The 241,747-nt window shown below is 42.2% G+C and overlaps 43 protein-coding genes across 84 annotated transcripts; 23 read left to right on the top strand and 20 right to left on the bottom strand.

The window, feature by feature from the left end:
* Positions 1-3,485: 3,485 nt before the first annotated feature.
* On the bottom strand, positions 3,486-21,910 carry LOC108141356 (dystroglycan). 6 transcript variants are annotated; one of them, XM_017264674.2, is made up of 15 exons: positions 21,527-21,910; positions 11,916-12,274; positions 11,321-11,515; positions 11,131-11,262; positions 10,930-11,072; positions 10,719-10,802; positions 10,599-10,659; positions 9,216-9,980; positions 8,404-8,607; positions 7,899-7,958; positions 7,498-7,826; positions 5,696-6,846; positions 5,436-5,636; positions 5,197-5,358; positions 3,486-5,137 (listed from the first exon to the last, which is right to left on the bottom strand). In XM_017264674.2, the coding sequence occupies exons 2-15, from the start codon at positions 12,018-12,020 to the stop codon at positions 5,016-5,018; spliced, it is 3,714 nt and encodes a 1,237-aa protein (XP_017120163.1). In that variant the 5' UTR covers positions 12,021-12,274; positions 21,527-21,910; the 3' UTR covers positions 3,486-5,015. The 6 variants fall into 6 exon arrangements, with proteins under 6 accessions (XP_017120163.1, XP_041563324.1, XP_041563325.1 ...); XM_041707390.1 differs by having other exon boundaries at positions 7,498-7,823; XM_041707391.1 differs by lacking the exon at positions 8,404-8,607 and having other exon boundaries at positions 7,498-7,823.
* Positions 21,911-22,274: 364 nt separating this feature from the next.
* On the top strand, positions 22,275-22,711 carry LOC108141360 (39S ribosomal protein L34, mitochondrial). Its single transcript, XM_017264681.2, has 2 exons — positions 22,275-22,396; positions 22,456-22,711. Exons 1-2 carry the CDS (start codon positions 22,374-22,376, stop codon positions 22,676-22,678), a joined length of 246 nt encoding a protein of 81 aa, XP_017120170.1. The 5' UTR covers positions 22,275-22,373; the 3' UTR covers positions 22,679-22,711.
* On the bottom strand, positions 22,681-26,317 carry LOC108141357 (polynucleotide 5'-hydroxyl-kinase NOL9). Of its 3 annotated transcripts, none has more exons than XM_017264677.2 (5): positions 25,736-26,317; positions 25,490-25,675; positions 25,311-25,436; positions 23,071-25,254; positions 22,681-23,013 (listed from the first exon to the last, which is right to left on the bottom strand). In XM_017264677.2, exons 1-5 carry the CDS (start codon positions 26,211-26,213, stop codon positions 22,748-22,750), a joined length of 3,240 nt encoding a protein of 1,079 aa, XP_017120166.1. In that variant the 5' UTR covers positions 26,214-26,317; the 3' UTR covers positions 22,681-22,747. The 3 variants fall into 3 exon arrangements, with proteins under 3 accessions (XP_017120166.1, XP_017120168.1, XP_017120167.1); XM_017264679.2 differs by having other exon boundaries at positions 25,332-25,436; XM_017264678.2 differs by having other exon boundaries at positions 25,311-25,433.
* Positions 26,318-26,433: 116 nt separating this feature from the next.
* LOC108141359 (ras-like GTP-binding protein Rho1) lies at positions 26,434-30,693 on the top strand. Of its 2 annotated transcripts, XM_017264680.2 has the most exons (5): positions 26,434-26,614; positions 27,188-27,351; positions 28,407-28,556; positions 29,167-29,247; positions 29,309-30,693. In XM_017264680.2, the coding sequence occupies exons 2-5, from the start codon at positions 27,196-27,198 to the stop codon at positions 29,498-29,500; spliced, it is 579 nt and encodes a 192-aa protein (XP_017120169.1). In that variant the 5' UTR covers positions 26,434-26,614; positions 27,188-27,195; the 3' UTR covers positions 29,501-30,693. The 2 variants fall into 2 exon arrangements, with proteins under 2 accessions (XP_017120169.1, XP_041563327.1); XM_041707393.1 differs by lacking the exon at positions 26,434-26,614 and having other exon boundaries at positions 27,108-27,351.
* A 1,041-nt stretch (positions 30,694-31,734) lies between these two features.
* On the bottom strand, positions 31,735-33,539 carry LOC108141530 (GTP-binding protein Rit2). The gene is made up of 3 exons (XM_017264964.2): positions 33,183-33,539; positions 32,939-32,995; positions 31,735-32,865 (listed from the first exon to the last, which is right to left on the bottom strand). The coding sequence occupies exons 1-3, from the start codon at positions 33,409-33,411 to the stop codon at positions 32,348-32,350; spliced, it is 804 nt and encodes a 267-aa protein (XP_017120453.1). The 5' UTR covers positions 33,412-33,539; the 3' UTR covers positions 31,735-32,347.
* Positions 33,540-34,377: 838 nt separating this feature from the next.
* On the top strand, positions 34,378-41,194 carry LOC108141407 (aspartyl/asparaginyl beta-hydroxylase). Of its 6 annotated transcripts, XM_017264771.2 has the most exons (14): positions 34,378-34,556; positions 35,608-35,793; positions 35,857-36,024; positions 36,079-36,413; positions 36,474-36,608; positions 36,665-36,839; positions 37,055-37,132; positions 37,600-37,707; positions 37,862-38,347; positions 38,632-38,726; positions 39,189-39,429; positions 39,565-39,670; positions 39,723-40,448; positions 40,776-41,194. In XM_017264771.2, the coding sequence occupies exons 1-14, from the start codon at positions 34,505-34,507 to the stop codon at positions 40,924-40,926; spliced, it is 3,042 nt and encodes a 1,013-aa protein (XP_017120260.1). In that variant the 5' UTR covers positions 34,378-34,504; the 3' UTR covers positions 40,927-41,194. The 6 variants fall into 6 exon arrangements, with proteins under 6 accessions (XP_017120260.1, XP_041563191.1, XP_017120256.1 ...); XM_017264767.2 differs by lacking the exons at positions 37,055-37,132; positions 37,600-37,707; positions 37,862-38,347 and having other exon boundaries at positions 34,379-34,556; XM_017264768.2 differs by lacking the exons at positions 37,055-37,132; positions 37,600-37,707; positions 37,862-38,347; positions 40,776-41,194 and having other exon boundaries at positions 34,379-34,556; positions 39,565-39,674; positions 39,723-39,828.
* A 94-nt stretch (positions 41,195-41,288) lies between these two features.
* Positions 41,289-48,385, top strand: LOC108141260. The gene is made up of 13 exons (XM_041707377.1): positions 41,289-41,489; positions 41,548-41,691; positions 42,415-42,568; positions 42,624-42,809; positions 42,866-43,721; positions 43,777-43,924; positions 44,717-44,785; positions 45,316-45,600; positions 45,667-45,810; positions 46,264-46,414; positions 46,468-47,210; positions 47,730-48,019; positions 48,088-48,385. Exons 1-13 carry the CDS (start codon positions 41,304-41,306, stop codon positions 48,287-48,289), a joined length of 3,558 nt encoding a protein of 1,185 aa, XP_041563311.1. The 5' UTR covers positions 41,289-41,303; the 3' UTR covers positions 48,290-48,385.
* Positions 48,386-48,916: 531 nt separating this feature from the next.
* On the top strand, positions 48,917-50,117 carry LOC108141261. The gene is made up of 3 exons (XM_017264513.1): positions 48,917-49,285; positions 49,616-49,783; positions 49,840-50,117. The coding sequence occupies exons 1-3, from the start codon at positions 49,069-49,071 to the stop codon at positions 50,115-50,117; spliced, it is 663 nt and encodes a 220-aa protein (XP_017120002.1). The 5' UTR covers positions 48,917-49,068.
* A 232-nt stretch (positions 50,118-50,349) lies between these two features.
* On the top strand, positions 50,350-64,402 carry LOC108141451 (protein spinster). 4 transcript variants are annotated; one of them, XR_005977006.1, is made up of 9 exons: positions 50,350-51,105; positions 57,577-57,934; positions 58,329-58,655; positions 59,474-59,735; positions 62,163-62,261; positions 62,323-62,502; positions 62,566-62,707; positions 63,220-63,411; positions 63,584-64,402. XR_005977006.1 is itself a non-coding variant. In XM_041707335.1 (8 exons), exons 1-8 carry the CDS (start codon positions 50,718-50,720, stop codon positions 63,634-63,636), a joined length of 1,809 nt encoding a protein of 602 aa, XP_041563269.1. In that variant the 5' UTR covers positions 50,350-50,717; the 3' UTR covers positions 63,637-64,402. The 4 variants fall into 4 exon arrangements, 2 of the variants coding, with proteins under 2 accessions (XP_041563269.1, XP_017120343.1); XR_005977007.1 differs by lacking the exon at positions 59,474-59,735 and adding an exon at positions 58,920-59,181; XM_041707335.1 differs by lacking the exon at positions 63,220-63,411.
* A 554-nt stretch (positions 64,403-64,956) lies between these two features.
* Positions 64,957-68,621, top strand: LOC108141512 (aspartate aminotransferase, cytoplasmic). Its single transcript, XM_017264941.2, has 4 exons — positions 64,957-65,158; positions 66,832-66,939; positions 67,225-67,298; positions 67,358-68,621. The coding sequence occupies exons 1-4, from the start codon at positions 65,050-65,052 to the stop codon at positions 68,315-68,317; spliced, it is 1,251 nt and encodes a 416-aa protein (XP_017120430.1). The 5' UTR covers positions 64,957-65,049; the 3' UTR covers positions 68,318-68,621.
* Positions 68,622-68,947: 326 nt separating this feature from the next.
* Positions 68,948-69,792, top strand: LOC108141412 (DNA-binding protein SMUBP-2). Its single transcript, XM_017264775.2, has 3 exons — positions 68,948-69,060; positions 69,120-69,401; positions 69,461-69,792. The coding sequence occupies exons 1-3, from the start codon at positions 69,054-69,056 to the stop codon at positions 69,655-69,657; spliced, it is 486 nt and encodes a 161-aa protein (XP_017120264.1). The 5' UTR covers positions 68,948-69,053; the 3' UTR covers positions 69,658-69,792.
* Positions 69,793-70,228: 436 nt separating this feature from the next.
* LOC108141408 (cysteine--tRNA ligase, cytoplasmic) lies at positions 70,229-73,011 on the top strand. The gene is made up of 6 exons (XM_017264772.2): positions 70,229-70,514; positions 70,574-71,063; positions 71,133-71,819; positions 71,878-72,022; positions 72,085-72,683; positions 72,746-73,011. The coding sequence occupies exons 1-6, from the start codon at positions 70,336-70,338 to the stop codon at positions 72,869-72,871; spliced, it is 2,226 nt and encodes a 741-aa protein (XP_017120261.1). The 5' UTR covers positions 70,229-70,335; the 3' UTR covers positions 72,872-73,011.
* LOC108141410 (exostosin-2) lies at positions 73,004-75,799 on the bottom strand. Its single transcript, XM_017264773.2, has 3 exons — positions 74,231-75,799; positions 74,012-74,171; positions 73,004-73,955 (listed from the first exon to the last, which is right to left on the bottom strand). The coding sequence occupies exons 1-3, from the start codon at positions 75,720-75,722 to the stop codon at positions 73,454-73,456; spliced, it is 2,154 nt and encodes a 717-aa protein (XP_017120262.1). The 5' UTR covers positions 75,723-75,799; the 3' UTR covers positions 73,004-73,453.
* Positions 75,800-76,069: 270 nt separating this feature from the next.
* On the bottom strand, positions 76,070-76,927 carry LOC108141411 (ATP synthase subunit s, mitochondrial). Its single transcript, XM_017264774.2, has one exon. It carries the CDS (start codon positions 76,827-76,829, stop codon positions 76,218-76,220), a length of 612 nt encoding a protein of 203 aa, XP_017120263.1. The 5' UTR covers positions 76,830-76,927; the 3' UTR covers positions 76,070-76,217.
* A 253-nt stretch (positions 76,928-77,180) lies between these two features.
* LOC108141329 (leucine-rich repeats and immunoglobulin-like domains protein 3) lies at positions 77,181-98,394 on the top strand. Its single transcript, XM_017264610.2, has 9 exons — positions 77,181-78,092; positions 91,850-92,908; positions 93,839-93,910; positions 93,975-94,184; positions 94,247-94,390; positions 94,454-95,277; positions 95,747-96,106; positions 96,167-96,448; positions 96,508-98,394. Exons 2-9 carry the CDS (start codon positions 91,992-91,994, stop codon positions 97,668-97,670), a joined length of 3,972 nt encoding a protein of 1,323 aa, XP_017120099.1. The 5' UTR covers positions 77,181-78,092; positions 91,850-91,991; the 3' UTR covers positions 97,671-98,394.
* Positions 83,144-86,395, bottom strand: LOC108141332 (neurofilament heavy polypeptide). Its single transcript, XM_017264614.2, has one exon. It carries the CDS (start codon positions 86,045-86,047, stop codon positions 85,136-85,138), a length of 912 nt encoding a protein of 303 aa, XP_017120103.1. The 5' UTR covers positions 86,048-86,395; the 3' UTR covers positions 83,144-85,135.
* LOC108141331 (splicing factor YJU2) lies at positions 98,381-99,966 on the bottom strand. 2 transcript variants are annotated; one of them, XM_017264612.2, is made up of 4 exons: positions 99,857-99,966; positions 99,676-99,707; positions 99,046-99,614; positions 98,381-98,990 (listed from the first exon to the last, which is right to left on the bottom strand). In XM_017264612.2, exons 1-4 carry the CDS (start codon positions 99,930-99,932, stop codon positions 98,606-98,608), a joined length of 1,062 nt encoding a protein of 353 aa, XP_017120101.1. In that variant the 5' UTR covers positions 99,933-99,966; the 3' UTR covers positions 98,381-98,605. The 2 variants fall into 2 exon arrangements, with proteins under 2 accessions (XP_017120101.1, XP_017120102.1); XM_017264613.2 differs by lacking the exon at positions 99,857-99,966 and having other exon boundaries at positions 99,676-99,766.
* Positions 99,937-109,558, bottom strand: LOC108141328 (phosphatidylinositol phosphatase PTPRQ). Its single transcript, XM_017264609.2, has 18 exons — positions 109,421-109,558; positions 107,858-108,011; positions 107,264-107,399; positions 107,089-107,198; positions 106,007-106,528; positions 105,289-105,441; positions 104,939-105,226; positions 104,574-104,884; positions 103,862-104,030; positions 103,685-103,807; positions 103,304-103,621; positions 102,679-103,020; positions 102,009-102,618; positions 101,755-101,954; positions 101,625-101,695; positions 101,240-101,374; positions 100,809-101,183; positions 99,937-100,426 (listed from the first exon to the last, which is right to left on the bottom strand). The coding sequence occupies exons 2-18, from the start codon at positions 107,985-107,987 to the stop codon at positions 100,097-100,099; spliced, it is 4,323 nt and encodes a 1,440-aa protein (XP_017120098.1). The 5' UTR covers positions 107,988-108,011; positions 109,421-109,558; the 3' UTR covers positions 99,937-100,096.
* Positions 109,559-110,421: 863 nt separating this feature from the next.
* LOC108141330 (lissencephaly-1 homolog) lies at positions 110,422-116,511 on the top strand. Its single transcript, XM_017264611.2, has 8 exons — positions 110,422-110,552; positions 113,692-113,799; positions 113,865-114,165; positions 114,229-114,385; positions 114,451-114,628; positions 114,698-114,833; positions 114,901-115,252; positions 115,320-116,511. Exons 2-8 carry the CDS (start codon positions 113,762-113,764, stop codon positions 115,391-115,393), a joined length of 1,236 nt encoding a protein of 411 aa, XP_017120100.1. The 5' UTR covers positions 110,422-110,552; positions 113,692-113,761; the 3' UTR covers positions 115,394-116,511.
* A 307-nt stretch (positions 116,512-116,818) lies between these two features.
* On the bottom strand, positions 116,819-117,757 carry LOC108141333 (PRKR-interacting protein 1 homolog). The gene is made up of 2 exons (XM_017264616.2): positions 117,570-117,757; positions 116,819-117,511 (listed from the first exon to the last, which is right to left on the bottom strand). Exons 1-2 carry the CDS (start codon positions 117,741-117,743, stop codon positions 116,879-116,881), a joined length of 807 nt encoding a protein of 268 aa, XP_017120105.2. The 5' UTR covers positions 117,744-117,757; the 3' UTR covers positions 116,819-116,878.
* Positions 117,758-119,002: 1,245 nt separating this feature from the next.
* On the top strand, positions 119,003-126,649 carry LOC108141397 (protein clueless). Its single transcript, XM_041707254.1, has 8 exons — positions 119,003-119,239; positions 119,308-119,559; positions 121,076-122,162; positions 122,506-124,786; positions 124,847-124,972; positions 125,043-125,258; positions 125,320-125,531; positions 125,597-126,649. The coding sequence occupies exons 2-8, from the start codon at positions 119,343-119,345 to the stop codon at positions 125,826-125,828; spliced, it is 4,371 nt and encodes a 1,456-aa protein (XP_041563188.1). The 5' UTR covers positions 119,003-119,239; positions 119,308-119,342; the 3' UTR covers positions 125,829-126,649.
* LOC108141398 (ubiquitin carboxyl-terminal hydrolase calypso) lies at positions 126,521-128,420 on the bottom strand. The gene is made up of 2 exons (XM_017264753.2): positions 128,120-128,420; positions 126,521-128,059 (listed from the first exon to the last, which is right to left on the bottom strand). The coding sequence occupies exons 1-2, from the start codon at positions 128,286-128,288 to the stop codon at positions 126,837-126,839; spliced, it is 1,392 nt and encodes a 463-aa protein (XP_017120242.1). The 5' UTR covers positions 128,289-128,420; the 3' UTR covers positions 126,521-126,836.
* A 785-nt stretch (positions 128,421-129,205) lies between these two features.
* On the bottom strand, positions 129,206-139,037 carry LOC108141449 (uncharacterized protein DDB_G0286299). 3 transcript variants are annotated; one of them, XM_017264848.1, is made up of 7 exons: positions 138,851-139,037; positions 135,712-135,979; positions 134,457-134,702; positions 131,871-132,882; positions 131,197-131,625; positions 130,848-131,130; positions 129,206-130,535 (listed from the first exon to the last, which is right to left on the bottom strand). In XM_017264848.1, the coding sequence occupies exons 2-7, from the start codon at positions 135,929-135,931 to the stop codon at positions 130,341-130,343; spliced, it is 2,385 nt and encodes a 794-aa protein (XP_017120337.1). In that variant the 5' UTR covers positions 135,932-135,979; positions 138,851-139,037; the 3' UTR covers positions 129,206-130,340. The 3 variants fall into 3 exon arrangements, with proteins under 3 accessions (XP_017120337.1, XP_017120338.1, XP_017120341.1); XM_017264849.2 differs by lacking the exon at positions 138,851-139,037 and adding an exon at positions 136,305-136,325; XM_017264852.1 differs by lacking the exon at positions 134,457-134,702.
* A 507-nt stretch (positions 139,038-139,544) lies between these two features.
* Positions 139,545-141,150, top strand: LOC108141450 (facilitated trehalose transporter Tret1-2 homolog). Its single transcript, XM_017264853.2, has one exon. It carries the CDS (start codon positions 139,672-139,674, stop codon positions 141,004-141,006), a length of 1,335 nt encoding a protein of 444 aa, XP_017120342.1. The 5' UTR covers positions 139,545-139,671; the 3' UTR covers positions 141,007-141,150.
* A 1,811-nt stretch (positions 141,151-142,961) lies between these two features.
* Positions 142,962-148,908, bottom strand: LOC108141536 (protein eiger). 2 transcript variants are annotated; one of them, XM_017264974.2, is made up of 7 exons: positions 148,099-148,908; positions 145,568-145,693; positions 144,209-144,543; positions 144,034-144,138; positions 143,800-143,861; positions 143,633-143,722; positions 142,962-143,567 (listed from the first exon to the last, which is right to left on the bottom strand). In XM_017264974.2, the coding sequence occupies exons 1-7, from the start codon at positions 148,264-148,266 to the stop codon at positions 143,203-143,205; spliced, it is 1,251 nt and encodes a 416-aa protein (XP_017120463.1). In that variant the 5' UTR covers positions 148,267-148,908; the 3' UTR covers positions 142,962-143,202. The 2 variants fall into 2 exon arrangements, with proteins under 2 accessions (XP_017120463.1, XP_017120464.1); XM_017264975.2 differs by having other exon boundaries at positions 143,633-143,704.
* Positions 148,909-151,703: 2,795 nt separating this feature from the next.
* Positions 151,704-156,544, top strand: LOC108141467 (nodal modulator 3). Its single transcript, XM_017264873.2, has 6 exons — positions 151,704-151,902; positions 152,032-152,578; positions 152,776-153,661; positions 154,148-154,326; positions 154,386-155,350; positions 155,414-156,544. The coding sequence occupies exons 1-6, from the start codon at positions 151,760-151,762 to the stop codon at positions 156,291-156,293; spliced, it is 3,600 nt and encodes a 1,199-aa protein (XP_017120362.1). The 5' UTR covers positions 151,704-151,759; the 3' UTR covers positions 156,294-156,544.
* LOC108141468 lies at positions 156,467-158,570 on the bottom strand. Its single transcript, XM_017264874.2, has 4 exons — positions 158,268-158,570; positions 157,463-157,610; positions 157,038-157,400; positions 156,467-156,972 (listed from the first exon to the last, which is right to left on the bottom strand). The coding sequence occupies exons 1-4, from the start codon at positions 158,461-158,463 to the stop codon at positions 156,561-156,563; spliced, it is 1,119 nt and encodes a 372-aa protein (XP_017120363.1). The 5' UTR covers positions 158,464-158,570; the 3' UTR covers positions 156,467-156,560.
* A 399-nt stretch (positions 158,571-158,969) lies between these two features.
* On the top strand, positions 158,970-160,442 carry LOC108141541 (cyclin-dependent kinase 10). Its single transcript, XM_017264981.1, has 5 exons — positions 158,970-159,154; positions 159,215-159,287; positions 159,344-159,721; positions 159,779-160,225; positions 160,291-160,442. The coding sequence occupies exons 1-5, from the start codon at positions 159,026-159,028 to the stop codon at positions 160,425-160,427; spliced, it is 1,164 nt and encodes a 387-aa protein (XP_017120470.1). The 5' UTR covers positions 158,970-159,025; the 3' UTR covers positions 160,428-160,442.
* Positions 160,424-160,886, bottom strand: LOC108141542 (39S ribosomal protein L42, mitochondrial). Its single transcript, XM_017264982.2, has one exon. It carries the CDS (start codon positions 160,847-160,849, stop codon positions 160,475-160,477), a length of 375 nt encoding a protein of 124 aa, XP_017120471.1. The 5' UTR covers positions 160,850-160,886; the 3' UTR covers positions 160,424-160,474.
* Positions 160,887-161,407: 521 nt separating this feature from the next.
* Positions 161,408-164,584, top strand: LOC108141417 (GPI ethanolamine phosphate transferase 1). The gene is made up of 2 exons (XM_017264789.2): positions 161,408-162,247; positions 162,306-164,584. The coding sequence occupies exons 1-2, from the start codon at positions 161,470-161,472 to the stop codon at positions 164,204-164,206; spliced, it is 2,679 nt and encodes an 892-aa protein (XP_017120278.1). The 5' UTR covers positions 161,408-161,469; the 3' UTR covers positions 164,207-164,584.
* An 8-nt stretch (positions 164,585-164,592) lies between these two features.
* On the bottom strand, positions 164,593-176,417 carry LOC108141418 (SPARC-related modular calcium-binding protein 2). 2 transcript variants are annotated; one of them, XM_017264792.2, is made up of 11 exons: positions 176,368-176,417; positions 170,812-171,097; positions 167,715-167,874; positions 167,011-167,513; positions 166,841-166,955; positions 166,219-166,491; positions 165,831-165,961; positions 165,483-165,763; positions 165,153-165,287; positions 164,953-165,092; positions 164,593-164,894 (listed from the first exon to the last, which is right to left on the bottom strand). In XM_017264792.2, the coding sequence occupies exons 2-11, from the start codon at positions 170,884-170,886 to the stop codon at positions 164,833-164,835; spliced, it is 1,875 nt and encodes a 624-aa protein (XP_017120281.1). In that variant the 5' UTR covers positions 170,887-171,097; positions 176,368-176,417; the 3' UTR covers positions 164,593-164,832. The 2 variants fall into 2 exon arrangements, with proteins under 2 accessions (XP_017120281.1, XP_017120283.1); XM_017264794.2 differs by lacking the exon at positions 176,368-176,417 and having other exon boundaries at positions 164,594-164,894; positions 165,831-165,922; positions 170,812-171,335.
* Positions 174,692-175,156, top strand: LOC108141419 (defensin). Its single transcript, XM_017264795.2, has one exon. It carries the CDS (start codon positions 174,726-174,728, stop codon positions 175,005-175,007), a length of 282 nt encoding a protein of 93 aa, XP_017120284.1. The 5' UTR covers positions 174,692-174,725; the 3' UTR covers positions 175,008-175,156.
* A 551-nt stretch (positions 176,418-176,968) lies between the features above and the next one.
* Positions 176,969-178,400, top strand: LOC108141531 (protein seele). Its single transcript, XM_017264965.2, has 3 exons — positions 176,969-177,313; positions 177,420-177,587; positions 177,905-178,400. The coding sequence occupies exons 1-3, from the start codon at positions 177,229-177,231 to the stop codon at positions 178,219-178,221; spliced, it is 570 nt and encodes a 189-aa protein (XP_017120454.1). The 5' UTR covers positions 176,969-177,228; the 3' UTR covers positions 178,222-178,400.
* LOC108141532 (cytochrome c oxidase subunit 7C, mitochondrial) lies at positions 178,372-179,022 on the bottom strand. 5 transcript variants are annotated; one of them, XM_017264968.2, is made up of 4 exons: positions 178,926-179,022; positions 178,690-178,833; positions 178,501-178,628; positions 178,372-178,444 (listed from the first exon to the last, which is right to left on the bottom strand). In XM_017264968.2, exons 2-4 carry the CDS (start codon positions 178,777-178,779, stop codon positions 178,429-178,431), a joined length of 234 nt encoding a protein of 77 aa, XP_017120457.1. In that variant the 5' UTR covers positions 178,780-178,833; positions 178,926-179,022; the 3' UTR covers positions 178,372-178,428. The 5 variants fall into 5 exon arrangements, with proteins under 5 accessions (XP_017120457.1, XP_017120455.1, XP_017120456.1 ...); XM_017264966.2 differs by having other exon boundaries at positions 178,690-178,880; positions 178,926-178,983; XM_017264967.2 differs by having other exon boundaries at positions 178,690-178,853; positions 178,926-178,980.
* A 381-nt stretch (positions 179,023-179,403) lies between these two features.
* On the bottom strand, positions 179,404-179,987 carry LOC108141533 (cytochrome c oxidase subunit 7C, mitochondrial). 2 transcript variants are annotated; one of them, XM_017264971.2, is made up of 3 exons: positions 179,809-179,987; positions 179,567-179,713; positions 179,404-179,504 (listed from the first exon to the last, which is right to left on the bottom strand). In XM_017264971.2, exons 1-2 carry the CDS (start codon positions 179,890-179,892, stop codon positions 179,597-179,599), a joined length of 201 nt encoding a protein of 66 aa, XP_017120460.1. In that variant the 5' UTR covers positions 179,893-179,987; the 3' UTR covers positions 179,404-179,504; positions 179,567-179,596. The 2 variants fall into 2 exon arrangements, with proteins under 2 accessions (XP_017120460.1, XP_017120459.1); XM_017264970.1 differs by having other exon boundaries at positions 179,562-179,713; positions 179,809-179,986.
* A 403-nt stretch (positions 179,988-180,390) lies between these two features.
* Positions 180,391-193,556, top strand: LOC108141386 (lysophospholipid acyltransferase 1). Its single transcript, XM_017264734.2, has 7 exons — positions 180,391-180,742; positions 189,468-189,691; positions 189,745-189,913; positions 189,976-190,146; positions 190,393-190,740; positions 190,805-191,137; positions 191,575-193,556. Exons 1-7 carry the CDS (start codon positions 180,647-180,649, stop codon positions 192,403-192,405), a joined length of 2,172 nt encoding a protein of 723 aa, XP_017120223.1. The 5' UTR covers positions 180,391-180,646; the 3' UTR covers positions 192,406-193,556.
* LOC108141387 (proteoglycan 4) lies at positions 181,169-188,146 on the top strand. 5 transcript variants are annotated; one of them, XM_041707205.1, is made up of 4 exons: positions 181,169-186,000; positions 186,057-186,280; positions 186,341-186,388; positions 186,521-188,146. In XM_041707205.1, the coding sequence occupies exons 1-4, from the start codon at positions 185,991-185,993 to the stop codon at positions 188,036-188,038; spliced, it is 1,800 nt and encodes a 599-aa protein (XP_041563139.1). In that variant the 5' UTR covers positions 181,169-185,990; the 3' UTR covers positions 188,039-188,146. The 5 variants fall into 5 exon arrangements, with proteins under 5 accessions (XP_041563139.1, XP_017120225.2, XP_041563138.1 ...); XM_017264736.2 differs by having other exon boundaries at positions 186,341-188,146; XM_041707204.1 differs by having other exon boundaries at positions 186,057-186,388; positions 186,569-188,146.
* Positions 193,557-193,784: 228 nt separating the features above from the next.
* LOC108141388 (activating signal cointegrator 1 complex subunit 1) lies at positions 193,785-195,552 on the bottom strand. The gene is made up of 4 exons (XM_017264737.2): positions 195,295-195,552; positions 195,132-195,228; positions 194,807-195,071; positions 193,785-194,746 (listed from the first exon to the last, which is right to left on the bottom strand). Exons 1-4 carry the CDS (start codon positions 195,443-195,445, stop codon positions 194,204-194,206), a joined length of 1,056 nt encoding a protein of 351 aa, XP_017120226.1. The 5' UTR covers positions 195,446-195,552; the 3' UTR covers positions 193,785-194,203.
* A 496-nt stretch (positions 195,553-196,048) lies between these two features.
* Positions 196,049-197,195, top strand: LOC108141298 (venom serine protease 34-like). The gene is made up of 3 exons (XM_041707419.1): positions 196,049-196,177; positions 196,554-196,715; positions 196,781-197,195. The coding sequence occupies exons 1-3, from the start codon at positions 196,106-196,108 to the stop codon at positions 197,084-197,086; spliced, it is 540 nt and encodes a 179-aa protein (XP_041563353.1). The 5' UTR covers positions 196,049-196,105; the 3' UTR covers positions 197,087-197,195.
* Positions 197,196-197,519: 324 nt separating this feature from the next.
* LOC108141439 (putative methyltransferase C9orf114) lies at positions 197,520-199,175 on the top strand. The gene is made up of 2 exons (XM_017264831.2): positions 197,520-198,312; positions 198,375-199,175. The coding sequence occupies exons 1-2, from the start codon at positions 197,595-197,597 to the stop codon at positions 199,115-199,117; spliced, it is 1,461 nt and encodes a 486-aa protein (XP_017120320.1). The 5' UTR covers positions 197,520-197,594; the 3' UTR covers positions 199,118-199,175.
* LOC108141440 (palmitoyltransferase ZDHHC20-B) lies at positions 199,109-203,945 on the bottom strand. Of its 7 annotated transcripts, none has more exons than XM_017264836.2 (7): positions 203,421-203,945; positions 203,240-203,361; positions 203,048-203,154; positions 202,472-202,718; positions 202,178-202,340; positions 201,979-202,108; positions 199,109-199,752 (listed from the first exon to the last, which is right to left on the bottom strand). In XM_017264836.2, exons 1-7 carry the CDS (start codon positions 203,554-203,556, stop codon positions 199,614-199,616), a joined length of 1,044 nt encoding a protein of 347 aa, XP_017120325.1. In that variant the 5' UTR covers positions 203,557-203,945; the 3' UTR covers positions 199,109-199,613. The 7 variants fall into 7 exon arrangements, with proteins under 7 accessions (XP_017120325.1, XP_017120326.1, XP_017120328.1 ...); XM_017264837.2 differs by having other exon boundaries at positions 202,178-202,313; XM_017264839.2 differs by having other exon boundaries at positions 202,178-202,313; positions 202,481-202,718.
* Positions 203,946-205,891: 1,946 nt separating this feature from the next.
* Positions 205,892-235,726, top strand: LOC108141346 (cAMP-dependent protein kinase type II regulatory subunit). 4 transcript variants are annotated; one of them, XM_017264660.2, is made up of 9 exons: positions 205,892-206,504; positions 224,240-224,460; positions 230,174-230,355; positions 230,589-230,689; positions 231,472-231,567; positions 231,698-231,845; positions 231,939-232,014; positions 232,528-232,713; positions 232,924-233,330. In XM_017264660.2, exons 2-9 carry the CDS (start codon positions 224,247-224,249, stop codon positions 233,049-233,051), a joined length of 1,131 nt encoding a protein of 376 aa, XP_017120149.1. In that variant the 5' UTR covers positions 205,892-206,504; positions 224,240-224,246; the 3' UTR covers positions 233,052-233,330. The 4 variants fall into 4 exon arrangements, with proteins under 4 accessions (XP_017120149.1, XP_017120150.1, XP_017120148.1 ...); XM_017264661.2 differs by lacking the exon at positions 232,924-233,330 and adding an exon at positions 233,363-233,638 and having other exon boundaries at positions 205,893-206,504; XM_017264659.2 differs by lacking the exon at positions 232,924-233,330 and adding an exon at positions 233,984-235,726 and having other exon boundaries at positions 205,901-206,504.
* A 1,190-nt stretch (positions 235,727-236,916) lies between these two features.
* On the bottom strand, positions 236,917-241,482 carry LOC108141345 (transitional endoplasmic reticulum ATPase TER94). 3 transcript variants are annotated; one of them, XM_017264657.2, is made up of 5 exons: positions 241,349-241,482; positions 239,941-240,043; positions 237,809-239,845; positions 237,592-237,746; positions 236,917-237,526 (listed from the first exon to the last, which is right to left on the bottom strand). In XM_017264657.2, the coding sequence occupies exons 1-5, from the start codon at positions 241,363-241,365 to the stop codon at positions 237,433-237,435; spliced, it is 2,406 nt and encodes an 801-aa protein (XP_017120146.1). In that variant the 5' UTR covers positions 241,366-241,482; the 3' UTR covers positions 236,917-237,432. The 3 variants fall into 3 exon arrangements, with proteins under 3 accessions (XP_017120146.1, XP_017120145.1, XP_017120144.1); XM_017264656.2 differs by lacking the exon at positions 241,349-241,482 and adding an exon at positions 240,117-240,275 and having other exon boundaries at positions 237,592-237,743; XM_017264655.2 differs by lacking the exon at positions 241,349-241,482 and adding an exon at positions 240,117-240,270.
* Positions 241,483-241,747: the final 265 nt, after the last annotated feature.

Here is a 241,747-nt window from a genome sequence, read left to right as displayed (position 1 = left end):
TCAAACGATTTCAACAGTGTCCCCTGTTGCTCAAATGCAGGAAACTTAAATGTGTCCTTTTGCAGCATATGTATGGGTACAGCGACACATACAAATCATGGGGTTTGCTCAGGCATTACAAACATTTTACTTCGATTTGTAACCTTCTCGGCATTTGCTGTGTGTTCCGGTATTTGTCACCTTTTGAGCTTTTGGCCCGGGTTTGTTTTGTGATTAATCTCAATTTGCCGATGCCACATCTTCACTCCCGGCTCCCGGATTGCTGGATGTTTACATTGACTGGGTGACAGGTCCATCCTTCGGTGGGTAGAATGAGGTCTGCATTTCACTTCCAAGAAGCAGAAACATTTGATGTAATTTAAACTTGACAAACACCGAGAAGGGGATAGCAGGGATAGCAGGGATAGCAGGGTGGGCTGAAACATTCAGAGATCTAAGGGAAAATATTCATCTCTTTTTGCTGGCATACAATCAATCCTTTTATGGAAAACAAAAGAGCAAATCTATTGTGTTGACTATGTCTGCATAGAGAGACAAAAGCCAACTTAAATTGCACGTTCCACTGGACTGGGATTCCCCCCGAAAACTATAAAGACACCATGCACGTGTGAGATACTCTCAATACGGATTTCATCCTATATTAAAGCAAATGCGGTTACATGTAAGATTATAAGTTAATTATACGCTTTGTTGTTTGTGCGGTAACTTAAAACGCAAAAAGGCCAAATGATGATTATGGACATAGCCAGTTTCGCAAGTCGCAAGTCGCAAATCCATGGCCAAAAGGCTGTCAGCGATGAGAAGAGAAAGTTGGCCGACAGTTGGGGGCAAATCGAGGTGGCGATAATGAGCGTTATGGCAACCGAAAAGGAAAAGGACCGCAGTGTCAGCAGCTGTTTGGCCAGTGATAAAGCAACCCGAACCCCTCGCCACTTTCAGCAGATTCCAGCAAATGAAACCGAATCTAGTTATGCAATCAAATTGTATAATTACAGGCATACAGGCGCAGTAATAAGTACATGTTTGGCATCGCAGCTTTAATGAATTGAGAGTTAAACACGTGAAAGACAATTCTTCTTTCAGTAAATAAAATTATTTTAATTCAATATGAGCTATATAAACGAAAAATGTAACCTCTAATTGGGCAAATTTAGATTTAATTAATCAATGTAAGCCGTGAAATAGATATTGCATTCATTCTCAGTCATTTTCTACTGAAGTGCAATTAAAGCTTACCTGTACTCCAAAATCTAAACAAAAGAATCTACCAAAACCATAAAATTTAGGGCACACAAAGCATAACAATGCTGTTTTGCAAATGTAACTAATATGAATTTGAATTTTAAGTTACAGTTATTTAATTTTTTTTGCGGTTCCAAGATCAGAGCTGTATTAATCATACGACCGGGGTCCCAGGTCAAGTTATGTTCAATTAAATCTTTGTTAATGTAAAAAATACCTAATGACAGCCTCAACAATAGAACCGAAAAAATTGCAGTGCAGACAAAGCATAACATTTGTGTTTTGCAAATGTAACTAATATAGTTTTGCAGCTCACATTATTTTAAGCATTACAGTTGTTGTTTCGGTGGTTTGACTTTTTAATTACAGGTCATACGAGCGTATTATTTTTTGCGTCGAAGCCAATGCCAAAGGCAAAAAGCAAAGCCCCGGACACAAATGTTTTTAGCAGGCAAAGTTTAAAAACCAAACCAAACATTCGCCATATAATAAAAGTTTTTTGTTTTCCCACTGCTGGGGAAAACAGGTGTGAGAAGTTTTCCCAAGGGGAGGGAAAGGGGAAAGTGGTGTGTTCGTGTGCTGGGGGTGGCATTAAAGCTATTCGAACATCCTGCGAGGACGAGGATGAGGATGAGGACACACACGTGGGGAGATGTTGCTGCTATTTACGTTTCCTAGGAAAGTCGTAAACGCGCACAAACGAAACAAGCAAGAAATGTCGTTTCGCTCGCAGCCAGGCCAAGCCAAACAATACAATTTGTTACCAATTAAATGACTGCATTACATAATAATAACAATAACCGTAACAGCAACAACAATGCCAGCCACCTCCGCAATATGTCCTTACAGGAAGAGAAAAACATTCAAGGACTTAGTTGGAAAGATGATTCATTCCTAGAAAGTACTCTACATATGGTATTATTTGATACCAGAGAAGAGTTCATTTCAGAATTTACAGCCGATAAAAAAAGAAAAACTTCTGAAAAAAAATATCTTATCTTATCTTACTTAGTAAATGGATACAACAAATGACTTGAGTAAAAACATACAGTTCATCTAACTTAAGAGATTTTAATTCAAGCTACAGCCAAAAAGCTTAGATTTTTCGTTACTTGGTATTCAGTATACTGTTGAATTGAATGTGCACTCCTTTTTTTTGTTTAAACCGATTTATTCAGCTTAAGTTGCTGCTACATTTATGTCTTTTAGAAATTATAAAACTTAATAAATATTATTGGTAGATTTAAAAATATTTTGTTTTTGTTTAGGAACTTAAAGTCAAGGATATCTTTTATATTTACTTGGTTTAAGATCAGAATTTTCTTCCGGTGCACCCGCACAAACACACACATGATAGACAATATTCCGCTGGCGTCAACGAAGCCAAGCAAATATGTCCATTCGGATGTGTGTGTGTGTGTGTGCGAGTGTGTGTGCCAGCATCCGGCGTGTATTGGTTGTCAAAGTAACGGGAATCAATAGCTTGCGACTGGAGTGGGCGGAAAAGGGGGTTGGGGGTGGAAGGATGTCTTTATTAGGCGGCAAGAGCAACAAGAAAAACAAATTTGTATTACTTCATTATGGCAATGCTTTTGATTCGACTTTTTTCCCCATGCACAACAACAACAATAAAAACCCCACCTCACCCCACCCACTTGCCACCCCATTCCGAATTTCCTGCTCGCTTTGATTCCATAATTTGTTAAGGAATTTCCATAAATTGAATTTTTTGCCAAATTATACCCCTAATGGAAGGTGGAAGTTGAGATGGAGCAATTAAAAATAAAACTCGACTGCTTTTTTGTATCAAAATATATAAATGTTTATTAGAATCCGTAGATGCATACACATAGTATATCCTATACAGATATACCTATATTCACGTTTAGTTATTCTCAATAATTATTATAATTATTGTATGTGTTGTGTGTTTTTGTTTTGTTTTTGTTTTGCCATTTGTGGAGGGTAGCAACTCGCTCAATTTAAGCCAATCAAATGACAAACAGATTGCATTAGTACATGTTTGCATTTAAATATACAGTAGTTTCCCTTATTTTTGAATACATTAATTAAATGGGCAATTAAATTTTGGAATTGGCCTGTTCTTTTTTTCACAAATATGCACAATTATTTTATTTGATTTAGAGAAATTCCAATTTGTCAGCACTTTATTACTTACTCTTGTGTGGCTGTGTGTCTAAAAATAAATTCGCAAATAATGGTAAATAATGAAACTAAAATCGTATCTTTGGCATTTTTTTATTCAAAATAAATGTATACCGTTGTTATTGCTGTTGCCTTTGCGGTCGCTGTTTGCGCTATTACAAATTACAAAAATGTAAATAATTCAGCGGTTGAGCTTATGCAAATACACAAATCAGTTAATTATACTTAGTTTAATAGGCAATTACGTAGCACTTGCGTGAACGTTTTTACACGTCAAAATCAGCGTCCTCGTAAAGTAATTCAATTCAATTCAATTTCCCCTCATGCAATTATGGCTCTAACTTAGGGCCTGTTTTCGTATAAAATCAATGTCTACTCACTTCGTATTAGTTACGGATAGTTTTTAGGGGATGGGACGGGTTGTAGTGTAGTAAGTACTGCCCAACTAGCAGAGCTATAAACTAATGTAAGGATTTCACATAGAATAATCCAAAGGGGAGCGCGTGTAAAAATCATTTAAAACTAAGTTCTACTTTAAGTAATCCATTTTCGTATAAATAGTTGTGTGTGGGTGTGTTGTGTTGTGTTGTGTTATGTTGTGTCTGCTGGATATGTTCTGTTGGTTTGGTTCGTCTGTTATGTGGGAAGCACTTGTGGGCAATTAGGAATTGATTGGTATTCAAACGGCTAATACCTGGATTATTGGCAGCACTATTGTGGGTTTGATTGCTTTTTATGTAAGTTAACGTAATCAAAGCTCCTGACATGTCCTTCATCCGGCTCTTCATGCAAATTAGTCCAATCGAAAATAACTAAAATACTAAAATTCATGAGGAATCCATCCAGCTGCAAGTGCATAGCCTGCCTCGGTGGTTCCCCTTCTGTTCTTTGATCGACATTTCCTTAAATATGCAGCAATCCAATGCCAAATTAAAATAAGCATGCAAACAATTCAGCTTAAGCAAATCAAGCTGAAAGTCCTGTAGCTGCCCACAAACCGGGTGAAAGGACATGCTTTCTTACTTGCAACTTAATTAGTACAAAGAGTTTTAAATGCTATGCCTAAATGGGCTCGTGTGTTTGTGTTTTTCAAGCTCTAATGCTTGCCTACTATAAACTTCTTGTGGATGTGTTTTTGTGTTCGCGTGTGGTACACATATAAATTAGAGTACATACTAAATAAATAATATGCAGCATAGTTCATCGTTTTGTGTTAGTGATTCTCGATAAGCTTAAAGTGTGTGTATGTTTTTCCAGTTGCACTGAGCACTGAAATCCATCATTGATTGTTTCTCCTTTTCCTTCTCCGTTCTCGGCTAATACAAAACGTTATCCAAAAAACTCCATCGACTTGGCGAATACTTCACGGTCGGGATCTCGATTTCCCCTCAATTCGAATACAATGTCCAAAGTAACCAATTTGCACTTGGATATATACAAAAGAGTTTGCTTAGTTGCATATAACTTGTGCCAAATCGGTATATATATATGTATATATCTATATAGATTGTGTGGTTAATACGATGCGATTGTTATTATTGTTGCTGGTTGCTTTCTTTGCTGCTGCTGCTGCTGCTGCGCTTCCTTTCTTGACACTGAATTATGATTTATGGCGACACATATGGCGGAGGTTTGCGGTAGGAGGGCGTGGCTGGCGACTTTCCGCGCACCTCCCGGCCGCCCACAACCACCGACGGCGGTGGCACATAGTCATCCATTTCGTTGTCGCCTGAAAGGTGTACAAGATTAGCTTTTCCCGATATAAAGAGTTGACTGCATTCATCGTACCATTCATATTTGAGGTATTATAGGACGGTGGCAGCAGCGGCGGCTTCTCGTCTTTGAGGATCACGGGACTCTTGTTGCCGATCTCCGGCTTCTCCTCGTACTCGTCCTGGAAGATGACGGGAATGCCCTTGGCACGGAAGGATTTGCGCTCCTCTTCGTCGCCTAGAAAGCAAATCGAGAGATCCATTGTGTTTGAGAATATGGTAATACGCTGAATTGAGTAAGATTAGTTAGCCTACCTAGCTCCATTTTGCCGCTTCTGTGGCGACACCAGTGCAGGCAGCAGGCAATGATCGAGGCCACCACAACCATCACGATAATGATCACAATGGGCAGCACAAAGGTGATCATGTAGTCCTCGCCGAAGGAGGACTTGTGGGTGGGCTCCTCGGGACGACTGGGTATGTAATCCAGCTGATTGGTGTCTATGTTCTCGGTATCTAAAATGCCGGGATCTGTATAACAAATTTGTAAAGGGTATTCCATAAGCTTTACTCACGATGACAACTGCTGAAGGGCACCACCGACACGTTGGTCAGATTCAGCTCGGGACCCAAAGCCCGTTTGGCGGCCTCCCTCAAACTATTGTCACTGTTCAGGTAGACACTCCTGGTGGCGGCCACCTCCTTCTCCCTGCAGCTGTTGTGCTTCTTGTACAGCGTGGTGTTGTAAAAGTTCACAATGGTGCCATCGGAGTCGTGGTGCGTGGTTATCGAGCGGATCTGGATTTGGCCAGTGGTGGCATCGCCATTCAACTTGGCCACACGCTCCACAAACTTGCGCTGCAGCTCGGCATTGAACTTGTCGTGCCGGATGTCCAAGTAGGCCTTGAAGAAGAAGCCAAAGTCACGCTTGGGCGCCGCACTGACCATCACGACCAGGGCATCATGGGCACTCAGGCCACCGCTGTCCTCCGCCACCAGCAGATACTCCTCGGAGCCGATGTCGCCGCTCTTGGGAATCCCAAAGAACTCTTCGTTCTTGGAGTCGAACTGCAGCCAGTGGCGGGGATTCAGCTCTTGGTGATCTCTGGTCTTCAGTGTGAGGGTCAGCTGATTATCGTTGGCATCGTAGAACGTGTCGGCCGGCACTTTGTACACCAGCAGCTGGCCCAAGCTGGCGTTCACACGGTCCACCTGATTGCGCGGCATGGGCGGCACATTCTTGGTCATGTGCTGCGTGGGCTTCACCTGGGTGAGATCCTTCTGGCAGGAGCCGATCAGCTGGCCGGTTATGGATTTGATTGACATCAGCGGGTACACCAAATCACCAAGTCTCTCGAAGTCAAGTCGCGCAACAATATCCTGCAGTTCCTTTTCCGGACACTCGCTGGTGGGCAGGGTCTCGTTGAAGTACACAAAGGTGGCACTGTGCGGATCGTGTGGCGTCAGGCGAATCTCGCGCACCACCACTGCCGAGTTGCTTGAGTCCTCCAGCGTCCTGGCCACCTCGTTGATCAGCTGCAACTGCCAGTCGATGTTGTGGCCCAGCTTCTTGTTGAATCGCACCCCAATAACAATCTCGTGGTTGATGGTCCGCACTGCCCGATGCTGCTGCACACTGATCTCTACCGTTTCCGTAACACTGGCGTTGCCCGAATCCGTGGCTGAGAGGCGATACTGCCAGCGGGACACCGCATCGTCCAGAGGTCTGCAAGGATATTTGTATTTAGTGGTGTTCTAGGTTGGGGGGTTCCGCCGCCATAGTAACTTTTACAAACTTTGTAAGTCTAACTATCAAATACGACGTCCTTAAAAATAAAGAATAAGCTTTGATAGAAACTAATCAGTTGCATAAATTACTGCCAACTTTGAGCTTTAAACGATTTTTTCTCGAAATAAGTTGAAAGCTATTCAACCGATCTTTCTGAACTTTTGGCAGGTCTATTTGCGTAAGTGCTCAATTTTGGTTTAACAAAAGTTACAAGTACTAAAAAGTCGAAATAAAAATTGATATTTTTAACTATCCCTTGAATAAAGCCTGGTTTAAAGTGTTATTTAACCTAATCTATTAACTTGTAAGATTTGCCCACCGCATATCCATTTAATAGAAGAAGCACTTACTTATCAGAGCTTTTTTCACAAATTAATTCTACGTTTTGTAATAAAAAATGTACTTCTCACTGCGAAGAGGAGGGCATTTACCTATCAGATTTTTATTAATATAATTATTTCCCAATAATATATTGGTCGTACAAAGCAGTTTACTAGTTTTCCTAGAAAAAAGTCCCGAAATTAGCTAATTTTTTGCGCTCAGATTGGGTGTAACACCTTTTAGACCACCAACTTTTGATCTACTCACAGGCCATAGAGCTCCCGCTTGTCCGCGTTGAACTGCAGCCAGGAGTTGGCCTTCAGCTCGTGGCCATCCTTGTCGGTGAGGGCCAGCCGCAGATTGCCCTGGTCCTCGGCATCGAAGAAGGTGTCCGGCAGGACGTGGAAGCTGAAAGCCTTGCCCGAGGTGACCGCCAGCTTCTGCAGACGCGTCTTGATGATGGGCGGACTGTTCTCCTCCGGCTGCGGCTCCACGTAGTCGGTGGAGACGAAGACGCCGCCGCTGCTGCTCGACTCCGGAGTGGACGCCGTCGTGGTAGTGGCCAGCGACGATGTGGGCGTGGCAGGCGTCGACTGCTGGTAGGGTAGGAAAAAAAAAAGAGAATATAATACTTTTGCGTTACCAGGGTAACGTATTCCTCAAGTTACCTCATTATTGGCCAGGCTGTTGTTGCTGCTGCTGCTGCTGATGGCATCGGGTTCTCCTTCCTGGGGATTACAGGGAAATCATTAACAGTGAGATGGCTAATTGGCGACAGATGGCTGGCTAAGTGTCATGCTGCAAAGTCAAAGACGGCTAAGGAGGCAGGCAGAGTGAGTGAGTGAGTTCGTTAGGTGTTAGTTGTTAGGTGTTAGGTGTTAGTACAACCAATACGGATACGATTGTGGGCATGCAATTACCAAAAGGACCTCATGCAGGAGCTCTGGTTTTGGTTCGCTAATTGCCTGCCCTTACATGCTAAGTGCATTTGGCTGGAAGCAATTTCCCCTAATTGGATTCGGGATAAACGGTGAGACAATTGGGGTTGCAGAGAGGGTAGAGATCCGGGTGGAGGTGGACGGTTGTGGTGGAGGTGGTGCAAATCTATGGCTTAACATCTAAATTGCGATTGCTATTGCTTATGCGATTGCTTATGCGATTGCGAGATTTCACCTTAGAGCTAATCGTGCTGTGCGTTGTGGACTCTACGTGAAATTCGCTTTCGCCTGCTGATGTTGCAGTTGCAGTTGCTGCTGATGCGGTTGCTGCTGTTGCTGCTGCTGTGCTTGCAACATCAGTTGCACTTGCAGATGCGCCCTCCACATCGCCGAAGGGCAGCAGGGTGGTCAGCTCGAACTCATTAAGCACAGTGATTGGCTGCATTCGGTGTTTAATTGGTAACAAAAATGAGTAGGGTTTCTCGAAGGAGGGAAAATGGGGTTGGGTTTTGAGCATCTCCCTAGTCCCTGATCAACTTTAGCCCTCAATTAGGTATATAATTTATATACAACTATGCAATAAGGATTTATACAATGTTAGAATATATTCTTTATCAACAAAAAACAACCTGCAACTATACAAAAAGTATGTACACACTTATCTTTATAACTATTTGCTATCTAGTCAGCTAACATTTATGTTTCCTTGTACCACAGCCAACTCCACTAAAATCTTTTACGGCAGCTACATAAATGTCCGTTTATTTTGTGGAGTTTGCCTATTTTTTTATGAGATGCTACATTTACACAGGACACAGAGGCAATAAAACACAATATCAATATATGTATAGAGAGCGGTACTTTATGTAAGCTAAACTAACTCCTGACATTAAGCGCCAAATGGAGGATGGAAGAGAACGTTTTACATGTGACAATGGGGGATATGAGGACATGATACACACACATAAAGGCAAAAGGACACTCGTTCATATACACACACGCACGCACACGCACACACACACAGACAGAGAGAAGCGACATCATTACCTTTGGCGATTCAGACAGTGTGGTTGTTCTTGTTGTTGTAGTTGTTGTTGCTGTTGATGTTGCTGTTGTTGTTGAGATTGTTGCTGTTGTGCTTGTTGATGATGATGATGATGATGATGATGGTGATGATGATGTGGTTGTTGTTCTTGTTGGCTGAGTGGCTTGTGATGGAGATGATGGAGATGAGGATGATGAAGCAGAAGTGTCTAGCTCTGTGGGCATGGCGGTGGGCGTGGCAGAGACGAAGGAGGGCGGATGAGGGGACGGCATTGAAGACGAATCTTCACCAGCTGCAATGGATGGAACGGACGAAGACGAAGACGACGACGACGATGACGATGACGACACCGAGGAGGTGGCATCATAGGGTGAGAATGGCTTCTGTGTTTCGGGGGCGGACACCGAGGGCGTGGGCGTGGCCGAGGCCTCCACATCGATGACAGCTGAGTCCACCTGATTTCCATTCTCCTCCAAATAACCGGCGGGCTTTACCATTTCCGTGGCTCTGGTAGCTGATGTCGTACTGCTGGTGGTTTCCTCCGGAACACTCTCCACTGCCAAAGGAACGCCCAACTGCTGCAGTTCGACCTCCTCCTCATCATCGTCCGCTTCGCCCAGAACCGGCAACTCCTTGATGTTCTTGGTGTTCTCAATTGTCTTGCTGATCACGGACTCCAGTTTGGACACACTCTCCTCGATCTCCTCCTCCACGTTGGGCACCAAGGGAACAGCCGACGAGGACGCGGTTTCAGACGACACATCCGACTTTTTTGTGGGTTAGTCAGTCACAGCGAATGATTCGAGGTTGAGTTCGATTTGGTTAGTTGTTTAGTTTTCGTGGCGATTTCGTTTGGGTTAACATATTTTACAATATAGTAGTTGTTTGGTTGTTTGGTTCGAATAACATTAACACAATGAGATCGATATACACAGACAGAGAGTGAGAGAACGAGAACGAGAACGAGAGGAAGATAGCAAAAAGAGAAGAAAAAACGTAAACACCGTATGATGAATTGTAGTTATTTTCAGTGTACATATGTGGGTGTCTTTTGTGTGTGTGTTCCATTTAGATAGATGCATATGCATGTGTTGTTGTGTGGCTTGGATGTCAATCCAAATTTGCGGTTATTAACAAAGTGCAGTAAAAACAAACAGAACCAAAGGTTTCCGGAAATCAAAACGAATCTAGACAGTGAGTAGTCCAACACGATCCATACAGATCCATACACGTAATACATACACATATGTCAGCATGTGTGGTTAACCAACAAGTATGAACCGCAGGTATTCTCATTTAAACGTATGTATATCAGATAAAGAAAAACACCCAGAGAAACCGAAACAAATCTGGTGAAATGGCTCCAACTGAGCCCCAACACTCACCGCTCCGTGATGATGTCGATGTGCATGCGTGGTCACCGGCGGCACTTCCGTACTGGGCTCACTGCAAAAGAGTTGCGGAATTACTAATGTGTCTCTTTCAGGTGAGTGTTGGATACTTACGCAGCTTCCTCTTCGTCATCTCCATAGTCGTAGTCATCGTCACCAGCTCCGGAACCTTCGGACTGACGTCGTTTGCGGTTCGATCTGTGGGTTAAGGAACGATTGCTTATCAGGGTTACGAACTTGCTCTATTATCGTATTCATTTGCCATTGCTTGACAAACACTGAATATGGTTTCCTCACTAATTATGCTTATTTTTCAAGTACCCACCTTGACTTCAATTCCTTTCGCCAAATGAACCACAGGCCAAAGTTCTCCTCTGTCAAGGCGCCAATGGTGCCGTCCTTCATCTGGTGGGCAATCTGCTTGGCTATGGGCTCACCCATCACAAAGTAGCTTGGACCACAGCCGATCTGATGAATAAAATAATGCTAAATTATTACGAAAATTAAATTACTTTCGACTACGAACCATGAAACTGGCGCGTCCCAAGCGGCGATTGAGGGTCTCGATGTTCTTGTTGCCCTTGCCTCCTTTTCGCATGGCCAACTTGTGCATGGATTTAAGCTCACGCTTTGATACCGAATCCAGGGAAATAAATTCCTGTGAAGAGTAAATGTTTAGCATTTCCTTAACGGAGCCACTTTAATTGCCAACTCACCTTCGGGATGGCAAAGAACTTGCCCAATTTGGCCTGGACATGGACTCGTTTGCTGACCGTCAGCTCACTCCAGTCGTGCTTTTTCAGTAGAAGCGATAGCACAATCTCGCTTTGAGTATTTTGGCAGCTCATCAACTCCGAAATGTACGGATCCTGCTTGTAGGCGGGAACATCTTTTGGCTCAATAACAGGGACCTAAACAATAACAAGATATGGATTAATAAAATATGACTTCCTTTTTGGGTTTTGTACTGTGCCGTATAAACAAAAATGATAAGCGTGTTTAAAATTGTTTTTAAAGTTTCATTTCATTTCGCTGTTTTAATTTAAAAAAAAAAAATTTTAAGCTAGTTTAAACATATTTTGGATATTTTCTTTTGGTCTATACGAAATCTCAAAAGTACAAATATAATATTTTGAGTAGACGTTAACTATTTATGTTACTTATCGCGACGGCAATCTAATCGCCTGAATGGCGACTGTATAATTCAAATGAAAAAGCCATACATCATCAATGAAAGCAATCAAATAGGCTGTGGCGAGGTACAGTATTTCAACATTTTAACTGATCCCATCTAACCCAACAATTACTCACCTGGGAGTCGTTGACATTGAAGTCCCGCTCGGCGATGACCAGGGCGACGATTGCCAGGAGGAGGAGCAGGTTCCCACTGGCCGATAAGCACCGCGGCAATCTCATGTTCGATTCCGTCCGCGATATGTGTCGTTTAGGTATAAAAATATGAGTCCAAAGAATGCAGTTTCGTTTTCAGTCGAAACGAAACACAAAGCGGCAGTCGTGGGCTTTGGTTTCTGGTTCGTTTTTAGTTAGAGTTTCCCAGCAGCTGGGATTTCGCTTTCGTTTGGAGAGAAGAGAAAGGGGATATGGCGATATGGCTTTTACATCATCATATGGTTCGTTAGCGGCGCCTTCTTCGTCATCGCCTTCACCATCTGCAAGTGGAATTTATGGGAAATTATTAGACATATTTTATGGCGCAAGGTCTTTGGTATCTGATCTCTGAGAGGGGGTGCCATATATGCTAATTAATTGTCGGTTAGGTTCGGCGACCCAAACCGAATTTGAACTGCGAGCTTCGAGCATTTGTGTTTATTTGGCTGCAACTTTTCCCCGCGTTGAGTAATTAACATAAACAACTGTTAAAGCGTTGTGGTTGTTTTTCCTGTATTGGAGGGGAAAATTAACGCTTGATTAACGTGATGCACATGATCTTTTTGGTAATTGGAGAGACACCAACGAGAAACGAATGAAAATGGAAAGTTCGCCTCGAAAGGGGCACTTAATTAATGCTGCATTTGTGCGACTGATAAGTGAAAGAGAAAACTCTGGGTGTACAATTGCTATTTGATTATGAACTATTTACCCTAATTTTGAATTATTAATAGAATAATTATAGTTGTTTCCCATTCAATTAATCGCCGTAGAACAATGGCACTCTGTGAACAGAAGTGAACATCAAATTTGAATCAGTATTCCCCTTTCATGTCGGTCCACTTCATGGAGTACTTCCCATAAATTTGTTAATCCCTCATTGAGCATGCATCCCCATTTACGATTTTCATTTTCCCAAAGCTTGTCGGCTTATCATCGGCTTCTATTTATAGCCCCTCCAGCGACCACTCCCCAAATAGCTCTTCGATAATCATTCAACGCAGGCATTATCGCGGTACAACCCCCCACCATTTGCCCATTTGCCCATTTTACACATTTTGCCCGGGTTAAATGAGGCGACCATGTGTTTGGGGGGACAGAAATTGGAGCAGCATTGCACAATTTGCAGCATTCCGGCCGAATGGGGTTAACGTTTGTGACTTGCAATAAAAATGCAGCGGGAAATGGAGTGCATGGGAATGCCTTAATTGAGGCATTAAATGTGTGATGATGCGACACCAACAGGGTTCGGCACTTCGAAAACCCAAAACCATATCAAAAGAAATTCCTCCTTCTTCTCGTCGCTCAGACGAGAGTTATTGAATGCCATAAATAATGGAAAATATAATTGCTTATGCATGCGCAACTAAAATATCATTTGTTTTTCCATCGACTTGTATTTGTGTGTTGCCTGCTTTCTAGTTAAATTTAATTGAAGACCTCCGTCCGTGGAGACCCAGCTGGAATAGCAAATGAGAAATGAGAAGTGAGAAGTGGGAAAAGGAGGAGCTGCAGAGCTGGCGGCCCAAGTGTCAAGCGGCAATATGCCACCGATACAGAACCATACCGCCAGTATCTCCCCATGTACGAGTATGTGCCACCAGCCAGCCAGTCAGCCAGCCAGTCAGCCAGCCAGCGTATATGAACTTAAAATGCAGCCAAGCATGCCGGGGCCATCAGTCGTTCGTTGTACCCACACCCAACACCCCACCCCACCGCCCCTTCCTCTTTCCTTGCTCTTTGGCATGAATGAGAATGAGGCTTCGGACCGAGTGTATTGGAGTGCTGGGTATGCAAATGAATTAGCATTGCGCCAAATGCAAAAACCGAAGAAGAGTGCAGTGGGTGCCGTAGAAATGAGAGAACATAACTTAGCACAGGGCCGGCACAAAAAACAAAACAAGTTTTTCTGTTGTTTTACTAGAGGTTTACTGAATGCATCGGCTCAGATAAGAACTGGAGTTGGGATCCACAGAAATAGCCATCCATGGTGGTTCTATGCGTTCTGTGTGTTCTGTGGGGTTGAGGGTCAGCACATAAATTGAGCCGACACAAAGGCAGACTAATAAAGGTACCAGAACAATATAGAAAATAGCCATAATGATGACGAGCATGGAGATGTGGTCGATGATACTGCACTGAGGGAAAAACAGTGCCAGTTGCAACATCCGGTTCAAAGTTTTAAACATACCAAACCTTATCAATGCTCAGTCCTTAATTAAGACATAAATAAGTCAACCTTCAAATGTCATTGAATAGAATTTGAATGGTTTTTTAAGAATGCTTTCAGTAATCAATTAAAACATTTATTTATTAAACTTTTCAGTTTTATTTGGGACTGTGTGATATGTAATTAAGAAGGTTTATTGTCATTATTTATAAAAAACATTCTCAGATTAAAATATTTTGTTATAAAACTAAATACGTTTTTTTGATTAACCATTAATCTCTACAAAATATAAAGATTTGATTTTGGTTTCCTATCTCAATTTTAATTTTTTTTTTAATGTTTTTTTAAAATTCTTTCAGTAATCAAACATTCATTTATTAAACTTTTCAGTTTTATTTGGACTGTGTGCTATGTAATAAAGAAGGTTTATTTTAATTATTTATAAATAACATTCTCAGATTAAAATATTTTGTTATTAAACTAAATAGGTTTTTCTAATTAACCATTAATCTCTACAAAATATAAAGATTTGATTTTGGTTTGTCATTTCAATTTTAATGAACTTATTAAAGTTGTAGTTCCTTAATAGCAATTTTCCGCCTCTAGAACCCTTTCTCCCAGTGTGAAGCCACCGCCCACGCATCGCAGGCTTTTCAAGTGGGCCGACTTTTATATATCGCCGGCGGTCCCAGTCGCCGTCATTGTTGTGGCATTAATGTGATTAGAGAAGAGGCCTACATTTAGAGAGCCCAGCACTTTGCTATGCTCTCTCCTATCGCCGCCACTCGTTTCAGCTCTTCCCGCGGGCAATTAATTATCCCAGAGGTTGCCCCCAGTTCGGTTCAGTTCAATTAGCCTTGGTTAACACACACACGCTCTGGTATTTACACACAGAGAAGGTGGCTTCTTTAACTGCAACTGCAACTGCAAGTGCTGCATCATCGTCTTCCAACTACGTGACACAAAAGATGTTGATTCTGCAGCGGCGGCAAGTGCAACAAAGAAATTCTTTCTTCACAGAATGCAGCGACCGCATAAACAAATTTATTTTCATTTCCCCGGCACCCAGACGCATTACTCACTGAAGCCCCTACTCTTTTGTGCATTTGTTTGGTGGTCCAAACGCTTGATTGTATTATTTGGCACTAGGCATATATTATATTTTGGTATATCTAAACTGGTCAGTTTTGCTCACAATCCGAGACCTAGGGCAATGTTTTTTATGATGATAAGATAACGAACAGTACTCGAATAAAAAACTAGGTTAAGAGTAGCCATAATAAACGTTATTTATCATACATATAAGGATTTTACAACAACTATGTAAGCTAAAAAGCTGTAAACCACTTCAATTAATTCCAACGCGTTCTTCGTATTCATCTATGAAATTGACCTTTGCTGACTCATAATATAAGCCGGTTTTCTTAGAACTTACAATCTACAGATTTTATGTACGTTTTTGGAACAATAAGAGTATTTCATCTTCAATTAGCTTTCAATGCTGTCTTCTGTGTGCTCTCTTCTTTCACTGTTTAATTCTGTTGGATTTCTTGTGAAATAATAAACCACAATTGTTCCATCTCTGTCGCTTTCCTTGCTTTCTTTCGCCAGCATTTCAGTTCAGGAACCCCTTGTTTCCACCCAACAGGGAACCCCCTTTCGGGTGGCTTTAATTAATTTGATTCGCCGCACTGGGCGCACAATTCCGACGATGAAATCGATGAAACGATGATGAAGTCTTGGAGGATGGGGTGCCATGGAGATGGAGATGGCTACCATTGGACTAATGGATTGTTTGCCGCTTGTATTTTGTTTACGATGCTGCCCGATTGAAAAATTGTTATACACACACGAGAGTACGAATTTTATGTACATATGTTCCGGCGTTTGACCCACAATCTTGTCGTTGGAAATAGTCTTATTGAAATATGTTTTGTTGCACGCATCGTTAGTGAACTGGAACGGAAAATTCGGGTTTGTGTTGGGAATGGACAAGGGGCAAGGGGCAAGGGGGTGGGTGATGTCGGAGCACAAAAAACCAAACTCTATACAGTGGAAAGCAGGCCATGCAATTACCAAAAATAGCCCAAAGTCTCTCGACTCTCCTCAATCATCGCCACACATTGGCTCTGAGTTTTTGGGTCCGGCCCAATGGATTCCATTGCAATGGGATATCTGGGCTGGTCACGAAAGGCGTGTCGCATTCTGGCTTTCAAAAACAAAATTAAACACTCAAAACGAACAACAAGAAAAGCACATTTTATAATGACTTCAGCAAAAAAAAGTGGTAACCGAAAATGGGGGGAAACCGAATAAAAAGCAAAACGATCTATCATAAAAACTTTTCCATGCTCCTTTATGGTTTTCTTGAATTTAATGATACACAAAACATTTGAGAACTAAGAAAAAATTAGGTAGAAATATCAATTTTGTATTACTTTGTGTTTTTCCAAATATTTTTTGTCTTATGACTCATGCTACCCAAGTTTCCAGACTTTTGTTTTCGTCTTCTTTATAAGCTTTATTATCATTAAGATCCATGAGGCTCCCGATTTCTAAAAATTATCCTTAATGGGGGAAGTCAAATAAATAGCAAAGCGATCTATTTGAAAAACAGTTTTGAAAAAGCTTGCTTGTTTTTTTTCTTTGACTAAAACTATAAACAAATCCATTTGAATCTTAAGGAAAGACTTTAAGAAATTAAGATGTTATGGTACTTTAAACTTAACGATTAATCGCTAAAGTGTATCTCTTAGATCTTATAGCGTTTATCTGCAGCTATTGTTTACCTTTATTTATGACTCAATTTGTTTAAGTTCAAGAACCTTTATAAGGGCTTGCCCAATAGATTTTTAATCACATATATCTTTATCTTAAGACTTATATACGCAACCAACAAAGTATCTATAATTCAGAGAAATTATCTAAGAGATTTTCTATCCAAAGGCTTCAGAACGCCCTATGATGTCATGTGTAGATCTTATGACTTTATTCTCCCGTCTTTTTTACGCGTTTCTTGTGTGTACATAATAACACAGTGAGGAATGAGCTGGAAAGTGCGACACATGGTGAGCATTAGCATGGCTTTCACAGATAGTGCTTCTGTCCACGAACCACAAGATATGATAAGACTCTTACGGTTAGTCGGCTGATATGCATATCCGATAAGTAAGCTGGAAAACGAGAAAATCATTAAGGTGCCCGAGGCACTGAGGTGTAACCCAATTTCCGGCGCATTGCCCAAGAGCCCAATGATCCGTGGAAAGTGGGCCCAAAAAAGGTGTTAAGCCGATTCGAAATCCCAGCTACGTGAGTGGAGCCAAAACGATGCACTGGGGGGCAGTAAAAGGAGGTTGCCATGGCAGTTGCAGCCGGTGACACAGATGCGCCCATATGTATATATATATATATGTATTTATCGGTAATTCATAGAGTTTAATTGGGTGTAATTAGGGTATGACGATGATGAAGACCAATTTGGTGATATGCATAATTGAAGTGGGTTCGTTTTGTAGGCTGCAAGCGATGGTATGAGCGATTGCAATCCGATTTCCAATTAAGACAAACAATCCATGACAAAACGCCGGCTAAATTGGACAACAACTAGATGCGAACAAAGTCGCAGTAATTGTAGTCAAATGTAATTTGATTAGAAATCACGCGGCAATTATCGCTTGGGCGAAACTGGAGAAGTTCCCAGAAGTCAAAGTATGAAGAATGGAGGTGGAGGTGGAGGAGTACCAAGGGAGCAGCCAGAGGTACGGGGCAATGCTCCACTCCCCAGTACACTGCACCACACTGAGGAAAAACTTCGATTTTTAAGGGTGTTGAAACCTTTGGTTTTTTTTTTGTAAAGACATACAATTAACATTTCCGGGTTTCAGCCGTTTTAAAACTTTTTTTTTCCTGTTTTTAACTTTTACTAAAACCTTGATTTAATTTAGGTTTTCCTATTGCTATATCTTAATAAATACATTTTTCAATACTTCGAGTCATTGCTTAAACTAGGAAATGATTTCAATTTGAAATTTGAGGGTATTTTGTCAGCTTTCTGTAAATTTATAGCGGCCAAAGCTTTCAGGAAATGAAACAGATGCCTTACGCACCGTTAAAAATACAACCAAAATTCCGTTTAATATCTGTTCTTTTTTAACTTCGTTTTTTATTCAATATTCGAATATTTTTGATTCCGTTTGTTTAAGAATTTATTCCAATTAATTTAATTTGTAAAAGCATGACAAATAAAAACATTTAAATTCATTTACAATTTTGGTAAGATTTTATTTGCAGTGCAGAGAGTTGCGGAGTCACAGCAAAAATATTTTTGCGTGGGGCCAATGTCTGGTACTAATACTTGATGCTTGGGGACTTGAGGTCTTGGGCAGGGCCGAAAAGGGGGCAGGTGGGGGGCGGGGCAGGAAGGCAAGGCATCCGCCATTTTGGCCAAATGGCGGCGGCGGCGGCGTTGGAGTTGCAGCAACATTTGTTGTTGCTGTTGTTGTTGTTGTTTCTCTTGAGAGTCATGTGCGGAGTTGGCGATCAAATGCGCTCGAAGATCTCTTGCATGCATAATGATGCCGTCTGTTGTATTTCTGCCTGCTGTCGCCGATGTTTCGTTAAATTGTGTCTGCTTACAGTATAAGAGCAACAACAACAAAAATAATAAAAAAACAACAACATAAGCAAATGCTAAAAACAAACACAAAACAACGCAGTGCCGTAAAGTTCAAACCAGCAACACACGCACAAACGTTGTGGAACTTACTCACTCTCACATACAAAAAAGGCGTTGATGAAGACGACAACAGATACAACCAAACAACGAAAACAACAACAACCACAGCGATCCAGTGCCGGCTGGTTGGAGAATTGGACAGCTGCCGCCATGATAGATACGATACTCATACTTGTATTCCCGCTGGCCTGGCCCAAGCGTATTTTTGTACTTTAACGGGCCACGGAGAAGCGCAGAGCAAAAAGAAGAGCCACCAAAATAGAGAGACAAGCAACAAAGTTTTAATACCCTACTTTACAGAATTCAAAATTTCGGTATGCAAGTAATGTAAAATCGAGGTGACATGAAAATTAAATTTTAAAACGTCAAGAATCTACCCTTGCTAGCAAAGCAAATTTTCAGTTTAATAAATAATCATAACATTTACAATATTTCTTGCCTTTTTGTTATCTTGTTAATCTTAACTAGAGTATTTATCTTGTTCACATTGGATAGCATGACAGGTAAGAGCGCAGTGCATCTGACTCATCAAATTTTCTTTTTAATTTGATAAATATGATTTTTAAATCTACATATATATTATAGAACGAATTTAATAAACTAATAATTTTGGATGTATCATATAAGGTTTTTTTCTGTGCAAATGCTATCGCCTAAAGGCATTGATCATGGCATGTTGCGTGTGGGTGCGACAAAGAAAGCCATTTGAAAAATTTAAGCTTCACTTTGTAGTGAGTGAGAGGACGCAGACTACTGGACTGGAAGACTGACGACTTCCAGATGCGAGGCAGAAACAGACATTCTTATAATTAGTGGAAACAGCGGGCGAAAAAGGGTCTGCACTTGACACGCAACCCGGAAAAACATATACTCACTCCCAAATAACGGACCTTAATACCACTCCACCCACTACCTCCCCCTTAAACGACCGCCCTCATCGTTATTCCAGCAACAAATTGACGCAATCTGATTAAAAACGCATCAAAATAAAACTAACTGGTGGAGAGAAGGGAAAAGAGGAATGGGGACAACCTATGCTAAGCGCTCATAAAAGTAATTTTGTTGGCCCACACACACACACATGCGAACTGACTAAGCAAACACAGACACAGGGTCACTAAATTTAGGGGTGCAGGCGGAAGCGAAAAGGAAACATCTAGTGCTCTTAGAACAGCCGTCGTCCCCTTTTTGCGTACGCAGCATCCGCAAAAGAGTGCCAAAAACTGAGTGGTAATGCCGGGGATTTTCTACAGTGAGTCCTGGCTAGGGAAAACATCAATAGTAGGAAAAGCAGTGGCTCAATAGGAATTTTGTTAAGGCATTTGGAAAACATTCTTGAGTTAGGAACGTTAAAATATACTTAATTTTAACTTTTACGGAATATATTAAAGCGAATGGTTTTGCAAGTAATCTATTTTACGTGATGATGAAAAATTAGTTATTTACTTAAACCAATATGTGCAAACAAAGCACATTTGTTTTGGTAGCAAAATTTGACTTTTTAAAGCACATAATCTTATCTTAAACTGTTGATCTAATTATTTAAGTAGGCGAAGCAATGTTTCCATTTTTTCCATTCATGGAAAAGTGCGCAGTCAAGCTGGCACTCTTGATCTAAAAAGTAATGGCAATTTTGTGCCCTTAACATTTTGTAAGAAGTTTGTGTTCTTTGCTAATAAAAACCCTTTAACCCTTTGTAACTGAACTTCGTCTTTATTTGGTCCTTTCGGACCAGGTTCTACTGTCCTGGAATATTGGTGCCGTGTATGACCGAAAATCACAGTGCGGGCGGAAACTGAGTGCCGTCATCAAAACACGCACACATAAAAGAACACGGGGAGAGTGAAAGATAGAAAGGGGCAGACAGATGAAGTCAGAAAACAGGAGGAGGAGAAAGGGTAGGGAGAAGAAGTGGAGAGTGACAGCTGCTCCATTCGCATCCTGAAAAAGTGGCCGCTAAAATCATTTGTTAAATGCGGTGGCCATGACAACTGGCCCAAAAGTCGGGGGTCCCTGGTCAGAATTTTCAATTTTTTGATATCCCTCTCTGGAAAACAGACACATACAAAGGCATGTATTTCCATCATCAACACCAGCAAACAAAACAAGAACAACAACCGTGTGCAGCCTCCCATTTTGTGGACCCCTCTCCCTTTTCCACACACAGAACAAAAATTCAGCTCGAAATTTAAATGAAATGCGCAGGTCAAATGTTATATATTATAATAAAAATCTTTTTAATCAGAGTTCAGTTGTTAAAACAAGTTTAATATGGTAGATGGTATATGGTAGCAAGGCATTTTCCTATGGTAACCAAAAGATCAGAAGATTTAACAGAACTACATCATACGAATTGAAATAAGTTTTTCTCTCAGTGCAGCCATTTCGCTTCCGTGTTTCGAAATTCAATTTATGTATACTTTATGGTGCCGCAGCCGGCTCCCCAAGCTCCATTTCGCCCCCCGATTTTTACCCAGTGAGGCGAAGAAAATTGTAAGTTCAGGAAAATCGATTTTCTTGTTGTATTTTTTGCCGTTTTTTTCGGCTAGCTGCAGACAGGGCTAATTGGTGCTGTTTTATTTTCTGCTCTAAATTGCATGCTGCATTTGCAGTTGCAGTTGCACTCACCTCGCTGCGCTATTTCTGATGCTCCTGATTCGGATTCGGGAGTCGGGATTCTCTTGCCCCACTTCCCTTCCTTTTGGCCAAAATAGGAATTGCGTCCAGAGAGCGACACTCGCACGCACACACTCACACACACACACAACTGCAGCAATGTTTCTCTTCGCTTGCAGCGCTTTTTTATTTTATCTTTTTTCGATTCACTCGCGATTTTCACGCACTTATTTTGGCTTTTCTTTCGAGATTTAGATGCGTGAAGCAAGTGCGTTTCACATGCTGCTTGTTTTCCGAACGCTTTTCACTTTTTTGCAGCTGAATGGGAGCAGAAACAAACGCAGCCGTACGGCACGGAGTTGTTGTTGGCTAAGTAGTGTGACCACGATTGAGGTAAGGAAATAATCCGCAGCGAAAAATATATCTGTCACGAGCATCAGCTGCGCTGCAACAACCTAGCGGATACCTAGCGATGGTATAAAATCAATTCGATAGTTTTTAGATATTGGAATTTGAATTAGGAAATATATTATGTATATAGCTTAATTCGCCATGTTTCATAAGCTTGAAAAATAAACTGAACTTGAAAAATAATTCCTTCTGTGATCTATATATTAATATTAAAAATATATTTCTCAATTAAGCTATACTAATCTTATTTAAAAATAAAAAACAGATTATTCTAGTTTCTCCAGCTTTTTATTTATTATTACTTTTAGATTTTATCACTCGTTTAAATTTCTTTATAGAGAGTGGAGTCTTAAAACTCTTTGGTCTGGCAACGCCAAATTTCTTGAGCGGCTGTTCAACTGGTATTTTCTGTTCGAGGGGCGGTCACACTGGCTAGAAATTACTTAACATGCTGCAATCAATGATCCAGAGGTAAATTACACATAAACAATATATTTTGAATAAAACAATGACCATTTATGCTTCCACAGGACCTGCCTGGCAGTTGTCAACACCGCGCAATCTATCATCGTACGGGAAAAGCATGCTTTTAATCGGGCAGTGCTGAAACCAAAAGTTCGCTGCCATTTCCCGAAACCCATGGAGGTGAAGAGAATCAATGTCCACGGCTGGGACAAGAGAATGTCCACGCCCGAAGGACGACGCGTGCTGATGGCCAGGATACTCAAGGGCCGCCATAATCTATCCCACTAGCCTTTCGTTAATAAACCTCACTTTATTTACAAATGCTTCTTATATACACAATTGGTCCGGTGTTTAGTTTCAGTTCCTTTGATTGACTGGCACGCCCAGAAAGGCTGGCGTTCGATGGTAGATCTGCTGAATGCTCTTCGAGGATTTCGAGTCGTCGAGGATGAACACGAAGGGCACACTGCTGGCCACCCCCTGGCCCTGATCCTTGAAGTAGCCCTGCGGAAGGGTTAGTTCTCCGCCCAGGATGAGGCAATTCACCAGGGACATCCTTTGCAAAGGCATTGCCGGCACCAGGAACAACTGCTTCCGTTCATAGTCGATTGCACGAACCACTCCTAAAGATTGAAATCATTTATCAGTTGTTCCAGAAAACACCCTTGATATATACGAACCTATTCCCAAACACTGAGGCAGACCTGCTCCCTGATGACACAGATAGACCACATTGCCCTCCATGCCATGGATTAGTTCCTCACTTGAGTAATCCTCGCTGGTGGAATGGAGGATCTTCAGGGATTCCAGGGACACTCCAAGTGGCTGGCAGTCTGTGAGAGATTTCGCATTTCCCGTGAGGCACGAACTGAGGCGGGTCAAAAGGTTGGAGTAGCGCATATCCTTGGCACTCAGGCTCCAAGTTCCTCGTTCTTTTGGAGGCACCGCACTGAGCAACTTGTGGAGCGTGTACTTGGCAATATCCTTCACTCTAAACTCATCCGACGTGTAGATAATGGGTTTCAACTGCGACAGACTGCTCCACTCGAGTGGAGAATCGAAGTTATTAATCGGAACTGGACTGGCAATCTGCACGAGGTCCGTGGGACGAATGCGATCCACCAGCAGGGCCATCAGTTCTGTGCCAAATCCTTTATTATAACCCATGGTGTTGATCAGCCAGGGAATGTTCGCATATTTGGCATCCTTCTGGACGTTCTGAATCAGCTGAATGACAGCTCGCGCATACTGCTCTGCGCACAAGACTATGTTGGTGTGACCCACGACATAAGCATGATCTGGTTGCTTGTTAAACAGGAATCCTGGCCCTAAAAGAGGCTCATCAATAAGGGTGCACGAAACCGTCTGGGGCACAAAGATTTCCGGCTGGCCAATGTCCAAATCGATGAGCAGGAGAGATGGAAACTGGCCCAGATTTCGGTTGATGAGGTAGCGCAGCAAACTGGACTTTCCAACGCCCTTACCACCTGCTATCAATATTCGACTAGTGGCCTGCAGTTTCAGCTTATTCCACACCTGCGGCACCTGCAGAGTGCGACTCAGGTCGGAGGATTGAATAAGGCAGTGCAGCAAGGACTCACTTTGGTGGAACGGACGATTGGAGGAGTTTATTAGTGGGAACAAGTTCTGCGCCATGTGCTTGCCAAAGTTCTCGACGAGTCGCTGGGCTCCAGTGTTTTGCTGCAACAGCACTATTGCATTTGTCTGTTTCTGAAAGCTGCCCTGAATCCTGTCCAGCTGGGCGCGGCTAAAATTCTTGTTCAGTTCCTCCCAATTCACTTCATCTTTGGCTGGTTTTTTGGTCTTACTGGGTGAGATGGCAACCCAGTTGAGGCCTTTCGGAGAGTAAATGGTGAGTGGCTCCTGCTTGCGAGCTTTGTAGCCATTCACTGATAACTGGCCACTTAGCAGGGTGAGCACCAGTGTGCCATACAGCTCGAGGTCTTCTTTAATCACGGCCAGCACATGGTTGCTCTTCAGACTGTTCTCGAAGACGCTGTGCTCAGTGGGATTAGTTTGAGGATTCCTATAGAATGGTGTCTCACTAGGTTGGGAAACTGGCTCCTTGTCGGGTGTTACATTGTCAGCATTATCTTCGATTTCCATAGGTACTTCAGGCTCTTCTATTGTATTACAAGACACCTCATTAATAGATTCTTCTACGATCTCATCCCCTACGGTTGATTCTTCTACAATCTCCTCTACTACTGTGGAATCTTCTACAATCTGATTCACTATGGTTGAATCTTTTACAATCTCCTCCACTACTGGTGACTCTTTAACCATCTCTTTTGCCTTAGATTGGTACCTAACCAGCTCTTGTTGGTTTTCATCAACAGATGGATCATCAAAGATTTCTTCTATAATCAGCGGCTCTTTTTGTAATCCCAAAGGTTGATCATCAAAGAATCCATCGATATCAGGTGGTTCATAGGTGGAATCAAGGTCGTCGCTGTCGAAAATATCGCTGCCGAAATCATCACTGTCGAAATCTTCATCGCTGTCAAAATCTTCATCACTGTCAAAGTCGTCGCAGTCTTCGCTGTCCAAATCATCATCAGAAGAATCTGAATCTTCGCTGTCGAATTCTTCAGACACAAAATCGTCGCTTTCTTGTGGTTCGTAGTCTTCATCGTCGCTGTCAAATTCAGCCAGTGCATTCTCAAAGACCTCAATCTTTCGCACTACCCCCTTGTCATCACCTTGCAATAAGTGGGTTCTAATGGTGGGTTCTAATGGTTCCTCAAATGGAGCAGGTAAGTCAAGAATATTGCCCTGATCGCCTTTGGAATTGACTTTGAAAATCTTTGGCTTTTTGAAAAAATGCTCGTCCACTTCCGAATCTGTTGAATAAAGGTTTAGTTTTAAGGACATTGGATCGGTATAAAATGTATATTACCAATATCAATGCAATCATCACCTTCTTCAGCCCAATCGTCCTCTGAATTCATCGAATCCATATCATAATTCTCTATGTCAAATGCGTCCAAACCATTAACATCGTCTAAGGATTCTTCAAAGCCTGCTTTTAAAGTAAATGGTTTAATTAAATCTTAACACTAACTTAATATACAATACCATTTGTTTTAGGGATTTCTAAGACCCACGCCTTTGATTTTTGACCTTTTTGACTGTTTTTTGGGAACTTTATTCTGCTTTCACCTCCTTTTCGAGGAGTTTTGGATTTGTCAGATATAACTTGCACATTGGTGGCTTTAAAACCTTTTGTTTTGGTTGTGGAGTTTACTTTCGCAGGATTTGTATCTAATTGAAAAAAATATTTATAATTATTTAAGTTTTATATACACGTTTGATATGCCTTACCACTTTTCTTAGGAACCTTTATAGCCTGTTGCTTGGAGCCTTTTTTGTGATTTTTAAGCCCGGAATCGATTTGTTTTTCTGTAGTAAGAGGAGGGGCCTTGGCAACTTTGTCCTTTTGAGCAGCAATTGATTTGGATTTAACTATGGAGTTCTTTGCAGGAGAAGTATCATCCTTTTTAGGCTTTTTTATGGTCGGTGAACTCTGAAGTTTTGATTCCTCAGGGGCAACAGGTCGTTTTTGGGCGGCCTTTCCTTTGGATTTTGGTGTCGTCTCCATCTCAACGTTTGGTTTCTTGGGTGCCGAAATCTCTGCGGGAGAACTGAAAGTCTTTGGAATCGCCTTTGGCTTGGATGCCACAGGTGTGTGCACTGGTTTTCCAGGCTTGCGGCGACCGGAGGCCAGTTCTCGCTCCTCGGTGAGCTGGAAACTAAGCTGCATTTCTTTCAGCATCTGCGAGTTTAGCTTGCCAATTATCATTTTCCGCAGAATAGCCAAGAATTAAAGTAACAATTCCCGGGCCATGCGACCGCAGGTGGAAGAAGAAGCAGATCTGTGGTGTGACCAATTGCAGAGTTGCCACTGCAGAGATGCCACCGATGAACGCAGCCGATAACCGCTATAACAGCCCTGCGCTTGAAGGCGTTGGTTGGTCATCGAACGTTCATCGCGCTACCGAGAAATGAAACGGATGAACATTGTTCATCGTCATTTTGCATGGGAAAAAATCGTCGAGTTCAATTCGAATTTTTGTAATTGCATTAACTTTTATACGATATAGCTAAACGGTAGACGCATAAGAATCAACAAATTTGTGCCATTTTGTAAGCAAATTAAGTGTCGAATTCGTGCTGAGTGTTGTGAAATCACCAATATAAATTGTAAGTGGAAGAGCAGTGAAAAAATTCCACACAGCACGCACACCGATGCACGCACGCCCAGCCAGACACACACACATATGTATGTAGCGCGAGTGGATGATGAGATGTTTTTGGAATAAAGCGAGAGCGGGACGGGGCGAGGAGTTTCCTGGAGCGGAGTGTGAGAGCCAGAGAGAGAGAGGGGTGGAGAAGCGGGCGGCCCTATGACGCGACCAAAAGAAAATGCGAATGCGAAAAACGAGAAAGCGAGGAAAACGGGAAAACTCGGCCAACGGACAATGGACAATGGCCAGAAAGAAAGAACCCCACACTTTTGACTATTAGATCGTCCAGTCGCGAGTATGACTAAGTGTGTGCGCGAGCGGGAGAGGGCTACAAAAGAGAGCGAGCGTGCGTGTGTGTGTGTGTGTGTGTGAGTGCCGTGCCTGTGTGTGGCTTTTTCATTTTGATAATTTTTGAACAGTTTGCTCAGTTTTCGCGAACAAATTAAACAGAACTGAACGGCGAACGGGAATTCGGATTCGGCCCTACTGCACAATTGCATCTTCTACAATTTGATTTTGCTTTTTGCAGAACTTCCAATGACGACGATTCGCAAGAAATTGGTAATTGTCGGCGATGGTGCCTGCGGTAAAACTTGCCTTCTGATTGTCTTCAGCAAAGATCAGTTCCCCGAGGTCTATGTGCCCACCGTGTTCGAGAACTATGTGGCCGACATCGAGGTGGATGGCAAACAGGTAAGCTTTTCCAACCCCCAAAGACCACCCCTTCCCCCGAAAACCCCACCCTGAAGAACCCTGAAGTGATAATCATCTGATCTCGTTTTATAATTTGTGTGTGCATTCAATTCATTCGGGTTTCAAGTGCGCGTATCCTCTTTACACTTTCTGTCTGCGATTGTATTCGTGTTCCAATGGGTGTGTGTTTATTGTTCTCTTGTTTGTGCCACCCACAACTTCACCCACACCTACAATCTTTCCTTTTTTATTCCATTCTCATTCCCTTGTAAAAATATGAGTCAATATCGCCTGATTCCCACATACGCAAACAAAAGAAAGGTGTCTGGAAAAACTAGATCTTTTGGTTGGTGCAAATTTGGATTATTCGGCAGAAGAATCCCCACTTTTGATAGCAGTGATTAAGTCACACTTGGCCACATTTCCCCACACTCACTCACACATACACCTAAACAGAGAGTTGGCCACACTTATACCAGTAGAACTGCTCCCTTCCTTCCGCTCGTTTTCTTTTCTTTTTATTTTGTATTTGTCTTATACAAGTCCGTTGCGCACATACAGTTTCACGCGTTGCGCCGCCCCCCGCTCTCTCACTCATTTTTTTTACTCTCTCCCTGCCTACCTGTACTCTCTCCGTCTCCCACTCTCCCGAATGTAATGTGCGATTTCCAAGGGGCATTAAGTCATGATTTGACTATAGCTATATATTCCATTCGGATCCCCAATATTTTCTGGCGCTTTTTGAAATAAACACTGTTTGCCTTTTGCTGCGCAATACGATGGCGGGTTTTCAGTTTTTGTTTGTATTTCTGTTTGGATAGCGTTTACATACACACGTTCACGTCATTCTACTTCGCCTCGCTTCGATGTGATTAATTCGTTTGGTATTTCCGCCAAGTTCCTTGCTCATAACCAAGTTCGTACTCTCGCTATCTTCAGTTTGAAGTTGTCTTACCCCGTACTCCCCATCCCTCAAAGCCCCAAAATCCTATGATGACACAACTGCAATTGCAATCCCCATTCATAATAATACTCCTCCAATCTCCATTCTTCAGGTGGAGCTGGCCCTGTGGGATACGGCCGGGCAGGAGGACTACGACAGACTACGACCGCTGAGTTATCCCGACACTGACGTCATACTGATGTGTTTCTCAGTGGATTCACCCGATTCGCTAGAAAATATTCCTGAAAAATGGACCCCAGAGGTGAGTACTTCTGTCAAATACAGATAACTTGGGGAGCTTCTGTAACTCAAAGAAAACTTTTATTCATTTGTGGTTTTTGCAAATTAACGTCATTATAAAAACTGTAAGCAAGTCAAAATTGATAAGATATGTACGTAATTGTTGGAACATAACATTTGAAGTAAATCTTGTTTAAATTATTTGAAATAATAATAGGTCGTTTGGAAATTTGAAATATGCATCTTACTGTACATGATTGGTATTTATTAACTAAAACGTGATTTCTCCTGGTTACTATGTATGCTCAGAAATTATTTTACACAAAAAAGAAACAAAAACATGTTATTAAAATGTTGTTCATGGCACTTATTTCTAATCTACAATTTTGTTTGTGGTTTCTAGCCACTAATAATGTTCTATACATGACTTAAGTTTTTGAATTAGTAACTACACTTAGTAGTCTTAGAAGTACACAATCTTAAAAACGCTCCTATTTATATCTGAGTTGTTCCAGTATAGATGTATGGTTTTTGCAACTCAATTTTGTATCTGAAGGATTAAATTTCAGGCTACAGAATTATTACATTATCTATAATAAAACTTTATCTAATATCATTATTGTTCGTTGCAGGTCAAACACTTTTGTCCAAATGTTCCAATCATTTTGGTAGGCAATAAGAAAGATTTGCGAAATGATCCCAACACAATTCGGGTAAGTATTCGCACCGTTGACCCCCATTGAAATTGGAGTGTTAATAGAATCGTTTTCACAGGATCTAGCAAAAATGAAGCAGGAGCCGGTGAAGCCGCAGGAGGGTCGCGCCATGGCCGAGAAGATTAATGCCTTTGCCTATTTGGAGTGCTCGGCCAAGTCCAAGGAGGGTGTGCGGGAGGTTTTCGAGACGGCAACTAGGGCCGCGTTGCAAGTCAAAAAGAGGAAGAAGACCAGATGCCTTTTGCTCTAAAAGAGCAAATCAACAACATGAAAATCTTTACCACACACATACACAGCAACAACAACAGCATACACACAACACACACACGAACACATACAACACACCTTTTACAACAATAACGAGCTGAAAAACCACTCAAAAACAACAAGAACCACAACATCGGATACACGAAGCTGCACCACCCAACACCCAACACCTAACAGCAACAACATGAGCAGAAACAACACCAGAATCAGAGCATGAGCCACAAGATCGGCGGAGGAGGGAGCAGCGAAAGATGAAGGGAAGGCAGCATCAAGTAAAATGTCAAATGCGGATTTGATTTTATATACAGTCTAGTGTAGTTATAAACCGAAGTAAACACAGTAATAACTATGGCATTATTATTTGTAACCCTAGGGCAGAGCAGATCGATCAGTCAGCCACTGCAAGCAAAAATATATCGATATATGTAAACATATTCAAAAGTTGTGTCCGTTTCTGTCCACCCCTCCTTGATGTAAGACGTTCTTTTTTTTCGATTTGTGATCAGTGTTGATGAGTGTAGCCGGCTTTGGATAAGATGAGATGAGATTGTGTGTCGCATGTGAGGATGAGTGAGGCAGGTGAATAATCAGTGGAATCAATCGGAATTAAAAGTTGGACCCCGGGGTCCAAGGCAAGCGTAGGCGATGTGAAGAAGATGAGAGTTATGTTCCCTTTAAATCTATCAGATACTGAGAGACCAGACAGACCGCCAATAGATGAAGATGCAAGTGAAACTACATTACAAGAACCGAACTAAACACAAAACAAAAACGATAAATGTTTATTTAACTAAACGTAAGCCACAAATGAGATGCATTCAGTTTTCGCGTGGGAGAAGCTAGAAGGGAGAAATTTTTGATGAAGTGAAACAACTATTTCGAGCGCATTAAGCGAGTTTTTAATATTTGTACTTTGCATTAAAACGAGTGGAAAACATAAAAAAAAGATACTACAAAACAACCAAACTATATGAAGAGTATTTTATGATTTTATAAAATACGAATATACATATAATTATACTATACAGTACATATGTGTATGTCTCTTTTTTGTATTTTGTACCGTCAATCGTGTAATTCTCACACAGAAGTTGAAAAACTCGAAGATGCATCAGATACAACCAAACTATATTATACTTATGAATAAACAGTACATTTGATCTACTCTTGGTTTAACTCACTGTTTTATTTGGCTGGGGAGCAAACGTAAATGCCTTCTGAAATAATAATCCGAGGTCAGCTAGTCAGATATCTGACCTCGGCCTATTGGGAACTTACATCAAAATAGTGAAGGGCACATGGAAAAGCGGAACCATTTTTCCCTGAAAGATCTCAGATAATTGCGCAAGGAAAAGGTATAATACTGGATCCGAAGAGCTATGATGTTTAATACAAAATATTCAGATGACCCCCCTGAAATAAAAACTAACACCATTAACGGGGGTTCCAAAAAAATCTTTATTGAGGGGATTGTTTTTGTTTATTTTGTGCTTTTGTTTTTTTTTTACATTTAAAATGTACATAACATAATGAATCAAAATGTTTTGGTTTTCTTTCGATTAGGTATTACAATCCGCTATTATTGGCTTTGCTTCCCGAACAGGTATGCCGTTTTCGAAACGACATGGACATGGCAAAGTGCAATGAACATATAGTTCCCAATACTTTTCTTAAAACGTATCTTTTAATCGCTTGACTTTCCGCGAAAGCTTTCCTCCTTTTATATGTCTACACGCATTTGATTACTCTTTTTTGCTGTTAAGCTGTTGTTTTCGTTAGTCGATGTGTTGGCTCGAACGGTTACTTGAAAGGATTTGTAATAACAATTAATTATAGGTAACTATGGTAGTCCGACCAACTGTTTGGGGTTCATGTAACAAACAGAGTAATTAAAGCCGTGCCAGTATTTCGTTTCTGGTGATGCAGTTAACATTGATGAGAGGAACTCATGGTGAATGCTTAGAGAACGTGATGTGAGGCTGCTTGTGTAAAAAGTAATCAACAGATTTTGGTTAAACTAATAATAAATAAACTTAGGTGTAAACACGTGTCCTTAACAATATAAACAATAAACATTTCTCAAACTTAAACAACAAATGCATCGGCTGTCGGGCTTAAATTATAAATTTTGGGTTTGGATCTCATTCAACTTTCGTTATTTGCAATGTTCCCGCGTTTTACATACTTAGGTCGATTGATCGATTTATAATATTAGTATACATTAAATTCAACATTTATTCGATTAGTTAAATGTGTTGCTTGTGTCGTCATGTCATGTGCGTGTCTTCTGGGTAAATACGTACATACATAAGTTTAAAAATCTTCTCCTAATCCGCTTAGCTCTGCTCTGCTCACTTGGCAACTGGCTTTTGGGTTAATCTCCTGGCTAGGATTCAGAGTTATCAGATAGTAGTTCACTCGATCTTGCTGAATTTAAATGCTTTTGAGCTTTGGCCAATTGCCACACTTCCTTAATCGCTCTCGTCTAGGAATCAACGTTAGTAATATTTACTACATAAACATATGTACGTGCATTGTTAATATGTATCTTTTGGATCGGTGCTTAAACGTATTGATATACTCTATCGCCTCGCTATCCTCTCTGGCCAACAACAAGTACTTTAGATAGTTTTGTAACAAATAATAAATAAACGCACTGTGGCCGTAACAATTAGTTTTCCTCCTCGATCGGTGTAAATTCTTGTAGGTTGTATCTTGATGGGCGTTGTGCTATATACAACACGGCTTGTATATAGCGAACAAAAGTTACTCGTATCTTGTGTGGTTAATAATATTGCACTCGTTCAAAGAAATCCTGGCCATCCTGGGCCTAGTTGAGGTTTCGCCTGCGCCGAAACACCAAAGCGAAGATGGATCGGATGCGCCACCAGCGGCTCCTTCGACCCGTATGGATCTTCTCCGAGTTGGAGTCCGTGCCCAGGGCCTTCTGCATCTCCTTGCGTCGGATTTCGCGGACCAGCGTGTAGAACGCCTCGTCGATGTAGTGACGCAGTGCGGCCGAGGTCTCAAAGAAGGGGCATCCAAACTGGTTGGCCAAATTCTTGCCCTCCTCGGTGGTGACGCGGCGCTGCGATTCCAGGTCCACCTTGTTGGCGATCAGAACCAGCGGAATGTCCTCGGACAGGCGCACTCGGGTGATCAGTTTCCGGTACTCGGAGGCCTCCTGGAAGCTGTGGCGGTCGGTGACCGAGTAACAGATGATGAAACCTTCGCCGCAACGCATGTATTGGTCCCGCATGGCCGTGAACTCCACCTGGCCGGCGGTGTCAAGGATGTCGAGCAGGGCGGCCTCATTGTCGATGACCGCCTGTTGCTGGTAGGAGTCCTCTGGGGGGCGGAATAAAAAACCGGTACACATTTAGGGAGGGAGGTCCTCAATCGCCCCACGCGCCTTACTCACCAATTGTGGGGTCGTGGTAGTCCAGGAAACTGTGGCTCACGAACTGAAGGGTGACAGCTGTTCGGGTTTCATCGTCGTCGTCGTTTTCAGGGGGCGGTGAATGGTGGGTGGTGGGTTGTGGGTGGTTATCGTCGGGGGGGTGGCCAAAACAAAGCGTAAAAGAAATTGAGATAATTTATTGATTTTTCGCAGGCACAATCAAAAGTGCGCAGTGATAACTGGGCAGTTTCTTCGGGTAGCTCACCTGACTTTCCCACGCCTCCGTCGCCGAGGATGACAATCTTGTAGACCCGCAGACCGCCACGCATATTCTGGGGCGGCATTGGAGGCGGCTTCACCAGGCTGTTCCCGTTTTCGCTGCCCCTGTGGTCACTGGGCACCCGCATTGAGTCCGTGTCGGCGGCACTGGTGCAGGACCTCAGCTTGCTGGATCGCTTCAGCGCTGCACAGCCGATGGACATGTCGCCGGCCATTAGTCCCGCTGCACGGGGATTTGGCCAAGTCGCCCTGGTCTCCGTCTAGTTGCCTAGTCTCCAAATCCGTTCGATCGGATCACACGGAGAACCTCTGCACCACCGTCGCCAATTGTGTATTATTTTCTTGTTTTTCTCGGGTTCGGGGTTGGTTCTCTTGGAGATGGGTGCGTGAGGCACATCTCTAACACGCACGAGCACGATATTTTGGTCCCCAGTGCGCATGAATTTGAAATAAAAATAATTAAACTATCTCAGATTTGTAAAACATTCAAGTTTTTAAATTCAAAATAAATTACTATTTGTAGCTAATTAAAATATTTATATGCATATATGGAACATTAAAATACAGCTAAATAAAAAAAAACATTCAGCTTTGTTCATTTATGTTTGTTTAGTAGGTACGAGCACGGGTTTCTAAATAAAAGCAAAGACCATTTAAAGTTAACACTTTTCTTTGTGTGATAAGGAAAAAGAAAAAGGATAAAAATTTTATTCGAGTCACAGACAGCCTTTAGTTTTAAAATTGTATTTCCTTTAGCTCCGTTGCTTGATTGTAAATTAAAAAAATGTTATTATTTAATAACGGGTTTTAAAATAAAAGCAAAAACCTCGCAAGCATAATAACGTTAATTACATTTTGTGTCACTTTAGTTGTGTGTATATTATTTTAGATTTAAAATGCAATAAATAGTTTCAAAATTATAAACATTTACAAAAATTATGTTTATGTGTAATTTAAACTATAAGTTCTAAAATTTCATACCTTAAAATTTTGTTTTAGATAAAATATTTATAGCTAGACTAAATTAATTTATTTGAAAATGTGTTAGTCATAATTTATCGTGTATAAATACTTATTAATATCGTTCAACCCCACCTACCATCCTTAGCTGTCACCTTTGTCGCCGGATCTGGCAACGCCGTCCGGCTTATAATAAATTTTCCCACGGCACCGAGCGGTATTCGCATTTAGTAACGTGCCGTTCACCGACCAAGATCGCCCGCTTTGCCCGCTCCGCTCGAAGAGGAAAAACAAACCGCTCCATCTCCATCTATCGAATTGGCATACATTTAGTGCCTGTCGAGCAAAATGTCGGGCGATGTGCAGCCGCGAAAGCGAAAGGATAAGCGCCGGAAACGCGGTAAGATTTCGACTTTCCAGTTTCCACTTTCCATTTCCAACGGATTAACCGTTACTTAGTGTAAAATTGGTTCTTTCGCGGCCGCCGCCATCGCGTAGCAAGCAGTTCATTTCTTTTATTAGCATAATAATATTGTCGAGTGCCTTTAAAAATAACTTTGCCCTATTATATAAAATTATACATCTCGCCTGTTTTCTGTCGCTATGCGTGTGCCGATCGAGCAGGAAAATATATGCATGACGTGTGTGCGGGGGTCCAAGAAGAAGTGGATATTTCAGAAGGGCATTGAATCGGGCTGCAAAAATCGAAAATAGAGAGAGAGTGGTTTTCTTTGATTTATCTTTACGATGATATATATATCTATCCGCGGCAAACACAGATGTTTCCTGTCCCTGGGGATATCCTCTTATCTGTCGCTCTCTTTCAAATTCTCTCTGGGAGATAATTCTCCTGAGAATTCTCTTTTCCAATGGAGAACTCACCTCGCGGGAAGTGAAGTCACCTCGGCGGCAAATTAAATTCAATGCAACAGAGAGATCAAGAAGATCTAGATATGATGCTTCCGTGAAAATAAAATGCTGGGGCCATTACACCCACCGCACCGAATAAGTAGCCACGGTTCTTATATGTAAAGTAATTTATTTTTCACTTGGCCATCTGCCCAAGAGCATGACTGGCAAAGAAGCCTCTTTGTTTATTGTTGCGCATATTTAGGCATAAACAAATCATCCCCTCGTCCTCTTATCAGTGTGCAAAGCCGGTGTATGTCTCATCGTAATTAACATTTTTTGTCTAGATGATCGCAAGTCCGAGGGCGATGTGACTGTTCTGCGTCAGTCCAGCTTTCAAGGTATTAGAAAAAACATCCCCTGTATCTCGATCTTATCTCCAGCACCCCCCTACCAAACCCCTGAATGCATAATGCCAAACCAATTTAATGTCTCGCACAGTTTATAAATCCATGCCGCCTGAAGGTGCATTCAATTAAAGTGTTTGTAATCTCACATGTGTTTATTGTTAACTCACTATCATGCAAACGTTGCGATCTCAGATGACGACGAATCTTCGCACGGCGTTCACATTACGAAGATGGGAAACGAAGATCTCCACCTGCACGTCCACCACGAGCACGGAACCGGGGGTCACTGGTGTGCCAAGATCATATTCTTCGCTCTGATGGCCGTGCTGCTGGGATTGGTGGGTCTGATCATCATGGAGAACCGTGGACTGGAGGATCGTAAGTTATGGAATTATAAGAATGTTATTATTATTATATTATATTAAAAACGATTTTCTTTAGTGGACACTCCATTGTCGGAGTCACGTTTCTCGAAAGTCTTTGATGGTTGGGTGGATGAACATCGAGATGACCACGATGCCCACGGTGCGCATGAACCCTCGGGAGAAGCCTTGGATGATCACGACGATCACGATGAGCACGATGAGCACGATGATCATGATGAAGAAGGTTGGTAATACAACTTTCCTGTTGTTGCATTCTCTCAACACCATACCATTTCAGAAGAAGAACCTCTTTCGGAAGAATTAGAAGATGAAATAGAAGAGGATGAAGAGGAGCCAGCTGAGGAGGAGGAACCAGAAGCAGATGAAGAAGATGAGGAGGACGAAGATGAGGACAATAATGCCGGTGAAAACATAACCGGCGAAGATGCAGAGGAAGATGAAGAGGAGGACATCGAGGAAGAAGGCACTGTGGAGGCCACTGTAGAAGCCACGACTGAAGCCACTACGGAAGCTACCGCCGAATATGAAGCTGAAGATGAGGAAGAGGAGAAAGCTGAAGCTGATGAAGACGCAGTAGAATCCACTGAAGCCCCACCATCAGAAGCTGAAGAGGTAGATATCCTTAATTTCTGAAAAATTATAAGTATATAAAATTCAATGTTCTATCTACAGCAGGAAGAGGAGGATGAGGACGAGGAGGACCAAGAGGAGCAGGAAGTCGAAGAGTCTGTTGAGCCGCCAAGATCTCAATCTGCAGCACAAAGTTCTCCCGCCCCAGATGATAACGATGATGATGACGAAGATGAGGTAAGTAATAGTACGTCTACAGTTCTATTATGTTCTAATTTAAAAATTTCTTGCAGGAACCAAACAATGACGATGCAGATGACGACGACTTTGAGTCGCTGGATCAGCAGTTTGAAAACGATCCCGAGGAAGTGGAGCCAAAACAAGCAGTAGATAGCCAGGAAGATCAGGATCAGGACAAGGATGATGACGAGGAGCCCAAAGAAGAGGGCTCCTCTTGGTTGGCCTCACGTAAGTAGGGTTGGAATAAACACTTTGAACGGTTAACGGATCTCTCAAGCCTAGAACCTTAAGAACTGACAGACAGAATTGCTCCACCTTACGCAAAAAAAAGAAAAGAAAAGAAAAACACCCACAAAAACCAAAAACACAGAAACCCAAATTGTACAAGAAAATGCAAAAGGTATTTGTTTGTTTTCTGATACTAAAACCTGACTCATTTACAGTTGCCGTTAAATTTGGCGTTGGCGTTGCACTTGCCTTAGTTTCACGCCTTGTATTGATAAGGAAAAGTCCAAATACAAGTGAGTCTTCAATGCTGATCTGCCCCCCAAATCTCCGCTCTTTGTATTCCGCTCTATGCTCTTGATCTCTATATCGATATCTATATCCGCCAAGCACGCCAGATGTTATGCTAACGAAAAAACCCTACTCTCGGGAGGAATCTTTTGAGTAATCATTACTAAGCGCCGCTTTCCATTCTAACCCACCAAGCAATTGGTAGAATCAAAAACTGATCTCACTGTCTCGTGATCGATTCTCGATGTATTAACAGAACTAAAACAAACTCTGGGGCAATATCGCTCATTAATTTTTGCACTTTCTTCAATTAGCTTATTTTGATTATGATTTTGTATTATTTCTTGGATCTGATTGTAGTCACAGCTTTGTTTAAATTATTCCACCAATGTATGTATGTATGTATGTTCTTGCTCGATTAATAATCCCTTAACTCGAATAACGTTCGAATCTTCCGTGGTGAAATGCGCAGCTGAGGATGAGCCCACACCAGAGGTCATAATGAGGCGGAGATTGACGATTGCCACGGCCGAGGATCACATACCGGACGATGTGGAGGAACTGCCCCTGCTGGACGATGGTTGGAGATCTGAATTATTAATCTTAAACTTCGGCCAGCCGAAGTTGCGTTCAGATCATTTGATTGCCAAGTGATCTGGAGGCGAAATAAGATATGTGATAAGTCTGGCCAAGTCCAGGGTTCTAATTAAAGTCATATCCCACTGTCCAAAAAGAATACTCCGAGGAGGAAATCGAAATCGAGGAGGAGATCGAGGTGGAGATCAGCGACATCGAGGAGGACGAGGAGGAGCAAGAGGTACGACACGATAGCGACGACAATGTGGCCTCCATGGCCAGTTATGTGCCCGAGACCTTTGAGCAACTGAGCGCCATGTATAAGTTTGCCCAGGAGCCGCCAAAGGAATCAAAACCCGAGCAGAAAGAGAAGGAAAAGGAGAAGGAACAGGAGAAAGAGAAGGAGAAGGAGAAGGAGAAGGAAAAGGAACCGGACCAGCAGGCCGGTCCAAGCGATATCTATGTGGAGTACGAGAATGATCCCTGCGAGGACTACGATAGCGATGAAGAGATCACCGACGAGGAGGACGAGATCTCCGACGTGGACGACGCCGATCTGATGAACCGGCTTGAGGCCAAGTACGGTCGTCTGACCGTCCAGAAAAACGACACTTATTCTGATTCCGACGACTCCGACTGGGAACGTAATTACTAAACGCACAAATCACCAAGTCTGTCGATGACCACCCGACTTCATACTCCCCATCCGACATACTTTCAAACGATCACTTAAGTTATCGCAAACACTGTACTTTAAGACACACGACAATCCGATCGCTTTACATAACAGATCGTAAGTGTTAGCTGTAGGACAAAACAAACTAACAACTCACATAAGGTGGAGCACTTTAGGCCTTAACCGTTCAAAATTTCACACAATTGTTTATTGTCAATGCCCCTTCTAATTTGGGTTTTCATCTTCAAACAGAAATCAATCCGAATGAAGCTGCCCCTGTTGCGGCGGAAAAGGAGGATCCTTTTGAGCAGGAGTTGCGAAAGGCCAACGAGGAGATGATTAGGGAGGTAGGTGGCAATCGATGACGGTGTCTTTTTAACCAGGATTAACCCGTGGAACTTTGACATACCTTCGATATATCTCCAGCTCAACAATCACTAAAGAAAATCACAACAAAAAACACCACTCATTTCAAAGCTTTAGTTTATGTTTTGCTTGTCAAGTTCATTAGATCTTCTAACTGTTTAGCCATGTAAGAGAAACTAAGATATAACCTTAGACATGTATTTGTAGAAACGCACTTTTCAGGGGGCTTATTGCGATGGGATGAACTCATGGCCAGTTCCGCCAACCAACACACACCCACTAGGGGGAATCTTTGGTCATGGGCTCATCCTTTAAGCCCCTGGCAACTGCGTTTCGTTTCATGATAGAATGATTTTGTACTAATTGCATGTTTCTTGTACTTGTCTAACCCCTTTTTTTGTGTTTTGGCTGGCGAACCGCGAACTAATATCCACCCCCAAAAGAACTATGCCCAAGCCCTGCGATCCTTTAACACGCTCACCACCAACTTTGCCCACGAGCCATTGGCCCATTTGGGAAGAGCCCGTGTCCTGGAGCTTCTGTCCAAGGAAGAGAGAAGCAACAAGCGCCTGTGGGAAGCCATCGATGCCTACAAGAGATACTTGGCCTTTGGCGAGCTGGTCATCAGTGACCATGACTTCACGTCTGCCGGCGAAAGCTGCATTGAGAATTTGAGATTTTTGGGTGAGTACAAAAATGTCCTTACTTTCTATACCCTTGCAGAGGGTAATTGCAGGTAAAAAGGTGTATAAAGTATGGCTTTTCGAAGTTGGATTCTTGTCTTGTTAGAGCATGTTTTAATGGCTTGTTAATTTTCAGGCTACCACCGCCAGGCGACCACAATTCATGAGCTGCTCATCAATCGTTTGCCCAAGGATCCGCGACTGCGTAACCAACTCTCCCTCACCCATCTCATGGTCAACAAGTAGGTGAGACGGGCAACCTTTAACCTCAAATGCCTTATGATTGCCTTTCAGTCTTCAGCAGGTCGAAAAGGTGGCTGAGGAGACCCTGAAAGATTGGCCCACCAATGCAGTGGCTCAACTGCATTACGGATTGGCTCTCAGACAGCTTCGTGGGGACTACGAGAAGGCTCTGCCCTATCTGAAATATGCGGTGGAGTCCCAGGAAGAGGGCACCCAGGAGGCTTTCTTCTACTTGTCGCTGGGCGAGACCCTTCAGCGCTTGTCCAGGCAGTCAGAGGCTTTGGATGTTTATAGAAAGGGTGTGGCCAAGGGGTTCTTTGCCAGCCTCTATCAGAGATCACTGTACAATGAGCCCAGGCTCAAGGCACAGCCTTTTTGGCAGCCCACAGAGACGGGCTACGAACGGCAGTTGGAGAAATTGCAGCTCAATTGGCGCGCCATTCGGGATGAGGGGCTGGCCCTGCTGGGAAGAAGTGGCTTCTTCGAGGACGAAGCGGAACAACTGCGCGACAAAGGAGTCTGGCAGCAATTCGAACTGTATGCCCAAGGTCACCGGGTCAAGGACAACTGCCGCAGGACCCCCATCACCTGTAGCCTGCTGCAGGAGTTCCCCGAATCCGGTGGCTGTCGTCGCGGCCAGGTCAAGTTCAGTGTGATGCAGGCCAAGACGCATGTGTGGCCGCACTGCGGACCCACCAATTGCCGCCTGAGAGCGCACCTCACGCTAGTTGCTCCAGAGCCGGAAAAAACTTCTCTACGAGTGGCAGAGCAGGAAAGGTTAGAAAACAAATATAAGCATACTTTGATTTAAACACCTTTGAAGCTATTAAAAATATTACATTTTATATATTCGTATATGTTTTAAAACAGTGAAGCTATGTCGACTTTCCGCTCAATTTTTAGATCGTTTTTATAAAAGCTATATGACATCGCTGTCGAACTTCTATAAAATTTAAACTGTATCTCTGAAATTGTAAACTATTACTATACTTCGGAGTTAATTTTTATACATTTTAAAACCACAAAGTTATACATTTTATTATCCTCTGCAAGGTTATAAAAATATATCATTAACATATCCTTTTAATTTTCTCTCTTTTACAGAACTTGGCGTGAGGGCGAACTTTTCATATTCGACGACAGCTTCGAACATGAGGTATGGCACAATGGAAGCCATGCCCGCCTGGTGCTCATCCTGGACATGTGGCATCCGGAACTGACTCCCTCACAGCGCCGCAGCTTAACACCCATTTGATCATAGTTCTATAAATGGTTCCGGTTTCAAAGGCTGTAATTTAGATCAATTTGTCCAAATCGAATCGTTCACTGTTAGTTAAATCGCCATGTTATATAGACATTATATACTTGTAATTATACCTCTTAGTCGTTAAGCTCAGCTTGAATGCGTGTTTAGGGTATATCGACGTCATATTATCTGTGTATCATATACGTTTAGCTTTGGTCGGCAGCTTACCCTCGCTTTTGTACTTTAAATACAGAAATAAAAACCTTTTAGGATTCGACAATTGCTGTTTTCAGTTCGTTACATGATTACATGTATTGACACCACCTTAACCATTCAGATTGAGTATAAAAGTAGGTTGCAATTGGGCACAGTGCTGTCAAATAAAGATGCTGTTCATCGGAGTGGGAGCTCTGGTTTTTGTAGCTGTCGCCTTTGGCGATTCCTTGGATGTCTGCTTGGAGGACATGGGCTGTCTGCGAGGCACTTTAATGCCAGGATTTCAGAGTGGAGAATTCGAGGCCTTCATGGGCATTCCCTTTGCCCAGCCACCAGTTGGACCGCTACGCCTTAAGGTGGATTGTTTTTGGCAATATTTAACTCTGTAGGATTTAGATAATAATCTCTTCCTAGAATCCCGTGCCGGCGGCTGCCTGGGAGGGAGTACTCGATGCTGGAATGGCCAAGGACAGCTGCCTGCAGAGAAACTACTTTGCAAACGACAAAGATATTATGGGCGTGGAGGATTGCCTCTACCTGAATGTCTACAGACCAAAGGTAAATTTTGTATTCTTTGAAAAGTATGTCAGAGGTAACATAAGATTAAATATTCCGGTCAAGAAGGCATGGCCGTTTGTCCGTCCGTTCAAAATTTGGACACGATCAATCTAACGTTTAAAAATCGTTAGACCCTGTCATGTCATTCTCAGACATATAAGAGATCAGTTTTTAGGCCGTATATGTTTATTTTGTAAATATCTATCACCATAAATTTTCAAAATCGAACAAATAATTTATAAGTTATAAGCAAATTTGAAGTTGGTTAAATGGAACTTCAGCAGATGGCGCCACCTAAAACATAATTTTTTTCTGGGGGCACATTTATGTAACTAATATTTATTTAAAATGTTTATTATTTATAATACTTAAATTTCAAAACAAATTTTAAATGCAGATTGTTAGAGGCTTAAGCCACAAGACTTTCAAGGTATACCACTTTGATATCGGAAGCCTGAAATAAAAGTAATGGATTTATAACTGTAGGTTTTGGGTCACTTTTCTGCAAGGACGATTGTTTCGGAGATTTAGAAAGGGGTTACATCATAAAAATTTCAAAAAATCGGACCGAAATTACAAACCAAGTTTTAAATGCAGATTTTTAGAGAACTAAGCCAGAAGACTTTTAAGATATACCACTGCGAAATTGGATGCTTGAATAAAAAGTTATGGATTTAGAACTGTGGGTTTTTGGTTGCTTTTCTGCAATGCTATTTTTCTTAGGAAAGAGATGACAATCCCATGCCTGTGTTGGTCTACATACATTCGGGAGGTTTCTTTAGTGGTTCTGCCCATCCAATGGCCAGTGGTCCCGAATACCTGATGGATACCGGAAAGGTGATCATGGTAACAGTAAGCTATCGCCTTGGTCCGTTTGGTTAGTGCAGTAGTTTATGATCAGTGACCAATTTACTAAAATTTATAAATTATAGGATTCCTTAGCACCGGTGATGAGTACATGCCCGGTAATTTCGGACTTAAGGATCAGCGGTTGGCCCTGCAGTGGATCCAGAAACATATAGCTACATTTGGAGGAGATCCTCAGATGGTCACGATTTTTGGGCACAGTGCAGGAGGAATATCCGCACATCTGCATATGCTAAGTCCCAATTCCAAAGGTGAGTTAACTTATTTAGTACGCAACACACATTTACATCTACCATTTTCTGTGTAGGCCTCTTTCAAAAAGCCATGTCCTTGACTGGCACAGCATTTATTCCAGCCGTGAAGGTCCTTAAGGATCCGTTGAGTCAAGCCAGGAAGTTGGCCATTGAGATGGGCATCGATCAGGCGGAGAGTCTCAGTAGCGAGGATCTGGCCCAAGCTCTTCGAGACGGGTGTCCCATGAAACTTCTCCTCAGTGTAGACAGCTTAAAGATCCTTGATGGTGTGCCTCAGCAAGACTGTGTCCCTGTTTTGGAGGACGTTGGATCTTCGGAGGCCTTTTTGGTTGAAGATCCCCTGAAAGCCCACCTGGCTGGTCGGATTAACCAGGTGCCCTGGGCAATAGGCATCAATTCTCGAGCTGGCGAGGGTTCCCTGACCTTGTTGCGCTCCTTCACGGATCCTCAACGTATGATAGACTTCAATGAGAAGTTCCTAGAACATATGGCCTTGGCGCTTAGTCTTCCCAGGGGAACTTCTCCAGAAATGGTCAGAGAAATACTGGATGCATATAAATTTCAGGGAGACAGTCTTAACAACGACACGATGATAGCTCTGGCCGAAATCTCTGGGGATTTTAACTTTTACTATCCGATTTATGAAACAGTGTCCTCATATGCCAGCTATGCCAATCTGGCAGAGAATCCACTGTCCATGTATATCTTTGACTTTGGAGGTCTGCACTCCATAACGCTTCTTTTCGGTGGTTCCACACAGGAGGACTTTGGATTGGGAGCAGCTCACATGGACGATGGTCTGCACACCATTAGGTTGCCATTTCTCTACAAGGATTTCCCCAAGGACTCGTTAGATGCCAAAGTAGCCCAAAGACTGACTTCGCTGATAGCAGACTTTGCCAAAACGGGGTGAGTTGTTCAATCTCCACAAGTTCATGGGTAATGATATACTCGATCCCTTCAGGATATTTTATGAAGATGCTACCTGCAAAGCCTCGGATTTTGAGGATGAGAAAATGTGCAACTATTTACACTTCGGAGGCACCACGGAAAAATACGAAGAACATATTTGGAATAGCATAAAACTTACAGCCTTTCCCATATGGAAAAAATTATTTCTATAAAGAAATACCATATATGTTGTATCCCAATTCCCGACCCAATTCCAGCTGTTAAGGGTTAATTTATAATAAGAGTGAGCTAAATAAACCTCGTTAATTTGCGATATGGAACGGATCTTGTAATGGGATCTGTTAAAAATACCCCAGAATTCCATTGAGCTCCGTCTGCGCTCCGTTTTTTGTAAAAGTCTGCTACCCCATCTCCCCAATTGTCATTCGAAGGTCAATTTACATATGCAGAATGTGCAAGAAACGAGATTAAGTGCGAATAAAAGGCCCGGCGACATGCGGTGAGATAAGATTGCCGTCGATCCGGGGAGTAATAAATCTCACGCGATAGGGGAACCATCTGCTTGGAGACTTTATTATTAAATTCTACGTTATTACAGACCAAAGTTGAAGCACGACAAGTGAGAGTGAAAGCGTGACGTTTCTCATAAGAGGATAAAAACAAAAGTAAGTGATCACCAAACACCTGTTTAAACGAAGAATGTTCCAAATAGGCGCTCATTAGAATAATGTCTTTACTACCCAGATACAACAAGCTATTAATAAAATGTTTATTAATGACGGAGGTGTGATTTTATTGGCCAATAATAAGGCCATAAAAGATATTGCTGATTAAAGGTCTTATCTCAATATATGGACTGGAAAACATAGTCATAAAATAGTGTTTCGTTTTGATTTTAAAAGATGGTTAGTAAACTCTGTGACTGCTGTTAAATGCGCTTCTTTTTGGAGACTTTTGGGCTGCATTGATGGTAATATTTTATGGCTTGACAGGATAAAAGCGAAAGTTTCAGCCCGAAGCGATCGCAGTTGATGGCAAGTCGCGGACTCCAGCGGACCAGGGTAAGTGCTGCGACTTTCTAGTCGTTCTGGCGCGTGTTTTAAATTGCCCCAACCAGATTCGTTCGGAAACGGAGGTCGCTGCCATGCTCGATGCAGTTCCAGATCAATTGATATCCGCTCTGATCAAGCATACGCCGTGTGAACCGTTCTCCAGCCGTAGCCGCAGCCGCAGCTCGTCGATCGCCCTGCGCTCTGCATAATGTATAAATTTTCCACAGCGCGTTCAGTCACTCGGTGTGTTTCAAGATTGTGGGCAGAGAGGCACTACGATAGAGCAAAGTTTTCTTCACGATTAAAGTGAACGCGAGCCCTCGAAAGCCGTCAGATCGATTTGGGCCTCAGTAGCGGAAGGTTCTGCGTGAGATTTTCTCCCAATTAACCAGTAATTGCAGTGAGTGAACATTGTTTTGAAATCCATCTGCGGACCGTTTTAATGTTGACATCATCTTGGGCGAATCAAAACGAAGTGGTGGAAGCCCCAAAATTGATCATAAATAACCAATCGATATGCATAATTAATGATCCATTAGCTCTGTTTTCAGTCACTTCGTGGACCGCCGGCGATGATTCAACCACGGGCTCTGATGCTGATGCTGATGCTGCTGCCACCGATGCTTCTTGGCCAGCTTTCCGCTGGCCCTGGACCCTTCTCCATGGCCTTGGCCACCGGGCCGCCATCGCTCCAGCTCGTTGTGTGCCCGCCCAGCGTTGGCTGCCTGAAGGGCATCCATCGCCAGGGCTATCAGTCCCAGCGGTTCGAGGCCTTCATGGGCATTCCCTATGCCCTTCCGCCAGTTGGAGATCTGCGATTCAGTGTGAGTGTGGTGTGGGGGGTTCCTCCGTTAAAAAACTCCTTTCGTAATGGGATGTCTTTCTTTCAGAACCCCAAGGTTATGCCCAAGTTGCCGGGCGTCTACGATGCCAGTCAGCCCAGGATGGACTGCATCCAGAAGAACTATCTGCTGCCCACTCCTGTTGTCTATGGAGAGGAGGATTGCCTCTACCTAAACGTCTACAGACCAGAGGTGAGAATCATTATTTTGATAGTGGTCTTAAATCTTAATATTAAATAATTTTTTTAATACTTTTTATAAGGAAAGAAATTAAAATAATTCTTAGCTGTATAGGTGCTCAAATAACAAGTATTATTTTTTTTGTAAGCAAATAATTATTAGTTTCTGATAAATATAAAAAAAACCAAAATCAATCATAGATTCTGAGCATATGTAAAAAAAAATATATATATATGTTCATTGAAGGTTTGAAAATATATAATATATACTCTTTTTCAATAGCTAAGAAATTATATATTTCAATTGATTTTGTGGCTATCATAATGGCAAGCTTTTTATGTTCAACAAATAAAAATAATTATTGTTATTATAGATGCATGAGTTTAAGATTAAAACTAATAACATTTTTCGGCCTTAGTCTTAAAGATTTTAAACTTGATTTGACTTATGATTTTATTTATGTAGGTCAGAAAAACGCCATTACCTGTAATGGTCTACATCCATGGCGGCGGCTTCTTTGGTGGCTCTGCAGGACCAGGAGTGTCAGGACCTGAGTACTTCATGGACTCCGGAGAAGTGATCCTGGTGACCATGGCCTATCGACTGGGACCCTTTGGTGAGCTTCTGTTAACTGAGTAAATGAAAATTATTTAAAATTTGTTTTCTTAGGATTCCTCTCCACCCAGGATGCTGTAATGCCGGGAAACTTTGGCCTAAAGGATCAGAACTTGGCCCTGCGTTGGGTGCAGCGCAACATTCGCTCCTTTGGCGGCGATCCCCAGAAGGTGACCATTTTCGGACAGAGTGCCGGAGGTGTGGCCACCCACCTGCACCTGTTGAGTCCCAGATCTCGGGGTCTCTTCCATCGGGTGATCAGCATGAGTGGCACGGCCAATGTGCCATTTGCCATTGCGGAACAGCCTCTGGAGCAGACTCGTCTCCTGGCGCAGTTTGCCCAGGTGCCGAATGCCAGGAACTTAAGCACTGCCAAGTTAACCAAAGCCCTGCGCAGGGTGGACGCCACCAAACTTCTGGATGCCGGAGATGGCCTTAAATTCTGGGACGTGGATCACATGACCAACTTTCGACCCGTGGTTGAAAGGGGAATGGGAAACGAGGCCTTCCTGAGCGAGCATCCCAAGGATATCCTGGCTCGAGGATCACGACCTCCTATTCCCCTGCTTTTGGGAACTGTTCCAGGGGAAGGTGCCGTGCGGGTGGTGAACATCCTGGGCAACGAGACGCTTCGCCGGGGCTTCAACTCCCGATTCGATGAGCTTCTCCAAGAGCTGATGGAGTTCCCGCCCAAATTCAGCCAGGATCGGCTCAACCAGAGCATGGAACTCCTGGTGGCAGAGTACTTTCAGGGCCAGCACGAAGTCAACGAGGAAACTGTTCAGGGATTTATGGATGTGAGTGGAAACCGTTCGTATAACTTTATGGTAAACTAAACGACACTATTATCTGTTATCCAATCTATCTTAGCACATTGTATGTTATAACAATATATCAGGTTATTTACTAAGGAATTTATTCAACAATGCCAAAGTCAAAGTAGCTTTTTTATTTGAAATAATTTTCTTAAACATTTATCATTACAATAAGTATTTTGTTCGATCTTCTATTGAATTTTTGATTTATTTAAAATTCAATTTATTATTATGTTCTAAAAGCTGACTCTTTCATTTTTAACAAGATACTTTTCTTAAATTATAAGTTCATTTACAATTTTTTTTTATTTTTTTCGGTCAACTTATGACTTATTCAATATAAAAAAAAGTCAAGGTGGCTTTCTTAATCAATAGGCTTTTTATTTTGTGGTAATTATAGTTTTTAATAAGAACCTTTTCTGCAAAATTAATTATAAATTTTATATATTTACTTTTTCATTTATTAATAAGTAATTAATTGATTTTTCTTTTTCTTGCCAGCTAATTTCCGATAGGGGTTTCAAGCAGCCCCTTTATAATACCATTCGCGAGGATCTCTGCCATTCATCGAATCCTGTTTACCTGTACAGCTTTAACTACCGAGGACCCCTGAGTTACGCCTCTGCTTACACATCCGCCAATGTCAGTGGCAAATACGGAGTGGTTCACTGTGATGATCTCCTCTATCTATTCCGTAGTCCTCTTATTTTCCCCGACTTTGTGCGGAACTCCACGGAGGCAAAGGTAATCCACTCCTTTGTGGATTATTTCGTGCACTTCGCCAAGTTTGGGTGAGTATAAAAATGTGGGACGAACGGGTAGGAGGGTAATTTAATAAACGAATCACTGCTTTTCGTAGAAAACCGAGGAATGTCGAGTCACTGACCCCCTGTTCCACTGAGGTGCTGCAGTCACGTCCCAACGGAATTTGTGATTACCAGGAATTCTCCAATGCGCCAGCTCCATCAAAAGGTTTTGAGGTTAACGTGGCCAGCGAATTCCAAACGAACAGGGTTAAACTCTGGTCCCTCATATTAGATGACCAGTCAATTGAGTCTTAAACTTGGTTTATTGATCAAAATACACATTTTTGGACCTGAAAATACGTAGAATATAAAATTAAGCCACAGTTAATGTTTTAGGAAAATAAACTTAAAGTTTACCATCTCTAAGAAGCAAAAGTTAATATTTGTTGACTTCAGTTAATACTACTACTACTTTTAATGTAGTTCGTTTAGGTCTGAGGCTTACATAAGAATATGAAAAGAAAATACCTTGGTTGTTTGTCTCGCTTTCCTATTTTTTGAACTGTGCCAAACCTGATAAGCCATGAAGTAAATTTGCAACACGTGCAGTCTATGGCGGCATTCTAACAATGTTTGAGGGGAAGTGGCGGAAAAAGTTTGCAATGAAAGCAGGTTTTGCCGGCAAATTAAGTATACGACGCGTGGCGGCAATGAGAAATCCGATCGAAGTTTTCCCCCATCTAGATATGTAACAATTGTAAATCAATTGATTATTTATAGTTGTTCCGAACTATCTGGGCATCTTGTAACTATTGAGTAATATGTAAGCTAATGACTGAGCCATTTACATACTGCATTTCCTGTGACTTAGCAGTGCGAGTTGTGATAATTGGAACATGCTGAAAGTTATGATTCAAAAGGGCAGTGAACTTTAATACCTCGCCAATTGCGTTAGCACATGCAAGTGCCTGGATATATGTCAACCTCGAGCGCAATTCAAATCAATAAAGCGCACCGGAATCACTCATGCTTTTGACGGTTCCTGCAGGACATTCGTCAGTTGCATTTGTTGCTGTCGAGTGGAAAGTTCGACTATGGAACTGCGTCGGAAAATCGCTTGGCGCATTCTGCCCCTTTTTTTGGTGGGCTTTCTATTCACAGTGGGCGAGGCGTATATGAAAAGTGTGCGGGTAGACGAAATTCCTTTTGCCGGAAGAAAGCAAGTCCTGGCAAGTCGTCGGTCCAGCGGCATTCACCTGATCTCGAGTCTGGAGCATCAGCGCACATTTCTGCACCTTTTTCACGTGCCCTGTGAGTTGAGTATTGTATCACAAAGTCACAAATAAAAATTAAATCACTATTATTTTTGAAAACCACACAACCTAACCGAACATTTAAAATCTATAAGTTAATGCTTTGCCAATAAGCTTTTTGAAAAGTCAACTGACATTTTATTTGAATTTTGTATTTAGTTGTCGTTTTTACTCGATTGTCAAAAAGTATTACATTTCACCAGAACACAATTTGCCTAAAAGTAGGCCATAATAAGTTAATACGATTTAAGGTGGCGATTAGTATTGTTTGCAGATGTATATCCAATATTTATAAAAAAAATATTTAAAATTTTAAATTTTATTTTAGACATTATTTGCTTTTATGCCGCCAATGGAAAGTGGCCGTATGTGCCGGGATTCATGAAATACCGTGTAGACGATGCTGCCCGAAACTTTTTCCACAACAACGACAGTTTCATCAAGCAGTTTTGCACCAAGTGGATTCAGGTCAAGGAGTGCTTTCGCCCCTTGTTCGGTGGGTAGGAAATCAGTCAATAAATAGGTCAACTTTTAATTAAATCCCCGTTTTAGACAAATCAAACACCACCACAGATGTGGATGTAGAGGCCCTGAATGCCAAAATTCAGGGACAGGATAAGGATAAGCGTTGCAACTGCGACAAGTTGCTCCTCTCGACGGAGGCGCCTGTTCCAGTTGTCTACTTTGACAAGAACTATATTGGGAATGTGAGCTCGGAGACAATAATGAACACCATTGAATTCCTGGAGAGTTTCCTGCCACCACCCACTAAAAAGCACAAGCGCAAGAATCGCGTGCGTGGACGTCTAGATGACATTGACATTAATTAGAAATCCAATTTTTAGTAGCATTTACTTTAGCACCGCACTTTACAATAAAGCAAATCTTGACATCTTAAAATAGTTTATTTTTGAATTCAAGCGCCAAAACAAACGAGAGGCTCAGGGCTGGATTAAATTAATAAGAGTTTGACATTGCTCTCCAGAAATCCCTTAACGCGTCGTGATGGTCACACTAATAGCGCGTCAGAAAACGACAAGGGAAAAGGTAGCGGTCTCTAGCGGGCACACTATTGGGGCGACTTCAATTGGACACACTCGCGTTCGCGTCGCGGAAGAAATAAAAAAGGAAGCACTGCAACTGCACTGACTATTTTTAAAGTACGGCCGCGATTAGACAAGCCTTAAGAACAGTTGTCAATAGACAGTCCGATTGGTCATAAATAAGCGAGAGTGATTAAGAGAAAAGCGAATAAAGCTGTGCCAAATTCTTTTGCATTCGCTTTGCCCACCGCTTTCATCGCGAGTTTTTCACTGTGTTAGTGAGCGAAGAGAAGAGAAGCGTGTGCAAATAACTTTTGCCGCGTTGTCTGCTGCGAATTTCCAAGCCAAAGAGGACAGAGAACAGAGAGCAGAGAGGATCGGATTCGGATGTCGCTGAAGCACCAGAACAAATTGTACCAACCGCTCCCAACGGCGGCCGCCATGGACAACCCGGCGATGATCCAGAGCGGGAGCAGCGGGAGTGGCTCCTCTGAGGAGGGCGGCAGTCGGGAGGATGTGGCAAATCTCTCGCCCGACGGACTTCCTGTGACCTACTCGTCACAACAGTTGATGCCCTCGGATTCGGACAGCATGGAGGAGGAGCGCCACCGCCTGCGAACCCACCACCACCACCACCATCAGCTGGCCGAGATCCACCCGCCCTCCGCCGCCGTTCCCTCCCGTCTCTCCTCCGTGGCAAGGTCACATTGGTTCACCGTCACCGTTCTCTGTTTCGTGAACCTGATCAACTACATGGACCGCTTCACGATTGCAGGTGAGTTCCCTGAACTAGTACACTCATTTCGCGACAAATTGCCTTCTAATGACGTCCAGTGGGGTTTTGTTTCCTCACCAGATAATTAAATTTGTTGACAATTTAGATACCGTTTACTGTAGATTAGAAACCCTTACGGAAAAAAACAAATTTGTATAAGGTTCAAGATTATGCGGGCCCAAAAATGGGTTTTTCACTAAATTACTTTATATGTAAGAGACAGCATCATGATGCTTTTCATAAAGGAAGGAAATAAGAACTCAAAGTGTTACTTGTTGAACAAAAATAGTATATGTAGTAATAATATTTTATGCAAAACACAAATTTATCAAACTAAATAATGGGTACTTTTGCCGTAAAAATATATTATTTTTAATAACAGTAGGTAACTTGGAACAAATAAGAGCAAACAGAAATGGATACGAACCGAACTATATATTAAATAACCATTTTGCTTTAAAAAAATGCTAATACAATTGTCACATTTTAAAATAAAATTATTAAACATTTTAAAACCCATTGAAAAATCATTAGTAAATTCATTGTATTAGCTGAAAAACCCTCTAATCAGTCCTTGTTGTTGTGCCTTAGTCAATAACCAAAACAAGGGGTCTATTGTTTACAAAAAGTTCCATAAAGATTGCTTACTATTGTAGTATTTGCGTGAATTTATTTAGTGACTAATCAGCTTACAAATGAATCACGCGATCCGAAAATATTGAAACAGACTTTCGGGTGAGCGTTTTTATCACCCACTAATGCGTCGATATATGAATCCACTTCCTCTTTGCACTCAACTCGGGACATTTCCACTGGGTGGCAATCAATCAATCCCCATTTCGCATATATTATATATATTATTCCTAACACTCGGGTGCGATAAAAAAGAAAGAGTGGAGCTGGAATAGCACCTGACCTGGTGCCTGGTGGCTTAGCATGTTGGGTGATCGCCGATCGGTGGTGATCAGAAACAGAAAGTCCCCGCCCGCGTGACAATTACCGGGTAATCGCATGTTGCGGCCTATAAATAAACTCGGACGGGACCCACTGCTTATTTCATTAGTGTTTATTATTAAAGGCATTGGCGGAGAAACGACTCTTAATTCATGGGACTCGACTTGCCTATGCGGGCGGACAATCAATTGGACACTTGTTAAATTCTGTAAACTTTTCCCATTCAACTTCTTTTCCTTGTTTACATCTGTCTTGAAATGGAGTAGTAGTTGTCTTCAGATTGCTGATTGCCCGTCTGGTTGTATCACATTCAGTTACACAAAACCCAGTGCAAATAAAATGGAAACTTGTTTAACGGCGCTAATTACATGGTTGAACAAGTTATGACTAAAAGCAGTTGAATTTGTCACCCCGTTTGCTTGCACACAAGCCCACTGCACAAACCGTTTAATTTGCATGTCCAGACTATTACAGATAATAACTATAATTTTACGATTTTACAATATCTTTGAACCTGAACTTGCGACTTTCCCGTCGAGTCGGCAGAATTTTTCCATTCAAGGGCAAACGATAATTTCTTTAACTGTATGTGCACTTGCAAATAATTTGCAATGACAAGTTGCTTATCAACTGATTGCTTCAACGACAATTAGAAATCGATTTTACACTCTTTTTGCGCCGTAAATCATGAGCTCTTAATTCGTGTTACACCCGCAAAATGTGACTAAAAGAATCATACGACTTTTAATCAGACAGGAAGCGGAATTACTCACAGGAAAGGGCGATAACATTTACATATCAAACCCTCAGCCAGCAGTCGTCCATCAATAACACTCTGCTTATATTTAACTCAATTATTTTTCCACTCTTTGCTCAGAAAATTTCAAAATTTCCATGTGCGCCTAATTGATTGTGTTTATTTTGAGAGCACTGGGTGCACAAGGCAAAATACAAACTAAAATAAACACCGGCCAGTCACTCAAGGTTATTATTTTGCCATTTTCCAGTGGCATTATCATCACTCCACCGCCCACTTTAAGGCCTTATCAAGAAGTGGCTGAAACCAGATCGCTGCACAATAAATTGCATTGGATTACAGGTGCATACACGTGGGTTTCCACCATTTTTGCTGTGATTAGATTGCCTTGCCGTTATTGGCCTGCCCTTTTTTCATGGGAATTTCGACATTCGCTGATCGACACCAAAACCACGTTTACTTACGGTTATACTTTTATACCATTTATATGTATTTCTTTTTGCATATACCTATAGACGTATCGCCCGATGTCTGGCCACCCTAATGGAATGCATTTAATTATAATTTTAAGTGCGTCTTGGCCTTTGGCTGCGACCTCCGACTTTGCTGAATTTTGCTTGAGTTTTCAAGCTTATAACACCGAGGTTTGGTGGTCTGATGTTTTACCCACTGAATTTTGGGAACATAATTTGGCTTTCCTCTTCGTTCAAGATCGTGATCTGTGTTGTTCTGTTGTTGACAGTAAAATCTCTTTCTGCACCGCCAGCGAACTTTGGTCGGCCAAAGCTCTGGCAGTTATTTTGGTCAGCAGATATGTGGCCTGAATGAAGGCATAGATATATGGGCACAGATTCCGTTCTGCTGTGCTTCCGACGTAATTTTCTTGGCCCCCATCCAACGGAAAATATCAGAATAATTGTATCTGTCAATTGATCGAAAACAGTTTTTGTTAGCAAATTTCATTAGAGTCTAACAATATGTGTTTTGATCATTGACGGTTGTTTTTTCGTGTTTTGAAACCCCCCAAATGTAATCAAACATTTCTCTTGCCTTATGTTGTTGACTTTATTTTGCATATTTTGCATTTGTTAAAAGTCACTGAGTTTGGTTTTTATTTCCGCTTGAAATGCTTTTTTAGCAGATACATAAAAACTTTCCATTTTGTTGCCACAGCCGAAGAAATAATAATAAACAGAAAAGGTAACAAAAAAAAAGCCAAGACAATCCAATTGGATTGGATTTCTACAAAAATATTTTATAATAAACTAACCGCTGAAATACTTTAAAAAATTACGTTCATCTGCTGCTAAAAAATTAGACAAATGTAATTAAAGTTTGAAATACTTATGAATTTATAAAAACAAACCCTCCCACTACATTTTATCAATAAGAGATCTGTTTGTCTTACTTCTTAAAAGTAGAAGAATTCAATTAAGTATTCAGTACGCTAGACGAAACTTTGTATTAAAGTAAGTTATAAAACGGCTGCTTACGTTTACCAAACATTTGAATAGATTAAAGATACACGAGCTCCTCAGGTTTTACAAAACCCCAGTACCTTATGCATTGCATACATTTATCACAAATGTGTTTGAGGTTTGCACTCTATTCAACGTCAATGGTTCTATTCTGCATATGCATACATACATATGTATATCTGGGTCAACGACCTACGCAAAGTGCAGTACACACTTTTTGCTCAAACAAATTGAATTAACGAAGGCAAGTGCGAAAAAAAACGAAGAATAGTACGACAGGTTGGGGTAGGGAATGTCTGGAACTCTTTTCCTTGGGCGCCGCCGCTTTCACAATTGATTTCCACCTGCCCACCGAAAAGAAAGTTTTTCTTTTCAACATTTCGAGTGCTCCGCAAAGCATTCAAATGCATTCCAAGCGAAAGTCACAGCCTCAGTGGTTTTTTTTTTTTGGCTCCGATTCGTGCTCGAAATATCTGTCAGATATTTCGTTTAATCATCGTCCGATTTTAAAGCTTACGCTGCATATCGCGCGATATTTCAAGGCCGGCGTCACCAGACGCCACAGACCGAAAGGGAGATAGAGATAGGGGAGAGAAAGAGAGAGAGAGAGCGACTGAGAACAGTCACTTTCGACCACAAACAACTTTTTCATTCATGGTAATGAGAGTCCCGCCTTTGTTGTTGTGTGTATTGCAGTGCCTGGTTTTAAATATTGACTTTTTAACGGATCAACGTTCTGGAGTTTCCCTCGCTACAATACTGCTCGTTTCGAAAGTTAACTCCTAGCCAAAAGTGGTAACGGAAGGTTATAAGGTAAAACTTTCACAAGATTTTGTATTTAAGTACAATGTCAGTGCATAATAATAGTGTTTTTATAATGTTCCATAACTTTGACTTCTTAAAGCGATTTTCTCTGCAAGAAAGGGCTTGTTATTACCACTTTACTTTATCTGGGTTTCCAGAAAGTTCGACTTAAAGTGTTGTTTAATTACACATGAAGATATTAAATATATCAAGTATCACCTACTATTTTGAATCGCACTGTCATCATTATTGAGACCAAAGGAGAACAAACTAAAGGCCAACACAGAGAGAGAGAAAATCATGAGAGATCCAAACTGGCTCTAAAATTGCGGCAACCGGCTAAAAAATATAAATACTTAATGTTTCCATACGTTGACGGAACTTCCCTGGAAGTGGGGAATTTAGGCGAAGAGAGGACAGATTCGGAGGGGAATCTACGTAATCATAGACGCTTTGCCCCTGTTTTTTTTTAAGAATGGCCATAAACAATCGGAATTCCTTGCGTGGAACCAGATTACCCGTTGAGTGTAAGAGATAGCTGCCTACATATAAGTCATATACAAACATATGCCTCACCCACCCAGCCCCACTCTGCCCCCGCTCTCTCTCTTTTCAACCCACAATCGCAATGCAATACACACACAGACTTATCGCGTGGCGTCCTCCAACCGTTACGTCACTGGGCAAGGCAAACAAACGCGCTGATTGGTTGAAAAACATCGTACGATAAATTTCTCAAAAGCGAAATGAGCAAAAAGACCCAGAAAATGGAATAATTAAAAAGCAAACGCTGATTCACTGCATCGGCAACTTCGTGCCACGTTTTGCTTTGCTTCGTGGGGTTTCGTGGAGCTTCGGGTCTCTCTCTTATCCTCTCTCAGTTTTTGGGGCACAACTTGTTGAGCTCTTGTGTGTGTCATTATTGTTGCTGCTGCAATTTGCCGGCTTCTGATCTCACTCACTCTCTCTTGGTTTTAAACTCTCTATTTGCTCCACTCTCTCTACCCGCCCTCTCCTTCTCATCCACTTAATTTTGTAGACCGTTGTTTATTTTTGGGTGCCCAAGCACTTTAAGTAGTTATTTATTTATATTATTTTTGTTTTTTTTTTTTTCGACCATTCCTCAAAGGCCAATGTACGAAGAGAGACATGTGAATAAATGGGGCTTTAAAGCTGTTGTTTTGATTTTGTTGGACCTGCATATATTCTATTAGGAAGTAGCGTTAGATTGGCTAACAGTTATTGACGGAGGTCGTTTGGCTATAAATCGCTGGTTGCACATCCGTTTGTTAATGAATTTTTAAATGCCTAGGTGAAGACGTGCAGGAAATAACTGAGAAAATGTGTGCGAAGGTTATATCGCAATGATCAAAATTCCACTCATGACACAGATTTGCATAGAGATGCACCAGATAGATGATAATCGTTTGAAATTCTCTTTAACTATTTAAAATAAAGACAATTTATCAATAATAACTATGTTTTCAAATGGAACTGACCGACAATTACAGATTAAATATGCGACCTCTAACTGATAAAAATTGCATAGATTGTCACATTGATTAATCATGAACCCTCTAACAATGTGATAAAATGAGATAATATATTTGTATTGCCAATATTTAGATAAGTTAAGATGCACGAGATTGTCACAGCCACAAATATCGATTGCTGATAATAAGTGGGCGTTGCAATAACAATAAACGATCAATTAAAGCTCTCATTCCCCAGTATGCAATATCTTTAGGTTTTTGCTACTATTTAATATAAATCGATGAGTTAATTAATTGCTTTTTGGGCAATATTTGACACACGATATTTCCGCAAATTTCTCCCAGTCATCCCGGAGCTAAAACGACTGGGGAGTGCTAATTGTAGAGACAACTCCCCGACGGATCCCATCAATTTGGGCGTTATACTCGAATACAGCGGACTCGTATTTACGATTTATTTATTTGTCCAATTAGCAACCCCTGCTGGGGATGGGCTGATATGTACAAACTACAATGTTACATATCACACATCACGCGCATTCCACAAACAAAGAAAATGGTAAAGAAAAAACATAATAATATTAGTTGGTTTTTATTTAACTAGTTTTCGCCATATCACTTTCTGAAATGCATTAAGATACTTAACAATTTGAAGTTATGTCATGGACTCAACTTTCATAAATTAAGGGGCAATGGCATTTTATGACTTAACCTCAAACTCATTCCCATTTGAAAGCCATAAACTTGGATATGAACTTAGTTAATTATATTATAAACTACTAAAACTTATTTAAAACATTTATACCAGGAAAATAAACAAACTTTTCAAAGCTTTTATTATTAGAAAGCAAAGATATTGAATGAAAAACATTTTGATAATGACTAAAAATTAACTTAACCTTGATAATAAAAACACAAATGGTGATTTTAAATGGTACTTAAAACATTAAGATGATCTAACCCGAATTCCTTTTTTATTTTCCAGGTGTTCTAACGGACGTTCGTGGGGATTTTGACATCGGAAATGACAGTGCCGGACTTCTGCAGACCGTGTTCGTGATTTCGTATATGGTGTGTGCTCCTATCTTCGGTTATCTGGGTGATCGCTACTCCCGCCCCAGGATCATGGCGGTGGGCGTGGCCCTGTGGAGCACCACCACCCTGCTGGGATCGTTCATGGAGAGCTTCGGATGGTTCATCAGCTTCCGGGCACTGGTGGGAATCGGCGAGGCCTCGTACAGCACCATTGCGCCGACGATCATCTCGGACCTCTTCGTTCACGACATGCGCTCCAAGATGCTGGCGCTGTTCTATTTTGCCATACCCGTGGGATCCGGTCTGGGGTGAGTGAGCACTACCTCCACTTTGCCCGGGCAATGTCCAGATCAATGATCTGTAAACAATCCGGGAGGGTTATCATCCGTCTGCGGCTCCGACTTTGTAGTCGTTCTTATCAACCGCTGGCAACAGGCGATGCGGGCCAAAGTTTGAGGCTGCTTGCTAATCAGTAATTCTCACTGGCGAAGCGTGAGAAGAGTCACGTGACTCTGCGGGAAATTGAAATTGATTTACTTTGAGAATGCCACAATTGACACGGCTCTAATTCAATTAGAGTGCTGGGTCAATTGGGGGGTTGATTGGAATTTATGCAACGCCTAATTGGCCGCCAATGCAACGCGGCCCAAGAGTCAATTCATCGGGATCAGTCTCATCAATGACCTTTGCTTTCTCTTGCAGCTACATTGTGGGATCCAAGACCGCTCACCTGGCCAACAACTGGCGCTGGGCCCTGAGGGTCACACCCATTCTGGGCATCGTGGCCGTCCTGCTGATCGTGCTCATCAAGGATCCGGAGCGGGGTCACAGCGAGGGATCGCACAATCTGGAGGCCACCACCTACAAGCAGGACATCAAGGCCCTGGTCAAGAACCGCTCATTCATGCTCTCCACGGCGGGATTCACGTGCGTGGCCTTCGTAGCCGGAGCTCTGTCCTGGTGGGGACCTTCCTTCATCTATCTAGGCATGAAGTTGCAGCCCGGCAATGAGAACATCGTCCAGGACGAGTAAGTGTGCTGTCCCCTGATCCCATCAACAAAAAAAAAACCCATTTTCACGAGACTTGCTGAGATTACTTAAAGGCCTCTCTAACGATTTCAAACTTTTTAACTTGATTATAACAACTTTTGTAAGAAGTGAAATCTCAGCTATGAAATCAGTTTGTGAAAATGGGGTTTTGAGCCTTTCCTATCGACCACGACCCCCAAAAAACCCTTAACTATCGAATATCGAGCTGTGCGCCTTACAATGGTTTCTGATCCGTCGTCAAGCATCTCGTACAAGTTTGGCCTGGTGGCCATGCTGGCCGGACTCATCGGAGTGCCGATGGGTTCCCTTCTGGCCCAGAGATTGAGGGGCCGCTTCGAGAACTGCGATCCGTACATCTGTGCGGTGGGACTCTTCATCTCGGCACCGATGGTGTTTGCTGCCTTGGTGCTTCCGCAGACGAGCGAGAGTCTGTGCTTTATCTTCGTTTTTGTGGCCCAGGTGGCACTTAACCTGTGCTGGTCGATTGTGGCTGACATCCTGCTGGTAAGATGGCCTATTGGTGGATATATGAGAAGCAACAACAGCAAAAGCGCAGAAATCAAAAGCTAAAAGCCGGCCAGCCGATTAGTGACTACACACTCAACGTGGTGACCCGTTTCTTGCCCTAACCCCCCCCGCTCGTTTAATTGTTTATACCCAGAACAGCACGAAAGCATATTTATCCATCAGAGTCTAGATCCTTAAAGATGGTTAAACACGCTGTAGTGCCAGTGGGGTCCTTAAGCTTTGGCATAACTAACCGAATGTACCCCGAAATTCCAAAACCCGCCCTTAGTGTTGCGTTCAACTTTGGAGTCATCACAATGTTGGCGGGCCTGCTGGGCGTGCCCATGGGCTCGTTCCTGTCCCAGTACCTGGTAAAACGATATCCGACTGCGGATCCGGTGGTCTGCGCCTTTGGGCTCCTCGTGAGCGCTCCGATGCTGACGGGCGCTGTGCTCCTGGTGAACAGTAATTCGGCGGGCACCTATGCGCTCATCTTTTTCGGGCAGTTAGCTTTAAATTTGAATTGGGCAATTGTTGCGGACATACTGCTGGTAAGCCAAGAGATCTCGAAAACGGGAGACTCGTTCGAATCCCGCCTAATGCTTTTTGTAATTTTGCACCCACGTATTGTTTAAATATCGTAACTGTAATTACACACAGAAATTATTAATTTAAGCATTAACTTTTTACTGTTATAATGAGTAGTAACACCCTATACACAAAAACACCACACAACACACACACACACAGCTTGCCTACTCACAAACAAACAAACACTAACCAAATTTTATGTTGTCTTTACCCGCATCTATTACCGGTGGTGGTCATCTGATACTCCATTTTGTGGTATTTTTGGGTGCGGTTTTAAATTCAGTAAGCCCGAGAACTTAAAGGCAGTTGTAGAGACGATGTTCTTACAACTTAAAGGTCTGTAACTCGGATATTTGATTATTGCACACAGTTCATTTTTATTCCCCCAGGGAGAAGACAACTCCATTTCGCCTTATTACTTTTTTTTGTAAATGTAATCAACTTTAAGAGTTTCATCTTCTCACTATAACTTCCATCCCTCTACGCTAAATTTTGTGGGGAAAAGAAAGTATCCAACCCCCGAAAACACTTGCAGCGTGCAAATATTTCGCCACTCAACCCCCAGTGAATGTCATATAACCATGTTAAAGCACCACAATCCCCCAAATTGCATTGCAAACCCACCCACACTCCATTTTCAGCCCCTTTCACGAGACAAAAGTGTCGAAATGTTCGTATTTATATTGGGTTCTTCCGTCTGGCTCACGATTGGATTTTCGGGGGTTATCTGCTCAGCTAGTCACGTTTGTCCGTTTCAAAGTGATAAGCCAAATGATAAGGGAATTAAGAAGCCAAAACACTGTAGAGTCAAGTGAATCATTAATTCTCGCTATTATATTTAGTTAGGATCTGGGAATGAACTTAAAAAAAATATAAACAAATCATAAACCAAATGCTGCTTAGCTTTCTTAATTGAATTTGTATATCTAGGGTACCAAAACTGACCTTATTCCATAAATATATGATTATGATACCCAGCTTATTTCATTAAGTAAACTTAACTGATTAAGTAACCCAGTTTGATAAAACGACTGCAAAAGGTGTCAAAGAAGTGCAGCAAGAGATATGATATAAGCATTTATATTTTAAAAGATATATAACTTAGATAAAACCTGTAGATTGGTGGAAGTAATCCCATGAATGGACGCGAAAAGCTATGCAAACAGCTGATGTGCGACAAGATAATGGATATGGCATAAGCACACATGCACATTTAAACAGTGGACGTAATTCTTTCGAGAGATATACGTACGTTTATTTGGTGGCCTGTTCTATATTTGGCACTACGTCAGGCGATACATATAGACGTACCTAGTACTCGTACTCGTACTCGTGAAATTCCCCAACTCACACCCCCTGCAATGCAAAACTCTGCTGTTTTTTGTCGCCTTTTTTACCACGCACTTGATTTGCGTGTGTTCCTCTTTTTTGTTGCCATTTTGCCATTGCAAAACGATTCCGTGACAGAAATAAGCAATCGCAAATCGGTTATCTAACCCGAAAAATAATAGAGGCGATTGGCCCACCTTGGTGGCGCTATATTAATTGTTCCCCCCAGATAAGCAACTGTGATTAGAGATTGCCTTTATCTTATACGATTGCCTTTATCTATACGATGACCTACAGTAAGGGAAATGTAATAAACCTGGTGTAATGTCATAAATGCTTTGCGTAATTTCAGCTTTTCGCTTTAGCCCACACACAAATACACACAACAAACCCATCAATTCACCTGTAGTTATAACAGTAAAAACTTAATGTGGCCCACACAGTTCAGTAGACAACAAATTGCCACATTCAATTTAAAGATAAACTCTCGAGTTATTTAAATATCAACTCAGTTCTTGAGTTCTTAATGAACCGCTAAAAAAGAAAAGAAAAGTAGAGGGCCCACTGTTCCCAGGCTCGTCAGCTGTTCCCACTTTGTTAGACTCCAACCTGAGAACGCAATGCTGCATACATATGTACCATTCTTTTGGGGACCTGCTCTTTGTTTGTCCCCAAATTTCTCAAGTGGCTCCATCTTTGGCGAGCTTTTGGCAAATTTGAATCTGCTGGATGGCACACCTACACATAGATACATTCTTAAGCAAGCTCACCCACACACGCATTAATCGCTACTTTATTTGTATTTAAATCAACTATGGTTTTTTTTCATGGGTTTTGGTGTAGAATACTTTCTGGAGGAGAATTATAAGGTCTTAACACCTGGCCTCCAAAAAATACATTTTTACACCTGATCCGATAGTTGGCTTAATCGATAGTTATAGCTTAAGAATCGGTTGTGGCTTTTGCTTTCATATTTTGCTTTGCGTTGTGTTGTTGTTGTTGCACGTTGACATTAAAATTGGAATGATACTAATTTTGTATTTTTTTTTAAACTATAGTATGTTGTGGTACCCACACGTCGCTCTACAGCCGAAGCCTTTCAAATCCTCATCTCACATGCATTGGGAGATGCCGGAAGTCCCTATTTGGTGGGAGCGGTAAGTAGTTATAAAGTTTACCAACTAAAAATTGAAATAACTAAATTGATAAACCCGGCAGATATCCGAATCCATCATGAAGCACCTGAAAAAGAACCCCAGCGATTCTGGTCTGAGCACTGAATTACAGAGCATGTCCCAAGTGGCTGAGACTGCCATCACCAATGTCACCCAGGCCATCGTTGAGACCACCACCAACATGATCGAAACGGTGCGCTCGTCAGGCTCGAGCTCCACGGAAGTAAATTAAAGCATGACATACATATAGACGACATTGATTAATTTGCAATTGTATCTCTTTTAGTACTCGGATGTGGAGCAGTTTGAGGGACTGCAGTACGCACTGTTCTCCACCACCTTTGTGGAGGTGGTGGGCGGCATCTTCTTTATGATTACGGCCTGCTTCATCATCAAGGACAAGTACAATGCCACGCGGGGACTACAAGGTAAACATTATGGATTGCAGTAGTTTTATAGCTAGCTTGTTATCTATCTATAATGATCGAAAAGTACCCAGAGTTTCTCAGAAAAAAACTATATACCGATTGAATCCAAATAAGAATTATATGTAAATTTACCAGTACTTTTTCTTCCTAGTTGATATCTTATTTGAAATATCAAAGTAAATAGGATGTGACAGAATCGGCCATAAACTATGCACACAAATCCTTTCCACATTCTTCCTAATACAGAATGTAAAATTATCATTATATTAGATATCAGGATTATTTTTCGAAATTCATTACCTAAACCAAGTTGTATTTAAATGGCACCAGGCAGTACTCTTTATTCCTATTGAATAGGATGTAAAATAATCAGAATGTATACAAAACATTTTTACTTTGTAACAATTATTTTAATTCACTATTATTTCTCCAAACTATGGGTACTTTTTGATCACAAGTAGTCTTATCTGCCGCTCTCTGGCTCACCAGTTTCCCACTTTAAATTTAAACAGGCGACCAGGGTCCGCGAGCGGTGCGGTTGTCAGTTGGCACGGCCAGCGGGCAAAAGGACGTTGAGTCCTTCAACTCGGACTGCCTGGTCCTGTGCACTGACATCGCCCTGCGCGAACGCACGTGATAGCACGAATATGAAATCTTAAGGTGTGCCTAGGCACCGAATGATTACTTTTTGGCCCCAGTTCCTGGTAGGTGGAATGCTCGAAATTTTGTCACCTCGTTCTGTTCTGCGTGCGTTCCATCGTTGCGTTCTACTAATCTCTCAGCTACTTGACCCTTGTAATACCCTGTTCTTCATTGCTTTCCGTGTTCTCGGCCCATTGTAACGCAAATCTAATGTATGAATTCTCTGTTTTGCAGAGGTCTCGGCTCAACAACAGCAGCGGGATCAGCAGCGGGGCCAAATTGCCTAATACCAGCCGATCCTAGAGGTTATGCTGCGCACTCAGAGCTCCGATGGCATGCCGAGTGAACTGATACTGACTGAAAACCATCTTTAATTTAATATATCCTCACTCGCACCACGCACATCCCGCATCGGATCGTACTGGAAGCTTACGGGGACTTTGCGGCTGACAAGTCCCCAGTGTTCAAGTTCCTAATGGGAAAGGAAGGACTCTGGAGGAGGAAGGAGGAGGGAAGCAGGAAGGACCACCATGCCAACGTTCAAGCACACCACACACTGATTTGTAGATATATATACAAACACTCACTCTCACAGGCACTCACCAAGTCATAACATTACACAGATCATTTTACTTGTAAACGGTGGAGGGCTAGGTAATAGCCCTGCTCTAAAATCGTAGTCGTAGATAGGTCTAGCTCTGGTATTTTAGGCTAACTTTAAGTCATACAAAGATTCAAGCTGGATTCGCATTCGAAACAGTGCTTCCTCAGATCGGATAATGTAAATAGATTATCTCAGGCATCGAAAGCGGAATGCCTGCAGTTTGGATATTAATAAAATGTATGTACTTTACGCATGAATTGTAAATATAGATAAGCATCGGGCCATTATATAAGCGCATAGTCTATTTAATCAGTTTAATCGTAACGCCTTAGTTTTACTCTAAATATAACTTTAGTTCTAGCTTTAGATAGTTGAGTAACAAATTGGAAGAAAAGTGTTTGCACCCTCAACAAAACTGAATATTACAGCATAACTATTTTAAACGACAATTGGCATTAATTAATTCTCGAGTTTGTGTTTTTGTTTAATCCTAATCGAATGCTAGCCTAATCGGAATGCGAATGCAAACGACATATAAAGACTGCAAACAATCAAAAAATGATAGATTGATATTTGGCTGAAAGTAAACCAAACTAATTAACAATGTTTAGTAACTAAGGATTTCCGGGGCAATAAAATACACTACTGAAAAATAAGAACAAGTTACTGTTTTTTGGAGTGAATATTTGAAGACTTTTGAGATTCAGATATTGGCAGTGGTATAATGGCGAAATAAATAGTTTTGAGGGTAATCTCAAGCTGGTTCTGAACTTTCGTTGGATAAGTCAATAACTTTACTTAACTTTAAAAAGTCAACAGACTGTTAGGGTCAGGAAAGTACTATTTTAAAAATATAATTTAAAATTAAAATGAGTTCGAAATGAAAAACGTTTTCACTTAACATACTTTTCGGCTAACGGTTTTCAAATAAACGTATCGATAATTTTGAGAACGAAATCGAGAGAGCTTTTATGGCGAAATTACTTTGGCAAGTTGCAGCCACACTGTTATTTTGGCTTTTTGGTGCCGACTCTATTCCAAATTAATTTATTTGTTATTGCCGCTCCGTTTGGACTTGTTTGTCAACTTTTTCGCAATGTCTATCTACGCCGATGTGCAAAAAGGACCTGCAATTGAGGTTTTCGCCCTGACGCAGGCTTTCAAGGACGACAGCAATCCCAACAAGGTCAATTTGTCGGTGGGCGGTAAGTGATAAATTCAATTTCCACCCGGAAGGAATACAATACGTGTGCGCAGCGATGTGTGTTTCATTTTACTGGGTGTATCTGTATGCGGCACAATTTGCTATCATTTGCTAGTTGGTTTGCCCTTGCAGTTCTCCTCTTTTGTTCCCGGAACACCCCACTTTCCACTTTCCGTTGCCACCCAGCCCCCACCCCACTCTGCTGGAGGTCATTTGGAAGTCATAGTGGCATATGAATTGTTTAGATTTTTCCGTCCTTTTTGCCCAGATTTGTTGCATGTCGCGTATATGCGTTCCAATTAGAAAGCTTATAAGAAATTGTGTCCCCCACGCAAAGTAAACATTTAATACACTACCATTACAAAAATATTTTACAAGTATTGTATGGGTTGTTTTAATTGGAGTTTAGAGTTACATATATATTCAATTTAATTTTTTTGTTGTTTCATACAAAGATTATATGTACTATTTCTCATTATCTTTGAGTTAACCAGCTCAATTAAACTGATAAGCTGCGTTTTGGTATTTTAACCAGCAACGAAATAGTTTCTTGGATAAATGTAAAAAAATGTTTAACTTGTAGTGAGTCACCTAATTTTCATATCAAAAAATTAATTGATAAGATATAACTTATAACTTAAATAATCTACCAACAACAAAATTGTTTAATGGATAGTTCTAAACAATTTCTAAATTTGTAGAACGTCACCTGATTATCAGAACATCGCCTTTCCTTTGCCATCATAGGGCATTTCTTGGGCGACTTTCTTAATCTAATTCATATTTGACGTCAACTAGCAGAGTATTTAGTTATTATACCATGTGTACGGTGGATGATAAGCCACTTGTGTGTGAGACTCTTGGCTGGTACCACAAACATAGTGTCCAGTGGCAATCTGAAGGCACGACCATAACAACAGCAATGTTGCTGGTGGATTGCGAGCTACCAACAGCAATGTTGCTGATTTGGACGGTCGCCATTTCACCTTTTCTATATTTATGGCTGTTATTGCATAATTTGAATAACAATTCCCACCAGCGAACATGTTGATTATTATGTTTTTGTTTTGCAAGCAATCTGCGAGTCATTAACCTTTGCTTGTGTAAAGATGATTTATGCTAATAGGAATTGCTTGAATTGAAGCAGAAATGAAAAAAAGACTAATCAATGCTTCTTTGGTATGAGCTGGACCTACCATATAAAAATCTGACAACATATTCAATAACTCGGGTGAAATAAAACAGGTTTCATTTGAGCTGAACTTTTACTGATGTTTATAATGAATGATATTAACTTTTACTAAAATTTTACTGGTACCTCATTTTATTATATCAATCAATGGCTTGTTTATAGACACCGTTTCTAATGTTTTCGCTTTTTTACAATGCTACAAAAGTATAAATATTTGATCGGCCAATTCATTCAATTGGTTTCGAATAACCCGACGGCAGTCAATAAACAATTGAATTGGCCTAGAAACAACGCAGGAAAACAATATCAGATTGCGTACAGCATTACGGATTGATTAGGCTTGTTAAGTCCACTTAGATAAGAACTGAATATTGTACGGATTTCAGCACTTTGAACGCTGTATTACCCTTAATACTTGAGCAATACATGGACTCCGAATAAAACAGGTTACTCATGAGTTCAATGATTTCGTTTATTTTCAGCTTACAGGACGGATGCTGGAGTGCCGTGGGTTTTGCCTGTGGTCCGCAAAACTGAAATCTCCATTGCCAGCGATGAGGCTCAGAACCACGAGTATTTGCCAGTGACTGGTGAGTAAACTTAGGATTCAATCAAATTTGCTGTAATTGAATTCTAAATAGAAGTTTTAAGCCACTTAAAAGTCTAAAAATATTAAAAAATTTATTTTCAAAAATTACAGAGATTTTTTTAACCATCCTAAAAACGCTCTTCCAAAGAAGATAAAAAAAATATTCTATTATATTTAACAGCTTCAAGATTTTTTTGTTTTTAACAGCATCAATATATTATTAAGTGGTTTTTAACTTTTTACCGTTTAAAACATAGCTATTATAAACCCGAATTGAGTTTTCCAGGTCTCGATACGTTTACAACTGCGGCCACGGAATTGGTACTGGGTGCTGATTCCCCTGCCATCAAGGAGAATCGAGTAGGTTTACCCTCACCCAACTGATGATTGTTTTTAAATAAACATGCCTTCTTTTTTAGGCCTTTGGAGTGCAGACCATCTCGGGCACGGGAGCCCTGCGTGTTGCCGCCGATTTCCTGCACACACAGCTTAAACGCAACGTGGTGTACTACTCGAATCCGACATGGGAGAACCACCACAAGATTTTCTCGGATGCGGGCTTTACCACCCTGAAGTCGTACCGCTACTGGGACCAAAACAAGCGCCAGCTGGACTTCAAGAACATGCTGGCCGATCTGGATGAGGCTCCGCCCGGTGCTGTGATTATCCTGCATGCCTGTGCCCACAATCCCACCGGCATTGATCCCACGCAGGAGCAGTGGACCGAGCTGGCCAACTTGCTGGAGAAGAAGAAGCTCTTCCCGCTGTTCGACTCGGCGTACCAGGGATTCGCCAGCGGGGATCCGGACCGGGATGCCTGGACTGTGCGATACTTTGTGGAGCGCGGCTTTGAGCTCTTCACCTGCCAGTCGTTTGCCAAGAACTTTGGCCTCTACTGCGAGCGTGCTGGCAATCTTACGGTGGTGCAGAAGCATGGAGCCACCAAGGCGGCGGTTCACTCGCAAATGACTCTGCTCATTCGTGGCCAGTACTCGAATCCGCCAGCCTACGGTGCCCGCATTGTGTCCAAGGTGCTGAATACGCCGGAGCTGCGCAAGGAGTGGATGCAGTCCATCCAGACCATGTCGAGCCGCATTCGTGAGATGCGCAAGGCTCTGCGGGACAAGCTGGTGGCCTTGGGAACGCCCGGCAACTGGGACCACATAGTTAACCAGATCGGCATGTTCTCGTACACCGGGCTGAACGAGAGCCAGGTGCGCGTCCTGATCAATGACTTCCACATCTACCTGCTAAGGACTGGAAGGATCAACATGTGTGGCCTGAACACGGGCAACATTGAGTACGTGGCCAAGGCCATCCATGCCGCAGTTACCGGAACAGGAGCCACTGCATCCTGTCCCTGTGACAACAAATTGTAAAGGGCACCTATCGATAGGCTATTTAAAGAGTGGGCTTGAGATTTACCAAGCTCTTCACCATTAGCATTTAAATCAAACCAACAGAAATTGCAATTACTAAACGTTTATACACGGCTTTTACATGGATATATATTATACACTTGATTTGGTCAAAAGAGTTTGGATTGGATAGCTTACAAATTGTGCACAATTGAAAAGGCCGTCAGAGATTGGTTAAACAATGTTTAGCTTAGTAACTAAATCTTTATTGACTTGTGTGTAGAACTTTGTTACAACGACAATAACATTACTGAAGTATTTCAAATGTGGGGGAGTGTTTTTTTTTTGTTTTGATGAACAACAATGGAGAGCATTTTCAAGATTTTCAATATTTTGTAAAAGAACAAATTTGTTTATTAAACTGGTTAAAGCTCTGTTTCCTAAAACTAAAAGCAATAAACTAATTTAATAATTTTTTATGAAATGGAAGACATTTTCAGGTTTTTAAATATGTTTGTAAAAGAATACATTTGTTTTTAGATCAACTATATAAAATAAATTCAATTTTATATAATTTTTTTGGGCTCCCAAGGGCTAAGGGTTTTTAAAAAAATCCGCTTAGTGCGATAACTCCTTAAAAATAATCGACTTATCGATTACAAGTCAGCTGTTTAGTTTGCCAAACTTTCATCGCCAAGACACAAATGTAAATTTATAGACAAAAATTAATAAATACTCAACTAAAAGAGATTAACCAATGGCAGGTAAGTAAAAACACGTTAAAAACTTTGTTATTTGATTTATAAGTGATAATTTATCCTAGACGATCCAAACAAACCCTCAACATCGTCAAAAGCAGACGAAGCTCCTCTGTTTCCACCCGCCAAACCTGGAAAACGAGTGGATTACGGTACAAACAACACATTGGAGCTGCTGGAGAGGATTCCCAGCCAGGTGGTGGATCTCAAGCTGGACGATGTGCTCACAGCTGTTAAAGAGGTGGATAACCTATGCGACTTTCCCCGCTGCAAGACCAAGACGAGTCTGATGGGCCAGGATTGTCAGCAATGCAAAAAGAGATTCTGCTTTAAGCACGGTCTGCCAGGTCTATAGCCTTTTTTAAATAATAATTTCTGACCAGTTATAGATTTACTCATTTTTTAGAGGTCCACGGTTGTGGTGAGCTAATTAAGCGAGATGAGCGCAAGAAGTTCCTGCATCCCAAACCCTTAAAAACCGTGCGCCAGGAGGAGGATGTCAAGAATGCGAAAAAGAGATTGGATGCCAAGCTCAAGGACATGCAATTGGGACGCACACAAAAGGCCACCGGCGGAGGATCCAAAAAAAGCAAAGGAAAATAGTAAAAGTACTTGCTAGTTTTAGTTTATTGAAACTTATGGAGCCCATGAAGGTAATGATAAAAACTTAGGCGGTAAACGCAACTTAGTTTGTTCGTCTTTGCATAAAAAAATATACGTTTTAGATGCATACATAAATTCGAAATTCATTAAATTTAAATTTTGTCGTTGGCGATGTATTCTGTAAAAAAAATTCTTTTATGAAATTATTTACATATTCGGCCAAAAACTTCTTTGAAACAATAAAATAATATTTCCAGCTCTATAAATTATTAACGGAAAAGATGTTCTCAAGACCATTTAATTAATTAATAAATATAAAAATTCCCTATACATATTTCTTTTTTCCTTATTTCGTAATATCAGAACTAAATTGCTTTTAAAGGAGTGTCTGGTATTGGCACAATCAAATATTAAAGTTGAAGAAAGAAAGTGATATGAATGTTTTCAAACAAAGTAGATCCATAAGTTACACAGTTAAATGCACCTTTCCTGTTTTAAACTACAATAAACCGTTAGAAAGCTATTTAATGCCAAACCAGTGTGGCAACTCCAAGCGGTGTTGCCACGTGTCCGCAGACAGCTGTTTCCCATTCCAGAGCTGATGAAATTTTGCCGCATTGCAAGTGCAGAGTAAATTGAATTGCCTGGTTTATACGTACGCATATACACAACGAGATAATGTCGAAACGTGGGCAACCGGCGTGGCAAGCTCCCAAGGCGGCGGACCGGCCGAAACTGAAGCTGTTCAACAGCCTCACCCGCCAGAAGGAGGAGTTTGTGCCGCTGGACGGAAACAATGTAACGTGGTACAGCTGCGGGCCCACCGTCTACGATGCCTCCCACATGGGGCACGCCAGGTTGGTTTCCCTTAGGCCGCCACATCATCATGGGTATATCTTATCTTCCCACTCCACAGATCTTACATTTCCTTCGACATTCTGCGGCGCATTTTGGCCAACTATTTTGGCTACAACATCCACTATGTGATGAACATCACGGATATCGATGATAAGATCATCCGGCGGGCGCGGCAGAACCATCTCTTCGAGCAATACGCCAGTGAGGCGGCGAAGTTGCCTCTGGATCAGCTGCTGGGCCAGCAAAAGGAGGTGCTGCTGCGGTTCCAGGACACCTGCGCCAGAAACACGGATCCCGACAAGAAGGTGATGCTGGACAAGACCCTGCAGCGCATGAACGATGCCGTGGAGGCCCTCACCCAGGCGGTTTCCAAGGGCGGGGAGCAGGAGATCTCCGAGAAGCGTCAGCATTACCTTGCCGAAGCCAAGGACCCCATCTCCGACTGGTTGGACTCCCAAAAAGGGGCCCAAATCAATGACAATGCTGTGTTCGAGGCTCTGCCACGCTACTGGGAAGACCAGTTCCACAACGACATGAAATCACTGAATGTGAGTCATCTACCGATGTGGAGCTCATCAACTTTGAAATTAATCATTTGGAAATTTCACATATTACAGATTCTACCTCCAGATGTTTTAACCCGCGTTTCGGAGTACGTGCCGCAGATCGTCACCTTCATCCAGAAGATCATTGACAACGGATTGGCCTATGCGGCCAACAACTCCGTTTACTTCGATGTAAACGGCTTCGACAAGCGGGAGAAGCACCACTATGCCAAGTTGGTGCCTGAGGCTTACGGCGACACCAAATCCCTGCAAGAGGGCGAGGGCGATTTGTCCGTGGCCGAGGATAGGCTCTCCGAGAAGCGTTCGGCCAACGACTTTGCCTTGTGGAAGGCAAGCAAGGCCGGGGAACCCTGGTGGGATAGTCCTTGGGGCAAGGGACGTCCTGGCTGGCACATCGAGTGCTCGGCCATGGCCTCGGACATCTTTGGCCCAACCTTTGATATACACACTGGCGGAGTGGACTTGAAGTTCCCCCATCACGACAACGAGTTGGCTCAATCGGAGGCGGCTTTCAACGAGGCCGAGTGGGTGAAGTACTTCCTGCACACGGGCCACCTTACCATCGCCGGCTGCAAGATGTCCAAGTCGCTGAAGAACTTCGTGACCATCCAAGAAGCCCTCAAGAAGCACTCGGCCACCCAGCTGCGACTGGCGTTCCTGCTGCACTCGTGGAAGGACACACTCGACTACTCGGAGAACACCATGGAAATGGCCACGCAGTACGAGAAGTTCCTCAATGTAAGAAGGATTTCCTTTAAGTTTTAGCAAGGATTTAATGTACATTTTTGACTTGCAGGAGTTCTTCCTGAATGTCAAGGACCTGACCCGCCACGTGCTCTCCGAAGAGCCGCGAAGGCAATTCGATGCCTGGACAGAAGTGGAGGCAGCTTTGCAGAAGAAGTTCGCCAGTTCCCAAGTCCAGGTGCATGCTGCTCTCTGCGGTGTGTTTTAAGAAAAAGGATATTAGTTAGAGTAGAGTTTATATTATTCTTTACGCTTGCAGACAACGTTGACACTCGTAGCGCCCTTGACACCATCAGGGAGCTAGTGTCCGCCTCCAATGTCTACATTCGGGACAATAAGACTAGGTTGAACAGCCTGTTGCTGCGTAATGTGGCCACCTACATTACGGATCTTTTGCACGTTTTCGGAGCTATCTCCGGACCTCGTGGTGGCATTGGGTTCCCCGTCACTGGTGGCTCAGGATCGCAAACAGCTGGCGCTGATCTGGAGACCACCGTGCTGCCCTATGTTCAATCCCTGGCTGAATTCCGTAATGTGGTACGCGAGCAAGCCAAGACCCTGAAGGCCTTTGACATCCTTAAGCTCTGCGACGACCTGCGCGACAATGTTCTGCCCAATTTGGGTGTGCGATTGGAGGACAAGGATGACGGCAAGTATGCCGTGAAGTTGGTTGACCGCGACTCACTTTTACGAGAGCGGGAAGCCAAGCTGGCTGCCGAGGCGGAGAAGGCTGCTGAGAAGGAGCGCAAGAAGCAGGCAGCTGCTGAGGCTGCGGCGGCCAAGGAAGCTCAGCGACGTGTGAATCCCAAGGAAATGTTCCTCGGCGAAACGGAAAAGTACTCAGCATTCGATGATAATGTAGGGCATCTATTTCCATAGACATTATACACATTTACTAACATTATTGATCCCATTTCTAGGGCCTGCCCACACTCGACAAGGAAGGCAAGGAGGTTAGCAAGGGACAGATCAAGAAGTTGCAGAAACTCCAGCAGCAACAGGAGCAACGTTACAAAGAGTATTTGGCATCCATCAAAGAAGCCTAAAACCTAAGATCAGAGCCACCATGTTAATGATATTAGCATAGCATTTTCGCGGACCTTAAAATGTACAATTTAATTAATGCAAGAGATTTCAGTTCCCAGCTTAAAGCAGTCCAGATAATAAAACACTTTTTGTACGTTAAGATCAACTTCTAATATTTATGTACAGGCTAGTTCCAGCGTTTATAAATTATTTTCGATTTGAAATCAAATATTAGGTCTACTTAATAGCTGCCAATTTAAAAGCGTTTTAAATAAATATTTTTCTACATAAAACAAAGAGTACATTAAGGACATAAATCCATTTTAAAATTTCGCTAACATAGTTACTAACTACTCCCGTATCGATGAGATACCAATTGGAAGTCGAACATAATTTAAACCGGAACATCCCCTAGTTATAATCAGCTTCATCAGACCAAACTTGGTTGTGCAAGCGAGATCCCAGCATTATGCCCATACCGATAAGATATATAGTCAACTGCAACATGAGTTTTCCGTTAAAGAAGTTGAGCGCAATTCCCACAAGTCTTTGGTATATCTCCTTAAATTCCATTGGAATATTAAGACCCAAGTTTGGGATTCTTACAAGCTGCCAATGTCGTTGTAGCGCTTCAACTTGTCCGGGAAATTGTCACGGAACAATACCGGATCCGCTCTGAACTCCACCGTGCGCAGAGGCATACGTCCGTAGATCTTAGAGAAGCGATCGATGCAGGCCGAACGCTCCCGCATGTGATTCAGATCGGCGGAAAGCATTTCCGTATTAGTGCACTCTGGACACTTGAACTTCTTACGGGGAGTGACCTTGATGGGAGGATTATTGGTAATGTTGGCCACCAGGAAATTCATGGCAATGTCTTCGCAGTTCATGTGCTCATCCACCCAATCCTTGATGTCTCCCGGCATGGCGTGTGTGTACATGTGGCTCCAGTACTTGTGATGGAAGGCGGCTCCGGTGAGGACCATCGATATTTGGTTTGTCCACTCCGATTCGTAGTGCCAGCGCATGGTGACGTTATCCCAGACATGGATGCGACTGGGGAAGCCCACAATGTGATCGGGAAATTCGCGCCAAACTTCATATCTACAAAATAGAATCGATTAGACAGGAAACTTGAACCATCTAGCAGTTAATTTTACCCAAAATCCAATTCATCTGTTGTCAGCATTATAATGTCATCGTCTATAGTTAAAATAGCTTCCGTTTCGATTTCCGGATATGGATAGAATCGATTTGATAGCTTGTTCTCCTTGGTTTGCCGAATCTTCAAGGGCTTCGATATAGATGGAAATGTGGATACTGTTCAGGTACAAAAAATGATTACTTTAGTTGTAAAGGTTTATTTCTAAAGAACTCACAGTGCGGCGGAGACTTTTTCTGATTGTTCCAAATCACCAAAATGCTTTGCAACGAGGGCACCACTGCCAGCTTCTGGATCAGCAGAAAGAGACTTTCCACGCGATCGTAGGTGAGGATGACGGCGGTAAATCCCTGTGACTTTGGCGCCAGCGAGGGCAGGAAAAGGGGATTGAAGGTGGAACGGGCGTTGGTGTCGATGACGTTCCACTGGCGACTGCTGCGGGCACGCAGCGGAAAGATGCGACTTTCGAGCACCTCAAGCGCCGTCAGCGTCACAGTTTTCAGATCCTTGAAATACTTGGAGTACAGCCACTGGACTTGCTTCTGCATCTCAACGATCTTGACACTAGATATAGCCTTTAGCTTCTGCATCACGGCGTGCAGTTCGCTTTCGCGTATACGAACGGAGGCCAGCGACCAATCGATCACATCTTCGAAGGGCAGCACATAGTTGTCCGCGGCAATCACGGGAATGCAGTGCTGCGACATAATCTCCACCAGATCGGGCTGACCCAAGCGAAGGCTGCGACCCAGCAAACAGAATTTACCACGCGACAGCAGGCGAGGATACTCCAGGGATTTGTGGTGCTGCGACAGAGGGCAGCGCATGGCGAGGTCCAGGCTCTCGCAGGCTCCCACAAGGAGCAATTGTTCGCTGTGGGCGGAGGCCAACTCGCGTAGGGTCCTCACGAACCGCGGAAGGATGCTCAGCTGAGCCACCACCAAAAGGAACTTCCTTTGGGCAGTGGCATGGGCATGTTGCCGCACCAGGCGCGGACTCCAGACGGGAATGGCGACATCAAAGCCTGGACGATAGGACCACGAATCGAAGCCGCCGCCAAAGATGATGGCATTGTCCGTATTCACATCCAACACGGTGTTATAGGATGGTGCTCCCCCAGGCAGCATATTGAAGATAATGTGGTTGGCCCCGCGATCCCAGAAGTCCAGGGAAGCCAGAGCAGCGCCCGCCAGATGCTTGTCGAAGACATTCTGGTTTAGGAGATCCAAGCTGGGCAGGAAGAGGCACGCCTCATTGGGATTCGAGGTGTAGTAGCGGCTCTTTAGCACCGCCTCCAGGATCTGGAAATACTCGCTGGACAGGGTGGTGGCCACCTTGTCGCTCCGCTCGTCCACGAACTCCTGCAGCGGATAGATGTAGACCTTTAAGCGGTCGTGCTCGCACTTGTAGATGTTCAGGCAGTCCCAGAAGGTGCAGTTGACATTCCGGGCCCGCTGCTCGCCCTCGGGATTCAGGGCGACCTCCTGAGTGTGCTCCAGGTCCAGGATCAGCGTGTGCGAGTCCCTTTTGCCGTGGAAGAATCCATCCCGCGGACTGTTGGACAGGTCCCACAGCAGGAAGCCCGCGCAGAGGGCCACAATCACCAGCAGGCCATAGGTCAGGCAGTTCAGGATGTGCTCCTTGTGATTGGAATGCGAAATGGCTCGTGGCTGGGTGGCAAAGCTAAGTAAATACTTTAACTTGGTCATTTTATTGTTAGTTTTTCACATTTTGTCCTTCTTTCTGAAAATAGTATGACCGTTCTTGGGTTGAAGAAAAATGCAAAGATACGTTAGATTGCCAGTGCTGTTAAGGGAAAAATACGTTACTTCAAATATTTTGAACATATAGAATTATTATTCTATAAACATGATTTTTTGTAACTACAAAATAAATTATAAAACTAAAAGCAGTTTTAAGGCATAGCTTGTCAGGCAAAGACACGTTATATGGCAAGCGTTTTTAAAAGAAAAGTTGTTAGATTTCAAATTGGTCAATCATTTATTTTACATCTACGATTTTTTGTAACTACAAAATAAATTATAAAAACAAAGTATTTTTAAGGCATTGCTATATATTTTCTTGCTGTGTTTGAGAAAAGCTAAATTTGCTCCAGTGTGCAATTTTAACCCTTTCAAACACATCGAGAACGTTTCTATTTACAAAATAAGAGGAAAACAACAGAACAAATCACAATTTAAAGACTATTTTTTGGGCTTTAGCGTTACGCCCAGCTTGGTGGCCTTGATGTCGCAACTTGGAAGGTCCTTCTTCAGCTTGGCGGCCACCGCCTCCATGTTCTTCACGAATATCATGTCGAATATGAGCAGTTGTCTCAGATTCTTGAGCTCCCCGATCACGGCGAGGCCAGAATCGGTGATGTTGTAACAGCCGGAGACCTGCAATCGCTCCAGGGAGTTGCTGATGTGATGCAATCCCTCCAATCCATCGTTCTCCAGGTGCTTGCAGTTGTGAAAGATTACCGTGTCGATATTATTGCAGCCCTTTAAGTGCTCCAGTCCTATCTTCATGATCGATGAATTCGAGGCGTCCACTACCTTCAGGCAGAACTGAGTATTCTCTCCAGGCAGCGAGTTGTAATCCTTCCACAACCTGCTGGGGCTGTCCACAAAACGCACTCCACCTCCGTTCTTAATGATCCATTCGGCGCACAGGCGGTTTGCTCCCACTTTTGCCAGCCGATCCGCATCCACCTGGTTGAAGGCGATGGCCACATAGCCCCAGATGCCCCGCTGGTCTATCGGATCCTTCGTCAGAAATTGTGTTATCCTGGGGAGCTTACTCAATAACAACATTTCGGTGACTAACTGAACAGCTGTGGCTTCCAGTCGTTTTATAGCACTGTTTTAGGGAAAGCTAAATTTTGAAACCATTTTTATACATTTCATTTTATATCTTCCATATATGTTTGACAATTATTTCATTATGAATAAAATGGTATTAATGTCAAGAAATGTTTAGGGATAAATAGTAAATATGAAATTTAAAAGAAAAAGACAAAAGCCGGTCAAATTAAGAACCAATACTGCAGTTGTATCCAAGTTCTCAACCACCCATCTAATCTGTTACTCGGGATTATTTAGTACATTATTTAAGGACATTTTCAAGAGAACAAGGTGTTAGTCAGCGCTCCAGCCACGGTCACTCTACATTCAATTTTCACAGCCGCAGGTCGTTCGTCGCGTTGCTGCTGCCTCAAATTAATTAAAAACAAGAACGGATTGCCCCGTTTGGTAAATGATCAAAGTGTGCACCGCTGCACAGCTAATTCGAATCGGTTTTAGTTAGCCAGCCGCAATCGAAGCTGGAAAATCCACAACAATTCTAACGGCGTGTGCGTGAGAGCGAGATAGACCGAACGTGTGTGTGAGAGCATAAAATCTCGGCAATAACAAAAAACATACATATGCTTGAGGGTACGATTAAAACGCCAGCGAGCCTTTGTTTAAAGCCCCTGATAAGTGAATAAATCGCGGGCTTAGAACTGAAAACTGAGCGGCAGCAAACAAAATAGCAACAAATACCCCCGCCCCCGCAAAAAATCACGCATTACGTGCGCACTGTTGTTGTCAATGAGTGTGCTAGTGTGGAGGCACCCGTGAATGTGTGTGTGTGAGCTTGCCGCCACCGCAATTGAGGAAAAATACACCCATACTAGAAAAGCGAAATAAAAATAAGCTGTGCAAGTGTGTGTGCGCGTGTCGGTGACGTCGACGTCGGCATCGAATAGAATCGAACGTGTTAAAGTGACGAATAAACAAGCGGGAATCGGGTACTGGAAATAGGAATCATCAACATCATCGCAAGTGATAGACAAACGACAACAGACAGCCAAACATTTGTTCATTTCCTTCGCACATATGAATATGCATGTGTATACAATAGCCCGACGTACGTAATAGTTTGCCGCCGCAGACATTAAGGCTCTGTTCTGTCTCTGTCTCTCCCCTCGCTGTGTGCCCCGTCTCGCTCTCGCCCGCTTGTTTGCACCGAACGCCCACCACCCACACACCGAGATCCCCCGCCCACCGTTTACCGTTCGCCGTCACTTTGAATAGGTGAGTAAATGCCGCATTTCGCCGCCTAATTAAGTTACAAATTGACTTTTGCAAAAATGTAGTTTCGTTCTCTTGTTTGCCTGTTACTTTTTGATATTTCTATAGCTTCAGTGGACTTTCCACTATTTAAGAAACTATTTATCATACTAACATTTTATTTTTGAAGATAATTTTGAATTAATCTTTCCTGTTGCCTAGATTTAATTTAATCACTTAGAACTTTAAAATATGGAAATTACAAATTAGCTCTAATTTATATTATCAATCAGCTATGGAAAGAATAAATAAATAAGTAATTAGCAGTTGGAAATTTTTAATGCTAACAAATAATTGTCATAATCTTAGCCATGATAATCAGTTTAGTTAATATGTTCTCTAAATAAATTGTATCTTTCAAGGTGTATTTCTTGTATTCATTATTAAACGATAATTTTTAAAAGGGATAACAAATATTTAATTAAAAATCGGTCTTAAAATGTTTACTATTTTACAAGCATTGACTCTCCGCTGAAATATTCTTATAATATTCGATTTGTTAAGAAACCCAAGGTACAGAAATTTACTCCCAGAATAAGTTGAAGTTACAAAATTGGGACTGTATGTATATCTGTTTCTATTCTCAACTCCTGAGGCACCCAGCGGGGTCTATGCAAAAGATGAATGATATACAGCTCGCCCATGTTAGATGATAAATGGCGCGCTATATTAAATGATTTATCTCGCTGGCTCCCCGAAGCCCTCGCTCGAGTTCATTGTGCCCCCAGTTCTCCATCCGCTATCCTCTGACCGCCCCCTCGAATGCTAATCTGCGGTATCGCACATTCAGATTTGTGGCGTAGATTTGAGTCGGAGGTAAATGGCTGGCAGCGCAGCACACGCGCCTACAAAGCCACAGAGATCGCAACAGAAGAACTCGGACAATTTAAGACTGGAAACGGAGAACTAAATTCCATCAATCAATTTGAAAACAAGAAAAATACTTAGAGATCCATCATGAATCGGTTCAGGAAAAGATGTGATCTTTCGTTTACTTTTCTACAAAATAAACTTAGTTCCTGTTGAGTTTGTCTTATTTAGCTTTGAGTGAGATGATGGTTTGTGATCGAATTTAATGTTTAGCTTTAGTTATTTATCAATTTTATTTAAAAAGAATCATCAGAAAGTCTAATTAATTTTTAGTTTCAATATAAACGTATAAACTTAGCGCTACGTGATTTTACCAACACCAGTATCTAGCGGATTTCCCGAATGGTACTGTTTATTTGTTATCCACAAACTATTCCCATGCTGAGTCAACTGCAATATCATCAATAACACAGTTCAAAGCTTGATTTTTATTTCGTTTTTATGTGTATGTCAGTAATCGTGGACTCGTAATCATTTCCACTGGCTCTAATAGTTTTCCAGCAGCAATTTCTAAAAAATGTTTCTACATTCTGCTTTATTGTTTTCACCCTGACTGTGCCAGTTACTCCTCGCCCAGTTGGCCTCTATTGAATTGTGGCCATTTTTTCAGATTCTGCTTTTTCCGTTTTCTAATTAGTTATAATTACACTTAATGCAATTTAGTTATGAGGCTCTGTTCCTCTGTGCCCACATTCGTGAGCTCCTCAGCTGGTTGTTCGTGCCGTTTCCATTTTTGCATTTTGCATTCATACATTTTAACATTGATGGGGGATTTTATGATTAGTGCAACTAGTTCGTGTTGTTGCATCTGACTGGTCTTTCTGTTACAAGGGCCGTCTAAAGTCCAAAATTGGAAGCGGGTGGAGGCACATCGGGGTGGGGACTCTGGGCCTGCGACTGGGATTGGGCACACAAAAGCCCCGACGGATTAAAGGCGTTGATGCAATTTGTATTTGCAAGATTTTAGTCGGCCCGATAAGTGAGTCTGGCAGCAGGAATTTCCCCGTCTCATTGGTTTTAGGTTTTAGGTCTTAGAATCTATGCCCCCAGAAAGAGGAAATATCAAGATAATTTCGTTCTATTGCGTTTCTCCTAGTTTTTGCACTAATGGTTCTTAAGATAACTTCCTCCTCTTCCTCCTATTTCGCATTTTTAAATGCAAATGTACTTTTAGAAAGAATATTGCACAGAAAGAATAGGTTTTATTTACCAATAAATAAAAGCTTCCTTTTATTGGTAAACCATTATTATTGCAAAAAATTAATATTAAAATTAGATTAATATTAACAGCTCATCAAACTTGTTACGCTTAGGTAAGAGATTTTGAATTGTATGTTCTTATTCAATGATATTATTCTTATTCCAATTATTCAATGTGCCAAGAATCTCATATAACATTTTAACAATATGAAATTCCCAAGAATCTGCAGTCTTATTAAATCTACGAAGGAACTTAATTCTCTCCTTATTTTGATTTTTACTATAAAGTGCACAAGACCAAGAAAGAAGTTTCAGCAGGCTAAATGGATCTGAAGCTTAGATTCAGTACCTGAGCATAATATATTATTAAGAAGCCCCGGCCCAGAGCGAGGTGTGAATTCTAGCTAAATTCAGTATCACCTCTGCCATCATATGCATATGAGCTGCAATTTCAGCCGTAGATTATATCAGGTGGTCTCATAAATAAATGCATTTAATGCTCCGCTGGGTCGGATGGACTGGGGTTCTTGGGTTGGGTTGGGTTTGGATGGGTTTGGTTGGGTTTGGTTGGGTTGGTGCTGGTGCTGGTGCTGGTACTGGTGTCGGCTTGGCCCTGGGGAACTGCAATTGCCGCAGATGGCGAACCGAACCGAACCGAACCGAAGCAAACCAAACTGAGAGACTTGACCATGGCATGTCGCTTGTCTCACGAAAGCATCTCGCAATGATGAAGTCGGTGGAAGAAGAAGCTAAAGCTATGGCTACACCGGCCGGCTCCTCATCATTAGCAATTTGAAATGCACTCGAAGTGTGGAGCGAGATCGGAGATGCCGGGGCTGCGAGTGTATCCAATTATTTCAGCATTTTATGGCGTAAATTTCCTTAAACCCAAACCATTTTTCAACTGAAACGAATCGCACGGGGAGAGAGCCCACAAAAAAGCCAGGAAAGAACTCAGGCAGAATAACGTATGCAGCTCCATCCCCTGCGTTGTTTGCCCCCAGAATCCCCAGAAGACGGGAGGAGCAAAGCTCCACGGCAGCTACAAATCTTTAAAAGGCATCAAGATTATTGCACAGAAAAATTCTTTTCTTCACACCTCGACCAGACAGCCCAACGTCGTCGTCGTCGTCGTCTTCGCTCCTCAAAGGTCTGCCATGAAAAAAAAAAAGGAATAAACGAAAAAAATGAACAGAATAAGAAACTCAAAGAATTAAATGCGACTTCAAAGAAAGGTAAAACGGCAACAACAACAACAACAACAACAGCAGCAGCAACGCAAGCGGAGCACGGACAAGAAATATGGTCAAAACGAAGCTACGAGGGCCAACACCACCAACAATGGACATCATGTGCAACAACAATAAAAACCAATTTAAGCCGACGACCAAGCGAGCGACTTGAAGTGTGTGGCAGGAGTGTGGGGCATACACCATAGAGTACAGAGAGAAAAAATCCCCCTTACTTTATTAACATAACATGCAACTTATGACAGATACACAATTTTTGTGGGACAATAAGGTTTTTTATTTTCAAAACCAAAAGTTTATAGATCTGATAGATTTAATTCTATATTTTTAATATGGAGATAATGCCAAACAAATAAATTCACAATTTTATCAAAATAGCTTGCATCTTATTAAATTCTAAAATAAAGATTTTTTTAATATTAATAGTTTCGAAGGTATTAAAAAGGACCACTTAAATAAATTTTGTGATAGTATTTTTTGTTTGAAAGATATGAAATGTGGTATGTCAAGTAGATTTGAGATAGTTAAGGTTTTGTCTTCAGATCCAAAAGTTATATTTTCAAAACTATTAGAGTTCTTATAGATTTAATACCATTTATAATCAGAAACTTCTTGGTGCTTAAAATGTTTTAAAGTGTTATGTAAAGTGGACACATTTTGATACTTTCTCTGAGTGTACATATAGTGTGGCTTGCGGAGGATTCCTCGTGGGCTTACCTTCTTGTCGGCTTTCGTTTAACTGACGTCCCGAACACCATTGAAAACAACAACAACCGAGGCAACGCATACACACAATCAGTTTCAGAAATCAGATTCGGTTCGAAGTTGAATAGTTTTGCTGCTCGGAATTATGTGTACGTATGTTTTTGTATCTACGTGCATGCGGGGTATCTTTGTCGCTTGGGCCTCGATCTATGCGGGAATAATCTGTTTGTCTGTGCGTTTGTGTGTGCTACGTGCTGCACAGCTGTAACTTTGAACTAGGGATTTCTCCAGGGTTTTCGGCTTGTAGATCACTTTTAAGAAAAAAAAAATAAATAAAAACATGTACCAAACATGTCAAAGTCAATTTTTAGGAAAAAGGGTATTCTGTTAAATGCAAATGTGGAACTAGGGTTGACATTTTTAGATGATCTTAAAGATTAGATCAATTTAGGACTCCCCCATTTAATCAAGTTCACATTTTTAATGACATTTCTTTAAGATAATAACAATAACCACCACCATAAAAATTCTATGAAAAACAGATTATTTTTTAAAATGTTGGCTATGAAAACCCATTATGTTAAAATGTGTTTTTTTTTATTTATTACACTGCTTTAATTTTGTAAAAATATCTTTGTGTCATGGTCTTTTGAATTTGCCGATAAATAAATAGCTTATTATTCTAAAACCTATTCAAAAGTTGAAAAGGCTACATCCTGTAACTTACAACATGAAAAACAATGTCAGCTCATGAACGGCATTTAAAAAAAGTCAAACTCAGGATCTATTATCCTATTATTACTTATCCGAAACACTTTTCACCTTTTCCTCCTAATTCCCAAAGTGGCAAAAACTACAAAAGGGCCAAAGAATCCCCTCGAAAGAATTGAGAGGAAAAACCCGAAACGAATCCCAATCAAAAGACCTTCGATGCCAGAAACAGAAACAGATGCTCCCTTCTAACACGCACACATTGGAATACCTTGTGTATAACATATATATGTGTACATATATTTGACCGATCATATCCAGTAACAATGCAAGTGAAATCCCAGAATCTCTTCCTCTTTCTGCCCGGTTCTGCAGTTGTTGTTGTTGCAGTTGTTGCTGCTCCGTCTTTGGAAAACGAGGCCCAATCCAGTTTTCTGTTGTTTTTCTGCTCTGCTGTGCAGCTTCCTGCAGATCTTCAGTTGATTTCGTTTCGTTTTGGTTTGGCTTTTGGTTCCTGGAGTTTTTCAGAATTTCGTGCTGTGCCCGGTCGCTTTTGTTGTTGTTGTTGCCTTTGTGTTTTTATTTTTTCTTCACACCTTCGAAAAGGCAGCCAAACTGAAATTTCAACGTTGACTGGAAATCCAATTCAATTCCCAATGGCGGCCCCACGTCAGGAGAGTGTGGGAGCGAGATGGGCAGTGCCGAAAGAACGAGAGGCAGATAGGTGGGGAGGGGGTGGGGGATTCTTCCCACAGCCGGTTTTTGGTGTTGGTGTCGCGCTTGGTTTTCTCACTTGGCCCGAACCGACGCTCAAGCTAAAGCTGAAGCTGAAGCTGCTGGCCTTTTGAATTTCGTAGACCGCGTTCTGGGACCTCGACGACTGACAGCTCCAAAGCCCTGCGTTCTTTATTATTTTGTTTTTTTTTGTAAATCTCTTTTTTTTTGTACCAGGTACTTACGGAACACGAGGGTATAAAGCAAGGTTGGATGAAATCGTTATCTAAATCTATAAATAGTAGAATTAACTAAAATAAAATATTGTAGAAGGTATATTTCTCAAATAATACTTTGTTGAAGGATATGAAAAATAATTAAAATATTGAAGACTTGACTATCATGGTTTAAAGAAGGATAAAACAAAACAAATTAGTTTTAAGGCTCTTAGAATTGTTGTATGAAACCGTTTATTTTATTTAAGACTAAAATCAAGCATTAAAGTAGTAATGGTAAAGATGTTTTCCAGTTCTAACATTTCAAAAGGTTAAGAGAAACACACATGACAAAGTTCTTCCTAATTTTATATTTTTAATAGATATTTCAATTCCTATTAAAATCAAACTTAAAGTTGTTATCTTATGAAATCTGTGCAGAGCATCCTTAAGTCGATTTACTTTCCCATGACATTTTCTTACTTGATTTTTATGAGTGTGTCTTCTTTGGCAGGATCGGTTTTTATTTTCTCTGGTTTCGTTAAGATCTCTTGACAGTCGGCTCAATGTGGGCATTTTTCTTTCCTTCTCGCGCTCGCTTTTATTTTTCTCATTTTGCTGCTTGAATGGAATACAATTTGACATGCTTGGGATTTTCATGCGAGCACAAAAAATCGGAAATTATTGCCGCCGCAGATTAATTTTGAATGCGCTGCTTGGGCTGAGCTCCTCCTGCGGCACTCTGCTTTTATCTGATTCTCAGATGCTCAAATATATGAGCAGCTTAAGTCTGGGGGATTACAAGTTGCCGTTTTGGTTCAAGGTGAGAGATCTGGCTTTGAGTGGCCGTGTTTGCAGCGTGACACTATCTGGAGATACGTGTGTACTTCGTTAGTCCAGCGAGGCCTCCGCTCCGAGTTTGACAAACACAATAATATAGATATAGCGTACAAAACTGTAGTATCAGGGCTGAGTTTGTTTATCACCTGTCTGATAACCGCACAGTTCGGAAGCCTTACTGTTTGTGTGACTTCAACGGGTAAAATTGTGCAAGTCTGTCACTCGTTCTCAGGTGATATCACCCCCGAACACATCGTAAATGCTTTTCTGGGAATCAGTTGATGTGGGATAAGATTAGTGACGGAACAATTGGGGCAAAATACTGAAAAATCATACCAACAATTCTGTTTTCTGAAAGGCATATTTACTTTGTTTATTAGGCTACTTGACTTATACTCAAAACTCAACTAAAAAACCAAATTTTGATTGGAACCATTTACTGACAAATACAACAAATTCTTTAAGATGCGTGATATTACTAACATGCAATTTGGTATTTCATTCATTCATTTCCCAAGCGTCGTCGACTGTTTTGATTTTGCTTCTTTTTCTGTTGCTTCCGGAAAGCATCCGCTAATTCCATGACTTCGGTAACGTCGTAGAGTTTGTAAAGCTTTCCATTTATTTCGGCGCATTCAAAATATGGAGGGAACACCTTAGTTTTGCTGTTCTTACGTTTCCGAACGACACGTTTCACAGATCGCGGTTTTATAGGCTGCGACTTTAGTTTCTTTTCATCCTCCTTTAATTTGGCTTCCAAAGCTTCTTTCCTGCGTTTAAGTTCTTGAATTCGCGCACTCCTTCTCAGAACAGGTGCTTCTGTAGGCTTTTCAGGAGCATTTAATGTGGCCCAATCTATTAATGGTAAATCTTTTTGTAACGAAGCGTGTGGATCTTTAGCTAATCTGCTTCTCGAATCCTTGTTCAACTTTCCTACTTGACGTGTTTTGGCCGTTCCCAAATCTTTACGTCTTTGCTTTCGAAAAGCCAATCCAAGTTCCTTCTCGTTGAGATCATAATTCTTTTTGTTCATATTCGCACGTTTGAACAAATTGATCTTGCTTCGTGGTTGTGGCTTCTTAGCTTTAAGACTGCATTCCTCTTGGTCCTTTGGATTGACTTCCTTGGTCACCTTTAGTTTCTGCTCACGACATTTAACACGCTCACTTCTACGAAGCATCTGGTTTTTTGGCAATTTCGTTGTTTCCTTATACAAAACTGCTGGAGCTGCAAGCATACAATTTCTTGAATCCCTGGATTGTCCTGCTTGACGAGATGTAGAAGTTCCCAGGTTTTGATGCTGTATTTGGTTAACTGACATTTGTTTCTGCTTCTCGGATAGATCACATAGTTTGTATAACTTTCCATTTATGTCTGCACATTCAAAGTACTTGGACGTTGAATATTGCTCCATATGTTTTTCTTTTTTGGTAAATTCATTAAAAATTGTTACTGCTGTCTCTCTTAGAAAGGGATTTTCAAAAGTGTATCCATTTATGTTTATAAAAATATTCTTCGTAGCCAAATTTTGTGGTTAGAGTTTATTATTTCCTATTTCGTTGGACAATTCGTAAATCGTTTATGTTTAAGTATATTGTAATTTGACTGAAACATATTTCTAAACAAGAAGTCACTTTGTTTATGCTGGAATTAGATTTCAATGGTTCCTAAAGTAAAAGTTTTTTGACTTCTATATTTTCGTTGAAATAAAGTAAAATATAGAAACTGCCCACACAAGTTGACTTCCAGGAAAACTCATATTCACCTGACTGCTGCTTACCACACCCCAAATAGAATAGATATGCAGAGGATATAATATTTGGCATATGATATCACACGCTTCGTTCTTATCGTAGGACAGCAACAACAATGGCGCAACAACATCACAAGCATTTGTTGTGCTTTATTTATTCTTTATTTATGTGCCTTAGACCAATCAAGCAAAACGGTTTATCATTGAAGCGATAAAAAAGACGTTAATTTATTAAGCACACATACATCGACGCACTTGTACATATATGTATGTATATAAAACCGACCGGAGCAAGAAGAAAATAATAATAATAACAATAAATGTTTACTAATTGCGCAAAATTGAACTTGAAAATGTGAAACGAGTAAATAAACGACTCAACAAACTTATGGAGTGAGTTCTTTGTCTATCTTTCAATATATTGAGCCCAGTAAACCAATATTATCCTACGAAAGACTATATTGAAATTTTCACAGCTGGAAGACACAATGGTACGCAAAAGATGGTCAAAATATATTATATACTAGAACTTCTACCAATTAAATAATTTTAAACTTTGACTTTTAAGATCAATGATGTTTTGGAGGTATTAGGAAAAGATGAAAAGGTAATTTCTAAACTTTTTGTCAAAGATTATAAAATATGGAAAAAATTTAGATTTTTGAAATTATTTATGGAATTGAAATCAAAATTAAGGTTGGTAAATATATATATCTTATAGTTATATATATCTAGTTATAGTTTAAATTTCCATAGCCATAATGAACAGTTTTTTTTAATTATTCAATTTAAAGAGTGATTTTCCGCTAGAAAAGAAGTTCTAGTGACTGCTGGATTTCGCTCGATTTTTTTTGGTTGGATTAACAGCAGAAGTTGGCCTGTAAAATGAACAAAGCGCGCAATTATAAACATTATTTTTTTTTAGTTATTTAATTAGCGGACCCAGGCTGAGAGGCTGAATAATACGTATACGTGCGGGTATAGAACGACGTCTCTCGTATCTAGAGTGGAAAATTAATGGCTACAAAATTAAATTTATTTTTGCAAAAAAGAAAACAGAAAAAAAGCGCAGAAGAGAGGCAAAAACAACAAAAACAACAACAACGGACCTGGGCTGCCAGACAGCCTGGCAATTTTGTTTCTTATTGGATTTTTATTCGAGCTCGCGCGCTTGTTTTCTGTGTGTGTGTGTGCGAAATTTATGTTGCTATTTGCGTTGCGGTGACTGCGCTGCCAACCGCGCTGCCTCTTATCATGGGTTCTAGTTGTTGTTCTTGTTTCTAGTTGGCTGCTGGCACGTTACCTAATTAGTTGCCGCAGACAGCGCGACGTTTTTACCTTTAATGCGCTACATGCATACGTATAGACAAACCTATAGTGGTGTGCGAGATTGCTTTGACGTAACACATTACGACAATGTGAAGCAGCGACGTCGACGTCGACTGCACACGATTTCCGTTCTCTGCCCACGCACATTATTGCACACATCACCACAGTGGCAGCGCAGCAGCAGAGGCGTTGGCAGAGAAAGCTTTGCAGAAAAGATACAAATGCAAAGACCACAAATAAACACGCGACAAAGCGCAGCTTCAAACGTTTTGTCTTCCTCTTGCTTCTGCATTTAGCTTTGTCGTTCGAGCAAATACAGTGGGACAAAATAGAAAATTAACATTTAAATAAATAATGCAACAGACTTTTCTAAATTATAAACTAACTAGAAAAACTATGAGCCGAATAGGGAATTTAGATGAATACAAAATATTTCCAATGTTTAAAAGATAAGTTTTTAAAATTAGACTTAATTGCTTTAATTAAAACATTTTCCCCGGAAATTTAAATTCTCTTCAGTTTTTTCTTAAATTGTTGGCTTATTATATAAAATTGAAATGAAAACTAACCTTTTAAACATGTTTTAGAAATCGTATTATATTTGGCTAAAATTAAGCACTCTTTTTCCACGGTGCCGTGGGTTTGGCAGCATCGCATCGCTTGAGTTGCAGCTGCTAGGCGACCCCACCTCACCCCACCCCACCCACTGCTTGCCACACCGCAACCTCCACCCCCACCCCGATTTTTCACCTAAATTTTCCGACCGCCCACTGGCAGAGTTTTGGTTGTTTTTGCTTTTTGACTCTGTTTTTTCTTGCCTGGCTTTTTTTTATACACACCACACGCCAACGACAGCGGGAAGAAAAAACACTTGAACAGATGCAACAGTCAGCTTATTCACAATAATATTGTGTATGGTGGTATATTTTTATTCGTTTGGCAAAGGTAATAAACAAGAGAAATAGAAATACAAAACACAAGACTGAAAAAACCATTTGGGCGAACCAAAACGCTTTCGTAAAGAAAAACAAAAATCAAAAAGCAAAAAAGGCATGACAAAAAGCTGTGGGCGACAACAACAAGTCGTTGTCGAGTGAATAAGGCATTACAAAATTACCAATTTAAATGTTTAAATCGAAAATACGAATACGAATCGACGGCTGAGAGCCAATAGTCACTAAAAACTAAGTCAAACAAAAATGCAGCCCAAGCATTTTGTGAAGTAAAATGCTAATACTGAAGTAGGTATACTCGAATGCACAGATACGATAATTATATAAACAACGAAAACTGATTGTCGATGTCGTTCTTAATGATCATCGGAAGATACACACGTTGATCATGACGACTATATGCGTGTAGCATAAACATATGTGTGGCTGGAACTCTGGGGACCATTGTGTACACATGTATCAATGGGTGTATTATCATATCATCATCGCCAACGGACAGGCGACAACGTCGACATTTTGTCGTTTTTATAAGAAGACAATACCCGAGGCCGAGAGCGTTATCTAATAAATTGTGAGGGAGTCGACAACGGACGACCGACAAAAAAACCGACTGAACACTGAAAAATTAAACAAAAACAAGCAACGAAATCTGCATTTGGTCATAAATTTGTTGGTTGTCTGTAAGCTGTCCGAAAATGAGTTCAGAGTGAAAGCCCTCGAGACCCGAGAGATGGTTTCGGACGGCGTGGGTTTTTCCCTCAAATCCCCGGCTTTAACCTTTCTCGGTGGAAACAGAACTCGGGCTTATCAATATGCGAATTAGCCGATCGATGATTATGCATGCAAATCGGATTCAAAATGGTGGCACATCGGTGGGCAGAGGAAATTAGCGCTCTCTGCTGATTGGTGTGTGAAAATTGAGCCACAAGATCGGAAGGTAGCCCCCAGATAATGATTTAATGGCCCGCATCATGCTTAGGATGTTCAGGCTTCATCAAAGTGCTGATCGATAGGTGCGAAATCGAACGTATTGTATAGGATGATGATCGATAGATGGTCTTAAGCCCGCTTAATTCCGCATATTTTGGGGAGCTTGTAATGGGTCAAATTTATCATTAAAATTGCTTAAGTCTCCCTTTCGAAACTGTAAAGGTAATTCCTTACTTTTTTGTACTTAAATGGATAATAGTTTTTTATAACAAGAATAGAAGATTTATATTTAATCAACATATTTAATATAGCTGTTGAGAACTCTTTCAGTAAACTCTTAGTTTTTTAAATTAATATTTACTGATAGTAACTTATCCTTATGACCAATTTCCTGCTTGCAAAGTTTTTATGAATCCAAAGGTAAACCCTTTGATTAGTTCAAGTTTTTACCACCAGGCACTTGCCCGGCCAAATATTTACCCCAAACGATCTGAACAAATATCAACAAATATAAACATTTTCCTCTGTAGATACCGCGATCGAAGACAGTGCAAACCTATTGATTAGATAATTGCAGGGGCAGAGGGCTGTAAAAAACACTAAATGTAGAACGGGAAAAACGTGCGACAATCTTGAGAGACACACAGATACAGATAGGCAGATACCCCCTATCTTCCGTACAAAATTGGGGCCAAGTCTTCGTCTTTGTCTGCGACTGAAACTAATCAAAGCCTCTTCACTTCGGACACTTGAGGTTTTCCCTGGCCAACAACGAGCGGTAGCCCACTATATATAGACAAAGCGAGTGTAGCAGACATGGAGCTGTGAGAAATGTGGAGAAAACTCTTTGAAGAAAATCTTGAGACCAAAGTAAGCGGTGTTGCTCTTGCTCTTTTTATTTGATTTCATTACGCTTCGGTTTTTGTTGCCTCCGTTTGCGTGTTACTAAATTTGGTTGTCTGGGCATTTTTACGCGTGTGCGCCTGTCTTTGTGCCAGACCATTTTTAGTAGCCTGTCTATATATGTATGGTATGGTATAGTATGGTATACTATACTATATGGTATTGTATGCCAAGTCTGCTGAGCTGCGGTAATTGCCGAGTATTTTCTTTAATTCGTTGCCCGCCAGCTGCCCTTTTTTGTGGGTGTCTCTATGGCCTGTTCAGTTCAGCTGTACGGTGGGAAAGTGCTCCAGCATTCAGTGTCCAGGCACGGGCACCAAAAAGGTGATAGTATAAAATCCGCAAACTGCGCAGCATCCGTCCGTTCTTTATCTCCCCGCCGTACTGTCACCGAATTTAGCGAGCTTTGGACTCACCCACAACGCCCTCTTCATTTATTCGAATCATAAAAGCTGCACACGCTGCACAATTCTGGAGCAAAATGAAGACATTACGTCTGATTTCAGAATTCAGAATTCTGAATTCTGAATGCCTCCGGGGGCCTCGTACTCTTACTCGTAGTCGTCGTTGCCACCGTCATGATGATGATGTTTTGCTGTTTGCACAGCCAGCAAAGCGCTCGATTTTATTTTTTATTTTGTTTTGTTTGCATTATAAAATCGTTGGCTCTGCGCGTTTTTTTCGCACAAAACATCCGGTCGTATTTTAATTTAATGAGTATATATTCTCTGCTCGGCCAGAGACACTGGCACTTTCTGCACAAATATTATTTATATTTATAAAGCATGCAAAAATATATACTTTTGAGCTCTAACGTTGTGGAACTTGTCTAGCACTAAAAAGTTGTGAAGGTGTTTTTTATGTTGACAGATATAAAAAGCGTTTTTTTTAAATTTTATTTGATGAAAATACATTTTAATGAATTTACTTACTCTATTAATTGGTGTCAAATTTGTTTTTCAACTAATTTGTAATACATTTAAAATTAATAGCTTGGCTGAATTGAAATGATTTACTTTTTAAAAAGTTTTGATTTTGATTTCTGATCTCAAGAGTGATCTTCTTCAAGCTTACTTTTGCGTTTCAATATTCCGTAGGCAATATAATTTCTATTTATCCAGCTATTTAATAACATTTTCTTTATATGATAGAATAATATATAGTTATTTGTTGTTCAAAAAAAAACCTCTAAAGAGTGAAAAACGGTTAATACATTTTTAATTATATGTTATGCTGAAAAACTATAGAAATATTAACCAAAAGTAGGATCTTTAATTTAAAAACCATTTCCACAGTGCAAAGCACCCTTGACAGAAATCTGATCGTTTTCTTGTTCTTCTTTTTGCAGGCATCATGCATGGGATCGCAGGGCTCCCGGCTGGCGGAAGGAGCTTTCCAACACTGGCGGACGCCGAGTGACATTCGCAGGAAATAACGGCACTTTCTGAATGCCTCTTGAAAATCAACGAATTTAACCAAAAGCCGCAAAAATGCACGTTTCGGCCATAAAAGTCGGCTTAAAAATGAGGGAGGCGAATGATGATGGCGCTTTGGTCGTCAGTAATCATCGAATATGCAGCATGAAAACAATTGGGAGCTGCTGCGAACTAACAACAACGCCGAGCGATGGCATTGGCAAATTTTTAATGTCATGGCGACGACGCCGGCGACGCAACAATAATAATGATAATTGCAATTATACTACGACTACAACCGATGATTTCAATAAAGTCAATAAATTGCTGCTAATTACGTACATGCTGCTGATAACAGCGGCCACAATTTGTCAAAGCGCCGCCGCCCAGTCGTCGTCATCATCGAATGGAAATGGAAATGGTGGAGGAGGCGGAGGAGTAGGAGTAGGCGGATCTGGAGCCACTGGGGGATCCCCCCTGAGTGCTTTCCTCAAGTCGGGAGGCGCCTCCTACAATCAGCAGTTGCCGCAGCAGCAACTCTTTGCCATGCTGACCAGAAACGGAGGAGGAGGAGGAGGATCGTCGGGATCAGGATCAGGATCGGGTGGAGGAAGCCGGGGATATACCAACGCCAGGCAGCACTTTATGGCCCTCAGCGAAGATGACTCGGATGCCGATGTGGACGAGGAGGACATGGCTGCCCTTCACTATCCCCTGGCCGCCGCCTCACATCCCCCAGCATCCTCATCCTCATCCTCCTCCTCGTTCTCCATCCAATCGGGATCACTGGAAACGAACGGATTCGTGGCCGACGATGGCGGGCAGTACGAACAGGCCCAAAAGGCCCTGGAGGCAGCTGCAGCGGCGGCCAAGGCCAACAACAAGTACAATATTGACTGCCCCAAGGACTGCAAGTGCCTCAATGTCCTCTTCGACTGCGACAAACTGCATCTGGAACGGGTGCCCGTCTTGCCCAGCTACGTGCAAACGCTGTAAGTGATGATAAAGTTAGATGAAGGATATCAGACATGACCCCTCAAGTCAGAAGATGACTCTTCGCACACTTATATTACTAAACGATACGAATAATAACCTGAAAATATAAAAAACCATCGCTTACAATTTTTAAATGCAAAATCGATTTAGAAATCAGCATACGGTACAAAACTTTAAGTAGTTTCAGTAGTTAAAGCAAAATAAATTAAATAACATGTTAGATTACATTTTTTTACTGAAGGACTGTGAGCTTAAAGTTATAAACTAAAGCTAGAGATAGCTTTGGCTTTTGTTCTAGTCTAAACATTTTATCGTTTTTTGGTTACAATTTATTTTAATATGTGAATATTTCCCTTAATAACTAATAGTATATGCCCCTTGATGCCGAGCTTAGGCTTAAAGTAACTAAAACTTTTTACATAAACATAAAACCTTTTTAAAGCCTACTATTTTCTATATTTGTCGCTGGCACAAATCTTTTATATTATATTTCTAGAGTAAATAACTTGAGAATAGTTTTTTCTACAACACAATTGATTATGGGTCTCAAAAAAAAAATTTCCAACAAAAAAAAGAACCTAATGCTGGGATTCGATGTGGTTGGCATTATTTAAATCCATAAATTCCTGGGGGATGAAATAGAGAGCCACCCCCCGCAGATAGTCTGCGAATATAAATTGCAGAGTGGCACAACCCTCAACATCGACATTTGCCCTCAATTTTTCCTTTTTTTCCCCTTTATTTTTGGGGGGTTGCGATTTTATCGTGCCGCTTGCTTTTAATCAATTTAATGCATGGCAAAATTATGCAAACGCTGTTCGTTTGCTATCAGTTGCTTTGCATCGATAATTGTGACATAATTGAGGTGCATTCGACAAGCCAACGTTTTTTTAATTGCAATCAATTTATTTCTATCTATTTCACAGGCATTTGGCTAACAACAAATTGAACGACACAACCGTTCTGGAGATTCGCAATCTGTCCAATTTGACAAAATTGTAAGTGGTGCTCAGGGTTACTATAAAAGTAATCTTAAGTTAATTGAATTTACTTTCACTCCAGGTCTTTAAAGCGGAATTTATTGGAGGTGTTACCCAAGTTTACAGGACTCAGTGGTCTGAAACACTTGGTATTGGCCAACAATCACATAACCAGCATCGCCAGCGAAGCTCTAGCAGCTCTGCCTTTGCTGCGAACGCTAGATTTGTCACGAAACCAGCTGCACACCATCGAGGTCAACTCCTTTCCCAAACCAAATAGTCTAGTTCACTTGTAAGTTGTATGGTCATCCTTTCTTGCAAGCAATTGTTTAACGCATTTCCTGTAATCTATAGAATACTCAGCTTCAATGAGATAGCCAATGTAAATGAGCACTCCTTTGCGGCTTTAAATAACCTCACGGACCTGGAACTGAACAATAATCGCCTCAGTGCTCTGCCCATGGGAGTGTTTAAGAATTTAAACCGACTGAAGAAGCTGTAAGTTGTTTGGAGGCAAGGAGACTCCCTAAAATACTTTATTAATGTTGTTTCCCTTTACAGAGCTCTCAACTTCAATCAACTGGAGATCAACTGGTCCACGTTTCGTGGCCTTGTTTCGATGAGAAACCTTCAACTGAAGTCAAATAAGATCCGGGCGCTGCAGGACGGCGTCTTCCATGTGATGCACAACATCGAGACCATAGATCTGGCCATGAATCAGATCAGTTCGCTTTCCCGACAGGGTCTTTTCAACTTGACAAAGCTGCGCCACCTCAACCTGTCGTACAATGCCATATCGCGCATTGAGTTGGACACCTGGGAGTTCACACAATCGCTGGAGATGCTGGATCTCTCGAGTAACCTCATCAACGAGTTCAAGCCCCAGCACTTGGACTGCCTGCATCGCCTGAAAACGCTCAACTTGGCCCACAACCGACTGCAATATCTGCAGGAGAACACCTTTGACTGTGTGAAGAATCTGGAGGAGTTGAATTTGCGTCGCAATCGCTTGTCCTGGATTATTGAGGACCAGAGTGCGGCGGCTCCGTTCAAAGCTCTGCGCAAATTGCGACGCCTGGATTTGCACGGTAACAATCTAAAGCAGATCAGCAGCAAGGCGATGAGCGGCCTCAACAACCTGGAGATACTCAATCTGGGATCGAATGCCCTGGCCAGCATACAGCTGAATGCCTTCGAGCATATGCTACGGCTGAACAAGTTGGTCTTCAAATCCTTGAACTTCATCTGCGACTGCGAGCTGATTTGGTTCCAGCAGTGGCTCAAGAATCGCTTCCCTCAGCAAGCCGAACACGCAGTCTGTGGCTATCCTGAGCATCTATTGGATCGCCACCTGAAGTCTTTGAGTGTTTCAGAGTTGCTGTGCGGTAAGTGTTTGCCCCCACTTGTAAATGGGAAATTATTTTTTTGTTGCATATATTTGAAGCACAACTGTCTAATAATACGTCCTTAATATTCAAGTCAATACAAATTGACAAAGATATGAACATTGAAAGGAAAGAACACTTTTTTTTAAGTGCCATTTTTGAAGTGTCCAAATTAACTTTAAAAATAGTCAATCAAACTTTAGCAGTCAAATTAGCAGACTTAATAAAAACCAAAAACCAAACCGTTTTTTTTTTAGTTTTGTATGATAGTTTGCAACATTTTTTGTCACCGCAAAACAAAATCAGAGACCATGTTTTTGCAATAAAAAAGTTACTAAAATGTATTTAATACGGATATTTTTCGATGATCATTTAGAACAGTTTAGTAATTTTCGCTTTTTTTTTGACTGCAACTGGGCGTAAGAGATGTAATCTATAGCCCACAAACTCACCGATTTCTTTCTTTTAGTGGACTCCCCGAAACCGAGGCTAGAACAGGAACCGGACAACATGCTGGCCGTGAACGGAGCCAACATCACGCTGCAGTGCATAGCCAGTTCTCCGACAGCAGCTTCCCTGGCCGCCGCCGACGAGCTGAAGATCAAGTGGCGCCACGACAACCAGCATGTGCAGGAGCGTCCCAGCTCGCAGCACGATGGCTCCAGCACGGAGACGCAGATCCACCACGACGCGGGCACCAACCAGACCTCCATCTACGGCTACCTGAAGCTGACGAATGTGACCTACGAAAGCGCTGGACGCTATCAGTGCGTGGTGTCGAATGCCTTCGGCACCACTTATGCGGAAAAGTTTAAGATATCTATAGGAAGTAAGATCAGCTTAGGACTGTAACCACTATTTATGCTAATTTCAATGTTTGTACGACCAGTTCATCCTACGTTCCTGCAAGTGCCCTCCAATTTGACACTGGATGCGGGGGAAACGGCTCGTCTGGTGTGCTCGGCCAGTGGAGATCCCACGCCCGAGATTGCGTTGCAGAAGTTTGGCGGCAGCGAGTTCCCGGCGGCCACCGAACGCCGCCTGCAGGTGATGCGCGAGGAGAACGCCTTCCTGATAACCAATGCCAAGCCGATCGACTCGGGCATCTACACATGCACTGCGGTGAGTGCGGCGGGTGAGATAAAGGTCAATGCCACACTGGTGGTGAATGGTAAGCACTTTCTCAGTAACTATCTTAACTTGTGCTAATGCTTATCCTTTTTGATGCAGACAAACCCCAGCCCAGCATTCCCCTGGTGCACCAGGAGGTGATTGTGGGCCGCTCCTGTGTGCTGCAGTGCCTCAGTGAAACAGCCAATGCTGACATTGAGCTGGAGCATCCGCACCGCGAGTGGTTCAAGGAGAACAAGCCCATACACGTTTCGCCAACAGCGCCGGACGGAGATCGCTACTATTTTTCGGATAACAGGGAACTGCTGGTTATCCTGAATGCCCAGTCCAACGATGCCGGTCACTTCCGCTGCGAGATAACCGACAATTCGCGCACCTTTACGCTGCAGTCGGAGCTGGTGGTGGTCAAGGAGAACCTCAACTGGGACGTCCTGCTGATGGGCATCATTCTGCTGTCCGTCATCTGCGTCGTGGCGGACTGCTGCATCATCTGGTGCACTCTGCGCTACCAGAAGCGCAAGCTGCGCATGAGCCTGGCCGCCGAGCGATTGGCTGCCCGCACTCAGGCCAGTCTGCACTCCACGCTGGACAAGGATCAGACGCAGCTGACCACGCTGAATCGTACGCAGCTGAGGCCGCACCAGTCGCAGCTGCTTCTCGACGGGATCTCCACTCAGCAGCAGCAGCAGCAGGCGCAACTCAGGCCGCGCAGTCTGGCCGATCTGGATTGTGGCAATGGCGAGGCGGGCCACAGTCGCCTCATTGTGACCACAACGCCTTCCTACGAGCAGCGCTGCCTGGAGCAGGGACTTACGCTCAGCTACCTGCAACAGACCGACTTGGAGGCCCAGCAGGATCACCTGTCCAGCAAGGATTCGGGCACGGGGTCAGATGCGGCAGTCAAGCGCAGCCTGGAGGACTTTGTGTTGGCCATGCCCAGGCACAAGCCACATCACACAGACGACGAGGAGGATGAGGAGGATAAAGACAACGACCTGCAGTATGCTCCCACTAGGGCGCTCGGCATCTCCGAGTACGACGACATGGAGCTGTACGAGCTGAATTATGCTGCCGCCGAACAGCAGCACTTCCTGCAGAACAACAATCACAACTACGACGGTGGCGGGGGCGGTGGGGGCCAAGTTGGTGGTTCCGGAGAAGCGATACCCAAGGTGCTGCCACGTAAGTGCAGTGCAGGAGCCGGAACCAGCGGCAGCGGCAACTACAACGCCATCCAGAAGTGCACCACTGTGGACATTTGAAGGGAGGGCGAAACCAAACCAAGCAGGATGATCAGGATAGAAATACCAAAAACTGGCGGCTGCCCTTCGCAGTGGCCACCAACCGCAACCCGCCCCCAAAACGAACAAAGACTGTTTTACTCGTAATTATAATTTGTAGATGTGGTTGGTGGCCCAGACTTTTGGACTGGCCACCACCACCACCACCACCGCAGAGCAGGCGGCCTTATCGATGATGCCTTTGCTAAGGGAATAGCACGGCTAGGGCTAGAGAAACATACCAGTGTCTTCGTAATTTATAAAATGAATCGTTAGGATCGATTTTGTGTAACTCGTAACTTGCAACACCTAACATTTGATAATCCGTATATCATGTATTTATAATTTTCTTTCGCTTGTGATATTATTTATTATTTTGATTGCCCGAGTTATAGGCGTAACACATATTCACCTCTGTATATATCACCTAGGGTTTAATTGTAGCTCGTATCTAGTTTCGTAAGTCGAAGCACACTCGCTGATGATCAAGTGGTTGCCAGGAAATCGGCTATGACAACAGCTCCAAACGAGTGGGAGCGTAAGTTTAATGGATATTTTGCAGTTAATTTTTGCTTTTAATTAACTCCTTTCGGTTGAATTTGAAATTAGTTTGCCTTATGTCTGGCCTTGACAAACGTATGAACGGAAACCATTTAAAACAAAGTCAAAATATTTAATAAAATTATGCATTATTCCAATATATAAATGGGTCTTGTTTTATTTTAAAAAGTTAGCATAGACAACTAAATCTAATCTAAAAGAAACTTTTTAAAATAACGATTTATATTGAAGTTTTTTTAAATTGAAAATTGTGAGAATCAGTCTATTCTCAGAGTCCTCCAATTAAAAAACCTCGTATTTGATTTGTATTCTTTTAAATTGTATTGGCTTGTTAAATGCTTCAGGTAAATGCTTGGTCAGTTGGAATCCTCTGAGCTGTCGCTGTAGGCAGCCAAAAGGGAAAGACCAGCTGGTGCTGCAGCTGGCGGATTTGGAGCTTTAGTTTCCGCTGGAACATCTGGGGCAGATGTGGAGCTGGGGTTTGGTTTGGATTCAATAGGAGTCACTACTGAGGCTGCTTTGGGTTTCACCAGAACCAAGGGTGTCTTCCGTTTGACCAAGGGCTGCAAAGCTGAAGCTTTGCTGGATGAAGAGGCGGAAACACTCAGCATGCTGGACTTGGCCTGTTTGGCAGGTGGTGGAGCTGGCAGTGGATCCACCGATTCCTCCTTAATCTCCTCAATGATTTCCTCGGCCACAATGCGACCACCTCCTTCGGATTTGTTCTTAAAGTTGACAGATCTGGAAGAAACAAATGTGTTTAAGGGAAAGGCTTGTGTATGAGATTAGAACCCACTTTATAAAGTCCTCGTCCTCGCGCTCCTCCCGTTCCTGGCGCTCCCGCTCCGTCTCCACCGTGTTGTACTGCTGCAACAGTGTGGTGTAGTCCACCGTCTGCTGGCGCCGGTTGAGATCCCGCAACTCCTCCAGGCTCTCCAGCATTTCGATCTCGTTGCGCGACTGCTGGGTGCGATTCTCGAGCAGCTTCATCGGATTGTTGGCCTCCTCCTCGCGCAGCTCCTGCTCCTCGCGCCGCGCCTGCTCCTCGGCCAGCTTGAGGGCCATGAAGTTCCTTGTGGCCCCCGCCTCGATCTCGTAGTCCGTGTTCTGCGGATCCGTCTTGAAGGAGATCTCCTGCAGACAGCGCGTGCACTTGATGTAGAACCGATAGATCCTGATGCCCAGGTACGTCTCGTTCTCCACATCCTCCTTGCGGGCATTGAACTTCTTGCCCTTGTAAATATATTCCCCGCAGGTCTTGCAGCGCATATTAAATGGAGCCATCAAACGCACGGTGTACTGCCGGTTTTTGGCCAGTTTCATCCGCGGAATCTTCGACGGATCGAAGTCCGGGGGGTAGTATTTCTGCAAAGGATGCGGTTCAGTAGAGGCCCTAAACCTTGCTTAATTATTAATCTTTACTTACGTTTAAAACCTTGCGCTCGGACATTTTGCAGGCTAACAATTATTTTTACCAAAATAAATATGATTATTTACTAGAACAGTGTTGCACAAGTTTCAAACACAGCTGTGTTGTAAAGTGTGAAGAATTTTATTGCGGTAATATGGTTGTCTCGCTCTAACGGGTAAAACGGGTTATTACTTACCGCCAAACTTAAATTCAAATTCAAATCCTTTTGGTTTCGGTTCAAAAATGAACCACAAACCCAACGAAAACAACATAAGCTAGTTTTGACGATGATACATGCACTTTTTATAAATAAAATATATGTACAAAACAGTTTTTTTAAATACAATTTTCCCTCCACTTTAGACGTTTTATGCTTTAGACACATTTTTCTTTGGCTATTATTGCTGCTTAATTTTGTTTGTATAATACAAATGCTTCACATGTTGCTGCTGGTGGTTGGGCCATCGTTTTCGCCCGGTGGACTACTCCTCCGCAGGCCGGAAAACCGAGCGGGCAGCTGCAGGGTGGGCACACCGTTCTCCAGATCGGACATCGGAGCATATGCAACGAAGGCATCCCCATTGCCCACATCCACGTCCGGAAAGCTCACCTTCTTGGGAGGAGCGGAAATGGCGGCTGGTGTAGTCACCGATTTTGGACGTCCTCCATTTTTCAAGGCGGCCCTGGGAATCTTGTGTTTCACCAGCTCATAGGTGCAGGCGTATAGGAACGTGTACTGCTGCTGCGTCTGGACCATCTTCATGCGCTGTTTGTTATTAACGGGTAAATATTAAAGTAAAATTGTTATTACTAAACTGATCCAAAATAATATAGAAAATAAAAATTTGGCAAAAGAATCGAACAAAATCAAACATTGTTAAGGCCAAACACCAACAATTTACACTCAAATTTAAAAAAAAGAAGGAAATGTAATATTTTGAGCAGATGTGTCTATGGCAGCTTAACGATATAGATGTTCGATCAGCGCCATTTGTAATGTCTGTGAAAGTTTCAAGTCTCTCTAGCTTTTAAACTGAACTCACAAACTAATAGTAATGCTGATCAAGAACATATATGTATACTTTGTAGGGTTCAAAATTTATAAAACCTTCGGGGTATTTATAATACCCAAGGGTATAATAGACAACCTGAAAGCGCAGCTTCTTGACCGTCTCGAAAATGTTGATCTTCGATTCGCTCTTCAGGCGCTGCATGATCAGATCCAGGCCAATAAACGTGCCCGTCCTGCCCACTCCCGCACTGCAGTGGACGACGATGGGCGAGTAGCTGGGTCGCCGTTCCGCCTTCACCTTCTTCACCAGGGTGATCAAGTGCATCGGGTCCTCGGGGCAGCCGTGATCGGGCCACTTCTTGAAGTAGAAATGCACCACTTTCTCCTTCAGGCCGTACTTGTCATGCACAACCGTCAGTTCGGTGCGATCGTACAGATCGAAGACCTCCTTGGACTTCACAGTCACTGCCAATCCCCGCATGTTGTACGGATAGTACTCATGGCACTTGATCTAAATGAGAATTTGGATTTAGGTAAGGAAAGTTAGGGTTCAATCCCGATGCTCACCGTGTTGCCTTCGCGGAACTGGGTGACCTGAACAATAACCCGCACGTTGTACTGCAAGATCATGCGCCAAAAGTCCATTACGCTCTCCGGTTTCGGTCCCTGGGTAGCTATGTACTCCTTTTTACGCGTGTGACCCTGTGAAATGGGAAAATTTAATATGTTAAAATAATATAGATATAGATTTTATTTTCTTATAATTTTATCTTTATTTTTATTTTTATTTTTGTGTGTATAAGCCTTTTTAAAATTGGTTCCACAAACGACAGTATGAACAACAAATTGTTTCTTAAGCAGATCAGATCATTTCTACTTTTATATGCAAAAATAAGAGTTAATTTTAAAGATATATTGGATGTACCAAAGGGGCTTCCGCACTGAAACTTACGTCTATAAAGGAGGCGTTGATATAGTCCGATCCCTCAGCATCTATGTCCAGGATTACACGATTCTTGTCGTCTAGAGAACAACAAATTTACAAACTTAGGTTCATAGGTTTAAACTCCATAAGTACTCACAAGGGTATATGTCGGCATAGCGATTCTTGTGGCAACCCAACTCCGAGGCAGAAAAACTCAATTCCAGGGCCACAACGGTGATCTCCTTGAACTCCCGCGCCAATTTCTCCGGCTTGGCCACCTCCGCATAGAAGATGGCAAAGTTCTTGGCAATCACATTGCCAAAGGGATCCTCGATGCCCTGGCCGGAGTCACGTTTCCTGCGGGAAGGGTTAGATATAATAGGGGAAATTATATCAGAGATATAGACCTACCAGGCCAAACGCTTTCGCACCCACAGAACGGCCAGTCCGATGACGAAGGCCAAGATGAGACAACAGCAAACGCTGACCAGGATCAGCGTCACCTTAATGGCCGCTTTGGTTTTGAAATTCAGCACGGCGGCATCGCTGTAACCGGAGGAGGTGAACAGTCGTACCACCACATTGTAGTCCGTATCGGGCAGCAGTGGTCCATTGCAGTACTCCTTGTGCACCTCCGAGCACTTGTCCACGCCTATGGTGAACACTATTTCCTCGGTCGTGTCCACATCCACGCTACTTCGCTGACGAAGAACGGGCTCCGGACGCCACTTTTTCTCCGTGGTCTGGTACTGTAGCCTACAATCCCCGGAACCGTCGGCTCCTGCAGTCTGGTAACTCAAGACATCCGGCCAGTCGCTGTCCCTGGTGACATCGTATTGTAGGGACGGGACTCCCGCACAGTTCTTCTGCGAGAGCAACAGTGCCATGTATGTTATTTCTCCGGATTCTGAAGTCATTATTTCCGCCGGAAGTCGAACCACTGCCGTTTTCGTCGGTTGGTTTGTCTCGTCCACGTTGGCGCGCATTTGCTTGATCAGTTCTTGACTCGGAGCGGTGGGTACTGAAATGTTTTTATGGCTAGAAGTCTTCATTCTTATTCTGTTTTAGTTCCGAAACTTACATCCCGCCGGAGATTGCCAAGCACCCGCCACACTACCACTGAGCTGATTCACATCCCGATTCTTGACAGCCACTTCGACTGTGTAGTTGTATTGCGGCTGCATTTCCGTCTCCGTGTAGGACATCCTTCCCCGGCGATTGTACGGGTCCATCTCCACCCTGCGTTGGAATGCCACAGGCTCGAATTTTTCCCGCACTCCGCTGAAGCCCAGCTGGAAGTACTCGATGTCGCCGTTCGACTTGCAGGGCACCTTCCACGTGACAGTCACATTGGCTCCGTACTGGGTGTTGTCCTTCTCCGGACCCTGTGGCGTTACGGTCAGCTGGGTCACTTTGTCGGAAACTGCAACCATTCTTAGTTAGGTACTTGTATACATTTACTAATAGTTACGGATTGACACTAACTAGAGCCATCAGTTAGGTATTAATATAAATGAAATGCGTTACTTAAAAAAAAAAAAAAAAAAAAAAGTTTAAGAAAATTATTTTTTTTTCATTCAATAACTAAAAACAACACCTTCTTAGATTTCCACTAACAGCAATATATTTGTGGTTAATCCTGAGTCATATGTCGTTAATTACTTAGAATTAAATATTGATTTGCAGATATAGCAAACTTAACTCACCTGAGGGCTTGGTGGTGCCAATTACGGGGACAGTGTACTTTCCCATTCCGAAATCGTTCTGAGCAGCCACCTGCATCATGTACCGCATCGCTGGGGCCAGACCCGTGAAGTTGACATTGAGTTCACCCTTGGTCTCCGACTTGGTGTCGTGGGCGATCTCGGAACAGTCCTCGGGCACAAAGTAACTGGGCTCGTGGCCCATGAGGAAGGCCTGGTAATATTTGATGGGTCCGTTCATGTAGGTGGGTGGCTGCCAGCTAAAAAGTAGGCTGCTATGGGTGCTGTCGTTCAGCTGGACGTTCTCCGGCTCCTCGGGAACTGTAGGAAATTGGAATTTATTCTAATCAAATGCTTTCAGGATGCCTTAGTGACACTACTTACAGAACGTTGTGGTCTGCAGACCAGTCGTGGTCACTGTGTTTGAAGGTCCAGCCACGTTGTAAAGAACCACACTGCAGAAGTAGTTGGTGTATGGGGAAAGTGGGTTCAGAGTGGCATTGAATCCTAACAATTATATAAACTATTATCCGGGAACCTCCTACATGATTGCAAACCCACCTTGTTTGCTGTGTCCCTCCACATATCGCTCCGAATACGGATGACGCACCTGGGAGGTGGTGTTGCACCTAAAAAGCGCAAAGATCGTAGGACAGGTGTTGTTGTAGTCTGTATTGAAGGCGATTAACTCCAGAAATTCCGAGCCAGCTCGCTTCATATCCAGTTTGACCTTTAAAGTTGTAAATCAAATAGGAAACATTTAGATGTATGAAAATCAGGGAATATATGAAATCCTAAGTAACCTTTTCGAGTTCTTTTTTTGTTACTTTACATAAGTCTCTGATAATTTCTTTAAGCAAAAAAATCAATAATCACATAGTCGAAAGAAAATAATATCCACAAACCGCATTTGGAGAGTGTTTAATATTATTTGTACAATAAAAAAATAAAATAAGTGTTATTTTTCGATTCAAATGTACAACTTACACAGCAAGCGTTATCTGTCAAGCTGAAAAAAGAACTCACATAATAATCTTTGTTTGTAGGGCTCAAATTAAAACTCAACAAATAATTGTTATTTTTTTGGACTTGTTTAAAACTCAAATTATAACTAATAACTCTCAAGTTTTAAATAAATATTAAGACATAAAAATTAATCCCGAAACTTTGAGGCATAAATAATAGTTTGATTACTTCTGGGAGCTTTCTGGGACAATAATATTTTAGAATTATAATAATGATTGCTTTCTGTCTCCGATGAACACAAGTTTACCTTGGTGTGATCCACAATGGCTGCTTTGGTCTCCACTTCAATCTGCCTCAGCTCGCCGTCGAGACTTTCCCTGGTGTATGGAATGATCTGGATGATGTACACCTGACAGGCCAGAAGATTCTTGTCGAAGACCACAGTGGTGTTCTGGGTACTCGAACTGAGGGCCTCCACCTCGACCAGCTTGTCATCCTCCATCCAGCCGGACAGGCGGTAGCCATCGATGCAGAGATCAGCGTAGGCTGGAGTTTGCCAACTCACCTCTATGGAGTAGGCACTGGGCTCCACCACGGGCTCCAGGATTTGCGTGGGTTCTGCATAAAGAAATGACATTACCAATTGAAAAAACGGGTAAGTGGATCACTTACGATCCTCCCCAACGGTGCTCTCTTCCTGAAACCTGACCCCGGAGCTACCATTCAGCTGCGTGGGCACAATCTCCACTATGTACAGCCCGCAAGGATCTAGGTTCTCGAAACTGGCAAACCTATCTTGGGTCACCAACTCGAAGGTTTGGTTAACCGATCTTTGGGTTGGTCCCGTCAGCTTAACACTGTAGTTGGCCACACATCTGGGATGATCTTGGGGCTCCGACCAAGTCCAATGCAACTGGGTGGAGTCCGCAGTGTGAGTGGGTTCATACACAGCACTGACCACTAGATAAAGTTCGAAAGTCGTATGTTTTTATATAAGTATTACACTTTTTAGATATACCCACTCTTTTCGGCCGATATGAATTGCTGGGAAGCCTTGGCGGTGTTGTTGTCATTGATAAACACTTGGAAAGTGTACGGCTCACATCCTTGGAGATCTGTTAAAAGATATTCCCTGAGTTTGCCATCGGCAGAATCGGCACTCCATTCGCACTGAACTAGGGGGGGAAAAATACTTTACATTTTATTAACTATTAATGTTTTATTCAGTACCTCAAGTATTTTTAACAAAAACAACCAAACTGTTATTAATCTAAAATCAAACTAAAATTACAAATGCTAAACACATTTAAGTCATTTTTGTATTCAAAATTATTCTATAGCTATTTTTGAAAGGATTTTTGGTTACGTTTTGCGCTGACCGAAATTTTAGTGAACTAAATCATACGAAACAAAAAACAGCAATAGATTTAGTTAAATATAAATAACACTATAAATCAGTCTCTAATCGAAGAATTTATAAACTAATCTAAAATCGAAATAAAATTTTTTTTTACGACGATAAGTTCAGAAAGATTGGCTTTGCAGTTTAAATGATATTTTGCTCACCGAATTTGAAAAAGTTTACTAGATAGAAGGAAATCTACGCAAACCATTTTTTTTTTGTAATGCTCATATCCTTGTTAACATGTTATTTTTTAAAATTGGCAATTACAAAATTTGTAAAATTTTTAAGTTGCAAGTGACGACTTCTTAATGAATAATGCCCACTTCCAAACTTACCATCATCGTTTGGCTGTTCCGGGGTGGTAGTCTCCAGCTCCGTTGTGGTTGCGGTGATGGAATCCATCTCGGGCGATGTCTCCCTACTGGGTTCTTCCGTGGTGGTGTCCAGAGTTTGATCCTTTCCGCACTCATCTCGGCGCCACTTAAAGAGGTAATTCCGGATGCAGTTCTTTTCGCTGGGATCGCCCCATGTGACTATGGTGATTCCACTCGGGAGGTTCGCCACATTCATGGCGAGATCTCCGGGTTCCGAGTAGTCGGTGTCCACGGTGCTGTTGGCCGTATCCACCACGACGCTGGCATTGTTACGCGTCTCCAGCGTGACTGTGTGCGTCAGACAGGCGTTCAGCTCCTCGAACGTGCAGGTGTTCTTGTCGCTCAGCTGCTCAATGCTCTTCGAGGACTCCGCCCACTTGGCCGTGATCTTGAAGGAATTGACGCAGGCGCGGTCGTTCGTCTGCCATGTCACCTTGATTGTGTTCGCAGTGGCCACCACCGAGTTTAATGTGGTCCTGGGCTCTACAAGGAAAAAGGATTGTCGTTTGTTCAAATTTAAAAATTTAATTTAATTTTACAAATTCATTCATATTTTCAGTCTCTTTCGTTTAAACGTTTTAATTGAATCAAATTTTCTTTTACTATTGTAACAAAATCTTTAACTATATGGCTTAATATAATATTTTAATTTGACATTTTTGTAAACTTATTTTTTTAAGTATCTAAGTATGGATTTAATTTTGTTTTGACTTTCACTTTTAAACATATTTTAAGGAAGTAAAATAACCGTAAAGTGGTTTCTTCAATTATATTCGTGTAAGCGTTTTAATGTATTTAAGTTGTCTCTTAGCTAATGAATCATAATCTTAAATCAGATAATAATTTAAATTATCATTTTATTTAAGATTTAGTTTTGTAAGACGTCCATACAAAAATTTATTTGATTCTATAATCCCAAATGTGCCAGCCTGTTTTGAATTTTACTTTCAGTTTATCTTTTAAGCTTACGAATCAGAATCATGAATTAATTTATTTTAAAAAATTTTTTTAAATATAATTTTGTTTAGGTATTTTAAACTCACGTTTATATTCGGTGTAGGTATAGATCGTTTGATCAGACGGTGGACGATTTTCAGAGTTTGACCGGAATGAAACCACGCACGTATAGAAAGTGCAGGGATTAAGTTTTTCGCTACATATACAAGGTAAAAAATAAGTAAGGGATCTCTAGTTTTAGATAAGTCTTTGTAATTATACCACACGTGATCCTCGTTGGCCTTGGTCTCCGTTCCGGATCCATTGCGACAGGTGATTCCATCTATGGAATATTCCGTCTCATCTGCAATGCTGAAACGCAGCGTATAGGCCGTAGGAACAACATTCACCTCCACCTCTGAAAAGCGAAACGAAATATGAGTTTAAAAACAAAGAATTGTATTGATATTGGAAATCCTTCATTTCTGGACTTAAAAAGGCGTTAATATTTCAAGTGAATTAATATCTTATATGATTTGTTTTGAATTAAAAAAAAAAAAATAGTATACTTATTTAGGTTTTTGTTTTCCTAAAACTTATTTTGAATTTATTTTTTTTGTATCCAAATATATATATTTTTTTTTTATAATTTTAAAAATTCAAAATTTAAAAATCTTGTAGAAAATTGATGAAATGGCCAAAGGGCTCAATATGGCGTATTTCTTTTCAAAAAACACACGAACAACCCTTTGTGTAGTTCACTTGCAAATTTGTGGTACTACAGTGAAAATAAATAACCTTAAAGATCTTTTTTTATAGATCAGATTATTCTTTGTTCTTTAACAATAAAGAGTTTATAAGGAAAAGAATACTTACTATCGGCTAGTTCCTGACCCTCACTCACTAAAATCGCCGGAAGATCGGTTTGTCCTTGGACCCAAGCGATCCACAGGGTTAGGATCAGCCCGCAAACCTTAAACGTTGACTTCCAATATCGTATGTCCATCTTAGGGCCTCATTGCTTCAGTTGCTGTCAAAATTTATGTGAGTAATGCGTTATTAATTTTTAATAATTAATGATTATCGCCCCGGGGGCTAATGCAACCGGTTGCGTCTGGGATTTTCCACAAAGCATTAACCTCGGCCAATTGCAAATCAGTTGGCTTATACACTTTTAATTCGCATGCGAGTATAAACAAATAAATAAGAGTTCACTGTACGTGCGCAAACGAAAGGTGATTCGTAAACAAATTTGTGGCGACCGAACTTTCGTAAATCTCGCGGCAATTCTGATCTCAGATCGCCGAGTTGCTGACCAGCGCAACAATTTAAGGAATAATTTATTTAAGATCTTGTACATTTTCGATTCTCAGCGAGCCAGCGAGCGATTTATGGTAATTGGAGAAATTCCACAAGTAATTGGAAAATATAAACAAAGAAAGATACTTGAGGGAGTTATCTGTAAGTCGGGGGCTTATAGTCAATGTCGGGGAGTCATGGATTTCAGCGGGAATACCTAAAGGCAATTTTTAAGAATGTTTTATACAATGTCGGTCGAAACTTTTGCGGATCGGGAGAATCTTATCAGGGCACTTCACACGCTGGGGAAGTGGCCTGCAGATATAGATACTGATAATAATCTGCTGCTTGTTGGACAACCCAATAATGCTTGCAAAAATTAACGGCTAAAGCACGGCACACATCATTGAATTTAAATGCAATTAATCAAGGCTCTGTTTGCAATCCCATCACGCAGCCGCCAGTTAATTGATTGGGAATATAAATATAGATAGATATAAACTGTATAGCCGATATGCGAGTGCGTCACCGGGACTCTAATCGAGTAAAATACCTCGAAATTGGCAGCACTAATTACTAATTTCAGTTGTTGCCGCGACGGAAGCAGACGAAGACAGCTCTTTAAAGCAAATAAAAAGGCACCTTTTCGATGCCTATTAATGGCATGTTGTTATCTGAAAGTACGGAGTGGGGAATGGAGACAATTTGCCAAGTTCTGCGCTGGGTTCTTGTTTAAACAAATCACAGTGAGGTATCCAAAACACCAAATAAGCCAATAATAACAATTTAACGGTTACACACGGTCTTTATCAATGGCATACAATCAGAGTCACACAGATAACGACGAGCATATGGGTGGGCCATAAATGGCTTTCGATTTCAGAGCTACAATTTAATTGCCATAAAGGCAGGAGGATCTATGTTGGTCAGGATTATCTTTCGTGGCAAAACTGATTCATCCAAAGACCCCAAATCGGCTTTTTAAAAGTTATCGCGGGTGTAATGCGTACAAATGGCTGATTAAATCGAATCACTGATAACACTCGAGTGCCTAAATTTGGCAATTGATTTACATTATTCGGCAATTTGCACAATGAAAGGTTGGAATATTGTGTGTATCGTTGGAAACACTGCACTCACAGGTGGAGTGATTGAGATCGTGGGTGTTTTGATTGCCTTTCCAGGGGAGCGCGAGACCGCGAACGTTTGGGCACTTGTTTGAGAACGAAAGTATCGCCCGAATATTAGTAATTATAACCGTTTCCGCTGAGCGTTAGTCGAACACTGAGCGGGAAAAGGGAATAATTGTTCTGGCGCTGGCCGAGCGCTGATAAGAAAAGTTTACTCCCATCGCGAGCGTATGAGTAAGATAACCAAAGGCAGTTTTGTTACAATTAGCGATCTACAGTGTTGCCAAGCGAATTAAGTAGTTGTAAACCAAAAGTAAACAAAATTATAAAAAACGCATTAAGGAAATATGTTTTAATTTTCGAAAGTTTAAGTAACTATTTACAGTTTCGAATTAATCAAGCTAGTTGGCAATTGAAATCGCGAACTTCTTACTCAGTTGCTTCTATTCAAAGAATAAAGAATTACTACCAGACTCACCTCTTAACATTTTTCGAATTGCGCGCCAAATACCAGGTTGTACCGAAATTTTTTCAAAAGGTAAAATATCGAAAATGTTTTTGGCGGATCATCGATGTTTGAAATAAGATGTAAACGGATATAGCATTTAAAAAGTAGAAGTATTTATTTTCAAAGCAGAGAAAGCCACAAAATAAACGAGTATTTACGTCACTGCAAGCGTTCAATTAATATATTTAACTTAATTAATATAATTAACTTATAATAGTCTTTTAAGTAATAGCACAAATTATACTATGTCAAGGGCTTTGGGTAAATCACTGCCACAATCTGTGTAATGCTTAATTTAAATGTATTGCTTTCTCTTAGAGTTATCACCTTTTTAATTAAATAATTTAAGTTTCCTTTTAAAATAGTTTCGTCATTTTGAGAATTTAAAAATAAAGTGACATTTTTCGGAGTGACCATTTTTTACATTTTTTTACTTGTACATCCCTCAAAACATCGATAAGACCGATATTTTGAAAACATCGATGACATCGACGTTGCCATCGATGTTTCCACACCTCTAACCGAATCCGAAGCATTTTCGTCGCTCGTCATTTTCTGCGTAATTGTTTTCGAATATTTCGATAAAATATAGATAAATAAACGCAATTATAAATATATGAAACAGTAAATTGATGTAAGTATGCGAGTCGCATAGAGAAACTAACGAACGAACCGTCGCGATAACAAAAATGCCAAATCAAATTGATTTTTTGCAACTGGGCAACTGGGAAAAATGAGAAAAAAATGTCATATGTACGACAATATGTATGACAGTGTTAGTGCGCGCGTTATGTACAGAGCAAAATGAGTTAAAACGGCCAACATTTCAATATAGTGCGTGCCATAATGGATATATGTCCTTTTCCCATTTTGCATATTGCCTTTGGGACACTCTTCTTCCTCTTGGCCCCCTCTCTCTATCCAAGATGGCCGTCGTAACAGTATTTTCGTTCGTACTGTTGTTGTTATTGTGTTTGCTTTGTGTTTGTTATTGAAAAGAGAAAGAAATAAGAGAAAGAGTTATGCAAATATGCACAATTTAGTGTTCACAAAAAGTAAAATAAGTGGAGAAACAAAAAACGATTACATTTTTTACAACCACCAGAAAGCTATGACACATCGCCTGCGTTGGTGTGTGTGCGTGTGTGAGTGTCGATGTCTGTAGATTTTCGCGCATGTGTTGGAGTCCTCCCCCTCGCCAAAAGCAAAATTGATCGATTTTTAGCCAAGTCAAGTCCCCGAACAGCCCGATTCCTTGCATACTTCTCGTTCCCCTTTCCCCATAGACCGACCGCCTAACACCTATTACCCAGCAAGAAATAGCCCAAACCAGTTCTGCCAATGCACAAGAAATCTCGTTTACAGTTTTTCCGTTTTGGGCTTTTTTGCTGCGGCATTCTTTTAGGTATTCAAGACCCGTTGCTGTTTCCCAGAATGTGTGGAAAGCGCTCCTGACACTGCAAATTGTTTCTATTATCTCACGAGCTTTTTGCACGTTCCCAGCTGTGGGTTAAAATCAGTTAACTGTTGGTTCAAGTCCGCTCTGGGGTTAAAGCTGGAGTTCAAAGCTTTTGGGGCTATTGTTTTCCTTTCCCCCTCTGTGCACTTGAAAATGCAGTTATAGTTGCATTTGCTAGGCTCGTGTGTGTGTATTTGTTAATCAATGAAACACGCAAATAAACAACAAAAGCAAAGGCAAGTGCAAGGTCTGTTTGCCAGAGCGGGAGAAAGAGAATCGCGCTCGGCCTTACAGAGAAAGGGGAAGTGAGAGGGAGCATCCTTATTTGACGTGTGTGCGTGTGTTTTAGGTGTGCAGCCCTGGTATCTGCCCCTTGCCAACTATCTCGCTCTCACGCCCACGCGAGAGCATTTAAAATTCATATATTAAATAAGCTTAAGCAAGTGCAACAATGAGAATCGCATTTTTTTGTTCACTGATTTAGTAACATTTCTGGCGAAGCGTGCGACCCAAACGCCCCCTTCTTATTGTTTTTTTTCCTATGTGGCACACACAAATAGCGATACGGTTAAAGTGCGCATGCCTTTGTGTTGAGGAATGACTGGTTGCCACAACACAAACACTGTTGACTCTGTCCGCCGTTTGGGCGCTTAAAGGGACCCCATCTTAACCCTACTCGCTGCCCACGCTCCACTTTTCCATTATTAACCCGTGACGCTACTAGCACTTTTTATTGATTTTTCTGAGATATATTTAGATGCGCAGTTAGTGGTAGCCACACATCCACCCGCCTACAATATTAAAATGATGAGCTCTGAGTGTGCTCCCATACAGCTGATAAGGCCGAATAGTCCAAGTCTCGCTCAGTCCATGAGTCACGGCTATATTGAGTGGCGGTTCCGATTCGGCCTGCGAACTCGTTTGGTCAGTTTTGGTTTGTTTTTTGCCATTTTTGCTAGTTCAAAAAAATCGTTAAATATCATTTGACCAAAAATAATTTGAAAACGTCATTTCCTAGTCCGTTTTGTGCGAGTGTGTTGAACAGCTGGGGTTAAATTAATAGCTCTGGTTTCGGGAAGTTTGGAAAAGTACGACGATTGGTACCAGTTAAGTCTCTGACAGCAATCACATAAAAATTAGACTTTAAAAATATTCTAATTTCTAAAATTGTAATAGGTAGTATTAAAATATGTACCAACAAGTTTATATTGAAAGTTAATAAGTAGATATTTAGTTGGTATTTATATTGTTTGTTGCTATCAACAGGTATTTTGTATGCAGAACAATTTATTTATTTACTTAGCAAAGGTCTAATATTTCTACCGCAAGTGTCTATTTTTGTTCTGCTTCTTCGCTTGCACGCTTTTTCGTAGCCTTATTTACCTATAAGAAGTTGCTTGAACTACCGTTAAGTCCGGCTAATTGGCTTTGCCTTGCCGTCGTTTTTACAGGTAGTTGGCAAAGCGTCAGTTGTCCATCGTTATCAAGTACGCCAGATATGCGTTAGCCTTTGTTTCTGATTATTGCTTTATTGCGTGCTTTACCACCTGTGATTTGTCCGCCTTGAGTTGATTGAATAGGTCTGGGCAAACCCAAAAACAACACACTAATTATTGCAAAAACTTCTGCTGCGCTGTTTTTGCCTAATTCCATTTGGAAGCTTAGATTTTCGCGATTGGCGAGCGACCCTTGAACTTATTGATGACGAGTGCAGTTTGTTTCCAGGGTTACCTACTTGCTGTTCGCTTTGAGCTTTACCAGCTTTTCGATTATTATTCTCTGTCCAGACAACACAAAAATGTGTGCCAGAAACCAAAGAAGATGATAATGATGATGCTCTGCTTTGGGCTTGTAAAAAAGAATACAGCAATTTAATGACTAGACGAAAGATGAGCATAAGAAACAACATACTGTTGCCAAAAAAAAATCCGAGAAAATGTGGGTGACTTGCCCTCCATGAGAATTCAAACGAAACTCGCTTGCATTTTTGGCATTTAACTTTTGCGAAACCAATTTCCTGTCTCTTGCACAGCAATTCATCAAATGATTATACAGTCAAACTCCGCAATAGTTGATTTTTTAAACTGCTGAAATAAATATATCAAAGAAAAGCAGAAAAGCAAAGTTTGAAGAAATAGTTAAATTAGAAAACAGAAAGAATCATACAATTTGACTTGATACCCAAATCATTCAAATAGGGGCCTAAATATTTAAATTTTCTAACTAAATGTTGCATAGTAATAAAAAACCATGGCAGAACGAAATATTAAAGTAATACAGTAACTTTGTTTGTTGTCTACTTTTTTCATTGCAGAATTGAACGAATTGAAGACCGTAAACCCAATCGAACGAGAGCAGCAAAACAAGCCAAATCGGAAAACAGTATGAAAATGGTGTTGTCGCAGCGGCAGCGCGAGGAGCTGTAAGTCTGAGCTATCCGTTTCCATTAATTCCCTAAACTAACCTGTGTAATCTCTATTTGAACAGTAACCAAGCGATTGCCGATTATTTGGGCTCAAATGGCTACGCCGACTCATTGGAAACCTTTCGCAAGGAGGCCGATCTCAGCACAGAAGCAGAAAAGAAGTTTGGTGGACTGCTGGAGAAGAAGTGGACGTCCGTCATCCGGCTGCAGAAGAAAGTGATGGAACTAGAGGCTAAGCTGACCGAAGCTGAGAAGGAGGTCATCGAGGGTGCGCCCACAAAGAACAAACGGACGCCCGGCGAGTGGATACCCCGTCCGCCAGAGAAATTCTCCCTGACTGGTCATCGGGCCAGCATAACGAGGGTAAGTTGGCATTACTATGATTATTAGGTTGAACTCCTAATCATAAATCTGTGACTATTGCAGGTAATATTTCATCCCATTTTTGGTCTTATGGTTTCCGCATCTGAGGATGCCACCATTAAGATTTGGGACTTTGAAACTGGCGAGTATGAGCGCAGTCTTAAGGGACACACAGACTCGGTGCAGGATGTGGCATTTGATGCCCAGGGCAAGCTATTAGGTAAGACCTAATATTTTTTTTTAAGAAATTATAAGATCCAACTTATTGAATTCGGCTTTTTACAGCTTCCTGCAGCGCGGACTTGTCCATTAAATTGTGGGATTTCCAGCAGAGCTATGAGTGTGTCAAAACCATGCACGGTCACGATCACAATGTCTCGTCGGTAGCCTTTGTGCCTGCCGGAGACTACGTACTGTCCGCGTCGCGAGACCGCACCGTCAAAATGTGGGAGGTGGCCACTGGGTAAGCTAAGAAAGAGTACGTCTTGTATTCGGTTTAGTTGGCTAACCTGTTGACTTATTCTCTCCCCAGTTATTGTGTTAAAACCTACACTGGCCACAGAGAGTGGGTGCGAATGGTGCGAGTGCACATCGAAGGCAGCATCTTTGCCACATGCTCAAATGATCAGACAATACGTGTTTGGTTGACGAATTCAAAAGACTGCAAGGTGAGAATTGCAGTGTTGTAACTCCTGCTGACGATGGAGTCTCACGTTATTTTTGGTTATCCTGCAGGTTGAATTACGCGATCATGAGCATACCGTGGAGTGCATTGCCTGGGCGCCGGAAGCAGCAGCCTCGGCGATAAACGAGGCAGCCGGAGCGGACAACAAGAAGGGCCACCACCAAGGCCCGTTCCTGGCCTCCGGCTCTCGCGACAAAACCATTCGCATTTGGGACGTGAGCGTCGGCCTGTGCCTGCTCACACTGAGTGGCCATGACAACTGGGTGCGTGGCCTGGCATTCCATCCGGGCGGCAAGTACCTGGTGTCGGCTAGCGATGACAAGACCATCAGGGTCTGGGATTTGCGCAACAAGCGATGCATGAAGACGCTATACGCGCATCAGCATTTCTGCACCTCCATAGGTGGGTTCCCAAAAAAAATAACATTGTATTCCGAATATATGGTAATCCCTTTTGCATTTCATTGCAGATTTTCACAAAGCGCATCCGTACGTTATTAGCGGTAGCGTAGATCAAACAGTTAAGGTCTGGGAGTGTCGTTAAAATAGAGGGAAACTCGTCTGCTTACTTCTCAATTTAAACATAAATAAAGTTAATAACTAAATCACATACCCACACACCACGCCCACACATACGAGCAGTCTCAGCCACCTCCGCGGAAGTTTATTTTCCAGACGCTTTCTGTGTCAGCGTCCGAAAGAAAAATGAACATAATTGTATTTTAAAACTGAAATGAAACTGGCGAAAACGAATTATTTATTTAAATGTACGACCTTCTAACTAAACTAACTACATACCTACTATATACAAAGTACATATACATTAATGCCTAAAATATACCTACCTACGATTATCGTTTAAAGTAGAGCCCGCCTCTCCGTTTTACCCCAGCACAGGCTCGCTAAGCAAAAAACAGGCATCCAAAGTTGAGTTTGTCGTAGAATTCGATGAGAATGAAAAGTATTTACGATGGTAAAGCGCAATTCATTCGACGGCTATTTGTTCCAGTGGCACAGAAATGTTTTTCCATCCACAAAATGTAACCGAGCACACGCAGCAATCACTCGATTAATTCAATGACGTTGACGTGTTTAAGTCTTTGCAAACTAAGCAAAATAATAGCTAAATTCGCTGTAGAAGATATAAGCAAAAGAAAGTATTTCAAACAACTTAAAAAACTTGTACTCACAAAGAGAAGTTTGTTATTGAAAATCACTTGAATTGTATTTACTGCTTTTTACCATAACTGAGGTAGTTTTTACGATAACAACTTGCTTATTTTTACCGTATTCATTCACTCTACCCAAAGTCCTGTTTTGTGTTCTTTTTCGCGAAAGGATCTTCAACAAAAACAAAAAACCTTTCAAAATGCTTACAAGTTTAAGTTGTCTTTAAGTTCAAAATATAATTTAACGTTTACGGTTTACATAGTAGAAAATGCTGCAAATCTATTTGTAATTGATTATTTAAGAGCAACGGCAAAAATATACCTATATATAAAAATACTTATAAATAATTATTTGTGGAAAAACGAAAAAACGTATAAATGTATGCAAACAAGTAAGGAGAAACAAAACCAGCAATTAGAAGAAAAGATTTTTTGGATTCAAAGAAATCAAATTGATGAATACAATAAAAACCTGCTTCTTCAAGAAACCAAATGAAAAAGTTTATGCCCACAATTTGAGCGGTGGATTTTTGTCAAGGGTATAATACAAGTCTTGACTCTATGTTGCCTTCGATGTCAAATTTGTAAAGCATTTATTGTACTCAAAAATGCAACATTTGATGCACCTTAAATGATATAAGATAATGCACTGCGCACTAAAGCCATGAAAACTCAATGCATAATTTGCAAACCGCTTTTGTCTCAACCAAAACTGCTTTAAAACGATGGCCTCTGATGAAAACCCCCAAACTCAGGCGATGTATAGGAATCGCTGATATATATTACAAAAGAACTATGAATAAAACTGCAATTTGTTTTATTATTAACTAGTCGGTGCATTTTTAGCAATACATTGGAAGTTAGGTCTGAACTTGACCATCCAATATGGGATTTTCTGTTTCTTGGTGCACATTCGCGGAATCTTTAGACGCTTCATCAATGGTTTCAGTTTCTAGTGGCTTGCTGGCCGTGTTCGCCACTTCTGTAGAAGATTCTTTGCTATTGGCTTTCGATTCTTCTTCTGTTTCCTTTGCTTTTAGGGGTTCCTTGCCCTCATCTTTGGAGGGCACAACTTGATGCTCATCGGGTTCACTCTCCGGCCTCTTATCTGTGTCCTCAGGAAGTCCTTGTCCCTCTGAATCGCTGCCACTGGACTCAGATGCATCCTTTGGCTCCGGCTTCTTTTCTTCCCTCGGCTTCTTGGTCCGCTGTTTCCTCTTCTGCCGCTTGGCCCTTTTCTTGGCTGTTTTCTCCTCGGCCGCGCGTCGGTTGTCGTCCAACTTCTGCTGGAAGGCCTCGTCTGCAGCCTCACGGGAACTCTGATTCTGAATGTTCTTCTGGCGGGCGTATTCCTTTCGGCGTAGGTGACGATACACATGAAACTCGCCTGAGCCTGCTCCTGCACTGCTGCCCATAACATTCCGGACGAAAGTGGGCACCGAAGACATGTAGTCCCGTTCGCGACGCTGCTCTGGTATGATCACGGGCTTATCCTGGACATTAATAATCCTTAAATTAGGAAATTTACCCAGCATGCCTATCAACACTTACCGGGTTTTTCATGAGTTTCTCCAGCTTCATCCGCTGGAGATCTGTGGCGGTTTTAACAAATGGCCGTAGGGGTTTATCCTTGCCATCGGAATCACTGTCCCCAGATCCTGCATCCTTTTTTTTTTTCTTGGGTTTTGTTTCGGGCTCTTTTATCAAGTTTTTTATAAGCGACATTTTTGTATGCCAATAAAAACAGTATTTTGGTGTGACTGTTTTGCATTAACTGACAAATCCATTTCAGTATTTTACCAGACTTGCCGATGCTGAAAAACAACTGTTTTGTACTGTTAATTAGGCGAAGTTATGTTTTAGGTTCGTCAATTTTGTAAGAATCGAATCCGCCGACATAAGTCCGCCGTTTTAAAACGTTTGTGAACGCCATAAGTTCGCCGCAAAAATAACGCCGCGAAAACTTTTAAGATATACCACTGAGAATTGCAAGCTTGAAAGACAAGTAATAGATTTAGAAGCGTAGGTTTTTTTCGGAAATGAATTAAGAAGTTATACAACTCAAAATTTCAAAACAAAACTTAAATGCTGATTTTTAGAGGCTTACGCCACAAGAGTTTCAAGGTATACCACTTCGGAAGCCTAAAAGAAATGTAATGGATTTAGAACTGTAGGTTTTTGGACAATTTTCTGAAATTACGATTTTTTTTGGAAATTTAGAAAGAGGTTACATCGTAAAAATAATGGATTTAGGCTTCCGATTTCAAAGTGTTATACCTTGAAACTCTTGTGGCGTAAGCCTCTAAGCCTCTAAGCATCTGCATTTAAATTTAGTTTTGAAAATTTCAGTTGTTCTTTTTACGATATAACTCCTTAATTAATTTCCGAAAAATAGCATTACAGGAAAGATACCAAAAACCTACAATTCTAAATCCATAACTTATCTTTCAAGCATGCGATTTCGCAGTGGTATATTTTAAAAGTCTTCATACTTAGTTCTTTAAAAATCTGCATTTAAAACTTGGTTTGTTATTTCGGGCCGATTTTCTGAAATTTTTACGATTTCAGAAAAGTGTCATTTCAGAAAAGTGTCCAAAAACCTACAGTTATAAATACATTACTTTTCTTTCAGGCTTCCGATATCAAATTGGTATATCTTTAAAGACTTGTGGCGTAAGCCTTTAACAATCTGCACTTTAATTTTGTTTTGAGTTTGTTTTTAGTTTTTATTACGATTAATTATGTTTAATTTATGTCAATATGCCCTTAATTTTTTAGTTGGTAATCTACAAATTATTATTTAATTATGCAAGCCGAACGATTTTATATTGAAAATGTATATTTCGTTTTTTTTAGGTAACTTTTGTTATAAAGGAGCAAGCTGGTGCATCGGGTCACGGTGGTAGCTCCCATCTCTACTTTACAGAAAAAATACCGCGAAAAATACTAAGCCAGAGCATGCCGCAGCCTTTTTAGGGTATTTTCAAACTTTCAGCCGTTGGCCACTCTCTCAGCCGTCAACAACATAACGCGTTTCTAGCGGATCGGCCGAATTAAATCCTCGATAAGTAATGTGCTGAAAAGAACAAAACTACCAAAGACCCAATTGTCATTAGATGCGTACGAGATCGTTAGCCAAACAACAATCACGTTCACAATCGTCCAGAAAGACACTCGAAAGCGTATCGGAATCGAAGTGCCTGTCCCGAACTCGGCAAGCGGTTAGAGTTGTGTAACACGGGCCTCGCCGAGAAGAAGAAACGTGAACTAGAACTGGGTGTTGTTGCAGGTGAACCAGGAAGAGGAGCAGGAAAAGCAGATAGCATGGCGCTTGAAACGGAGGCAAAGAATTCAAATTCGAATCCGAGTGATGCGGCCGCAGCAGCAGCAACAACAAAGACCAGCGGCAAGGCCAAGGAGAACAACAACACGGTCGGCGGCAAAAAGAACCTGAACTCGCAACCGAATCAGCAGAATTCGAATCAGAACTTGGTCAATGGCAATGGCACGGTTGCCGACGGTCCCGCTGCGAAGAAGAAAGGTGCGTTCAACTTTACCACCCCCACCCCCACCCCCTTTTGCTGCCATGGAAACTGCTGCCTCAATATTTTATTTGCCGCAAATGTTCAATCACATAACAATTTTAACATTACGTAATGGCCTTTTTCGCCCCTATAATGCTTTAAAAGCGGCGCCCGTTGTCTATGACTGCCCCTCGCGTCCCCCTTTCGATCCTCTCCGCCCCCCTAAAAACCGCGTGCATTGCAATTGTAAATGTAAATGTGTGTGTATTGGAGTTTAGTGCGTGTGCGAGAGCTGCAAGTGTATTCCTCTCTATTTCTCTCCCCCTTTCTCTTCACATGGCAACGCACATGTTATTAACCCGCCGATGGCGGCTAAATGTTCATTAACCCCCCGGGCGGATTTCTTGTTGCGTTTAACCTACAATTAACACGTGCGCAGACCAAAATGCATGCACCTAACACACGCAAATTGCTCGACAATTATGTAAATCATGTTTTCTGTCCGCCAGACGCATCGCATCAGACTCAGAAGAAGAGTCTACACATCTCTCTCGCGCTCTCATTACTTATCACTTTTGCTTTCCCGCTCTCCCACTCTCTCATTCTCTCTGTCTCTCACAGTGCTGTAATCTAGTATATGACTGTTGAAATTAGCATGGCCGTGCTAAACCCATTTCCCCGAGAGATCGAAAGGAGATTGGAATATTCGTTGGGTGTACGGACTCCGAAAGATCCGAAACCATCGAACCCGGCCCCTTTGGCCTTATCAGCTCGCTTGCCTTATTCTGTTTGTTTTTCTGCCGTTTTGTTGTTTGTTCTGTGCCTGCCGGCGAACACAGAAACAGTGATCGGCAAAAGTTGGCGTACAAATGGGGTAATTGTTATGTAAAACCGAAGAACCACCTTTAGAATTCTACAAACTCTGAAAACAGATGTCTGGAACTCATTTGAATGTGTAACTTGTTGGCTGCTTTGCATAACAAACAATATGTATTTGGTGATACACTTTAAAATTGAGAGCTAAAACTTTAAAGAAAGTTTCAAAACTTAAAACATTAAATAATAACACTTTGTTTTATGTGTACATTTGTATGAAAATTGTATACAAAAAAAAAACCATTATAGCACAAGTTCTTAAGGTTCTTATCTATAAAAAATCATATGATTAAGAGTTGCGATCTTCATAAAATAATAATAATATTAATAAAATATATAACTTTGTTGTTACTCTATATTTCAGTTATTTGGTTTTCTTACAGCCCAAACTAAAATTAAATTGGTTAACATACGCTTTTTTATTAAATTTAGGAATTTAGAAATTGGTTAAATCTTTTTTAAACAAAAAAATATTGTAACAATTGCCTACACTTTATAAAAACCTACGTGAGCGAGGTGTTACAGTAAAGAACAGATTTCTAGAAATAATAGCCGGTCCAAAGTTCACGTTTTTCCATTCATCGACATCGTTACACAATGCTCCAGATGCTTATCCTAATATTGACTAACAAATTACACTTTTTGCTTCCTCCGCAGGCAAGAAGAACCGCAACAAAAGCCCACCCGAACCCACTGCCGTGGAGCCCGTGGAGGCGGCTCTAAGCAACGGACATGCCGAGAAGTCTGGTGAGAACGAATCCTCCGATGCCAATGCCAATGTGGAAAAATCGGAGGTCGTCGGAGCACCGGATGCCGAAGCAGATGCGGAGGACATCGACCTGGACGCACTGCATGACGTTGGAATCACGGTTAACATCAGCAGTCCCGGCTCGGACTTGCTTTGTGTGCAGCTTTCGAGCATGGAGCTGGTGCAGGAAATCCATCAGCTGCTCATGGACCGCGAGGAGACCTGCCATCGCACCTGCTTCTCGCTGCAGCTGGACAACGTGACGCTGGACAATTTCGCTGAGCTGAAGACAATCGAGCATCTGGAGCAGGGCTCCACCATCAAGGTAGTTGAGGAACCATACACCATGCGGGAGGCACGCATCCATGTGCGCCACGTTCGCGATCTTCTCAAGAATCTGGACCCGGCGGACGCCTACAATGGCATCGACTGCACCTCGCTGACCTACCTGAACACCATCACCCAGGGAGATTTGTTGGACAAGAAGAAGACGCGGCCGGACTCTGTGGATTGCACGCCGCCGGAGTATGTGACTCCGGGCGTGTCCGAACCGCCACTTCTGCCACTGCACCCGAATGTTAAGAACGCCAAGGGACCGCAGGCCCTTAAGGTGCTCACCACATCCGCCTGGAACCCGCCACCCGGTCCCCGCAAGCTGCACGGCGACCTCATGTATCTGTACGTTGTCACCATGGAGGAGAAGCGTTTCCACATCTCTGCCTGCTCCAAGGGCTTCTACATCAACCAGTCGACAGACGACACCTTCAACCCCAAACCCGACAATCCCAGCCACCTCAGCCACTCGCTGATCGATCTGCTCTCCCACATATCGCCCTCGTTCCGACGTGCCTTCCAGACCATCCAGAAGCGCCGCACCATGCGCCACGCCTTCGAGCGGGTGGCCACGCCTTACCAGGTCTACCAATGGGCGTCGCCCACATTGGAGCACACCGTGGACGCCATTCGCGCCGAGGATGCCTTCAGCTCCAAGTTGGGGTAAGTGCAATCTGAATCTGGTGATGTTCATTAAAAAAAAATTACAAGTTTAACATATTGTGCATTCATTTCTTGGTATATTTATTTGTGGACAATCAATTTTGGATAACGTAAAATTGAACAACTTAGTTTACCAACCAATTTATAAGTAAAACACCATTCATTTAACGAATATACATGCAAATATATATGTAAAGAATATATTTATTTATTTGTGCAATTCTAACTTAGAGTTGGTAAAATATTATGTTAGTTTTTGCGATATTTGTATTTCATTAATGGCTTCTCATCTTACCCCGCAATTTATTAATTTATTTTTGTCTGTTGCCCTCTCATCCCGCAGCTACGAGGAGCACATTCCGGGACAGACGCGCGACTGGAACGAGGAGCTGCAGACGACGCGGGAACTGCCACGCAAGACACTGCCGGAGCGCTTGCTGCGCGAACGCGCCATCTTCAAGGTGCACGGGGACTTCGTGACCGCCGCCACGAGGGGCGCCATGGCCGTGATTGACGGCAACGTGCTGGCCATAAATCCCGGCGAGGACTCCAAGATGCAGATGTTCATCTGGAACAACATTTTCTTCTCGCTGGGCTTCGACGTGAGGGACCACTACAAGGAGCTGGGCGGCGATGCAGCGGCCTTTGTGGCTCCGCGATACGATCTGCATGGCGTACGTGTGTACAATGCCGTGGATGTGGAAGGTTTGTACACACTGGGAACCGTGGTAATTGACTATCGCGGCTTCCGCGTCACCGCCCAGTCCATTATACCCGGAATTCTGGAGCGGGAGCAGGAGCAGAGCGTGGTCTACGGCTCCATTGACTTCGGCAAGACGGTGCTGAGCCATCCCAAGTACTTGGATCTGCTACGGCAGGCGGGAAAGCACCTGAAGATCCTGCCGCATGCGGTTCTCAACGAGCGGGACGAACCCGTGGAGCTGTGTTCCTCCGTTGAGTGCAAGGGCATCATCGGCAACGACGGCCGGCACTACATCCTCGACCTGTTGCGCACCTTCCCGCCAGACGTGAACTTCTTGAAGCTGCAGGACGTGCAGATAAGCAAGGAGCTGGTCGACATGGGCTTCCCCATCGAGCACCGCCACAAGCTGTGCTGTCTGCGCCAGGAGCTACTCGAAGCCTTCATCGAGGACCGATATGTGAGCTTTATTCGGATCGCCGCCGTGCATTTGCAGCAGCTGAATGCCAAGAAGCAAACTGAAAAGGCGGAGGAGAAGCAAGTGCCCGCCCTGGAAGGAGCGGAGTCGGAAACCAAAGTAAATGGAGCCGAGAAAGCGGCCGAGAAAGAGGAGAAGAAGGAGGACAAGGAGGAGAAGCAGCCCACTGCCAGCGACACAAAGACCGCCGAAGCCATGGTGAATGCCATCCGTGAGGCACAGTCCAATGTGGCCACGTCCAACGAGGTGCAAGCCGCCGAAGTTGTTAAGCGGGCTTGCGCAGCCGTTGGCTCTCTGAAGGAGAAGGAGTTCGACTTCCGCTTCAACCCAGATGTCTTCTCGCCCGGCATTCGCCACGTGGACGGCGAGGAGGGCACCTGCAGCTCGCTGGCCAAGCAGAAGGTGCTCGTACAGGAGGCCGCCGAGTTCCTGGTCCTCAAGCAAATACCCGCCTTCGTCAAGGAACACCTGGCTCACTCCTCGCCGCCGATCGATGGCCAGAGTCTGACCGAATCGCTGCACAGTCACGGCATAAACGTGCGCTATCTGGGCAAGGTCATCAAGATGCTGGGACAGATGCCGCGCATGGACTACCTGTACAGGATCGCCATTCTCGAGCTGATCGTGCGGGCCACCAAGCACATTTACTACACCTACATGCAGAACACAGAGCCACTGCACCTGTCTGCCGCCATCAGTCACTTCCTCAACTGTCTGCTGACCAATGGACCGGTCAATCCGGCCGTGAGCAGCGAGGAGGCGCACAAGAAGCGCGGCAATGGCGGCAAGCACAACAAGCACAAGTCCTCGAAGGGCGGCAAAGGAAGCCAGCAGCAGCAGCAGCAGTCGGCCGGAAACCAGAATGGCAGCTCGTCTGGCTCCTCCAATGGCTCGTCCGCCTCCGACTGGACACTGGTGACGCCCCGTTCGCTGTGGCAGCAAATCCGGCGGGAGGCCAAGGCCTACTGGGACTGGGAACTGGACTGCGACTCGATCGACACCGCGGTGTCCAAGTACGGCATCCTGCGGATCAGCCTGCTGCGTGCGTTCTGCCTCAAGGTGGGCATCCAGGTGCTGCTGCGCGAGTACAACTTCGAGTCCAGGCACAAGCCCACCTTTGGCGACGACGACATCGTCAACGTGTTCCCGGTGGTGAAGCACATTAGTCCTCGGGCCACGGACGCCTACAACTTTTACACCACGGGCCAGGCCAAGATCCAGCAGGGCATGTTCAAGGAGGGCTACGAGCTGATCAGCGAGGCACTCAACCTGCTGAACAACGTTTTCGGGGCGATGCACCAGGAGAACGGCTCCTGCCTGCGGATGCTGGCCAGGCTTAGCTATCTGCTGGGCGATGCCCAGGATGCCCTGGCCATCCAGCAGCGGGCGGTGATCATGAGCGAGCGGGTGAACGGCATTGACCACCCATCGACCATTTTGGAATACGTACGTGCTCAAGTTTTCCCTCATTAGTTTAAATAATCACTTAGTCTTACACTTTTACAGACACACTTATCACTCTATTCGTTTGCTAACGGCCATGTGGGCATGTCCCTGAAGCTGCTGTACAGAGCACGCTATCTAATGGTGCTCATCTGCGGTGAAGATCATCCCGAGGTGGCATTGATCGATGTAAGTTGAAGCACTTATTGTAATGGGAATGTGATTTAATTCGCAATTATCTGTTCCTCTTCTGTTACAGAGCAACATTAGTTTGATTTTGCATGCACTGGGTGAATACGAATTGTCGCTGCGATTTATCGAGCATGCCTTGAAGCTGAACCTCAAGTACTTTGGCAACAAGGCCATGCATGTGGCGGTCAGCTATCACCTGATGGCCCGCACTCAGTCCTGCATGGGTGACTTCCGCTCGGCATTGAACAACGAGAAGGAAACCTACTCCATCTACAAGTCACAGGTGGGTGAAGTCTACAAATAGTCCCGAAAAAGTCAAGCTAAATTCTACATTTATTTAAAAGCTGGGCGAGAAGCACGAGAAGACCCGCGACTCGGCCGAGTGCCTGCGCCTCCTCACTCAGCAGGCTGTGCTGCTGCAGCGCAAGATGAACGACATCTATTCCAGTGGCAAGCTGACCAGTGACCTGCCGCCCATTCACATCACACCGCCCTCGATGGGATCGGTCCTAGACATGCTGAACACAATCAATGGCATTCTGTTTGTGCAAATTAGGTGAGCAATTTGGTTTGGCCATAGGCAATGGTCACTACAACTCGTTTTCTCTCCCTCAACTACAGCCAAAAAGACATTGTCAAGGTGCGCAGCGAGATTGAAAAGCATTTCAAGGCCAATAGCGCCGAGAACGAGGTGAATGATGCCATCAAATCCATTGTGGCTGCTGCCAACAACAATGGAGAGGCCGAGGAGAAGACCTCGGAGGACATTAAGGAGCAGGCAGCAGCAGCAGCAGCGGGCACGCAGCTAACCAATGGCGATAAGGCCACGACCACTGAGGCGACTTCAAGTTGAACCCTCCGGAGGCAAAGTTAAACAATTGAAATCCCAAGAAGTCACAAAATTTGCCGCCTGTTCTTTGCATTGTCTGTCGCATCGTTAATCGTATTTTGGGACTGAGCAAAATTAAAACAACAATGTTTTGAATAACTACAGCAATGACCTACCAACTGCAACATCAACATCAACAACAACTACCAACATCGTAAAAAAACATAATTGTATATGTTTTTCTTAAAGGCTGCTCTTGTACTGCTCACACACATCGCATCGCGTCGTATTTAGGAATACGCATAGAAGATCCCGTATCCATTTGTGGTATATGGGCCATTAAAATACTTTTAGGCTTAGTCAAGCAAACTATCAGCAACACTATCAAGCATCTTAATCCAACGACCGAGTTCACCCCAAAAACCAGCTATAACACAAAAAGTAGACTTGTTTTCAAACACAAAGTCGTCTAGCTCATACACACATATATGTTTTGTTAACCATTTGCAAACCCGTCAAATGCCTTTTATAGTTTTAATCGATTGCACGTAATTGTATGAATTGTTTTCTGTTGAATCAACTTTACAACGAGTGCAACAACATATTTTACAATAACGTTAAGATGCGTACAATTGGAAAAAGAAACCAGAGAAATTATTGAATGATTACGTTTTTGTTATACAACTATCATATAGATATATATCAGAAAATATATATTATTCATATGTAATGCATACACTTTTGGGTCCTTGGTGTGTCAAGGGTCTCAAGAACATTTATTCATACGAACGAAATGGTTTTTTATTATTAAAAAGGTCGAAAAGCGATCAAATAAAAATGAAGAAGCTGCCAAGTTGATTTCGTATTTGAAAAAGTAGCAATTTTTGCACCTAGGTGTCTTTTGGGATGACACTAAACTTATCCGAACTTATAGTTAAATGATGGTTCAGGTGGGTTAATTATGTAGGAAAACAATACTGGAATGAATAGTCTTAAAATGCAAACTTATGAACATTTACAACTCGGCCGCGATTACTTCCGTTTTCTGCACTTGTTGCGTCCTTTTCGTCTTCTGCCCGGCGTTTTGCTTGGCGATTTGCCATTTTTGGCGGCTGCAGCCTGCTGTGGCTGACTCTTGGGCGTGGTCCCACCTGCTCCTGCGGTGCTCGCCCCCGAATTGGAGGTGTTGCTCTGCTTGCTGATCCGGTTGGCCGCACTCTGGCCACTGATCTTCTTCGACGGCAGCAGGTGCTGGCTGACCAGCTCCCCCAGGACACCCTGGTGCGCCAGCATCGAGAGGAAGGTGCACACGAACTTGTCGTAGTTGTGGGTGCGTCGACTGGCGTCCACCTTGAACATGTGCCGCCGGTCGTTTTCGTCGGCCAGGTGCTGCTCGTTGATGGCTATTTCGGTGTCCAGGTTCTTGAGCAGCGACTGCAGATCCCGTGCGGTGAAGGCGCTCGGCTCCAGTAGCGTGGTGGGCGTGTCCGGACGCTGTGAATCTCCGTTCCCCGATTCGCCCTGCTCGTCGGCTTTTAGGAGTTTTTGCAGAGTGCCGGACACAATGGCCTGGTTGGTGCGCAGCATCTTGAGCTTGTGGGTGATGGCAATGCGCCTGTCCGGCACCACGGCCATCAGGTTGAAGCGTATGTCCTGTTCACCGGTCGCTATGCCCAGCCTCTCCGCCATCACACGCCGGAACTTGTCCGTCCAGTCCTCGCTATCCTCCCAGCCCCCGTGATTCATGGGATACGGCTTGAGACCATCCAGTTCGAACAGCTGCCCGTTGATGGGCACGAAGCTGACGAAGTGGAAGGCCTCTCCGGTGAAGCGGCAACTGGAGACGCCGGCCCCGGTCCGCTCCAGGCGGCGCCGAGCCTGCGGCATTGCGTGGGAGTTGTGGGCACAGGCCAGCTCCGGAGTGTTGCCAATGGCCAGGCCCTTGTTCTCCGGACTCATGCCCTTGGTGTGGGCTTTCAGTCGACTCAGGGTGTCGCCCAACTGAAGGTTGTTCTCGTTGCAGTTCAGGAGGACGGAGAGGAGGGCGTGGGTGGCACAGCTATTGGGCACCACTTGCTGGGCAAAGAAAATGCTCGAAATCGCCTCCTCATCCTTGACAAAGATCTCGGCGGTTGTCTCGACTATTTTGCGCCTGGCACGCCGCTCTTCGATCCATCGGAAAAGGAAAATAAAGCCATAGGGGCTCTCAATGGGTTTCTGCAGGTCGTACACCTCCTCCACCTGAACATCGTGACCTGAAAGGGATAAGTGTTTCATTGGCTTATGCAGGGCTTGGTTTGGTTATCCCAACTTACAGCCAAAGTCCTCGAGCAGCAGGGTGAAGAGACCGGGATCAGATTCGAGTTCCAGCCATCCATCCGCCAGTTGGGCCATGGGCATGGCTCCAGAAGCGGTGGCAAGGAGCGAATTGTTTGTAGTCGCCGGTGTCGCCTGTGGGACATTGCCTCCTCCAGCGGCGTTCATGGTAGAAAACTTGTATTCTTTATACCAATCGATTCTTGGAGCGGAGTTTGCTTAGTTTACAGTGGCACAACCAATTTAAAAAAATTACTTAAAGATTGCGTTTTCATGAGCGATACTTGCAAATAGTTTGTATTGTTATGGCCACTCTAGAGATATCGATATCGGCACGAACAGTCGGCTAAGCCCTGCCAACTTGTTCCAATAGGCCTGTCAGCCCGTTCCCCGACAGCCCTGTCAACTTATCGCAATGGGCAGACGTCATGCGCCACTTCACAAAAGTTGACGGTTAAAGACCCGGGCTATTCAAAATCAGAACAACAAATTTTCAGCTCATGGCATGGCAAAAGAATGATGATTTCGTTAGTTGACGCTTATTTCTTCCACGTAAAGACTGAAATTGACTAAAAATCCGTTGAATTATTTATCTGTTAAAAAGTTAACATATTTCCTTTAATGTTAGTCGGGTTTTTTCTGGGGGAAAATGTATCAGAATCAACAAAGCTTGGACATAAACCATATTTGATCACGTTTGTAGAACATGGGTAGAATTGGTTTTTACAATCGAACACCCATGACCCAAACCAATTAAGCAATTTACAGCACTGCAATTTGAATTCAAAAGTAAACCGCCAAGAACGTTAGTGCAACATTTAATAAGATATAACATTTTAAGTAAATTAAGGTAAAGAAAAAGATTTTCGATAGTTCGTCAATGTTCTTGAGTTTTTCTAAGAAGCTTGCAGTAAAGGAATTTACATTTGCTCGAAATTTTAGTCCGTGTTTTAGGACAATAAATACGTTTTTGATACCGAATTCCTTAATGTTGTCTTCCTGCTGGAACCACGAACCGAGCACAAGGAAACGCAAAGAAAACCTGATGATCAATACTTCGCCAACCCAATTTACAAACATCCGAATTGAGGGATATCCCCGATATATTTATATTCGACATTTATGATAACTGTATAGCAATAAATATTTTCAAATACGGCTTTTTGTTTTGTTTTTCAAACTGTAGCATATACATCAAGTTCAAATATATATATTCGTTTATGTAAATACATTAATAATATTTTGATTTTGCAACCAAACGTCTTGCTGTTGTATGGTATTGGTATATGCTGCCCTAAAAGATTTATACATTTATTAAACTCCTTGTATAATAATAATAATCACATCTATAGATTTGTTAGAGCTTTAAATATTTGTCTTAGTTATGTCCATTTATTGTAAGCACGTTGAAACACATTTATGTATATGTTCATCTGTAGACGAGTAATGCGTGGAGAGAGAAGTCTCTGATAGTTTGTTATTTCTGGATGTGAGACTCGCAGAGATAGTTCCTCGGTGTGGGCTAAAATCGATATAATTATGGTATCTAAGTACGCACTCTACGCACATGCGAGTCGAACCGAATAGAAGCACTCTGGCGATGACTCTGAAGGACTAGCTGCCAATGTGAGCTCTGCTTTCCATACAATGTCAAGCGAATTAAATTACTTAGAAAGCTGGTTGTGGATTAACTACTTGTATGTCTTGGTTACGCATATGTATGTTTCGGTTATGATCACGTTTGTACACTTAAACACCCATAAAACTTGCAAATGTGTTTCTAAAAATCCCATTTCACACTGAACATTTAAAACGAAATAAATCGGGTCTCGGTCGGGCGCCTACTGCGATGGACTGAGTCGAAATTGTATATATATATATACAATATATATATATATATGTATCTCTTTAGGTATCTGGTAAACTCTAGTTGGCTGCTGCCGCCTCTCAGGGCGGACAGGAAAATCCATCAAAATATTATGTCTTTATAAGCGACTATTTAGTTTTGAATCAATCGTTTGATTTTCGCTAGTTCAGCATGGTTTGTATTTTTGTTTAATGTTTTTTGTTATTATTTTTTGGGCTCGTATTTTGATCTTCTCTCTCTGGGTTGCATTACCGATTTGTTTGTTATTTTCGATTTTCGATTTTGGTTTTTCTTTTTAAACGCACACAAAAAGACGTTAGGAAAACGCTGGGCGGCAGTCTGGAACTGTCCGCTTAAAGCCCGATCTCCCGCATCGCCCTGTACAAGCAGGGGTTCTTCAAGCACTCCCGAGGACCCAGCTGCCTGCCCGGGGATCCCCGCAGGATCATAAGGATGGAGCGGGCCGCCGACTGGCACTCGTTGCTGTCACCGCAAACGCCGTCCGCCTCCGCCAAATACTGATAGTCGCAGGCCACCTGCGAGGCACCCTGTAAATTAAAATGAAATTTAAATGAGTATAAACTATAATAAATATCTCATGGTAACCAGTTCTGAAACAATTTAGCAGAAGATCTAAGGCTGCTCTTTAAAAGGTGTTGAACCAAGTCAAAGTTTAACTACTGGTTGAGCTAAAAAATTTGACTGGTTAACTTTAAAAAATTAGTCTTTTATCAGTCTTTTAGATTTTGAGTGCCACATCCAGAAAACAAAATTCCCAAATTTTTAGGAAAAAGTTCAAAATAAAGTAAAAAAAAAAGAAAATCAGATATATTGGAAACCCTTTTGGAACGACCACTTACACATAGATAGCATATCTGGTGGACGCCGCAGAGTGGCAGGAGCTCCTGGTTAATGTCGCCGGAGATCAGATCCACTCCGCGACAGCGCTCCGCCATGGATTCGATGATGGGGCACTGGTTGGAGCCCACTATGTAGTTCTTGTTGCCCAGGTAGGCATCGTTGAGGGTTTCGTAGGGAGTGCTGCCCAGGCTGAGGGCCTCGTCCATGGTGTTTGGCTGCTCGGGATAGCGCAAGTAGCCACTGCGCTTCTTCTTTTCCATGTCTTTGGGGGGCTTTGCATCCCTTTGAGGATTTGGAAAGTAAGTGATTTCGCACAGAATCATTTAAAATTAAATTGTTAGCTCTTACTCTGCCAGTTCTTCGGGCTGCTCCTTCTTCACCGACTTCTTGGCCTGCCAGTAATTGGAGTCCAATGCGTTCTCCTCCGAATCCGGTTCGATGGCATTGCGCATGAGGTGGTTCTCGTTTTCCACCGACTTTCTTAGCCTGTCCAGGGCACGGCGCATCTTCTCTAGACTGTAGGCGGTGGCCAAACGGGAGAGGACATGCTCCTTAATCCTGCGAATGTCCTCTTTGCTGCTCAGCCCCTCGTGGGCACCCGTGTACTTGATGGTCTCGTCGATAATGAAGTCCTCGATGGACTGCAGCTTCTTGTCCATGCTCTCCAGTTTCTCGACATCGAAATCAAGCTTCCTTTTCTCCGCCTCGGAACTCTCATCGTCGTTGTCGTCATCATTATTGGTGCTGCTGTCCGTTTCGCTGCGCTTCTTGTGGTCCCTGTAAGGATACGAGAGCAATTGTATTAAATTTGAAAATCAGAAAGGAAGCAAACGTATATGTAAAAAACAATGAGCTATGTCGATTTTCCGCTGATTTTATTAGATCAATGGATTTTACGTACAAACTGACAGACGGACAGACTCTCCAAGTAATGCTGATCAATAAAATATGTACTTTATAGGTTCGGAAATTAAGTTATAACACCCTCTGTATGCGCACATTTACATAAATTTTTAACTAACTCATTCTTTTGGGCGGACTTCTTCTTGCGATCTAATCCAAAGTACTGCGACCAATCGATGGACTTCTTGGCCCGGAGCATTAGGTGACCCACAGTGGGGGCATGGAGATGTTTGGAGCCACCATTTGTGCCGGACAGACTGGCAGCAGCCCGCTTCTTCTTGCGCCGTCGCTCCTCCGCCTCCTCCGGCTCCAGGTCACCCTCGCCATCCTCCTCGTCGAACTCGTCGTGGTCATCCTCGTCGGAGCTCTCCTCACCCTCCTCGTCGTGCTCGTCCGCCTCCGGATCCTCGGCGTTCTCGCCATGCGCATGCTCGCTGCGCTTGCGGTGGCGATACTCGGGTGACATGCCCGGCACCACATGACCACCATGATGTCCGGCATGACCGCCATGCTGCACCATTTCGCCAGTTTCCGGGGGTGGAGATGTGGAGGTGTCCTTGGTTGTGACATTCACCCGCTGGAAGTTGATCTCCAGGCGCATATCGCCCAATGCGGTGGCCGTCGCTGGCGGGGATTCAGTCTGATGGGAGGTGGAGGTGGCCTTGGGCTGATCGTCCGCCGATCGCTTGCGTTTCTCCTCGGCATGTGACTTGCTGTCGCCCGGCTTGCCAAACAGCTCGCTCAGCTCCTGGGCCACTCGCTCATCGGTTCGGCCCAGCGGGGAATCCGGGTGCGAGTTGCTGGTGCTCCTCTTGGCCACCGGGAAGCGCTTCCTCTTGTCACCGTTGTACGGCAGCCACGGGAGAACCGGATAGGAGCGCTTCTTCTGCATCAGCAGGTAATACGGCGGCACTCGCATCCGCTTCTTCTGCTCGAACAATTCGGCATCCTGCTGCTCCGGCTCCTGTTGGCCTTTGGCCTGGTCCAGGTGGCGCCACCACTGACGCACTGCATCCCGATCCCGGGCTTCCTCGATCTCGTGTAGGAACTGCTCCGTCAGCTCATTGTGTGCGGGCTCAGCATTCAATGGCTGGCTCTCACGCTCACGGAAAGCCGAGGGTAGGGGTCCATCTGGAAGAGATTCGGGGAAAGGTTATATCTGGGCCCGGCTCTGTATTTTACAGAATTTATATTTATTTATTGGAATTGATAATATAAAGTTATGGCTTAAACGGTTCTTATAACTTGTGCTGAGCAAAATATTAGTATAGAGAATTTGTTAATTTACACAATACAAATTTAAAAGGATTGAAGTACTTTTAAATTTATTTATCTATTTAAAATATAGGTAAGACATAAGATAAATTACTATGTAATATCGATAGTAGAGAAGAAATATGTTTCTATGCAATGGTTGGTTGGCTTTCAAAATATTTATTGATTCTAAACTAAACACATCGTTGCAAAAGAAATAAAAAAATACAAAATCATATAATCTTGCTTTAAAGGTTGTTAGTATAGCCTATAACGTAAGTTTAAATTTTAAAAATCTGCCGATTTTCTGTGATTAGTTTGCCCAATCAATGAGCAATGACTTAGCTTTGACCTTGGGAAAACCAACAAAGAAGACTGTCGATAAATCTTGGCCATGCGTGTTGTGTGAGGGGCATGCATCAAGTTGTTGGGCTGGCCATTAAATCAAATGACAGGAAGACGGACAGGCAGGATCTGTCGGTCCTGAGCCGCTTCCAGTTGATTGCATTCATCATCGGGACTGTGGAGCAAGAACCCATCCTCCCACTCACCACTCACAAGTTAATCGGAGCTAAGTGGTTTTAGCCAGGCCATTGTTGGCCTTATCCACTCCATACTCCCACTTCCACTTCCACTCCCACTTCCACCATTGGCGCCTCAAGTGGACACATGCTCGCAGTCACACATAGATATCTACAGTTTGGGTCAGCGTTATAGCACTTAAGGATTAGACCCATAAATTATTTTCGGTGATTCGCATTCAAAAGGAACCGCTTGAGTGAGGTGCTAAAACTTATCCATTAGTGTGGTCCTAAATCAAGCTTTTCCTAAAAGGATTGTTTTTAAAATTCGGGGTTCATCTCATAAAAGCTTTGGACTTACACTTAACATAAAAATATGAGTATTGTTATGCTTAAAATGCATAATCAACATTTGTGTGGAGAGCAACTAAATAAAAATATACAAGTGTATATGTTTTTTAATATTTTTATTTTTTTAGTAATAGTTTGCAATTGATTTTCGAAATGAATTTGCGAAATTCTTTCAAAATAAATGTTCTCAAAATATAATACTTATGACATCAAAAATAATTTAAACTCAGTGTGATAAATTACAATTTCAAAATTTCTGTTAGGATCTAATACGTACATTGGTTGTATTTACAGAAATGGCGATTTATTTCCTTGGTAATTGTTAATTGTTTTATTAGATTATATTGATTAACGCAGGTTATATGTGCATTGTGGGATTATAAACTAAACTAGTCAACAAACTTTGGCGAGAATCTAATAAAATAGTGCGTGGTAAGGTACTTATTTAACATCAGCAGGGCTAACTTTTTATATTTATATATTTAAATATATGACGGGATGCAGTGCTATTTAAAGGACCTCCATAGTGAGTATCCATTTCCTAGTGCGTGCTTTTGTGTGCTCATATTCTTTACTTACCGAACTGCTCGTCACGTTCCCGAAAAGAGGAGAAGCGCTTTCTCTTCTCATCGGCCAGCGGCAGAATATTCGCGCCCAAGTCTCCGCCGTCCTCGAATCCCAGTCCCAGTCCCAATCCCAGACCCAAGCCCAATCCCAGGTTGTGATCCGGACCGTAGTTGTCCTCGTCGCGTTCTAAGTACTTGCCAAGTGCCTTATTAACTCGATGGCGATTCCGATTCCTACTCTTGCCAAACAAATCGCCATCTGTGCGGTTTTCAGGGGGGTGAGGTGTTGAGGTGGTGTGCCCAAAAGAGAAAAGAAACAACGGTACATGTGACAGTGACTGGGACTGTGTGTGGGGGAAAGTCCGGAAAATCTGTGCTTGGGGTTTCGGCAATCCAAGGCACGTGCACTCCACATGCGGGTCTCCTACTCCTCCAACCTCCATCCTTCCTGTGATTGATATCACGTTCAGATTTCGACCACGACTTGCGTTTATATAATCTCGATGTCTCGATACATGCAGATGACAGCCCAATCCAAACCCCAGTCACATAAATCGAATAATGATAACATTTGAGCATATCATTAAGTTGGCATATGGATAAGGCTGCATGGTTAAACAAGATTGCTCCGCCCCAAACATACATTTCTTGTACATCTTATGAGTCTCATAACTTGTATTTTTCTTGATTTAAAGTTGTTCTGGGGTTTTTACTTGATTTAACACTAAATAATTTAACTACGCAATGTATTTTATGCTTAAGGCACACTAAAACTTGCTGGTCATGCCCGAGTAAAAAGTTAAGCTTCAAACTAAAATCGCAACTTGAATTTAAAGATCTATTTTAAAAGATTTATTTAAAGGCTCTGGCATTGTTAAGTTCAACCGACAAAAGTTTTTGAATAAACACAAATAATAAAGACGTAGAATGAAAAAAATAAGGATAATAATACCAGTCTTTAACAATCATTTATTAATTATGTTTTTTCTAATTTTCTTTAACCAAAGCAAGATAATAGCCTAGCAAATATACAGGAACGGTCTAAATATTGATATACCTTCTACAAAATAAATAAGAGAGGCTAAAAGGTGCCGCCTTGCGTTAACTTGAAGGTTAATCAAAGTTGAAATTTCTTGGGGGAATTGCTTGATTAACTTATGCCAGTTAACGTGTGCGCAAAGGTGAAGGTCTCCACGGTTCCCTAAGGGAAACCAATTTCCCGACAAGATTTTTACTCGCCCCCCCACTCCACTTTCCCCACTACTCACCTTCGTCCCAGTCATTCAAAGAGGGTGGTGGCGGAGCATTCAGCGGGTACTTGGCCGCCTCCCGCCGATGCAGCTCATCCACGGCCGCCTGCAGCGAAAAGGCGGCGGTGCGCTGTGGACTCGCCTGGATGCACTGCATCACCGCCAGCAGCAGCGCCACCATCGCCGTCAAGGGGACCAGCGAGGTGGCACCTCCGGGGCCTACAAATCGGTTGGCCATTGGACTCGCTAGCAACTGCCTCCCACTCAATAAAATGCGGTTCTAAATCTGCAATAAATGGAAATATAATGATTAATTTATAAACACATGACTTTTTTTGTTTAAATTACAGAATATTTATTAAAGAACATTTTGATATACTTAATATACAAAAACTTTGTTCTGAATGAACTTAATACATATAAAAAACGTTGTTATAAAAACCGTAGAATAAGCTTTTTTATTTAACTTTTTTTGGCGACATTTGTTATTAAAATGATTGTATTATTTGATCGATATAAAAAACAGTAAAATAGCTATTTTTCTTACTTTTTTTGCGAGCAAAATCATGAACATGACAAAAGTATTTGGTCAATACAAAAACCATTATTACCTTACATAAAACAGCCTTGAATAGAACGTTTTTTCACAGGATGGCTTAAAAACAGGGTTAGAGAAAAACCAGTTAAAACGCTTGAAAAAAAAGGTATTTAAACTGGTTTTAATGCCCGACACGTTTCCGACAGGTGCGTAACAAAGTTTTAATTACATTTGCACTTTAAAGTGAGTACCTTTCCTGGCATGTACGTATGTATGTGTGCCAGAGTGTGGGTGGGGTGTTGGTTGGTACTTGTGGTTGTGTATCAGGTGTCATCTTTTCGCGGCCACTTGATGGCGTGTGAAATTCCATATTTGGCCGCTTAATTATGCAAACGAGCAGCTGTTCCCCGAATTCCGGGCTGCAAAAGGTATTTGAATAATCTGCCCATCACGGCAGACTAACTAATGAAGCAAATCCCTCAGTCTCATGCATATACAAAGGATCCTGGCCCATATATAAATCAATAAAATTCCAATGTGCCAGCAAATACCCAGCATCCTTGGCAAATGAAAGGGGGTTGGGGTAAACTTCATCGCAGCACTTGTATTTTCTCCCGGACTTTCTTTCAGCATTCTTGGCCGCTGACAAAAGGCAAGCTTACAATTATGGGAAAGTTGAATTGCTGCTCGGATGCCAACTGCCATTGAAATGCCCATCCCGTCTCTAATTCTCCGTTTTATCCACTTCTTCTCGGTTTTATGGTGACGCACATAAGTATGCTACGCATTCCTTATAGCAGAATATATGCCTTGGAAGGAAAATATATATGGTAATCACATAGCCACTCCCACTCCCTCTTCCACTCCCTCTTCCACTCGCTCTTCCACTACCACTTTCCACTTATCGCGTACCTGTGGCCACGTTTTCTTTTCATTTTCCCCCCATTAAATGTCAAGGCAGCCGTCGCTTTTCATTCGACGTTCTTTGGCTTTTCCTGCGCTTCTCTATGGCTATGGCTATGGCTATGGCCACTCCTGCTCTGGTGAAGAACCCTATTTGCGTCTCGCCTGCAGCTGTTGGCTCGTTTCTGCCCCTTTCATTGTATTATTGCTGCTTGGCTGGCTTTTGTCTAAGACAAGGAGTCCCCTAGCTGTTGATGTTTTTGTGTCTGTTCCCCGGCTCTAATCCAGATTAAACGCAGCTGCATAAAGGAGATTTCATTTTCCCTCAATTGCAATAGTTTCGCTAGGGACTTGCCTGTTGCTTGGGGTGATGCGGTACCGATAACTTAAGCCATCGTCTAGCTTATGGAAAACACAAATTGTAAAAGAAAAACTAAATATTACGATACTTCAAAGAAGTTCATAATTATTATCCCTTAGATTAAACCTTTTAAAAATTGTACTTGTATAGTCAGAACAAACTAATATTTAACCAAAATATCTTATTAACATATATTTTATCATATAAGCATAAGGAATGCCAAATTATCAAAACTGAAAGTCTGTTCTCATTCTGCGAGGTTTAATGAATAATCATTTAAATCAAGTCTTCTTCCAATTAGAAATTCTAACTAACAAAGTTATTGTTGGCGACGATTAATATGATTTATGGCTTGAGTGGAGAGCAGGACTTATGATTAATGTAAACTACTTTCTCTAAAGCAGATGCCTTCAATTCATGAAAACTTAAATCTATAGGCGCACGGGGCGTATGACTAATATTGATTAATGCGAGCAGGACATATGATTATTATAAATACATGGCCTTTTACAGTTTAAGCCTAGCAGTGCACATTCCTTTGATTAAGGAAATGAAAACCTAAGTTGGCTCACATCTTGAATGTCGCACGGGGCGTATGATTAATATTGATTGATACCGCCGTCGCCTTTGGTTTACTACATCAAACGATAAAGTCAGAGCTAATAATATATTGAGTTTCAATGGAACAAACGCTCTTTCTTGCCAATCAGATTTCCAGACCCAACAAATGCGACCCAGCAGGGCATTTAAATTAGCGCCCTAATTGAATTTGTCGCAGCAACCATGGATACTACTACTCTATACATACAAATATACTCTATATATATATCCATGGGTCCTTTTGCGCCAGAAAAAAGATCCTTTTCGGTAGAATTGGGCCAAATTGAATCGGGCTTTTTGCCGGCGACTAAGTGAATGCATGCTGTCAGCAGAGGAAGCGGCTAATTAGGGGGCCGGGAAAAGCTTTTTGGCTTAAAATATTTAAAGCCAACGAAGGAGATGTCCTGTGTCCTGTCCTCGGGGAAGTTGCCAACTTGTTAGCCAACTTTTCGCGAGCATGTGTATGTATCAGTTATTCAGGAAAGTGCCCGAGGTATTTTGTCAACAGGCCAGCAAACAATTCATCAGCTCCGTTGTCCAATTAGTGAATGCGGAGAGTTGCAAATAAATTGTACGCAATTATTTTGCTTCATTCTTTTCCTCCCACACACAAATTTACCTCTATATATGTATATATATATATACACACGCCCACCCGCGAAATCAATGGAAATGGAAAATCCTGTACAGCATTTGCGTAATTTTACCACCGCACACAAACACTGGCCAAAAAGTTTGCACTTTTCTCAACTCACTTGGATTGGTTTGACTTTTTTGTTTGTTTTCGCGACGTTCGAGTGCAGTTTTCCGTGGGAATTTTTCACTATTTGCCAGACACTTTTCACAACATGGCGTCACGCCTACGCCAACGCCAGATGGGAAACGCTCGTCGCTGCCAGCCAGTAGCCACTGTACCTGTGCCCAGCTCTGTGCTCAGCCAAGGCGGAACCAAGAGTGTCGGCCAGTCTCCGGAGCTTCCATGTTTTATACGGGACCCACGAGGGCCGACAGGACCCGAAGCTCGCCGAGAGAGAGAGAGCCTAGTCGTCGTGTGTGGGAGTTGCAAATCGGGAGGTGAAAAAAGGGGCAGAGAGAGAGAACCACTCGAAGCTTTCCGCTGCAGCCAAGCTTCGCTCAGAAAGAGATGGGGAGAGGGTGCAGATGGCCAAGACTTACACCGTGCAAAATACAGTACTTATTTGTTTGCTTTTTTGTTTTAAGGTAATTAACTAAAACCAAAAAAATTATTGTCATTGTCAAAAGAATGATTTGTCAACAAAATGAGTATTAAATTAATACAAATCAAAATAAAACTTATGATATATATACATATAATAGTATAATATATATATATATTAATATTTATACTTTAATACAGTCTATAGTTTTGCGTTTTGGCTGTTGATATTTCAAAATGTTCAAATGGATTTGGTAAACTAGGTTCCGAGAATACACTCAAAATGAAAGTGTGTAGCTACTTTCCTGTAGACGAAACTGAAATTCCTGCGTCTTTCATTGTATTTTAAAATTTGTGCTAATTTTATTTTGTTGTTTTTTATTTTTTTGAACTCGGAAAATGTCGGCTGCCAAACAGTTTTTAGTGGGCATTGTCGCTGCTATGGGAGCCCTTTGCCTGGGCACCGTGATCGGGTGGTCGGGGCCGGTGGAGGATGAAATCAAGAGTGGCCAGGCCTTCGATTTCGTTCCCAGCACGACGGAGTGGGGCCTGGTGGGCTCCCTAATGACGCTGGGCGCGGCGTGCTCCTGCATCCCGGTGGGCGTGCTCATCGGCAAGATCGGACGCAAGGTGACGATGCTGTGCCTGCTGCCGCCCTTTGTGATCGGCTGGGCGCTGATCATCCTGGCGGTCCACATCGGAATGCTGTTGGTCGGACGCTTCATTGTGGGCTTCTGCGGAGGCGCCTTCTGCGTGGCCAGTCCCGTGTACACCACCGAAGTGGCCGAGGTCAAGTATCGCGGCGTCATGGGCTGCTTCTTCCAGCTGCTGATCGTCCACGGCATCCTGTACTCCTTCGTGGTTGGAGCCTTTGTGAACACTCTTTGCTTGGGCATAGCCTGCGCCATTTGGCCCATTATCTACTTCCTGCTGTTCATGTGGATGCCGGAATCGCCAGTGTACTTGGCTCAGAAGGGCAAGACCGAGCGGGCGGAGAAGGCGCTGAAGTTTCTGCGCGGCAAGGATGCGGATGTGGGTGGTGAGCTCAAGGACATGGCAGCCGAGGGCCAGAAGGAGCAGACTAGCGTCGGGAAAACGCTCTGCCGCAAGGTCACGCTCAAGGGCCTCTTCCTCTCCATCACGCTCATGATCTTCCAGCAGTTCACGGGCATCAACGCGATCGTCTTCTACACAACATTCATCTTCATGTCGGCGGGATCCTCGCTGGAGCCCCGTTTCGCCACGATTGTTGTGGGCATCGTAATGGCCGCCTCCACCGTGATCTCGATCTTCCTGATCGAACGACTGGGTCGCAAAATACTGCTGCTGATATCGGCTTTCATGATGGGCACCAGCAGCCTGATCATGGCCCTCTACTTTGGCCTGCTTATGGACTCGAATGTCGGTTGGCTGGCCCTAATGGCCATTTGCATCTTCATCATCGGCTTCTCCGTTGGTTTTGGCCCAGTTCCCTGGGTCATGATGGCTGAGCTTTTCGCGGAGGACGTTAAGGCCATTGCTGCATCGATTGCCGGAACCACAAATTGGCTTGCCGCATTTGTCGTTACTTTGCTGTTTCCGGTACTCAACGAGCAAATCGGAGCAACCGCCTGTTTTGGAATATTCTTTGGCTTCGCTGTGACCGCCTTTTTGTTTGTACTCTTCCTGATTCCCGAAACAAAGGGCAGGACCATCAACGAAATCCAGGCCAAGCTGGGTGAAAAGAAGGAGTAGTCATAGAAATCTGATCTAAAATTCCAAAAATTCCTAAAAGCAGAACACATTTCAAAATGCGAAATATCTGGAATCTCTGTAGAACAAGGTATTTTCAGTAAAAAATTTGCTGTCAAATATAAGTCACGTTTGTCAGCTCACAAATATAAATCATTATAAATAAGTTCCGGCTCAAGACTAATCAAACAAAAACACCTCATGAAGAGGTAAAAATGTCATGACGATACAAACAAATTTCTGATTTCAAATTTTGTGAGGAAATTAATAATCTTTTTACAATGTTCATTTTTGTTCCGCTTTAGCACAGAATTTAAGCTTTTTTTCCACACCGGCATTTATTTTTCCATCGTGCTGAATACCAAAAATTCATAATTTTTCAAAAACTTTTGAAAGTTGCATTATTTTAAGCGACTCTAAAAGTACTGCAGTCCGTAGTGAACTTTGTTATCAAAAAGCCACACCACAAGTTCAGTGCAAGTGCCACCTGTTGGCCCTGACTGTTTGGGTAAGTACATTTACATATGGCTGCTGACTTACCATTCCGTGGCAGCTTAATCCTAGCAGAATTAAATACCATACGACTCGGGGCAAGGAAAGTCAAACCGCACTTCACCGAAACCAAACACGAACTGCAAATGAGCTGGCATTGCACCCAAAATAAATGCACCTTGATGGCGGATGCAAATAGTGGGTAAACAGCAAAAGGCCAGGTAAATGGGCAAAAGCTTCCCGCCTCACTGTCCCGCCTCACTGTTTTCCCAGCGGATTCGGGACTTTGGTTCGATTTCCCAACCACTGCGCATGGCCAGGAACATGTGATGTGATGTGGTGGCTGGCCGAAAGCGGAGCTGCAGCTCCAGGCCGAAAGCACATAATTATTCCGGGAACGAACTGTTGCTCTCCCATCATCAGGATGGCTGGGTCTGCATGGGCCACCTGTTACTCCGCCCGCTCAATTATTTCCGCCGATGGTCTTTTCAACTATTGGCGTTGTGTACATATGTGCCTTTGTGGTGCGTTTAAATGAAAAACATCAGATTTCTATTGCATTTCCCTATATAGTTTTAAATGCTTTATAAATTGTCCTATTCCGGAGTCTGAGAAATAGGTTTGGATTTTCTTTAGGTAAACGACATCCCCTTCTTTTCCTCGCTATTAATGTTTAAGTGTTTTCAAATCTTTAAAACAAAACAAATTTCTTTAAAAATATTATATACTTATATTATTCCTTACATAAAAATCTAAAAGTCATCAAAAAATAACTCATACGACCTGTGGCTTAAGCATTGTTCAAACAAATCCCAGAAAATAAATCAATACTTTTCAACAAAAAAAATCCATACTCATATTTATGTTTACTCGAATGGTAATTTGCCCAAGCTGCTGTCAAATTGAATATAAATCACAACAAATTGGTTTTTATGAAAAATCAAGCTTACAACAGTAGAGCTTTCAATGTACATACAATCTAATGTGCATGTATGATTTGCCTACATATGTATGACTGTACTGATGACTGTACTTTTGATCCCAGTGAATCCTCAATCGCATCTGCAGCCCACCAGCAATTATTTTGACGTCAATCCCGTCCATCTATTCCCCTTCATGTGATGTCCAACTGTCCGAATTCAGGGAAACGAGGTGGCTGCTGTCCAGATGCCCAAATAGGATGGGGAAATCCGGAACTCGGTGCTTTCCTGCGGTTTCCATGGCGATGCTCCAGATGTTCCTGCCCAGGTCAGGACACCATGCTGATGCTTGACTGCTCCCGGTCCGGATATTAGAAACTAGCTGCATTGCAGTCCACTTACCTTTGACAAAATTATTTGTACAATTTGTAATACACAGTAAGCTGTAATTGCAATTAGGACGCTACATCTCTTAATCTCCTTTCAATGGGTCTTTAAAATAGGGATAAAATGTTAGGACACACAAGCATAGAAAAGAAATTCCTCTAAAGTTATACTAGATTTTTATTCACTTTTTCGTCGTATAGTTTAAGTTGAAGGAGTATATACAAAATAAATATGATTTTTGTGCGATTGCGTGATTCGTTTTGAGATTAGGTTATGAGTGACTAAGACTAAAGGGCTACGAACTAATGGATCCACGCTGGCGGTGAATCGCATTCACGAGCAGTCGCGGGGACTACTAAAGCTAAGACTGGCATTTCCGTCCAGGAATAATCTCTCATTTTCACACCTTGAAGATGCCAAAGTAGCTTCGATTGTTTGCCTCCCGTAGGACGACATTGCGATCGTTGTGAATGTCCTTCAGGTGGATCCTCTCATTGCGCTCCAAGTGGATGAGTCCGCTGGTGTGGCAGGTGTGCACTTTGTGGGGCATGTTGGTGGGCACCGTGTTCAAGCACTGCAGGAAGGGCGTGTCTCCTTGGAAGACGATGAACCCGTTCTGGTCGTGCGAATTATTGTAGCATATCTGGGCGTATACGTAATATAGGCCCGGAGTGAGCACCGTCAACACGCCATCATGCGCTTGAAAGTGTCCTTCATATGAGTTTTTCACGTGATCATTGCCAATGTACATATCTCCATGATAGCCTTGATAGGGATAGGTAATTAATTAATTTAATTATATATTAAAGAGAGCTTAGGCATTCCCTTACCCATATTCCCTAGGTGACGCTTCCTGCTGCTCAGGTGGAAATGGGCTGCTGGCCGCGAGTCATCGGATCTGGCTGAAATAAGAGATTCACCTGCAAATTAACAGAGGTGCAAATAGAGACTTGGTATTCTTTTTCTGCCAATTGTTTCGATTTTCTTGACTACACACCTTTGCGAACTAAGTGACGGCGCCGGGAATGCATCCTGCGTCGGTGGTGAAGTTTAGCGGAGCTGTAGGTAAAAAAACAAATTAATTATCATAAATAAAACTTTAAGAGTTTTTGTTTAAAGAAATGCACATGTCTAATAACCAATACAACCAATACAAAATGTAGTTTATTTAAATGAAATATATACTTATATTATTTTTCATAAAGAGATTTATGGAGAACTCTTTACTCACCTCTCCTTTGAAACTGCCTCATTGGATGGCTTTTCCTCCAGCTCCGTGTGATTTCCCCTTATATTCTGCTGCTCATTGCGAACATCGGCAATCGAACGAGATTTTCTGTGATGAGATAATCAAACATTATACCTTTTGAGTATCCGTAATCCCAGAAAATCCCCATCATGCTTACCTCTCCAGCTTCTTTCTGTGGGCATTATAGCTGGTAAAGTCGTCAAACACATTATCGTCATTGGAGGCCGAGGAGGCACTATCCGTTTCGCCCTCGCCCTCTGCGGTGGTCTCAGATGTGGGCGTGGTCTGCTCAGTGTGCTGATTTTGCAGCTTGTTTATCATATCGGTGTAGTCATCGTAGTCCGTGGTACCATCCTCCAGGGAGCTATAGTTGTCGTCGTCCTCCTCCTCATCCCCAGTGGGATCCAGACCGTCGACATCGTCCTCGTCCTCGTCCTCATCATCCGTGAGGCCATCCACCTTTTTGGGAAAGTCGATGAGCGCATTCTCGTACTGCAACGGAGAGATGGGGTCAACATTTTGGGTCAAAACACTTGGCCAAATACGTGACTGCAGCTGGCACATATCAAACATTCAGTTGGGAGGTTCATTTTTAGACGCACGCCCGCAGCAAAAGCTGTTTCGTCATCATTCTAATTGATGGCGCCTCCCTCAAAAACGTATTATATATGCATACTGTACAATTTATATTTAAAGACGAACAAAGTCCCAAGAGAACCGCTTCCACAGATGCCCAGCCATCAAAATATAAATAAATCCTAAAATCTTGAAACGATGTCTGGCCATTAGGCCATTTCATGATCCGATTTGATCCGATCAATCGTCACATAAAACCAATAGCAATCGCTCGCCTTGAACGACTATATCTACAGATAGGCTGCAATAGTTTTCCTGCTTTATTGGGGCTTTTGCCTTGTGTCACTTGGGGATTTGTATCTCATAAATTACTTGGTCCGGCTGGCGCCTCATCTGCGTCAAATGTATCTCATATATTAATTAAGTGTTTCTCTGAGTAAAGAGCCATTATAATAAAAACAATCTATCAGTATTCCCCACAGGCTTTTGGTACAGCAGCGTAGAAAAAAGAAACAGAATTAAAAAACAGACGAAAACGCTCTGAATTTATATTTTAGCACATATTTCTATAAATATTTGTGTATTTCCCACACAATAACCACATATATCTGGGCATTTTTGGGGGCATTCTTTTTAAAAGAGAAATACAAGTCTTACGGACTAGAAAATACCTTATGAGATCTCTTTGCTTTAAGGAAATGCGTTTAGTTGTATCTTAAATTTGCTTGTACTTCACACCTTAATCGCAAAAACGTACACAATAACCCCAACCCTAGGTACCCCTATTAAAAACTCAAGTACTCGACCCAGAGAATAACAAAATTATTTCCGACTTTGTAAACAATCCGAAAGATCTGTATTTACCGCAGACAAATGTTACAGCCTGCCCATTGAAAAATATAAATATTGATGCTGAAGAGTGATTTTTACAATAGCTCACCTCCTTTTGGAACTCGTCAAACTCATCCAGATAGTTGATGCCCAATCGCTGCTGGAGATGATCGACGACTCGCTTCAGACTCTTCAACTCCTTGTCCAGATGCGTGATCCGCGTTGTCTGCCAGATCTGGAAGGAATTTCAATTGATATAGACTTATCTTAATTCGTTTCTAATCATCAAGTCGTTAGCACTTTGCCAATTAATTAAATAAGCCTCAATTAAACATCCATACTTGGTGCTCAGGCCCAGCACATCACATAACACCCAGTGCCGCGAACTTTTGACACCCGAAAAATATAAAAATTATAACTGAACGAACAGATAGAGGCGAGGTACCGACATCGCCACTCAGCCACATAATCTGCTTAATGGATCATTAAAATTCGGGCCGAGCACAGACCTTATATACACAGACACTTTTCATGTTTCGACTGCCACCCGAAATCAAAAAAGAATGGCTCAACTAAAGCCACTGTGCGCACTGGGAGCAAAAAAAAACACAAATAAAAACTTGTACTGAATTCTTGTATAAATTATGGACAGTACGGCGACCCAAGAAACTTGTTTGAGGCCCGTGTTTTGGATTTCCAGTAAACCACTTTCCATTAGGGCTTATCGAGCAATCTGTAGATCGATCGCAGCGCCTGCAGTTTGTCACTTTCACATGTGTAGCCCAGATGATGAGGGTCATGCGTTGAGGTCACTTTGATTGGATGTCAGGATATGGAAGGGGCAGCAAAATTGAATTCAACAAAACAACTACTTTAAGACTTAACAGAGATTTATGGGGAAAACAAAAGTTATGGCGCACGTCAGTGGCTGAAGCCAATCATTTACAAGTCAATTGACAATTGTACGATTTCCGTTCACTTAAGCCAAAGTTGAGTGGGTCACGGGTGTGTGGGGGACTTGTTGTGGGTTGGGGAAGAAACTTAATCTTTAGCCACACAAATCCGCAATTCAGCGGCCAGAGTTATCAGCGAAAACATGACCCAAGATTTATCGGCTGCGAATGCATAACAGAGCAGCACAGAACAGAACAGAACACAATTCCCAGTGGCATTTAAAATGGTTCAACAACAACAACAACAGCAAACTGACAACAACAGATAAACAAAAAAAATTCTTCTAGCATCTGCATCCGCTTTATTTGGATTAGCTGGATCATTAGGAACCGATTTGGCCTAAAGACGTGTCGGTGATGACATCGCTTGATCAGACAAGAAACCGGCGACTTTTCCATTCTAAATATAGTTTCATGCCAAATTATAGTTAACGTATCTGCGACGGTCACGGATCATAAAATCTGTTTTCATTTCAATTTATGCATCTGGGGAATTTCGTTTTTAATTTGGCATCAACAACGACTTTGTGACAAACAGCTCTATGAACAGAAGCGTGCCAGAGGTTAAATATTCATTTTTAGATTGCGATTTCGGGGGTGCCTATACATATATATGTGTTTGGTAAAGTCCAATTTGCATTTATATTTATTCGCAATTTAATTTTTGCAGGCTACTGAAATAAACATTTCCGAAGAATCGTGGGGTCTGTTGTTTAAGTCTGCGCAGAGTCTAGAAGACAGTTCATGGCTAAATCTCTAAACGGCATCTATCAAGTCTTTGGGCTTTTAGTATTACAATCTGGTCTTCAAAAGAAAACAAAACTCGTTGACAGTGTTTTCAGACAGATAGGGTAAATAATTATAAATTAATAGCTCTTAACTACTTACATAAAACGGTCCGGGAATAATAAATCAAATTTTTTAAGAGCTTGTTAACTTCTCCTTTAAGATTTTTGTCTTCTTTGGCTTATCGCAATATATAGGAGTAGTTAGTTCTTTGTCGTGTGAAAAAACAATTAGCTTTAAACAATTATAATAGTGAGAGCGCCACTTTGACGTCTAAGATAACATTTAACAACATGACCAATAACAATTCATTCGTATCTTTATTCGAAGAAAAAACTCACCAATAACTGATATCTTTACACCTTTAGTATTCCAACGCCACACAACAACAAAAGCATAACAAAAAGTTTACTATTGCCCTATCAATTTGAAAACGATTCTTTATAATCGTTTTCTTAAAATTGTGTTTCCATTATCTATTGACTTAAAATGTTTGCAGAATAACATTTGAAACTATTGTTTACTAAAAACAAGTTAAAGACATTTTGAAAACAAATATGTTTTATGGTAATTCACCTTTGGTTCGTCATAATAACCAAAATGAATTAATTCGATAACTGATCGAAAGGAATTTTTTGTAAGTTGATATTTGTTCTTAATATTTTGTAAGAATCACGTGGGAATGTCCCAAAAAACAATAACCTTAACCAATATAGAAGTTAATTATTTACTATCGTTGGTCCTGATTTATAATAAGAATGTGTCATGTTCTTGTTCTTGATGATCTTGTCATGCAGTAGTTAATAATTTATTGGAACTACAACTGACGATCCAAATGAGCTATGACAGTTACTCATGGCAGATCCGGTAACTTGCTATATATCTTCTGGGGAAAACTCACCGTTAGAGTCATAATGGCGATGACCAGTCCCAGTCCGATGACCCCCAAGACGTAGGGGATCAGCTGGCGGGTGCGGCGCTTGGCGGACGCCGCACTGGTCACTTTGGCCGGAAAACCTTCGTTGGCACTCGTTGGCGTTATAAACGGCTTGAGAGTCTCGGCAGTCATAATTGATGAGCACTGTGGCACTGTGGCACTGTGGATTTTAGATCGGATCGACTGGGGCCTCCAGATGCGATGCTGATGATAATGACGATCTTGCCCACCCCCACTCAAGGGCACTCGACAGCTGCTCCCACTCGAGCTTTGTCGTTATGTACACTATACGATCACAATCACATTCACAATCACACTATACTGCCAAACACTTTTACAGACAGCTTTAGATAAGCTGCGACATCTACATATAAGATAAACCTCTTGGGGTTGCTGACTATGCCCTTTTGAGAGATTATATATTCTTTGTCTAGACGGGACAGATTTTCTTGGGGCTGCTGTTGCTGGTTGTTTTTCCCTTCCGCGATTGGCAATTTGCACAAGAGACTTGCGAGAACGAGTTTTGCGAGATATTTTCTCGTTTTATCAGTTCTTGTCCGCGATAAAAGCCCAGCAAAACACAAAAACTTGACGAGTTGCACTTATTTTTAGTAATTTGCCCACTGGCGAAATTCGATCTTGGTAGTTAACTGAAACGGTTAACGTTTTTTTTGTTAAGCACGCACGCACGCGCTTGTTCTGCTGTCTTCGATTTTACCGGTTTTTATTAAACGTGCGTTCGCGTCGACGATTTGAAAGAGAATGAGTGTGAATTGAGAACGGGAATCGGAATCGAGCGAACGGCACTTGCTTTCTCATGAACGAGCAGGCAGCAAAGAGCGAGGGAGACAGATCCTATACACGCCTCCCCCTCTCACTCGCTCGCACGTCGAGGATGCGGCCTACTTAAGGGCGCCTGCGCCATTTACTTTGTGTAATTAATTTTTGGCAAGGCTCTCCCGGGGGTGGTGTTGTTGTGATACAGTGGAAATTGGATAAACAAAATTAGAAAGAACTTTAATACTACACAAAAAAAATCAAAACGACATAGAATTTGTATATAATGCCAGCTTTTTAACTTACAAAAATAAATGTGGGAGCACGTTCATAAATGTTATATAAGATGGAAAGAGGTTCAAATACAACTGCAACTTCTTTATTTTGATATATTAATATACACATGTTTTTGAGAAAAAATATTGATTTATAATTTTAGCTTGCAAACATGAAAAATAGTAAAATTATAGTTATCGGTAGTCATTTATTTATTTATTAATAAAAATGTTTCTGAGTTTTTCTTAATTTTTTCTTAGTCAGAACATACTGTACTCGATTCGATTCCCCTATGTCCATATGGCAATCGTAAGTAGCAAAGCGTGTTTGACTTTCTGCGCAGTGTTTTCCACAGTTTCTTTTATTCAGCTTTATGTGTTTTGTGTATAGTACTTAAAACCTCCCCCTGGTTTTTAATGGGGGTTGCTTGATTGCTTTTTGAAATCTGCACCACTGTAAGCGGTTAAGTTTCAGAGCCCTAGGGTTTCTTTTTTGTGTGGCTTGCTTTGTTGGGCCCCCTTTATGACTTTGATATTGAACAAATCCCCGATCTCCGATCCCCGAGGCGCAGCTAATTGAGTTCCCTATAACGAATGTTTGAAAGAACCCATGATAAGCGTAGTGAAATTTTAGCATTTCATTAAAATCGTATTTATTATTACTTAGTGCGCCCGTCGGCTTATCAGAAGCCGAATGTCTAAGTACGGGTTCTAATTGCGGGAAAAGTAGGAAGCCATAAACCTAATGCTGATCCGATCTGCCACCGTCGCGACAATCTGTCTGTCCGGCTGGCTGCCAAAAAGATCCGTATCGTAAATCAGACCGACACCCTTACGAAACAGGCAAAGATGCAAATGCCGGCGCTGGTCAGCTAATTAGTTTCGAATCGACGGTGAGGACAGGTAGCCACAGGTAGAAATGTGGCCAAAACAGCGGGGAGCGGAATGGCACGCGAAGTGCAGGCCTCACGCTTCCGGTGCATCAATTAACCCATTATTCTTGACAGTTTCTCAATTTATGGGGTCTTCAGGAACCATAATCTTTTTAGGTAAGTTTTTCATATTCACAATGTTAATAAATTCTATTAAATAGATCCTACTAGAATTCATTTCCTTTCAAGTTGAAATTTTTTTTAACACAGTCAAAGTAATAGGTAAAAAAACGAATGATTCCTTATACATATGTATATTTTTTTACATTTACTTATTGTCTCTATTTGAGTTGTGGATGTTTGACTTTAAGCCTAATATTTTGATTTTAGAAATTTGTAAAACTTTTTTATATAATTAATAAATATTTTAAAATTTAATATAAAAACCCGTAATATTTTTGATTATTATAATTATAATTCCGTATCTGTCATAATGTGTTTTTAGTACAAAAAAACTATCTTCCACATACAAATGCATTATCTTGTATGATCCAGATGTGTGAGTGTTTGTACAGAGGGTTAACGATAGCCTGAAACTGAGACCCACTTAATGGAGCATATCCAAGAAGCAAGACGATCTCAAGGCACTCGTTTCAAAGTCAATGCCGGCAATTGACGTTGCAAATGTACAGACACACAGTCACTTCTTTATATTCTCCCCCTCCACAGTATAAAGCCAGAGTTCCATAGCAATTGGGCTTTGTTGGGACCTCGGAGTGTCTTCCATATTGTGGATTTCTTATGTGCAAGTTATTTATCGCGCGATCATCGACGAAATTTATTAGACAAGCGCTCCAATAGCCCCAACGATGCTTGAAATGAATTTCTTTGCATTTATATCTCGGAGCAGTGGCGTATCCATGATTTGTTATTGGGTGTAGGGCTTAAGAAATCATTTTTTATATAATGATTTCATAATGCTATATTTTCGATCAGCTTTTTGACAAGTTTATGGCAAAGACTTACAAATTTCAAACCCCCCTGGCTACACTACTGTTTGTGGGGCCTGAGTCGCAGATCGGTTTACTTCGAATTGATTTGCACTCTCATCAATGTACATTTGGGTGTGCGTTTTTGTGTGATAGAAATTCGTTCCGATAATTAATATACGACAAGCCATTATCTGTTTCAATAAAGTGTGCTCAGTGTCGGCGCCCCAAATGACTAACGGTTAAAGATAATGTTATCCGCATTATTATCGGGCGATTTATGACTAAACAAAATCGGCAATCAGTATTTAGCTTAATGTTTTTAATACTTTATGACAAAGCTAACTGAAATGAGTAAATTAAAAAAATATCTCAGCTGTAAAAAGAGATTTAAAAAAACAAGGAACAACAAGTAACTTAAAGCCACTATTGCAAAATTCATAAATTTAAAACGTAATAAAATATTAAAGGGTTTAAAATTTTAAATATTTTGTTTTTACTGTTTTCTGTTTAAAAATAAAAAGTTGCATCAAAAACCTCATAATTTTTGAAACATTTTGAAGACCGTTATATTGGTGGTATTCTTTATGGTATTTGCAATTTGAAAGTGTATTTTAGTACATTACCATAAAACGAATGGTATTTTTGAACGGTCACACTGTCACCCGTATTTGAAAGGTGCAGCCCTGGTCACTCTGGGCACGTAGTCAAAATGAGGTTTTTTTCCGGCCTTTTTCTAATTTTATTAATTAAACTTTTCCAAAATGCCAATGCCGGCGAAGTGGAAGTCGTCGGCTGCGGGGGATTCATCAAGAGCCACGCCGAGATTGACTTTTCCCGGGTGGAGATCAAGCTGTGAGTAGCAGTTCCCTTCTGAATAGGGGATGACCTGATAAGATTTTGGCGCATGGTGGCTGCTAATTGAATAATAAATTAACCAACTAGCTGGTATGTGATTAACCTAATTTCTCGCTTTTTTCCTAGGCTGACCAAGCAGGGATCCCTGAAGGACAAGACGGACTGCTCGCCCTCGAATGGCTACTACTTCTTGCCCATTTACGACAAGGGCGACTACCTGCTCAGCATTTCGCCGCCACCCGGCTGGAGTTTCGAGCCGGAACAGGTCGAGCTGAACTTCGACGGCAGGACGGACGTGTGCAGCCAGGGCCGCGACGTGAACTTCGTGTTCAAGGGCTTCGGAATCACCGGACAGGTGGCCCTCGCCACCGGCGGCGGAGCCCGTGACGTGGATGTGGAGCTGCGCTCGGAGCAGGGCGAAGTCCGGCGCACTAAGACCGATGCCAGCGGTGTGTTCTCCTTCACGCCCATCATACCCGGCAACTATGTGGTGAAGGCCTCCCACGCGCGCTGGCACTTCTCCAAGGCGGAGCACAACGTGGTGGTGGTCAGCGGCAACACCGAGCTGCCGGCAAACTCTCTCGTCGTCTCCGGTTTCGATGTGGCTGGTCGCTTCGATTCCAGCACACAGCTCCCCGGAAATCTGGGTGTGGCTATCTACAAAAAGAAAGGAGTAAGTTTTACATACCTTTCTGTTTTGGGTTTTTAATTCCAGGCTTATATCCAAAGAGCTAGAAGTATATATTTTAAATGGTCATATTTTAAATGAATGGTCATATTTAAAATGAAAAATTGTCTGTATAAAAGCCCAGAAAGGCACAAATTTTAAACCTTACCAATAACTAATTTGAATCACACTCAATTTTCCAGCAATCTCTAGTGCCAAAATGCGAGAAATCTTCCTCAGCGCCGGCAAATAGTGCCAAGAGTGACTACGAATCTGCAGCCTCCTGCTTCTCCCAACTGGATAAATCAGGAGAGTATATATTCAAGAATGTGCCCTCCGGCAAGTACCTGGTGCAGGCTATAAATCTGGACACCAAGCTGAAACTGCACCTGAGCCCCGAGTTTTTGGAGCTGGAGGTGGGCAAGGACACGCTGCAACTGAAGGAGGAGTTCAAGATCACAGGGTTCACAGTTTCTGGTCAGGTATTGACCTCAGCGGGAGGAGAACCTCTGAAGTCGGCCGTTGTTAAGGTGAACGGAAAGAAGGTGGCCGAGACCGATGCCCAGGGTTCGTATACGTTGGAGAACCTGAAGGCCGGCACTGTCAACATCGAGGTGGAGTCCTCGCAGCTCAAGTTCTCGCCCCTGCAAGTCAGGGCCCAGATCAACACTGCATCGCTGCCCACAATTGTGCCATCTGCCTACGAGGTGTGCGGCAAAGTGGTGTCCCCGAAATCCCACAACGTGGGACTGACCAAGAGCGGCTCCACCTTCCACACGACGGCGACAACAGAGGCAGGGAGTGGAAGCTGGTGTGCCTTCCTCCCTGTGGGCAAGTACATCATTGAAGTCCTGACCACGGGTGCCGACAAGGCAGCTGGCGTGCAGTTCTTCCCCGTGCAGCAGCAGACGGAGGTGCGAGATGCACCTGTCAATGGCATTACCTTTTCCCAGCTGCGCGCCAAGATTCGCGGCGAACTCCAGTGCCTGTCCGATGCCACCGCCACCTGCACGGCCGCCGAGGTCACTTTGCAGGCTCTGGACGCCACTGGACAGCCCACGGAGAACAAGTGGAAGGCCCGGGCTCATCGTAAGTGCACCTTTAGGGTCATACTTATAAGAATTTTACTTAGAAACCATAGGTTCATCAGCAAGTTTAACAAGGTTCAACTTAACAGAAGAAATAAGAGGGGGTCTTTGAGCAAAATACTTTACCAAGGCTGAAAAGTGTTCTCTATTCTACTTTCAAATTTTAATTGGAATGATAAATTTAAAAGACCTTCTAAATTACATTATACTCTCTTCAATTAAAATCCTTAGGAAATGAAAATTCATATACAAAATCTACGAAATTTGTAATTCGGATGGATTTTTATTTAAATGAAGTATAAAGCCTTAAAGTGCCAAAAATAAGTTGACACAAGTTACCACGTTGCAACTAAGTGTTGATAAGTATCATAAAATAAACATAGAGATAAGGTCTTGTTGGTAAAGAAACTTAGATTTTTGAAAGATAACCTCCTTTATGAACGATAACTTGCTTCAAGAACTTAACCAACCCTATCTCTAAACGCAGGTGGCAAGTACGTGTTTAAGGATATGCTGCCAGGACCCTATGAGCTGACCATTCCCCAGGGCAACCTCTGCTACGAGTCGACCCGTGTATTCCTGAACGTGGCCTCAGCCGAAGAAGATGCACCACCATTTGTGCACAAGGGGTACGAGGTGTCCATCATCTCCAGCCATCGGGCAGTGGTAAGTAGAGTAAAACAGACTGATTAAATGGTAGCTAATTTCTGTCGCCCTTTTTGAAGATGAAATACACCCATGTTACTGGACCTTCGGAGCCCAAGGCGCCCACCGAAACACTGAAGATTGCGTCTGGAGTAAACACGTTCTGCGTGAACAAGTACGGAAGCTATGACTTCAAGCTGGAAGGATGCCACACCTACGACAGCTCGTTGCCCAGCAAGTTTATCACTCCGGAGCCAGACCAGCTGCAAACCCTGATCATCAATGCCGTGTCCCACAAGACGGGCATTCGTGTGCTGTCCACAGAACCCACGGCTGAGTCCATCAAACTTGTGCTGGAATCGGAGGCTCTGGGTCAGGAGGTTATCACTCCCGTTGCTGAGTCGCACAAGGTTGATGGCAAGTTTGCCTACCGATATGACACATATCTGAAACCGGAACAGGTGCTTCGCATTACGCCTGTGAGCGATGTCCTGCTGTTTGCGCCGCAGCAACAGGAGATTGTGGGTGCCAGCGATTGTGTGGATATTGCTTTCAACTTTGTGGCCACCAGGGGCTTGATCCTGCGTGGCAAGGTGGTTCCCGCAATTAAGGATGCCAAGATCACACTCTCCTTCCCGGATCAGCCGGAGTTGCAGAGCCTGGAAATCCTCACCTCCATCACGGGCGAGTTTAAGTTTGGTCCCATTGAGGAGTCGCTGGCCTTTGATCTTAAGGCCGAAAAGGAGTCCTATGTGTTTAGTGACTACAACCGCCAGTCGGCGTCGTTCAGTGCCCACAAACTGTGTGAGATAACCGTGGTTGTCAAGGACGAGGCTGGCCAGACCTTAAGTGGAGTGCTCCTTTCGCTGAGCGGCGGTGAAAGCTATCGCAAGAACCTGGTCACCGGCGACAATGGTGCCATTAACTTCCACTCCCTGTCGCCATCGCAATACTACCTGCGACCCATGATGAAGGAGTACAAGTTTGAGCCCAACTCCAAGATGATTGAGATCAAGGATGGCGAAACGGTTGCTGTTACCCTCACGTAAGTGTTCATTTCGTTGGGAATCCTATAAAGGGGGTTAAACTACTGATTCTTTCTCCCCAGTGGCAAGCGTTTTGCATACTCCATCTTTGGCTCAGTGACGTCCCTCAACGGCGATCCCTTCGCCGGCGTGAATGTCCAGGCCACCGCCGAGGAGGGCTGTCCGCAGCAGCAGGAGGAAGCCACCAGCGAGGCGAACGGACAGTACAGAATCCGCGGCCTGCAGCCCGGCTGCACTTACTCCGTGCGCGTGGTGCCCGACAAGGACAGCGTGGAGCGATCCATTCCTGCCCAGCACACGGTGAAGGTGGGCAGCGAGGATGTGCGCGACATCAATCTGGTGGCCATTAGCCCCCTGAAGATTGTGGACATCACCGCCCGGGTGACGGCCACACTCAACGAACACTACAAAACTCTGCGCATTGTGATGTACCGCAAAGGAAACTCCGATTCCCCGGTGTTCTCGCAGCGCGTGGGCACTCCGGTGAATCCCAAGGCCAAACTGAATCCGGGCATCACCGTGTTCTTCCCGCGCATTCCGCTGGACGGCAAGAGCTACGTGGTGGAGCTGCAGTCCACGCTCTCGGACAAAACGTATACGTACAAGCTGCCATCGTCCACGTTTGTGGCCGACCGGGGTTCCGTGTTCATCCAGCTGGAGTTCCAGCCGGAGGTGCGCGCCGCCGAAGCGGATCTTAACCAGAACTCCATCTCGGCGCTGGTGCTCATCGCTCTGGTGGCCATTGCCTTCTTCAAGCAGGACCTGGCCACCAGTTTCCTCAGCTTCGTGTGGGGCAAGATCAACGATCTGGTGGCCGATCTTGCCGAGCGGCAGAAGAGCAAGGCGCAGGTGCGCAAGAACGAGCCCATCAATCAGCGCGAGATCGAGCAGATGGCCGATCAGATCAATGCCATCAAAAAGAAAAAGACCAAGAAGATTTAGTCCCGACTGATAGTCGCATTAGTTGATCAATTTAGTCACATTTCGAGGTATTCGCGGTAGGTATTCATTGGGTTTTTTTGTTTCTGTGAGATTTTGTTTAACCCTGTAACTTAAACTCTTACTTTTGAATTGCATTTAAGCAGACTTTGTAATTTTTTCACATTTTTCATGCATAGATTTGAGGCAAGTTTATTTTGTGTTCGTTATCCACTCTTATAGCTAAAATAAATAAATACAAATAAATAGATTAATTAAGCTCGGCTTTTTCTAGTGCATCAGGATGTGCTCGGCAATGGAGCCGAGTTTGCGATTCTTGTGCTTGGCATGTCGCCGTTCAGCTTGCAGGTTGATCTCGTTCTGGGAATCCTCTGCTGCGGACTCCTCGGTGGCTGCCTGCAGCTGCTCCTCTTCCGGCTGCTGCTCCTCCTGCTCTGGGTTCTCCTCGCCGTTTTCCACGAATATGCACTCGGGATTGACGGCAGCACACTCGCCAAAGTTGGTGGCCCTGGCCTCCGGATTCCTGGCGTTGGTGTACTTCTCAAAGAAGCCACGGCCCACAATGCGGAAGGCCATGCTGGTCATGGGATTCAACTTGGAGCGGAACTCCATTTCGCAGACGAAGCGCCGACGGCAGGCCTTGGAGTCCAGACCCAAGAAGGCAAACATAAAGTCGGCAATTCTGCAGGGAGATCAAGCAAATGTTACCAAATTGTGACTGAAAAAGTCATAGCCCCAAGCACTTACTGCTCTTCAGCGGGCATTTGGCGGGCCACACTCTCTGAGATCTCCTCGTCCACAATCTCCACTTGCTCCGACTGCTCCTCCTCCTGCATCAATTGGGCCTGATCTCCAGTGCTACGTCTGCCCCGACGACGGGTGTCCACGGGGCCAGTTGGGCCACTTGGTGGGCCAGCGGGACCCGAGGGAGATTCGCTGTGGTAGTCGCTGTGCACATCGGACACAATGTCCGATCCGGCATAGCTGCTATAGCCGGAGTAGGGCTCGAAGCTGGAGCTGGAGTCATAGGAAGTGGGGCCATCGTAGTGGTCCGAGTGATCGTGATCCAGGGAGTAGGGAATGTGATCGTGATGGGAGAAAGACGAAGGACTAAGTAGAGGAAAGATGATGTTAAGAAATATGACAAAATCAAACTACCAAAGAGCACTCACGGATGATCCAGGATGATCTCCTGGTTGCACCTGGCATGAGGCCAGAAATAGCGGAGTCCCAAGTAAATGGCACTGCCCACGAAGAAGGACACGATCACCACTTTCACCTTGATCCAGTAGGCAATGGCAATGGGCCACAGGTGACGATCTGTTGAGGAAGACACATACATATATAAACACCCAGAAGGTTAAATAATTTTCCATTGCATCAGAGCCGAGAAACTTTCACTGCTCGAAATTCTACATTTTAAAGAGGGTTTCACGACCATTTATTAAACAATATCCATGCCCAAGATTGAAAGTGAAAAGTGTTAATTGAGAGCGATACGTGATCGTCCAATTTGGATGAGGTGCGTCTGGCCCGGGATTTGAGCTATGGAGAAACTTTCCAAAGAAAGTGGGGTTGTTCGCGCCCAAGAGATGCTATTATGCTGACCAAAACGATCAGAATAATTGTAATACTTACTCGCTAATTATTATATAAATTAGGCTTTTCTGATAACACCTGGAGATTGTTTAAATCTTTACACTTGATGTTTTTTTGGTAACTCTTATTAGGTAACTTTGTGGGAATAGACTTGGAAAGAATATTTGTAGATTGATCAATTTTTTAACTGCAATATCAGGATTTTTAAAATTGTAAAAGATTTGAAAGTAAATCAGCTTAAAACTTTAAAGTTATAATTTTGCCACTTTAAAAAACTGCCTAAGCTTTGAATCTTGCTTTAAGATTAAGATATTTCTTTTAAATCTGTGATATTTTTTTAGAATAATCTGGGATTTTACAATTGATTGATTTACTTACACCAGAACATGTGGTGGCGATGGCGGCGTGTGCGTCCCTCGAACTCCATCAACTCCCGGCCGAGATTCTCCCAGCTGTCCTCCGCTTGGCTATCCACTTCTGCCGGGGGCTCGACGTTCTCCGTCTCCTCGCAAAAGACCACGGTGTAGTAGACGACCAAGAGCACGGCTCCGTACCAAATGGTGTTCTTGTGCATGGTTATAGATGGTTTTTTTTTAGTTTTCTGGCGGTTCGTAGTTTAAAAGCTGGTATATCCCTTTGGCTTTGGTTAGTCACTGCAGACCCGAATGATGCAGCTCGAAGCCGGGGGTCCAGCTTTTATACCACCGGCCATCGGCGAACCGCTCCAAGTTCAGAGTGATAATTAAAGCGATGTTGTTGCGGCTTTATGCGCAGATTTTCACACATGCGTAGAGCCGGCAATGACGAGTTTAATGCCCAAGACATGCATTTGAAATTTCTTTAAACTGGTGCAATTTCACTTTCGTAAGTCGTGCCCGCGTTTCCAGGCGCTTTTGTTTTCGATTAAATTAGTAGCTATTACGAAACTTGGGGCCAAATTTAAGGTAATTGCCGGGTGGCGATTTTCCCAGAACAGATTTCAAATGTTATGTAAAAGCCCGCCAATATTAATCGGACCCGAAAGTTCTAACGCGTTATCGGCGGGTCCCGAAGTTATCGAACTAGAAGTACCATCTCTAATATAATATTGTAAACATTCTTTGACTTTGGACGTATAAATGCCGGTTTTTTGAGTTATGTCTAGCTTAAAGTCAAACGAAATGGACACCAATCCGGCTCCGGATCCCCAGGCGCCTATCACCCGCAAGGGTTTCCTCATTTCACTGAACAGCGGCACTCCAATGCCTATTCCCGAGCAGAATCTGGTTAGTTTGCTTATTTGATTAATCCTCTCCAGAGATTTTGATATATTTACTATATTTAAGTTTGGTCGCTGTCGTCCTGTCTCTGAGTTTGAGAAACTAAATCGTGTGGGCGAAGGCAGCTATGGAATTGTCTGTAAGTTAAGCTTTGCAGGCATTCAAACCACTGGCTCAACCGGAAATCCTTTACAGATCGCGCACGTGACACCCGCAGCAATGAGATCGTGGCCCTCAAAAAAGTTCGCATGGATCAGGAGAAGGATGGCCTGCCTGTCAGTGGACTCCGCGAGATCATGATCCTGAAGCAGTGCCAGCATGAGAATATCGTACGTCTGCGAGAGGTTGTTGTGGGCAAGAGCCTGGACAGCATCTTCCTGGTGATGGATTTCTGCGAGCAGGACCTGGCCTCCGTGCTGGACAACATGTCGCAGCCTTTCACCGAGTCCGAGGTCAAGTGCATCACCCTGCAGGTGCTAAACGCCTTGAAGTACCTTCATGCGCGCTATATGATCCACAGGGATCTAAAGGTTTCCAATCTCCTGATGACCGACAAGGGCTGCATCAAAGTTGGCAAGTAGAAGGACCAATTCAAAGCTTCTTGTTGGCTAATCTTGTTCCATTCCCCAGCTGACTTTGGGCTGGCCCGCATGTTCTGCAATCCCCCAAAACCCATGACTCCGCAGATGGTCACTTTGTGGTACAGGGCGCCGGAGTTGCTCCTGGGCTGCCGGACACACACAACGGCGGTGGATATGTGGGCTTTTGGCTGCATTCTGGGTGAACTGCTGCTCGGAAAGCCACTGCTTCCGGGCAACTCGGAGATTGCCCAGCTGGACATGATTATTGATCTCTTGGGAGCTCCATCGGAGTCCATTTGGCCTGGTTTTTCCGAACTGCCCGCTCTGCAGAACTTTACATTGAGTCAGCAGCCGTACAATAATCTCAAGATCAAGTTCCACGCGATTGGCCAGTCGGGCAGGAATCTTCTGAACATCTTGTTTATCTACAACCCAAATACCAGAGCCACCGCCGAGGAGTGCCTGAATAGCAAATATTTTGTAGACCCACCGCAAGGTGAAATTGTTGCCCTTGTTTGGGGTTTAATTCTTCTCAATAATGCAACTATTTTCACCTTTCAGCTTGTGACCCCCGCATGATGCCCACTTTCCCGCAGCACCGGAACAACTCTGCACCAGCTCCGCCCGCTCAGCAGCCCGCCGACATTCCCATTTCCGATCTGCTCAATGTATTCATCAAGCGCCAGCGCATGGATTAAACGAGAACGAATTTATTTGTATATTATGCAATGCCCTGGGTGGAGAATTACAGGTACGGTCGGTCCATCGGCGTCTGCTTGGCCTTCCTGTCGCGTGCGCGGGGAAACCAGCGGTGCTTGGTCGTGTGGGTCAGCTGCATCAGCTCCTGGCGGGCCACCTCCGGGGACTTGCTCTTGAAGGCCCGCATCGCCGTTTTCAGCGCCGATTCCTTGACCACCAATGAGCTCTGAACTTCGGCGATCTGCGGAAGCGGCTGAGTGTTCTCATAGGGAACGGGTGAGTCCGGGTGCCAGGCAACGATTGTGCGTCCACTCCGGGTCACCGCCACGGCTTCCACCAGACTCTTGCCACCCACGGCATTGCGCTGCACGGCACTCGAGGAAAATAAACGAAAACCTCCGTATAAACGTGCCGCTGACATTTTTACGTTTAGAGATGACACACACGCACCGATAACTGAACAGCTGGAAATGTATCGAACCAAAGGGCACTGTTGACCTTTTGGCTTGTTATAGCAATATTTTATTAGCTGAAAAACAGCTAGAAGTTAAGATTAATTTTTAATTTAAACAATTTAAATTACGGTAACACATGTCTAAAAAATATTTAACATGGTTTTCTTAAAACGACAAATATATGCAAATAAAGATGATCCATTGGTTTTTAATAAAACCAATCAATTTGTTTTTTTGCTTTTCCTAGACGTTTTTCAGTTTTAATATTATGATAAAACATTATTTCTTCAGAGATAAAAAAAATCATTAATAAGAATATTTCCAATTTATAAAACATAAAAGCAGAAGCGGCTTCGATTTAAGTATGTGCAATTCAAAAAAAAGTAATCGAACAAAAAAAGTTAGAAGCTTAATTTGACATGAAAATAGCTATTTTACTTTATACATTATACATTCCCCTCCACAGTAGCTGTTAGATTCTGCCATCACTGACTGCCTTCCAGTCCGGTTTGAGTATTTGATAGCAGGCGCTTACTTACTTTTCCTCACAGCTGATTGGCATTTGAAAACAAACATTCCGGCCGCGATGTGGATTGCCTACGCACTGGGGGTCCACGTACTGCTCCTGGGCTCCATATTCGTGATCTACTTCCGTTCGCCTGTGATTACGGGTCTGACTCCGCAGAAACGTCCAATAGTTTACGGACTGGAGGCGCCGGCTTCGCGTTTGGTGCTGATTGTGACCGATGGATTCCGCGCCGACTCCTTCTTCGAGGAGAACTGCCGGTATGTGCCGCACCTGAGCAAGATCTTCACGCGCGAGGGCGTGGTGGGCGTGTCGCGCACTCGCGTGCCCACGGAAACCCGACCCGGCCACATAACCCTGATCGCCGGATTGTACGAGGATCCTTCGGCTGTGCTACGTGGCTGGAAGAAGAACCCCATCGACTTCGACACGGTGTTCAACCGGAGCTCCCAGACCTACGCTTGGGGCGCCGACGACGTCCTCGACGTGTTCTCACATCTGCCCAAGGGATGGACGCACTTCCGCTCCTACACCGAGCTGGACTTTTCGCCGGGCTACGATACCTACGAGCAGGACGAGTGGGTGTTCAAGCGGGTTAAATTGCTGATCCAGCGGAAGCGGGAGGCTCTGGAAAGGGCCAGTCACGTGGTATTCTTCCTGCACCTCTTGGGCCTGGACACCGCCGGACATGTCCACAAGCCGGGCTCGCCCAAGTTTCTTCAGAATGTGGCCAAAACGGAGAGGGGCATTTACGAGATCTATCAGGAATTTGAGCGGGTGTTTCCCGACAAGCGCACTGCGTACCTGCTGACCGCTGACCATGGAATGACCGACTCGGGTAAGCAATTGTGGTAGGGAACCTTAGATCCGAATTAAGACAAACCGATCACTTGCAGGTGCCCATGGTGCGGGCTCGCCCCATGAGACGGACACTCCTTTTGTGCTCTGGGGCGCAGGAGTTTACCGAACGGTTCCCAATCCTGGAGGTCGCACATTTATGCCCAACAACGAAGGTCCGGCAATGCCGCTACACGAACTGGAGCAAGCACAGCTGACACCCTTGATGTCCGCACTGGTGGGTCTGCCGCCGCCCATGAACAATTTCGGAACGTTACCCGTGGGCTACATGAATGTCAGCAGGGAGTACGAGGCCATGGCCTGCCATCTAAACGCTTTGCAGCTTCTGGAGCAGTACGAGGCACTGCTGAAGCAACATAGGAAAGGATTTTTTGCGGAGGTTTTGTCCGAATTTGATGCGCTCTCAGCGGATGTCATTAAAGGATACAAAGATGACTTCTTGCAGCTTAAGAAGAAAAGGGAGTATTCACTTGCCATGGCCAAAAGTCAAGCCGTCATGGTGCAAGCCCTTGAAGGCATCGATTACTACCATGGATACTACCGTAGAGCGCTTCTACTGAGCACCACTTCCACTTTCCTGGCATGGATGTTCTACCTATACCGCTTGCTGTCCCGGAACAGAGCTGGAAAAGTGGAGTTGATCCTTGAGAGGAGCCCCAAGCTGGTGAGGCTGAGCCTGGGAAGTTCTGTGATCCTGCTGGTCATCTGCTTGCTGAGCCAGCGAACACCGCTGGACATATCCTTTTACCTGCTCCTGCCGCTCTTCGTCTGGCTGAAGGCTCTGCAACCTTGGAGTCACAACTTTGCCTCCTCACTAGCAGCGGCTTACAGTGTGCCAGCCTTGCAGACAACAATGTGGCAGCTTTTATTGATTATAGCTTGCGCGGAGCTGATGGTATTCACCTTCTTCGAGCGACGCCTGATCTCACTCTGCTTTTTGGCCTTCGCCTGCTACAATGGTTGGGGCAACTTTAAACCAAAGAGCAGAGAGTTTTACTCATGGCTGGCCTTAGTCCTGATCCTGGCCTGCTTTCCCCTGCTGCCCCTGTCGGTGGGCTATCGCAATGGGTATCTGCTTGGAGCTGGAGTTGTTGTGATCCTTGTGAACTCACTTTGGAATTCGAAGACGAGATTAAGCTACAAAACGCACACCAAATACTGCAATGCCCTGATCCTGCTGCAAACCATTGTGTGTGCCTATCTGCACTCAAATGGTTGGAATATTCCTCCACCTTTGAAGGTAGCCAGCTGGTCGTTTCTCGTATACACCTTCGCATCCATTCTGCTGAGCAAAGATCAGAGACTGGATATGCGTCTGGCCCAGATCGGCTTTAATTTGGGATCCCTGTACGCCACACTATGCACCTCCTACGAGGCTGTGTTTGTCCAGCTGCTGGCCTTGGAACTGAGTCTCACCCTGAGGACGCAGAACGCGAAGGCGGAGAAGTCAGCGCTGCGACTGGCCTTCACCCTGCTTCTGTACACTTTCTTTTCGCTCTTCGGCTCCGGCAACATAGCCTCCATCAGCTCCTTTGATCCCAACATCGCTCGCTGCTACGTGAGTCACTTTGCTCCCTTTGTGATCATGGGTCTGGTGCTGCTGAAGCTCCTCGTGCCCGTGGTGCTGATCATGTCAGTGGTCTATGCCCAGAGTGAGTTTGTGCGCCAGCACGAAGAGCAGATCTTCATCTGCCTGCTACTCATCTGCGATGTGATGGGTCTGAACTTTCTGTTCCTGGTGCGCAACCAGGGCTCCTGGCTGGACATCGGCACGTCCATTTCGCACTTTGTCATCATGGAGGTGACCACGCTCGTTATCCTTCTGCTGTTCTACACTGCCAAGCAGCTCCTGAGAGTTATCCCATGGGAGGAAATGGACATCAAGAGGTTGCCGCTTCGCCTCATCCACTGGGATGTGATCAGTGCCAAACATCACTAGGCTGAACTACCCGTGTAGCCACTTTTACCAAACTGTTAACTTAGCTTAAACATTTATGTCCGATAATATTTACAACACTAATTAAGAATTAGTAACATACACATGTAAATTATAGAATCTAATGCTAGGAATGTGTCTGTGTGTAGATGCGGTTCGGGGTGATCGATTTTTTGGACTAACTTTTGTGCAGATCGAGTGGCTCTACGGAAAAATTCTGGGTAACTGAACTTTAAACTGTCTTACAACCAAAGAACCTTAAGTATTTTTAGTCAAAGGAATTAACAATTTTAATTTTGTTGTAAGTACTAAGAATAATTTACAATTATGCAAAAAATCCAGTATTATTCTATTCAAAAAAAAAAATGTTTAAAAATGTATGTTGTCTACTAATTGTATAAAAATTGTGAGATATGTAAAAATTATAATTTATCTTTAGCTAGAAATTGTATTTCTTAAAGAAAAAAAAATGTCCCTAAGCATAGTTTACAGCTTATTAATCCAAAAAACCGACCCTCCCTATTTTGAGTGGTGGAGTCTGGTGAGTGTTTTCGTGTGGTTTTGTGTGTGTCATGGCATCTAATGAGTAGTAGCAGCAGCAGCACGGATGGGAAGTTACTTATTCCCAGTTAATCTTTCAGATATCGCTCCAGCGGATTAAATCCCTGGAGTTTTGGGCTGGCCGTCTCATCTGGAATTTCGTCCCAAATTAATATCAATCCATATTATTATTAATAAGGATCACTCACTTGACTGTGCCGGCTTGGCTGTGGTGGCACTTTCCCGCGGAGTTGCTTGCAGGCAGTTGAGCCACTCGGGCAGCGAGATCTTCTTGTCCCCATTGACGTCGCAGTAGCGCGGCATCTTCTTGCCACATCTGCGCAGATTGCTACGAAATTGCAAATATTTAGGGATTGTCAGCGAGGCTAGAATATATATGGCAGCTCACCTCGCACTGGTGACAAGATCGCGGAAGTTCTTCCACTCTCGCCGATCCCACGACTTATTTTTGTTCTTGTCCAGAACGACAAAGCTCAATGTGGCAATCCGCTCATCTTCTGACTTCCACGTACTGGAATTGGTGCTGCAAATTTAAAGAATTTGAATTTTTGTAAATAAATTGGTGGAAAATTGATTTTAAGAAATAGTTCATAGTCGGAAACAGGAAGTGTTTTTTTGGTTCATAGCCAGGAAATGTGAAATTTAAGGACTCTAGTCCATAAAACTGTAGTTTTATAAGAATACTTTAACGATATAATAAAATGGGATGCCTTCCTACCCGGTGGTGATGCTCGGCAGAAGGGATGAGTTGAGGTAGGCCTTCAGCTCCTTGAGGAACTGCGTCTTGCGCGGTTCGGTGCATCCTTTCATCGGCCGCACCACCACACTTTCGTCGCACTGCGGCTTCTTGTTCTTCACCGATGTGCCCGGAATGCTCTTGCCCGTGTCCTCGTTGACACACCAGCAGTACGAGGTGGATGTGGAGGAGTAGCACTGGATGCGCTGGTAGCGACCATCCGGCAGGCACTGCGGCACGAATAGAACGTTCTTTCCGCCATGCTGTTCAAGGGGATAACGATAACCGAGCTTAGGAAAGGTAATCTTTGAAAGATGCATCATCACTTACGCCCTGCTCCTCACGCGTCATCGACTGGTCTATCCAGCAGTTGGACTCGCCTTCTATGTCCTGGCTCGTCGCCTCCGGCTTCGAGTTGAGCACTGTAAAGATTTGCGCGTTAACATACATTTTATTCTGCCCTTTGGAAGCATGCAGAATGATAACGAACAGAAAAGAAACGATATGAAATCAGAGTCAATCGGATCTTATCTCATATGAAGGAAGCATCGAAATGATATCTGTTGAAATGATCTCTAAGATATAAGAATGCTTTGAGTTTAAATAATAGGGTAAGGAAATTATAGAAATTTTAAATTTGTATATGCAATGCTTGTTCAAAGTTGTATAGCAAAATGATTAAATGAAAGGACAAATATAGATTGACAAATCTACGTACTATATAATGATGGGATGTGGGTTCGTGAGCTGGGCAGATCTGCACCCTGCGAGTCCTCCTCTTCTCCTCCGTAGCCCGTCCCGCTGTCCTCGTAGTTTTCCTCGTGCTCATCACTGCCACTTACATCCTCGGAGTACGAGTGCGGACTGTGGCCACTACCTATAATATTGGTATTGGTATGACCTCGGTGGTTCGTATTGTGGATGCTGTAGTGGGTGGAGTGCGGCGGGGCGGTAGCTGCACTGCTGGGCAGGAGGGCAACGACAGCACTACCTGGATTTAGGTGACACACAGATGGGAGTTGATTTAAAGGTTCGAGTGGATGATAATGTTACCAAGTTGAGTATCATCAAAGATCATGCTGTGAAGTTAGTATTAATTTTAAGCACAACCCATTGGGAGTATTATTTAATGGATAAAGCTTCATATCATATGGGTAAAGTTTTATTAATATCTATACAAATTGATAGGGTCAATAAATTTATTTTATAAATTTAAATGGATAATCCCCTTTTATGTAATTTAATTGCATTCAAGTGAGTCTTGGGATTTTGTATAGGTACTTGGCACAACTACAACTGCAATCGCATACCCACATTATAAAGGAATCGACATTACTCACGGTTGTTAAACTCTTTGGTAAAGCAGATGCTCCACTCCAGCCAATTGAGATTTGCATCCTTGGTGACATCGCAGTATTTGCCAAAGGTGCGTCCGCATCTTCGAGGTTTTACATGCTAAATAAAACCAAGAGGTATAAGCCATCCAGGACGCACCAAATAAACTACTCACCCGCCTGAGGACCTTCTTCAGCTCCCTCACTTCCTGGCGATCAAGCAACTTGTTGCCATTCGTGTCCAGTTTGGAGAACTTCCACTCCAATATGTGGGAATCCGACAGCGAGGGTTGGCGGAAAAAGCTCTGGGCCTCGTTGCGGATCATGCGCATCAGATTAGTGTTGAACATCTGCCGATCGGACTTGCTGCAGGGTCGGTGGGCAGAAGATCCTGTCTCTGCACTGCCCTTGGAGGCGGAGGTATCCGGACTATAGCCAATCTGATGTGATGCCAGGCGGCGGCGATCGCGTCGATTAGATCTGCAGCGGAGCTTTCCGTTCCGCCGGAATTTATTGGAGTCATCCTCGATGGGCCTGCCCTGGCTGTCGCTGCACCAGCATCCGTTGTTCCCGTAGCACTGCTTCGCCGCAAAGTTGCCATCCTTCCTGCACCTGGGCACAAAGTATCCGGGATCACGTTCCTTTTGACGACGGGCGAACTTTACCGCCTCCAAACATGCTGAGAGGTGGGACATAATTTTAATATCAGGAAATCATATTAAATTTACTATTGGACCAGATCTGGGTAAAACATCAAACTGAACATAAGAACTGATGTCGACCCAAGGTTAAGGAAGACTATCCTGATTATCTAAAGAGCTATTATTCCGCAACTACATCTAGGGGCACATCCAAAGTAATATGATATATCGATACTCACCATTGCAGGATCCGCTGTACTTGAGGCTCACCTGGTGGCCGCCGCACTGCGCCCGCAGCAGGTGACACCTGGTGGGATAGGTCTGGCCGTCGGTGCCGCAGACGGGACCCTCGTTATCATCGCACTCGCCCTGTTTGGCGGCGCAGGCGGGGAGCTTCATCTGCAGGTAGAGATCGGAAGGAGAGGGAGGAGGAGGTGTCAGTCCAAGTCTCGGCTATATCTATATCTATATACCGCTCCCCCTTCGGCAAACACGCGTAAAATGATTTACTGCACTTATGGCCAGGTCTGCGAGTCGCCAAGCGTCTGGGCTCTCGCCTCTGACTGGAATACGAATGTTGGCCACGACCGACAGGGGCGGCTGAAAAGGGGGTTTGGGGGTGGCCCACCGGCTACCCGGCTAATGTGAAAATCAAAGTTGTCAGGCCCATAACTCGAATGGCATCGCGAATACACAGCCCCGAAATCAGCACCAAAATTATGGCAGCCTGCAGCTCGACCAACTGGCTGCCGAGTGCGCAAATTCTTGTTTAGCCCACAAAATCACATAGACCCGTGTATGTAAATCGCAGACATCTGTATCTATATATACTACGTACGCATATATATATATGGGGAGGCCCAACACTTTGGGATTTGCCAGTGCAGCGCCTTTTGTCGCCAATTTGCTGCGGCCAGCCCACTGATATTTATTTGTCGTGTCACTCGGACATTAATTAGATTTCGCTGTTATTGAAAAGTAAAATGCGTCAAGCCATCTTAATGTCCCATAACTGAAACATGTTTCGGATAAGATATGAGAATACTAATTGAGGTGCTCATAGCTGTTAAAGTTTCTGAGCTTAGCGACTTCTGTCCAACTTCTGTACCACTTTCGATTCATTTTAACTATGCACTTTTCTTTTTGGATTAAAAAATGAATAACAAATTTAAAGATATCTATGAACAATAAACTAGGATTAACTATCACATTAATTCTGCAGTCAGATCATAAATTTGAAAGAATATCATATGAAAAAGAAGGGATTATCCAGCTTAGTAATTGTATACGTTTATGTAGACACCCATGAAATATAAATATGTATACCCCATGACCTCTTTGCTGACACTAAACACCAGGAGCTCAACAAGAAATGTTATACAATTATGAGAAGCACAAATAATACCTGTCCCAGTGTTATCTTGTTGCCCCAGCATGTACACAAATAATGTAGAATGTCGGTAAACAATTCGAATTCTTTTTGTGGCCAGCCAAGCACGCGCTGCCTGGAAATCGGAGTGCGCAGGCGATTTTCGACTCCCGACTGGGCACAGACAGATATTGGACAAACGTATATAGACACGGCATATATTGCTGCAATCGGCAGATTCGATGCCTGTTCTCAGAAGTGGGGTGTGGAGCATCTGTTTATAAGTCGAACATGTATACCCCATTAGCCAATTAACAAATTTGGGAATGGAGGAATGTATTTAAATTAAAGCATTTGATTGTATTCTTATAAATAAATTTGTATACCTACCCCCATAAAACTCAAGCGGCTTAAGAAATTTTAAAATTGTAAAAATACATTATAAAAAAATGACATTAGCTCTCAAGTCGACATTACCCATAAATTAACAATTATAGAATTGTTTACCAAAAACTAAACCCCTTTGAACTGTTTGTGTTCCACACCCATGCACTTGGGAATGTCTGATTGGAAACGCAAATGACAGTTTCGCTTGTGATTATCTAAGTTTTAAATAGGGCGTTATCCCGAAAACGTGCCTGGACTGAAAATCCCCACCTGCGGCACCCTGTTGCCAGTGCCCCTCCCATTCTCTCCCTCTGAGCCACAAATTATAAATGGAGACAGTTCAAGGATTGTTACCAAGATAACGACAAAATTATTGACTGACAGTTCTCACGCTCGGCGAACGAGGAGGTGAAGTGGAGGCTTCGATAGGCGGAGAAGAATCAGAAGAACAAGCTCCACACTTTAAATACTTCTTCACACTTTGTCATCATCAGCCAGCTTAGTGGCATTGGCGCAAAAAAAAAATATTAAAATAAGACAGGATAGCTAGCTAATAAACCGAAGTGTGCATACCCTTGCAGATTGATTATTTTAAAGATTTAGAAAGAAAACATAATGGTATTCTTAAACTGGAGAGTTATGAAGAGTGTTCAAAAAGCATATTCCTCAGCATTAGTGTTTGTAAACTTTTTTTTCACTTTTTCAACTAAGATTACAATATCCAACATAAGGGTATAAAAAAAGGAAAAAGCCAGGAAAAAAAGAAATCGCTTTTGACTTGTGACCATTTTGTGTTCTCCTTTTTGCACTTCCCCTTATTATTCTTCTTCTTTTCTGCAGGAACACGAAACACGTTCGTCGGTCAGATCAAACAAAAACAAAAATCAAGGTGTGGGATTGAAGACAGGAGAGGAGGAGAAAAGCAGGAGAGAATCGGAGAAGAACGGAGCCGGCAGACTCTCTTTTTGGAGTTTGGCAGACAGCGCGGCGGCGTACAAACTGGAGAAAGAGACGGAGGAGGAAGAGGAGAAGAACAACAGCCGCAGCTTCTTCTTTGTCTGACTTTTGGTACCTTTGATACCTGGAATATTCAAGTGTTTTCTTGGGATTTACAAATGGGGTGGATCATTTGTACATACATAATATGTATGCATGTATGCCTTGGCAGAAAGTTTGGCAGGGCCCGCTAACAAGCACACCAATATTTTTTTTTGGGTTTAAAAAATGCACTTGAAATTCATAACCCATAATGTTTTTTTTCGGTTAAGACTATTTTGTTACACGACACACCTATGTAGCTTGGTTAAAAACTTTAAGGTTCTTATCTTTTGGGGATTACCAATATAATATAACACTAATGCAACCTTTTAAAAGGGATTGATAACCTGTATATTTGATCTCAACTACTTGTTTCTTCTTTTCCAAAATGATTCAAGCTACTTTAAAAAGAGTTATATTATGATCATTCAGTAACATATTTATAAATATTTAGTCGTTGGCTTCAACAACAATTAAATCGACCCGTTTCATTTTATTTATTAAAAAATGATTATAATTATTTATTATTTTAAAAAACTTACCAACTGATCATCACTTTTCCCAGTCGCAACGAAGACCGCCAGCCAGGTGACGAACAAAACACATCTCGCCAACATTTCACTTTGCAGTTCGATTTCGTCAATTAACTGTTCTTGTTGTTAGGGATTGGTTAAGTATGCGCGTTTATTGTATCGAGTGCGTTTCTCTCATTATATTAAAATTGTTTCGTTTATTTCACCATCTTTTTCGCAAAGTCGCAATTAGATTTTCTTCCTAGAACTTTTACTTTGCCGCTCTCCGATTTATTTATTTACCGATTTCGGTGGGCTATTTATAGTGGGAGAGGTGTGCGCGTATGCATTAAGGTGTTGTAGATCTTCTGTTTATATAATGTGTCTTTATGTGTGCGATTTTTGGTACGTTTCGATTGGAAAACCGCCCGAAAACGATCAAGAAGAAGTGAGGAGCGAGTAGCGAGGAGCACTGAGCTGCAGAGCAAAAGCCAAAAGCCAAAAACCAACCGATCGTAGCCGAGTTCCACACACGACTGGCCATTTGCCTTGGAGTGGAGTGGCCCAAAACATGAGAGAGCGGCCCCGACAGAGCTAGTGGCAGCGGGTGAGGGCGAGCAGAGAGAGATCGGCAGAGAGAGCGGGATCCCGCCGCCGCCAGAGTGTCTGGCGTGTCGCTTCCAATATCTTATCTTTACCACTCCGACTCTTGGAGACTGGACAGCCGACACAGTGGAACCTGTCTTAGTTAAACCGACAAACTGTGGGACCAAATTGCACCATACCAATACTTATTACTGTAGATCCAGCGTATTAACCAAAAAAAGTTTAATCTAAAAATAGTTTTTCAAGGACCTTATCGTCTATAAAGTAAAGGCCCATCAATAAATTGATTTTGTAGTCATATCCAAATTAATTTATTATGATTGGCCAAATAAATATTGATTTAATTTACGAAAGTTGAGTTGAGTTGAAAGCGAAATTAAATATATTCGAAAAAGATATATTTTCTAGTAAGTTAAGTTTTGGGGAATATCGATCTATGTAGGGTATGTATACTTAGGAAGTTCCTACTGTAGCAGCATAAAAAACGATCACATTCACACACCGGCAGACAGAGAGAGCACTTGTGTGTGCGTGTAAAATTTATCTTCCTTTGTGCATCTCAAGAGGTTGCCTCACACAACAAAAGCAACAAAAAACATCTAAAACAAAGCGGCCAACAGTTGCACCAGCTGCTCAGTCAGCGGGGGAGGGGCGGTGGTTAGGGGAAAACGTGAGCCGTCGAGGGCCCCGCTCCTGTGATTTATAGAGCCGCTGGCCAAGGAGTCCGGCTGGAGAGGATTTTGAGAAGGAGGAGGAGATGGAGAGGAGTTGCCGGTCTCTGTCTCCGTTTCGGTGTGAAACCTGCCAGACAGTCTGACGGCAGCGATAACTGCCCCCTCTCCCCCAGCCCATTTTATACCCCTCTTCCTATCCAGTCCCACCCCCCTCGAACACCCGCCCCTTTTCTCCGCTTTGTTTTCGGCTTTGCCACACTTCGTTTTGTGGTCTTCTTCGACGATCAAGCATGCACTTAGAATAAAATTGGTTTTAAAAACTAAATGTTGTAGAATTTCACAAACAAGACCTACAGTCAGTTTGTTTAAATCACATTTAAATGTCCAAATTATAGTTGTTATACCCTTGCAGAGGGTATTATAATTTCAGTCAGAAGTTTGCAACGCAGTGAAGGAGACGTTTCCGACCTTATAAAGTATATATATTCTTGATCAGCATCACTAGTAGAGTCGATCTAGCCATGTCCGTCTGTCCGTCCGTCTGTCCGTCTGTCCGTCTGTCCGTCCGTCTGTCCGTCTGTCCGTCTGTCCGTCTGTCCGTCCGTTTATATGCAAACTAGTCTCTCAGTTTTAAAGCTATCTGCATGAAACTTTTCCAAAAGTTGTCTTTCTATTGCAGGTAGTATATAAGTCGGAACGAGCCGGATCGGACGACTATAGCATATAGCTCCCATAGGAACAATCGGAAAAATAAATGAAAAAAATTATAACTTTGCTGTTTTTTAATTTTTTGTTTAGTTCTTCGACATATAATAATGGTTAAATATTTCCGATTTACGGTTTAAATTTCATTAAAATCGGTCGACTATAGCATATAGCTCCCATAGGAACAATCGGAAAAATAATTGAAAAAAAATTATAACTTTGCTGTTTTTTAATTTTTTGTTTTGTTCTTCGACATAAAGCAATGGTTAAATATTTCAGAGTTATGGTTAAAATTTCATCAAAATCGGACGACTATAGCATATAGCTCCCATAGGAACAATCGGAAAAATAATTGAAAAAAATTATAACTTTGCTGCTTTTTAATTTTTTGTTTAGTTCTTCGACATATAGCAATGGTTAAATATTTCAGAATTATGATTAAAATTTCATCAAAATCGGACGACTATAGCATATAGCTCCCATAGGAACAATCGGAAAAATAATTGAAAAAAATTATAACTTTGCTGTTTTTTAATTTGTTTTTTAGTTCTTCGACATATAGCAATGGTTAAATATTTCAGAATTATGGTTTAAATTTCATCAAAATCGGTCGACTATATCATATAGCCCCTATACAAATAATGAAAATATATAAAAGAACAATCAAATAATTAAGCTGCAAATCTTCATAGCTTCAATGTTTTTAAACATATACGCAAGTAAATCATAATTTTAATGTTTTCAAAAATATTTAATTCTTGCGATAGCTGCAAGGGTATATGAACTTCGGCTTGCCGAAGTTTGCTTTCTTTCTTGTTACAATTTAAAATTGTTCTAAAATAGTAGTATTTAAGGATTGATGTGTTTAAATTACAAAAAATAGAGTAACCTCTTTTTCGTATTTTCTCTCCGTGTAAAAATTGTTAAACGCATAAGCCTCGAGACGGTTAATAGGGGTGGGGTAAGAACTCAAGTGGAGTGGACTGGCAGACAGTATGACGCCAAAATGCAAGACAAGACAACCTGGTCGATAACAAAGGTAAACAGGCAACGGCCAGCCAAGGAGCAGAGGAACTGAAAAAGCCACGGTCGTGGGATTCGATCGGGATTGTCGGCTCGGCTCAACTGGGTTCAGAACCAGATGCAGATACAGATATAGATACACGTACGCTCAGATACGGATACAGATACAAGTACACCCGCCCCAGACGCAGTGTGCTGAGCCCAACTAATCATTGTGTGATTCTTGTTTGTTTATTTGCCTGGCTTTATGAAGAGACTTTTCGGTAGAAATTATTTATTGTCGCCTCTGTTTATGTATCTGCGTATTGGAGTATCTCAGTGTAACTGTTTGTCTTTATGCAGCCCTTCAACTGGGTCGCAATCAAAAAGTTAGCTTGAAATCGAGGCGAATACCAGATTCTCCGAGATCAGCGAATTTCAACTATTTAAGAGTTTCAAGTCAAAAATTCGGATGCTAGTTTTATTTGTATACTTAAGGCTTATGGGTTTTTGCATATCCTGTCAACCACAACTTTCTGGGATTTACAAATTTTCAATGAAGCTTAAACCTCAAACGATAAAAATTAGACTAAACTCAATTTTAAATGGTAAATTCTGTAGATTTAGCTTTCTACCATAAACTTGTCATTTTGTTAACGCTTCATTGCCTACAACTTGCGGAGCCGTTAAAAACCCCTAGAAATGAAAATGACTCTTATCTGTAAATATTGTTAATATTCTCAAGGGAAGGCAAGTATACATATGTTTCTCCCATTGGCATTGATCTAAAAAAATTTAAAAACCCCCGAGACGTGTGTTCCTGCATGGCAAAAGAGACAATGGAAAAACAAGTCACCGTCTGGGAGTCCCTGGGCGAATCGATCTGCCAGCGCGATCGCTATATAAACCCAGTGAAATTACGATCTAGCACAACAGTATCTCCTCTGATATTTCACCATGAAGTTCATCGTATTCTTGGCAGTCGCTTTGGCTTTCGTGGCCGTCGTTATCCAGGCTCAACCAGTTCCCGAGGATGAGTCGGCTCCAGTGGATCATCCTCTGGTGAGCCAGGATGCCCAGGAGGGAGCGTTGGTGGAGCACAGTCGCCAGAAGAGAGCCACCTGCGACCTTCTGTCCAAATGGAACTGGAACCACACCGCCTGTGCCGCCCACTGCGTTACCAAGGGGTTCAAGGGAGGATACTGCAGCGACAAGGCCGTCTGTGTTTGCCGTCGCTGATTTGGCTTAGATCCCGACAAATCATCCGAATCAGGATGAGAGCCAAAAATTGTAAATACTTTAAAAATAAATGGTCCATTTAAAATGTCTCCATCAGAGATTTAAAAAAAACTATTATCAACCTTATTTAAAAAAAAAACTAAAGAGAATGTTCCCAATGTTGCCTTCTTAGTCTTTTAAAATTGTTTTACTACTTAAAAATGAAGAGCTTATTTTAAGTTTAAGTCAGTCGTTTTTATTTGGATAGAGTGTACAGTGTACAGTATTATAAACTTCCAATGTCACATAACGGCTTAATTTGTCAGTGTCTAGTTATGCACTAAACGGAAACTGCTTTTGCATTTATGTATTACATTCCCCATATTAAAACAAACAATTATTTTCACAACTCTGACAACAAATAGAATCATTATCATAAACCGGTAGTGCTTCAATTTACTATAAAAGACGAATCGAAGCTGAACCAGCTAGAACAGTTTTCTATTCGAGATCCCACCATGAAGATTACAATTATCCTGGCTCTAGCTCTCGTTGCTGTTTGCGCAGTTTTGGCCGAACCCGCTACCAAAGGTCCAAATGATGTGGGTTCAGTAAATCATTATGTGGACGAACAGATTCCCACTGAAGAGCTGAAGGAGCACAATCGCCAAAAACGTGCCACCTGCCGGATCAACGACTGTATGTCGTTCTGTAAAAAACGGGGCACTTCAGGTGTATGCGTAAAGGGAAATTGTCATTGTTATTGAGCTAATAATTGTGAAAGCTAATACCAATTTGATAGCCGAAACCCAAATTGTGTACCATTTATCTCTAAGTCACTTGAAAATTGTATTAAAATAATAAATATATCCTAATGAATTTATTTCAACATTTTTGTATCGTGATGTAAGATATAAATATGTATCTGTAGTTTTTTAAAGACCCATTCCCAGAATTTATTTTGAAATCTTTACAATACCCATATGAAATGTCTTATCTCCCCGAAGCTCTCCAAGCGCATTCATTCATAGTTAGCTCAATGAATGATCTCTTATCTCTCAGCAGCGATCACGACTTTTCGTTTAGCAGGGTCAGCAACAAATTGACCCTAGCTAGAAAGAAAAGGTATAGAAATGGTTGCATTTCCGTTTTTCTAGGGTTTTGCTGAATAAACATGGCAAAATGCGACTACAATTCGTTCTTATCAATTAACCGAGCACACAGTCGTCTAGAGACGATCGCAAACGAGCAAAAAGAAAGAGAAACGCGAGTGGAGAGACATACACGACACTTAATTAACGCCAATTAGATTGGTTAATAAGAGTATGTAAAAATTATCGCTGGACACGACCGACTTGTGGGTTTCTTATACTTTACGAACGTTTTGCCGGTTAATTACGCGGTTCGATTGCATTCGCATGGCGAGCCAAGAAATGAGCAACCACTCACGAGCAATTTCCCATTTGTACTGACTCTTCAGTTATCAGCTCGCTATATATTCTCAAGTGGCAGACGTTTTCGATCCAGAGCTAAGAGAAAACCCCAGTTCTACTTCTGCGTTCTTTTTGTTGATGCTGGGAAAAACTAAATTTGAATTTCGCGCGCTGCTAAGTATCGATACTTCGGGTAAACGCAAAAATGTACATTATTATTATTAAAAATATTTGATCAAATTAATACTAAAGCAAGCAATATTTAAAAAAGAAACAATCACATATATTATTAAAATTACAAAAAAAAAATTTTATCAAACAACCTAATTCTAATGTTTATATTATCAAGTTATTTATTGTTATTATATTAACAATGTTTCAAATATTGGAAAAATGTTTTAAAAGTAATACAAACTTATCATTGTGATTGGTTAAAAATATATATTACTTCAAAAACTCGCAATGAAAACTGTAGAGATGGTCACCTTAAAAATATTTAAGAATTTCAAGTGACTTTTGCTATCGATAGACACGTTTAAGCAAAAGGTTTCTTAGTAATATTTACTTGAATCATAGTGACAACTGACCTGCACCCACCTCCCCCCGCCGCCTCATCCTTGGCATAAATAAAGTAGAATTCTACACTTATCGCAAAAGAGCATTAAGAACCAGAACCACGTCGCTCTTAAGTCATCGTAAATACAGCACACGACTTATCAACGCCGCACTTTCAAACTGAACGCGCTTGTGCTGACGTGGTGGCTGCAATTAATTTCCACGCTTTAAATTAATAATCAATTATCACGAATATGCTGACCAAGGCGCTTATCCTGTTCGGCCTGCTGGCCCTGGCCCAAGGATACAGCTTTACATCCCGCGAGGTCAAGTGTCATGGTAAGGACAACAACAAAAAAAACAAATCGAAAAATCAGCAACAGGCGGCTGTACACTTGTTGACCCTGGCCCCCATGTGTGATAATTGGAACTCTATTAATTACAGTGTGCAAGGCCGTGGTGACGGAGCTGGAGGAGGCCATTGCCAAGGAGGACTCCCACAAGATGGCCGATGTCAGTGGCTTCCGCCTGGATGCCCAGGGAAACTCGATCAGCAAGAAAGTGCGCCTCGTCAAGTCTGAGATGTTCCTCACCGAACTGATGGAGAAAATCTGTGAGTATAAAATATATTTTGGGTCGGCTTAATTTGGTGTAGCAATAATAACAATTGTAAAATAAACTAAATCAAGTATACGCTCCATATTCACATTAGAACTAAACATTTAACGTGTACACTATACAGTGTCGTATGATAGTTATTAAAATTCAACAAGCACATTTTGTCATCCAGAAACTATATTTTTGAAGCGAATGAATTAGCAAATAGAATTACTTATTGTTTACATTAGCTTGAACAATGTTTTAAAAATCACCTGCCTTTTATAACACCTTTTAAAAACCCCTCTTAATAACCTTTTCCCTCCTTTATAGGTGAAAAAATGGACGACTACCTAAAGGCCACATACAAGAGCAATGGTAAATTCACTCTCCTGAAGATGATCATCAATGGTCAGATGAATCCCGACTCCTCGCTGGTGGACTTTGTGCAAGATGGTGACCTCAACAAAAGTCTGGGCCACTTTTGCAACGAGGTTCTGGAGGACAACGACGAGATCTTCGTGAAGGCCTTCCAGGCCGAAGAGCTCGGCGACGATCTGGACATAAAGATCTGCTCGGACCAGGCCAGGTATTGCGATGAATCGCCCGTCCAGGAGGAGTACGACTTCGATGGCAAGGAGGAGCTGTAGCTTGTCCCTGTGATAGCCTAGTCAATTAACGAATTTCCTTGATCGCCGCCAGTGCCGGTCTTTGTACTGATCTTTCGAACGAAAATTATGTTTAGCTAAAGTAAAAGAAAACCACCAAGCCAATTGTTAACAAGTAGATACGACAATAAATTCCATGTGCAATGCCCCTTAATACTTTATTAACGAGAGTTTTACATCATATCTGAGTTATTCCTCTTCTTTTCTGTAGAACAAACATTTTGTGTGAAATGATTTTCGGATTGCTCTTTTGGTACTTACGGATCTTCAGTCACATTGCGCAGCATCTGGTGACGAATAACAAGAAACGGAGCTCCAAAGCCCACGACTCCGGCAATCAGATAACACACTGTGAAGCGCATAGGGCTGTCCAAGCCAAAGGGCAAATTCTAGGAAAGATACTCAAAGCTCTAAGATCACTAGAACCCCGTAAATACTTGGTTTAATTACCGCACCAGGACAACCGCCTGAATATCCGTGTCCATAGCGCTTTAGGGGCTTGCAGAACTGGGCAACGGGTTTGCGCAATGTAGACCACATAACTTAATTTTAAGTAACAGCTTTTCGTGACTGAAATATTAAGTTACTGGATAGCTTGAGAACCAGTAGTAAGCCCGTATTTTGTAGCCACAGAATGACAACTATTGAAATAGAATTATAGCCTACTACATGAATACAATTCTTACCAGCTTTTGGAGACTAAAATATTAAGTTACTTGATAGCTTGCCAATGAGATCCATATTATCCATATTTCGCAACGACTCAATGAAATTTTTTGAAAAATATTTATAGCCTACTAAATAAATAGAATTCTTACAATTGTCGCTACTTTCTTTTAAGAAGCTTGTTATTTACAAGTATTGGTTGTTATTGAAGGGATAGAAAAGAATGTGTGAATCAGGCAACTACAGGATATGTATAGTTCATTGATTTTAATTTATATACATACTTGAACTATTTCGAGTAGATCTATGATCATTTCGAGCCGATCTATGATCACAAGCCAGTTAAGTGTACCAATTGCGAATTGCTAGCTTAATCATGGTTGCTAATTCTAACCAAGAAGTGGAACATATCAATTATTGAAGGCTTATGAATTGCCTATTCCATAGAACACAGCCATTTCTGTATGTTTTTGAATGAAAACATCCACACGTTGGGTCTACGGTTAGGGGTAACTTTATTTCGTTTCCACTTCTCACTTAAATTTAAGCTGTAACACACTGAAATTGCCTACAGGCTGCCTCAGCAGATAACGCTACATCTGAAAAACGAAACATTTAATAGAAAAAGGCAAAAATGGGAAAAACAATAAACTAACCTTACATTTGTTGTTGCTGTCGCCTGGGGAGCACCTTACTTCTTGAGCAGCTGGTGTCTGACGATCAGGAAGGGCGATCCGAAGCCCAAAACACAGCCGATGGTGAACAGGGCGGTGATCCTGTACTTGTTGGTCAGTCCAAAAGGCAGGTTCTGCAATGAAAATAGTTTTTCCGGTGTTATGATTGATTTTTCATCGCGAACATTATGTAACGCATTGTCCGTAATGCAGATTTTCCGAGACCCACCTCGCCGGGAACTCCGCCGTGTCCGCTGAAGCGAACCATCGACTGGGAGAAGTTGCGTGCAATCACACTGCTGCGGCCCAACATTTTGCAATTTGGTTTATTTCAATAATAATTTCAGAAAAATAGAGTTCGCAGTTGGTTCGCGAAATAGAGATGACAGCTGACCGATAGATCCCGTGCAACTCTGCTAATACAGGGCGTTAACAGTGATTGTGTTAACATAGTTAGTAAATATCCGAACCACCTAAAAATATCAACATTTATTTGAATTTATGAATTCAAGCTATTTTTAATATATATTTATTTCTGTCATATCAAAACATAGATTGTTTTATATCTAAGTGCATAAGAGAAATACTCTGTTGTGCGAACGCTTAAATATAAAACATGTAAATTCGACAACTTTCGACATCATGTATTCCAAAATTTTGTTGTAATTTTTAAGTTTGTGCGCAAAATATTTCCTAATCGTCGATAAATATACGGCATGCGCTTAACAGGTTCTGTTAATCACGAACTATCGGCTGCGAGTGCCATCGCTGGCCACACAGAACGCCCAGAGCGCCCATCTCTATTGCGTTTCGAATATTTCATTTATACGCACGGACACGAGAGATCCGATCTGAACAGCCAAACACTTCCAAATTATTGCACAAAATTATAAGTGACCGTCCCGCGCGCCCACTTGGGGTCCTCGATCGTTCGGCGGTGCCCAGGAAAACCGGAAAAGTGTACGTGAATCGCGGAGTTTTCCCAATGAAGCGCTGAAATCGGAACAACCGTCCGACAGCAACAACAACGCAACAGAAAAGAACGGATAAAGAAAACATACAGCAAAATGCTAGAACCGCCGAAATTCGTTGACAATGACTGCTACAACGGCAGCCGGTCCTTCACCTGGCTGGCGGATATGGTGGGGCTCTCGGTGGACTTGGTAAGTAATACTATAAACTCCAAAACTCCCTGGATTCTGGTTCTGTTTAATCCCCCCCACCTTCTCTTTTTGAAACGGGCGTGTGCACGTGTGCGTGTGTATACGCAGGCTTTTGTGCCTGTATGTGTGCTAATCATACGGGATAAAGGCCGCTGTAGAAATCTCTCTTCTTGAGAATAATGCATTTCTTGAAGGACATAGAGGGGATTTCCCTTGGCAGGAAATGAAATATTTTTCTAGGAAACATACTAAATTTACCTGGCAACCGTTGGGTAAATAAATTCCATTGCCGGTTGCCCAAAAAAAGCTCCCGTTAACAGTCAACAATCTTTAGAGTGAGCCTATTACAAATTGTTTTTGTTTACTTAAGATTTCAATTTAAAAAACAATACTCTTATATTGTTATATATTTTTGTTTAAAGCAGTGTTATTAAAAAAACAAGTTAAGTTTAACCAAAAGAAATGCTTAATTTTATTGTTTATAATCTTTAAATGTAGTCTCAGATCCTATATAGTCGGCACACACTGTACTGCTGCTTTTATAACGTTAGATACGTTTGCCACTTTTGGCAGCTAATCGAATTTTTGCATTTGCCTTACACTATACCAAATTTTTAGTTTTTATATATTATAATTCTGTTTTAAAGCAACTTAAATGTGAAGAGCTTATCAGTTGGCAAGAATTAACAGTGGAATTTTCCATGCCACGAGCTGTCTAGCGTAAAATTTTGAAATTACTATTGTTGTGACTGACGCACCGTTGATTTCGCTAAATTTAAAATGTTTTGCATCATTTAATAGTGGGGTGAGGTGAAGGGGGTGGTGATTAATCTCTTCACCGAGAGTGTCACACAGGCACACTTATTGCCTCCCCTTTTGCATCTCACTACCCCCTATTTATGCCCCATTCGTTTGCCGCAATGTGATTTGCATAACTGCAGTTGGCATATACAAATACAAATATACAAATGTGAATCATACGGAGGCATTTTCTGGCCCAAATCAAGTGACATACACGTACGTAATCGTCATATTTTTCAATTCCGATGACCTAATGCCAACATCCGATGTAAGGCACATACACACACACACACACACTGGCACACTGAAAGCAAGAAAAGCAGTGTTAATTCAGCTATCTGGCGATTGTCTTTATCAAGAGCTATGCGAAATCCAATTTGACTGACTTGGCTCCAACTAAACACACACACACATATTTCTTATTCCCGCTCTCCATTGAATATAATTGAATTTTTAGCGCTTCTTTTGTTTGCAAACAAATATCAACAGCTTGGCTATGTGTTGGTTAGCCGTTTTCTTGTTGTTTTGACTCAGCTGATGTTGACCGCATGAGTCAGTCGGTATTCAAAACAGAAAGACAGTAAATGCTCTATTTTGTCAACCAAAATATTCAAAGAGTTTTTATAGGCAATATTTGTTTGGAATGAAAATGTCATGGTTGAAAAAAAAAGTACAAAAACAAAGCAATGGTAATTCTCTTTCACAAGTTTTATGGTTAGTTTTATGATAGCCTTTTTAAGAAAGGTGCTTTCGCTTTATATCCAAGACAATCACTATGAATACAGACAATAATAAGAAAGTTCTTTAAAAACAGTGTTTACTGTACTTGGTAATGGGGTTTTGTGGGTGGGCGACATTATTTTGGAAATCGGCTGCGCCTGATATTTTATTTCGCTGTGAAGGCCGTAGCACGCAACTGCGCAAATGGCGGTGAATTGGCCAATTGCTCCATGTTCAAGGCATCTATATATGTATGTAGTACTTAAATAGTTAAAAGTACTCAATAGGATCGCGGGAGCCGTTAATAGCCAGATGCAGTCCCGGCCGGTCAGTTGCGGTTCATTCTCAACAGTTTGCTCTGCTCTCGTAATCTTGAGTTCGCCTCCCACACTGTCACTCACGATACACTCGAAGTCAATATAATAATACCACTGGCCCAATTCCAAAAAGTATTTTTAGATGATCTTATAGGCAATTTTGGTAAAATCGATGTACAAATCATTATGAAGGAACTAATTTATAAATTTTTATTTATTACCGAATTATATTCAGCAAGAACCCGTTAATAATAACGCCACCGCTGTCGTACTATGTATGTGGTACGATAATTTTATTAATAAACATCAATAAACAACTCAACGCCGTTGTGCTTGTTTTTTTATTTTTACTGGCGCATACATACATTTAATAATATTGTGTACGTATTTCCCAACATTTGCGTTGCCGTGGATGTTTTTAACCGGTTCGTGCGATGATATCGGAATTAAGAAAAGGGTAAGAGGCGAATAAAGACAGTGTATGGCCATCAAATATCAATTGAATTGCAGTGCATGCCAATACAATAAAAATGGACTAGTATACATGGAGATAAAGCGAAAGCAATGCCAATTGTTGCGCTCCCTGCTTTCTCCGCCACCCCAACATGCATTGTATGATGATATTATTATATCTGTGACCTTGATTTTGGGGTGCCGCAGTGGTTTGAACTCGTTGCTGTTGTTTTTGTCGTCTATTTTGCGCTCTCTTCGCTATGTTTTCTGATTTTGACAGCTGTTTGGCGCCTCTAACGGTTGTTGCCATACCCTTCAATTTACATTGTGATGGGTATATATGATGCACAATAACTCGGAGATGATTTATGGTGAAGTAATCATCTGGAATTAATTACTTTCGTTTTTTTCCGTTTGTTTTGTTTGGCTGTTTCTCAAACGATTTCCATATCTCTGCATTCTTAACTCATTTCGCAATTGGTCTTTGTTTTGACTTTTGCTTTTATCGTGCGTTCGCTTATAGCTTGGGTATATCTCTTGGCGGTTCTTTTATTGTTTTATTTATAGTGATCACGCCACTTTTTTCGGTTTTCCTTTTGCCACTCCTGTTTCCCTTTTTGATCTCTTTCTTAGCTATACTACTTAAATATATTCGGCAATGCGGCTTGTTAATCAAATGATTTATGATTTGTTTCCATTTGCATTTGCACGTGGTTTAGTCATACACATGATTGTTTGCATTTCTTATTGAGTCAGTCCACAGCCCAGTTGATTGATGAGTAACTATGCCTTCTCTAAACATAGTTTTTATTGGAAGAAAGCTACATCTTAAATGTTTTTTTTATTTTTTGCACTAGCCAAAAAGTCGTGTATTTTACCCAACTGCTTTGAATAACAGGACTAGATGTTATTTTGCCAAAAAGCTATTGAGTTTTGAGTCTTTCCAAATAACTTGATGCATTGTGCACAAGTTGAACTAGTAAAAGAAACAAAATATTTTAGTTTTAATCTAACACTGTACATTCCTATTTCCTTTTTAAATATGATTATAGTAATTTGTTTATGATATTAAAAAATGTAGAAGCTTCCATGAGACAACATCTTAAATCTTAATGTCCCATCTTCTGGATGAAGTGAGAGCCAAGTTAAGAAACTTAAGCTCAGCTCGTAACTAAGAAATCCCAGCGAACAAAGGCAGATGAGGACCCACAAATTGCTTGCGCTGCAAACCATATTGCTTTGTTGCTGGCCGGAACCATGGCAACATTTTATCTTGACATGCAGGCAGCTATCTCCTCATAACAACGCAAACAATGCGCCTGAAGGGGAGATGAAGGGCTGGGTCCACATCTTTGACTTTAAACTGTTTGCGCTACCAATAGTACCAACAATCATAGCCTTGTTCATTTGGTGCACGTAGTGTGCATTGCAGGATGCTTGAAGGGAAGCCCGCTTTGTAATTGGAATTCGCATTGTGGCTTTGTGACTGCCTGCCCTGAAATTCGATTGGTCGCCAGCTGCGTACCTGAATTTATGCTCGATTTAATTATTTTACCTTGGGCGCATTGCAGAGACATAAGTTTTTTATCCGAGGTCCCCAAAGAAACCCTTAGTGGTGTACGTAATTACAAGTATAATTTGAGCTTGGGCAACCAAGACCTCTTCTCATCGTCCAACCTAAAACAAAAGCTAGAAAGAATATTTGCCTTCTTCCGCATGCTTGTGCTGAGCTCCAGCATTGGAATAAAAATTAATACCCAAATTTAAAGAATAATTTGATATTTTCTATTATAGTAACATCATCAATATATAAACAAATTAATCATAAATATATATATGTATACAGTGTACATTTTCTTTGTTCAATGCCAACTAGTTGCAAAACACCCACTTGTTGCCCTTTTTGTGTTAGAGATCCAGCTTTTCCCAAACTATAATTCTTGGGCAAGATTTTCTTTTGGTTGAGGCCGCTCTGCGCTTGTGTTTTAGCCATATTGATTGTGCTGAGGCAACAGAGAACCGGTTTTGGCCAGCAGCAATGCGAACCCACTTATTGCGCATGAGGTATTCGGATGATGATTACAACATGCGTCCAAATGGGAAAACTGGTGGTTCGATGCCTGTTCTTTTTACCAGCGTGATTAACCTTGCAACCACTTCGAAAACCAAATCTAATAATCTTAAGTTAGAAGTATACCTGCATTGTGTATTGACGGACTTTATTGTTCTGCCCAACTTATCACTGGCTATCGGAAATCGCGTCAGGGTCGCCTTTATTTTTTACCCATAGCGTGAGAACCTTGGGAGACGTGGCCCCTTTGTGGGTGCTACTTCCCGATATACAAAGGCAAATAATGTACGAGTATCTATAGATATATATGTACGAATATCGTTATCGGCGAATGGCAGAAGTGCGACTTTCCATTATGAAATTCGACAACGAAACTTCTGAGTTGCTTCAAAAAGTGTAAAGATAGCCGCAGAAAGAGAAATTTAAGTACATTACGTTACAACTGCGTAATTCTATCAGTTATTGGTTTTGCAGTAGCTTTAAAATTAAAATTAAAATTAAGGATGGGAAATATTTGGATCAAATAAAACTTAAACCGATCGACAAATTTTTTGAAAATAAAAGATTATTTATATGTTTATACAAAAAAAAAAATTATACAAGAATAGTGTTTTTTGTGTCAATGTTCCAAATGGTTGCAATAGTAGATATATATTAAATAACTGGAATAGAACATATTTTCTTGTCTGCACTTTGCAAATTGGTCAGAAGTTATCAGGAAAAAGCGGACACTTACTTGTAACCCGGTAGCCTAGAACATTGCACTCTTTTTACGCTATGGCTATAAAAAGAAGCTGCAGGTGGGTCAGTTGTCAGAGCACCGAAGCGAAAGCGGTAAAGTAGCCAGCAGCAGTTAGTTATCCTTTTGCGCTGCCCAAAACATTCGATGAATCTGTGTAAGTGTCCCGTTGCAGAATTTTAGAGCATTTTAAGCTAAAGTTTCCCCTTTTAGCAAGCCTTTTCCTTTTGGCCCTCGTGGCATCTGTCGCTATCAGCGCCGGATCTGCCCGCAGAATCCACAGGCCAAAACCAGAATCTCCAAGGCCGTGCCAGAACACAACCACAAGGCCTCCCTGTAAAACGACCACTCCAAGCTGCGAGGAGGATACCACGACAACGACCACTGAGGCTCCCACGACAACGACCACTGAGGCTCCAACGACAACGACCACTGAGGCTCCCACGACAACAACGACAACGTGTGCCCCAACAACAACCACGACAACGACCACTGAGGCTCCCACGACAACGACCACTGAGGCTCCAACGACAACGACCACTGAGGCTCCCACGACAACAACGACAACGTGTGCCCCAACAACAACCACGACAACGACCACTGAGGCTCCCACGACAACGACAACTGAGGCTTCAACGACAACGACCACTGAGGCTCCAACGACAACGACCACTGAGGCTCCCACGACAACGACCACTGAGGCTCCAACGACAACGACCACTGAGGCTCCCACGACAACGACCACTGAGGCTCCCACGACAACAACGACAACGTGTGCCCCAACAACAACCACGACAACGACAACTGAGGCTCCAACGACAACGACCACTGAGGCTCCAACGACAACGACCACTGAGGCTCCCACGACAACGACCACTGAGGCTCCAACGACAACGACCACTGAGGCTCCCACGACAACGACCACTGAGGCTCCCACGACAACAACGACAACGTGTGCCCCAACAACAACCACGACAACGACAACTGAGGCTCCAACGACAACAACAACAACGAGTGTCCCAACGACAACAACAACAACGAGTGTCCCAACAACAACAACAACAACCAGTGTCCCAACGACAACCACGACAACGACCACTGAGGCTCCAACGACAACATCAGCCTGTGAAATAACGACTCCCGAGCCAACGACTGCTTCCCAACAGCCACCCTGTGAGCCAACAACTCCTGAACCAACGAGTTCTTCCCAACAGCCACCCTGTGAGCCAACAACTCCCGAACCAACGACTCCCGAACCAACGACTCCCGAACCAACGACTCCCGAACCAACGACTCCCGAACCAACGACTCCCGAACCAACGACTCCCGAACCAACGACTCCCGAACCAACGACTCCCGAACCAACGACTCCCGAACCAACGACTCCCGAGCCAACGACTCCCGAACCAACGACTCCCGAACCAACGACTCCCGAACCAACGACTCCCGAACCAACGACTCCCGAACCAACGACTCCCGAACCAACGACTCCCGAACCAACGACTCCCGAGCCAACGACTCCCGAACCAACGACTCCCGAACCAACGACTCCCGAACCAACGACTCCAGAACCATCGACTCCTTCTCAACAGCCACCCTGTGAGCCAACCACTCCCGAAACAACGACTCCCGAACCAACAACTCCTTCCCAACAGCCACCCTGTGAGCCCACGAGTCCCGAATCAACTACACCTAAACCAACGACTCCCAAACCAACGACTACCAAACCAACGACTCCCAAACCAACGACTACCAAACCGACTTCCGAATCCACGACAGCACCTTGTGAAATCCAGACTCCAACCACAACGGCTGCTCCCTGTGAGAGCACAACCACCCCACTTCCACCCCCACCTCCCTGCAATCCCACTACAACTTCTGCTCCACCTTGCGAGGAGACAACCACACCGGCCTGCGGTTCTGTAGACAAACAGCGTGATGAAGGTGTTAGGGATCTCCTTGCCGATGCCAGCAGCACCACAAAAGCTAGCATCCCGATCGGAACCAGTGCCATGTGCGTTGGCCGCGCGGAGGGCAGTATTGTCCCGGATCCGAACCATTGCAGGAGGTACTATGAGTGCCGCGCCGGTCGCCGCCTGCTCCGCAAGTGTCGTCCCGGACTCTGGTACGATTCGGAGGCTGCAGAGTGCCTTCCTCGCAGCGAGGTGCTGAACTGCCCTGCCCAGCGCAACTGATGCACTTAGCCAACTTGACTCAACTGGAATGAGGTCAGAGCTTGTATTGCAACTTGTATCCGTAACCAACAGTAACCACCTACTCAATAAACAGCATAAAAATCACAACCAAGAATATCTTTTCTGCAGAATCAAAGGATCTCTGTTGGATCCTTCGGGTAGTCTTACAGAGCAATTGAAATCCAAAACAGAAAATAAATTGTTATTGCTTAAATGTTATACGATTTACCGATTTTGTAAAATTCCCAACCAGTTATAGCTCATTCTGCTCACAGAGGTGATCGTACGTCTCACACTATAGTCTCATAGTATAAGTACATAAACGAAAAGAACAATATAATACAGGCGAATTGCGCATAATAGAAACTGTGCTAATTCTAGAATTAGGTCATTGACTTTACACACTTGTGGCAATCAAATTGTTAATTAATGAATGTGATTACATATAGCCGATTAAGTATTTGATTTCATTTCTGCCGATTGCAGCCTGTAGTTGTGCACGATTACTGCTGTTTAAATATAATCCAACTTTGTGTGTGTGAATGCGCGGCAAACAATTCGTAATTGCTTCGCCATGATAAGTGATAAGAGTGACTCGAACCCACAGAAGTCGCATCCGCTTTCGATGTTTTTGCTGTCCACGAACAACTGCAGAATAGGTGCGGTCTGATTTCGTTCACACCCAAGACCTATTCTTATCGCACCTTATCGAGGACAGTTTAAAATGCGTTTCAGGGAATGGGAATGGGAATTAAGTGGAAAACGTCGGGCAATTGATATCAATTAAACGGCACTCAAAGTGGGGAATTCACCCGGTCTAATTTGGGGCCCCCTCATTGCTTATTCATTGGCACGGGGCTCGTGCGAAAAGCAAACGAGCGGAAACTAACACCGAAACCCCTCGATCTTCAATGACACTAGCAGGCAAAGGCGGGCCATATTTTGCAGAGATCCGTTTGGGGGTTCCTAAACATTTGCATCGGAATAGAAGCCAAGGCCACTGGGGATCGGCAAAAGTGGAGGAGAACGAACATTGATCACAACGCGTGATCGTGATCGGCGATCGCCATGATCAAGTGCAATGGCTGACAAGCACTTGTGGCCGCAATTCTCTGGCGCTGTGTGATGGGTGTTGGGTGATCTGGGCGGCAATGAGTGGGGGATGTTGCTCTCGCATTACAATTGCAAATCTAGTAAGACACGTGCCGGCTGCATGTGCTTCGCTGTAGCGGTTGGGTCCAAAGATCTCTGGTGACCTCCAGCAATACAGTACAAAGGGGTATTTATGACCAGATGCCTTTTAATTCATTTTATAAAGTAATAAAGAATGTCTTATTTCCTTTGTTTAATTATATAGACAAATTTGTTATACTAAGAAATGAAATGTATTTGTCTAATTCCTATCAAAATCTTTTTTCTTTTCTTGCAGGTAAACTTCCTAATCTGCCAAATATCGGCTCTCTTCCTGGCCTCGCTCTTCCGGTCCATGCTGCATCCATCGAAGGTGTCCAGCAAGCTGCGGCACACGTTCGCCCTCTCGATTGGCCTGGCCTTTGGCTACTTTTGCTTTGGCCAACAGGCCATTCACATTGCCGGATTGCCGGCAATATGTTACATCGTCATCCGTACCCAGGATCCGCGCATCGTCCAAAGGTGATTACTAAGCCGTGGGGCCAAAGCCTTGAACTAATTGTTTTCTACTGTAGAGCCGTTCTGCTGGTGGCCATGAGCTATCTCCTGTGCGTGCACCTGATGCGCCAACTCTACGACTATGGATCCTATGCCCTGGACATAACCGGGCCCCTAATGATCATCACCCAGAAGGTGACCAGTCTGGCCTTCAGCATTCACGATGGCTTTGTGCGGCGGGATGAGGTAAGTGCGGAGCAGTAAAGTTGATCTGAAACAGGAAGCTCATATTATTTTTGGTCTCACAGGAACTGACCAAGGCCCAGCAGTACCATGCCATTCGAAAAATGCCCTCGGCCCTGGAGTACTTCTCATACGTGTGGCACTTCCAGAGCATTCTGGCCGGTCCACTGGTCTTCTACAAGGACTACATTGAGTTCGTGGAGGGCTACAATCTACTGAGCAGTCCACCAGGCAACGTAAGTTTAATAATGTCACCTGAGTGTTTTCATCAACGCAAACACTTCACTTAATTCCCATCTTAAGTACTAATATTTGGTCAAGAAGCTTATGATTTGAATCGCTAATCAAAACTTAAAAGATCTAGTTAAGAATAATTAATAATAATTATAATACGATCTTTTAGCTTTTATTTAGAATTTCTTAGTATCAAAAAATACTACTATACTATCAATAACAACTTATTCCAAATGATCTTTTGCCAGGGTAATCTGGAGAACAGCAAGAGAGAAGTGGTGTTGGAGCCTTCACCTACTAAAGCGGTGATACGCAAAGTGATCGGCAGTCTGGTGTGCGCCTTCATATTCATGAAGTTTGTGAAAATATATCCAGTGAAAGACATGAAGGAGGACGACTTCCAGAACAACACCAGCATGGTCTACAAGTACTGGTACGCCATGATGGCGACCACCTGCATACGCTTTAAGTATTATCACGCCTGGCTCCTGGCGGATGCCATTTGCAACAACTCAGGCCTTGGCTTCACCGGCTACGACAAGGATGGCAATCCCAAGTGGGACCTGATATCCAACATAAATGTGCTGTCGTTTGAGGTGTGTATTTAATGTATAGAAATATAGTCGAAGATCTGTTACAACCATGTGGTTATCTTAATAGTTTTCAACGAACATGCGCGATGCGATCAACAACTGGAACTGCGGCACCAACCGCTGGCTGCGAACGCTTGTCTACGAGCGGGTGCCCAAGCAGTACGGAACGCTCCTCACCTTCGCCCTCAGCGCCGTCTGGCACGGCTTCTATCCGGGCTACTACCTTACCTTCGCCACCGGGGCCGTCGTTGTGACGGCAGCGCGCACCGGCCGGCGACTCTTCCGCCATCGCTTCCAGAGCACGCAGGTCACGCGAATGTTCTACGACATCCTCACCTGCCTGATCACTCGCGTCGTACTGGGCTACGCGACATTCCCATTCGTTCTGCTTGAATTTATGGTAAGTCTGCTCGTCGAGTAGGTCGATTTTCTCCAATGAATAAGAAACTTATGAAAAGATTTACTATTTAAATTTAAAGCTAACAATATTCGAATTTTAATCTTGTAAAAAACATTTATTTTACTTTTAAGCATGTTGAAATTTGCATATCAAAATTTGATTATTTGTCCAAAGACAATAACTTACTCCAGATTCATTCGTTTTTTTTTTTTACAAATTGCCCATTCGACAAGGAAATTTAATTGCTTTTTGGTACATTTTGTCAAGGTAGTCGACCTGTTTTAAGACCCCTAGATATCTAGAAATAATAGCTAACACTTTTCCATTAATTACTTGCAGGATGTTTCTTATGATTTTATTTTCGAAAACAAAAATCGACTCACCTTATATTTTCTCAAAGATCATTTAATAACCAACTTCATGTTTTCGCTTTACAGGGCAGCATCAAATTGTACCTGAGATTTTATTTGTGCCTTCACATCATTTCACTAGTGACCATATTTATTTTACCCAAGTTTATACGCGGCGATCGCAGTGCTCGCTCCTCGAACGGCAACGGATCCGTGCGGCTGACGGCCGGCAAGGATGGATCGGTGGCCTTGACCAGTGGACTGCCGGCCACTGCAGCAGCAGCAGCCTTGACCGCCAGCAATGATCTCAACGAGGATGGGGCGCAGGATAAGCACGCTCAATGTAAAGTCAACACGCCAACACACCGGCAGCCGTCTGCGGCTGCACTACACAACAACACAACCGAACAACAGCCAACCGAGCAACTGAACAATGTAAACCCCCGACCACGCCCACAGCTGCAGCAGCAACAGCCGGACAAGATGCCGATGCCCAGGTGCGCCAGGGACGCCGTTAGCGTGCCCCATGACCAGTGCGAGATGGACCAGCTGTCCAGCAAGCTGAAGGAGAAGATCGAGGCGGAGACGAAGAACATTGAGGAGTTTATTGATAAGACTGTAACCGAGACCGTCAGCGGCATTGTGGAGTTTAAGAACGATCTGATGCGGGACATCGAGTTTCCCAAGCTGAAGCTGCCCGGCAGCGCTCCCTTGGAATCCTCGGCCGGTGGCGGTCTCCGCAAACGCAACATATCCTCTGTCCATGACAATGGCACAGATCCTGGCAATGCTCCAGCCGACCTCCATTCGTCGCTCGAGGAGAACGGCGCCGCCTTCCTGAAGAAGGAGATCGAGGTGATCAACGCGGTGGTGCAGCAGGCGGTGCCGGCCGTGCTTAGCAACGGTCATGCAAAGTAGTGGCATCATCGACCAGCAATTGTGAGGAGAGCGAACAAAGCAACGATGACGAAGGTGCCGCGACAGGAAGTGGAGGCGGCGGGCAGGGGCAAAAATGGGTGCTGCACAACTGATTGATTAATTGATTGACAGATTGATGACTAAACTAAGAGATTTATCCAACACGCACACGATACTGGCACACTACATACATGCTTACACTTTGGTTTCGCTTCGAACGGAGTGTTTTAGTTGATAGTCCTGAAGTACACAGATTGTTTACACTGAAGTAAGTGTCCAATGCGGCGGATTAGCCAACTAATAAATTAGATTCACTTTTATATTCAGTATATTCATCGGCAGCCAAAACCTTTGTTCAAGTTAACTAAATGTGCACCAAACTCTAATTGTTGTTTAAATGAAATCTATGTACGTTTGTAGATGTTTGTTTGTTAAGATCCCACGGTCCGAGGCGAACAGTGTGTTTCAAATAGTATCTTTAAAAAGATGACTGGACCTGAAATACCTTCTAACGAGTTGGATGAACGAACACTCCAGCCGCTTTGAAACGCACTGTTTGACTTTTAATCAAAAACTAATCCATATAAGTATATGTATGTAAACCTGCATATGTTGAAATATTTACCATATAGTCTATGTGCAAAAAACTAAAACAATTTTCCAACATCAGTACTATTGTAGTTCAAATCCCGCCCAAAAAGGAACGATAACGAATCGCCAGCGTAGCGTGAAAAGTAGTAGAACCAATGATATCCTCTTCAAAAAACCGCGAAATACAAGAGTCAACCAAATTTTAACTTTAGACTGAAGCTATTGACAAGTACTAAGCAACAAAAAAGCAAGAAGCCAAGCAAATCGTGCGTAGTTAAAGTTAGTTAGTAAGCCGAGAAGTTGTTTTTGATATTCAATTTAAACCAATTTTTGTACAACCACGCGAGTGTGTCTGGATTGTCCAGTTTGCTTCCACTTTATATGTATGTATATTCTTCCCAACCCGGCCTTTTAGCTGGTACACATCTTTTTGTACATGTTCGTGTCCTCCACTTGTGGCTTCCTACTCTGTAGCTCGTAAGCATGCACTTTATATATATCCTTTTTTGTTTTACCCATTATTTTGTTAGTTCCAATAAACGATACAATTTCGCCACAAATCCTCACATATGAACGATATATTTTTGTATTTACCACTTACCACTTAACCGTAAGCGAAAACTTGACGCACATTTGTTTCGGTTGTGGAGACGGAGAGTTTGGCGTGGGAAACCCAGTAGAACCTGTTGACAGGCACAAGGCACTAAGGTGTTATGCAGTCCAATATGCAACATTTATACAAAACCAACTTGAGCATTGATATTCCACAAATAAATCGTATATGTGTATTATTTTGTGAAAACATTTATTTCGAAAGAATGGTGTCATTCCTATTGTTTTGTTTGGTGATTTAGGGTTTCTTTATACACATGGTTATAATGCTTGAATGCTATTTTACACTTAAAATTAAAAGTAACAATATATATGTTATATGTTGTAGTTATATTTATTGAGTCGTTTCTTTGAACACCAGATTGTCAAACATCTTGTAGACCATTTGAAGTGCAGCACTTTGCATTTGATTACAAAGGTGCCATTTGGTCTTCAAAAGAAAATTGATTTCGTTTATTGGAATATGTTACATAGTTGGACATTTAGTAAATGATCTTGTAAGATCGAAATCATATTTGGACATTTAGCAAATGATCTTGTACAATCCGTTTGTATAGAAATGAAAAAAATTGGAGAGTTGTACAAAAAAATGGATTTAAAACTCCAAACTGCCCGAGATCTTGTAAAATTCCTCCTCCCCACGCGATTTCAAGACGCACAGGTGGACGGCCTGGCACTGCGCTGATCCAAAGTCAAAGTCCCCAAAGCGCTTCAGGATCTCGCGGGCATCAAAGCTGTTCCCGGACTTCATTGCCTCCTTGCGGTAGCGGTTGTTCATCAGCGTCATGTGCAGCTTAATGGATTCACGATCGTTGTTGTCCGTGGCGCACAGACCGGTGGTTTGGAAGTGGGCCAGGCACTTGTCCGCGAACTTCTGCAAGTCCGGAGACTCGATACGACCATATAGAACGCGAGTCGAGCTGGGATCGTCGTTCATAATCTCCAAGCCCTTGACCTTCAAGTCGAATGGAGTTTTGAGGTCAGCCAGAAACTGACGACAGGACTCCAACTCACTGAGGGCCCTTTGGCGCTCGTCGTCGTCTAGGAGCACATAGACACCCAGGGTGAGGTGGATGCAGCGCTCCGAGATGAACAGCTCCTCGTCGATTCCCGGCAACTGAGCCTCCAGAATGCTTTTCTGAAAAGAGAGTGTATTAGTGTCAGTATTCTCCAGTACTCCCCATCCATCTCCCTCTACCTTAAGCTCCACAAAATGCTCCTGGATTTCGCCGGTGTTCAGAGCTACGGCCAAAAAGTGGGTGGGCTTCATCTTCTTGCGCAGGGAGGCAAGTAGGTGGCGGATTTGACGCAGTGCAGCACACACCTGGCTGCGTTGTTTGGCCCTGACTATCACGGCATTGGATTTCTCGTTCTGACGTGGAACAAAGATCTCGCACCTGGTCTCCTCCTCGATGCGACGCTTAGTGGAGCCTTTCATGCCAATTAAGCCGCCATAGAATGATCTGGAAAGGATATGTGTTTCAGGGATATTCCTAAGTTTTTAGGAGTAATCGGTTACCCACTTGGGAACGTGAAGAGCAAGCTTGAAATCGCCATTTGGTGTCTCCTCAATGTTGCCGGCAGCCGGGTCATCCTCGTCGTCGTCGTCGCCATAAAGATCTGAGGGAAGAATATGTACATATAATAGATAACCCAGGGTCAACCCAGTACCAAATAGCCACTTACCTGGCTCTTGATAGGCCGCGTTTGCTCCTTTGGCTCGTTTATTTTGGCCGTTCCACTTGTCTCCTCCGAAATCTTCGTGCACCACGTTAACCCTATAGCGACGGTTTTGGCTCATCGTTTGGACAGGAGGAGATAGCACTTCGCGACTCATTATGACAAAAAAAAGAATCAGCTAAGGACATGCATTCACGGGGATCTCCCGAACTTAACTCAGTTTCTCTAAAAATAAATGACAACCAGCTGGCAATGTCGAAAAATGCACTAATGCCAGTTTCATGCTATTTTGGTAATACTAAAATAATACCAAATGTTAACCGAATTAACAATGTATTAAATACATTGAAAACAAAATATGATTAACTCTTTACATTTTTTCAAGCTATGAAATTCGTTAATATGAATATTGATAGGTTATTTACTAAATAAATAGTATGAACCCCACTTATAAGAAAATGTCCAATTATGCAAGCAATGTTCAAAAATTAGTTAAGCTTAAAGCCTAGTACTCAGATCGACGAAAACCGTTCGCCGCCTGAGAGCGCGAGAGGCAAATAACGAACGGTCACCCAGAGTTCATCCAAGACGGGTGGCAACGCTTTAAAATTTTCTGGTATTTTTTCGTCGATCTGAGGGGTGAGAAGAGACGGTGACGAAAAGTGAACAATGAACAATAAATTTTATAAGCCGATAAGTTATCTTGGCTTTCAATAAAAACAAAACTCCATTCGTTCTTTTTTTGGATATATTGCCGTTTGCGTTTGGTATATAAAGCGTGCTGCTTGGCTTGGTAAGTCAGTCTATTGGGATTGCAATGAATTTAAAAGTACTGTTTCTTCTCCACGCAATCTTCGGTTGGTTTCAACTGCCAGGATCCAACGCACAAGTATGTACACTGACAAAAAAAAGGAACTGAAAAATTCAGTCTCTTCGCAATAAACCAAATTTAAGTTTCTTGTTCTACAATAGAATGTAAAAATAGAACAAATGGAAAATAACTAGTAACGGCCTTTTGTGAAGTTTATATACTCTTGCAGCTATTCCGATTACAAATTCTTTAAAAATATCCCGATTTTTATCCCTATATGTTTAACAAAATCTATGTTGAATTTTCACTTAATTATTTGATCATTTCAAAATAAAATTAAACCTTTTTTTTGACGGAAATGTCTCCTGAACTAAAATTATTATACTCATTGCAAGGTTAAAAACATGTATATATTTATAATTTGTAATGTTTTTATTTAACACTTTTTAATTAGTGCAACACAATTCAACGCATACTGGATGGTTATTCTACTTCTATATATAGTCCTGGATATCCGAACTTCTACCATAACCCAAGTGGAAAAAAATGCAGGGTGACACTGATCTCACAAAGTGTTGAGATTGATCTGATTTGTTCAATAAATATTCCAAATGGGGTAAGATAAATTAATATTAAACATAAAAATCAATTAGTAATCTAAATTGTGGATTTTTTTTCAAGGGTCCCCAATGCAGCAATAACAATCTTACGATATGGGATAATGGACACCCACATGTTTACTGCGGAACGGGTACTAATGTCGAATATACTTCTTCAAATACTTTGACCTTGGAGTTGGCATCATCGGGACGATTCTTTTGTTCTGTACAAGGGTCTAGTATTGCAAGTGATCACAAAAGACAAAAAAACAATAATCAGGACCCAAAAAACATGGATATTACAAATTTGAAAATTATCGGAGGTCGCGTCTTTTTAGAAGCTTATTCAGTAAACAAATCACAAAGTCCAACTGCACCAGAAAATTAAGGTTTGATATGTGGAGGATTTTGTCGATTTAAATTTGCAAGCCACGTTTATTACATATGTATGTATGTATACATATACAACTTTAGTAGAGTATAAATAAAGAAAACAAACAAAGTGTATAAATAAAGTAAACAAAATCAGCAGGTCAACCATCTTTATGTTTTCATGAGCCATAGCTGTTCAGATCAGCTGAAATCGGATGGTGGATGTGCTCTGTGGAAACCGGAGTCTCACTTTTTTCAAAAATATCAACGGTTTTTCAGGGATGGACTGCGTTGGAACAGGGCTGAACCACCGGATGGTGGAAGGAGAATGGATCTCTGTGGAAATAGGCTATTACAAAAAAAACTATATTTCATTACGGTATACTTCTTAAAAAAGCCTGAGTGTGTTTAACGAATAATACCAACATCAACAAAAACAATGTCGATCTGGTAACACTAAAAGATTGTTATTGCACGTGCGTGGTTTGCTCTGATCGGATTCAAGTTGATTGTTAATTGAAAGCATGCCCGCCGCCCCCACAGACAGCAGCAATGGGAAGCCGAAGGCCACGGAGGCGCACAAGTCGTGGAAGAAGGTGAACGAGGAGCGGAAGACGCTGAAGCGTCAGCGCAAGCAGGACAAGCTGCTCAGGGAACTGCAGCAGGCGAAGGAGGCGGAGACCCGGGCGGAGGAGGCCGCCAGTGGGGCACAGGCGAAGACTCGGGCCAATCCATCCACCCTGAGCATAGCGGTGCCCGGTTCCATCCTCGAGAATGCCCAATCCGCCGAGTTGCGGGCCTACGTGGCCGGTCAGATAGCCCGTGCCGCCTGCATCTTCCGGGTGAACGAGGTGATCGTCTTCGACGACGTGGGCATAGCCACAGCCCGCGAAACGAAGCGCAGCTACGAGCCGGAGGCGGAGGGCAGTGCCACCGGCACCGTGCGCAGCAGCTCCCTGCAATTGGCCCGCATCCTGCAGTATCTGGAGTGTCCGCAGTACCTGCGCAAGTACTTCTTCCCCCTGCACAAGGACCTCAAGTACTCGGGGCTGCTGAATCCGCTGGACACGCCCCACCATCTCCGCCAGCAGAGCAAGTTTCGTTACCGCGAGGGCGTCATCTGCGACAAGAAGGCCAAGGAGGGCCAGAGCTACGCGAACGTGGGGCTGCTCAACGACGTTTTGGTGGACAAGGCCATCGAGCCGGGCGTCAGGGTGACCGTGAAAATGGAACCTCAAAGTGGTAGGCCCTAAGTCATGTCCGCCTTTTATATGAAAACCCTAAAACCCCTTTTTGTCTTTTAGAGACGAGCAGAAAGCAGCGTGGAACTCTGGTCAGCCCGGATGAGCCACGTCGGGAAACGGGTGTCTACTGGGGCTACCAAGTGCGCATCGCCCACTCATTGTCGGAGATTTTCACCAAATCCCCCTACGAAGGAGGCTACGATGTGACGCTGGGCACCTCCGATCGCGGCACCAACGTGCATGAGGTACCCAACCGATCCTATGGCTTCAAGCACATGCTCATCGTCTTTGGCGGACTGCAAGGCCTGGAATCTGCCCTGTCCAACGACGAGAAGCTCACCGTGGATGATCCGGAGCTGCTGTTCGATCACTATGTGAATGTTTTGCCCCGCCAAGGATCCCGAACCATTCGCACGGAGGAGGCCGTGCTCATTGCTCTGGCCGCTCTGCAGGAGAAACTTCAACCGGAAGTGCAGGATGTGGAGACCGATCTAAGTGATCTGCTGCCCAAAAGTGAGGATACTGGCATATCTGTGCGTCGAGATGTTTTAGTTAGCAAAAAGCAGAAGAAAAGGAAGCTGCTGGAGGACACTACTGAAGCTCCAGTCGCTGAGGAGCCTGCTCCTCCAAAGCCATTGCCTAAAGTGGCTAGACAAACGGCCAACCCATTCGCCGATCCTTCAGAGAGCTCGGAGCAGCAAACAGCCCCCGCAGATGATGACTTTGAAGTGGTTTCGTCCAGCACAGTTCCTGCAACACGATTGTGCTCGAGCACAAATAACGACTTGAGTCGGTTCGATTGAATGGAATAGTTGGAATTTTATTTTTGTAAATATACAGATCCATATGTGTGTTGCTTAAGGTTTCGTTTTTGATTTTATTGTATTCCCACTATGCGTTTAACTATATTTATCCTATGTTCTGTACTTTGTTGTCTGCATAACTAGCTGTACTCCGATATAGACATAAACTTTTGTTCGAAACGGGCTAATAACTGTCTACTTACACACTAAATTAATACGCTTTAAAATGTCCAACGCGAATGTCAAAGCAAGATTTTGGATTTCGATCGGCTAATTTGCTTGCATACATACATGTAATTTGTAAATTGTCCATCCACTCTTTGATAGCTTAAACATAATGACCTAGTTGTCCCTATAGGATGGACTGTCCGTCTGTCTGTTATTTACAAACTGAAAATGAAAGTCGAAAAGAGAGTCTTAAACGCCGTCCAAAAAAGTTCTCACAACTAAATCTCTAAATGTAGTATGTCGCCACATTGTCACTAGTCATAATTAGCTATGGAATCGAGTCCTGGAACCGCGGCTCCGGCAGAAAGTCCTCCTCCAGCTCGATGCGCGTATCGCTGTGATATCCCAGCAGGGATTCGGTGTCTTCCTCCATATGTCGGATCGGGAATGTTTTGCCGTCTCCAAAGCTAAATGATGTGGTGCATTAAATTTGATCAAGACAGGTATAACTTAGGCGGTTTAGATCATGGATCATAGGGGAAAAATGATTAGTTGAGTGCGCTATTTTGTATTTGATTGGTTGGTTGGTTGATTGATTGATTGATTGATGACAATGTGCAGTGCAACGGAAGCAAAGCTGTTGGATTTATTTTGTTTGGCAAATTAAAAACAAACCTTTGTTGCTGTTATAAATATATTTTTGAATCCATCTTATGTTCGTCACCCGTTGACAAGTTCACTCAATATATTATATATTTAGGTATAATAGGTGTACAAAAGAATAAAAAAGTATAAAAATCAAATTGCAAACATTAACTAACTAACTACATAGATTAAAAGCAAAGAGAAATGCCTGAATTTCGTGTGTGATAATAGTGTGTACTAAAAGTTCATAGCTTATCACTAGGCTTAAGTCTTGAAGATCGGTTGATATCTACAAGGATAATGGGTTCCATGAATATGTTAACAAGGTACAAATCTCTAACCGGGATAAATATCTAAGCTCCCAGTATCTCCCATACATTCGTTTCTGCTCATTTGCATTACAAAATTCGATAGATTGAAACAGCGATAAATGCTTGTGGAAAACCAATTACATATTGCTTAACGTTAACTTAGTCGATTGAAGCCAAGTGATGATTATTGAGTTAAATTACCCGACGATGTATTGTGGTCCCAGCCATTCAAACATTTTAGTGTCTAGTCTATGCCGAACAATTGATGAACTAGGCAACTAGGCAACTTACTGGCTTACTACAAACTGCAACGCTGACAAATCTGGCAGTTTACTCGGCTATATAGTACAAAACACATATTACATTCTACAGAAACAAAGTAAGTGGTGCAATTCAAACTGGCAGATCGCCATTCGGCGGGCGGGGTTGATCATTGGCAGGATGGGCTCTTGCCAGTGGATGATCTCCGACCATGTCGATGTATACGGCTGCCCCATTGGCTCCTCCTCCTCCTCCTCCTCCGCTCTCCGCCTGCTGACTAGACTTGACTACTGCTGTGCTGCAGCCTAATGACTGGCCGTTTGCCACCTGATCCACCGGATCCACCTGCTCCAGCCGCTCGTCCAGCTCGTCCAGGTATGGAGACGGGGGAACCTGCAACTGCTGGTTTGACTGGACGCTGGTGCTTCTTACTTGATGAGGCGATTGGTTGTGGTGATGGTTAGTGGTGTCGAGGGGACTAGCGCCAATCAACTTATCTGTTGGATTGCCATCTAACCTGCTGGTGGCCGTGTCCCCCATGGCATCGTACCGCTGGACGGGCGAGGTGGTGCTCACTCGACTCTGGTCGCTGGAGGTCGGATAGCTGTAGCCATCACCGCGACTAGTTCCGTGATTGTGAATAAGCAGAAGGTGGGGGTATTACGTTAAACAGAGAGTTTTAAACAGAAATTATCGTTTGTTTGTTAAATTTTCGAGTTGATTTTTTGTTTTTGTTTTTACAGTTTAGCTTGTTGTAGTTGTAGCTGTTGTTGTTGTTGTTTGCAGTTTGTTATATAATTTTGCACGTATGTGTGGAGACGAATGTTGCAATTGGATTAACTGATCGTGTGTGGCAAGTGTTTTTATGTTTTTAGTAAGCTGAGTGGCTTCGTCAGAACTCCACAAATTTGGGATCTAAATTAGTCACTTAACCCCGCCAACAACTCGAAACTAAGCTGGTTTAAGTTAGGTCTAAGTATCTATTTCTAAAGCTCGATGGCCACGGGCTTCGCTTTTTATTTACAAACAGAAACAACGAACGTAAGTGAAATGAAGTGGAAATCTTGATTATGCTTACAACTAAATTACAAAAGGAGATCGACAGCATTGTTTCGTTGCTTTCCGTTCTCAGTTTTTGGACATACAGAGTAGTTATTTGGCTTACACAAATTATAAGTGGTAAAATTAGTGATTCTCAGCAGTATTTGCTTTTTCTCTTCAAGTCGGCACATAGAACACACATCAAAAATTGGAAAAGGTATTTAACTACTAAGCATTGGCTTTGAAGCATGCCTTTAATTTGCCAAAATCAACAGATAAACCAAAATCATAAACTTAATTAGTCAATTGAAACAAAAGCGTACAATAACAACAACTAAAGAGTGAGCGAGCTTCTAGTGCAGCACGGATTAGTACAAAATGGGAATGTGAGAATGCCAAAGATCAAGATGGTGTTTAAAAAGTGGACAGACATACCTGGAAAAGACGGGCAGGAACCAGTACTGCCAGTCGTCGCCGAACACCTCGCAGAAGTTGGCATATCGTCCCAGGTTATAGCCATTTTTATCCGGGCCGCCAACGCGGAAGATGGGAGCCCTAAACGACTCTAAATGGAAGTCAAACAAAACAGTCTTTAGCTAAACTAAAATTTGAATATCAGGCTTCAATTACTCACCCAGAGTCGTGCGATTCACCAGCACCAAATAGATGTGGTAGCCGAACAAACTCACCAAACTAATGGCAAACATTATGGCTATGAAGAACAGGAACAAGATGTGGAAACGTCCCATTCCGTTGGCGTTCAGCTGTCCCTGTGCCGAGTAACCATTATTATTGTACTTGGATCAGTAAGTACAAGCAGTTTAGACAACATTACAGCGAAACGAGAGAATACGTTCATTAACTAACAGGTCATCGCATGCAGCAGGTATATAGGGTGGCAATAAAAGTAGAAAAATGGGAAACTTACGGCACCTACCTTCCAGAACTCGACAAAGTCGTGCAGCGTGGTGAAGGCCACATACAGGCAGTAGACGAGCGCATAGCCCAGAAAGAGGACGAAGTACTTGTAGTTGTAGAAGTTGACACAGTTGTTCACCCAGGGGCAGTGGTGGTCCATCTTCAGCACGCAGCAGCTGCACACGCTGCAGTGGTGGGCCCGGTCCGGTTTGATGATCTTGCACTTCTCGCAGAACCGCACAGAGCCGTTCATTGTGCTGAAAAACAAATATTTCACAGATTACTTATAGTTATGACTGTGACTTAAACATATTTGTGCTGGCACTGTAATAAGACTATCTTAAATGTATTACAAATCGAATGGAATTAAACAATTTACAAACCGCTTAATGCTGTTTTACTTTGCTAACAATAGCAAGAGATAAGCATACAATTTATTACAACTTTGGCTGCCAGTTTTATAGTTATAAATAAAAAAATACTAATAAAAAGGAATCAGGCGAACAATAAATTTCAATTTCACATGTTAAGCTTGTAATAAAATATTTCTAGCGGAACTTTGCTTGATAACACAATAGGTCCTCACCGATTTGTAACTGGCAAATCACGGGCAAAGTTGTTGAGAATGCGTTTCTGGGTGTCTGGGCTGTCAGCCCGGAAAAGTCGCGTCACTTCCTCGTCCGGTATCCGCCACTGCGAAAAGAGGTAAGCAAAGGTGTTGGTGAGGTTTGCCCAATCTTTTGATAGTGACAGCCGATAAGGCGTGTGAATCACTCACCTGATCAGGCATTCGGCCCACGGAGGTCATGATGGTGCGCCAGTAGGACCACATGAACAGAGTGAGGAAAAGGTGGTAGAACAGCAGCATGAAGATCATGCCGATGCTGTTCTGCGATGTGCCTATAGGTGAAGAGAATGGCTAGAGATTCAATATCCGGAGAAAGACAAAGATTACTCACGAAAGCACAGCTCCACCACGTAGGCGTAGTACGACCAGGCTATCACCGCGCTGATAAAGAGCACCGGGATCCACTTGAAGACCGCCATGCAAAATCCGCACGGTGTCTTCCGCCGTCGATGGTCGTCGTTTCCCATGTTATTGATGTGGGCCACCACTTCGGCAAGGGCGCGCGTGTCTCTGGGCGTGGGGGTCACCTCCACCTGAAGCTGGAGCGGATTGGGGGCGATCGATGGGGCAGCTATGGTGACTGCTCCTCCGGCGGGCGGGGATCTCTGCGATCTGCGCTCCTCCGACCAATCCAATTTCTTTATCTGGTAGTGATTCACTGGGTCTGCGAACTGTTGTCAAACACTTTTCGGCGCTGTCCGCTGCTTGCTTCCCCTGTTGGGCGGGCGGGGCAGGTTTTCACCTTAACGCTGCGACATTTTTGTTATTATTTTCAATTTTTTCTGCTTTTCCAGGTGAAATTAACAAAATTTGACTGTCAAATTATGGGAACTTGTTTTAGGGATGGACGATTTGTGAGCTGGGGATGGCACAGTCAGCGTGGCGTGACACGATACTATCAGTTGTGGAATTTGAATTGAAGGCGATTTTTAAAATCTGGTAAACGAAAGTAAATTTCTTTGTAAATGGTCTACAAATATTGGGATTTATGTATAGAACTGAATTAAACGTCTCAAGAATTTCTAATATGATTTTGCAAAAGTTTTCTTGAACACATGAACGGAAAATACAAATACATTTATATCAAGTGCGCCAAATTGAAGATAAGGATTCCAAAACTTTAAAATGTAATATATAAAACAAATTAGAGAGTATGGAAAAACATAAATATTAATAATAATAATAATCAGCTTTTCAATCCTTTGTAAAATAGTTTTCATTCAAATATTCAAAAATTAGCATTACCAGCCTCAAAAAAAACGCCTACGCTGACGTCACAATTGACTGTGTTTGGTATTTTTGCCGAGTATTTTTTCCCCAAACGGGAGAGAGTCGCCAAAAGAGTGAACTTTTGCTGGGAGCGAGCTTTTGGGGGAGCATCGAGTCTATTTAAGCAACCCGCAATCCACAACTTTTTGTAATTTTTTGCCTGACACGGAACACGGAATATAGAGGCTCCAGCATTCGATATTTAACCGTTCGCTCTTGTTTACGTTTGCCATCAAAAATTAAAAAAAAAAAGAATAAATCTAGCAAGTAACAGCGGTTTAATCGCCGGCGAAAAAGATATAGAACGTGTGCCATTGTGCGTTGGATCGGTGGATTATGTGCGTTTGAAAATTGAAAAGTAATTGCAGCGAAGAGAAAAGCCCGTAAAACCGAAAAGCGTGCTCGCCAATTAACTCCAGCTTCGCCCCACCCCCCGCCACCCCCTCACACCTGTTCTCTCTCCGCCACTCTCTTCAATTGTGCAAGTGTATGTAAAAAAAATTGAGAGAAGAGAAAAAAACACTACGTGCGCGTAATAAAAAACGAGGTGGGCGGTAGGCGAGGGGTGGTGTAGGTGGCCCCCTCCCCTCACCCTGAAAATACAATATACATACATACAGAAATCTACCTATCCGCTGCTGTTGTTGTTGTTACTTGAAGGTTTTTTCGGTGGGGGACAATCAATAAACACGAGAGCTGCGTGTGAAAAAGAGAGAGGAGAAGTGTAAGAGAAGAGGAGAGGAGAGAGTGGAGTGCAGGTGGAGAAAGGGGGATCTTGAGAGAGGGAGAGCAAATGAGAGAGAGGGGCTTGCGCATATGATTCAAATGCCGGTTTTGAGCTCCAGTTTTTTTTTAACAAGCGCAGCGATCACTTTGCTAATTACTTGTCCTAATCAACAGACATTTAATTAACAAGATCAGATCTCATTTGAAATTAAAAGTAAATGCAGGCGAAGTTTTCAAAAAAATTGCAAGTGCAACTGCAACGTATGCTATTGACGCCTATCGATGTAGCCAATCGGTAATTGGGTCATGGGCAACTGCTTTGCAACAAGATGCCAATCAGAATTTGCCCATATATTATTACAAACCAACAAAAAATAAACAAAATAAAACACAGTTTTTGAGGGCCAGTGTAGGAGTTGCAAGCAGCAACAAAATAAACAAAAAAAATAAGCATACACACTTCAACGAGTTAATGTATTGGCAGCAAAGATATACAAAAACAAAAATGTTTATTTAAGGGAAATAAATAAAACAATTACATGGGCACGAAACCGAAAACTTGTTTTTATTTAAGTCTTAAACAAAACTGAAACATAAAACATTGATAAAGCATGCGCTGTGCGAAATTCCAATTAGGATAGTTTAGCATTCATTAGTTGTTCATATTGGTTTTCCAAGATTCCATCCGAAAAAATATACCTATCAGAACAAATGTTTTTTAAGCAAAGAATTATTTTGAAGGTGCCTTTAATTTAACAGAGGGCAGAAAACCGAAATCGTTTTCAACTAAAATGTGAACCAAACCTTAAAAAATTACCGAAAATAATAATAACTCCAAAAACAGAGTGAAAATTTTAAATTAAAACTAAAAAGTCAAAATGTTTGTGCAACACTTTAGGAGTTGAACATAATTGAAAAAGAGCTGCGAAATAAATTATAAAAGTGGGCAAACAGACCGTATATATTAAAAGCTGAAACAAACCTGAAAAATAAACCATAGATGAACACCAATCCAATTAGCTTAATAGCAGAAGTGCTTATTGTTGGTTTCTCGAGTGTGAATTACACGAAATAATAATTTATGCTTAGCAAATACGCCTTTATCAATCAAAATCTAATAACGAATTTTTGTTAAAACATCAAAGTCAACGCTTAAAGTAAAAGCAATAACAGCGGCAAGAAAAATCGACCAATCTGCCAACAAGTAAAAGTACTAAAATACCAAAATCATCGAAAGTAACAAATTAAATTTGGTTTTAGCCATAAAGAGCAAAGAGGAGAGGAAGGAAAAGGCCGAAAAGAAACAAAAGAAAATAAAGAGAAAGAGGCGCCAGAGGAGCAGGTGAAACAGGTGGACGCAGGAGATTCACCCACCCAAAAACCATCATCGCCAGCAGGTGACAGCCAAGCAGAAAGTAAGGTGAGTTCCACTCGCGTTCGAATCCACTCCATTTCCACTTTTATTCCGATTCTGCTGCCATTTCTGTTTGCCTCCCCGTGCGATTAAATATTTCACGCGCTTATCAATTGCTCAAGGGTTGGCATTGCTTGATAAACAAACACAACTAAAAAGCAAACAAAAAATTAAATAAGCCAACGACAGTCGCCTGCTTAAGCAGGTGAAACACCAGGTGAGGTAATGGGGTATCGGATCGGGGAGCTCAAGAATCCGTCGAGATATTCAGAAATAAGCTATATAATATACCTCCTAATAGCTGATATAGGCTAAGAACATTCTTTGGAAAAATATAACAATTTCTATTTATAAATAAAAAGTTAGCTATGCATGTAATTGAGAACCACACATTGTGCAATAAATAATAACTCAAACAGTAGACTCAAGCGATTGTTGACTTACTGAAAATCTTGCATAAGGTATGGCTTTTATCTTTAAGTCAGGTGAGTGCCAGAAACCTATATAATGTGTTCTGGTGTCCGAATATAAACTCAACAATAATTTTTATACTTTTAGGAGCAATTTATTGTGCAATAAATAAATTAATGAAAGGGTTTGTCTTAGTTCGTAAAAGGTAACAAAGTTATTTTAAAAACTGGGTAGCAATTAAAATTTTTAACTTTTATTATATTTAATAAATCGTTTACCAAGTGGAGACCAATATTTCAGGCTAAAAACATTCTATATCGATTGGGTGTCTAGATACCACCAATTATTTAATACACCCAATATATATTGTTTTCAAATTTTTTTAAAGGTCTTTGAAATGCACCTGATGGAGAGCTCAAGTCTTTAGTTACAGCTGAGGACACTTTATGCCATAATCCAACTACTTTTCTTCTTTGGAAATCCGCTTTTCTCCCATTGCAAATGAAATCCCGATAACGAATTCCCGTGCTCGTCCTCGATGAGCTGTATTTGTAATTAATTCCATTTTGTATACTTGGCATTTTCGCAAAGAGAGAAAATCAGGATAAAAACCTGGCAATACAGTTGGACAGCAGACGACAGACAACAGACAACCATCCATCAGCGGCAAAACACACAATTTCCAAGCCAAATTCAATTCCAAGTGAAGAGGACGGCGGGTGTGGGGCAACAATTTATGTATAGTGAATCGGTGGCAGGGCAACTTCAATGCGTATTCGATTCAATAGCCCGGGGCCACCGCCTTTGAAAGGCCCTTATTCCGCTTATGGCTTCGGACCTCTTCCCCTTCCCCTTCCCCTTCGCCTTTTCCACTGGCGTAGGTCGAGCGCAGATTCCTGTCATGTCCTCACGTTTCCTGGACCCGTGGAGCTTATGGACCGGCTTAGTTTCAGCTGGGGTTCCTCGTTTATTGATTGATTCTCCCCCGCAGCTTTGGCCAACCGTAATGGGGGCCGGGAATAAAAAGTCATCGATTATATTTGCTCGGCACTGGGAAATGTTCCAAAAATACAAACGAATTTGTAGTTGCGCCCCCCTCCAACCTTCTTAAAAAAAAACTAATGAAAAAGTTGCCAGTCGGCTTTAAGGCATTTTTATTGACAAGAGTCCTTTGGCCTCCCTTCATGTTTTATATTTCTTAGTATCCCGAAACTGGAATTGACAAGGGTGAACAGCGGCACGTGAAAAACTCATCATAAAACTGAAACGACAAAGGCGGCGAAGAGCACTTTTTTATTATCCTCGTTTCTGTTTTTATTCCCGGCGATATTCACCTTTCATTTCATTCTCCTTTATGCCAAACAATTGGTTGGGAAAATTGTTTTTCAATTCTGATTTGCAATTAATTTCGCAATCCAGAAATAGAACGCATCGCGTAAACAAAAGCAACACGGCGTATGCGCAATATTTGCTGTGTATTCAATTTTCACCTGGCGCAAAAACATGGAAATCAGCTTTAGGGCACAGCCAAACTTAAGTTGATATTATTAATTAGTTGCACAAGTTTTTGAGTTGCGGTGATAATGCCTCGGCACTTTGACGGATGTTGATAAATTATGTGTAAATACGAAATTTCCATGCCTAAAGTGAGTCACACTCTCCGAAAAGTTATTGCGCATAATTTGCGTCTTCATCGAAAAAGTGGCCAACAAATTTTCGGCTCTGCCTGAATAAATAATCATAATTTTCCCCGCTCCCCACGCCGCCAATCAAAGCGAAAAGCGAAATGAAAAGAAATATTCACACAGCGAAAATTTAATTGTTTGGCCAAAAAGGAAAGAAGCAACGAACGGCACGAAAACGGCCAATAAAAGCCACGACCTTCGGTCAAGAAAAAGCGAACAAAAAATTAAATCAAACCACCCAACACTGCCCTCTTTCTTTAGAGAGTATATAGAGTGTGCGAAGGGGGATCAAGATTTTATTCTATTCACATTTGGGAAGCTCTTCAATAATTCTCTTTTTTTTTATGTCGGAGACGCAATTTGGTTCCAGCAATTTGAATGGGAAAATCGATACGAGACAGCCGCAGAAATTAGGCACATTATTAGAAGTTGATTCTGGGGTTGTTTCATTTTAAGAATATTATGCTGCTTTTGTTATTTTGTTATTTAATTTGCATTGTTAAATGTATGAAATGCAGATGGCTTAAGAGATTTTTTTACTGTTTTCTATTTCTTATGTGCCTTTGAAGCTAAATTTCCCAACGAATCTGTTTGTCAACTTCTGGCGCTTTTGTGTGCCAAGTGGGATTTACTTGTCGTGGTTTCAGGAAGTCTCTTCCTATCCCAGCTCCATTTTCTTAGCTCATTTGATTACATGAACTTGGCAAGTTTTTCTCAGTTTTCTTTTTGCTGTCTTCTAAGACCTTTTCGAACTAATTAGAAGGGCAACCGCATTTTGCTTTGATGGCAGGGCCAAAGTTTCCATTGGCTTTCCTTCGCCTGATGCCAGTCATTTGGCCTCCTCGCTCCCGGGAAACTTATCTTGATTAAGTTTTATTTTTCCCATACATACACTACGTATATATTGAATAAACGATAAAGTTGCGGAGCAGAGTGATAAGCCGAGGCGGCACGTGAGGCACAAACTATTATTAGTTGACAGAGTTCAAAATAGATTAAGTATACGCCGCCGTCAGCCAATTAACTGGCGATCTACAAGCGCATTGATCCCATTCGTTTAAGGCCTCTTGATTTCGATTTTGGTTTCGGTTTCAGTTTTCCCAGGTTGTCAATATGCCACAGATGTCACTACTTCTTTTTGGGGCAGCCGATGACGATGACGATGACAGGTCCCCCTGAAATGTGTCATCGGACAAAAGCGAACTAAAAAGCTAATGCCTAGCCGCATTTTCATTTCATTTCATTTCTGCCCGCTGCGGTTTATTAGTCGTAAATTTGGACTTGCTTTTGTGCGAAACTCATAAATTTCATTGTCTCTGTGAGGATTTTAATATGCACGGCATTTGTCTGCAGCTCAGCAGAAAATGCTGAATAAAAAAGCCACCCACGCATAGGATACCCAAATGTGTATAAGACATATGTCAGCAGTCTGGTGAGCAGAGGATGGCATGGTAATATACTATGCCAGATTGACCCACTGAGTTCTCGTCTCGAGTCTGTCTCAATCTAAAATCCCCGGCGACTGATAGCTTATCTACCCACCACTGACGCATTTGCCATGGACTTAGTTATATCTAAAGTCTTGGCTTATCACTGTATATAATGTGTACATTTATCTATATCTCCTATGTGCATGCTAAATAAGTTTAATTTGATGACGCCGTTTGCCTCAAGCTATTCAAAATCAGAGTGCTTTTATTAGCCACATTTTGATAAGTAAAATATTTTTAATTTAAAACTTTGCATTTACACAACGGGTTTTGTAAGAAGGTTTATGTAATTTAATCTATGACTGTGAAGGTTCGTGTAATTTAATCTATCACTTTGCTTTGAAATTCAGAAACATTTTGGAATCATTAAAATATAAATATATATTATATGACATTTGCTCAAACCAATGACTTGGCTGCTGGCTAAACATTTTCTTATTTATTTTAGAGCCATAATAACGAGAGGTTAGGAAAAGATATACTAATCCAAATGATTTTAACATAGATATACAGCCAAAAAGCAATGGATTTACCAAAATAAATGGCTTGGTTCCAAATATGTTATATGTGCTTGAATGCTGATTTTAAGAAAATCGATTCCTTGTGCTCAAGAAAGATTAAGCTTAAATTGAACACTTTCTGGTCTATAGTTTATTCGTTCGCTAGTTGGGCAAAGTTAGATAAACCTTTAAATTGTATTATACGCCTCCTTCAAAAAAATCAGGAAAATGAGTCATAATTTATTCAGCTTGAAATTTCCAGTTTACTTATCTCCGAAGTCTTAGCCTATCACAATATCGTGGATATATATATGTGGAGGCAAAATGAGTTTGATTTGATGACGCCTTTTGGCTGATGACACCTGCGGTTCCAAGTCCGCTCTAATTAGAAAAACTTTTCTAGTGCGCTGCTAACTTTTAACTTTTGTTGATTGCAAAACTTTGCTTTTTATAGCGGCCAGCTGGGTGGGGGGAAGTATGGTTTTCGGGGGGGCAAGCGATGGAAATGATTGACTGACTGATGGCCGGCGGCATTATCTGCTGGCTGCTGTCGCTAGTCTAGTATTTCACTTTCGGGCTGGCCCACTCACGCACTTTAGCTGCTGGCTGCGAGTATCTGACAAAACTTTGACTTTAATCGATTTAACAATTTTTCCCTTAACCCCTGTTGGCCCCCCGCAAATCCCCGGCCCCCAAGGCCAGTGCCAGTGCCTAGCTTGTGTTGTGTTGCCCACAGGCAAACATCAAAAGTCAAGCAGCTGCGTGACGTCAATTGGAGCCACGAAGCGAAGGCCGCCGGAGTGGGTGGTCGTTGTTTGTCCCCGTCTTATGGAGAGTGTGGTCAGAAGAGCGGCCCACACATCCCGAACACACCGAACACACCAAACACAGCGAACAAACCTGGCCGGCATTACTTCTATTTATTTGCCCACGTATAACGTGTAATCTATGACCAGTTGACGACTCACTCTCCACTTACATATATTTTATACAACTACATGTGGCTGTTCAAGAAATTGGATAATTACTTTAGATTCGATTGTTCAAAGCGAAAGGTGGTTATTTTCTGCTCAAGCATGTGAAGCTAAGGCAAACAATTCCACCAGAGTGAAGTAGTGGCATGTTGACTAGCTTGGTGAAGCTTGAGTTTCAGATATATATCCAACCAAATTTCAATTAAAAAGTGGTTTGCATGTCACTTAATTTGTATTAAGAATACATTAAACGGTATAAAACTAATGTAAAATTCAGGGGAACAAGCTTTCTTTGGCCCCAGCTAATTAACTTTGAAAAGAACCAAGCTTGATTAGAAGCTCCAAAAAAGCAGCTTTAAAGTGTAGTTCTAGATAATGTTCAAAGATTGTCGACCAAAAGCCACCCACCCACCTTGACAAACACAAAACCCGCCCAGTGTTCAAGGTATTTATGAAATACTTGGATGACCTTTTCTCAGGAATTTCCTTTGAATGCCTGCCCACACATGGCAGACTTTGGGGGCATGCTAATTGATAATTTAAGGGCTTTCTGTCTAGCCCCACACTCGAGTTTGCAAATTAAGGGAGAAGTCCTTAGATGAGAGACCGACTTAATTTATTTCTGCCTGTTTTCTGCAGAGAATCGAGCCGTAATGCCCCCAAGACATTGCAGGCAATTTAATTATGGAGTATTTATTCAACTGAGATGTGAAATCTGTTTTATTATTTAATCCTGGGAGCATGTGTAGCATGTGAAAATCTCCGTCCTCTTGTCCTCTTGTTGACATTATTTTGGCAATGCGAATGGTTATTTTTTTCTTTTTTTATTCGGCAGTCTATTCATTTTTCTCTTGTTTGTTGTTTTAAAGATTATTTACTTAAGTTTTGAACCTTTTGTCCTCTTCCATGTTTTTGCTCTCTCTTGTTCGGCGAATTGTGTTTTTTATTTGCCTTTTGTCCCTTTTGGCAAAAGGTCCTGGACCTTTGATTCATTGTCGAGCGGCTTAGAATGTTGAAACAAGTTTAAAGCGAGTTTGAATTCATCGAAAATTTGACTCGGCAACTTCATTCTTTCCTGCCAACGTTTTTTTTTTCGGTATCTACCTTATGTTTTTCCTACCCCCAAGTCTGGGGACCAACGTTACATTTACCTAAAAAGTTTTGGCGAATTGTGCCACGTGTAATGGCCATAAAGCAGCGGCAAGGCCGGTGGAGAAAACGATGAGCTGAGTAAATTTAATCTTTCATACCAAACAGTTGAGGGAGGCAAGGGAAAATATTTGCCAGGATAGAAGAACTTGGGGGCATAGAAAACCCAGCTACATGTTGCTCCTTTGTGAGCAGACTCTTTAAAAGATATACACGAATATGGTGCATGTGCCACACCCACAGAAAGATATATACAAACTCTCAGAGCATATGCAACCCATAAATAAACATAAGTTGTCGCTGCTGTTCCCATTTCGTTGCTCTTTTTCTTTATGGGCGCCAAGCAACAGTTTTTATTTCCTCTATTTTCTTTCTTTCATATGTACATTTTATGTGTATATATTCATATTCGTACATATTTACATAGATATGCATATGTTTTTATTCCATTGTTGTTGCGGTCGAGAGTGGAGTGCGAAAAAAAAGGAAGACAAAGTTTTGAGTTGGGCAAAAATCAAAGGAATGGGTCAATCATATTTTATTCCACGGTCCCTGACGGCTTCTGAATTTAAATATTTCCAGCTGGTATTGGATTTGGCTTCGTTAGTACATTTTATCACATTTTAATGAGCTTGGCAGTTTATTATGAAATTGATTTATTTGATTGTATTCTATAAATAAATTTATTAATATATGCTCCAACAATTTTGTTGAATTTTATATTTAATACAATTTAAATAATTTCTGGTAGCCGGATATTATTAAGTTAGCCTTTTTTGTCGCACTGACAAGCATTGTGTTTTTTTTGTGTAGAATATTTTTTTTTAAAGGAAAATAAGAAAAAAGTAGACAATTTTAATACAATAAGTGTTCTGGTTGATTTTTATTTATTTTATTAAAATTTATGATCAAATTAATTTAACAAAAGTTACAAAAGAACTATTTTCAATAGAGTCTATATGTCACAATAAAAAAAATGTGTTTGTAGAAAAGTATGTGCAGAAACAAAAAAACTCGGCTTTGTTTACCGTTTAATGTATGTTATTTTAGTAAACATAAATGGCAATTCCATTAATAAAGTTTAATTGGGTAAATAAAATCGCTTTGCTAAGCATTTATTTAGAAATCAATTAAAATACTTTTTCTGCCAGTTTTTTGAATTGCTATTTTTTGTCGGCCCGATGCGATGCTAATTATGCAATTAATTTGCGGTTATTGTCAATGGCTTGTGTCTAATCACTGTCCCATTTGTCTGGGCCGCACATATTTTGAGTTAAGTACACAAATGCCCGAAACCGTAAATTTGTGGTACTCAGCGTAGAATGGCGAGAATTTCTGAGCGATTTGAATATTTAAATATGCATTCAGTGGAAGTTGAGGCACGACGTTGAGTCTCGCTGTCGACTAAATGGCCTTAGTTTTATTTATCGCACGACAAATGTCACTCGAGCGTTTCAAATGCCTGTCATACTTGCTGTTTTTTCTCCATTTTTATTCCCCTCCGCCATTATTTGGTCGTTTTTGGTGCATTCAGTGTTATTACACGTCATCGGCTTATGAATCGGCACAGTTTTGTTTTGCAACACTCGATCCGCCCGATTGTTTTTTCGTTGATGTGTTTGCTATTGCATTCTCAGCGAATCGGGCTAGTTTTAAGTGCCAATTTAGTGTGACCCAAAGCAGGACAGGCACTCGATGTCACCGTCAGTTGCAGTGGCAGTTACTATTGCAGCCTTGGGCGCTCTGTCAAGCCCACTTCCTGCCACTTAGACAAACAGGCAAAACTCTATAACGCAAACCAACTAAAACACGAAATAAACGTAATTTTATATTATTATAATTGCAGGAAAATTCAAATGTAATTTAAACTTCATTTATGAAAGTTTACTGAAGATTTAAAATATACAAAATATTTGTTGTTTGATTATGGCTCAATTAACAAATAGCCGCAATTTTTTTACGGTTTCAGGAGAAAGTTTATAGTCATGATATTTTTTGCTTGATCATAGCTTAATTTGCAAATATCCGATACTTGGAATGATTACTAAGGAAAACAGGAAAAAGTGTGTATAGTCATATTAAAATTTTAACATTTTCAATATTTTCATCTTTGTATTAGACTAACTATATTTATCCTTTTTTGATAATTAAAATGATTTCTTAAATTACGATAGAAGAAGAAGAAGTATTGCTTTTGAAACTTTTAGCAGTAATTTAAGTTACCCAAGTTGGCCTGTAAGTATATGCACATGACGTCATTGTCTCCTTGTTGGCTAAGTGATTTCCAATGCAGTCGGCAGTGCAGGCTAAGTGGGGGGAACTGATTTGCATAAATGTCGGGCGGACGACGGTTGATAATAAAGTGGCGAGTGGCTAAAGTTGCGGCCATGGGAGCCTCATGCATATCATCAAAATGGCACAAACTGAAACACAAAATTTGCGTTCGCTTAGCACATTTCGCACATTAACCCACATGCAAAAAATAGGGGGACGGCCAAGGAAAGCCTTGTTTTGTCTATTGTTCGCGTTCTTATTTTTTGCCATTTTCAAGGCAGAAACCTTTCGCAAACGGCTTTTTGCATAATTATCCAGAGGGTGGAACACGAAAACATTAAACAAGGCGACCTGGTTACAAAAAGCACACATGCAAGTGCTTATATTTAGATATTTCAGCCAGGAATAATTTTAGCCCGCCTGCCAAGTTCTCAGTTTATCTAACTCGCCTTCTTGTTTGGGTTCTAATTAATTGAGTCGGATTAATTGCATTGGGTGGGCGGGCCTACAAATGCAAGCAACTCGCATTTCGGTTTACCTCTCAAATTTGCATTGTAAGACGCCGCAATATATGCAACAGTAATTGCCAAATGCAAGCAAATTTGCAAGTGCCGAATGCCGCTTTTGTGCCTGCATCTCATTGTGCAGAACAATTGCCATGTCACTTGCAATCAGGAGCTTCCAGGTAGTATTCATTTGCTTGCCTTTCAATAACATTGATTATGCTCTCGGAAATTGGCACAAGAAAGCGGAGTTCTCAGCATAGGAGGATTTGGTTGCATTTGTGGGTACGCTTTTGAAATAATAATATTATATTACTGAAAATGTAAGCAATGTTGGCTAAAAGGAATTTAGATAAATGAGAAACTTGAATCCTTTTTGAGTTCTATTAAATATCACTTTATTAAAGAGTCGAAAAGTATGCAATTTTACATCACAAATCAGGTACATAGTTTTTATGAATTTGTATAATGGTTAAAGTATTATATAGAATATGGCTTATGTAGGAATGCTTTAAAAATAAACATAAACATTATCTTTAATCTTTAGCCAAAAACGTTGCCCTCAACGTTCTTACAAAGTTGTTTATTACGTTTTGGAACACTTTTAATTATCGCCAAACTCACACCCCGTGGCAAACATCCAAACAGATAATATCCACACACAAATTGGCCTGTTTTGTGCTGTTTGTTTGGCTGTAATCCCCGGTTTGGGTCTTTTAGTTTATCGTCTTGAATTGGGCAACGGCAATCAATGCGCCAAGCGAACTGGAACAACAACCACTCAGCCACTTTTGTTGCTATTTATCGTATGTTTTTTTATCTATACTGCCATGCTGTTAATTGCCGAAAAACTCGGGTACAAGTTTTACTTTTCTTCATGTTTTGTTATTCGTTTTTCAGTATTTTTTCCCTCGATGTTGTTATTTTTTTGCCTTTTTGCTGGGCTTGTTTGCTTTGAGCACGCGCCGTTAAAAACTGCCACGCGCAACAAATTTTCGGTAGATGTTTCGAGGGAAAGGAAGAAGCGTGTTTAAAATTAAACTGAGAAAACGACAGGAACGCTTTGATGGGCCAAGAGCGGCGGTAGCAACAAATGTAGATAAACGTTTTGTTACAACACAAAATCGCTTTTCCTAGGGTGGAAACAAATACATTTACAGATACAAGTATATTCGTTTACTCACCCACCGAAGGGTAGAAGGCACAGTAGGCACTCTGGATAAGAACATTATCTGGTAATCTTGCAGACAAATTTTTATTGAAGTTAAAATTCGAATTTTTGTCTAGTAAATGTAATTAGTATAAGAGGTTTACATATATGGCATACTTGTTTGTTTTGTAGGAAACACAGGTTTTTCTATAACAACGCCAAAAATTGTTACAAACAATTTTAAGGTACAATTCCAGCTAGTTGAAATATTTTAGCAAAGTTAGATTAGATACTAACTAGTTTTTAAGAAATATTTTCTGGAACATATAATTTAATAATTTTTAAAAGTAAAGGTAACTTATCTATTACATATTATATCTATTTTTGTCTACTGCAAGTGCTCACCGTACAAAAGCACTCGCGTTTTATGTATCCGCGGGTAGCTGTTGTTGCTGTTGTTGCTATTGTTACTGTTGTTGCTGTTGTTACTGTTGTTGCTGTTGTTACTGTTGTTGCTGTTGTTACTGTTGATGCTTCCACCTTTAAAGTATCTGAATCTCCATCTGCAGCCGAGTATCTGTTGCCCGCCTCAGCGAACAGGCAACATAATTGCTCACTAATTTAACGCTAATGGACGTCAATTTAAGCATCAATCCAGCAGTTTATCATTCTGGCCATAATCGCAGGATGGCAGGAAGGATCAGAGGGAATGGCTCGTCGAATAGAAGTCCTGAAATGTTGCGTAGGCAGCCCTGGGACTTTAACTATTTATAGCCAACAGATGAGATGTCCTAAACGGACGGAAGGCTGATGGCAGGTCCTTTACAAGTTTGGAGAACTTTCTTGGGAGCTTAATTTGTAGCTATGATTATGGCTAATCATTTGTCGAGAGGGAATTAAAGCCTGGTTAAGATAGGACATTTGCGAAAAGCCCCAGACATTGACTTAAAGCCTTAGACAATCCATTGAACTCATATCAAATCTGCCAGACATTTTTTAGAATATTGTAAAGCAATTTTAGCCGTGCATCTTGCAGGGCGGCTTCAAATCCAATAGATTAAAAAATAATTGAATCGACTCTAGACCGAAGCGAAAAAGCAAAGCGTGAAGAACAATTGAGACCGGGGATCAGGCCAGAGACAAGCCGTGAGATGGCAAAGGTTAACTGACAAGTCGTTGTCTCACAGCCACCATAGCCCCCTCTTTCTGGTTTAAAATTGAATACGAAAGGCGCCGTGCAGTATATATGTATACAGTACATACATACATATATAGGCATGCGTTTGCCTTCGATATGAAATCGTGTGTATGCCCTGGTGAATTTTCTTTTTCGCTTCGCGTGGGCTGTAAAATTCCTTTTGACAGCTTTAAGCGTTCCATTCCCATTGTGGAAGTCCACATGTACATGCACTGTGAGAAAAACAAGAAAACACGATAATTTGTGCAAATAAAAATAAAATATAGCAAGTGAAAGCCCATAAATGCACGGAAAAAAATTACAAAAATAAATATGTTTTTGGATCTATTACAAAAGGCAACAAATTATTATTTTGTCTAAGCATATATTTATTTATGTGAATTTAAGGTGTTTTTAATTAAATTAAAAAAGAAGGAATTTAAGTTTTTCCCTGTGTTTCCATGCACGTACGTATTACCCCTGTAACAAAAGGCATTTGAAATGTGTGAGTCAGCAGACCGCATTGCTGCCCTTATTTTCACCCAATTTTCCCCACATTTCCCAACCGTTTAGCGAGTCTCTCTCATTACGCATACGACATGTGTTCTGTTGAGCGTTAATAAATCAATACCCAGGCGTCGTATTTTGACAAACATTTTCAAGCTGATAACCTTTTTACTTTAACGCCAGAGAAAGGAGAAAGGGAGAAAGGTAGAAGTGGCAGAAACAAATAAGAAATTCGCCATTAAAGTTGCGTGACGAAGTGAAATTTGCGTCAAATACTCGCGGGACTCTTTCCTTTTCTTGCCAAATATATATATATATATAAATATATATCTGTAAATGTGAAGTCCTGACATTTAGAGCAAACGACCCAAAAGTCTGAACCTCTGTCGTCATGCGGCGCATTTTGAGCTCAAGTGCCGGCGGCGCCCTGAAGTATGCCCTGAAATTGCTTTGATGTAGATGCGATATTTTGTTGTCAAAATACTAACATATACATATACATAGCACATATTCATATGGGCATATGGGCATATGCATATCGCATACGAAACCCCCCGCTAAGGGCACAAATGTCAACGAGAATTAAGTGCTCGCCGCCTTATTTTTTCCCCATCTCGAGCTGCCACTTTGACGCATTGACCGGAAGAGAAAACACTTTCCCCTACCAAAGCACAAGATGGCAGAAAATTTGAGTCGGGCTTTTAAAGATAAAAATCACTGACAGGGGAATAAGTAAGAATATATTCAAGCAGCTCTAGACAGGTAACATTATGAAAATGCTTTTACCGAGAGAAGAATTACTAATTTAATTTATACTTACGGGGTAAAACTGAAATGTTTTTGCAAACTTTGGCTTAAACTTTTTTGAATGATGCAGTATAGTTTTAACGTACGAAGCCTGGAAAGTGCCAACTCTCAAGATAAACAAGTCAAGAGTGGATAAAATCTGAGCTGAAATAAAATTCAACTGCGGGAAGTCTAATAAAAGCAGCTGAAGGTAGAAGAAAACGAAAAGCGTATCTCTTAGTTGTATTTTTAACATCTGCTAATCAATATTTCATTAGCACTCAAACAGGACATATAATTGTCTTCATAAATGACGAATACTTTCGCCAAAGGCAAAAGTTAAACTGAACTTTTTAACCTTCTATTAATATTTGTACACAAAGAACCAATTAAAATTCTAGGAAAGAAAACACTGAAAAATGTTTAAGCAAATTCTCAGAAATATTCAAGAGTGTAGCTAAAATGTCATTCCTAGAAGCAAGCATAAACTTTCTTACGAAAAATCAATTTAAATTCAATTTCTCAGAGCACATCTCAATGACAATGTCTGGCAAAGATTCTAGCAAATTGATTTTCTCCTAATCGTAAAGCAATTTAAAGTTTTCCGTCCTATTGAATTTCAAATTTCATTAGATTTTCTAATGGCATACAGTACAAAATTATGAAGTCATAATTGAGGCTATTGTTGGCTCGTTTTTGGCAGGTCCATTGCATATAAATATGTGGCACAGAACCACCGACAATGACACTGCACTTGAGCTGTGTCCTCGCTGGGAAACGTTTTTTCTTGGGAAACCGAATTTACTCCTGCCATTCTGCCCCGTTGAAACACTTAACCCAATTTGAATTCAACAGTGTGGGGGAGGTCAAGTGGGGTTGGGTCGGCTGGTCTGGGTATGGGTCTGGGTGTAACACTGTCAATGACACGGGCAGACCTCGATATATGGTCATGGGACATGCATAATAATTAGGCCGCCTCGAGTGCTTCTTTGTCTGAGGTCTTCCAACTGTTGAATACCCGAACTGACCATCAAATTCGAGATGTGCCCATGTAGTTTGGCTAATTAAGCACACACATTTATGGTTTGCCGTTCCTTAATGAAGTCATTCGGAGCAAGGCTTTCGGTGTCCGTCGCTCTTGAACTCAAAAAACCCGAAACCCACGCACAGGTGTCCCATTTCTGAATTGTTGACGTAATTGGATAGGCCAACTGACACAGAATTCCGATGAAGAATCCTTCAAACCGGTTGGTAAACGCCAGTTGGTCACTCATTATCTGGATTTAGTGTCATCTGGTCTCTTCTGGTCTCTTCTGGTCCAGGAAATACTCAAGGTTGTTTGGTTTCATCGTCTATATGGTTTATTTATAAGCTGTTTTGATATTTGATATTTACAAAATCAACCTTTGATGGGAAAATTTTGGTCATTAAATGATAGCAACATAAATTCAAAATCAAGCTTAAAAGCTGTTGATATTAGAATCTTTATAAAAAAAATAAATAATATCTAAACTTAAACTTAAGAAATAACGTTTTAATAAAGGGTTAAAATAATTTAAAGTAGTTTAAACCTACAAATTTTCAACTTTTCATTTTAAAAGACTTTTATTTTTAAATAACTTTTTCTTTTAGATAATTTTTTATATTAAAAAAATAGCAAATACAAATTTTTGTATAATATCACCTTTTATGAGTTACATTAAACACTAATATATAATACATTATAATATTTTGGAGCCTCTTATAAGTCAGTAATAAACCCATTGAATAATTCCACCATTTGAAGAGCAAAAATCGGATTCCAAATGTAAATGCAATTTGAAAGTTGGATTCAATTTCGTTGCAAGCGCCAAACTCAATTGCGCAATTTTGTAAAAGCGCAAACATGGGGGGGGGGGGTGAAAGGTTAGGCATTCAGAGGATACTTCTCACCCACAGTGGGTGGGTGCTTTCACATTTCACCACCACCACCTGCAACTGCAGTAAAAATGACATTAAAATGAAAGTCATATGCACATGGCTAACTCGCCACGCATAGCCAAGCCGTAATCATTTTGATGGCCCTCCGGTGGGAGAATCGGGGCTTCCGTGGGTGCAACAGTTTACCATGTGGAGATGCTGGGTTGGATGCCGGGTGCCGGCGGATGGTGGCGAAATTAGTTAGCCTTAATCCCATAAAAGCGATGCACGCTGCTACCGCTGATGATGATAATGATGATAATGATGATAGTGGCCAGCGGATAGAGACATGGACCGAAACTCGGCAAATTCCATTCGGGGAAAGGGAATGGGAACGCGAATATAAATGAAAATGAAAATGTTAATGTTAATGGGAATGCCAACATAAAACAGCTGCAGCAAAGGCTACAGATATGCATATATAGCAAGGCATATTTCCATCAACGCTTTTTATTAGATATAAAAGAATTGCCATTCGTTTTCACTGAAATTGCTTATAAATAGGTGATGGTGTAGTTCTCAATTATCCTGATATGATAACGTTTATCAACAAAAAAAACAGAGGAAAACTGAAAATTATACTGTGACTATTAGTGACTTTTATTTCAAATACCTATATTGGTTATAATTTGTATAGTATTGGATTTTGTGTTAATAACTTGTGAGATATAAGAAATATAAGATTTAACACGACCTTTTATAACTTTGCTTAATTATTTTGATAATTAAAACTCAAAAGCGAAACCTCTAATACACACTTATCAATAACAAAGTTCCCTTTTTTATTATTCCCTGAGTGTAGCAAAACACAACCAGTCAAATGTGATTAATGAAAAAAAAAATAAAATTAAAGTCCCCTAACAATAATCAAGTTTTTCAATTTTTATAAAATTTTATCAGCCTTACTCAACAGAACTTAGCTACCTGCTGGCCATATCGTGGGGCATAAATATTAAAGTCAGCTGAATTTACCTATTTTACGACTGTGTAGATATATAACGTCTATAACCGTCGGCGAAATGCTTGTGCAGTTTTACTTTCGTTCTCCGGCAGCTGCGGAAATTGTGAGGAAATGAAAATGGTTTAACTTTTCTTTTTCGTGTGCTCTTCGTTTCTTTTTTCTTTTTTCTAGTTTTTCGTTTCTTTTTTTTTCTGTGGCCAGCCCGCACCTTGACTGATGGGTGGAAAATAGGTGAAAAGTTGGAGGGGGGGTACAGATGGTGGGCATTTCATTCAGCCTCTTATTACTTGAGCCGTGCGGGGCTATTTATAGTTTACTCAGATGTTTGTGCAATTGCCATTCGTGTGGTTGCAGTGCGTTGAGTGAACCACCTTGACCCACTCTAATTGCAATCGCACCGCCTAATGTCTAATGTTCTCAGCCCGACGGAAAAGCAACAAAAAAGCAGTCGGCTTTTGGCCGGGCCAATCAGTATGGCCACTTAAACGCCCAATTGGTTGCTGAGTTGAGAGACTTTTCGATTACGTTTTCATCGGAAAATGGGGGGGACGGGAAAGGGGGGCGTGGCAAACCTTTATTAGTTTTAAATATTTATTTGTTCCGCCAGGCCGCAGGGAAAGTTGAATATTAATGAACTTAATTGAAAAAGTTTGGCAAAAACAACAGCGAACAGGAACAATATCCTGCAGTCAAAGTGCCCTGCCAAGAATTAATTTTCCAATTGGGGCAAATGAATTGTTGCGGGCAGAAGAAGTTGTGAAACTGCTCCACAAAATTATTTCACCGCCACAAACCAAGTCTCAATACGCAATTTGCATAATTACGTACATTTGATGGAAACTTATAAATATTTATGCTGATGCTCAAAAATGAAGCTCTTTGTTGATTTTCTAGGCGGAAAATGTAAGAAGAGCTTGGAAGATAATACCAGAGGGGTTTAAAGTAAAAGGTTCAAAATGTAGTTATGCAGAGGCAGGAATCTTTATCTTTAGTTTAGCTTTTAAAGTATTTAGTTCATTTTAATTTTATGGGTAAAAAATGAGTTAGAAAACTATGCGCATGCAGGAATTTATTTATTTATTTATTTTGTAAAAGAGTGTTTGGATTTTAAAATTATTTAAATAGATGCACAGATGCTTCAATTTTAAAACGCTTTGTTTACCACATTAATCACCCAACCAAACAATAACAATTCGTTATCTTTTTTGACCGAAAGTGTTTTATAAGCACGTTTTTAAATGCATCAGCAATTGTGACCTCATGTCGCCTTTTTTACTGTGAATCGAAAAGACAATGCCATCGAAATCAATTTCTATAAAAATAAAGAAACCCAAGTGAAAAGTGAATTACTCGTAAATTATATTTGTCGCAGCTCGTTTTTGGGTAGCGCAGAAACTTAACATGAATCTCACGTCTGTCGTTTTCGCCGAACGACCGAACCAGACCAAAATCTCAAATTGTGCAATGTTGAATCATGAGCCGACTTGTGTTTGGGCTTGGGTTTGGTTGACTGATGGATGGATGAATGGATGGATGTGGATAGGTGGGTGATGATAAAAACAGCGATGGAGGAACAGGGGCAGCGGGGGGTAATTGCCAACCAAATGACCGACAGCCAGCAGGTGACCGTTGGCCGCAAGTCGGAATTCCATCCAGTGTCGCATCTCCCCCTGAAACCCTGATGCCCCTGACCCTCAGTTCTGAACTCTGGACAATTTCTGGTGTCCCTTTGCAGTTCACAAACTTCAGTGAATTAAATGCGGGGATTGTGGCGTGGTGAGCATAATTTTTAAGCAATTTCGAAGTCAGTGCATTAAGTAAAACTAGTGATAACTTTCGGGGAAAATAGTAAAAACATTTATGGTTTTTGTTGATTATTACACTTGTTACTCTTTGCACTGTTTGATTGCTGGATATTTGAGTGATTTCATTTGTCAAAGCTAATATGTATGAACAATATTATAGATACACAGTGTATACATAAAAAGTCGTGTTAGACATCTGTAGACTAAGTTGTCTAGTAATACATTTTGGGAAAATAGAAACAAAAACATTTTTGATTACTCTTTGCTCTATTTAACTGCTGGAATTTTTGAATGATTTTATTTTAACGTTCGTTGTTAAATAATGTATACACATTAATGGCTTTTAAAAGTCTTCATAGCTTTTCTAGAACTCAAATTCATAGTTTATTTAATCTTCTTTTTTCCTACAGCACAAACATGTCAAGTGATTCGAGTCGAAAGATCCAGGTGCCCGATGAGCTGAAGGAGGTGCTGTTGCAGTTCTCGATCTCCTTCCTGGTGGAACAGCCCCCGGATGTGATCGACTATGCCGTGGATTACTTCACCAAACTGCAGTCCGAACGTCCGAGCGGAGGCCACACAGACATAAGTACCGATGACCAACTGAGCGTCAACTCACAGGATGCCGATGGTAAGTGGAGTTTCGTTTTATTTGAACTGCTTCTTTAAGCCATCGGAATGCGATGGTTTTTCATTCAAAGATTTTCCGATTGCGTGTCCTGTCAACTTTTTCTTGGCTTAAATGCCAGACTGTTTTTTCTGCAGCTCCTTCGTTTTGCATTTGCTGCATTTGCCGCTGGTACGAGGTGCGTGCTGTAGAATTCTTGCCAGGGATATTTTCACTTCCCCTGCACTTTTTCTGTGCTTTCTGCCCAGTTTGTGTTTTATTTCCGTCATGCAATTTGCTGTGAACTGCTGCGTAGTGGCTGCAAATCACTGACGTCAGCAATGTCAGTTTGGTTCGACATATAGACAATCTGCTGCTGTAATTCCCCCGACAATTCTGGCCAATTCTTGTTTTTTTTTTTTTGTTTTTTTGGTTATGAGCAGGTCGGGGGAAATCAAGATTTATTTGGCTGGCACAAATTGAAAAGTTTCCTCGTTTCCTCGTGGAGCGGTTGATTTGCCCTCCTTTGGGGTTTTGGTTTCTCTCGGCACGTGTTTAGATAATTAGCCCGGGCCACGCATATGGCCATAAATCTTTGGCTCCCACAACGAGCATACAAACTACCAAATTAAATAATGATGGTGATGAAGCTTTAGCCGAGTTCAATTTGCTCCAGCTCCTGCCCCCACTCCTGCCCCTTTTAGTTGGCCATCTCTGTCTGCGGGCCTTTGTTCACAGCTTCCTTTTGCGTGTTTATCTTCCGGTTAATCAAACACGCAGTCCTCGAGGGATGAGGATGAGGACGAGGATGAGGACGAGGATGAGGACGAGGGCCATGACGAGGAGGCGTTCTCAAGTGGGAGGAGGAGGAGGCTGGAGGAACGCGAAATGGGGCAAACTGCTCGTGTCATTAAAAATCTATTAATTGTGCACACAGCAGCACACCGAAGAGCTGTGCCAACTAGCAGCTGCCAATCCTTTCACTCACAGTCAGACTTTCATAGCTGTAACTAGCTTGGGGCATACAGAATGTCGATTAAGAGCCTTGAGTCCGATTTAAGAGCACAAATATCAGTGCAGAAAAATCCCGCTCATGAAAGTGTATAGAAAATGCAGCAAAATGAAGGAAAGAGGTTAAAGGGTGAAAGGCAAAAAAGTTATTCAGATTTTTAAATTTTAAAACATATTCATTTTCGATGAAATGTTTCGCAACTTGAGTTACTTGCTTCAAATACGGCATTTGTTTAAGTCAATCAATTTAAATTTTCTTCTTTTTGCTTAGCTTTTATTTTAGGATATTTTTTGTATATAGAAAATATAATTTTGTATTGTGAACATAGGAATTGTACGCAATTTTCGATCAATATTTTTTTATACTGCCTGTGAAATGTTCTACTTTATAATCCAAAGTTATGCACCTTTGTCTAACTATTGATGTCTGGCTGCCTTGGCCAAGTTTAGACGCTTTGGATGCCCAGTGAAGCCAGCGAAATCGCTTTAAGCTTCAACCTCAACTCGAGCGAAAGAGGCACGGGCACGCAAATAGCTACGGGCCACGCCCACAGCCTCCTACGCTTTTCCGCTTTTCCCCTGCCCGGCTTTCCATCGATCTGTTGGTCTGTATTTTCATGCTTTGATGTCTATTTGTGGGCGGAAACCTTGCAGTTTTTTGTTTAACTTTGGGCCTTAAAGTTGCTGTGACATTAATATCGCGCATACGCCGCGTAGGCCTTTGTGGCTCAATAAGGCGTGTGTGTGTGTGTGTGTTGTGTGCTGTGTGCCTTTCGCGCGGTGGTCAAAGGTATGCACTGACCATGGTACATGTTATTAACGCTCCTGTTAACCACAAACTCAAGCCGAGGGTAAAAACGGGAGCAACAGGAGGGCAAATGGACAGGAGGGCTGTGTTTTGCCGGACTTGCTGGGCCAGTGAAGCATGCTGATGAACAGCTCGGCAGCCGCATACGCTTCATCGGGCACACAGGGCGCATGACACGCCCCGGAGGCGGTGGTGAATGCTCCAGGCGGGAGGGGGGGCGTGGCACTGGGGTGTGAGTTACATTTCAACATTATTGACATGCCAGCGGCGTTCGTGGCAGAACTCTAGCTGAACGGAAATGCTGTCCCTTTTCCCCTTCCTTTCCCTTTTCCTCTCAACAAGCACCCCTCGTCAACGTCCTCCTGTTGCGCTTAATAATAATGTGTATATGAATGCTTATATGAAAAAGCTGAGGGAATGCTCATGTTAATCAAGACAAAGCAAAGTGTTGCCGCTATTTATAATGCTTCACTGAGAAAAATAAAGAGCTCTAATTGATATCACACTCTAGTTATCCCGCTTTTTGCGCGATACAAGGTAAAACAGATTGCTATGTCAACAAGAAATTTGAAATATATAAAATTTTCCTTTAATAATTTATAAAAAATTTACCTTAATAAAACTATTTTCAATTTTGTTTTAAAGAACAGTATTGTATATTTAGTTTTATCAATAACATCTTTTATATATAAAGCATTTAGTGTTATTTCGATCTGCATTGTACTTGTTTGTTTCTATGACAACAAGAAGTAAAAATATATCAAATTTACCTTTTATAAATTACAAAATATGTTTTTTTTATAAAATCAATATTTCGTTGACCAGCCAAATATACTTTCGTTTTTGGGGACAATAGTATAGTTAGTTAGTTTCTAAGGCAAGCAATTTCTTTTTAGAAGCCGAAGCCTTCAGCTTTAACTTTATCAATTGGGGTGACATTTCTCTCAGTGTTTAGCCAACAAAGCGACAGACAGCTGGCACACACATATAGGCTCCTGTATAAATAGACGGCCGACAACCACTGGACCGCTTGAGTGGCGTGTTGTGCTGCCTACTTACAGGCACTATTTCCGCCTTGGTTTGACGTTTGCCTGTCATCAGCGACTGCGAATCCAGCGGACAACGAGGATGGCGTTGTGGCTGGTTGGCTGGTTGCCTGGTGATGTGGTGATGCTGTGCCTCTTGTGCCACCATTGGCACTTTCAGTCGCTCGGAGGACGTCACAAGGATAGCACGCACACTGAAAACCGCCTTTCAGTCGGTTTGTCAGTCAGTTTTTTAGCCAGTTTGCCTGTTTGGCCATTCATTCAATTTATTCCGCCTCACGTCGACATCGTCGGAAACTGTCGTCCTATATATACATATACATATACATTTACATATACATATATATCTCGATCTCGTCGCCGTCACTCGCAGTCGTCCTCGTCGCTGCTGTCTCATTCTGCTAATGAAATTAATGCAGCCAACTTTTTATTTGCCATTCTTAATTGAATTTCCCAGCTTATTTGCACTCTGGGCATGTGTGCGTTTGTAGAGCAAGCAACTTACTTAATTGAAATACTTTTGGTGCATCAATTATCAAATGATATTCAAAGTTTTGCCAGTGTGCTCTGCTAAATACTATAATATTTCGAAATTTAAAAATTATCTGTGAGAAAAAAGTGTTTGAAATGGCGGCAGTTGTAAAATAAATCAAAGTTTTACTAGGAATATAAAAAGATCTAAATTGTAAAGTTGAAATTTATAGTTGTAGAACATAAACATTTATTCCTTTTAAAATTTAAAAAAAAAAACTTTTATTTAAGCTGCAATACATATCATGACAAATTCAATTTCCTTACCAAACTGTATTTTTAGTGTTAAATAAGTGTTGAATCTTATAAGTGCCGAAAACTCATTATTTCGAATAACTTGATTGACGTAGAAAACTTTTTGAGATGAAAATCTTTCCAAGAGGTGCAAATCAAAAATCGCAAAAATCCGGAACGCAATATTTCATTGATTAAATAATGTGATAGATACCTATCCAGTCATGCCAAGTTGGAAATTGAAAAATCTCATAAATTGGGAAATGGAAATTTTTCAGATTGATAGACATTTGCAAATCTTCTTCTAATTACCAGATTGTAAACCAAAAATCTCAACAGACCTTGCACATGAGGGTGTAATAAAGACCAGAGCAGAGCACGGAGGCAATTGCTGTCCAAGATTCTGGACGTGGGCATCTGTGCTGCTTCTTATGCCCACACACAGTGCAAACAGACAGCCGACGGGTATTTATATATATTCAGGGCTTGGATAAATACTTGTCTGGAGGGTAACATAGACCTGCACTTGGCCCGTCTTGGCTTACAATTTTTGTGGCTTTTGCCGAGGGGAAAACTCGGTAGGGGGGAAGTCCAGAATGCGTGCCTGTGTAACAGTGGGTAATTGCATCATTAGGTTGACAGTCCAACTGGCAACTTGACACGACTGCGTGGACTGAGTGGAAAACTGCGGGCTGCAGTGCAAACATTCTGCCAAATTCGAATCCAAAACCGAATCCCACAACCAAACTCTGTGATTTTGCTATGGAAGAACAGATATACAAACATTTGCGACTGACTTTCTGAAGGCTTCGCCAAACATTCGAGTGCATAAATATTTATTACGCATACGCAGCGTGTGACGGGAAAGCCAAGCGCTCGGTGTTTGCGCTGGATTTGTTTTGTTTTTTTTTTTGTTTTGCGGCGCTACAAAAACTCTCACCTTGGGTTACATACACACACCCATCAACATTTCTATACACACACTTTTTTTTTTTTTTTTTTTTAAACGTGTTCATGCCTAACTGGTTTTTATTTTCGCGCTCGTTGCAACCGATTTGAAATCGTAACTAAATTCGGAAACACGCACAAAAAGCAGCGCACTGCAATTGAAAATGTCCACTCAGGTGTCTGGTAATTTATTGGCTGGTGAGTTGCGCTTTGCTTGGCCAAAGCAAAAACCGAATTTCGTTGACCAAAATTAAATATATAAATACATATAGAAAAAAACAAATGCTGATCACTTAAGGTGTTGTGTTCGGCTTGAATGTATAATTACAGCAATTGATTTTGCGGTCATGTGAACCCGAATAAACATTTAAATATCTGTAGCAGAGCAGCAAAAGAAACGATGAGTCTGGTTTGTCTCACTGGTCTGACACATATATTCTCTGATGGAAATCTCAGCTGGACAACCGCCTCATATTTATGCAATTTTAATTGTCGGAAGCGCAATCTACGAGAAGGCTTTAAAACTGTTGCACACAGAGAAAAAGTACTTAAGTTCTTAATCAGCTGAGTTTTCAATTTAAAAAATGCAACGTTTTTAAACTATATTCTAACTAACTTATCAAAGTAAAATATTACCAATGTTTTTCTTGACTGAATTTGTTAACTAAAAACATTTTTTTTACACTAAAAATAAAAAACAGGCTTTTAGTGTATTATGTTTCTTTAAATTTACAATTAAATTAAAATTTTATAAAAATGTTTGAATGTGTTGTGTTAGTGATTCTATACAATCATTTATTTAAGGCAAGAACCTTACTGTTTTCCGGTGTTATATTCTGGAACAGAGTGAATTTTTGCACATTCTCACAGAGTTGCTCGTACATGGTACCAAATGACATTGGATTATGCTGCCTCTCGTTGATATGTGAGCGCTCCTCTGCATTTTCATTTGAAATGCAATTGTGGCCCAGCGGGAGATGTGCCAGAGCAGCAAATTCCACTCAGATGGCATCGTTTAGATATATCTAATGTAATAGGGTACTTTTTAATCATCTAGAAAAGTCGTTGAAGTTGAGAGTTTTGCCTTCACATGATTAGTTGGCCTCTAATAGACCCATAACACATGACTGATTAATGGTTTCAATTTATATTATTGCAGCGGAACCCCCAATGGTGGCCAGCTCGCGCCGCAAATCAGTTTTCGCCGAGGCCTACGATCCGGAGGCGGATGACGACGACGATGGTGCCACCGCCGTGTTCCCCAAGACAGACGAACAGCGGGCCCGACTGGTGGAGTCGGTGAAGAACGTCCTCCTCTTCCGATCCCTCGAAAAGGAGCAGGTACGTCGCCACCACACTCACTACATAAATCATAAGTCTCGGGGGAGGGGAAGGGGGGAGTTCTAAAGAAGGGAAGGAGTACCACACACGCATCAACGTTTTAACCCGAATAAGTGTCTGCCTGCGGTTTCCCTTTTACGCCCCATCAGGCAGGCTTCGGATCTGGCTCCTCCTCCCCCCCCCACCCATCTCCCCCGGAAAAACATCCCCTTGTAACTGATTTGTTTTCGCAGATGAACCAAGTCCTGGATGCCATGTTCGAGCGGAAGGTTCAGCCGGGCGACTATATCATCCGCCAGGGCGACGACGGCGATAACTTTTATGTTATTGAATCGTAAGTAAAACAAAACAAATTTCCAATCAAGCTTTATGAATAATGCGCATATTCTGTTTAGCCAAAAGTTAACTAAAAGTTTGAGTAACTTTTCGTGATTTTCTATAGAGTGTCTAACTAAACACAACATATTCAATTAGGGAAAATATTAACTTTCGTAAATTAGCTACACATTAGCTTACAGGCTTGGAAGTATTTGTTGACATTTTAATACATAATATATTATTTTTCATAAGCTCATAGGGGAATACAAAATAAATTACATTTTGATTTAGCTATTTCAGTAACATTTAGTTTGCATTCAGATTAGCCAATACCGCAATGAACAAATTTCAATTATAAATGTCTAAATAAAATATATTATTTTGTATTGAGAAACTAGTTTAATTAACAGGATTTTTAGTTTCTTTTATTTTATTTGTCATATTTTTCTTGCAATAATTTAAGTTTGTACTTATTTAAGAACACCTCAAAGCCTAAACCAAACAATTTCCCACAATATTTAAAGTTTATCAAACGTTTTATAATGAACGCAAAGAAGTATTACCGCATAATTACTCATGCGGAACAGCGAAGCTCATTCATTTATGTGCAGCTTAATTAATATGTATTTGAATGGGAATTAGTGTTTGGTGTGGCAATTAATAGGCATTTACATATTGATGAGAGCACACTCACTCATCAATTATAAACTGCATTGAAATAAAGTGCATTTTTCGTGCGAGTATATCTCTGGTCTTTTAACACCCCTTCACCCACCGCATTTTTCCGTATTCCCGCAGTGGCGTCTACAAAGTGTATATTAATGACAAGCACATTAACACCTACAATCACACTGGACTTTTCGGTGAATTAGCGCTGCTCTACAACATGCCCAGGTATGCGAGCCATTCGTATTTGATCGATTCATTATGCCAAATTTTCCGCGCTGTCTGAGCCACAATTACAACGTGCTAATGGCTGTATATATATGGACGTGTCTCTAATGTTCAACTTAAATATATCTAGAGCGGCCACCGTGCAGGCGGAAACGAATGGTCTACTTTGGGCCATGGATCGCCAGACCTTCCGACGCATCCTGTTGAAGTCGGCCTTCAGGAAGAGGAAAATGTACGAGGAGCTGTTGAACAGCGTGCCCATGCTGAAGGCCTTGCAGGTGGGTTATTTTCCACCCCACCCCACTCCCACCTCCGCCCCACTCCCACTTCTTATTCCAATCGATTTTATATATCCAACTCTTGTGCTTCAGAACTACGAACGCATGAATCTGGCGGATGCTTTGGTTTCAAAGAGCTACGACAATGGCGAGCGCATCATCAAGCAGGGTAAGTGCTCGACAAAGGTACAGGGGAGCTTCCTTAAGGCCAATTAGGGTTCCTTACATTTAACTTTGCACATTTTCTATGAATTTCAATTTAAATTGAAGTGGGGGGAATAACAAACCACAATGAACCGAAAATGGTTAAACTTTATAAAACGAAATTAAATTTATTAATTACTAATAAGAGACTTGAAACTAGAACACAACAGGATTAAAGTTCTTTAATTGATAATTATAAATTCCAATTTAAAACAAACATATATTTAATGATTTGTTAGATAACCAACCGCTCTTCATACATATTTAATAATAATTTAGGCTAAACGTTTGATTTAATTTGAAATTCGATGAACCACAGGTAAAGAACAACAAACCTACAATTTAAACTATACAAAAATAAACCGCTTCGATTGCTGAATTATGTAGGGGCATCTTTTGGCCGTCTGTAAAAAACATTCACTCTTTTATCCATTTGGGAATTCTCTAATAGGAACCATTTTTTTTCTCCAATCCCCAGGCGATGCCGCCGATGGCATGTACTTCATCGAGGAGGGCACCGTGTCCGTGCGCATGGACCAGGACGACACCGAGGTGGAGATTTCGCAGCTGGGCAAGGGCCAGTACTTTGGCGAGCTGGCGCTGGTGACACATCGACCCCGAGCCGCCTCCGTCTACGCCACGGGCGGAGTTGTCAAGCTAGCATGTGAGTGTCCCGTGTCCACTGTCCAGTGTCCAGTGCCCAGGGTTCTGGCTAGTAGAAATGGTGGCTACACGGAAAGCGTTTCAGTCGATCCATGCCCCGCTTGACCTAATCCCTAATGCTTTTGTTTATTTGTTCTTTGTCCCCCGTCCACATTCCCCGGTCCGCCATTCCCTCGTGTATGTCGTGTGTGTGCTGTGTGTGTTTGTGTAGTCTTGGATGTTGTTTGCTTCGAACGCCTCATGGGAAAGTGCAGTGGGGGCATCGAGCGTAGCATTAGTGGGTATCGCTATCTGGAGCAGGATCTGCGCGAATACTTTGGCCATTTGCAACTCAATTAGTAGAAGTAGTAGTAGTCCGTAGTAGAAGTAATTTTAGTTCCTAGGGAAGACTAAAACCCATTTTCACGACCTCATTTTGCTTGGTTTAATTAAGAATTAAATAAGAGCTAGGAGAACCCAACTAAACGGTTATGAAAGCATTTTTCCAGCGCTACAATATGAACGTGACTATGAATTTCGTTTTGTTAATATTGAAATCACCTAGGAAATGAGTTTTGTATAATTATTTAGTGACTTTTGTATAATGAGGTCATGAAAATGGGTTTTTATTTATTAAATTTGAACTGACTTAAGCCCGAAACTCCGTCCAGTCCTAGACGCCGAGGCCTTTGAACGCATCATGGGCTTCCTGACCGATGTACTCAAGCGCAATATAGTGATCTATGAGCAAATGTTCACCGACATGGCCCGCCGCAATACGAATTTGTGAACGAACTAGTTTAAAATGTTTCTACTTTTGTAGGTTGTAATTGTTCTAAATTTTCAAGTGTGCAAAGCAGTTTTTCGAATTTGATACAAAGCTCTTCCAAATTCTGCATTTAAAAGTTAAAAGAAGTAATAATAAAATATAGATTTATTGTGACACACACGCATACATGAGTATATGTTAGGGGCAAAACCCGCACCATCCCCAAAATAAAACCCACAGCACTATGAAATATGAATGTCTGCAGCTGACACAGGCATCTAAAGGTTAATGGACCGGTAAGAAAAGGATATGTAGATGATATTGAGGGGCCTGTGGTGATCAAGGAATGAGTTTTAATGGGATACCCATGGATTTGGTTATGTGTTTGCTAAACTGTTCTTAATTAAGTATTACTAAACCTCCATTCCCCCAGAAATTCCTATTCCCCAGCATGAAATAAGTGTGTTCCATGGATTCTCTGTACTCAACATTAACTAATGATATCACTCTCTATCTAATTTAGTCCTCGATGTGAAGGCATTTGAGCGTTTGCTGGGTCCCTGCATGGATATTATGAAGCGCAACATTGACGACTACGAGTCGCAGTTGGTGAAGATATTTGGCAGCAAAAACAATATCACCGATACACGATAAAAAGTCTGAACAACCAACCAACAAAAACCACCATCAGCAGCTACAACAAACAGCTATAAACAACTATAACTGAAAAGTAAAGGTCACTTGCAGGCTTCTTAGGATTTTATTTTGTAACCATGTTTCTTTAAAATTGAGCAATACTACAGACAGCAAGAAAACAGCATAACACAAGAACCCACGAGAAAGCACAAATACCAAACAAACACACAAGGACACAAAAATCATTTAAACTTAATCATGAATATTTGATAATTGAAATTAATCTATAACACTACGATAATAATGATGATGATAATGATAATGTTGATCATGTTGGGGAGAAGCTTAGCAATGTTTCTAATCTAAAGCATAAAAGCAAACAAGCGAGTTAAGAATTGTATTGTATGTATTTAGCAATTGTAATTTGTAATGTATTTAATTGGGCGAAAGTGAATTCAAACGCAATCAGCAATTAGAAACAACAAACGATTGGCTCAACGGGAATGTTAAAAATACTAATTTAAGTTTTGTTTATTCATACCTTTTTGTTATCAATTGATTTATTCATAATTTAGAAAGTAACGCAAACACTTGTTTCATGGGCTGCTAATTAACTGATAAGCGAAATGAAAGCAAAAATATATTGTATATCAAATAAGAGCAAATTGAACACACGCAGAGACATCAGCAAAGAGTTTCCCCACCATTGAGTATATCGAGAAACACTCTACCCAAAAATCGAAAGGTATTCGCCTAGGGAAACCCCAAAAACCAACAACCAATTAATGTTTGTATGTACTAGTCTATACATGAAGCAGCTGGACAGGTGTTTCGGCCATCGGAGAGTAGGGAAAGATATCAGATTATCAGATTATCAAATTAGCAGGTCCCCCAGATGTAGGTTTTCCACTTCCTAAAGCGATCTCACTATAGGCACACGAGAATGTTATTGTTATTCCGTTCTCGGAAAGAGAAGATCACAAATAAGTAATGCTAAAGGCACAATCAATATGTTGCATGGGATCAACTTAGAAAACTTTGAGAAAAACTAGCGAAAAAATACGAAATTTAGCAGAGAGTGCGGGCTGAGAATGGGGAATGGGGAAAAGATGTGTGCACATGGGTGACATTTGCTTAAACCGCTTTAAATATATATATATTATAATATATATCTTTTATTTTCGGGCCATATCGAAAACGAATCAAAGCAATATCGACGGCCTGGACAATGTGTACTTAGTATATCCCTGTTTTTGTTGCTGTTCAATACCTGTACTACCACCCTTGACCTAAACCCACACCTATATCTCTATTTATATAACTGAATGAGCTTAAACTATGGTAAAGCCTAAGCCTAAACCTAAACGACTCCAACTACTTTATATGAGTGTAACCGTATTGTTTTGAACAAACAGCGTAACTAAACAAATCTTAGTGGGATAATCAATGAACTTGCATATGTAGGTATAATATTAAATTAAACAAATTCAACTGGCATACCAACAGTCGAGAGGTGTTCAAAGCTAAAAGAAACTACATATAAAGAAACCGAAAATATCATAAATGTAAAATTGCTACAAGTCGTTCAAATTGTCAGCAAGAAATAATAAAACTAAAGTATATAAAAGTATGTTTTTAATCTTAATTGGTGTCTAGTCTATGTTCAAGACTTTAAAGCAACAAATTCTTGGAAATTTTCGAAACAATAAGAACGTGAGGAAAGAGTTCAAGAAAAACAAATAAATAGTAACTATATATCAAGCGAGTAAAATTATAGAAAGTAATTAAGATGCTGAAAGTGCTGGCCATTTTCTTCCACATACCAATTACAACAACACACAGCACACACACACACACACACACGAGCCAATACACCCACACACACACGCACACACAAGCCATAATGAAAAAATATTCATCAAGCAAAGCTCAAAAAAATATTTAAAAAAACGTTAAAATCACCGAATGACAAGCTCTTAACGCGCAAATTTCAAATTAAAGTCACTGAGAAAAGGATACATAAAATAAAAATAGTAAAGCCTATTCGTATTTTAACTGTTGTGTTGTAATTATGCATAAAGCGTATTTAATTATGTATGTGTAACAAAAATAAAAATGAAAAACAAATACAAATACAAACGAAAAGAAAATGAAAACAAAAAAAGAGTATGTATTAACAAAAGAAACAAAAATATTTGCAAAAATTGAAGGTGTAGACACTGAAAAAAAAGGAAACACAAACTTGATTTAAACTAAGCGCCGAAGAAGCTGCTGTAACACATTAAAAAGCGAATCAACTTTAAAGTTTCCTGCTTTTGCCATTAACAAATAAATTATTATGGTTTTCTTTATCTTCATTTACTGATGCCAAACAATTGATTTAAATAACCAGCAGCTAATATAATGGCATAGAAAGTTTATTTATAAGACGGAAGCGATGATGATTATTAAAATATGAATGAATTCAACTAACTTCATATTAAGATGTCCTTGTTATGTCGCAAAGCATTCATGAAAATAAAAAGCAAAAAATAAAATAAAAACCAGAAAAAGCAAACATGACGAATGAATACAAGTTTAATAAATGCGATAAAACAAAAAATATCTTATTTATTTATGGGGGTGACTTTGAGATTCAATCTCGGATTTTCTTAAGTATTTTCAGTAACATAAAATATAAAAGTCTTTGGTTTAATAAAAACAATGTTCAATATCCCCAATTTTTACAAAAATAGCTATTTAGTTCCACTTTTTCATGTCAATGTATATTAAACACCTAAAAAATCAAATATGTCCTCATCCAGATAAAAGAAGATATGATTTTATTGAATTTATAATTTTTATTCACTTAAAAACGTAGCTCCAAATACACTTATAATTTTACGGTGTTTAATATATGGTTTTTATCGTTAAATGTATGTGTGTATGTGTATCGTTTATAATTATGTTTATAGAAACTCATATATCGGAGCCACTCTGCCGACAATGCACGAATGATAAGTGTGTGGGGCGGATTTGGTCGCCAATTAAAATGGTTTTGGATCAGGCTGGCCCAAGTCCAAATTAGAATTAGAATTACAGTTCGAATTGTCTTGCAGCACGATCCGTGACCAAGACCAAGGATGGTATCAAAAAGAGTGATTATTGTATTGGGTATGTAAACTGATCCCGTTGTCGGGTTGTCGGCTGAATGCCTTAGCCAGTGGTTGCTGTAGTTACCGCCTCCAGGATGCGAATGTGATTGGTTGTTTGCTTGCTTGCTCGGTTTTCCAGGGAAAAATTCATTTAAAAAGTTTCTTTTTTTGTGGTTTTGTTTTGCAGTGTAAAACTAGAAATCTAACTGTAAAGATCATCGTCGCCATTGTCGCCTGGCGAGTTGACTGGCAAGTTGCTGCCAGTTCCTGAGGTGTTGCCGGTTTGACCGGGGAATCTAGAAGTTCACAAGGATTAATACGAAATTTGTACCACAAGACAAGGCTCCTTGCTCAATCTCACCTGAAGTTCTGTCCGAAACCACGGGACTGCTGCAAAGTCTGGGCAAACATCTCGTATTTCCTGATGTCATTGTCGGACACCGAGCGACGAGCAAACTTCATGGCCTCCTCGAAGTGGGCGCTGGTGATCTCCGGCACTGGGTCGTCCTCGTCCATCTGGTATAGGGAAAGAAGTCAAAAATAGATACTCTTTTGGGGAGCCAATCGAGGCGACTTACGTCCATCGCCGAATTCTGGTTCTCGGCGCGTTCCTTCTCGCGACGGATTTCAGCCTCGATGGCCTGTCGGATGGCCAGCTTGCAGGCCCGCTGGCAGATCTCGGTGAGATCGGCGCCCGAGAAGCCCTGCGTCACCTTGGCGATGTAGGTGAGATCCACCTCCTTGGCCAGCGGCGACTTCCGCAAGTTGGCCTTCAGGATGGCCTCGCGCGACTTGTCGTCGGGCAGCGGAATATAGATCAACTGGTCCAGACGGCCCGGACGCAGAATGGCCGGATCGATGATGTCCGGACGATTGGTGGCCCCGATGATGAACACGTTCTTCTTGGCCCCCATGCCGTCCATCTCGGTCAGGATCTGGTTGATCACACGATCGGCGGCGCCGCCGGCATCGCCCACATTGCCGCCACGGGCCTTGGCGATCGAGTCCAGCTCGTCGAAGAAGAGCACACACGGAGCCGCCGAGCGGGCCTTGTCGAAGATGTCGCGCACATTGGCCTCGGACTCGCCGAACCACATGGTCAGCAGCTCGGGCCCCTTGACCGAGATGAAGTTGGCCTGGCACTCGTTGGCAATGGCCTTGGCCAGCAGCGTCTTACCGCAGCCGGGCGGTCCGTAGAAGAGAACACCGCGACTGGGCTGCATGCCGAACTTGAGGAACTTGTCCGGATGCTCCACCGGGTACTGCACCAGCTCCTGCAGCTCCTTCTTCACGCTCTCCAGGCCACCGATGTCCGTCCAGGTGGTGTTGGGCACCTCCACAACCGTCTCGCGCAGCGCCGATGGACTGGACTTGGTCATGGCGTAGCGGAAGTTCTCCATGGTGACGGCCAAAGAGGCCAGCACCTCGGCATCGATCTTGTCGTCCTCCAAATCGATGAGGTCCATCTTCTCACGGATCTGCTGCAGGGCAGCCTCCGAGCACAGCGAGGCCAGATCGGCGCCCACGTGTCCGTGGGTCTCGGCGGCAATCTGCTCCAGATCCACGTCATCGTGCAGCTTCATGTTCTTGGTGTGGATGCGCAGCACCTCCAGGCGGCCGGTGGCATCGGGAATGCCGATGTCGATCTCACGATCGAAACGGCCGAAGCGACGCAGGGCCGGGTCAATGGAGTTGGGCCTGTTGGTGGCCGCCATCACGATCAGATGCGAGCTCTTCTTCATGCCATCCATAAGGGTCAGCAGCTGCGAGACAATGCGCCGCTCCACCTCGCCGTGGGTCTTGTCACGCTTCGGGGCAATGGCGTCGATCTCATCGATGAAGATGATGGCCGGCGAGTTCTTCTCGGCCTCCTCGAAGGCCTTGCGCAGATTGGACTCCGACTCTCCGGCCAGCTTGGACATAATCTCCGGTCCGTTGATCAGGAAGAAGAAGGCTCCGGTCTCGTTGGCCACGGCCCTGGCAATCAGGGTCTTGCCCGTGCCGGGTGGTCCGTACATAAGGATGCCGCGCGGTGGCTTCACACCGATGGCCTTGAACAGCGACGGATGGCGCAGCGGCAGCTCCACCATCTCCTTGATTTGGGCCAGCTGTTTGCGGCAACCACCGATGTCGTCGTAGCCCACGGCATTCAGCGACTCCTCCTCCTCCTCGCGCTTGATCGGATCGCCGTCGCAGAAGATCACCGTCTCGGGGGCCACGATGCAGTACGGCTCCGGGTCGGTCAGCACCACCTTGAACTCAATGGGACGCATGGCGGCGCGCACGATGAAGTTGTCGCCCATGTGGATGGGTCGGTAGGCCTCCAGGAAGTACGGCTTCAGATAGATTTCGAACAGGTTGCCAGTGACACCCTCGGTGGTGTCGTCAATGGGCAGGATGCGCACCCTCTTGCCGTACTTGACGTCCGGGCAGGACTGCACCGACACCACGTCGGACAGATGGACGCACAGGTTGTTGCGCACCACGCGGTTCATGCGGATCTTCTCGTCGGGGCAGGTGTCGTCCGAGAGCACGATGCAGACCGTCTCCTTGCGGCGCTTGCCCTTGAGGATCACGGTGTCGCCGCGGAAGAGCTGCAGCTCATCCATCTTCGCCTGCAGAACAGAGAGCGGGCAAATGAAGGTAAGAAAGCCGAGCCGAGCGATTAGTATTAGTGTGATGACGTGGCCTTTGGGAGTGTGTATCTCACCTGCGACAGCGACACCACCGAGTTGTCATCATTCTGGGCCTCCTCGACAATCAGACGGTTGGGGCGGTCCTTGCGCTTCAGGATCGCCGTTGCCAGATCTTCACTGTGGGGTAGAGTAAGTAAAGGATCGGTTTAAAACTCCGTTTTGGACTAGTGGGCGATGCCCTAGCCCTAACCGCTTGTCGAACGAGGACTTCGGTTTCATCTTTTCGTCCTGCTCGCTGCGATAGCCCCGCACAAAGTCCCTGGGATCCCTGTCCTGACCCATCCCGTCGTCATTGCTGCCTGACATGTTGTGTCTGCTTTTAAGTCGGGGATTCCCCTTTCCTTTTTGGTCTTGATCAAATGAATGGAAACAGCTTTCCCAAGCAAAGCCGAACGTAACTAAACTTTGGGGAATTCAAATGACCGATTTGTTTGTCGTAGCCAACGTGTTGGTTGTTTTTAAAGGCAGTTTTGATTGGTATTTCAGTGATCTTTATAACTATTTTATTTTTCAAAACAAATGCAATTTCAATTTAAGTTCAAGAAAATGGTGAGATTATCCACATTATACAATGGCGTTATAGAAGTAAGACTGTATTCTTTTTTTTATGCCAACTCTTTTGGCGCCTTTTGTTTTGATAAACAGCTGTTCTAAATATACATTTTTTCATTGTATTTTTAGGCCTTTTACTTTAAGATCGCAGCCCAAAGATTCTGGCTTTTGTTTTTTAAACAGTTCCCACAATATTAGAAACTTAAAAAACAGGTAAATGTCTAAATAAGTCGTATTTTATAACAGAGGCATCCAAAGATTGTAGATTCTTCTAGAAGTGATGTAATTTCGGAGGATATTACTAGATTTTAGTAGCTTAGCAACTTGATTAATATTAATGTTGTTTCCGCAAAATAGAGCTTTGTGTATTACGGACTTGTTTATATCGAAACACTTTCTTTTATTTATCCAGTTCTGATTTCCATATCCAGCGGTACCAAATACCAATCACCCTGTCACACCCCCGCAAATGAATATCCTTCAACAAAAGGACGACTTATTTTTCGGGACAACAAAGAAAAACCGTAAGTTTTCGAGCGGCAACAACAACTGCAAGGGCAGTAACACCAAAAACAACAACAACAACAATGGACTGCAAATGGCGATTTTCGCTGGCGTGTTTTTTTTTTCTTCAGTTTCAGCTTTGCCCTAGTTTCGCAACGTTTTTGCAACCGGCTGAGGAAAAGTCGCGCTAAAAGCTGGAGTTTTGCCTACATCAAGAAAGGCCATTAACAATGCAATAATAATATGTCTGCAATGTGGCCCTTGCGTATTTTTTCATCCCGATGACTGCGCGAAATTAAACGAATTCGGCGAAATTCGACTTGCAGTGTATAGCACGGCGTTTATTTGGGCACGCGGTGCACTTACCCCTTTGAATCTGCCATGGTACACTAGTTAAGGTTGAACTTTTTATCTTAATCGTAAAATTCGGCGTATTCGGACTATTCGGTGAGCTGGAAATCGGCACTTTTAGTCAAATTCAAAGATGAGGCAGCAGAAACAGATTAGAGGTGGCTAATCGTCGATTTTGCAACGATGTTTTTACAACTTATCGATTGTTGGCCTCTATCGATATCTTACAGCCCAATGTGGTTGTTGACTCTGCTAAGCGAAAAGTCTGGCAGCCTTGTAAGAAGCAGCCTTTTTGCTGACACAGTCTCGCTGTTGTAAAACTGTATAACGTAAGAGCCTACGTTTTTGTTTAGTTTGTTGAAAGAATGTAGCATGCTTTCGAAGGATCTACGTTTTCCGTACATACTTTCTACA

Source organism: Drosophila elegans, unplaced genomic scaffold (assembly GCF_018152505.1).
Source record: "Drosophila elegans isolate 14027-0461.03 unplaced genomic scaffold, ASM1815250v1 contig_183, whole genome shotgun sequence".
NCBI lineage: Eukaryota > Metazoa > Arthropoda > Insecta > Diptera > Drosophilidae > Drosophila > Drosophila elegans.
This window is presented reverse-complemented; position numbering and strand designations above follow the sequence as displayed.

What these genes read in the sequence shown, in the direction of transcription:
- LOC108141418 (XM_017264792.2), bottom strand. Translation starts at nt 170,886, where the DNA reads ATGTTGGCGAGATGTGTTTTGTTCGTCACCTGGCTGGCGGTCTTCGTT. An exon ending in GTACAGCGGATCCTGCAATG is followed by an intron (nt 167,514 to 167,714) that starts GTGAGTATCGAT and finishes CCCACCTCTCAG; the next exon opens with CATGTTTGGAGGCGGTAAAG. An exon ending in AGCCAAGCCGGCACAGTCAA is followed by an intron (nt 164,895 to 164,952) that starts GTGAGTGATCCT and finishes ACGAAATTCCAG; the next exon opens with ATGAGACGGCCAGCCCAAAA.
- LOC108141542 (XM_017264982.2), bottom strand. Translation starts at nt 160,849, where the DNA reads ATGTCAGCGGCACGTTTATACGGAGGTTTTCGTTTATTTTCCTCGAGT.
- LOC108141449 (XM_017264848.1), bottom strand. Translation starts at nt 135,931, where the DNA reads ATGGCCAACCGATTTGTAGGCCCCGGAGGTGCCACCTCGCTGGTCCCC. An exon ending in GGAACGTGACGAGCAGTTCG is followed by an intron (nt 132,883 to 134,456) that starts GTAAGTAAAGAA and finishes AATCTCTTCCAG; the next exon opens with ATGGACCCCTACCCTCGGCT. An exon ending in ACCAGATATGCTATCTATGT is followed by an intron (nt 130,536 to 130,847) that starts GTAAGTGGTCGT and finishes TTTAATTTACAG; the next exon opens with GGTGCCTCGCAGGTGGCCTG.
- LOC108141398 (XM_017264753.2), bottom strand. Translation starts at nt 128,288, where the DNA reads ATGAACGCCGCTGGAGGAGGCAATGTCCCACAGGCGACACCGGCGACT. An exon ending in GCTGCTCGAGGACTTTGGCT is followed by an intron (nt 128,060 to 128,119) that starts GTAAGTTGGGAT and finishes TATCCCTTTCAG; the next exon opens with GTCACGATGTTCAGGTGGAG.
- LOC108141388 (XM_017264737.2), bottom strand. Translation starts at nt 195,445, where the DNA reads ATGAGTCGCGAAGTGCTATCTCCTCCTGTCCAAACGATGAGCCAAAAC. An exon ending in CGCGGCCTATCAAGAGCCAG is followed by an intron (nt 195,229 to 195,294) that starts GTAAGTGGCTAT and finishes TTCTTCCCTCAG; the next exon opens with ATCTTTATGGCGACGACGAC. An exon ending in AGCATTTTGTGGAGCTTAAG is followed by an intron (nt 194,747 to 194,806) that starts GTAGAGGGAGAT and finishes CTCTCTTTTCAG; the next exon opens with AAAAGCATTCTGGAGGCTCA.
- LOC108141467 (XM_017264873.2), top strand. Translation starts at nt 151,760, where the DNA reads ATGAGGTTTTTTTCCGGCCTTTTTCTAATTTTATTAATTAAACTTTTC. An exon ending in TCCCGGGTGGAGATCAAGCT is followed by an intron (nt 151,903 to 152,031) that starts GTGAGTAGCAGT and finishes CTTTTTTCCTAG; the next exon opens with GCTGACCAAGCAGGGATCCC. An exon ending in CTATCTACAAAAAGAAAGGA is followed by an intron (nt 152,579 to 152,775) that starts GTAAGTTTTACA and finishes TCAATTTTCCAG; the next exon opens with CAATCTCTAGTGCCAAAATG.
- LOC108141419 (XM_017264795.2), top strand. Translation starts at nt 174,726, where the DNA reads ATGAAGTTCATCGTATTCTTGGCAGTCGCTTTGGCTTTCGTGGCCGTC.
- LOC108141512 (XM_017264941.2), top strand. Translation starts at nt 65,050, where the DNA reads ATGTCTATCTACGCCGATGTGCAAAAAGGACCTGCAATTGAGGTTTTC. An exon ending in CGAGTATTTGCCAGTGACTG is followed by an intron (nt 66,940 to 67,224) that starts GTGAGTAAACTT and finishes TGAGTTTTCCAG; the next exon opens with GTCTCGATACGTTTACAACT. An exon ending in CTGCCATCAAGGAGAATCGA is followed by an intron (nt 67,299 to 67,357) that starts GTAGGTTTACCC and finishes CTTCTTTTTTAG; the next exon opens with GCCTTTGGAGTGCAGACCAT.
- LOC108141359 (XM_017264680.2), top strand. Translation starts at nt 27,196, where the DNA reads ATGACGACGATTCGCAAGAAATTGGTAATTGTCGGCGATGGTGCCTGC. An exon ending in TCGAGGTGGATGGCAAACAG is followed by an intron (nt 27,352 to 28,406) that starts GTAAGCTTTTCC and finishes TCCATTCTTCAG; the next exon opens with GTGGAGCTGGCCCTGTGGGA. An exon ending in CTGAAAAATGGACCCCAGAG is followed by an intron (nt 28,557 to 29,166) that starts GTGAGTACTTCT and finishes TGTTCGTTGCAG; the next exon opens with GTCAAACACTTTTGTCCAAA.
- LOC108141408 (XM_017264772.2), top strand. Translation starts at nt 70,336, where the DNA reads ATGTCGAAACGTGGGCAACCGGCGTGGCAAGCTCCCAAGGCGGCGGAC. An exon ending in AGTACGAGAAGTTCCTCAAT is followed by an intron (nt 71,820 to 71,877) that starts GTAAGAAGGATT and finishes TTTGACTTGCAG; the next exon opens with GAGTTCTTCCTGAATGTCAA. An exon ending in ACTCAGCATTCGATGATAAT is followed by an intron (nt 72,684 to 72,745) that starts GTAGGGCATCTA and finishes TCCCATTTCTAG; the next exon opens with GGCCTGCCCACACTCGACAA.
- LOC108141440 (XM_017264832.2), bottom strand. Translation starts at nt 203,556, where the DNA reads ATGGGAAACGACGACCATCGACGGCGGAAGACACCGTGCGGATTTTGC. An exon ending in GATTTGCCAGTTACAAATCG is followed by an intron (nt 202,719 to 203,047) that starts GTGAGGACCTAT and finishes TTTGTTTTTCAG; the next exon opens with CACAATGAACGGCTCTGTGC. An exon ending in GGTGAATCGCACGACTCTGG is followed by an intron (nt 202,109 to 202,177) that starts GTGAGTAATTGA and finishes ACTTCCATTTAG; the next exon opens with AGTCGTTTAGGGCTCCCATC.
- LOC108141261 (XM_017264513.1), top strand. Translation starts at nt 49,069, where the DNA reads ATGGAACTGCGTCGGAAAATCGCTTGGCGCATTCTGCCCCTTTTTTTG. An exon ending in GCACCTTTTTCACGTGCCCT is followed by an intron (nt 49,286 to 49,615) that starts GTGAGTTGAGTA and finishes ATTTTATTTTAG; the next exon opens with ACATTATTTGCTTTTATGCC. An exon ending in GTGCTTTCGCCCCTTGTTCG is followed by an intron (nt 49,784 to 49,839) that starts GTGGGTAGGAAA and finishes TCCCCGTTTTAG; the next exon opens with ACAAATCAAACACCACCACA.
- LOC108141439 (XM_017264831.2), top strand. Translation starts at nt 197,595, where the DNA reads ATGCCCGCCGCCCCCACAGACAGCAGCAATGGGAAGCCGAAGGCCACG. An exon ending in GAAAATGGAACCTCAAAGTG is followed by an intron (nt 198,313 to 198,374) that starts GTAGGCCCTAAG and finishes TTTGTCTTTTAG; the next exon opens with AGACGAGCAGAAAGCAGCGT.
- LOC108141541 (XM_017264981.1), top strand. Translation starts at nt 159,026, where the DNA reads ATGTCTAGCTTAAAGTCAAACGAAATGGACACCAATCCGGCTCCGGAT. An exon ending in CTATTCCCGAGCAGAATCTG is followed by an intron (nt 159,155 to 159,214) that starts GTTAGTTTGCTT and finishes ACTATATTTAAG; the next exon opens with TTTGGTCGCTGTCGTCCTGT. An exon ending in AGGCAGCTATGGAATTGTCT is followed by an intron (nt 159,288 to 159,343) that starts GTAAGTTAAGCT and finishes AATCCTTTACAG; the next exon opens with ATCGCGCACGTGACACCCGC.
- LOC108141451 (XM_041707335.1), top strand. Translation starts at nt 50,718, where the DNA reads ATGTCGCTGAAGCACCAGAACAAATTGTACCAACCGCTCCCAACGGCG. An exon ending in CCCGTGGGATCCGGTCTGGG is followed by an intron (nt 57,935 to 58,328) that starts GTGAGTGAGCAC and finishes TTTCTCTTGCAG; the next exon opens with CTACATTGTGGGATCCAAGA. An exon ending in TGCCACGCGGGGACTACAAG is followed by an intron (nt 62,708 to 63,583) that starts GTAAACATTATG and finishes TCTGTTTTGCAG; the next exon opens with AGGTCTCGGCTCAACAACAG.
- LOC108141386 (XM_017264734.2), top strand. Translation starts at nt 180,647, where the DNA reads ATGCTAGAACCGCCGAAATTCGTTGACAATGACTGCTACAACGGCAGC. An exon ending in GATCCGCGCATCGTCCAAAG is followed by an intron (nt 189,692 to 189,744) that starts GTGATTACTAAG and finishes TTTCTACTGTAG; the next exon opens with AGCCGTTCTGCTGGTGGCCA. An exon ending in TAAATGTGCTGTCGTTTGAG is followed by an intron (nt 190,741 to 190,804) that starts GTGTGTATTTAA and finishes TTATCTTAATAG; the next exon opens with TTTTCAACGAACATGCGCGA.
- LOC108141412 (XM_017264775.2), top strand. An exon ending in CTTTAAGCACGGTCTGCCAG is followed by an intron (nt 69,402 to 69,460) that starts GTCTATAGCCTT and finishes CTCATTTTTTAG; the next exon opens with AGGTCCACGGTTGTGGTGAG.
- LOC108141397 (XM_041707254.1), top strand. Translation starts at nt 119,343, where the DNA reads ATGGCGCTTGAAACGGAGGCAAAGAATTCAAATTCGAATCCGAGTGAT. An exon ending in TCCCGCTGCGAAGAAGAAAG is followed by an intron (nt 119,560 to 121,075) that starts GTGCGTTCAACT and finishes CTTCCTCCGCAG; the next exon opens with GCAAGAAGAACCGCAACAAA. An exon ending in GCCTTCAGCTCCAAGTTGGG is followed by an intron (nt 122,163 to 122,505) that starts GTAAGTGCAATC and finishes CTCATCCCGCAG; the next exon opens with CTACGAGGAGCACATTCCGG.
- LOC108141260 (XM_041707377.1), top strand. Translation starts at nt 41,304, where the DNA reads ATGCTGTTCATCGGAGTGGGAGCTCTGGTTTTTGTAGCTGTCGCCTTT. An exon ending in TGAATGTCTACAGACCAAAG is followed by an intron (nt 41,692 to 42,414) that starts GTAAATTTTGTA and finishes TATTTTTCTTAG; the next exon opens with GAAAGAGATGACAATCCCAT. An exon ending in GCAGACTTTGCCAAAACGGG is followed by an intron (nt 43,722 to 43,776) that starts GTGAGTTGTTCA and finishes CGATCCCTTCAG; the next exon opens with GATATTTTATGAAGATGCTA.
- LOC108141536 (XM_017264974.2), bottom strand. Translation starts at nt 148,266, where the DNA reads ATGACTGCCGAGACTCTCAAGCCGTTTATAACGCCAACGAGTGCCAAC. An exon ending in CACAGAAAGAAGCTGGAGAG is followed by an intron (nt 144,139 to 144,208) that starts GTAAGCATGATG and finishes ATCTCATCACAG; the next exon opens with AAAATCTCGTTCGATTGCCG. An exon ending in CCGTCACTTAGTTCGCAAAG is followed by an intron (nt 143,723 to 143,799) that starts GTGTGTAGTCAA and finishes GTTAATTTGCAG; the next exon opens with GTGAATCTCTTATTTCAGCC.
- LOC108141417 (XM_017264789.2), top strand. Translation starts at nt 161,470, where the DNA reads ATGTGGATTGCCTACGCACTGGGGGTCCACGTACTGCTCCTGGGCTCC. An exon ending in CCATGGAATGACCGACTCGG is followed by an intron (nt 162,248 to 162,305) that starts GTAAGCAATTGT and finishes GATCACTTGCAG; the next exon opens with GTGCCCATGGTGCGGGCTCG.
- LOC108141357 (XM_017264677.2), bottom strand. Translation starts at nt 26,213, where the DNA reads ATGATAATTGGCAAGCTAAACTCGCAGATGCTGAAAGAAATGCAGCTT. An exon ending in AAAGGTTCCTAAGAAAAGTG is followed by an intron (nt 25,676 to 25,735) that starts GTAAGGCATATC and finishes TTTTTCAATTAG; the next exon opens with ATACAAATCCTGCGAAAGTA. An exon ending in TGATGATTGCATTGATATTG is followed by an intron (nt 25,255 to 25,310) that starts GTAATATACATT and finishes TTTATTCAACAG; the next exon opens with ATTCGGAAGTGGACGAGCAT.
- LOC108141298 (XM_041707419.1), top strand. Translation starts at nt 196,106, where the DNA reads ATGAATTTAAAAGTACTGTTTCTTCTCCACGCAATCTTCGGTTGGTTT. An exon ending in TGCCAGGATCCAACGCACAA is followed by an intron (nt 196,178 to 196,553) that starts GTATGTACACTG and finishes CTTTTTAATTAG; the next exon opens with TGCAACACAATTCAACGCAT. An exon ending in CAATAAATATTCCAAATGGG is followed by an intron (nt 196,716 to 196,780) that starts GTAAGATAAATT and finishes TTTTTTTTCAAG; the next exon opens with GGTCCCCAATGCAGCAATAA.
- LOC108141360 (XM_017264681.2), top strand. Translation starts at nt 22,374, where the DNA reads ATGCTGCAATCAATGATCCAGAG. An exon ending in CTGCAATCAATGATCCAGAG is followed by an intron (nt 22,397 to 22,455) that starts GTAAATTACACA and finishes ATGCTTCCACAG; the next exon opens with GACCTGCCTGGCAGTTGTCA.
- LOC108141333 (XM_017264616.2), bottom strand. Translation starts at nt 117,743, where the DNA reads ATGTCGCTTATAAAAAACTTGATAAAAGAGCCCGAAACAAAACCCAAG. An exon ending in AGAAACTCATGAAAAACCCG is followed by an intron (nt 117,512 to 117,569) that starts GTAAGTGTTGAT and finishes ATTAATGTCCAG; the next exon opens with GATAAGCCCGTGATCATACC.
- LOC108141356 (XM_017264674.2), bottom strand. Translation starts at nt 12,020, where the DNA reads ATGAGATTGCCGCGGTGCTTATCGGCCAGTGGGAACCTGCTCCTCCTC. An exon ending in CGAAAGGAATTGAAGTCAAG is followed by an intron (nt 10,803 to 10,929) that starts GTGGGTACTTGA and finishes CTTAACCCACAG; the next exon opens with ATCGAACCGCAAACGACGTC. An exon ending in ACAGCCTGGCCAATAATGAG is followed by an intron (nt 7,827 to 7,898) that starts GTAACTTGAGGA and finishes CTACCCTACCAG; the next exon opens with CAGTCGACGCCTGCCACGCC.
- LOC108141531 (XM_017264965.2), top strand. Translation starts at nt 177,229, where the DNA reads ATGCTGACCAAGGCGCTTATCCTGTTCGGCCTGCTGGCCCTGGCCCAA. An exon ending in CCGCGAGGTCAAGTGTCATG is followed by an intron (nt 177,314 to 177,419) that starts GTAAGGACAACA and finishes TATTAATTACAG; the next exon opens with TGTGCAAGGCCGTGGTGACG. An exon ending in CGAACTGATGGAGAAAATCT is followed by an intron (nt 177,588 to 177,904) that starts GTGAGTATAAAA and finishes CCTCCTTTATAG; the next exon opens with GTGAAAAAATGGACGACTAC.
- LOC108141533 (XM_017264971.2), bottom strand. Translation starts at nt 179,892, where the DNA reads ATGTTGGGCCGCAGCAGTGTGATTGCACGCAACTTCTCCCAGTCGATG. An exon ending in ACGGCGGAGTTCCCGGCGAG is followed by an intron (nt 179,714 to 179,808) that starts GTGGGTCTCGGA and finishes TTTTCATTGCAG; the next exon opens with AACCTGCCTTTTGGACTGAC.
- LOC108141411 (XM_017264774.2), bottom strand. Translation starts at nt 76,829, where the DNA reads ATGTTGTTATTGAGTAAGCTCCCCAGGATAACACAATTTCTGACGAAG.
- LOC108141328 (XM_017264609.2), bottom strand. Translation starts at nt 107,987, where the DNA reads ATGGACATACGATATTGGAAGTCAACGTTTAAGGTTTGCGGGCTGATC. An exon ending in TTGGCAATCTCCGGCGGGAT is followed by an intron (nt 102,619 to 102,678) that starts GTAAGTTTCGGA and finishes AAAACATTTCAG; the next exon opens with TACCCACCGCTCCGAGTCAA. An exon ending in TCAAGAAGCTGCGCTTTCAG is followed by an intron (nt 100,427 to 100,808) that starts GTTGTCTATTAT and finishes AATAACAAACAG; the next exon opens with CGCATGAAGATGGTCCAGAC.
- LOC108141332 (XM_017264614.2), bottom strand. Translation starts at nt 86,047, where the DNA reads ATGGAGCAATATTCAACGTCCAAGTACTTTGAATGTGCAGACATAAAT.
- LOC108141450 (XM_017264853.2), top strand. Translation starts at nt 139,672, where the DNA reads ATGTCGGCTGCCAAACAGTTTTTAGTGGGCATTGTCGCTGCTATGGGA.
- LOC108141410 (XM_017264773.2), bottom strand. Translation starts at nt 75,722, where the DNA reads ATGACCAAGTTAAAGTATTTACTTAGCTTTGCCACCCAGCCACGAGCC. An exon ending in GAAAAAGTCTCCGCCGCACT is followed by an intron (nt 74,172 to 74,230) that starts GTGAGTTCTTTA and finishes GTACCTGAACAG; the next exon opens with TATCCACATTTCCATCTATA. An exon ending in ACAGATGAATTGGATTTTGG is followed by an intron (nt 73,956 to 74,011) that starts GTAAAATTAACT and finishes TCTATTTTGTAG; the next exon opens with ATATGAAGTTTGGCGCGAAT.
- LOC108141530 (XM_017264964.2), bottom strand. Translation starts at nt 33,411, where the DNA reads ATGGCCGGCGACATGTCCATCGGCTGTGCAGCGCTGAAGCGATCCAGC. An exon ending in CGGAGGCGTGGGAAAGTCAG is followed by an intron (nt 32,996 to 33,182) that starts GTGAGCTACCCG and finishes AAACCCGAACAG; the next exon opens with CTGTCACCCTTCAGTTCGTG. An exon ending in CTACCACGACCCCACAATTG is followed by an intron (nt 32,866 to 32,938) that starts GTGAGTAAGGCG and finishes TCCGCCCCCCAG; the next exon opens with AGGACTCCTACCAGCAACAG.
- LOC108141330 (XM_017264611.2), top strand. Translation starts at nt 113,762, where the DNA reads ATGAAAATGGTGTTGTCGCAGCGGCAGCGCGAGGAGCT. An exon ending in ATGTGGGAGGTGGCCACTGG is followed by an intron (nt 114,629 to 114,697) that starts GTAAGCTAAGAA and finishes TTCTCTCCCCAG; the next exon opens with TTATTGTGTTAAAACCTACA. An exon ending in GCATTTCTGCACCTCCATAG is followed by an intron (nt 115,253 to 115,319) that starts GTGGGTTCCCAA and finishes ATTTCATTGCAG; the next exon opens with ATTTTCACAAAGCGCATCCG.
- LOC108141331 (XM_017264612.2), bottom strand. Translation starts at nt 99,932, where the DNA reads ATGTTGTTTTCGTTGGGTTTGTGGTTCATTTTTGAACCGAAACCAAAA. An exon ending in ATTTGAATTTAAGTTTGGCG is followed by an intron (nt 99,708 to 99,856) that starts GTAAGTAATAAC and finishes AATAATTGTTAG; the next exon opens with CCTGCAAAATGTCCGAGCGC. An exon ending in GAGGACGAGGACTTTATAAA is followed by an intron (nt 98,991 to 99,045) that starts GTGGGTTCTAAT and finishes TGTTTCTTCCAG; the next exon opens with ATCTGTCAACTTTAAGAACA.
- LOC108141346 (XM_017264659.2), top strand. Translation starts at nt 224,247, where the DNA reads ATGTCAAGTGATTCGAGTCGAAAGATCCAGGTGCCCGATGAGCTGAAG. An exon ending in CAACTCACAGGATGCCGATG is followed by an intron (nt 224,461 to 230,173) that starts GTAAGTGGAGTT and finishes ATATTATTGCAG; the next exon opens with CGGAACCCCCAATGGTGGCC. An exon ending in CGAGCGCATCATCAAGCAGG is followed by an intron (nt 232,015 to 232,527) that starts GTAAGTGCTCGA and finishes TCCAATCCCCAG; the next exon opens with GCGATGCCGCCGATGGCATG.
- LOC108141532 (XM_017264968.2), bottom strand. Translation starts at nt 178,779, where the DNA reads ATGTGGTCTACATTGCGCAAACCCGTTGCCCAGTTCTGCAAGCCCCTA. An exon ending in CAGGCGGTTGTCCTGGTGCG is followed by an intron (nt 178,629 to 178,689) that starts GTAATTAAACCA and finishes TATCTTTCCTAG; the next exon opens with AATTTGCCCTTTGGCTTGGA.
- LOC108141345 (XM_017264655.2), bottom strand. Translation starts at nt 240,232, where the DNA reads ATGTCAGGCAGCAATGACGACGGGATGGGTCAGGACAGGGATCCCAGG. An exon ending in AAGTCCTCGTTCGACAAGCG is followed by an intron (nt 240,044 to 240,116) that starts GTTAGGGCTAGG and finishes TCTACCCCACAG; the next exon opens with TGAAGATCTGGCAACGGCGA. An exon ending in ACCAGAATTCGGCGATGGAC is followed by an intron (nt 237,747 to 237,808) that starts GTAAGTCGCCTC and finishes TCCCTATACCAG; the next exon opens with ATGGACGAGGACGACCCAGT.
- LOC108141407 (XM_017264771.2), top strand. Translation starts at nt 34,505, where the DNA reads ATGTCGGGCGATGTGCAGCCGCGAAAGCGAAAGGATAAGCGCCGGAAA. An exon ending in GGATAAGCGCCGGAAACGCG is followed by an intron (nt 34,557 to 35,607) that starts GTAAGATTTCGA and finishes TTGCGATCTCAG; the next exon opens with ATGACGACGAATCTTCGCAC. An exon ending in CTCCTCTTGGTTGGCCTCAC is followed by an intron (nt 36,840 to 37,054) that starts GTAAGTAGGGTT and finishes ACTCATTTACAG; the next exon opens with TTGCCGTTAAATTTGGCGTT.
- LOC108141329 (XM_017264610.2), top strand. Translation starts at nt 91,992, where the DNA reads ATGCACGTTTCGGCCATAAAAGTCGGCTTAAAAATGAGGGAGGCGAAT. An exon ending in GTTTAAGATATCTATAGGAA is followed by an intron (nt 96,107 to 96,166) that starts GTAAGATCAGCT and finishes TTGTACGACCAG; the next exon opens with TTCATCCTACGTTCCTGCAA. An exon ending in TGCCACACTGGTGGTGAATG is followed by an intron (nt 96,449 to 96,507) that starts GTAAGCACTTTC and finishes TTTTTGATGCAG; the next exon opens with ACAAACCCCAGCCCAGCATT.
- LOC108141468 (XM_017264874.2), bottom strand. Translation starts at nt 158,463, where the DNA reads ATGCACAAGAACACCATTTGGTACGGAGCCGTGCTCTTGGTCGTCTAC. An exon ending in TCGCCACCACATGTTCTGGT is followed by an intron (nt 157,611 to 158,267) that starts GTAAGTAAATCA and finishes CTTCCTCAACAG; the next exon opens with ATCGTCACCTGTGGCCCATT. An exon ending in GAGATCATCCTGGATCATCC is followed by an intron (nt 157,401 to 157,462) that starts GTGAGTGCTCTT and finishes TCCTCTACTTAG; the next exon opens with TCCTTCGTCTTTCTCCCATC.